This window comes from Cetorhinus maximus, chromosome 17 (genome assembly GCF_964194155.1).
Source record: "Cetorhinus maximus chromosome 17, sCetMax3.hap1.1, whole genome shotgun sequence".
NCBI lineage: Eukaryota > Metazoa > Chordata > Chondrichthyes > Lamniformes > Cetorhinidae > Cetorhinus > Cetorhinus maximus.
The window spans coordinates 74,366,280-74,654,637 of NC_135895.1; the positions used below are offsets into that span (position 1 = coordinate 74,366,280).

The 288,358-nt window shown below is 46.8% G+C and overlaps 1 protein-coding gene across 7 annotated transcripts; it reads left to right on the top strand.

Annotated features, from left to right (window-relative positions):
- The first annotated feature begins 69,265 nt into the window (after nucleotides 1-69,265).
- On the top strand, nucleotides 69,266-228,243 carry LOC144692513 (roquin-1-like). Of its 7 annotated transcripts, none has more exons than XM_078561472.1 (21): nucleotides 69,266-69,323; nucleotides 85,556-85,648; nucleotides 126,079-126,405; nucleotides 155,426-155,546; nucleotides 159,588-159,827; nucleotides 160,574-160,749; nucleotides 168,553-168,753; nucleotides 172,337-172,469; nucleotides 174,623-174,741; nucleotides 176,552-176,664; nucleotides 188,176-188,475; nucleotides 192,427-192,650; nucleotides 199,308-199,711; nucleotides 203,227-203,400; nucleotides 203,935-204,090; nucleotides 206,288-206,510; nucleotides 211,529-211,625; nucleotides 214,370-214,514; nucleotides 215,187-215,342; nucleotides 219,750-219,862; nucleotides 221,091-228,243. In XM_078561472.1, exons 3-21 carry the CDS (start codon nucleotides 126,175-126,177, stop codon nucleotides 221,230-221,232), a joined length of 3,468 nt encoding a protein of 1,155 aa, XP_078417598.1. In that variant the 5' UTR covers nucleotides 69,266-69,323; nucleotides 85,556-85,648; nucleotides 126,079-126,174; the 3' UTR covers nucleotides 221,233-228,243. The 7 variants fall into 7 exon arrangements, with proteins under 7 accessions (XP_078417598.1, XP_078417597.1, XP_078417599.1 ...); XM_078561471.1 differs by lacking the exon at nucleotides 69,266-69,323 and adding an exon at nucleotides 75,286-75,353; XM_078561473.1 differs by lacking the exon at nucleotides 69,266-69,323 and adding an exon at nucleotides 80,253-80,512.
- Nucleotides 228,244-288,358: the final 60,115 nt, after the last annotated feature.

Consider the following 288,358-nt stretch of genomic DNA (forward strand, 5'->3'; position numbering starts at 1 on the left):
TAATTCTGTCCCTCAGAATTGCTTCCAATAGTTTCCCCACCACTGAGGTTAGACTGACTGGCCTGTTGTTCCCTGATTTATCCCTTCCTCCCTTCTTAAATAACGTTCAGATTGTCGGTTTTAACACTGAAAGTACTGCAAAGCAGCAACCAGGGAAACACCCTGAAAGGGCACAACAGCCATTTTCCAATGTCCCCCTTGTGGTGGGAAGAAGGTCCACAGGTGGGATCATGCCCCTCACGAGTTGCGCAGTGCCATGTTGTGGCAGGTCAGGCCCTTCTAAAGCAGTCTGCCATCCCAGAAAACCTGCGTTTACCAGACAGGAGGAGAAATCTGTTACAGGAACCTCATTTCAACAAATTCAAGACTCCGTCAACCAGGAAATCATCTTCCGAGCAGAAATAAAGGAAAATTGGAGTGCTGACATTGATGTACATGGGCATCTGACCGAACACAAGCTGGACACGAGAGCTGGTGTCTCAGTGTTAACGGGAGCTGGTGTCTCAGTGTTAACGGGAGCTGGTGTCTCAGTGTTAACAGGAGTTGGTGTCTCAGTGTTAACGGGAGCTGGTGTCTCAGTGTTAACAGGAGCTGGTGTCTCAGTGTTAACAGGAGTTGGTGTCTCAGTGTTAACAGGAGCTGGTGTCTCAGTGTTAACAGGAGCTGGTGTCTCAGTGTTAACAGGAGCTGGTGTCTCAGTGTTAACAGGAGCTGGTGTCTCAGTGTTAACGGGAGCTGGTGTCTCAGTGTTAACAGGAGCTGGTGTCTCAGTGTTAACGGGAGCTGGTGTCTCAGTGTTAACAGGAGCTGGTGTCTCAGTGTTAACAGGAGCTGGTGTCTCAGTGTTAACGGGAGCTGGTGTCTCAGTGTTAACAGGAGCTGGTGTCTCAGTGTTAACAGGAGCTGGTGTCTCAGTGTTAACGGGAGCTGGTGTCTCAGTGTTAACGGGAGCTGGTGTCTCAGTGTTAACAGGAGCTGGTGTCTCAGTGTTAACAGGAGCTGGTGTCTCAGTGTTAACAGGAGCTGGTGTCTCAGTGTTAACGGGAGCTGGTGTCTCAGTGTTAACAGGAGCTGGTGTCTCAGTGTTAACGGGAGCTGGTGTCTCAGTGTTAACAGGAGCTGGTGTCTCAGTGTTAACGGGAGCTGGTGTCTCAGTGTTAACAGGAGGTGTCTCAGTGTTAACGGGAGCTGGTGTCTCAGTGTTAACAGGAGGTGTCTCAGTGTTAACGGGAGCTGGTGTCTCAGTGTTAACAGGAGCTGGTGTCTCAGTGTTAACAGGAGCTGGTGTCTCAGTGTTAACGGGAGCTGGTGTCTCAGTGTTAACAGGAGCTGGTGTCTCAGTGTTAACGGGAGCTGGTGTCTCAGTGTTAACAGGAGCTGGTGTCTCAGTGTTAACAGGAGCTGGTGTCTCAGTGTTAACAGGAGCTGGTGTCTCAGTGTTAACGGGAGCTGGTGTCTCAGTGTTAACAGGAGCTGGTGTCTCAGTGTTAACAGGAGCTGGTGCCTAAGTGTTAACAGGAGCTGGTGTCTCAGTGTTAACAGGAACTGGTGTCTCAGTGTTAACAGGAGCTGGTGTCTCAGTGTTAACAGGAGCTGGTGTCTCAGTGTTAACAGGAGCTGGTGTCTCAGTGTTAACAGGAGCTGGTGTCTCAGTGTTAACGGGAGCTGGTGTCTCAGTGTTAACAGGAGCTGGTGTCTCAGTGTTAACAGGAGCTGGTGTCTAAGTGTTAACAGGAGCTGGTGTCTCAGTGTTAACAGGAGCTGGTGTCTCAGTGTTAACAGGAGCTGGTGTCTCAGTGTTAACAGGAGCTGGTGTCTCAGTGTTAACAGGAGCTGGTGTCTCAGTGTTAACAGGAGCTGGTGTCTCAGTGTTAACGGGAGCTGGTGTCTCAGTGTTAACAGGAGCTGGTGTCTAAGTGTTAACAGGAGCTGGTGTCTCAGTGTTAACGGGAACTGGTGTCTCAGTGTTAACAGGAGCTGGTGTCTCAGTGTTAACAGGAGCTGGTGTCTCAGTGTTAACGGGAGCTGGTGTCTCAGTGTTAACAGGAGCTGGTGTCTCAGTGTTAACGGGAGCTGGTGTCTCAGTGTTAACAGGAGCTGGTGTCTCAGTGTTAACAGGAGCTGGTGTCTCAGTGTTAACGGGAGCTGGTGTCTCAGTGTTAACGGGAGCTGGTGTCTCAGTGTTAACAGGAGCTGGTGTCTCAGTGTTAACGGGAGCTGGTGTCTCAGTGTTAACGGGAGCTGGTGTCTCAGTGTTAACAGGAGCTGGTGTCTCAGTGTTAACAGGAGCTGGTGTCTCAGTGTTAACGGGAGCTGGTGTCTCAGTGTTAACAGGAGCTGGTGTCTCAGTGTTAACAGGAGCTGGTGTCTAAGTGTTAACAGGAGCTGGTGTCTCAGTGTTAACAGGAACTGGTGTCTCAGTGTTAACAGGAGCTGGTGTCTCAGTGTTAACGGGAGCTGGTGTCTCAGTGTTAACGGGAGCTGGTGTCTCAGTGTTAACAGGAGCTGGTGTCTCAGTGTTAACGGGAGCTGGTGTCTCAGTGTTAACAGGAGCTGGTGTCTCAGTGTTAACGGGAGCTGGTGTCTCAGTGTTAACGGGAGCTGGTGTCTCAGTGTTAACAGGAGCTGGTGTCTCAGTGTTAACAGGAGCTGGTGTCTCAGTGTTAACGGGAGCTGGTGTCTCAGTGTTAACAGGAGCTGGTGTCTCAGTGTTAACAGGAGCTGGTGTCTAAGTGTTAACAGGAGCTGGTGTCTCAGTGTTAACAGGAACTGGTGTCTCAGTGTTAACAGGAGCTGGTGTCTCAGTGTTAACAGGAGCTGGTGTCTCAGTGTTAACGGGAGCTGGTGTCTCAGTGTTAACAGGAGCTGGTGTCTCAGTGTTAACAGGAGCTGGTGTCTCAGTGTTAACGGGAGCTGGTGTCTCAGTGTTAACAGGAGCTGGTGTCTCAGTGTTAACAGGAGCTGGTGTCTCAGTGTTAACGGGAGCTGGTGTCTCTGTGTTAACAGGAGCTGGTGTCTCAGTGTTAACGGGAGCTGGTGTCTCAGTGTTAACGGGAGCTGGTGTCTCAGTGTTAACAGGAGTTGGTGTCTCTGTGTTAACGGGAGCTGGTGTCTCAGTGTTAACGGGAGCTGGTGTCTCAGTGTTAACAGGAGCTGGTGTCTCAGTGTTAACAGGAGCTGGTGTCTCAGTGTTAACAGGAGCTGGTGTCTCAGTGTTAACAGGAGCTGGTCTCTCAGTGTTAACGGGAGCTGGTGTCTCAGTGTTAACTGGAGCTGGTGTCTCAGTGTTGACGGGAGCTGGTGTCTCAGTGTTAACGGGAGCTGGTGTCTCAGTGTTAACAGGAGCTGGTGTCTCAGTGTTAACGGGAGCTGGTGTCTCAGTGTTAACGGGAGCTGGTGTCTCAGTGTTAACTGGAAGAGCCTCATGGCCGAATAAAGTGACATTCCAACCATCCTCTATTCAACTCTAAGGACCACAGGGGGATATTGCAGATCTTTCCCTTCTCCTTGGGGACAGGCTGGAAGAAGTGGGAACCGGATGCACCGAGAATGATGGTGACCACCCGCAAGAGAATATTCTAGAACTTCATTTGCTCTTTCACAGGAGTGAAGAGACTCCAGGGGGGAAGGAGCAGGGGAATGTGTGAATAGTAGGATGGGGATAAAACTCGACAGGGGGAGGGGGGAAAATGAAGAGTCAAAGGTAAATGTATATAAGTGTTTTTGAACAAAAGACCATTGTCTCCAGGAAGTTCACTTCTGGAGTTAGGGGTTAATGAATCCCGAGATCAACCCACGATTACAGAATCGTGCACAGATCAGAGAGGACCTCAGGAGCCCCACCCTGGCACTACCTTCACTGACACTCTCCATGGAGGTTCGAACCTGATCTTCAGAACTAAGGTCAAACATCCGCTGACTGTTTCTCTGGTTAACATCAACAGTGCCCTCCTGTGGTTAGTCAGCTCAAAGTAACAATGCAGGTCTCCTGAGCGATTTTAAACTCAGAGCATTATTTGTGAAATATATCTGCACGTACTTGATTCCAGGTCTGTGTACACATACTGGCCATGTCGACAGGAGTGGAAGCGGATGCGGAATCCGCTCCTGGCCATGATCACGTTGTAAACCTGATTTCACCCTGACTGGCCAGTTAAGGTTCACCCAGCGTGAAACGCTTCTTCCCAATGGCCGGGAAGAGTCGGGTGGGGGTGGGGGTGGGGGTTGGGGGGTAGCGGCAGGGCCCTGTTGGGCGCCGGGTCCAATGGCGACCCGGCGGGCACTTTAAAACCGGCAGAGGCAGCTCCCTGAAGGCTGCCAGGGGAGAGTCTTTAGAGTCGGCCCGAAGACTGGAACAATGGCCTCAACAGCGGCAGGAGATGCCAGGCGGGAGGGAAAGTTGGGTGGGCACTCGGCCACTCGGAAAGGGCCTCACAGTCCTCGTGGAGGAGGTGGGTGTCAGGCGGGACACTCTCGTACCCAGGGCTGGCAGGAGGAGGCCACCACACCTGACCACAAAAGCCTGGGGGAAGTTGGCAGCCGAGGTAAGCGGCCTCGATGCTGTGAGGCGCACATGGGTGCAGTGCCGCAAAAGGTTCAACAACGTGCTGGGCAAGGGTGAGTACCGTGTTGGCATGGATCAGTGCAGAGAAGTGTTTAAGGGCTGGCTGTTCCACCCCGTGCAGCTCTGAGTCGGAGTGCCAGCTGTCAGTGATGCCGGAGCATGGCCAGGGGCTGAGCCCTGGCTGCTTGGACTGAGTGCCTTGTGGCTCCAGGGCCACGACTTGGATTTGCCCTGCGAGGTGTGTTCCTCAGGTAGGGTTGGTCAGGCTGCAAGGGCACTACAGTTAGAGAGTGGACTAATCCATGCTCCTCTGTCCTTTCAGGAGGAGAGAAGCCATAATCACATTGAGAGGTCACAGACAGCCGGAGGCTCCCCAAGCCTCCTAATCTTGATGAGGTACAAAATGGATGCTTTGGAGCTGGAGAGGTGCCACCCACCTCAGCCAGCCAGTCATGGGGAGGCAGGGGCCTCTGACGAAGGTGAGAGTGCAGTGCACAGAGGGGAGAGTTTCACCTTGTGCAACCATTCTAGTGCAGCCCTTTCATTTTTTGTGAGCCTCAAACCTGGAGACTCCATTGATCATTGGAAGACGAGGGCACCATGATGCAGATCTCCATTGTCTCACCAGGGTGCCTGACATGCACAGTGACAGTGTGAACACTTAAATTAATGACACGTACTTGTTCTCCCTTAGATTCACCAGCAGGCGCTCAATCACAGGACCCCAAAGAACCACCCTTGATGCCAAAGGACCACGGGGCTTTAGATGCACCTACGTCACATCCCCTCCCTGAACCAGGCACTAGCGCAGGTGCCAGCACCTTGGTGGGCATTAGACCATTAGACCTTCAGCTAGAATGTCAGTGCTTGAGGAGCAGGTGAAGGCAGAGAGTGGGCAGGGCAGTTGGAGGACTGCTGGAGATCAGGATCATGCTGAACCGAAGACAGATGATGAGCCTCTGGAGCCGTCCATTAGGCAGCAGGTGCTGGATGTCCAGTGAGATGTGCGGGAGGACCTGACGAAGATCCATGGGGGTCTGCGTGTCATGGTCTCCATTGTGGAGGAGTTCATGCAGAGCATCAGCACTGCGTTGACCCTCATGGCCGAGCGCACTGCCTTCTCCTTGGAGAGAGTGGCGACTCTCATGGAGAGGCTGCTCCAGGGACAGAATCAGGGGCTCCTGGGGTTGTGCTCGGACCTGCAAGCCCTCACACAGGCACTGACCTCAGGTGGTCAGTGTCAGTGTGGGAGATGGATGAGGGACCCAGTAACCGAGCTTGGTGCCCATCCATCAATGGTGAGCAGGGAGGTCCACAGCGACCTCACATTGGCGCACCAGCTGCCTGGCATCTCTCTGGGCTCCTCTCAGGGCCCTCTGGATGACGGCAGCAGCTCCTCCGCCCCTCTGCCAGTGACCGTAGCATCTGATGAGGCTGCGGTGACTGGGAAGGTGCCAGCCGTGGGACTGGACGCTCCCTCCCAGGCAGGGCCAGCACAGGCTCCACTGGCCAGAGGACGACTGCCAAGGTCATCAAGCCCAACAAGGCAGCAGAGTCAGCAGCTGCCTCCAATGCCAGTGCCAGCGAAGGGGGGTGGGTAACAAGACGTAACTCTCGCAAACGTAAGTTAAAGGCACCATGAGCACAAGAGGGACAGGTCACGGTGATCTTCGGTTCTGCCATGTTCTGTTTATGTGTTTGCTGGTGTGACAATTTACACCATATATAGTTTCAAACATCTGGCATGTGGTGGAAGCAGATCTTTGGCAGCCTAGCTGAAGGAGCGTTGGATCAAGGTGTCCCTGGTGTCCCTGCCTCCCTGGAGGTTACCGAGGTCTGGCTCCACACCCTCAGCGTTCTCCTCACCGTGCCCCTCTTCTGAATCACTACTGGATTCATCATCTGTGGCCTGTGGAGCTGCTTCAAGATCCTCTTCCTCCAGTGGATCCCCCCTTGCCAGTGCCAGATTGTGGAGAGTGCAGCAAGCATCAGTGACACCCACTCCGGCGGGGTATTGTAGTGCTGCCCCTGAACAGTCCAGGCATCGGAAGCACATCTTGAGAAGACCTATGGTTCTCTCTATCACCGCCCCTGTGGGGGTGTGGCTCCTGTTGTGCCGCTGCTTGGCCTTTATTCTTGAGTGGCGGAGAGGTGTCATAAGCCACCTTTTGAGGGGATAGTCCTTGTCACCCAACAGCCATCCATCCAGTCGGGCTGGAGCACTGAAGAGCCTCAGCACCTGGGAGTGTCTGAGGATGTAGGCATCATGGGAGCTGCCTGGGTACATTGCACAGACTTGTAGAATCAGCATCCTGTGATCACACACTATCTGCACGCACATGGAGTGGAAGCCCTTCCTGTTGACAAAGGCGCCCGGCTGATCAGCTGGTGCCTTGATGCCCACATGTGTGCAGTCGATGGCACCCTGGTCGCGGGGGAAGTCAGCAATCGCTGCAAAGCCTCTGGCTCGCTCAGCCTGGCTGGCCTTGTCCGTACGGTAATGAATGAAAGTCAATACCCGCCTGAACAGAGCTTCTGTCACCAGCTTAACACAACTTTGGACAGCTGATTGGGAGACTCCACAAAGATCCCCCACTGAGCCCTGGAAAGAGCCAGAGGCACAGAGATTGAGGGCCAATGTGACCTTCAGAGCCACTGGCATGGGTGTCCACCCACACAGTTGGACCTGATCTCAGGGCCAATCATTTTGCAATTGGAGGTCACTGTCTCCCTAGAGAGGCAGAGCCTCCTTCGGCATTGCACCTCAGACATATTGAGGGACCTGCATCGCTGCCTGTAAACCCTGGCAGCAGCATAGTGGCGTCTTCTGCAGCCCCTTCCACCTTGGACTACCTGCTGGCCCTGCGCCCCTTGTACCTGCACCTCTCCTCCCACAGGTCCCTCCCTTGGAAGCTGCATAGGGACACCTGGCCTCCTCTCCCTTCTGCCCCTCTCTTCCTCCTCAGAGGAGGAGGTGCCTCCAGAGAAGATCACAATCCCCATTACCAAGGTAAGGGAAGGCTGTCTGATACCTGGAAGAGTCCACACAGTCTGAATCCTCCGGGGACCTGGAAGACACCAATGAGTCCAGAAATGAGGCCTGGAAATGGTCAGAATGAAGCCCCAATCCGAGATTAAGCTGACAGGTACCAATCAGCCACCAGCAGCAAGTTATCTCCAAAACTCCTCACTGCTCACATTGACAACGCTGCTGACCCATCTGATCCTGACCGTGGATGAGGCTTTGCAAATTATGGGCTGCCCGCCTGCCCGTTTTGCCCTTGCGATGTGTGAAAACCGACACGGGCTACGTTAAATCACCGTCAATTGGGTTGTCAAGGGCCTTAACTGGCCTGTTAATTAATGGTGGGCACGGCTCCGACTCCCTCGCGCCCGCCGAATGAAATATCGCGCAAGTGCACGATGACGTCGCGGTGCTCGCCTGACATCATCGCGCATCATTTTACATTCGAGCTGGTCGGGCACGCACCCACCCACTCAGCGAAGAACTCTACCCAAGGAGTGTGTGAGTGTGTGTGAGTGTGTGTGTGTGAGTGTGTATGTGTGTGTGTGTGTGTGTGTGTGTGTGTATGTGAGTGTACGTGTGTGTCTGTGTGTGTGTGTGTGTGTGAGTGTATGTGTGTGTGTGTATGTGTGAGTGTGTGTGTGTGTGTGTGTGTGAGTGTGTATGTGTGTGTGTGTGTGAGTGTGTGTGTGAGTGTATATTTATGTGTATGTGTGTGTGTGTGTGAGTGTGCGTGTGTGTGAATCTGTGTTTTTTTATTCATTCATAGGATGTGGGCGTCGCTGGCTAGGCCAGCATTTATTGCCTGTCCCTAGTTGCCCTTGAGAAGGTGGTGTTGAGCTGCCTTCTTGAACCACTGCAGTCCCTGTGGTGTAGGTACACCCGCACTCTTTGTGTGGGTCTTTGTGTATTTTTGTGTGTATCTGTGTCTGTTTGTTTGTGTATCTGTATGTGTGTGTTTGTGTACATGTAGCTTTATATCTGGGTGTGCATCTGTGTGAGTGTACCCATGTATGTGAGAATCTTTGTGTGTCTCCCTGTGTATTTGTATCTATGGGCAGGATTTTTAGCAGGGCATGCGGGTGTGATCGGCGGGCCTGAGAGCAGACCGCCACTCACAATCAGCCCCCGGCCGCGATTTCACACTGGCTGGCCAATTAACACCAGCCACTATGAAGCGGGCGCTGAAATGCTCAGCATTGTCAGGGTGGGGGGCAGGAAGAGGGCAGGCGTGGGCAAGCGCTGAATGAAAGCTCCCTGAAGGCAGCGAGCAGCCTCGGGGAGCTGAAGACTTTAAAACCAATAAATAAAGTTTTTAAAATCAGGAGAATAATGTCCAAGCATCACAATCAGTCACCTGAACATGTACATGATGAAAATTCTGTCCATACATTTTTATTTAATAACGGAAACCTCATCCCGCCCTTGGATGAGGCTTCATCAAAAATGCAAAGCCCGCCTGACAGATTCGCCCATCCTCCGACCGTAGGATTGGACGGACCACGAAAAGTTCGGGAAAATAGGAACTTTAATGGGCTTGATTGCCCTCTTAATTGTCGGTGGGCCTGCTTCCGACTTCTGCATGTACCCGTTGACCAAAATATCACGCGAGTGCGGGATGACGTTGGGACACTCACCCAACGTCATCACGCGCTATTTACACTCGAGCAGGTCGGGCATGCGCTCACCATCGACTTAAAAATTCTGTCCTATGTGTGTATCTGGTTATGTGGATCTGTGTGTGTGTATTTGTTTGTTTGTGTGTCTGTGTCTTTGTGTATCTGTGTGCATATATTATGAAATCTGTGTTTGTGTTGTGTCTGTGTTTGTTCTGTGTGTATCTGTGTATGCGTGTATGTGTGTGTGTCTGTGTGTGTGCATGTATGCATTTGTGTTTGTGTGTATATGTGTGTATGTTTGTGTCTTTGAGTGTTTGTTTCTTTGTGTATCTGACTGTTTCTATGTATCTGTGTATGTGTATTTGTGTGTATATCTGTGTTTGTGTGTGTGTGTTTGTTTCTGTGTGTATCTGACCGTGTCCATGTGTATCTGTATGCGTATTTGTGTGTATATCTGTGTGTGTGTGTGTTTGTGCCTGTGTGTATCTGTCTGTATGTGTCTGTGTGTGTTTGCGTATGTGTTTGCGTGTGTGTTTGTGTCTCCATGCGTGCACATGGATCAGACAGTGCCATGTGCTCACCAGATTGTGACTCTGAGGCTACTCTAGAACTAGGTCCCACTGAGGTGTGTGTCTCTGTGCTGGCGGAGGGTGTGGGTGAGCGCTGTGACGGGACTTGAATTAGGATGTCATCAGAATCTTCTTCCGAGGTGCCTTCGGGGCTTGAGTCGAGGACCTGACTCATGGACCCCTCGGCTGTTCCAAGATGTGCCTGCAAAAGCAAAGAGAGATAATTAGTGCATGGTATGGGACTGCAGAACAGGGGAACTCACTCTCAGCATGGTTCTCTGATGGATGTTGTACTGCTGGATCCTCACTAGGTAGAGCACCACCAACCTCACCGTCAGCTCAGGAATGGTCCAGATCGTCTCTGGCCAGCTGGATGGCTCTGTTTTCATTACCTGTGAGGACCTTGATTTCAGACATTCCTTCACTGGTCTGCGACCTCTCCCTCTTGTTGTGTGCCAGTTTGTCCTGTATGGATAGAGATGGAGAGAGTGTAAGTGGGATGCCTGTCAGGCCAGATGATAAGGATGCCTGGCATGTGTGTGGATGCTGAGTGATGCCATGGACAGGATGAGGACACGATCTGTAGGGCAGATGAAGGTGTTTGAGAGAGAGAGTGAGTGGTGATGTCCCTTGATCTGGCAGTGAGTGAGGGCCCTGTGGGTGTGTGATGGGTTTGTGAGTGTGTGAGTTGAGAGTGATGAGAAGAGTGACTTACCCTGGCGGAACGGAGGAGATTATTCATCCCCTTTCGGCACTGGGTGGCTGTCCTCTTTTGCAGGGCATTGGAACTGACCAACGCTGCCACCACCTCCCATGCTGGATTGGTGAGCTTGCTCACTGGTCTTTGCCAGAGGAGGGGTAGAAGACATCATGTTGGGCCTCCAGTATGTGCTCAAGGGAGGTGTCAATAAATTTGGGGGCAGCATGTTTCCTCCCTTTGGCAGCCTTCAGTTTCCAGCAGCTTCCTATCCCGTGAAGAGCGTGAGCTCTGTGCAGGGGCAGCCTTTAAATATGGCGGCCGGATTACTGAAGGCCTGAGGTGATGGCAGGGCAGGCGAATCAGAGGCCATCCTGCCAGCGACCCGATGTGTTTCCCGGGAATGCATTATTAAGAAGCGTGATGTGTGGCTGGCAGCTAAAACATCCTTTTTCCTGCCCACTACCACACTTAGTGAAAATTTGGGACCATTCCGCCCTGTGTGTGTACGTATGTGTTCATGTGTATCTGTCTTCATGTGTGTTTGTGTCTGTGTGTATCTGCCTGTATCTATGTGTGCGTTTGTGTTTGTGTGTGTGTGTTTGTTGGTGTGTATCTGTGTCTGTGTCTGTGTGTGTGTCTATGTCTGTGTGTGTGTCTGTGTGTTTGTTGGTGTGTTTCTGTGTCTGTGTATGTGTGTATGTTTCTGTGTGTGTGTGTGTGTGTGTGTTTGTTGGTGTGTTTCTGTCTGTGTGTCTGTATGTGCCTGTGTGTGTCTGTGTGCACCTGTGTGTTTGTGTGTGCACCTGTGTATGTTTGTGTGTGTTTGCCTGTGTGTGTGCCTCTGTGTGTGTGTGTGCGCGCGCCTGTGTGTGTGTGCCTGTGTGTGCGCGCCTGTGTGTGTGTGTGTGTGTGTGTGCACCTGTGTGTGTGTGCCTGTGTGTGTGTGCGCCTGTGTGTGCGCACCTGTGTGTGTGTGTGTGTGCCTGTGTGTGTGTGCCTGTGTGTGTGTGTGTGTGCCTGTGTGTGTGTGCCTGTGTGTGTGTCTGTGTGTGTGTGCCTGTGTGCGTGTGTGTGTGTGTGTGCGTGTGTGTTTAGGTGGAATTGTCCCAGATTTGCACTAAGTGCTGTAGTGAGCGGGTAAAAGTCGTTTTACCCACCGGCCACAATGGCAGCTTTTCGCGCCATATCATCCCAAACCTGCCTCATTAATTATGCAACCACAGGAAACACACTGTCTCTCTTGCAGGCAGCCTCCGATTTGCCCACCATACCGTTATCTCACTACTACCACACGCAGGGCACCATATTTAAACTGCAGCCGTGCGCACACTTCTCAATGCTTGCAGCCCGGGGCTGCTCCGGTGAAGACATGGCCCCAAAAACCAAGCAGAGTGCAGCCCCCGATTGAGTGACGCATCCCTGGGATGCCTTCTGGACACCATTCCCTGGCTGCTCCTGGGCCCTCCAATTGCAGCCGCCCACCCACCCGAAAATTCCGCCCCCCCGTGTGTGTTTGTGCCTGTGGGCAGGATTTTCCCATCGTCGTGCGGGCGCCCGCTAGAGCGTGAAATAGCGCACGATGGCGTCGGGCAAACATCCTGATGTCATCACGCACTCACGTGATATTTCGCTCGCGAGAGTCGGCAACGCACCCACCGACAATTAAGAGGCCTGTTGAGGCCATTACATTATTCATTAACTGCTATTTTTGGCAGGCAGGCGAATCAGCCAGGCGGCCTTTGCTTTTTTAATGGAAGCACATAAGAAGAACATAAGAACTAGGAGCAGGAGTCGGCAATTCAGCCCCTCGAGCCTGCCCCGCCATTCATTACAATCATGGCTGATCTCATTCCGGCCTCAACTCCAATTTCCCGCCCTCTCCCCATAACCTTTCAACCCGTTACTAATTAAAAATCTGTCTATCTCCTCCTTAAATTTATTCAGCGTCCCGGCATCCGCTGCACACTGAGGTAGTGAATTCCACAGATTCACGACCCTTTGAGAGGGGGGTGAGGTTTCCGACAATAATTTTTTTTTAATGTTTTGACATAATTTTTATCGTGTTTCTGTTCCTGTGAGTGAATCTTTTGTGGGGACATTGTTTCCCGATTTCCAAAATCTTAATTTTTGATTTAAAATTCTTGAGCTCTCTGAGGCAGCTCCCTGCTTTCAGGGAGATTTCAGTGCGTGCTTCCCAGCGCTCCCCGGGCAGACTTTTGTCCCCTGCCCCCCCGCCCCCCCCACCCACCCAGCAGCATTAATTGGCCAGCATGAAATTGCGGTCAGGGGCCGACCGCGGGCAACAGGCCATTTCCCAGCCACTCACGGCCTGCCCGCCGTACCCGCCTGATGACCCGAAAATCCTGCCCTATGTGTATCTGTATGTGTGTCTGTGTGTGTGTGTGTGTGTGTGTGTCTGTGTGTAGGTGTGTGTGTGTGTGTGCATGGGTGTGTGTTTGTGGATGTGTGTGTTTGTGTCCAAGTTGTGTATCTGTGTGTGTGTGTGTGTTTGTGTGCGAGTGTATGTGTTTGTGTGTGTGTGTGTGTGTGTGTGTGTGTGTTTGTGTCCGAATGTATCTGTGTTTGTGTCTGAGTTTATCTGTCTGTGTGTATGTTTGTGTCTGTGTGTGTGTTTCTGTCTGTCTGTCTGTATCTATGTGTGGGTGTGTGTATGTTTGTTTGTGTCAGAGTGTATCTGTGCATGTGTGTGCATGTGTGTGTATGTTTGTGTCCGAGTGTATCTGTGTGTGTGTATATTTGTGTCTGAGTGTATCTGTCTGTGTGCATGTTTCTGTGTGTGTGTGTGTGTGTGTGTGTTTCTGTCTGTATCTATGTGTGTGTTTGTGTCCGAGTCTATCTGTGTGTGTGTGTGTCTAAGTGTATCTGTGTGTGTCCGAGTGTAGCGGTGTGTGTGTGTGTTTCTGTCTGTCTGTATGTGTGTGCGTGTGTGTGTGTGTTTTTGTGCCTGTGTGTGTGTGTGCGCGTGTGTGTTTCTTTGTGTCCGAGTGTATCTGTGTGTGTGTGTCTGTGTGTGTGTGTGTGTCTCTGTCTGTCTGTATCTACGTGTGGGTGTGTGTGTATGTTTGTTTGTGTCAGAGTGTATCTGTGCATGTGTGTGCGTGTGTGTGTGTGTGTGTGTTTGTGTCCGAGTGTATCTGTGCATGTGTGCGTGTTTGTGTATCTGTCTGTGTGTATGTTTCTGTCTGTGCGCGTGTGTTTCTGTCCAAGTGTATCTGTGTGTGTCCGAGTGTAGCGGTGTGTGAGTGTGTGTGTCTTTCTGTCTGTCTGTATGTGTGTGCATGTGTGTGTGTGTGTGTTTTTGTGCCTGTGTGTGTGTGTGTGTGTGTGTGTGTGTGTTTGTGTCTGAGTATATCTGTCTGCATGTATGTTTCTGTCTGTGCGTGTATGTTTCTGTCTGTCTGTATGTTTCTGTCTGTGTGTGTGTGTTTATGTCCGGGGGTGTGTGTGTGTGTGTCTGAAACACACTGTCTCGCTGGCAGGTGGCCTCCGATTTGCCCGCAATGGCGTAAAACTGATTTTTGAACTTCCAGCCATATTGTCCCACCAGCCCCCACCACTCACCATGACACCCGCACCAAGGGGCTGGAAAATTCCAGCCTTTGCATCTGTGTGTACGTGCCTGTGTGTTTTTGTCTGTGTATGTGTGTGTGTGTGTGTGTGTGTGTGTGCGTGCGTGTGTGTGTGTGTGTATGTGTATGTGTATGTCGGCATGTATGTGTGTGTGTTTGTGTACGAGTGTATCTGTTTCTGTGTGTTTTTGTATGTGTTTGTGAACAAGTGTATCTGTCTGTGCATGTGTTTTATGTTTGTATCTCTGTGTATGTGTGTGCATGTGTTTGTGTGTTTATCTATCTGTGTATGTGTTTTTGTGTGTGCTTGTATGTGTGTGTGTTTCTGTGTGTGTGTGAGTGTGTTTGTGTCTATGTGGATCTATGGGTGGAATCATCCCAGATTTGCACTAAGTGTGGTAGTGGGTGGGTAAAATTATGTTTTATCCATCAGCTACAAGGGTGGGTTTTCACACCGCATTGTCCCAAAACCACCTCATTAACTATGCATTCCCGGGAAACACACCATTTCCATGGCACATGGGATCTCATTCACCTGCCCACCACCACCTCACCATTTCATCACACTCGGCGCCATCATTAAAGTGCAGCCGTGCGCACACCTCTCAACGCTTCCAGCCCATGGTTGCTGTACAGAAGATATCGCCCCGAAAGGCAAGAAGATGGCAGTCCCCTGCTTTAAGGACACGTCCCTTGAGCACCTTTTGGATGCCGTGCAGGCTCACCATGATTTCCTCTAATCCCACAGATCCAGCTTGGGAGGTGGTGGCAGCGTTGGTCAGTGCCAATGCCCTGCAAAAGAGGACAGCCACCCAGTGCAGCAAGAGGATGAATAATCTCCTCCGTTCTGCCTGGGTAAGTCACTCTTCTCATCACTCTCAACTCACACACTCACAAACCCATCACACACCCACAGGGCCCTCACTCACTGCCAGTTCAAGGGACATCACCATTCATTCTCTCACACTCACCATCATTGTCCTCATCCTGTCCATGGCACCACTCACCACCCACACAGACCAGGCACACTTATCATCTGACCTGGCAGGCATCCTGCTAACACTCTCTCTATCTCTATCCATACAGGACAAACTGGGATACAACAAGAGGGAGAGGACACAGACCGGTGGAGGAATGTCTGAAATCAAGGTCCTCACGGACTTTGAAAACAGAGCCATCCAGCTGGCCGGCAATGACCGGGACGGTTCCTGTGCTGACGGTGAGGTCGGTGCTGCTCTAACAAGTGAGGATCCAGCAGTGAAACATCCATCAGATAACCAAGCTGTGAGTGATGTGTCCTCTTTCACAGGCCACTACCACACACTAATTATCTCTCCTTGCTTCCACAGGCACATCTGGAAAGCAGCCGACAGAGTCCATGACCCAGGGCCTCCAAACAAGCTCCGAAGAAACCTCTGAAGAGGGATCTGAAGGCACTTTCATTGAAGACCTGTCACCGTGCTCACCCACTCCCTCCAGCAGCGCAGAGACACACACCTCGGTGGCTTTAGAGTAGCCTCGGGGTCACAATCTGGTGAGCACATCCCACTGTCTGATCCACAGCAGGCGGAGGCAGGGACTTCCCAGGTCCCCGGCACTCGGAGGGCAGCTGGAGGCCAGAAATCTGCTGAGTCCGAGTCAGATGAGGAGCCTCTGGACTCAGTCATGTCACAGTTGCTGGATCTGCAAAGGCAAACTCGGGAACATCAGGAAGGGATGTCCGCTGCACTCCTCAGATTGCAAGGCACGATGGAGGAGTCCGTCCATCTTCAGGCTGAGGTGATAGCGCCAGCATTGCAACGCACCGAGATCAACACTGGTAAGATGGCGGCCGCCATGGAGACCTTGGTCCAGGACGTCGGTCCTGCACTGCTGCACGGGCTCAACTCCATCACTGAAGCCACGGTTGGCCTCCAACAGTGTGTACGTGAGAGGGACGCGGGGCAGCTCGATCTCACTCCAGCTTCCCCTTCTCCTCAAGGAGTCAGCCAGGGGCCCTCGGGCACCCATAGGGAGGAGGATCAGCAGGTGCACTCCCCAGGGTCATCCACCCAGGTGACTCTGGGAGTGTCCGGCCCATCCGAATCCCCTCTTCCTGTGACCCCAGCAGCTCCACTTCCACAGGCTGAGGAGGTGCCACTGACACACAGCAGGACCCCAAAAGCAGGCCGGGGCCCTCCAGGTCTCAGCCCTCCAGAGGACGCCTGCCAAGGTCATCACCGACAGGGAGTTGCAGTCAGCAGGCTGCCTCCACCTCCACTGTGGATGTCCGGGGAGCACCAAGACTTAGAGGCAGGGTTAGGAAAGTTAGGAAGATGTAGTTTCATCCTGTGGGCACAGGCATTAATCACTTGTACACAATGTTCACTATTGTGAATAAACTCACAACAATGTCTCCCTGCCTATGGCTCCTTGTTCTGATGAGCAGTGTTTGTGTCACTCAGATGTGAAACCTTTCTGCACAAGGTAAAGGCAGGTGTCTCAGTCCAGGGCCTCTTCCCTGTGCTCTGTGCAGCCTCCAGACCACAGTAATGGTCCAGCCTCACACTCCCTGAAAACATTACTGATGCCTGCACCTCGGCGGTGCTGGTCATTGCTGCCAGAATGGAGTGGGCAGGTGGCACAGAGTTCCATCATTCTCTCTGTGTGCTCTCAGCACCTTTGAGGAGTGGCTGCCCCCACCTCTTCAGTGTCTGTGACCAGTGACACTGTTCTCCTGAGGGGCTCAGGTGCTGAAGGCAGACAAATGATCAGGTGCATTTAAAGTTTCATGGCTGTGTCTCTATGAGATGACCCTGATTACAGAGCGCAGGTGAGCTGCCCTCAGCCAGACAGGAGTCAGACATTCTCAGAGACTATGTGAAGATCTATGGAGTGTCCTCACTGCATGTTGTCATCATCCTCCTGCGATCAAGTGACTATTAGGGCCTCCACTGCATCTCCATGACAGGAGCATTCTCACATTATCTCTCTCTGTGTCTGTGTGTGTGTGTTTGTGTCTGAGTGTCTCTGTCTGTGTGTGTGTTTGTGTCTGTGTATATCTGTCTGTCTGTAAGTGTGTGTGCATGCGTGTTTATCTGTGTTTGTGTGTACCTGAGTGTATCTGTGTGTGTGTATGTGCGTGTGTGCTTGTGTCTGAGTGTATCTGTCTGTGTGTGTGTTTGTGTCTGAGGCCTGAATTTTTCAGTGTGTGTGCAGGGGCGGGCTCAATACGCTGGTGTGTAAAATCACACGCGGTGACGTCAGGCGTATGTCCCAACGTCATCGCGCTGTCTCGCGATGTTTTGTTCGTGCCGGAGTCGGCTGCGCACCCACCGATAACTGATAGGCCTATTAAGGCCATTAGCAACTTAAATAATGTCATTGTTGACACTGGCGAAAAGACCAAGCGGCCTTTACATTTTTTAGGAAACCTCATCCACGGGCGGGATGAGATTTCCTGAATCTTTTATTCATTAAATAAATACATTTTCTGGAATAGAGAAACATGTCCCATCTCATGTGCCTGTGTCACCTGAGGTGTCTTTCGCGAGAGAGCACTGGCCCCGACTCTCTCTCCTCCCCCTGCCCACACAGGTAGTGCTAAGCGCTATGGCTTGCATCTTACGCTGGGCGAGCCTCAATTGGCCCGCCCACGTAAAATGACAGCGCGGAGTCGATCGCGGGTGACGGTTGCGCCAAGCCCACCTGACGTGGGGAAAATTCAGGCCCCTGTGTGCGCTTCTGTCTGCCTGTATCTGTCCGTGTGTATGTGTGTTTGTGTATGTGTGTATCTGTATGTATTTGTATGTGTGTGTATATCTGTGTTTCTTTGTGTCTGTCTATGTGTGTGTGCATCTGTCTGTTTGTGTGTGTGTGTGTGTTTGTCTGTGTGTGTGTGTGTTTGTCTGTTTGTGTTTGTGTGTGTTTGTCTGTTTGTGGGTGTGGGTGTGTGTTTGTCTGTTTGTGTTTGTGTGTGTTTGTCTGTTTTGTGTGTGTGTGTGTGTGTGTGTTTGTCTGTTTGTGTTTGTGTGTGTTTGTCTGTTTTGTGTGTGTGTGTGTGTTTGTCTTGTGTGTGTGTGTGTGTTTGTCTGTTTTGTGTGTGTGTGTTTGTCTGTTTTGTGTGTGTGTGTGTATATCTGTATGTGTGTGCGTATATCTGTGTTTCTTTGTGTCTGTCTATGTGTGTGTGCGTCTGTCTGTGTGTGTGTGTGTTTGTGTGTGTTTGTCTGTTTGTGGGTGTGGGTGGGTGTTTGTCTGTTTGTGTTTGTGTGTGTTTGTCTGTTTGTGTTTGTTTTGTGTGTGTGTGTGTGTGTTTGTCTGTTTGTGTTTGTCTGTTTGTGTTTGTGTGTGTTTGTCTGTTTTGTGTGTGTGTGTGTTTGTCTGTTTGTGTTTGTGTGTGTGTATCTGTATGTGTGTGCGTATATCTGTGTTTCTTTGTGTCTGTCTATGTGTGTGTGCGTCTGTCTGTGTGTGTGTGTGTTTGTGTGTGTTTGTCTGTTTGTGGGTGTGGTGTGTGTTTGTCTGTTTGTGTGTGTGTGTGTTTGTCTGTCTTGTGTGTGTGTGTTTGTCTGTTTGTGTGTGTGTGTGTGTTTGTCTGTTGTGTGTGTGTGTGTGTGTGTGTGTGTGTGTGTGTGTGTATGTTTGTTTGTGTGTGTGTTTGTGTTTGTCTGTTTTGTGTGTGTGTGTGTGTGTGTGTGTTTGTTTGTGTGTGTGTTTGTGTTTGTCTGTTTTGTGTGTGTGTGTGTGTGTGTGTGTGTGTTTGTTTGTGTGTGTGTTTGTGTTTGTCTGTTTTGTGTGTGTGTGTGTGTGTGTTTGGGCAGAGTTTTGCCCTCACCAGGCAGGCTCGCCAGACGCCGGAGGGGGGAGCTGTCGGGAAGCCACCTGCTGCCCGTGATTGTGCCGCGATCACGACGCTGGCGGGCCAATTAAGGCCCGCGCGGTGTGAACGCCAGCTACAGAATGTTCAAGAAGGGGCGGGCGGGGGCGGTGACCCAGCGGCGGTTCAAAAACAATGCAGGTGGCCCCAGGGAGGCCAATCTCATCAGGGTTACTGCAACGACATGGCTGCAAACAGAGCTGTAGGAGTCAGGCGGGAGGCGAGGTCAGCTGGGCACCTCCTGGAGGAGGTGGCTGCCAGGAGAGACACCCTTGTCCCCAGAGATGGGAGAGGGAGCCCACCGCACCTCACCAAGCGGGCATGGGAGGAGGTGGCAGCAATGGTGAGCAGCCATGATGTGGTGCGGTGCACATGGGTGCAGGGCAGTAAGTGCTTCAATGACCTGCTGCGCTCAGGAAGGGTGAGTACCATGTTGGCGTGGGTCCATGTGCAGATGTGTTAAGGTCTCACTGTCCCCCCCGTGGACCTCAGGGGTGCTAGAGTCTGAGTGCCAGCTGTCAATCACACCGGAGGTGGCCCAGGGGGTGAGCCCGGGCTGCTTGGACTGAGTGCCTTGTGGATCCAGGGCTATGACTCGGAAGTGCCCTGCCAGATGTTCCTCAGCTGGGCTTGGCCAGGCTGCAATGGAGCTGCAGGTACAGAGTGGTCTAATCAATGCTCCTCTGTTGTTTCAGGAGAAGACGGCCCACAACAAAATAGACAGGCCGTGGACTGGTGGGGGACCCCCACACCTTCTCATCCCCTCCCAGTACGAGCAGGAGGCCTTGGAGCCCAAGAGGCACCATGCACCTCGGTCAAGTGGCCGCGGTGAGGTTGGGGTGTCAGACAAAGGTAAGAGTGCAGTGCACAGAGGGGAGAGTTTCAGATGCAGCAAACGTTCTTGTGCAGCTGGGAGCCTCCAGACTAGAGACCCCATTGATCATTGGAAGACGAGGGCACCATGATGCAGATCTCCATTGTCTCACCAGGATGCCTGGCATGCACAGTGACAGTGTGAAGACTTTACCTAATGTCATGTCCTTCTTCTCCCTCAGATCCACCACCAAGCAGCAAAGCGCAGGACCTCCAGGTGCTACCCCTGACACTGGAGGACCAACATGCTCCAGAAGCACCTGCATCACACCCACTCTCTGAACCAGGCACCAGCGTAGATACCAGCATGTTGGTGGGTGTTAGATTTTCCAATAGAATGTCAGTGCACATTGGTGAGGGCACTTCACACTTGTTCGAGGTGCGGGCGGAGGCAGAGAGTGCCCAGTGTGCCGACAGCCGGAGGATGCTGGGTACCAGGACGATGCTCAGTCAAAGGCTGATGATGGGCCTCTGGAGCCGTCCATTAGGCAGCAGGTGCTGGATGTCCATTGAGATGTGCGGGAGGACCTGACGGAGATCCATGGGGGTCTGCGTGTCATGGTCTCCATTGTGGAAGAGTCCATGTGAAGCATCAGCACTGCGTTGACCCTCATGGCCGAGCGCACTGCCTCCTCCATTGAGACAGTGGCAACTCTCATGGAGAGGCTGCTCCAGGGACTCAATCAGTGTCAGCATCTGTGTGTGTACCTGTGAATGTGTGTGTGAGTGTGTGTGTGTGTGTATCTGTGAGTGTCTGTGTACTCACATGCGCATCTGTAAGTGTCTTTGTGTATCTGTGGGGCTATGTGTGTATCTATGTGTGTATATCTGAATGTGTGTGTATCTGTGAGTGTGGTTATGTTTATCTATGTGTGTATCTGTGAGCTTGTGCATGTGTATTTTGCATGTCTATCGTGAGTATGTGTACATGTGTGTGTATCTACATTGTATCTGTAAACATGGGTGTGTGTATCTGTGAGTGTATATGTGAGTGTATATATGTGTGTATCTGCATGTGTATACATTGTGTGTGTGTATGTGTATCTGTGAGTGAATGTGTGTGCTTCGGTGAGTGCATCTGTTACTGTGTGTGTTTATCTGAGCATGCATCTGTGAGCGTGTGTGTGTGTCTGTCTGTGTGTGTGTGTGTCTGTGTGTTTATCTGTGTCTGTGTGTTTATCTGTGACTGTATGTGTGTATCTGTGAGTGTGTGTGTGTGTGTATCTGCGTGTGTTTCTGTGACTGTGTGTGTGCATCTCCATGTGTACCTGCGAGTGTCTGTGTATGTGTATGTGTGTATCTGTGTGTGTATTTGTGAATGTGTGTGTATATGTGTGTACATCTGCATGTGTACCTCTGATTGTGTCTGTGTGTGTATCTGCATGCGTATCTGTGAGTGTGTGTGGATATGCGTGTGCATCTGTGAGTGTGTGCTTGTGTACCTGCATGTGTTTCTGTCAGTGTGTGCATGTGTATTTGCATGTGTATCTTTGAGTGTGGGTGTGTGTGTGTATCTGCATGGGTATCTGTGAGTGTGTGCGCGTGTATCTATGTGTGTATCTGTGAATGTGTGTGCATATATACTTGTGTTTCTGTGTGGGTATGTGTATCTATGTGCATTTGTCTGAATGTGCGTGTGTGTATGTATGTATCTGTGAGTGTGTGTGTGCATCTGTGTACCTGTTAATGTGTGTGTGAGTGTGTGTGTGTGTGCATCTCTGTGTGTGTATATCTGAATGTGTGTGTAAGTGTGTATCTGTGAGTGTGTGCGTGCATCTGTGAGTGTGGTTATGTTTATCTATGTGTGTATCTGTGAGCTTGTGCATATGTATTTTGCATGTCTATCTGTGAGTGTGTGTATGTGTGTGTGTCTACATCGTATCTGTATGTATGGGTGTGTGTATCTGTGACTGTATATGTGAGTGTATGTATGTGTGTATCTGCATGTGTATCCATGTGTGCGTGTGTGTGTCTGTGTGTGTAACTATGACTTTGTGTATGTGTGTATCTTCATGTGTATCAGAGAGTGTGTGTGTGTATATCTGAATGTGTATCTGTGAGTGTGTGTGTTTGTGTGTGTCTGCAGATGTGTGTGTGTATATCTGCGTGTGTTTCTGTGAGTTTGTGTGTGCATCTGCATGTGTATCTCTGAGTGGGTGTATGTGTGTATCTGTGAGTGTGTCTGTGTGTGTATCTGCATGTGTATTTGTGAGTGTGTGTGTATGTCTGTATGTGTGTATCTGTGTGTGTATCTGTGAGTGTGTGTGAATGTGTGTGTGTGTGTGTGGAAATGCGTGTGCATCTGTGAGTGTGTGCGTGTGTACCTGCATGTGTATCTGTCAGTGTGTGCATGTTTATTTGCGTGTGTATCTGTGAGTGTGTGTGTATCTACATGTGTATCTGAGTGTGTTCATGTGTATTTGCATGTCTATCTTTGAGTATGTGTGTATATATCTGCGTGTGTATCTGTGAGTGTGTGTGTGTATGTCTGTATGTGTGTATCTGCGTGTGTATCTGTGAGTGTGTGTGTGTATCTATGTGTGTATCTGTGAATGGGTGTGCATATATATGTGTGTATCTGTGAGGGTATGTGTGAATCTACGTGCGTATATCTGAATGTGCGTGTATGTATGTGTCCGTGAGTGCGTGTGTGCATCTGTGAATGTATGTGTGTGTGTGTGCGCGCGTGCATCTCTGTGTGTGTCTCTGATTTGTGTGTATGTATGTGTGTTTCTACATCGTATCTGTAAGTGTGGGTTTGTGTATCTGTGAGTGTTTATGTGACTATATGTATGTATGTATCTGGTTGTGTATCCGTGTGTGTGTGTGTGTGTGTGTGTGTATCTGCGTGTGTATCTGTGCTTCGGTGAGTGCATCTGTTACCATGTGTGTTTATCTGAGTATGCATCTGTCAGCGTGTGTGTGTGTGTTTATCTGTGACTGTCTGTATGTGTGTATCTATGAGTGTGTGTGTGTGGATCTGCATGTGTATCTATGAGTGTGTCTGTGTGTCTATCTGTGTGTGTATCTGTGAGTGTGGGCATGTGTATCTGTGAGTGCATATGTGTGTGTGCACCTGTGCGTGTGGGTATCTTTATCTATGTGTGTATCTTAGTGTGTGCATGTGTGAGTGTGTGTATCTTCATTTGTATCTGTAAGTGTGGGCGTGTATATCAGTGAGTGTATGTATGTGTGTATCTGCATGTGTATCCATGTGTGTGTGTGTCTGCGTGTGTAACTATGACTTTGTGTATGTGTATATCTTCATGTGTATCTGAGTGTGTGTGTATATCTGAATGTGTATCTGTGAGTGTGTATATGTTTGTGTGTGTCTGCAGATGAGTGTGTGTATATCTGCATGTGTTTCTGTGACTTTGTGTGTGTGCATCTGCGTGTGTATCTGTGAGTGTGTCTGTAAATGGGGATGCATGTATCTGTGTGTATACCTGTGAGTGTGTGTGTGTATCTGTGAGTGTGTGTGTATCTATGTGTGTATCACTGAGTGTATGTATCTGTGAGTGTGCCTGTGTGTTTATCTGAGTGTGTGTTTGTGTGTATCTATGTCAGTATCTGTGAGTGTGTAAATCTGTGAGTGTATGTGTATATCTGTGAGTATCTGTGAGGGTTTGTGCATGTGTGTGCATCTATCTGCATGTGTGTCTGAGTGTGTGTGTGTATCTGTGAGTGTATGTTTGTATCTGTGTGTGTGTCTCTGCATGTGTATCTGTGATTGTGTATGTATCTGTGAGGGTGTGTGCATGTGTGTTTGTATATCTGCATGTGTTTCTGTGAATATGTGTGTGCATCTGTGTGTATATCTGTGTGTGTGTGTGTATCTGCATGTGTGTCTGTGAATGTATCTGCATGTGTATCTGTGTATGTGTGTGTGTATCTGTGAATGTGGGTGTTTGTATCTGTGTGTGTACCTATGTGTGTAGGTGTGTGCATCTGCACATTTACCTGTGAGTGTGTGTTTGTGTATCTACATGTGTATCTCTGAGTGTGTATCTGTGTGTGTATCTGTGATTGTATCTGTGTGTCTACCTGCATGTTTATCTGTGAGTGTGTGTGTGTATCTGCATGCGTATCTATGAGTCTGGGTTTGTTTATCTGTTAGTGTGGTTGTGTGTATCTGTGAGTGCGCATGCGTGTGTGTGTATCTGTGCATGTGGGTGTGTGCACCTGCATGTGTATCTTTGAGTGTGTGTGTATCTACGTGTGTATCTGAGTGTGTTCATGTGTATTTGCATGTCTATCTTTGAGTATGTGTGTATATATCTGCGTTTGTATCTCTGTGTGTGTGTATGTATTTGTGTTTGTGTCTTTGACTGTGGTTTATCTGTGAGTGTGGGTTTGTGTATCTGTGTGTGTATCTGTGAGTGTGGGTGTGTGTGTGTTTCTGCACATGTATCTGAGATTATTTGTATCCGAGAGTGTTTGTATCTGTGAGCGTGTGGGTGTGTTTATCTGCATGTGTATCTGTGAGTGTGTGTGTATCTGTATGTGTATCTGTGAATCTGTGTGCATGCATGTCTGCGAATGCAGGTATGTGTATCTGCATGTGTATCTGTGTGAGAGTGTTTGTGTGTGTGGTGTGTGTTTATCTATGAATGTATGTTTGTATCTGCATGTGTATCTGTGAGTATGTATATGTATATGCACATGTGTATCTGTGAGTGTATCTGGCTGTCTGTGTTTGTGTGTGTATCTGTGAATGTGAGTGTGTGTATCTGCATTTGTATCTGTCAGTGTGGGTGTGTGTGCATCTGCATGTGTATTTGTGTGTCTGTGTGTTTGTATCTGTGATTGTGTGTCAGCGTGTGAGTGTGTGTGTGTGTGCGTTGATCTGCATGTGTATCTATGAGCGTGTCTGTGTGTATCTGTGAGCGTGGGTCTGTGTTTGTGTGTGTATCTGCATGTGTACCTGTGAGTGTGCCTGTGCATCTGTGTGTATGTATGAGTGTGTGTATCTACGTGTGTATCTGTGAATGTGTGTGTGTGTATATACATGTGTATCTGTGAAGGGATCTGTCTATCTACATGTGTATATCAGAATGTATGTGTGTGTGTATCTGTGAATGCGTGTGTGCACCTATGAGTGTATGTGTGTATATGTGTGTGTATGTGTGAATGTGGATGTGAAATGTGAGTGTGTATGTGTGTGCATCTATGTGTGTATCTCTCAGTGTGTGTGTATCTGTGAGCACGTGTGTGCATCTGTGCGTGTGTGTGTGCATCTGTGAGCATGGGTGTGTATCTGTGAGTGTGTGTGTGTATCTGTGTGTGTGTGCATCTATGTGTGTATCTCTGAGTGTGTGTGTGTATCTGCACTTGTATCTGTGAGTGTGTATTTGCATGTGTGGGTGTGTGTGTTTCTGCATGTGTATCTGTGAGTGTGTGCATGTGTATTTATGTATGTACCTGTGAGTGTGTGTGTGTGCGTCTATCCACATGCATATCTGTGAGTGTGTCTGTGTTTGTGTGTGTGAGTATCTGCATGTGTACCTGTGAGTGTGTCTGTACATCTGTGTGTATGTGTGAGTGTGTGTGTATATCTACGTGTGTATCTATGAATGTGTGTGTGTGTATATACATGTGTATCTGTGAGGGCATGTGTGTATCTACATCTGTATATCTGAATGTGTGTGTGTGTATCTGTGAGTGCATGTGTGCAACTGTGAGTGTGTATGTGTGTGTGCATCTACGTGTGTATCTCTAAGTGTGTGTGTATCTGCATGTGTATCTGTGAGTGTGTGTATCTGCGTGTGTATCTGTGAGTGTGTATCTGCATGCGTGGGTGTTTGTGTTTCTGCATGTGTATCTGTGAGTGTGTGCATGTGTATTTATGTATGTACTTGTGAGTGTGTGTGCGCGCATCGATCTGCATGCGTAACTGTGAGTGTGTCTGTGTGTATCTGTGAGCGTGGGCCTGTGCATCTGTGTGTATGTATGAGTGCGTGTGTGCACCTGTGAGTGTGTGTGTGTCTGCGTGTGCATCTGTGAGCATGGGTGTGTATCTGTGAGTGTGTGTGTGTCTGTGTGCATCTACGTGTGTATCTCTAAGTGAGTGTGTATATACATGTGTATCTTTGAGGGTATGTGTGTGTATCTGTGTGCATTTTTTGTAAGTGTGTGTGTATGTGTGAGTGTGTGTGTGTGTATATCTGCGTGTGTATCTGTGAGTGTGTGTATTTACATGTGTGTGTATCTGTGAGTGTGTATCTGCGTGTGTGGGTGTGAGTTTCTGCATGCGTATCTGTGAATGTGTGCATGTCTATTTATGTGTGTATCTGTGTATGTGTGTGTGCATCTGTGAGTCTGGGTCTGTGTGTGTGTATCTGTGAGTGTGTCTGTGTATCTGTGTGTGTATCTGTGTGAGTGTGTGGTGTGTATCTGTGAATGTGTGTATGTATATACATGTGTATCTGTGAGGGTATGTGTGTATCTATGTGTGTATATCTGAATGTGTATGTGTGTGTTTCTGTGTGTGTATCTGTGAGCATGGGTGTGTACCTGTGAGCGTGTGTGTGTGCATCTGTATGTGTATCTGTGAGTGCGTATCTGCGTGTGTGGGTGTTTCTGCATGTGTATCTATGACTGTGTGATGTGTATATCTGCATGTGTATCTGTGAGTGTGTGTATGTTTGTGTGTATCTGCTTGTGTATCTGTCAGTGCATATGTGTGTATCTGTCTTTGTGTCTGTGAGAGCGTGTACATGCCTGCGTGTGTATCTGTGAGTTTGTTTGTGTGTATCTCTGTGTGTGGACATGTGTATCTGCATGTGTATCTGTGAGAGTGGGTGTGTGTATCTGCATGCATATCTGTGACTGTGGGCGGGGAGTGTGTGTGTATCAGTGTGTGTATCTGTGAATGTGGGTGTGAGTGTATGCGTGTGTATCTGTGTGTGTATCAGTGTGTGTTTATCTGTGAGTGTGGGTGTGTGTGTATCTGGTAGTGTGGTTGTGTGTATCTGTGGATGTGGGTGTCTGCATCTGCATGTGTATCTTTGAATGCATGTGTGTATCTATGTGTGTATCTGTGAGTGAGGGTGTATGTGTGTGTGTATCTGTGAGTGGGGGTGTATGTGTGTGTGTATCTGTGAGTGGGGGTGTACGTGTGTGTGTATCTGTGAGTGGGGGTGTACGTGTGTGTGTATCTGTGAGTGGGGGTGTATGTGTGTGTGTCTCTGTGAGTGGGGGTGTATGTGTGTGTGTATCTGTGAGTGGGGGTGTACGTGTGTGTGTATCTGTGAGTGAGGGTGTACGTGTGTGTGTCTCTGTGAGTGGGGGTGTACGTGTGTGTGTATCTGTGAGTGAGGGTGTATGTGTGTGTGTATCTGTGAGTGGGGGTGTACGTGTGTGTGTATCTGTGAGTGGGGGGTGTACGTGTGTGTGTATCTGTGAGTGGGGGTGTACGTGTGTGTGTATCTGTGAGTGGGGGTGTACGTGTGTGTGTCTCTGTGAGTGGGGGTGTACGTGTGTGTGTCTCTGTGAGTGGGGGTGTACGTGTGTGTGTATCTGTGAGTGGGGGTGTACGTGTGTGTGTATCTGTGAGTGGGGGGTGTACGTGTGTGTGTATCTGTGAGTGGGGGTGTACGTGTGTGTGTCTCTGTGAGTGGGGGTGTACGTGTGTGTGTATCTGTGAGTGGGGGTGTACGTGTGTGTGTATCTGTGAGTGGGGGGTGTACGTGTGTGTGTATCTGTGAGTGGGGGTGTACGTGTGTGTGTATCTGTGAGTGGGGGTGTACGTGTGTGTGTATCTGTGAGTGGGGGTGTACGTGTGTGTGTATCTGTGAGTGGGGGTGTACGTGTGTGTGTCTCTGTGAGTGGGGGTGTACGTGTGTGTGTATCTGTGAGTGGGGGTGTACGTGTGTGTGTATCTGTGAGTGGGGGTGTATGGGTGTGTGTATCTGTGAGTGGGGGTGTATGTGTGTGTGTATCTGTGAACGGGGGTGTATGTGTCTGTGTATCTGCGAGTGGGGGTGTATGTGTGTGTGTATCTGTGAGTGGGGGTGTATGTGTGTGTGTATCTGTGAGTGGGAGTGTATGTGTGTGTGTATCTGTGAGTGGGGGTGTACGTGTGTGTGTATCTGTGAGTGGGGGTGTACGTGTGTGTGTCTCTGTGAGTGGGGGTGTACGTGTGTGTGTCTCTGTGAGTGGGGGTGTACGTGTGTGTGTATCTGTGAGTGGGGGTGTACGTTTGTGTGTATCTGTGAGTGGGGGGTGTACGTGTGTGTGTATCTGTGAGTGGGGGTGTACGTGTGTGTGTCTCTGTGAGTGGGGGTGTACGTGTGTGTGTATCTGTGAGTGGGGGTGTACGTGTGTGTGTATCTGTGAGTGGGGGGTGTACGTGTGTGTGTATCTGTGAGTGGGGGTGTATGTGTGTGTGTATCTGTAAGTGGGGGTGTACGTGTGTGTGTATCTGTGAGTGGGGGTGTACGTGTGTGTGTATCTGTGAGTGGGGGTGTACGTGTGTGTGTCTCTGTGAGTGGGGGTGTACGTGTGTGTGTATCTGTGAGTGGGGGTGTACGTGTGTGTGTATCTGTGAGTGGGGGTGTATGGGTGTGTGTATCTGTGAGTGGGGGTGTATGTGTGTGTGTATCTGTGAACGGGGGTGTATGTGTCTGTGTATCTGCGAGTGGGGGTGTATGTGTGTGTGTATCTGTGAGTGGGGGTGTATGTGTGTGTGTATCTGTGAGTGGGGGTGTATGTGTGTGTGTATCTGTGAGTGGGGGTGTACGTGTGTGTGTATCTGTGAGTGGGGGTGTACGTGTGTGTGTATCTGTGAGTGGGGGTGTACGTGTGTGTGTATCTGCGAGTGGGGGTGTATGTGTCTGTGTATTTGTGAGTGGGGGTGTATGTGTGTGTGTATCTGCGAGTGGGGGTGTATGTGTGTGTGTATCTGTGAGTGGGGGTGTACGTGTGTGTGTATCTGTGAGTGGGGGTGTACGTGTGTGTGTATCTGCGAGTGGGGGTGTACGTGTGTGTGTATCTGTGAGTGGGGGTGTACGTGTGTGTGTATCTGCGAGTGGGGGTGTATGTGTGTGTGTATCTGTGAACGGGGGTGTATGTGTCTGTGTATCTGCGAGTGGGGATGTATGTGTGTGTGTATCTGTGAGTGAGGGTGTATGTGTGTGTGTATCTGTGAGTGGGGGTGTATGTGTGTGTGTATCTGTGAGTGGGAGTGTATGTGTGTGTGTATCTGTGAGTGGAGGTGTATGTGTGTGTGTATCTGTGAGTGGGGGTGTATGTGTGTGTGTATCTGTGAGTGGGGGTGTATGTGTGTGTGTATCTGTGAGTGGGGGTGTATGTGTGTGTGTATCTGTGAGTGGGGGTGTATGTGTGTGTGTATCTGTGAGTGGGGGTGTATGTGTGTGTGTATCTGTGAGTGGGGGTGTATGTGTGTGTGTATCTGTGAGTGGGGGTGTATGTGTGTGTGTATCTGTGAGTGGGGGTGTATGTGTGTGTGTATCTGTGAGTGGGGGTGTATGTGTGTGTGTATCTGTGAGTGGGGGTGTATGTGTGTGTGTATCTGTGAGTGGGGGTGTATGTGTGTGTGTATCTGTGAGTGGGGGTGTATGTGTGTGTGCTTGTGTGTCTGTTTGAGTGTCTCTCTCTGGGCAGAATCTTCTCATCCTGCCATCATACAAGCAAGGAACAGGAGTAGGTCATTCAGCCCCTTAAGCCTGCTCCGCCATTTAATAAGACCATGGGCAGAATCTTCAGGTCGGCAAGCGGGGGTGGGCCCCGCTCGCCAATGCGTAAAATGACACGCGGTGACGTCGGACGTGTGCCCCGATGTCACCAGGCATCATTCTGATCCTCAGTTCGGCAGGCGCGCTGCGGAGTCGGCTACACGCCCGCCGAACTGTCAAAGGCCTATTAAGGCCACTTAAAAACTAATTAAAATAATTAATTGAGCTGCCCGTCCAATCTTAACGTTGTCGGGCAGGCGAAGAGCCCAGGTGGCCTTTGCATTTATCATGGAAACTCATCCACAGGCAGGATGAGGTTTCATGAAGAGTTTATAAATTTTAAAAATTTCTAAATTAAAATTTATTGACAGGTACAAGGGAAACAAATCAGCAGAGGCATTAGTGGAGTACAGACAGTGCAGGGTGGAGCTTAAGAAAGCAATTAGGAGAGCAAAGAGGGGATATGAGAAAGCTCTGGCTGGTAAAAGTAGGGAAATTCCCAAGATATTCTATAAGTATATCGATGGGAAGAGGATAACCAGGGAAAGAGTAGGGCCCATAAGGAACCAAGGGGGGAATCTATGGGTGGAGCCAGAGGACATCGCTAGAGTGTTGAATGAATACTTCACATCCGTCTTCACCCAAGAGAATGAGGATGAAGGTATCGAACTCAGGGAGAGAGACTGCGAGGTTCTTAAGCAAATTGATATTGGGATTGACAAGGTATTGGAGGTGTTGGCAGGTTTAAAAGTGGACAAATCTCCAGATCCGGATGATTTGTGTCCCAGACTGCTGAGACAGGCAAGGGAGGAGATCGCAGGGGCTCTGACCCAAATTTTTAATTCCTCTCTGGCCATGGGGGAGGTGCCAGAGGACTGGAGAACAGCTAATGTGCTTCCGCTATTTAAGAAGGGTTGGAGAGATAAGCCAGGGAACTATAGGCCAGTAAGTCTCAAGTCAGTGGTACGGAAACTATTGGAGAAAATTCTGAAGGAGAGAATCTCCACTTAGAGAGGCAAGGTTTGATCAGGGATAGTCAGCATGGCTTTGTCAGAGGGAGGTCATGCCTAACAAATTTGATTGAATTTTTTGAGGAGGTGACCAGGTGTGTAGATGAGGGTAGTGTAGTTGATGTAATTTATATGGATTTCAGCAAAGCCTTTGACAAGGTCCCACATGGGAGACTTATAAAGAAAGCAAATACAGTGTAATTTGATAAGGTGGATTCAAAATTGGCTTAGTTGTCGGAGACAGAGGGTGATGACAGAAGGCTGCTTTAGTGACTGGAAGCCAGTGTCCAGTGGCGTACCACAGGGGTCTGTGCTGGGTCCCCTATTATTCGTCATTTATATAAACGACATAGATGACTATGTGGGGGGTAGGATTAGTAAGTTTGCGGATGACACAAAGATTGGTCGGGTGGTTAACAGTGAGGTTGAGTGTCTTGGGCTACAGGAAGATATAGACGGGATGGTCAAATGGGCAGATAAGTGGCAGATGGAATTTAACCCTGAAAAGTGTGAGGTGATACACTTTGGAAGGAGTAATTTGACAAAGAAGTATTCAATGACATTAGGAAGTTCTGAGGAACAAAGGGACCTTGGCGTGTGTGTCCATAGATCTCTGAAGGCAGAGGGGCACATTAGTGGGGTGATGAAAAAGGCATATGGGACACTTGCCTTTATCAATCGAGGTATAGATTACAAAAGTAGGGAGGTCATGTTGGAGTTGTATAGAACCTTGGTGAAGCCACAGCTGGTGTACTGTGTGCAGTTCTGGTCGCCACATTATGGGAAGGATGTGATTGCACTGGAGGGGGTGCAGAGGAGATTCACCAGGATGTTGCCTGGGATGAAACATTTAATTTATGAAGAGAGGTTGGATAGACTTGGGTTGTTTTCGTTGGAGCAGAGAAGACTGAGGGGCGACCTGATCGAGGTGTACAAGATTATGAAGGGCATGGACAAGGTGGATAGGGAGCAGCTATTCCCCTTAGTTGAAGGGTCAGTCACAAGGGGGCATAAGTTCAAGGTGAGGGGCAGGAGGTTTAGGGGGGATGTGAGGAAAAACTTTTTTACCCAGAGGGTGGTGATGGTCTGGAATGCGCTGCCTGGGTGGGTGGTGGAGGCGGGTTGCCACACATCCTTTAAAAAGTACCTGGATGAGCACTTGGCACATCATAACATTCAAGGCTATGGGCCAAGTGCTGGTAAATGGGATTAGGTAGGTAGGTCAGGTGTTTCTCACATGTTGGTAGGCCGAAGGGCATCTTCTGCACTGTGTGATTCTGTGACATGTCCCAGCTCATGTGATACCCTCACATGAGAGGACATGTCTTAAAAATGCTTTTTTCTTTATTAAAATTTTCAAAAATCAAACTAATCTCCCTGCAGCAGCTCCGTGCCTCAGGGAGATTTCTGCGCTCTTTTGTGTGCAAGCACGAAAGAGTGTAGGCCCGGACTCTCCCTCCTCCCCCCGCCCGCACAGAGAGCACTAAGTGTTTCCAGGTGTGCATCACGCTGGGCGGGCCTGCATTGACCCACCCACGTAAAATGGCGGCGCCCTGCCGATCGTGGGTGGCGATCGACTGTGCGCCCACATGCGCCCACTGCCGCTCAAACCGCACCCCCCGCCCCCCACCAAAGGGGAGAAAATTCTCCCCCTTGGCTGAACTGATAGTAACCTGAAATCTGCATCCCACCTACCCCCAATAACCTTTCACCCCCTTGCTTATCAAGAATCTATCTAGCTCTGCCTTAAAAATATTCAAAGACTCTGCTTACACCACCTTTTCAGGAAGAGAGTTCCAAAGACTCTCCACTGTCTGAGAGAGAAAAATCCTCCTCATCTCTGTTTAAATGAGCGACCCCTTATTTTTAAACAGTGACCCCTCGTTCTAGATTCTCCCACAAGAGGAAACATCCTCTCCACATCCACCCTGTCAAGGCCCCTCAGGATCTTAAAGGTTTCAATTAAGTCGCCTCTTATTCTTCTAAACTCCAGTGGATACAGGCCTAGTCTGTCCAACCTTTCCTCATCAGACAACCCACCCAGTCCAGTATTTGTCTGGTAAGCCTTCTCTGAACTTCTCCAACACAGCTGTGGGAAACTTGGCAGGCGGGGAAACCTGATTCCTGGCAGTGGGATGAATTGGAGGAATTCTGTTCTCAGGTCTTTAAAGCTGGGTTGAAATTCCTGACGAGCAATATCGGGAAGACTTTTTGCATTAGCATTAGCATGTCATGCATACTCATTAACAGGCCGCCTCACTGGGATTAAACTCCCCCTCCAAATTAAGTTCCCCGCCAGTCAGAAATAAGACAGTTCACGCCTACGAGTACATGTAAGTAACACAAGCTGCACGAATGCTGGATGTGGGAGGCAGGCGAAGAGGGCAAGGGGGGAAGACAGGCCATCCGGGGCAGGCAGGGAGGCTGTCCGGGGAAGGAAGACAGACTGTCCGGGGATGTGGTGGGGAGGCAGCGAGGGAATGCAAGGGTGCAGTGACGTGGGATGGTGGGGAGAGCCTCGATTGTTTGCTCTGAGGGCCCTGTGGTTGGGTGGGGGGCAGTTTTCTGGGCAGGGTTGGTGGGAGAGAGCTGGTCCTAGAGAGTGGGGTTGATGCTGTCAACGGTGGGGTGCTGGGGGTTGAACGGAGGCTATTGGACTGTCACAGTGAAAGAGGAGAGTGGGATGATGTGGGGTAGCAGGCCCAGGGTGATAGTGGGGAGCTGAAGGTTTCACAGGTGTTGGGGGGGGGAGCGGGGGGGTGGTGTGTGTGTGTGGGGTGGAGGAGGCCCTGGCTCAGATCATGGGAGGGGTCAGAGTCAGGGTGGACATGGGGTCGGTAATGGGCGTCAGCTCAGAGGGGAGAGGAGCTGGATGGTAATAGGCGCAAGGGTAACAGGGGGAGGTTCAAGGGTGACGGAGGGGAGAGGAATGCTGATATTGGGTGGGCCAAGGGTGATGGGGGAAGTTGGTGGGTGACAGGCTGAGGGTAGAAGGCAGAGGAGCGAGTCTCGAATGTCACAAGCACCATTTTGGGATTCTCAGCAATGCAAATCTGTCACTCTGAAACTACGATCCCCAAAGTGAAAGGGGGGACTTTTCGGGTGGGTGGAATTCAAGGTCAGCACGTGGCTGACTAAAGGGACACCCTAATATTCATAAGACAACTGGGTGGGACCATGCTCAGTTGTGTCCTCTCTCTGCTGAAGTCCACACGGCAACAGGTTTGTTCCCCACTCATGGGTCTCCTAAGATGGCGATCCCAGCGAGGTGTGGAGCTGCCGTTCATTCTGTGCCATTTGTCATCGGCTGCAGTCAGATGCAGGGAGGGAGGGAGGGAGGGAGGTGGATGCCTCCAAGGGGCATGGCTGGTAGAGGACAGCCAACTCGCCAAACCTTCACCCTCCCAGGTGAATGGTCGTGGCTGACAGGGGATCATGCGGTGAGTCTTTCTATGCTGCCAGGGCAATGGTCTCTCGAGAGAGTCTCGAGGGTAGTGGAGGCAAGCTGAGTAGTACCTGAGGGAGGGTTCTCAAACATGTCTCTCATCACCCCAGCCAAAGGACAATGTCTCCATGCACAATCATGTATGAACAGGAGGAACACTCATCTCTGGTCCTCCAAGATGTCCTTCACATGGAAGGACTGGGGTGGGGATGCCATGTCCAGATATAAGCCAGACACAGGGCTTCGCACTGGCTTGATAGCTCTGAGATGGAGGAAAACCAGAAAGAAATATATTGGCTAGATTGATTACTGCAATTCATTTACAGGTCCACTGAGAGAGGCTGCAGCAACCCTGCCTTGGTAATGACATGAGGAGAGGGAGGGCCCATCACAGGTTGGCATAGGGCCAGGAGGAGCAAGGGCCTGAGCAGCAAGAGGCAGCGGGGCCTTGAGAAGGTCAGGATGCTGGCGAACAGGCTCCACTGCAATGGCGAGCATTAGCCTGAACTCGGGTATATTGCAGGCGGTGCAGCCATTTACAAATGAGCAAAAGGCAATGCCAGAGGCACCTTAGAATGTCCCGGAATGTGGTTGCACACATCTGCCATCTTCTTCACAAGGACCTGTGGCTGCAAGGACTTGGAGGCAATCCCATGCCAGTTGCATTAAAGATTACCACTGCCTTAAACTTCTTTGCCAGTTGGTCCTTCCAGGGCTCCACTGGGGATCCCTGTGCGTCATCCCCCAGTCAGCGACCCACAGGTGCATCCAGGAGGTGACAGAATCCCTGTTCAGAAAAACACACCAATTTGTCAAATTGCACCTGGATCCCAAAACTCTGACTACAAGAGCTTTGGGTTTTGCAGCAATAGCAGGTTTCCTGCGAGTACAGGGTGTTATTGGCTGCACAACATGTGGCCTTGAGAGCTCCCTGGCACCGGCCAGGCACATTTATCATCAATAGAAAAGGATCCCACTCATTGAATGTGCAGCTGAAATATGAACGCAGAAGACAAATCCTGTATGTTTGTGCTCGATTCCCAGGCAGCTCTCATGACGCCTACATTCTGACCCACTCCCAAGTGTTTGAAGGACCTCAGTGATTGCGAGGCTGGCTCCTTCGGGACAAGGGATACCCCCCAGAAGACCTGGCTGGTGATGCCAGTTCGCTGTCTGCACAGTGCTCTAGGAGAGGTAGAATGCAGCACATGCCTCCACAAGGGCACTCAGCACAGAGGGTGTCCCAGACCATCATTGTCTGCTACTCTCTGCACAACCTAACGGTGCAAGGAGGGGGTTTCTTGGCCGAGGGAGACATGGAGGAGCGAGATGTCTCCCCCGACAATAAGGATTGTGAGGTGGGGATGGTGCTGAGGAGGGCCAGGAGCCACATGCAGAGGCCGTTGCAGGGGAACGACATGGCAGACAGGCCAGTGACAATCTGATATCTAAGAGATTCCAGGCAGAGTAAGCTGCTGAGACATTGCCTTCACTTCTTGGTTTTCTATCCTCTGCTGGTTGGAAGCCCCCCAGCTCATTTTTGGTTTTAGACATTATACTTTGCTCAAATGTACCTTGATTTATGACAGATGAATTAAATTGCACCACTCAACGTAGAAACATAGCAACATAGAAACTAGGAGCAGGAGTAGGCTATTCAGCCCTTCGAGCCTGCTCCGCCATTCATTATGATCATGGCTGATCATCCAACTCAATAGTCAGCTCCCGCTTTCTCCCCATATTCTTTGATCCCTTTCGCCCCAAGAGCTATATCTAACTCCTTGAAAACATACAATGTTTTGGCCTCAACTACTTTCTGTGGTAACGAATTCCACAGGCTCACCACTCTCTGGGTGAAGTACTTTCTCGCCATCTCAGTCCTAAATGGTCTACCCCGTATCCTCAGACTGTGACCCCTGATTCTGGACTCCCCCACCATCGGGAACATCCTTCCTGCATCTACCCTATCTAGTCCTGTTAGAATTTTATAGGTTTCTATGAGATCCCCCCTCATTCTTCTGAACTCCAGCGAATATAATCCTAACCGACTCAATCTCTCCTCATATGTCAGTCCCGCCATCCCAGGTATCAGTCCGGTAAACCTTCGCTGCACTCCCTCTATAGCAAGTACATCCTTCCTCAGATAAGGAGACCAAAACTACACACAATATTCCAGGTGTGGTCTCACCAAGGCCCTGTATATTTGCAGCAAGACATCCCTGCTCCTGTACTTGAATCCTCTGGCTATGAAGGCCAACATACCATTTGCCTTCTTTATCGCCTGCTGCACCTGCATGCTTACCTTCAGCGACTGGTGTACGAGGACACCCAGGTCTCATTGAACATTCCCCTCTCTCAATTTATAGCCTTTCAGATAATAATCTGCCTTCCTATTTTTGCTACCAAAATGGATAACCTCACATTTATCCACATTATGCTGCATCTGCCATGCATTTGCCCACTCACTCAGCTTGTCCAAATCACACTGAAGCATCTCTGCAGCCTCCTCACAGCTCACCCTCCCACCCAGCTTTGTGTCATCTGCAAATTTGGAGATATTACATTTAGTTCCCTCATCTAAATCATTAATATACATTGTGAATAGCTGGGGTCCCAGCACCGATCCTTGCGGTACCCCACCAGTCACTGCCTGCCATTCGGAAAAATACCCGTTTATTCCAACTCTTTGTTTCCTGTCTGCCAACCAGTTTTCTATCTAAAACAAAAACTAAAATATCTGGAAAAACTCAGCAGGTCTGACAGCATCTGAGGAAAGGAATACAGTTAACGTTTCAAGTCCAAATGACTCTTCATCAGAACTAAGGAAAAATAGAAAAGAGGTGAAATATAACCTGGTTTAAGGGGGGGTGGGACAGGTAGAGCTGGATAGAGGGCCAGTGATAGGTGGAGATTACCAAAAGTTGTCATAGACAAAAGGACAAAGAGGTGTTGGCGGTGGTGATATTAGCTAAGAAATGTGCTAATGGGGACATTAAAGGTGGAAAGCAGGACCAGCAAGGGACAGATAGCCCTAGTGGGGATGGGGTGGGGGTGAATTGAAATAGGCTAAAAGGTAGAGATAAAACAATGCATGGAAATACATTTAAAAATAATGGAAATAAGTGGGAAAAGAAAAATATATATAAATTATTGGAAAAAGGGGAATTGGAAAGGGGCTGGGGAAGGAGGAGAGAGTTCATGATCTAAAGCTGTTGAACTCAATATTCAGTCCAGAAGGCTGTAAAGTACCTAGTCGGAAGATGAGGTGCTGTTCCTCCAGTTTGCGTTGAGCTTCACTGGAACATTGCAGCAGGCCAAGGACGGACATGTGAACATGAGAGCAGGGTGGTGTGTTGAAATGGCAAGCGACAGGGAGGTCTGGGTCATGCTTGCAGACAGACCGAAGGTGTTCCGCAAAGCGATCACCCAGTCTGTGTTTGGTCTCTCCAATGTAGAGGAAACCGCATTGAGAGCAACGAATGCAGTAGACTAAATTGAGGGAAGTGCAAGTGAAATGCTGCTTCACTTGAAAGGAGTGTTTGGGCCCTTGGACGGTGAGAAGGGGGGAAGTAAAGGGGCAGGTGTTGCACCTTCTGCGGTTGCATAGGAAGGTGCCGTGGGAGGGGGTTGAGGTGTAGGGGGTGATGGAGGAGTAGACCAGGGTGTCCTGGAGGGAACGATCCCTGCGGAATGCCGCCAGGGGGGTGAAGGGAAGATGTGTTTGGTGGTGGCATCATGCTGGAGTTGGCGGAAATGGCGGAGGATGATCCTTTGAATGTGGAGGCTGGTGGGGTGATAAGTGAGGACAAAGGGGGACCCTATCATGGTGCTGGGAGGGAGAGGAAGGTGTGAGGGCGGATGCGCGGGAGATGGGCTGGACATGGTTGAGGGCCCTGTCAACCATCGTGGGTCAACCACAGCCAGTAATAATTGGCTGTGCCCACCAGGGTAGGTGATGACGTGGTGGTACTGTCGCTGGACTAGTAATCCAGAGACCCAGGCTAATGCTCTGGGGACCAGGGCTCAAATCCCACCACGGCAGAGGGTGTAATTTGAATTCAATAAAAAAAAAATCTGGAATTAAAAGTCTAATGATAAAACCGTTGTTGATTGTTGTAAAAACCCATCTGGTTCATTAACATCTTTTAGGGAAGGAAGCATTACCTGGTCTGGCCTACATGTGACTCCAGACCCCCAGCAATGTGGTTGACTCTTAAATTCCCTCCGAAGTGGCCCAGCGGAACTCTAGTTGTATCAAACTGTTACAAAGCCTCAAAAAAGGAATGAAACCGGACGGACCACCCGGCATTGACCTAGGCACCAGAAATGACAACGGCAAACTCAGCCCTGTCGACCCTGCAAAGTCCTCTTTACTAACATCTGGGGGCTAGTGCCAAAATTGGGAGAACTGTCTCACAGACTCATCAAGCAACAGCCTGACATAGTCATCCTCACAGAATCATATCTTACAGATAATGTCCCAAACTCTACCATCACCATCCTGTGTATGTCCTGTCCCACCGGCAGGACAGACCCAGCAGAGGTGGTGGCACAGTGGTATACAGTCAGGAGAGAGTTGCCCTGGGAGTCCTCAACATCAATTCTGGACCCCATGAAGTCTCATGGCATCAGGTCAAATATCCGCAAGGAAACCTCCTGCTGTTTACCACGTACCGCCCTCCCTCAGCTGATGAATCAGTGCCTCTCCATGTTGAACACCACTTGGAGGAAGTGGCAAGGGCACAGAATGTACTCTGGGTGGAGGACTCCAATGTCCACCACCAAGAGCTGCTCGGTAGCACCAATACTGCCCGAGCTGGCCGAGTCCTAAATGCCATAGTTGATAGGTTAGGTCTGCGGCAGGTGGTGAGGGAACCAGCAAGAGGGAAAAACATACTTGACCTCACCCTCACTCACCTGCCTGCTGCAGATGCATCTGTCTATGACAGTATCATTAGCATAGTCATTGTGGAGATGAAGTCCCACCTTCACATTGAGGAAACCCTCCATCGCGCTGTGTGGCACTACCAACGTGCTAAATGGGATAGATTTCGAACAGACCTAGCAACTCAAGACTGGGCATCCATGAGTCACTGTGGGCCATGAGCAGCAGCAGAATTATACTCAAACACAATCTATAATCTCATGGCCCGGCATATCCCCCACTCTACCATTACCATCAAGCCAGGGGATCAACCCTGGTTCAATGAAGAGTGCAGGAGGGCATGCCAGGAGCAGCACCAGGCATACCTAAAAAATGAGGCGTCAACCTGGTGAAGCTATAACACAGGACTACTTGTGTACCAAACAGCATAAGTAGCAAGTGATAGACAGAGCTAAGCGAACCCGCAACCAACGGATCAGATCTCAGCTCTGCAGTCCTGCCACATCCAGTCGTGAATGGTGGTGGACAATTCAACAACTCACTGGAGGAGGAGGCTCCACAAATATCCCCATCCTCAATGATTGGGGAGTCCAGCACATTAGTGCAAAAGATAAGGCTGAAGGATTTGCAACAATCTTCAGCCAGAAGTGCCGAGTGAATGATCCATCTCGGCCTCCTGCAGAGGTCCCCAGCATCACAGATGCCAGTCTTCAGCCAATTCAATTCACTCCACGTGATGTAAAGAAACAGCTGAAGGCACTGGATAGTGTAAAGGCTATGGGCCCTGACAATATTCCGGCAATAGTACTGAAGACTTTAGCCAAGCTGTTCCAGTACAGCCACAACACTGGCATCTACCCGGCTATGTGGAAAATTGCCCAGGTATGTCCTGCACACAAAAAGCAGGACAAATCCAACCCGTCCAATTACCGCCCCATCCATCTACTCTCCATCATCAGTAAAGTAATGGAAGGGGTCATCAACAGTGCTATCAAGTGGCACTTGCTCAGCGATAACCTGCTCACTGATACCCAGTTTGGGTTCTGCCAGAGCCACTCAGCTCCTGACCTCATTTCAGCCTTGATTCAAACATGGACAAAAAAGCTGAACTCCCGAGGTGAGCTGAGAGTGAGTGCCCTTGACATCAAGGTTGCATTTGACCAAATGTGGCATCCAGGAGCCCTGGCAAACTGGAGTCAATGGGAATCAGGGGGAAAACTCTCCGCTGCTTGAAGTCATACTCAGCGCAAAGGAAGATGGTTGTGGTTGTTGGAGGTCAGTCATCTCAGCTTCAGGACATCACTGCAGGAGTTCCTCAGGATAGTGTCCTCGGCCCAACCATCTTCAGCTGCTTCATCAATGACCTTCCTTCCATCATAAGGTCAGAAGTGGGGATGTTCGCTGATGATTGCACAATGTTCAGCACCATTCATGACTCCTCAGATACAGAAGCAGTCCGTGTCCAAATGCAGCAAGACCTGGACAATATCCAGGCTTGGGTTGACAAGTGCCAAGTAACGTTCGCGCCACAGAAGTGTCAGGCAATGACCATCTCCAACAAGAGAGAATCTAACCATCACCCCTTGATGTTCAATGGCATTACCATCACTGAATACCCCACTATCAACATCCTGGTGGTTACCATTGACCAGAAACTGAACTGGACTAGCCATATAAATGCTGTGGCTACAAGAGCAGGTCAGAGGCTAAGAATCCTGCGACAAGTAACTCACCTCCTGACTCCCCAAAGCCTGTCCACCAACTACAATGCACCAGTCAGGAGTGTGATGGAATGCTCCCCACTTGCCTGGGTGAGTGCAGCTCCCACAACACTCAAGAAGCTCGACACCATCCAGGATAAAGCAGCCCACTTGTTTGGCACCACATCCACAAACATTCACTCCCTCCACCACTGACGCACAGTAGCAGCAGTGTGTACCATCTGCAAGATGCACTGCAGGATCTCACCGAAGCTCCTTAGACAGCACCTCCTAAACCCACAACCACTACCATCTTGAAGGGCAAGGGCAGCAGATGGATGGGAACACCACCATCCGGAAGTTTCCCTCCAAGTCACTCACCATCCTGACTTGGAAATATATCGCCGTTCCTTCACTGTCGCTGAGTCAAAATTATGGAACTCTCTCCCTAACAGCACTGTGGGTGTACCTACACCACATGGGCTGCAGTGGTTCAAGGAGGCAGCTCAGCACCACCTTCTCAAGGGAAATTAGGGATGGACAATAAATGCTGGCCCAGACAGTGAAGCCCACATCCCGTGAATGAATAAAAAAAAGCACAGCTTCCTCCAGTCATGTAGGGCAGCCTCTGGTTTTCTACTGTTAAGGAGACAGTGTGGAGCTTCACCCTCTCAACCCTGAAGCTGCACCTACAGTGTTCCTTGCCACTCATGTAGCAGGTTTAACTCCCCCTGATCCTCCTTGCATCCACCCACATCTCACATCAGGGCAACAACAACAGGAGCTGTGATGAACTCGCTGAACACATTTTCAGAGGTCAGGACATGGTGAGCTGCAATTATTGGATTACATGCTGCATGCCCAGGCAGCACACACACTAATGATGGCCGATGCCTAACCATGTACAAGTGGGATTATTGACTAATCACTATGTGGATAATGTGTGAGAAGTGAATCTGTAGGAGTTCATTATCAGACTCTGATGTAGGCCGACATTCTGGGTCCTTAAATACCTGTGACCACTGAAGCAAGATGGAATCCAGGAGACTTCCAAACTGTACACGTGAAGATATATTTACAAGCTCCGAAAGTATATGCAATGATTGTACACCCGCACCACCTGTGTGGCTTCAAAACTTCTTTATCTTTTTTTTTCTGACAAAGTCTAGGTCCACCCCCGACATCTGCAGCTGAGGTGGAGGCAGCCTGCTGACTGTTATGCCCTGTTGACCGTGATGGTTTTGGCCGGCATCACCTGGCAGCCTGAGACCTAAAGGCCCCCGGCCTGCTCAGGGCCTCCTGCTCAGGTGCAGCTGTCCTCTCCTCGGCCTGACCTGCTGGGGGTGATGGGGTCACTGGCGGAAGGGAGGTGGAGTAGCAGCTTGGAGTGTCCTGGGATGAAGCCACGGGGTGCCTGGCTGGCACTCCTCCTCTCTGTGGGTGTCCGATGGCACCTCCCTGACTCTCCTTGAGGCTAAGGAACATTTGGAGAGAGGTCAAGTTACCCTATCCCCCTCCCACACAGTCAATGTTGTATTGCACCGATGGTTCGAGTGACAGAGTGCAGGCTCGGGTCCATATCCGGCAGAAACTAGACGTGGGTCTCCAAGGCAGCTGGCACACTTTCCATTTAGGTTTGCCTCCATCTCAGTGCCCCGAGCCAGTGCTAAGCCCTGCGCCTGGCTTATATCTAGACATGGCATCCTCACCCCGCCCCCTTCCAGGTGAAGGGCATCCTGGAGGAACAGGGTTGGGTGTTCCTCCCATTCATACATGACTGCGCATGGAGACAATGCTTTTTGACCGGGGCGACGAGAACCATGTGCGAGAACCCTCCCTATTCACTAAACACTAAACACTATCCAGCTTTCCTTCATTACCTTCGAGACTCTATAGAGAGACCATTGCCCTGGCAGCATAGAAAGACAAAGCACTTGAATCTTCGCTGAACCGTGAGTCCAAACATTGTCTGGTCTGCAATATCCTGGTCTCGGAAGAATCCAGAGCTCCTGGCTTGCAGTGCGTGAATGGCTGTCCAAGTACCTTTTAAATATGGTGAATGGACCTTCAACCCCATGAAGTAACGGCGGGGATGGTGACTTCCTGCTCACCCTCACTGTGAGGTTCGGCAAGCTCCTCGCGCATGCGTATGTATTGAGCTGAACAGTGCAAGATCATGCATGAAGATTCCAGCCTCTGTACATATTTGTTTGTGCGGTCTGCATTTCTGTTTGTGTGCTACTCTGGTCATGAATGGTGGTGGACAATTAAACAATCAACAGGAGGAGGAGACTCCACAAATATCCCCATCCTCATTGATGGGGGAGCCCAACACATCAGTGCAAAAGATAAGGCTGAAGCATTCTCAACAATCTTCAGCCAGAAGTGCCGAGTGGATGATCCATCTTGGCCTCCTCCGGAGATCCCCAGCATCACAGATGCCAGTCTTCAGCCAATTCGGTTCACTCCAAGTGATATCAAGAAACAGCTGAAGGCACTGGATACTGCAAAGGATATGGGCTCTGACAATATTCCGGCTATAGTGCTGAAGACTTGTGCTCCAAAACTTGCTGTGCCCCTAGCCAAGCTGTTCCAGTACAGCTACAACACTGGCATCTACCCAGCTATGTGGAAAATTGCCCAGGTATGTCCTGTACACAAAAAGCAGGACAAATCCAACCCGGCCAGTTATCACCCCATCAGTCTACTCTCCATCATCAGTAAAGTCATGGAAGATGTCGTTAACAGTGCTATCAAGTGGCACTTAGTCAGCAATAACCTGCTCACTGACACTCAGTTTGGGTTCGGCGAGGACCACTCAGCTCCTGACTTCGCTACAACCTTGGCCAGGGTTTCCCATGCCCGCCAGCATCGGGCATGTTCGGTAGCGTGGGCAGACAATATGGCGCGATCGGTTTCATGACGGCGTGAAACCAGTTTGCGATTGTCCGCTCAGCCCGCTGATGGTGGGCCACTTTTCCCACCGTCAGATGTCCAGAACCTAATTGTAATACATCTGCATATCATTATTAGGCCTGCCCGCCGGAATCGTCCCCCCCTGCTGGATCGCCCACCCATGTTGGCGGGAAAGCAAGCCAACCTGTTTCACAGCAGCACATAAAAGGTGTGCACCTACCGGGCTGCACTTTGAGGGGAACTCGGAGGTGAGTGCACAGTAACGTTGTGCAGCGCTCGCCAGGGTCACTTGTTGGATTTCAAGCTCGAGACGCGAAGGAGGGTCAAGGGCAGTACTGTCATTAAATGTAGCGCACAAGTGTTCGGGGTGGGGTGTAGGGTGGGTGAGGGAAGCAGCCACACATCAGGGACACTGTGTATAAAGTGACCATTCCTCTGCAGCTGAGACAGTTCAGGCACAGCCACATTCATATGATTGGAGTCGGGCCTCTAGCTTATCTGCCCACTCAAGCAACAGAGACATCAAAGTGCCACCAAGTGCTCCAGAGCTTTTCACCCCTTGGCCACAGATTGCAAACTAATGAGTGTTTTAGGGGCTGCAGAACAGTTGGGCGGCTGCACACATTGTACAATCTCCTCACTAAAGCTGCTCATGGAGCAGTTACTGCTGGAGGTGCTCACAGCCCCTGTGCAATGTCATCATCCCGGTTTGGACCAGTCTCCCCCATGGTCCAAGCTAACAGAGCAGCCTTGCAGTGTGGGTTAGGAGAATGTCTGTGCCTGAGCTGAGAGCACAGCATGCAGTCCAATGGGCAAAGCTGCTGCCAATCGGTCAAGTGGAGTGGGGCAGAGGAGGGCGGGGTTTCGGGCAGCCATGCAGGACACTAATCTCTGGCCATCCAAGTGGTGGCCAGCACTCTCCGGGATGTGTTAAGGGGCCTTCAGACTTAACCAGGACAGGTTCTTAGTGCACCCATGTTAACCACGTGTCTCTGTCTTTCATCCTGCAGGAGGAGTACATCAGGATCATCGAGCCCGGTGACCTAGCTGTATGATTCATGGCTGATAGGGAGCGGAGATAAAGGAGAAGAGAGTGACTGAGGCTCCTGACTGGGCAGAGGGAGGAGCAGCACCCTCAGGAAGAGCCACTGAAGAGCCACAGCCATCGCTGGTCGGTACCTAGTGACACCCAGGGTCTATAGACACCGCCTGTCATTCCTGTAGATGACCAAGAACCAGGGTCACTGAAGACAGCGCGTGTCCAGGGAACTGGTCACTCACATCTGCCACCTGCTGCAGGATTTGGTGCCACAGGGACATGGAGGGTATCCACTGCCAGTGGCTGTGAAAGTGACAGCGGTGCTCAATTTCTACACCAGTGGCTCGTTTCAGGGCTCCACAGGTGACCTCTGTGGGATCTCACAATCCGCCACCCACAAATACACCCATGAGGTCACAGACGCCATCTTCTCGAGGGCAATAACTTCGTGCATTTCACCCGGAACCGGGACAGCCAGGATACAAAGGCCATTGGATTCTCCCGGGTCTCAGGTTTCCCATACGTGCAGGGTGTGATCGACTTCACTCATGTGGCTCTCCGATCTCCCTCACAACACGGGGTCAACTACATCAACCGCAAGGGCTTCCACTCGCTGAATGTGCAGTTGGTGTGTGACCACCACAAACACATCCTGCAGGTCTGCGCACGGTATCCAGGGAGTGTCCACGATGCCTACATCCTGAGTCGCTTTCAGATCCCTGACATCTTCCAGGGTCCACAGAGGCTGCAGGGATGGCTCCTCGGGGACAAGGGCTACCCACAGAGGCCGTGGCTGATGACACCCGTGCAGCGGCCTCAGACTGCAGCAGAGCGACGCTATAATGAGGCCCATGCTGCAACTCACAACCAGGCAGAGCAGACCATCGGGATGCTGAAGAGGAGGCCCAGGTGCCTGGACTGATCTGGTGGATACAGTCCACAGAGGGTGTCACACATTGGCATCGCCTGCTGCACCCTTTACAACCTGACACTGCAACAGGGAGAGGAGCTGCCTGAGGAGGAGCTGGAGGTCTCCTCCGATGAGGAGGATGCCAACTGTGATGATGCTGAGGAGGTTCTTGAAGGCAGCGATGACGGGGATGAGGCTCTCGCACTGGCCAGATGAGGCAGACACACTCGGGAGGCCCTCACAGCTGCCAGATTTGTGGAGGATGATGACAACGACATGCAGTGAGGAGGCTCCATAGATCCTCACGTTGCATCTATGAACGTTTGACTCCAGTCTGGATTATGACAGCATGCATACCCACTGTGAGAATGCTTCTGTCATGGAGACGCAGGTGGAGTCCCTAATAGTCACTCAATCACAAGAGGATGATGACATGCAGTAAGGAGACTCCATAGATCTTCACATAGTCTCTGAAATGTCTGACCCCTGTCTGGCCGAGGGCAGCTCGCTTATGCTCTGTGATCAGGGTCATATCATAGAGACACGGCCATGAAACGTTAGACGCATCTGAACCTTTGTCCGCCTTCAGCACCTGACCCCTTCAGGAGCTGGTGCACAGTATCACTGGTCACAGATGCTGAAGAGATGGGGGTCAGCCTCACCTTACAGGTCCTGAGAGCACACAGAGATAATACGAGAACTCTGTGCCACCTGCCCACTCCATTCTGGCAGCAATGACCAGCACCGCCGAGGTGCAGGCATCAGTAATGTTTCCAGGGAGTGTGAGGCTGGACCATTACTGTGGTCTGGAGGCTGCACAAAGCACAGGGAAGAGGCCCTGGACTGAGACACCTGCCTTTATCTTGAGCAGAAAGGTTTTCACATCTGAGTGACACAAACACTGCTCAAGGACCCATTGGCAGGGAGACATTCTTGGGAGTTTATTTACAATTATGTATTAGTAACATTATGTACAAGTGATTAACACCCGTGCCCAGGCTGTGCAACTACATTTTCCTATGAGGTGTCAGCTGTGGTTCAGTTCATAGCACCCTCGCCTTTGAATCAGAAGGTTGTGGGTTCATGTCCCACTCCTGGAAACCAAGAACTGTGAATGTACTCAAAAGAGTTACATGCGATCTGTTGATAACTGGAAAGAGTTACATTTTCCTAACTTTCCTAAACCTGCCGCTATGTCTTGGTGCTCTCTGGACATCCACAGCAGAGGTGGAGGCTGCCTGCTGACTGTGATGCCCTGTCTGTGATGACTTTGGAAGGCGTCCACTGGAGGGCCAAGACCTGGAGGGCCCCGGCCTGCTTTTGGGGTCTTGCTGTGCGGCAGTGGCACCCTCCTCGGCCTGTGGAGCTGGAGCTGCTGGGGTCACAGGAAGAGGGGATTTGGATGGGCCGGACACTCCCAGAGTCACCTGGGTGGATGACCCTGGGGGGTGCACCTGCTGATTCTCCTCTCTATGGGTGCCTGAGGGCCCCTGTCTGACTCCATGAGGAGAAAGGGAAGATGGAGTGAGATCGAGCTGTCCCACATCCCTCTCACATACATACTGTTGGAGGTCAACTATGGCATTAGCGATGGAGTTCAGCCCACGCAGCAATGCAGGAGTGACATTCTAGGCCAAGGTCTCCATGGTGACCGCCATCCTACCAGTGTTGATCTTGCTGCGTTGCAATGCCGGCGCTATCACCTCAGCCTGAAGACAGACGGACTCCTCCATCGTGCCTTGCAATCTGAGGAGTGCAGCGGACATCCCTTCCTGATGTTCCCGAGTTTGCCTTTGCAGCTCCAGCAACTGTGACATGACCGAGTCCAGAGGCTCCTCATCTGACTCGGACTCAGCAAATTTCTGACCTAAGACCATAAGATATAAAAGCAGAAGTAGGCCATTCAGCCCATCAAGTCTGCTCCACCACTCAACGAGATCATGGCTGATGTGATAATCCTCAACTCCACTTTCCTACCTTTTCCCCATAACCCTTGATTCCCTTACTGATTAAAAATCTGTCTATCTCAGCCTTGAATATACTTAACGACCCAGCCTCTACAGCCCTCTGCAATGAAAAATTTCACAGGTTCACTATCCTCTGAGAGAAGAAATTCCTCCTCATCTCTGTTTTAAATGGGTGCCCCCTTACTCTGAGATTATGCCTCTGATCCTAGACTCTCTCAGAAGGGAAATAAACTTCTCAGCATCTACCCTGTCAAGCCCACTAAAAATATTATATGTTTCAATAAGGTCACCTCTCATTCTTCTTAACTCCAATGAGTACAGGCCCAACCTACTCAACCTCTTCTCATAAGAAAATCTCTCCATATCTGGGATCAACCTAGTGAACATTCTCTGTTGAATTTATACTGGCCTCCAATGCCAGTATATCTTTCCTTAGATAAGGGGACCAAAACTGTTCACAGTATTCTATGGGTGGTCTAATTAGTATAGTTTTAGCAAGACTTTCCTATTTTTATACTCCATTCCCTTTGAAATAAAGGCCAACATTCCATTTGCCTTCCCCATTACCTGTTGAACTTGTATGCTAGCTTTTTGTGATTCATGCACGAGGACTCCCAAATCCCTCTGCGCAGTAGCTTTCTGCAGTCTTTCTCCATTTAAATAATATTCAGCTCCTCTATTCTTAATGCCAAAGTGCATGATCTCACATTTTCCCACATTATATTCCATCTGCCAAGTTTTTGCCCACTCACTTAGCCTGTCTGTATCCCTCTGTAGACTCCTTGGGTAGAGTTCTTCGCTGAGTGGGTGGGTGCACACCCGACCAGCTCGAGTGTAAAATGATGCGCGATGATGTCAGGCGAGCACCGCGACGTCATCGTGCACTTGCGCGATATTTCATTCGGTGGGCGCGAGGGAGTCGGAGCCGTGCCCACCATTAATTAACAGGCCAGTTAAGGCCCTTGACAACCCAATTGACGGTGATTTAACGTAGCCCGTGTCGGTTTTCACACATCGCAAGGGCAAAACGGGCAGGCGGGCAGCCCATAATTTGCAAAGCCTCATCCACGGTCAGGATCAGAAGGGTCAGCAGCGTTGTCAATGTGAGCAGTGAGGAGTTTTGGAGATAACTTGCTGCTGGTGGCTGATTGGTACCTGTCAGCTTAATCTCGGATTGGGGCTTCATTCTGAGCATTTCCAGGCCTCATTTCTGGACTCATTGGTGTCTTCCAGGTCCCCGGAGGATTCAGACTGTGTGGACTCTTCCAGGTATCAGACAGCCTTCCCTTACCTTGGTAATGGGGATTGTGATCTTCGCTGGAGGCACCTCCTCTGAGGAGGAAGAGAGGAACAGAAGGGAGAGGAGGCCAGGTGTCCCTATGCAGCTTCCAAGGGAGGGACCTGTGGGAGGAGAGGTGCAGGTACAAGGGGCGCAGGGCCAGCAGGTAGTCCAAGGTGGAAGGGGCCACAGGAAACGCCACTATCCTGCTGCCAGGGTTTACAGGCGGCGATGCAGCTCCCTCAATATGTCTGAGGTGCAATGCCGAAGGAGGCTCTGCCTCTCTAGGGAGACAGTGACCTCCAGTTGCAAAATGATTGGCCCTGAGATCAGGTCCAACTGTGTGTGTGGACACCCCATGCCAGGGTTTTGAAGGTCACAGTGGCCCTCAACTTCTATGCCTCCGGCTCTTTCCAGGGCTCAGTGGGGGATCTGTGTGGAGTCTCCCAATCAGCTGTCCAAAGTTGTGTTAAGCTGGTGACATGAGCTCTGTTCAGGCGGGTATTGACTTTCATTCATTACCGTACGGACAAGGCCAGCCAGGCTGAGCGAGCCAGAGGCTTTGCAGCGATTGCTGGGTTCCCCTGCATCCAGGGTGCCATCGACTGCACACATGTGGCCATCAAGGCGCCAGCGGGTCAGCTGGGTACCTTCGTCAACAGGAAGGGATTCCACTCCATGAACTTACAGATAGTGTGTGATCACAGGATTCTACAAGTCTGTGCAAGGTACCAAGGCAGCTCCCATGACGCCTACATCTTCAGACTCTCGCAGGTGCCGGGGCTCTTCAGTGCTCCAGCCCGACTGGATGGATGGCTGTTGGGTGACAAGGTCTATCCCCTCAAAAGGTGGCTCATGATGCCTCTCCACCACCCAAGAATAAAGGCCAAGCAGCGGCACAACAGGAGCCACACCCCCACAAGGGCGGTGATAGAGAGAACCATAGGTCTTCTCAAGATGTGCTTCTGATGCCTGGACCGTTCAGGGGCAGCACTACAATACCCCCCAAAGTGGGTGTCACTGATAGTGGTTGCATGCTGCGCTCTGCACAATCTGGCATTGGCAAGGGAGGGATCCACTGGAGGAAGAGGATCTTGAGGCAGCTGCACAGGCCACAGATGATGAATCCAGTAGTGATTCAGAAGAGGGGCACGGTGAGGAGAACGCTGAGGCTGTGGAGCCAGACCTCGGTAACCTCCATGGAGGCAGGGACACCAGGGACACCTTGATCCAACGCTCCTTCAGCTAGGCTGCCAAATAAGAACGATCACCTCATTCCAGGATCCATCCCAGATCACAGAAATGACCCTTTCCTTGGGCCCCAAGATACACTCAGTGCCTGTACAATAAAGTTTCGAGCCACCCACGTCCAGCATCACATACTGGCGTACCCTGCACCTAAAAAATAAATGAAGCGTTCTCAGACCAATAACACAAAAGCAAATGTCATTTAATGTTGGAACTCACAGATTCTTGAGCGGAGAAAAAACCAGTGTTGGTAGTCACACCATTAAAAAAAGAAAAACAAAACGGGGAAACAAATAATCACCCGTGACCAGTCCCTCTTGAGCTTAAGGTGATTTAAATTTATGGTTATGGGTGCTATATCTAGGTGCTCCCCCCACCCCCGCCCCTGCTGGCAGTGGCATTGGAGGCAGCTGCTGACTCTGCTGTCTTATTGGCCTTGATGGCCTTGGTGGTCGCCCTCTAGCCAGTGGAGCCTGTGCTGCCTCTGCCTGGGAGGAAGTAGCCAGTACATCGGCTGGCATCTCCCCAATCATTGTAGACTGGTCAGATGCCACGGTCACTGGCAGAGGGGCGGAGGAGCTGCTGTCATCATTCAGAGTGCCCTGAGAGGAGCCCGCAGAGATGCCAGGCAGCTGGTGCGCCAACGTGAGGTCGCTGTGGACCTCCCTGCTCACCATTGGTGGACGGGCACCTATCTGGGTTACTGGGTGCCTCATCCATCTCACACACGGACATTGACCTGCTGAGGTCAGTGCCTGTGTGAGGGCTTGCAGGTCCGAGCACAACCCCAGGAGCCCCTGATTCTGTTCCTGGAGCTGTCTCTCCATGTGAGTCGCCATTCTCTCCATGGAGGAAGCAGTGTGCTTGGCCATGAAGGTCAACACAGTGCTCATGCTCCACAGGGACTCCTCTACAATGGAGACCATGGCACGCATACCCTCTTGGATCTCCGCCAGATCCTCCCTGGACATCCAGCATCTGCTGCCTAGTGGATGACTCCAGAAGTCCATCATCAGCCTTTGACTGAGCATCGCCTTGGTCTTCAGTATCCTCCAGCTGTCGGCACACTGGGCACTCTCTGCCTCCGCCTGCAACTCAAGCAAGTGTGAACTGCTCTCACTAATGTGCACCGAGATACTATCCACTGAACTAATGCCCACTGAGCTGCTGGTATCTGCGCTGGTGCCTGGTTCAGAGAGTGGGTGTCACTCAGGTGCTTGGGGAGCATGGTGGTCCTCCAGGGTCAGGGGTGGCCCTTCAGGGTGAACGCCTAAAAGGGCGAAGAAGGACGTGTCGTTGGCTAATGTCACTGTGCATGCCAGGCACCCTGCTGAGACAATGGAGATCTGCATAATGGTGCCCTCGTCTTCCAATGATCAATGGGGTCTCCAGGTTCGAGGCTCACATCAATGAAGGGGCTGCACTAGAATGGTTGCACAAGGTGAAACTCTCCCTTCTGTGCACTGCACTCTTACCTTCGTCTGACACCCCAACCTCACCACGGCCACTTGACCGAGGTGCATGGTGCCTCTTGGGCTCCAAGGCCTCCTGCTCGTACCGGGAGAGGATGAGAAGGTGTGGGGGTCCCCCACCAGTACACGGCTTCACAATATTGTTGTGGGCCGTGTTCTCCTGAAAGGACAGAGGAGCATTGATTAGTCCACTCTGTACCTGCAGCTCCATTGCAGCCTGGCTAAGCCCATCTGAGGAACACCTCGCAGGGCACATCCAGGTCGTGGCCCTTGAACTGCAAGGCACTCAGTCCAAGCATCCAGGGCTCACCTGCTTGGCCAGCGCCAGTGTGATTGACAGTTGGCACTCAGACTCTAGCGCCCCTGAGCTCCACGGGGGGGATGGCCAGCCCAAAACAATTGAACACACTGACCCACGGCAACATGGTACTCACCCTTCCTGAGCACAGCAGGTCATTATAGCGCTTCTGGCGCCGCACTACGTCGTGGCTGCCCACCTGGGCTGCCACCTCCTCCCATGCCCTCTTTGTGAGGTGCAGCGACCTCCTCCTTCCATGTCTGGGAAAAGGGTGTCCCTTCTGGCAGCCACCTCCTCCAGGAGGGCAGCGATGCATTGGTCAGAAAAACAGGGGTCCAAGTGCCCACCCAACCTGCCCTCCCGCCTGGCATTTGCTGCTGCACTCGAGTCCATCCTTGTAACAGCAGACAGGCGTCCTTCCCTGGCAGCCTTTCTGGAGCTGCCTGGGCCATTTTTAAACAGGCCACCGGGCCGCCATTGGACCCGGAGGCCAACAGGCCCCATCCCCGCTCGGCCATCCCTGGCCAGTGATGAGCTGCGTTTCACGCTGGGCAGGCCTTAATTGGCCCGCTCGCGTGGAATCACGGTCAGGCCCCAATTGCGGGCGGTGGTCGGATTTCTGACTGACCCCGCTTGCACCCGCCCAGCCCACCCTATGAGGGCAAAATTCTGCCCCTTGTGTCATCTTCACCACTTGCCCTCCCACCTATTTTTGTATCACCTGCAAACTTGGCGATAGTACATTCACTTCCCTCATCTAAGTCATTAATATGTATTGTAAATAATTGTGGCCCCAGCACTGCTCCCTGTGGCACTCTCCTAGTTACAGGCTTCCATCCTGAAAATGGCCCCCTTATCTCAACTTCTCTGTCTTCTATTAGTTGGCTAAGCCAGCATTTATTGCCCATCCCTAATTGCCCTTTAAAGGGCATTTAAGAGTCAACCACATTGCTGTGGGTCTGGAGTCACATGTAGGCCAGACCGGGTAAGGACGGCAGATTTCCTTCCCGAAAGGACATTAGTGAACCAGATGGGTTTTTACAACAATCGACAATGGTTTCATGGCCATCATTAGACTTTTAATTCCAGATTTTTATTGAATTCAAATTCCACCATCTGCTGTGGTGGGATTTAAACCCAGGTCCCCAGAGCATTACCCTGGGTAAAATGTCATTTTACCCGCCCGCTACTGCAAATCTGGGACGATTCTGCCCCATTACCCTGGGTCTCTGGAATACTAGTCAGTGACAACACCACTATGCCACCGCCTCCCCCTTATCTTATTAAGTAGCCTTATGTGCAGTACCTTATCGCAGGTCTTTTGGAAATCCAAATATATTACATCTACTGATTCCCTTTTATCTATCATGGCCTCCAGCAGTCCTCTGAGTGCCGGACACCTGGGAAGTTCCTGCCGCCACCTGCTGTGGATCAGGCAGTGCGATGTGCTCAGCAGATTGTGGTCCTGAGACAATTCTAAAGCTAGGTCCCACTGAGGTGTGTGTCTCTGCGCTGGTGGAGGGTGTGGATGAGCACTGTGACGGGACTTCAGGGAGGGTGCCTCCAGATTCCTCTTCAGAGGTTTCCTCAGGGCTTGATTGGAGGCCCTGGGTCATGGACTCTGTCGGCTGCTTTCCAGATGTGCCTGTGGAAGCAAGGAGAGATAATTAGTGTGTGGCAGTGGCCTGTGAAAGAGGACACATCACTCACAGCTTGGTTATCTGATGGATGTTTCACTGCTGGATCCTCACTTGTTAGAGCAGCACCGACCTCACCGTCAGCACAGGAACGGTCCCGGTCATCGCCGGCCAGCTGGATGGCTCTGTTTTCAAAGTCCATGAGGACCTTGATTTCAGACATTCCTCCACCGGTCTGCGACCTTTCCCTCCTGTTGTGAGCCAGTTTGTCCTGTATGGATAGGGATAGAGAGAGTGTTAGCAGGATGCCTGCCAGACCAGATGATAAGTGTGTCTGGCCTGTGTGGGTGGTGAGTGGTGCCATGGACGGGATGAGGACAATGATGGTGAGTGTGAGAGAGTGAATGGTGATGTCCCTTGAACTGGCAGTGAGTGAGGGCCCTGTGGGTGTGTGATGGGTTTGTGAGTGTGTGAGTTGAGAGTGATGAGAAGAGTGACTTACCCTGGCAGAACGGAGGAGATTATTCATCCTCTTGTGGCACTGGGTGACAGCCGTCCTCCTTTGGGGTGCATTGGCACTGACCAACGCTGCCACTGCCTCCCAAGCCTGGTTGGTCAGGCCGCTGCCCATCCTGTGGCCAGAGCGAAGGGTAGAGGACATCGTGGCAGGCCCCAACAACATGCAAAAGGCGTTCCAGTGCCTCGGCACTAAACGCGGGGGCTGCAGTCTTTTTGCCTTTCATGGACATCTTCCCTGCGGTCGTGGTGGACTGGAAGAACTGAGAGGTGTGCGCGCGGCTGGACTTTAAAGATGGCACCCGGCGTGCAGAAGCGGCGAGGTGGTGGCGAGGCAGACGAATGAGAGCCCGCCCATCATGGAAACGGCGTGTTTCCCAGGACTGCATAAGTACTGAGGCAGGTTTGGGCGTTTTGGCGTGAAAATCTGCCATTGCGGCCGGCGGGTAAAATGTTGTTTTACCCGCCCGCTACTGCACTTAGTGCAAGTCTGGGACGATTCCGCCCCCTGTTCCAAACATGGGCAAAAGAGCTGAGCTCCCGAGGTGAGGTGAGAGTGACTGCCCTTGACATCAAGGCCGCATTTGACCGAGTGTGGCATCAAGGAGCCCTAGCAAAACTGGAGTCAATGGGAATCAGGGGGAAAACTCTGCTGGTTGGAGTCATACCGAGCACAAAGGAAGATGGTTGTAGTTGTTGGAGGCCAGCAGTGTGTTTTTTGGCGGGGGGGTGGGGTGGGGTGGGATGCTGCGTGTTTTTGGAGAGGGTGCTGCTTGTGATTTTGAGGGGTGCTGTGTGTTTTTGGGATGTGCTGTGTTTTTGGGGTGTTGTGTGTTTGTTGCCTGAGTCTGTGTATTTTTGAGAGGGGCTGTGTGTTTTTTTGGGGGTCTGCGTGGTTTTGGGGGGCCCAGTGTGTTTTTTGACGGTGTGCTGTGTGTTTCTGATGGTTTCTATTTATTTGGGGTACTGTGTGTTTATTGGGTGGCCTTTTGTTGGGGAGCTGTTTGTTTTTGGGGGCCCTGTGTTCTTTTGGGAAGTGCTGTGTATGTTTTTAGGGATGCTGTGTGATTTTTGTTGGGGGGGTGGGGTCCTTGTGTATTTTTTGGATTTGGGCACATTTTTGGGGCAGTTGTGCATGTATTTTGGGGGAAATGTGTGATTTTTGTGAGCTGTGTTTTTTTGGGCGCTTATTGTGTATTTTTTGGGAGGTGTTGTTTATTTTTGGGCTGTGTGTGCATTTTGGGGTGTGTGTATATTTGATGGGTGTGTGTTTTGTGGGGTGTGTGTATTTTTGAGGTATGTATGTGTTTTGGGGGTGTTTGTATGCTTTGCGAGGTGTGTGTGTGTGTGTGTGTGTGTGTATTTGAGACAGTGGGCTGAATTTTCCCAGAATTGCACTAAGTGCAGTAGCGGGCGGGTAAAATGGAGTCCTACCCGCCGATGAGAATGGCGGGTTTTGATGCCATATCTCCCTGAGCCTGCCTCATTATATATTCACTCCTGCGAAACACACTGTTTCCATGGCGGGTGGGCTCTCATTTACCCTCCGGCCATCACCCCGCTGTTACATCACGCCAGCCGCCATCTTTAAAAGGCAGTCACCAGCACAGCACTCATCACCACCAGCTCACCACCGCTGCACGGGAGACATGACCAGCAAAGGAAGAAAGATTGCAGCCCCTCCCCCCGCTTCAACGATGGGTCCCTCGAGCGAGGCCCACCGGGACGTCCTGTGCCCCTGCTCTGACCACAGGATGGGCAGCAACATCACCAACCCGGCTTGGGAGGCAGTGGCAGCGTTGGTCAGTGTCAATGCCCTGCAGAGGAGGGCAGCCACCCAGTGCCACAAGAGGATGAATAATCTCCTCCGTTCTGCCTGGGTAAGTCACTCTTCTCATCACTCTCAACTCACACACTCACAAACTCATCACACACCCACAGGGCCCTCACTCACTGCCAGTTCAAGGGACATCACCATTCACTCTCTCACACTCACTGTCATTGTCCTCATCCTGTCCATGGGACCACTCACCACCCACACAGACCAGGCACACTTATCATCTGGCCTGGCAGGCATCCTGCTGACACTCTCTCTATCTCTATCCATACAGGTCAAGCTGGCACACAACAGGGGGGAAAGGTCGCAGACAGGTGGAGGGATGCTGGAATTAAAAGTTCTGACAGAATTCGAAAACAGAGCCATCCAGCTGGCCGGCGATGACCGGGACCGTTCCTGTGCTGACGGTGAGGTCGGTGCTGCTCTAACAAGTGAGGATCCAGCAGTGAAACATCCATCAGACAACTAAGCTGTGAGTGATGTGTCCTCTTTCACAGGCCACTGCCACACACTAATTATCTCTCCTTGCTTCCACAGGCACATCTGGAAAGCAGCCGACAGAGTCCATGACCCAGGGCCTCCAAACAAGCTCCGAAGAAACCTCTGAAGAGGAATCTGAAGGCACCTTCATTGAAGACCTGTCACCGTGCTCACCCACTCCTTCCAGCACGCAGAGACAGACACCTCGGTGGCTTTAGAGTAGCCTCGGGGTCACAATCTGGGGAGCACATCCCACTGTCTGATCCACAGCAGGTGGAGGCAGGGACTTCCCAGGTCCCCGGCACTCGGAGGGCAGCTGGAGGCCAGAAATCTGCTGAGTCCGAGTCAGATGAGGAGCCTCTGGACTCAGTCATGTCACAGTTGCTGGAGCTGCAAAGGCAAACTCGGGAACATCAGGAAGGGATGTCCGGTGCACTCCTCAGATAGGCACGATGGAGGAGTCCATCCACCTTCAGGCTGAGGTGATAGCGCCAGCATTGCAGCGCACCGAGATCAACACTGGTAGGATGGCGGCCGCCATGGAGACCTTGGTCCATGACGTCGGTCCTTCACTGCTGCGCGGGCTCAACTCCATCACTGAAGCCATGGTTGGCCTCCAACAGTGTGTACGTGAGAGGGACGCGGGGCAGCTCGATCTCACTCCAGCTTCCCCTTCTCCTCATGGAGTCAGCCAGGGGCCCTCAGGCACCCATAGGGAGGAGGATCAGCAGGTGCACCCCCCAGGGTCATCCACCCAGGTGACTCTGGGAGTGTCCGGTCCATCCGAATCCCCTCTTCCTGTGACCCCAGTAGCTCCAGTTCCACAGGCTGAGGAGGTGCCTCTGACACACAGCAGGACCCCAAAAGCAGGCCGGGGCCCTCCAGGTCTCAGCCCTCCAGAGGACGCCTGCCAAGGTCATCACAGACAGGGAGTTGCAGTCAGCAGGCTGCCTCCACCTCCGCTGTGGGTGTCCGGGGAGCACCAAGACTTAGAGGCAGGGTTAGGAAAGTTAGGAAGATGTAGTTTCACCCTGTAGGCACAGGCATTAATCACTTGTACATAATGTTCACTATTGTGAATAAACTCACAACAATGTCTCCCTGCCTATGTCTCCTTGTTCTGATGAGCAGTGTTTGTGTCACTCAGATGTGAAACCTTTCTGCACAAGATAAAGGCAGGTGTCTCAGTCCAGGGCCTCTTCCCTGTGCTCTGTGCAGCCTCCAGACCACAGTGATGGTCCAGCCTCACACCCCCTGGAAACATTACTGATGCCTGCACCTCGGCGGTGCTGGTCATTGCTGCCAGAATGGAGTGGGCAGGTGGCACAGAGTTCCATCATTCTCTCTCTGTGTGCTCTCAGCACCTTTAAGGTGGGGCTGGTCCCATCACACCAGCATCTGCGACCAGTGATGCTGTGCACCAGCTCCCGAAGGGCTCAGGTGCTGAAGGCGGACACAGCATCAGATGCGTCTAAAGTTTCATGGCTGCATCTCTGAGATGACCCTGATCATGGAGCGCAAGCGAGCTGTCCTCAGCCAGACAGGAGTCAGACATTCTCAGAGGCTGTGTGAAGATCTATGGAGTATCCTCACTGCATGTTGTCATCATCCTCCTGCGATCGAGTGACTATTAGGGCCTCCACTGCATCTCCATGACAGGAGAATTCCCACAGAGGGTATTGGCACTGCCATAAGTCAGACTGGAGTCAAACGTTTACAACTGTGATGTGAGGATCTATGGGGACACCTCATTGCATGTCGTCATCATTCTCCACAAATCTGGCAGCTCTGAGGGCCTCCCGAGTGTGCCTGCCTCGTCTAGCCAGTGCAAGAGCCTCATCCCCACCATCGTCACCACCGAGGACCTCCTCCCCCTCATCCCCGTCTACGTCCTCCTCATTGGAGGAGACCTCCAATTCCTCCATCTCCTCCTCAGGCAGCTCCTCTCCCTGTTGGAGTGCCAGGTTGTAAAGGGTGCAGCAGACGACGATGATGTGTGACACCCTCTGTGGGCTGTATTGCAGGGCTCCACCAGACCGGTCCAGGCACCGGAACTTCATCTTCAGCATCCCGATGGTCTGCTCTGCCTGGTTGTGAGTTGCAGCATGATCCTCATTATAGCGTCATTCTGCTGCAGTCTGAGGCCGCTGCACGGGTGTCATCAGCCACGGCCTCTGTGGGTAGCCCTTGTCCCCGAGGAGCCAACCCTGCAGCCTCTGTGGACCCTGGAAAGCTGCAGGGATCTGTGACCAACTGAGCATGTAGGTGTTGTGGACACTCCCTGGAAACCGTGCGCACACCTGCAGGGTGCGATTCTGGTGGTTGCACACCAGCTGCACATTCAGCGAATGGAAGCCATTGTGTTTGTTGAAGTCCACTGAGTGTAGCGATGGAGACCTGAGCACCACATGAGTGCAGGCAATCACACCCTGCACCTCTGGGAATCCCGAGATCAGGGCGAATCCAATGGCCTTTGTATCCTGGCTGTCCTGGTCCTGGGCAAAATGCGCAAAGTTTTGTTCCATGGAGAAGATGGCATCTGTGACCTCATGGGTGTATTTGTGGATGTTAGATTGTGAGATCCCACCGAGGTCACCTGTGGAGCCCTGAAAGGAGCCACTGGCATAGAAATTGAGAACCGCAGTCACTTTCAGTGGATGCCCTCCATGTCCCCTTGGCGCCAAGTCCTGCAGTAAGTGGCAGATGTGAACCACCAGGTTGCTGAGATTGCAAGGGGCTGTGAGCACTTCCAGCAGTGACTGCTACATGGCCAGCATTGGCGAGGAGGTTGTACAACGTGTGCAGTCCAACTGCTCCGCGGTGGAATAAATTGGTGGGGACTCGCAGTCTAAGCCGGGGAGTGTGGGGAGATTTGGTGGGGGGGTAAGGTATGGAGCACTTGGTGGCCCTTTGGTGCCTCTGCGTTGCTTGCATGGGTGGGAACGCTAGGAGCCTGACCCCAATCATAACACTGTGGCTGTGCCTGATCTGTCTTAGTTGCAGAGGCAAGGTCAGTTTATATAGGTCCCTAATGCATGGCTGTTTCCCTCGCTTGCCTGCCCCCCACCTCAATCGCCTGTGTGCGAGATGCAGTGCCAGGGCAGCACTAGACCACCCCCCCTCAGCAGTTGCCTCCAAGGCTGGGCATCAGTTACCGCCCATCCCCTAGTGCCCCTGTGGCCTGTAAACCACAGGTGAGCAGTGGAGAATGCTGCTCACTCACCTCCATTCCCTCAGAGTGAAGGCCGCCAAGTGCATGTTGCCTGTGTGCTGTTGCCTGTGTGCTGTTGTGAAATACGGCGGTGTGCTTTCCCGCTGATGTGGACGGACGATACGATGGGGTTCCAAGAGCCTGGCGGGATGGCCTTTTAATTATATGCTAATGTATTACAATTAGCTCCCCATCGACAATTGGTGGGAAACGCAGCCCCCCATCGGTGGGCTGAGCGGAAGATTGCGACCTGTTGACTTCATGTTGTCGTGAAGTCGGTCCAGCCACATTTTCCGCGCATGGAAGCTATCATGCCAGCGGGCTCAGAAAATTCTGCCCAATATGTCCATATTTTCAGTGGTGTATTTTGTTTGTGTATTTTTGGGGTGCACCTGTGTACTCTTTGGGATGTGTGTGTGTATGTGTGTGTACGCGTGCATGTGTGTATTTTGGGGGGGATTGTGCATTTTTGGGGCTTGCGTATTTTGGGGGGGGTTGTTTATTTTTGTTGGGGTTTGTGTATTTTTGGGGGTTGTGTATTTTTTGGGATGATGTGTATTTTTTGGGGACGTTGCATATATTTTTAGGGGGTTATGTGTATTTTGGGGGGATTTGTGATTTTTGGAGGATTGAATATTTTTATGGGGGTTGCATATTTTTGGTGTGTATTTTTTGGGGTTTGTGTATTTTTGGGTGTTGCATATTATTGGGGTTTGTATTTTTGCGGGGTTGTTTATTTTTGGTGGAGTTTGTGTATTTTTAGGGGTGGTTGTGTATTTTGCGGTGGTTGTGTAATTTTTGGGGAGTTGTATATTTTTGGGGGTGGGTTGTGTATTTTTAAGGGACAGTTGTGTATTTTCACGGGGGTTATGTATTTTTTTGAGGAGTGTGTGTATTTTTTGGGATGGTTGTGTATTTTTTCGGGTTATTGTGTATTTTTGAGGAGTGCTTGCGTATTTTGGGGGGTTGTGTATTTTTGGGGGAGGTTGTGTGTTTTTAGGGGGTTTATGTATTTTTGGGGTTGTGTATTTTTGGGGGGGTTGTGTATTTTTTGTGGGGAAATTGTGTATTTTGGGGGGGGTTTGTGTATTTTTTGCCGGGGAGGTTGTGTATTTTGGGGGGTTTGTGTATTTTTTGCGGGGGTTTGTGTAATTTTTGTGGGGGGTTTGTGTATCTTTGGGGATTGTGTATTTTTAGGGGGTTGTGTAGTTTTTGTGGGGGATTGTGTATTTTTTGGGGGGTTGGGTATTTTTTGTGGGGGGTAATGTATTTAAAGCGGGGGGTTATGTAGGTTTTGGGGGGTTGTGTATTTTTAGTGGGAGGTTTGTGTATTTTTTGTGGGGTAAGTTGTGTATTTTTTGCGGGGGAGGTTGTGTATTTTGGGGGGGGTTTGTGCATTTTTTGTGGGGAAGTTGTGTATTTTGGGGGTTGTGTATATTTTGCGGCGGAGGTTGTGTATTTTTGGGGGGTTTCTGTATTTTTTGTGGGGGAGGTTGTGTATTTTTGGGGGTTTGTGTATTTTTTGCGGGGGAAGTTGTGTATTTTGGGGGTTTTGTGTATTTTTTGCGGGGGTTTTGTGAATTCTTTGTGGGGGGTTTGTGTATCTTTGGGAGGGTTGTGTATTTTTAGGGGGTTGTGTAGTTTTTGTGGGGGATTGTGTATTATTTGGGGGGTTTGTGTATTTTTGCGGGAGGGTTGAGTATTTTGGGGAGTTTGTGTATTTTTTGCGGGGAAGTTGAGTATTTTGGGGGGGTTTGTGTACATTTTGCAGGGGGGGTTGTGTATTATGGCGGGGTTGAGTATTTTTTGTGGGGAAGTTGTGAATTTTGGGGGGGTTTGTATATTTCTTGCAGGGGGTTGTGTCTTTTGCGGGAGGGTTTGTTTATTTTTTGTGGGGGTTTGTGTATGTTTTCCGGGGGGGTTGTGTATTTTTTGCGGGGGGGGTTGTGTATTTTTGGGGGGTTTGTGTATTTTTTGCAGGGGGTTGTGTATTTTGGGGGGGGGTTTGAGTATTTTTTGCAGTGGGTTGTGTATTTTTGGGGGGTTGTGTATTTTTTGTGGGGGAGGTTGTGTATTTTTTGCAGGGGTTTGTGTAATCTTTGTGGGGGTTTGTGTATCTTTGGGGGGTTGTGTATTTTTAGGGGGTTGTGTAGTTTTTGCGGGGGATTGTGTATTTTTGTGGGGTTGGGTATTTTTTGTGGGGGGGTAATGTATTTATAGCGGGGTGTTGTGTATTTTTTGGGGGGGTTTGTGTATTTTTTGCGGGTGTTGTGTATTTTTTGCGGGGGGGTTTGTGTATTTTTTGCGAGGGGTTGTGTATTTTTTTGCGGAGGGTTGTGTATTTTGGGGGGTTGTGTATTTTTTGCGAGGGGTTGTGTATTTTGGGGGGTTGTGTATTTTTTGCGGAGGGTTGTGTATTTTGGGGGGTTGTGTATTTTTTGCAGAGGGTTGTGTATTTTGGGGGGTTGTGTATTTTTTTGCGGGGGGTTGTGTATTTTTTGCAGAGGGTTGTGTATTTTGGGGGGTTGTGTATTTTTTGCGGAGGGTTGTGTATTTTGGGGGGTTGTGTATTTTTTGCGGAGGGTTGTGTATTTTGGGGGGTTGTGTATTTTTTGCAGAGGGTTGTGTATTTTGGGGGGTTGTGTATTTTTTTGCGGGGGGTTGTGTATTTTGGGGGGTTGTGTATTTTTTGCGGGGGGTTGTGTATTTTGGGGGGTTGTGTATTTTTTGCGGGGGGTTGTGTATTTTGGGGGGTTGTGTATTTTTTGCGGGGGGGAGGGGGGGCGGTGGTTGTGGCCCGCGGTTCCCGGTTCCCAGGTGTCGCTGCGGCAGAGACCGGAGACCGGAGTCACCGAGACACCGGGTGAGAGAGAAACACAGGCCCGGGCTCGCGGCCGGGGGACGCGGATCCGGATCGGGATCGGGATCGGGATCGGGGCTTTGGGGTTTCTCAGCGGCTCCCCTTCTCGGCAGGGCCTCAGGGGAGGTGAGGTCGGTAACCAGGCAACTAGGCCCTGAACTCGGGCTGTAGGTGCAGGCCTCACGCCGGCCTGGAGCTTGCGCATCCTCCCCCCTCACCCCGCCCCCCGGACTCCCACCCTCACCGTCCTCTGCCCCACACACCCCCAACCCCCCGTCATCTGCCCCCCCGCGCCCCCTCCTCTGCCCCCCACCCCCCCCGCCCTCTGCCACCCCCCCACCCCGTCCTCTGCCCCCCACCCCCCCGCCCTCTGCCACCCCCCCACCCCGTCCTCTGCCCCCCACCCCCCCCGCCCTCTGCCACCCCCCACCCCCCCTTCCTCTCCCCCCACCCCTGTCCTCTGCCCCCCACCCCCCCCGCCCTCTGCCACCCCCCCACCCCCGTTCTCTGCCCCCACCCCACCCCCTTCCTCTGCCCCCCACCCCCCCACCCCTGTCCTCTGCCCCCCACCCCCCCACCCACCCGTCCTCTGCCCCCAACCCCCCCACCCACCCGTCCTCTGCCCCACACCCCCACCCACCCGTCCTCTGCCCCACATCCCCCCGCCCTCTGGCCCACCAGTCCTCTGCCCCCTCACCCCCCTTCACCCCCCCCGTCCTCTGCCCCCCACCCACCCCGTCCTCTGCCCCCCACCCACCCCATCCTCTGCCCTCACCCCCCCGCCCTCCGCCCCCCCAGTCCTCTGCCCCCCCCACCCCCGTCCTCTGCCCCCTCACCCCCCTTCACCCCCCCGTCCTCTGCCCCCCACCCACCCCCACCACCCCATCCCCTGCCCCCCCACCCACCCCGTCCTCTGCCCCCCACCCACCCCGTCCTCTGCCCCCCACCCACCCCGTCCTCTGCCCCCCACCCCCCCGTCCTCTGCCCCATCGTGCTGTACCTGCCCTGGGAGTGTTTGATGGGGACGGTGTAGAGGGAGCTTTACTCTGTATCTAACCCCATGTTTTACCTGTCCTGGGAGTGTTTTGATGGGGACAGTGTAGCGGGAGCTTTACTCTGTATCAGACCCCGTGCTGTACCTGCCCTGGGAGTGTTTGATGGGGACAGTGTAGAGGGAGCTTTACTCTGTATCTAACACCATGCTGTACCTGTCCTGGGAGTGTTTGATGGGGACAGTGTAGAGGGAGCTTTACTCTGTATCTAACCCCGTGCTTTACCTGTCTTGGGAGTGTTTTGATGGGGACAGTGTAGAGGGAGCTTTACTCTGTATCTAACCCCGTGCTTTACCTGTCCTGGGAGTGTTTTGATGGGAACAGTCTAAAGGGAGCTTTACTCTGTATCTAACCCCGGGCTGTACCTGTCCTGGGAGTGTTTGATGGGGACAGTGTAGAAGGAGCTTTACTCTGTATCTAACCCCGGTCTGTACCTGTCCTGGGAGTGTTTGATGGGGACAGTGTAGAGGGAGCTTTACTCTGTATCTAACCCGGGCTGTACCTGTCCTGGGAGTGTTTGATCGTTACAATATTTGCATCTATTGAACTGTCTTCTGATCCTGGACTCAACCCTCCCACATCTAGATGGGCACAAAAGGATTTAAATGGAGCTTGCTATTGGGTGGGAGTCCGAGAGTGGAGAGCAGCATAGCAGTTTCTGTCCAATACAGTATGAGGGCTAAAACATGGAGGAAGTGTAAGGATGGATACGTCTGATGACTGGCACCTGGCTTGAGATACGAGCTGTGAGCCGCTGACTTGGGTATGGGGGTTGTTCGAGGGTCAGGAAGCAGCTGCAACTTTTAATAAAATGAAGCGTGGGAGCATTTTTTAGTTGAAAGTTTACAGCCTCTGAAACTAGTTTTAATTATAGTCTTACCTCGTGTTCTTACACTAATATAAGGGACACAGAATTTAGTGTTTGCAAAATTTGCATGTTATTGGTTTGACTAAGTAGTAAGAAGCATGTGATTGGAATACTGTGTTCCTTTATCTGGCCATATATCCACTCCACCTCTCTCTCCCCCGCCACTGCAGCTGGAACCCTTATCCACGCTTAGTCACCTCCATACTTGACTTCTACCATACTCCCCATACCGGTTTGTCACACTATACATACCATAAACTTTAAGGCATCTATGTTCCATCCCCTCACAGGCCCCATCATTCAGATCCATGGTAGATTACAGTGGCTCCCTAAAGTTCATCGTCTCCACCTGCACCTTATCCCACGCTGTTCTTGCAACGTCCTTATTGTCCATTAGGAATTCTTCATTCCTCTCAGCTTGGCCTTCTGTATAACAAGGTAGGGTAAGGCAAAAAAAAAGGGATGTTCCTGTCAGACAATGAAAGTTCAATTCTTCAGCAAGCCTCGATGTACAGAAAATGTAGGCATGGAGTTTAAAAGATAATTTGGAAAGCAGAGACAGCATGAAAAAGCACTGGCAAGTAAAATCAAGGAAATCCAATGATGTTTTATATATACTGGAATGGTTCCAGTGATGAGGGATTTTAGCTACAAGGTTAGCTGGGGTGGTTCTCCTTGGAGCATAGGAGACTGAGGGGAGATTTGGTAGAGGTGTACAAGATTATGACAGGTTTGGATAAGGTAGACAAGTAAAACCCTTTCCCATTAGCTGATGGTACGAGGGCCGGGATTTTCCGGTCCGGTCCTGCCCGCGACGATGCCTGCTGCTGGTGGGACCAGAAAATGCAAAATTTAAGGTTTTGGGCAAGTGATGCAGGGGGAACATGAGGAAGAACATTTAACACAGCGAGTGGTGATAACCTGGAACTCGCTGATCACAAGGGCGGTGGAAGCAAAAACGCTGAATGATTTCAAACAAAGTAGGTTGAACACTTGAAGGAAATAAACTTGCAGGGATGGGGAGAAAGAACTGGATTGCTCGATGGAAAGCTAGCATAGACTCTAGCAGCTAAGTGGCTCCTGTGCTGAAAATTACTCCATGACTTTAAACAAACAAGAAGTTTAAGAAGGGAAGAGTAGGGCCAATTAGAGACCATAAAGGTAACCTGTTGGTGAAGGCAGAAGATGTGGGCATGGTTCTGAATGAATACTTTGCATCTGACTTCACAAAAGAGGATAATGATACTGAAATCACAGTTAAGGAGGAAGAGTGTGCAAAATGCAGAATATACATAGTGAAAGAGCAAAAATTAAGTGGTGTGGCATCTTTGAAAGTAGATAATTCACAAGGCTCCTCTGAAATGTATCTCAGTATGTTAAGAAATACAAGGGAAGAAATAGCAGTGGCTCTGACTATCATTTTCCAATCATCACTGGCAACACGCATGGTCCAGGAGGACTGATAACATTGTACTGTTATTTAAAAAGGGAAGAAAGGATAGACTGTATAATCACTGGCTACTCAATCTAAAGTCAGTGGTGGGCAAACTATGGACAAAAGCTCTTAGAGACATTGTAAATCATTTCTTAGGCACGGATTACTCACGGACAATCAGCGTGGATAACGTAAAGTAACACGGTGTGGTTTTTGGGAATGTTCTAACACAGAGTGATACTGTGGTTATTGGAGATATTCTAGCACAGAGTGATACTGTGGTTATTGGAGATATTCTAGCAGAGTGACTCTGGTTATTGGAGATATTCTAGCACAGAGTGACACTGGTTATTGGAGAGATTCTAACACAGAGTGACACTGTGGTTATTGGAGATATTCTAGCACAGAGTGACACTGTGTGGTTATTGGAGAGATTCTAGCACAGAGTGACACTGTGTGGTTATTGGAGAGATTCTAACACAGAGTGACACTGTGGTTATTGGAGATATTCTCGCACAGAGTGACTCTGTGGTTATTGGAGATATTGTCGCACAGAGTGACTCTGTGGTCATTGGAGATATTTTAGCACAGAGTGACACTGGTTATTGGAGATATTCTAGCCAAGAATGACTCTGTGGTCATTGGAGATATTCTAGCACAGAGCGATACTGTGGTTATTGGAGATATTCTAGCACAGAGCGATACTGTGGTTATTGGAGATATTCTAACAGAGTGACACTGGTTATTGGAGATATTCTAGCACAGAGTGACTGTGGTTATTGGAGATATTCTAGCACAGAGTGACACTGTGGTTATTGGAGATATTCTAGCACAGAGTGACACTATGTGGTCATTAGAGATACTCTAGCACAGAGTGACACTGTGGTTATTGGAGAGATTCTAACAGAGTGACACTGATTATTGGGAAGATTCTAACACAGAATGACACTGTGTGCTCATTGGAGATACTCTAGCACAGAGTGACACTGTCTGGTTATTGGAGATACTTGAGCACAGAGTGACACTGGTTATTGGGGATATTCTAACAGAGTGACACCTTGTGGTTATTGGAGAGATTCTAACACAGAGTGACATTGTGGTTATTGGAGAGATTCTAACACAGAGTGATACTGTGTGGTTATTGGAAAGATTCTACCACAGAGTGACTCTGTGGTTATTGGAGATATTCTAGCAAAGAGTGACACTGTGTGGTCTTTGGAGATATTCTAGCACAGAGTGACACTGTGGTCATTGGAGATATTCTAGCACAGAGTGACACTGTGTGGTCATTTGGAGATATTCTAGCACAGAGTGACACTTTGTGGTCATTGGAGATATTCTAGCACAGAGTAACAATGTGGTCATTGGAGATATTCTAGCACAGAGTGACACTGTGTGGTCATTGGAGATATTCTAGCACAGAGTGACACTGTAGTTATTGGAGATATTCTAGCACAGAGTGACACTGGGTGGCCATTGGAGATATTCTAGCACAGAGTGACACTGTGTGGTCATTGGAGATATTCTAGCACAGAGTGACACTGTGGTTACTGGGGATATTCTAACACAGAGTGACACTGTGTGGTTATTGGAGAGATTCTAACAGAGTGACACTGTGGTTATTGGAGAGATTCTAACACAGAGTGACACTGTGTGGTCATTGGAGATACTCTAGCACAGAGTGACACTGTCTGGTTATTGGAGATACTCTAGCACAGAGTGACACTGTCTGGTTATTGGAGATACTCTAGCACAGAGTGACACTGGTTATTGGAGAGATTCTAACACAGAGTGACACTGTATGGTTATTGGAGAGATTCTAACACAGAGTGACACTGTGTGGTTATTGGAGAGATTCCAACACAGAGTGACACTGTGTGGTTATTGGAGAGATTCTAACACAGATTGACACTGTGTGGTCATTGGAGATACTCTAGCACAGAGTGACACTGTCTGGTTATTGGAGATACTCTAGCACAGAGTGACACTGTCTGGTTATTGGAGATACTCTAGCACAGAGTGACACTGGTTATTGGAGAGATTCTAACACAGAGTGACACTGTCTGGTTATTGGAGAGATTCTAACACAGAGTGACACTGTGTGGTTATTGGAGAGATTCCAACACAGAGTGACACTGTGTGGTTATTGGAGAGATTCTAACACAGAGTGACACTGTGTGGTTATTGGAGAGATTCTAACACAGAGTGACACTGTCTGGTTATTGGAGAGATTCTAACACAGAGTGACACTGTGTGGTTATTGGAGAGATTCCAACACAGAGTGACACTGTGTGGTTATTGGAGAGATTCTAACACAGAGTGACACTGTGTGGTTATTGGAGAGATTCTAACACAGAGTGACACTGTCTGGTTATTGGAGAGATTCTAACACAGAGTGACACTGTGTGGTTATTGGAGATATTCTAGCACAGAGTGACTCTGTGGTTATTGGAGACATTCTAGCACAGAGTGACACTGTGTGGTCATTGGAGATGTTCTAGCACAGAGTGACACTGTGTGGTCATTGGAGATATTCTAGCGCAGAGTGACACTGTGTGGTCATTGGAGATATTTTAGCACAGAGTGACTCTGTGTGGTCATTGGAGATATTCTAACACAGAGTGACTCTGTGTGGTCATTGGAGATATTCTAGCACAGTGACACTGTAGTTATTGGAGATATCCTAACAGAAAGTAACACCGTGTGGTCATTGGAGATATTCTAACACAGAATGACACAACTGTTTTGCAATTTGTACCTTATTTCAAGATGCGTTCTTGAATTCAGTAGTAATAAGTCCACCGAGTCTTAGAGGTTTTTTACAAAACTAAATTAGACACTTATTAATAGAAGAAAAGATTTTAAGCACATACATAGGTCTACAAATTACTATAATAACTCCTAAATCCCCTAATTAACCTGACTCCCAGTTACTCCTCTGTTAAGGCAACAGTAAAGCAAAAATAGATTTCAACAGACCCAGGGAAAGCACACAATACCATGGACAGTGATATTCAAAGCGAGTTTTCTTAGCTTCGGTTCCTGTAGACAGCAACTTGATGCATTGAGGCTGGAGGCTTGTTAGATCTTAGAATGCCTTCTTCCTTACATATAACCTCATCTCCTTTGTACATGATTCTCCCTTTTAAATGTAAACTCCATTGTTCCAATATGTCTTTGCAACTTTACTTCCTCCATAATATAAATCTTTCATAGTATTCATTTGTCAGTAACCTTTGGGGAAAAATAAACACACTGTTTGGCTTAGCTTCTAGGTGTAACATCTTACCATCTCTTTGAAATCTAAGCTACTCTAGTTTATCTAAAAATGCAAATTTCCCTCATACCTCACATTCTAATACTTCAGCTATGTGTACGTATTTAGCATTTCAAACTTAGCTTCCCTTTTCATAACTCAAAAGCTCCAGATTAACTTTCTGCAATTCAATTAAACCCCCACACACAAACATATACACACAGAGAAACTAATCCAAACCCTGCTATTAACCTGCCTTTACAATAAATCACAGTATTATGAAAATTATTACATTTTCATGACACCCCCTCCTTACTGGAAAATGAAACATCATGATTTAAAAAGGCTTCATTTCCTTAACCCATCTTACATTACCTCCTTTACTTATCTATATGCCCAGAAATCTCAAAACTTCTTGTTTTGTTGTAGGCACTAGGAAATCCACGATAGCCTTGACTTTCACATCTCTCGGAGCCACCTTACCATGTCCAATGGTATGGCCTAGATATGTAAGTTGTGCTTTTGCAAATTCACTTTTAGCCAAGATCATTACCAATTAGGTCCTTGTAATTGATTAAATAATTCTTCCAGATGCTGTTAATGCTCCTTCCACGTTTTACTCAAAACTATCAAGTCGTCAATATAAACAGCACAATTGCTCGGTCCTGCAACTACTTTGTTTGTCAGTCTTTGAAATATTGCAGGTGTGTTTTTCATACCAAATGGCATGACTTTAAATTGACATAGTTCATCTGGCGTCACAAAAGCCGATACCTCCTTTGTTCTCTCCCATAACGGTACTTGCCAATATCCTCTTAGCAAGTCAATCTTCCAACCGTGGTATAGGATATGAATCTGCTTTTGTCACTGCATTCATCTTTTGATAGAACACAAAGACTGTGTGTGGACTATCTGCTTTCGGTACCAGTACAATAGGCGAACTCCAGTTACTGCAACTAGACTCAATGATATAATTTTGAAGCATGAATTCAATTTCTTTCTGTGATAATTTTGCCGCATTTAATCAATAAAGATGTTGCCTTATCGAAGATGAAACTTCTACACACACATCATGTATAGCTAAATTTAGCTTATTCCCGCAAATAGCTTTGTGTGACTGCAATAGCTTCTCCAAATCACTTTGACATTTGTCTGGAAGGTAACTCAATACTACATTTAAATTTTCAATCACCCGCTAATTATCCAATTTGATTAGAGGAAAATCAATTTCAGAATCCTTAATTTCTACCTCTTGCTCCTTATTTACCACCACTAATACCTCCTTTTGGTCCTCTTCCCTGTTAAAATACTTTTTAAGCCTATTTACATGACACACCCCCTGCTTCTTTCTTCTATCTGGTGTATTTACTAAATAATGCACTTCACTCATCTTCTTTTCAATCCTGTAAAGGCCCACTAAACCTTGCCTTTAACGAGTCGCCCAGTACTGGTAACAGATCTAGCACTTTTCCCCCAGCAACAAAACTACGAGCTGTAGCTTTCCAGTCTTCCTTCACTTTCATCACTTTCTGCGATATCCTTAAATGTTCCCTAGCTAACTAACGTTCTCTGTTCAATCTTTCTCTGAAGTTTGATACATAATCCAGGAGACCCACCAATTTCTCATGAATCAATTTCAGTGGTCCCCTTATCTCATGACCATAAACTAATTTGAAAGGACTAAAACCAGTTGATGCATTAGGAGCATCCTTAATAACAAATAACAAGAATGGAATTCCCCTATCCCAATCCTGTGAATCGTCCTGACTATACGCCCTCATCATAGTTTTTAAAGTTTGATGCCATCTTTCAAAAGCTCCTTGTGATTCAGGATGAGAAGCTGTTGACTTAAACTGTTTTATCCCTAAACTGATCATTACTTACTTAAACAGCTGTGACATGAAATTTGAACCCTGATCTGATTGTATTTCTTCAGGTAAACCATATCTTGGAAAAAAAAATTCAGTCAACTCTTCCACAATTCTCTTTGTTGTAACATTTCTCAAAGATATTGTTTCTGGAAACCTTGTAGACACATCCATTATTGTCAGTAAGTACTGATTTCCACTTTTAGTCTTAGGGAGGGGTCCTACGCAATCAATCATGACCCTAGTAAAAGGTTCTTCAAATGCTGGAATTAGAACTAAAGATGCCGGCTTAATCACTGCATGTGGTTTCCCTATCACCTGACATGTGTGAGATGTTCTACAGAATTTGACTACATCTCTACGCTAAATTTAAATGTTTTTTGTAATTTTGCCTGTGTCTTTCTAATTCCTAAATGTCCCCCCATTGGAATTTCATGAGCAATTCTCAGGATCTCATTTCTGTATCCAAATGGTATAACAATCTGATGTACTTCCCTCCAGCTTTCATTAGGCCACCATTTTCTCATTAAAACATTACCCTTAATGTAATAACATTCTGGAATACATTCTGCCTCTGTGTCTGTATGAGCTGTTTTGATATAACTGTCTTATTTGCGTATCCTTTTTCTGTAACTCTACAACTGCCTTGAGCTAGATACCTCAGCTGCATTATCCTCCATTCTTTCTTCCTAAACAATCTTATCAAGAACAGTGTCAGCTAATTGGACTTCCACACCCTTTCCTTGCCTTTTAAGTTCCTGTTCTTGTTTCAACCTGTGAGCTTGTGATCTTGTTATCACACAATCCGGAAACAATCCAGGATGACTCTCTGCAACACTTCTATTGAAAGCCCCTCTACAGGCTGCTCAACTACCATAGGTATCACCCACATCTGTGACCCAGCTATATCATTACCTAAAATAAATTGAACCCCTGCAATGGGCAATTGTTCCACTACTCCAACAATCACCTCGCCTGTTTTCCACTTACTCTTTACATTTACTTTCCACAAGGGAATAGGTTTAACATCTCCATGAACTCCACTTATCATTGCCTGATCCTGCAATCCTCCCTCTGAACAACAAATATCACTATCCCACAACATTAAGGATTGAATAGCCCCTGTGCCTCTTAAAATTTAACATCATACCTGCTCCACCCTGTACACATGGAAACTCTTCACATATAAAATCTTTAAACATTTCTGCAACCTGCTCCTCAAAACTCCCTTGGGTAAACTGTGAACGCATTCCCACTTCTTTACCTATCACTGATTCTTCCTGTTTTACCTGTACACAGACCATTGGTTTTTCCTGTGCCTGAACATCAGAACCCACAGTAATTTTACTTCCAGAGTTTTTCTGCATCCCAATTATCCTAACAGATTTTCCCTATAATTTCCAGTACAGAGCTGCCTCAGGGAAATTAGTTTCATTATCAATAATTTAAATAAAGAAAAAAAAAATTAAGACATGTCCCCTCATGTGACAGTGCCACATGAGCTGGGACATGTCAATGAACTTTAATGAAGACTTTAATTCAATTTATAAACACTTCATGAAATGTCATCCCACCCATTGATGAGGTTTCATGATAAATGCAAAGGCCGCCTGGGCTCTTCGCCTGCCCGCCAATCTTAAGGGGTAGCTCCGTTAAGTATTTTAATTGATATTTAAGTGGCCTTAATAGGCCTTTGACAGTTTGTTGGGCGCGCAGCCAACTCTGGTGCGTGCCCGCTGAACTGAAAATCGGAATGACGTGCGGTGACGTTGGGATGCATGCCCGATCTCACAATGCGTCATTTTACGCATTGGCGGGCAGGACCTGCCCCTGCACACCGACCCGAAGATTCTGGCCATAATCATCAGCTATCTTTGCTGCTTGTCTTGTTGTTTCAACCCTCTGTTCCTCCACATGAGTTCTCACTACCGAAGGAATTGAATCTTTAAATTCTTTCAAAAGAATTACTTATTCAAGAGCTGCATGTGTCGTCTCTATCTTCAATGCCCATATCTAATGGTCAAAATTACTTTGTTTTACTCTCTCAAATTCAAAACTGTTTGCTCAGGGCTGTTTTCTCAAATTTATGCCTGTATGCCTCAGGAACCAACTCATATGCACACAAAATAACCTTTTTCACCACATTATAGTTCACCGACATTTCTTCTGACAGCGAGGCATAAACCTCGTGCTCTATACACCAACCTAGATTGTAACAACAATGTCCAGTTTTTCTGTGGCCATTTCATCTGTTTATCTTTCTTCTCAAATGAAATAAAGAATGCTTCGACATCTCTTTCCTCAAACTTTGGAAGAGCTTGTACAAATTTAAACATCTACCCACTGGGTTCAGATCTGGAAATAAGTCCTTCCTCACCTTCTGGTGTCTCTTTTTTAACTGTCTGTATTTTAAGCTAGAATTCTCTCTCTCTTTTTCTCTTTCCTCCTTTTTTAACCTCGCCATTTCTAATTCCCTTCCCTGTTTTCTTTCTCTCTCCTGCCTTTCTCCCTGTTCCCTTTGGAATGCCCTTTCTCTTTTCCTTTCTTTTTCTTTCTCTGCCCTTTCTTTTTCCACTGCCTCCATCTCAAATTCTCTCATTTCCAATTATTTTTCCTTTTCCTCCAATTCAATCTTTTTTATTTGCAACTGAATTTGAGCCCAGTCCAATGGCAAACACCTTGGAGAACTCGGTCTCTCGGGTATTCCTTCCAATTTCAAATGCTGTGCTATACTTTCAATTATGTTCAATTTCCATATCCCTAAAGATAATCCTAATTGTAACTTATCTACCAATTCCATTAACCTAGCTTTATTTGCCTTTTGTAAACCAACCAAAGTTATAACTTCAACTCCCAGACAAGTCTTAGCAACTTCCAAAGCCATATTGCAGTCACACCACTTTAAAGAAAAACCTCACACCAACTCCTGAATTCAAAGTGCTTCTCATACTCGTAACCTTAAGATTCACCAACTCCAAACCAATCCAGGAATTTCAAATATATCCCCCAAAGAGGCCTCAATTTTGTTTTGGCATAGCGGATGGTAAATGCTAAGCTGCTCAAATCCCAGAGGGAAAGTTTAAACAGCTGCCACAACTGTTTCCCAATTTGTACTTTAATTTGAGATGCATGCCTTGAATTCAGTAGTAACAAGTCCACCAAGTCGTAGAGATTTTTGACAAAACTAAATTAAACATTTATTAAAAGAAGAAAAGATTTTAAGCACAAACATGGGTCTACAAATTACTACTATGATAACTCCTAGCTCCCTTTATTAATCTGGCTCCCAGTTACACCCCCGTTAAAACAACAGTAAAAACAAAATAGATTTTAACAGACCCAGGCAAAGCACACAATACCCTGGACAGGGATATTCACAGTGAATTCTCTTAGCTTCAGTTCCTATAGGCAGCAGCTTGGTACATAGAGGCTAGAGGTATTTATTGATCTTAGAATGCCTTCCTCTTACACATAGCCTCTCTCCTTTATGCATATTTTCCCCTTTGAATGCAAATTTTATTGTTTCAATATGCCTTTGGACTTCACCTTTCTAATAATAGAAATCTTTCATAGTACCAATTTTATCAGTACGCTTCGGGAAAAATAAACACACTGTTTAGTTTCTTCTGGCTAACTGTAACAATTCACTCTCTCTTTTGAAATTCAAACTATTCTGGTTTATCTAAAAATGCAAACTTTCCTTTACATCTCTCATTCTAAAACTTCAGCCATGTTTGCTTATTTAGCATTTCAAACCTAGCTTCGCTTCTGATACATCAAAGCCTTCAGACCAGGCTGTCTTTAATTCAATTCAGTCACATATGAACATACACACATACTATCCAGACCCCACTATTCCTACTTTACAATAAATCCCAATAACATTATGAAAATTATTATATTTTCTTGACACTCCCCATCTTATTGAAAAATGAACCGTCATAATTTAAAAAGACAGCTTCATTTTTTTAACTCATTTTACACTATCTGCTATACTTATTACACTGTTACATTACCAGATGCATGCATTAATATAACAATATCCTTCATATCAACAGAAATCATTCCTGTCCAGTGAGGTTTTAAATGTCCAATTTTCCCTTGAAGCTTCAAACTCATGACAATGCATCTGCAATCAGATTTTCTCATCCAGCCATATGTATAATCTGTAGATTAAATGGCTGCAGTAATAAACTCCATCTGAATGGCCTTGCACTTTGTCTCGAAGTATGTCCAGAAACTTTAAAGGACTTTGGTCTGAATAAACTGTTAATGGAGCAACCAGACTACTAAAATTTGGTTCAAATTTCCCGTAAAGCCCACTCATGCCCAGAAATTTTGTAACAGTACGGCCCCAAATATCAATGGCCAACTTAAATTGCCTGGCATAATTGGGTACTGCCAGAACTGGTGTCTTGGTCAATAGTTTTCAAACTGTCAAATGCTTTCTGACACTCCTGTGTCCATTGAAATTTCTTGTTCTTTTTTAATAGTTCAGTAAATGGAGCAACCACACTGCTAAAATTTGGTGCAAATTTCCAGTAAAACCCGCTCATGCCCAGAAGTCTCAAAACTTCTTGTTTTGTTGTAGGCACTAGGAAATCCACGATAGCCTTGACTTTCTCATCTCTCGGAGCCACCTAACCATGTCCAATGGTATGGCCTAGATATGTAACTTGAGATTTTGCAAATTCACTTTTAGCTAAGTTCATCACCAAATTGGCTTCCTGTAATCGATGAAACAATTCTTCCAGATGCTGTAAATGCTCCTCCCATATTTGACTCAAAGCTATCCCAATAACATTATGAAAAATATTATATCTTCATGACACGCCTCACATCTGCTTACTTAGGAACAGAGGCAGAATGTATTCCAGAATGTTATTACATTAAGGTTAATGTTTTAATGAGAAAATAGCAGCCTTATCATGTTGCTCCATTGACTAAACTATTAAAAGAGAACAAGTTTAAATGGACACAGGAATGTCAGAAGGCATTTGACAGTTTGAAAACTATTGACTACACCAATTTTGACAGTACCCAATTATGCCAAGCAATTTAAGTTGGCCGTTGATGCAAGCGATATAGGCATTGGGGCCGTACTGTTACAAGACAACGACACTGGAATTGAGAAACCGATAGGGTATTTTTCATGGAATTGAATGCACAACAGAGAAGATATTCAGTGATTGAAAAGGAGACTCTGGGTCTGGTGTTAGCATTGCAGCATTTTGAGATTCATGTTGCAAACAATTTGTCAGAGACAATTGTTTATATAGACTGCAATCCTTTAAAGTTTCTGAACAAATTTCGAGACAGAAGTGAAAGGCTATTCAGATGGAGTTTATTACTGCAACCATTTAGTCTACAGATTATACATGTGGTTGGACAAGAAAATCTGATTGCAGATGCATTGTTTAAAGTTTGAAGCTTAAAGGGAAAATTGGACATTTAAAACCTGGACACTGGACTGGAATGATTTCTGTTGATACGAAGGATTTGTGTATATATATGTTAATGCACGCATCTGGTAACATAATAGTATAATAAATTTGGCAGATAATGTAAGATGAGTTAGGAAAATGAAGCCGTATTTTTAAATTATGATGGTTCATTTTTCAATAAGGCGGGGAGTGTCATGAAAATATAATTTTCATGATGTTATTGGGATTTATTGTAAAATGGGAATAATGGGGTCTGGATAGTGTGGGTGTGTGCATGCGCATGTGCATGCGTGTCCGAATTGAATTAAACACAGCCTGGTCCGTAGGCTTTGATGTATCAGAAGAGAAGCTCGGTTGAAATGCTAAATAAGTAAACATGGCTGAAGTTTTAGAATGTGAGGCGCAAAGGAAAATTTGCATTTTTAGATAAACCAGAGTAGTTTGAATTTCAAAAGAGAGGGTGAAATGTTACACTTAGCCAGAAGAAGCCAAACTGTGTGTTTATTTTTCCCAAAGCTTACTGATAAAATTGGTACTATGAAAGATTTCTATTATTAGATAAGTAAAGTCCAAAGACATATTGAAACAATTATTGGGAATAATCCAACACAGAGTGAAACTGGCCAGCATTTCCCGGTTGGCAAGCCCAGCCTCATTTCAATTTTCAGGCTGTGCACCCGCCGACCTGTCAATGGCCTATTGAGGCCACTGACAAAATAATTAACGTAATTAGTGGACTTGCCCGTTCAACCTTAAGGTTGGCGGGCAGGCCGGGAGCCCTGGCGGGCTTTGGAAAAAGCATGAAACCTCATCCACGGGCGGGATGAGGTTTCATGTAGGTTTTTAAAAATTTAATAAAAGTGTAACTAAAAGTGATGGACATGTCCCAACTCATGTGACAGTGTCACATGAGGGGACAAGTTAGGGAAATTTTATTTGTCTATATTTCACATTTTTGAATTTGGCGCTGATCTCCCTGAGGCAGCACTTAGCCTGTAACCACGCATAGCGCTTCCTTGCGGAAGTCACGTAAAATGGTGGTGCACCCCTGATCGGGGGCGCCGATCGGAGGCATGCCTCCACGCGCCCACTCCTGAACTTCTCCCCCTCCCCCCTCCAACGGGGGGAAAATTCTGCCCACTGTGTTGTTATTAGGAATATTCTAACACAGAGTAACACTGTGTGGTTATTGGGAATATTCTAACACAGTAACACTATGTGGTTACTGGGAATATTCTAGCACAGAGTGAAACCAGGTGGTTACAGGGCAGTGCATAGAATTATTAGCAACTCTCTGGTAGGGAACAGCACAGTGCAAGAAGTCAAAGTCTTTCAACGCAGTGTGATGGGCATATTTTAACACAGGGCTTGGATGCTGTGGCTTTCTGTCAATAACTGGTGAATGAGTGCCTTGATGCCACTTGTATGCCAGTATAAATTAAGTAGGTGTTCACTTAATTGCTGGCTTGGAGTCCAAATTGGTTAGCAATGGAATGTTCCTGCGACACAAATCTCTCCCTGTAATGGAACCGTGGAATATGACCTTCAGCTGGAATAACCTGGTCCCACTGCTACAGTAATGTTCATGTTTATGTTACCTTTTTCTGATTCAGGGAATGTGGGTGGTGCTGATAAAGTCAGCAAGTATTAATGATTCTGAATTGCCCTTGAGGTGGTGGTGAGCCAACTTCTTGAACCGTTGCAGTCTGTGTAATGATGGTACTCTCACGGTTCTGTTTCTTAGAGTGCCCCAAGATTTTGGCACATTGTCAATGAAAGAATGGTGTATAGTCCAAGTCAGGATTGTTTGTGACATTGAATGGAACTTGCAGGGGTTGTGTCTCTGTGCATGCTACCCTTGTCCTTCTAGGTGGTAGAGGTCACTGGTTTGGAAGGTGCTGTTTAAGGAGCCTTGGTGAGTTGCTGCAGTGCACCTTGTAGATGGTACAAACGTTGCGCCGGTGGTAGAGGGAGTGGATGTTTGAGTTGATAGATAGAACCACAGAAAGGTTATGGCACAGAATGGGGCCATTCAGCCCATTCAGCTGCACTCATCCAGACAAGTGGAGAGTAGTCCATCACACTCCTGATTTGATCCTTGTAGATGGTGGACAGGCTTTGGGGAGTTAGGAGTTACTTGCCTCAGAATTCCCAGCCTCTGACCTGCCCTTGTAGCCACAGTATTTATATGGCTGGTCCAGTTGACTTTCTACATTGAATTACATAGGATATATGACACAGTAACAGGCCATTTACCCCAACCAGCCCATGGCTCTGTTTATGTTTCGCTTGAACCTATTCCTATCTTTCCTTAACTAAATCTATCATCGTAACCCTCTATTCTCTTCACTCTCATATACTTGTCTGGCTTCCCGTTAAATACATCTATACTATTCACTTCAGCCATTCCCTGTGACAGCAAGTTCCACGTTCTCACTAGTCTTCAGGTGAAGAACTTTCTTCACTATTGGATTTCTTGATGACTATCTTATATTGATAGTCTCTAGTTATACTCCTCCCCACAAGAGGAAACGTCCTCTCTGTATCCACTCAATAAAAGCCTTTCATCATTTTAAGGACCTCTAGGTCACTTATGACCCAGCAGTTGGTAAAGCTGAGTTATTTAAAAATCCCAGAGGGAAACTTTAAACAACTGTCATAACCTATATTTTTATTTTTGTATGTTTGAGATGCAGCTCTAAATTCAGGAATCAAACCACCAGTTTTGGAGAGGTTTTATATCAAAATACATGAGACATTTATTAATTTATACAAGTTAAATATATACACATGGCCACAAATTACTACTATCATAACTTTTTAACAAATTCCCAAACAAACCTGCATTAAGGCAACAGCAACCCATAGACTTTCAGCAAACACCAGGCAAAGCATTTTCACCTTACAAATTCAAAAAAGGGTTCCTTTCACTTTGGTTCCTGTGGAGACAGTTGTAGCTTACAGCTGATTTGATATTACATTGCCTCTGCCCTGCACACATAAAACTGCTGTCTGTTATACCTAGCTCATTGAATGTAAATTCTCATTGTATCACCAGCCCATTTGAACTCCACCTCTTCTAACAATAAAACCCCTTTCATAGTACTAATTTTATTAGTAATATATTGCTTGGTCTCTGCTAGCTAGGTGCCAGATTTCACCTCACTTCTTGAATGCTCTATTTAAGAAAATGCTCTATTTAAGAAAATGCAAATGCACTCTACCTCTCTTACATCTCAAAACTAATACACATCAAAGCACCCAGACTAACTGGCTTTAATCCAATTACGACACACCCATAGACTAAACCTCTATTTTAAAAGAAAAATATTTTCCAATAATATTATATACATTAATAGCTTCATGACAGTCACCCCACAGCCTTTTTTCAAGGGACAAAAGACCCAGTCTGTCAATCATTTCCTGATATGTATACCCACACATTTCTGGGATCATCCCTGTCATTCTTCCCTGCACCCACTCCAGTGCCTCTATAACCTTTTTTATAATATGGCGACCAGAATTGCATGTAGCACTCTAAGGCCCAGATTTTCATTCTCAGATCAGGTTGGCCGAGTTGGGAGATGTCCCGGCACAGTGAACCCGACATTTAAAAATGTATGACCACAGGTCAGATTTTCGGGTGTTGGAGGGGTGCGGGGCCACCCTGGAACGAATGAGCTGGGTGCAGAGGCAAGCTGAGTGCAAAGCCTACATCTGTGCCCTGGTACTGTGTAAAACAAAAAATCATTCATCTATCCCCCCACACATTCCCTATACTCTATCCATGCAATCGCATGGCCCCCATACCCCTATGCCAAACCATGTCCCACCACCCAATGCCCTTACCCCATCCATGCCAGCTCACCTAGTTTCCTTGGATAGTTCCTTGACAGCTTTGACACTTCCTGGATAGCTTTGACAGCTGGACAGTTCTTTGACAGTTCCAATGATTTTGTGGGTAAGAAGTGCATAATCATGTTCACTTTTAATAATCCCAAAGGGTGCCTTATCTCTCCCAAAATTGTCCTGGGACCCAATCCAAAGGAGTACCTTACCTCTCCAAAGGGGTACTCTGTTTATCCAAACACATCCACCAAGTTCAGATCTCCCCTTGCCTGTTCTATTCTGCACACTCCAGATTTCACACTCCTGTTTTTCTAAAATCCTACCTCAGTGGAGGCAGCTGGTGACTTAAATGGCCAGCAGCTTCCATGAATTGTGCATCCGTGGACCCCGGCTCAACTCTAGTCCCACCCCTGTAAAGATGGGAAATGCCGGATATGGGGACAGGCTTAGAATTTTTGACCATTTCCAGGATTTTCGCCATGACAGGGAGCCTCTCCATTGAAGCAAAAATCTGGGCCTAAGTGTGGTCTAACCAAGGTTCGATACAGGTTTAACATAACTTCCCTGCTTTTCAATTCTGTCCCTCTAGAAATAAACCTTCGTGCTTGGTTTCATTTTTTTAAAGACCTTGTTAATCTGGGGTGCAACTTTCAGTGATTGATGTATTTGTATTTCTTTGTTTCTCTACCTCACCTATACTCTCACCTTCCAAGTAATAAGTGACCTCTCGATTCTTCCTACCAAATAGTAATACAGTACCTCACATTTTTGTGTTGAGCTTCATTTGCCAAATATTTACTCATCCTGCAAGTTTATTAATGTCCTCCTGTAATTTGTTGCAGTTCTCCTCAGTATTGACTAACCCCCACCCTCCCAATTTCATGTCATCCTCAAATTTAGACATTGTATTTTTGATTGCAAACTCCAAATGGTTAATGTAAATTGTGAACAGCAGTGATCCCAGCGCTGATCCTTGTGGAACTCCACTTCCCACCTTCTGCCACTCTGAATAACGACCCTTTACTCCCAATCTCTGCTTTCTGTCTTGAAGCAATCCACTCTGTCACTTGTCCCCTGACTCCACATTTTCTGACCTTATTCATTAGCCTATTCTGGGGCATCTTATCAAAGGCCTTTTGAGATTCCAGATAAATTACATCTGTTGCTTTGCCAGTGTCTACTCTCTGTTACCTCCTCAAAAATTTCAATAAGGTTGGCCAAGTAAGATATTCCCTTTTGAAATCCATGCTGACTATTCATTATTATATTTCTCATTTCAAGGTTATCTTCTAGTCTGTCCTTCAGTAAGGAATCCATTATTTTGCCTACAACTAATGTTAAACTGAATGGACATGTTCTGTCCCTCTTATATAGGAACTACTGGCTATCCACCAGTCCCCTGGCACTACACCTTTCTCTAACAAATTATTTAGCAGTTATTAGTGAGCAAAGTGCAGGTTGATAGCAGTCACACTGGTCAATAGTGCCCCCAGAATGTTGCAGTCAGGGGTTTCGGTGGTGATAATATCGTTGAATGTCAAAGGGAGGTGGTTAGATTCTTTCTTGTTGGAGATGGTCATTGCCTGGCACCTGTATGGCGCAAATGCCACTTTTCAGCTGAAGCCTGAATGTTGTCCAAATCTAGTCGTTAGTGTACATTCATTCTGACCTGATAATGGAGAGAAGGCCACTGATGAAGCAGCTGAAATGGTTGGGCCGAGGACACTACCCTGAGGAACTCCTGCAAGCAAGGTATTTGGGCTGAGATGATTGGCCTCCAACAACCACAACCATCTCCTTTGTGCTAGATATGACTCCAACCCGCAGAGAGTTTTCCCCCTGATTCCCATTGATTCCAGTTTTGCTCGGGCTCCTTGATGCCACACTTAGTCAAATGCTGCCTTGATGTCAGGGGCAGTCACTCTCACCTCACCTTGGGAGTTCAGCTCTTTTGTCCATGTTTGAACCAAGGCTTTAATGAGGTCAGGAGCTGAGTGACCCTGGCAAAACCCAAACTGAGCGTCAATGAGCAGGTTATTGCTAAGCAAGTGTCAGTTGATAGCGCTGTTGATGACCCCGTTCCATCACTTTACTGATGGAGCGGAAATTGGTCAGGTTGGATATGTCCTGCTTTTTACGGACAGGACATACCTGGGCAATTTTCTATGTTGCTGGGTAGATGCCAGTGTTGTGGCTGTACTGGAACAGCTTGGCTAAGGGCGCAGCAAGTTCTGGAGCACAAGTCGTCAGTACTATTGCTGAAACATTATCAGGACCCATAGCCTTCGCTGTATCCAGTGCCTTCAGCCGGTTCTTGATATCATGTGGAGTGAATCGAATTGGCTGAAGACTGGTTTCAGCCTTGCTCGGGACCTCTGGAGGAGGCCGAGATGGGTCATGCACTTGGCACTTCCTCCTGAAGCGGTAATCCAGAGAATAAATCCCACCATGACAATCTGGGAATTGGAATTCATTTTAAATAAAATGTATAAGAGGATAATTTTTAAACCCTCCTTCTGCCACAGTCCCTGAGCTCACCTATTCAGTGCCAGATGAAGCAGGCACTTGCCTAGTCAGCTAGGCTGTCTGCCCAGCTAAATAGGCCCCGAGCAAAGCCCTCCCACTTAACTCTCGGTCTGCCAGAGGCCAGCCACAGAGTATCAACCACGACAGGCTGCTGAGTGGGACTGTGCAGGCTCTGTGTGCTCCTTCCAGGGAATCTGCACCTTCATTGCATACTGTGATTAGACTAATAATTGAAGAAACATGAGTAAACCTCTCAGTGAAATTAAAGTCAGATTATAAATTGTGGACATGAAAAGTTGTCCCAACAAAAGTGACAATGAAGTTGTTGCATAAAAATGTCAAAGTAACAGCGCTGAGACCAGTGGATCCTTGTGCTGGGCCTGATTGGGATAGAAAGCTTTCCTGAGCCAGGGGAGTAATCAGTATTCTTTAAATAGCACACAAGAACCTCGACTAGCCTTTGGGAGTGACAGTAATTATATACTTGGGTCTCAGTGTAACCTGAACTCAGCAGCCCTTATAAAATTGCTGCCCTCTCCTGGTATCTGAATCACTGATCAGAGAGGGGAGGGGGGGTTATTGGTGTAAATTCTCTCGGTGATCGGAGAGGGGGGTGGGGGTTATTGGTGTAAATTCTCTCGGTGATCGGAGAGGGGAGGAGGGGTTATTGGTGTAAATTATCTCGGTGATCGGAGAGGGGAGGGGGGGTTATTGGTGTAAATTCTCTCGGTGATCGGAGAGGGGGGGGGGGTGTTATTGGCGTAAATTATCTCGGTTGTCAGCGAGGGGAGGGGGCAAGGGCCTGCGGTTATTGGTGTTTCTGAATTTTAAATTGCTGAGCATGAGTAATAGTTGAGCTTGTCAGAAATGTTGGTTTTTTACCAGGTATTTGGTGGGCTTCTGAAACACTTTGACGCCTTTGCCAAACCTCAGCATCTAGCTCTGACCTTGTCACTCTCTGTATTCCAACTGTTGGAATATTGTTCTGTGCAGGTGGGCTCCTTGGGAGACCATAGCAGCTGCTTCATCAAGGCCTTTGACCTTTTCGGTGTCTCTGGTGGGTGGATGGGTGGGATGGGGGCACCATCAAACATCTGAACATGCCTGAAAGATACGCTGTCCAGATCACAGGGTTTCATCATACCTGCAGCCAGTCAGCAGTGGTGTTTACCCGATGTCATTCCTTCCATAGAAATGTGAATTGAAGGGAAACAGAGGGCAGCGGTGATGTTTGGACAGACAGCGGGGTAACATCAGTCGATTGTTCACTGAAATTCATCTGTTTGGCCTGTGTTGCACCTCCATTCTCCATATACTTCAGCTTCCCCCAAACATTCTGCTTCCTATCCCCTCACTCATACGTAGTCCTGTTCACCCATCAGCACTGTGCTTGCTTACCTACACTGGCAACTCCCTAATTTTAAAATTCTCATCCTTGTTTTCAAATCTCCCCATTTCCTCTCCCCTCACTATCTCTAACCTCCTGGTTCCTTACAACCCTCGGAGATCTCTACGCTGCTCTATTTCCGGTCTTTGTCCATCTCATTGATTGCCACTGTTGATGCCATTGCCTGAACCCTAAGCTCTGTATTTGCCTCCCTAAATATGTTTGCCTCTCCCTACCCCTCTCCACCTTCAAGTTGCTTTTTAAAACCTACCTGTTTGACTGTTGCTGACCTGTTGTGTGTAGCTGGTTTGTACTGAGGTTTGAAAAAGGGAAGAAAAATACCAGAATATGAAAATGTTGGGACAAGATGAGGCCGCATAACTAACACTGTCATTGTCTGACTGTAAATATCCTGATTAGAGCTTTTCATTTCCCCAAAATCTCATGCCTCAAAATATCGAGAGGTTTTGAACTAGTAAACAATGGAAAAATTGCCCCCACTGGTTGATGACTTAGTAACAAGGGCACATAGACTGTGATGAAGAGGGGTGGGTGGAAGTTCATGTGAAGCATAGTCGCCACTACAGACCAGTTGGACCGAATGGCCTTTTTCTGTGTTGTACACTCTCTCTCATTTTCTGACTGAGAATGTCACTAGGAACATGAAGGAGGAACTTATAAGAGGATTCTTTTCACACTGTGGGTTATTAGAATGCTTCACCACATGTGGCTATTGAGGCGGATACTATGGCATAATTTGAAAGTGAATGGGAGAAATATTTGAAAAGGAAACACAAAAAGATACTGCGAAAGAGCAGGAAAATCAGCGGCTAGCTACAGTCCAATCATTAGCATCTACCAACACAACAACGATGGTCTGAATGGTCCCCCCATGCTGCTATTTGCATAGGAAGCAGGTGACTAATAGGCTGAGGTTAGAACAGGCTGGTCCAATTTGGGTTGCAGACTAGCAGCACCCTGTGCTTAAGCTTGCTGTGTAGAGAGAAGCTAGTGCTGATTTGGTTCCTGAAAAAAAACTGCCCCTGTGGAAACTAAGCTGGGACTGGATTAGGTTCCAGGCCAGCCTGTGATGTTCACTTGCTGCTGGCATTTCCTGTTACACAATCACGAAATGTTTCACACAAGCACTGTGTCACTGACTAAGAAGAATGAGTTGGCATATTTTGATAAGGAAGTTCTCTGCTGCTTTATTTTGCTGTTTCCTTGTTTAAGTTGGCCTTTGTTGATTGTTGCTGCAGAGAAGTGTTGCGGGGCACGGAGAGGCCTTTGTGTGTTGTCCACTGTGTTAACAGAGGAGTGAAAAGTTTCCAACTTTACCACTGTTAGATTCTTAGAGCAGCAGGGAGCAGTGAAAATCTATGCTGTGTGTGTGTGTGGTTACAGCTGTCTGACGAGGCTGACCATCAGTTGCAAGCACACACAAGGTAACGTGAGCGTTAATCAGGGTTCAACCTGAGTCTGTCAACTCCCTTAACGTCTCTCGTGAGCCCTTTCTAATCTGGTTTTCCTGTGGTTTCTGTAAAAGTGGGTTGACACTGTTGTCCTACAGGTCTGTGTGACTGCCTAACTGCCAGATGTTTATGATGTCTATGATCCACAGCTGTTTGTATCCTTTGGGAAAGAGTTAATAATGTTGCCTTTTACAGATCACTGGTGCTTTGCTGCAACCTGTTGTTTCCGAGAGGATGGGCTGGTGGCGTGGTTATGACTCCATATGCGAAGACTACCTGTAGATAGCAGTAAGTGAAAATATTTAAAACAATGATCAGCAGAGTTCAGGAGAAATATATCTCACTAAAAAGCAAGAACAATTTTAAAATTTGCAGATGACACCAAATTGGGAGGTTTAGTTAACATTGAGGAAGAATGCAATAAAATACCAGAGATTAATGAACTTGCATAATTAATATGCAATTAGAAAATTAATTTCAGTGTAGCTAAATGGTGCATTTTGATAGGAAGAATAAGAAGGTCACATACTGATTGTATAATAGTCTAAATGGAGTAGAGGAGCAAAAGGAACTAAGTATACAGTCGGAGGGAAATAGATGAGCAAATATGGGGTTACATTATTAAAAAGTGCGGAAACAAAGGGCGGTAATAGAGATTTCAATTGCCCTAATATTAACTGGAATAAATTCAGTGTAAGAGTTACAGAGGATGCAGCATTCTTAAAGTGTTTTAGGAGAACCTTTTTAGCCAGTATGCAGCAAGCCCAACAAGAGAACAGACAGCTCTCTTGGTTTTAGGGAATTAATCTGGAAGAGGAATCAGCAGGGAGCATCTTAGTGAAAGACACCATAATTAATTAAAAACCATGCCCACTACTCTGGATGTAGAGTAGAAATGAAAAAGAATATAGGTAGACCAAGAGTAAAAGTTTTAAATTGGGGAAAGGCCGACTTTACTAAGCTAAGATATGGGGCTGAATTTTCTCCCCGTCAAGGCGGGGTTTGTGCGGGGGCAGGCAGGAGTGAGCGCAAACCCAGTCGGCGCCCCCGATCGGGTGCGCGCGCCACCATTTTACGTGGGTGGGCCAGTTAAGCCCCGCCCAGTGTGACGCACACTCGGAAGCACTGAGCGCTCCCTGTGCGGGCAGGGGGATTCCCTGAGCCAGGGCTTGCGCTCTAACACGCATGCGTGCAAAAGAGCACAGAAATTTCCCTGAAGTTTAAGTCTTGAAAGATGTAATAAAGATGAAAAAAAGATTTTAAGGGCATGTCCCCTCATGTGAAACTCACATGAGCTGGGATCATGTCCATTAATTTTTTGAAAAAATTTAATTTAGCTAATGAACCCTTCATGAAACCTCATCCTGCCCATGGATGAGGTTTCATGATAAATGCGACGGCCACCTGGGCTCTTCGCCTGCCCACCAACCTTAAGGTTGGACGGGCAGCATTTTTAACAGCTTTAATAACTTTGTTAATGGCCTTTAATAGGCCTTTGACAGCTCAGCGGGCGCGCAGCTGACACGGCTGTGTGCCCGCCGAACTGACAATAAATGAGGCGCGGTGACATCGGGTTGCCCGCCTGATATCACCGCCTGTCATTTTATGCGTCAGCGAGCAGGCCCCGCCCCCGCTTGCCGATGGGAAAATTCTTCCCGTGATGTAACTAAAGTGGACTGGAAACAGCTACTTGAAGCTAGATCAGTGTCAACTCAGAGGGAGGCATTCAAGGGGAAGCTAAGGAGGGTTCATAACAAATATGTCCTCATAAAAAGAGGAGGTAACAAGGAGGGCTGATGAGGATAGTGAGTTCGATGTCTGGTCAGACTGATCAGAAAATTAAAAGTCCATGGGATTCAAGGGAAAGTGGCAAGTTGGACCCAAAATTGGCTCAGTGACAGGAAGCAAAGGTTTATGGTTGACGGGTGTTTTTGTGACTGGAAGGCCGTTTGCAGCAGTGAGGGGGTGGGGGTGTGTGGCTCAGCAGGGCTCAGTAATGGGGTCCCTTGCTGCCTGTGGTATATATCAATGATTTAGACTTAAATATAGGGGGCATGATTAAGCAGTTTGCAGGTCTTACAAAAATTAGCCGTGTGGATGATAGAGAGGAAGAAAGCTGTAGACTGCAGGAAAATATCAATGCACTGGTCAGGTGGGCAAAAAAGAGGCAAATGGAGAAGTGTGAGATAATGCATTTAGGGAGGACAAACAAAGTAAGGGAATATACAATAAATAGGAAGATTCTGAAAAGTGTAGAGTAAGTGAGGGAACTTGGAGTGAATGCCCACAGATAGCAGGTAGCAGGACAGACAGTCTTGAAGGCGACAGGATACTTTCATATACTGGCAGAGTCCTGGGGGGAAAGTGCGGCAGCGGGCCCGCCATTTTACAATTAAGGCCCACCCAGTGTGACGTCTGCCAGGAAGCGCTATGTGCTCCCTGTGCAGGCGGGGCGGAGGGGATTCCGTCAGCCAGGAGTATGCTCTTTCATGCGTGCACACGAGAGAGCGCACAGATCTCCCTGAGGCTAAGTGTTGCCTCAGGGAGATCAGCTCCGATTTAAAACTTTCATTAAACATGTTTAAACATTTTTCCTGCCATGTCCCCTCATGTGGCATTGTCACATGAGTTGGGTCATATCCATAAGTTTTATTGAAACCTTTCTTAAAGATTTAAATACCCTCATGAAACCTCATCCTGCCCGTGGATGAGGTTTCATGCTTTCTCCGAAGCCCGCCAGGGTTCCCGGCCTGCCCACCAACCTTATGGACCATCAACGACCTTAATTACTTTTTAAATGGCCTCAGTACACCGTTGACAGGTCGGCAGGCGTGCAGCTAACTCGGCTGCGCCACCGCCAACCTGAAAATGGAAATAACGCGGTGTGACGTCGGGAGTTCCACCCGATGTCATCCCGCGTCATTTCACGCGTCAGCGAGTGGGCCCCGCCCCCGCTCGCCGGCCGGAAGATCCTGCCCCTAGAGTATTAGAACAGAGAAGATTTGTTATAGCTATATAAAACACTAGTTAGACCACAACTGGAGGACTCTGTACAGTTCTGGTCACCACTTTACAGGAAGGTACAGAAGAGATTTATGAGAATGTTGCCAAGAATGGAGAATTTTAGCAATGAGGAAAGATTGGATAGGCTGGGGTTGTTTTCTTTGGAACAAAGGAGGCTGAGGGGAGATTTTATCAAGATATATAAAATTATGAGGGGCCTTGATAGAGTGGAAAGGAAGGACTGATTTCCATTGGCAGAGAGGTCAATAACTAGAGGACATAGATTTAAAGTAATTGGTGGAAGAATTAGAGGGGAGTTGACGAGTAATTTTTTTACGCCTAGGGGTCTGATACTCACTGTCTGAAAGCGTGTTGGAGGTAGTAACCCTCATCACATTTAAAAAACACTTGGATATGCACTTGAAATGTCGTAAACTACAGGGGTACAGAGCAAGAGCTAGAATCTAGGGTTAGACTGGATAGCTCTTTCTCAGCCGACATGGACACAATGGGCCAAATGGCCTCCTCCATGCTATAAATAGCTCTATGTTACAGATACACAAATCACTAAAAGTAGCAACGCAGGGTTAGTAAGAAGGGTGGAAAAGTGGCAGATGGAATTCAACCCAGAGAAGTGTGAAGTAATGCATTTGGGGAGGACAAATAAAGCTAGGGAATGCACAAAAAATGGGAGGGTATTGAGAGGGGTAGAGGAAGTGAGAGACCTTAGTGTGCATGTCCACAGGTCCCTGAAGGTGGCAGGACAGGTAGATAAGGTGGTAAAGAAAATATATGGAATGCTTTCCTTTATTGGGCAAGGTAATGAACACAAAAGCAGGGATGTAATGCTGGAACTGTATAAAACACTGGTTAGGCCACAGCTAGAATTTTGTGTACAGTTCTGGTCACCACATTACAGGAAGGATATAATTGCTCTGGAGAGAGTACACAGGAGATTTACAAGAATATTGCCAGGGCTTGAAAATTGCAGCTATGAGGAAAGATTGGATAGGCTGGGGTTGTTTTCCTTAGAACAGAGGAGGCTGAGGGGTGACCTGATTGAGGTGCACCAGATTATGAGGGGCCAAGATAGAACAGTCGGAGATGCCCTGTTTCAACTAGCGGAGAGGTCATTTACCAGGGGTATAGACTTACGGTGATTGGTAGAAGGATTAGAGGGGACATGAGGAAAAGCTTCTTCACCTGGAGGGTGGTGGGTGTCTGGAATTCACTGCCTGGTTTGGTGGTGGGGCAGAAGTCTTCAACTCATTTAAAAGGCACCTGGATCTGCACCTGCTGTAACCTGCAAGGCTACGGAGAAGACTCTAGAGATAGGGGCGAGGTTCTGGAAGGTGGGATTAAAATGGGCAGCCAGATTTTTTCTATTTTTTTTTAGCTGGCGCAGACATGATGGGCTGAATGGCTTCTTTCTATACTGTAACTTTTCTATGATTCTACATCACATTTGGAGTCCTGCGTACGGTTCTGGGCTCCATATTATAAAACTAAAAGATATGGGGCAGAATTTTTCCGTCGGTGAGCAGGGTGCGGGGCCCACTTGCCGATGTGAAAATGGGAACCCCCAACGTCATCCCGCCCCATTTAAATATTCAGGAAGGCGGGAGGACAGCGCGATCAGCTGTCCGCCTGCCGACCTGTCAATGGCCAATTGAGGCCATTGACCGGGTAGTTAAATCAATTAAAGGCCCTGCCCGTCCAACCTTAAGGCTGGCGGGCAGGCCAGAAGCCCCAGCGGGCTTCTGAAAAACATCAAACCTCATCCACCGATGGGATGAGGTTTCATGTCTGTTTAAAAACCTTTAATAAAGTTTATTTGATATTTATTAACATGTCCCATCTCATGTGACATTACCACATGAGGGGGACATGTTAATAAATTTTTTATTTTTCTATTTTTAAAGTTCAAACACTGTCAGTGCTCTCCCTGAGGCAGCACTTAGTCTCAGGGAGATGTGTGCACTTTCGCGCACATGTACGAAAGAGCGCACTCTGACAGTTGGGGAATTCCCCCCCCCCGCACAGGAAGTACATAGCGCTTCCTGTCGGGTGGCCTGCTGGGTGGGCCTTAATTGGCCCGCCCACTCAAAATGGTGGTGGGGCCCGCCCGCCCATCAAGGGCAAAATTCTGCCCTGAGTTCGGCGAGCGGGGGACAGGGCCAGCTCGCCGACATGAAAATGACGTGGGATGACGTCAGGCGGAACTCCCGACCTCACCCCGCGTCATTTCAACTTTCAAGTCGGCGGGGGCACAGCCGAATCAGCTGTGCACTTGCCGACCTGCCAATGACCAATTGAGGCCATTTAAAAACTAATTGAAGTAGTTAAAGGATCTGCCCGTCCAACCTTAAGGTTGGAGGGCAGGCTGGGAGCCCTGGCGGGCTTCAGAAAAAGCATGAAACCTCATCCACCGGCGGGATGAGGTTTCATGTAGGTTTTTAAATATTTAATAAAAGTTTAATTAAAAGTGATGGACATGTCCCAACTCATGTGACAGTGTCACATGAGGGGACATGTCAGGGAAATTTTATTTGTCTATATTTCACATTTTTGAATTTGGCGCCGATCTCTCTGAGGCAACACTTAGCCTCAGAGAGATAAGTGTGTTCTTTCCCGCTCATGCGCGAAAGAGCGCACCCTCAGCTTAGGGAATCCCTGCCCCCATCCGCACAGGGAGCACATAGCGCTTCCTTGCGGACGTCACGCTGGGCGGGCCTTAATTGGCCCACCCATGTAAAATGCCGCCGCGCCCCCAATTGGGGGTGCCAATCGGAGGCAAGCCCGCTCCTGAACTTCCCCCCCCATGAAGGCACTGAAAAAGTACAAAAAAGATTTAAAGCATGATGCCAGAGCTGAGGGATTGTAACTTCTGTATTAAGAAAGCTTAACAGGCTGGGGCTCTTTCACCTGAAAAAGAGAAGACTGAGGGGTGATCTGGTGATCTTTAAGGTTATGAAGGGTTTTTGATAAGTTTGAGGTAGAGAAGATATTTCTACTTGTGGGTGAGACCAAAACCAATAGCCATGAATATAAAATACCACCATTTAGTTCAAATTGCCTCTCCCCTACTAAAATATATCATTTCACACTTCCCTGTGTTAAGCTTTACCTGCTACATCTGCCTATTTCACTGGTCTATGCCTTCCTGAAGGCTGTTGCTAACCTCCTCACCATTTTCTACACTTCTGAATTCTGTGTCATCTGCAAACTTCATAATTATGCCTGTATACCCAACTGTATAGTTGGATGAATGTTTTTAAATTAGACTCTCTCTTGTTGGAGATGGTTATTGCCTGGCAATTGTGTGGTGCGTATGTTACTACTTCACTCACAGCTCCTCAGATAACTAAACAGTCTGTGCCCACATGTAGCAAGACCTGGACAACATTCAGACTTGGCATCCTAAGTGGCAAGTAGCATTCGTACTAGGCTCTCAAGAATGAATTTAAAAATTCACAAAGTTTAAATGAATGTATTTTAGAAGTAGTCTTCATTGTATTCAGTTTATATTTTAAAATTTCCATAGAGGTCCTTGAAACACAGGACTATCCAATCTCAAATGGGAGTGTTGCCGACCCTACATCTCCAAAATCATTTAATGGTCCAATATACCACAGCCCTTCATAGCTAGAACAAGCACCTCAATTCTTGTTATGCTCTCCGCATCCTTACTCGCACCAAGTCCTGTGCACACTGACCTATAGTGGTTCCCAGTTATGCAAAGCCTCTATTTTAAAATCCTCATCCTTGTTTTCAAATCACTGCATGGCCTTGCCCCTATCTCTGTAACCTTCTCCAGCCCCACGCCCTTCTGAGATATCTTTGCTTCTCTAATTCTGGCCTCTTAATAGGCACAGGAGCAGACAGATCAGGAGAATTAACACATGGCTAAAGGGTTGCTATGGGAAAGAAGGGTTCCTTTTCGTGCAATACTGGCGCTAGCTCTGGATCAGGAAGATGATGTATTGATGGGATGGGCTCCATCTGAACCTGGATGGAACCTGTGCCCTTGCAGAAAGTGTAAATCGAGAGGTTCAAAAGGCTTTAAACTAGTAAGATGGGGGAGGGATCTACAAGAACCATAAACAGCCTAAGTGTAAACAGAATAAGAAGGAGAACATAGGAAATAATAAAGTAAGGGAGGGCATTGGTAGCAAGGAAATAAGTGCAGTTATAGGATGGGAGCCTAAGAAGATAGTTAAACATAATGTGAGAGGAAAACCCTATTTAAAATCTGTTAAAATGTCTGTGCAGCAATGCACACAGTGCCTGCAATAAAGGAGTTGGAGGCAATAATGCATTGGGAGGAACCTGACATAGTAGAGATTATTGAGACATGACTGCAGAAAAAGCAGGACTAGGAATTAAACATTGTAGTGTATAACATATCTAGCAAAGATAGAGAGGGAAAAGGGGAGGTGGAGTGGCTGTACTTATTTGGGAAAACGTAATGGGACACAGTATTAGCAAGACCAAACTGGAATCCATTGTGTTGGGATAAAAGATAATAAAAGATTAATCACACTAATAGGCGTAGTTTACAGACCACCTAATAGTGAGAGGGAGGTGGCAGAAAAAATATGCAGACAAGTTAGGGAATTGATTAAAAACATGGAATAATAATCATGGGGAATTTCAACTGCTATGATATTAATTAGACAGAAGGTGTAGGTAAAAGGGATAAGGGAATGGAGGTCCTACAATGTGTATAGGACCCCTTCCAATCCCAGTGTGTAAAAAGCTCAACAAGGGAACATTCACTGTTGGATCTAGGAATGGAGTATGAACCAGAGCAGATCAGAGAACATCTAGGCAATAATGATCATAATACAATATGCTTTAAGATGATGATAGAGAAGGACATAATGATGAAAACTACATTTAATCGATTGGAGAAAAGCTGATTTTGAGGTCTCGCAGTGTGGCGCATTTGCATGTACTGGAAGCTACACATATTAATTCACAGGGCTGTGTTCTTTGCAGATAGAAAGAACATGTACATACACTGCGCCTGTTTCAGCTAAACAAAATTAGTGACAGCCATTCACTGACTCATTCCTCAGGGAAATGCCTTGACCAATTAGGGTCAAGCTGCCTGATTTGAAATTCAAACAATGCTTGGCAATCACCATCAGTAGTGCATTCTCCATGGCAACGGCACTTGACAACCAATCAGCACTCTTATCACATACAGTATAAATTGTTGTTTTCCCCCTTATGTTTTTTTTATTCTTGCGAGTGTCCTGATTAGTGCAAGATGAAAAGCTTAGACATCTTTTTTCAAACAAAATATTGTGGTAAAATATTCTAAAGGCAAACCTACTTTAAAAAAAAAGGAAGGCTGTGATTGGAAGGCCGGTTGTGTGACACAGTGCAAGACTTTCCCCGTTGTGTGCCAGTGGGACAGTCCCCTGTTTTGTGACAGACTGGGACAGGCCCCTGGTGTGTATCAATGTGACAGGCCCCTGGTGTGTGACAGTTTTATGTTTACCTTACACTATATTATGACCGGTTACAGCAATGTGTAAAATACTGTAATCTACAACTGGTTGTGTGTCAAGATATGACGGTACCTCGTCATTCGCTCATGACAGATGGAATGTGAGTGTGGTCCTTGCACTGTTGATGATGCCTATGAACTGATGCCCTCCTTTGCAGTCTTCTCATTTGGTGTTAGGGTAGTGTGTTGACACTGGCTTGACTTCAGAGACCTATCTTTTGGCCAAAGATGTAGAGGATACATGTGGCAAGCAGAATAAGATATTAAAGGGAGGATGTGGTGATAATGGTTTTGGATGTTAATGGTGACTGCTAACATGCATCAAGAGGAGGTACGTAGGATAAAGAGTTCAGTTGGAGCATTGATGTAGATTGGATCAAGGGCCTTCAGCATCAGTCCTGAAAAGGAAATCAATTAAGTTTATTTTAATATCTTCATTTACCTAGGTGTTAATTATGAGTATCTGCAAATTAGAAATAAGAATGCGGATAGCTGGAGAAATAACAGAACTTGACTGGCTGAAGCTGTTTTTAGATTTCATTATAAGGCAGCGACATCTCTTCCTTACACTGCAGCGTAAGCTCTAAATTGTTTTAGATAGCAGGCAAGCAAGGTGTGTCCTGTGCAGCAGAAATGCAGTCACTGCAGTCCTGTGGGAATTGGCAGGATTAGCTGCACCCAAGCCTTTCCTCGATCAGCAAAAAAAGCTGAGGAATTATTTTGTTCAGAAGGTAAGGGTGCAGTGAGAATCCTCGATTAGTGCAGGAACAGCACAGGAGTATGTACAAAGTGGGGTAATACAGGGTAATGTAGCTTCTCTTGGAATATGGGTGATGTTGGTATATTTATTGTCCGTCCTTCACTATCTCCTACAGTGTCAGCCATGGTTTAGCTATCTCATTCTCACCACAAAGTCCAAAGGTTGTGGGTTCAAGCCCTACTCCAGGCACTTGAGCACATAATCTGTTGAAGGGTCATGTGGACTCGAAACGTCAACTCTTTTCTTCTCCACCGATGCTGCCGGACCTGCTGAGTTTTTCCAAGGAATTCTGTTTTTGTTGAGCACATAATCCAGGCTGACTCTCCAGCGCAGAATTGAGGGACTGCTGCCCTGCCGAAAGTGCTGTTCATTAGACAAGACATTGAACTGAGGCTGCGTCTACCCTCTCTGGTGGGCATGTAAGATCCCACAGCAGGTTTGAAAGAACAGAGCAGGGGGTTCTCCCTAGCGTCCTGGCCAATATGTGTCTGTAAACTAATACCTAAACACAGATTAAACATTAATGCGTCATCACTTGTGGGAGTTTGCTGTGCTCAAATTGGTTTCCTACATTACAACAGTGACTGACTTTAAAAGTATTGGCTGTAAATTGCTTTGAAATTTAATGGAAGCCAAAAGTAGCGCTCCGTACCAATGCCTCCCACCAACCCTTCCCCTCAGTGTTCGTCCCGCTCGACTCTCCCAAGATGAGATCAGCTGACTCTACACATTGAACTGGGGGGCCATGCTAGTCTGCAAAAGTCCTTTGGAGATAACCTGTGTTTAGGTGTTGGCTGAGGGAAAAATGTTGGCCAGGGCAGCAGGGAACCACACCGCCACCACTCCCCCATTCCCATTTTTCTTCACAGTGGTTTAAAGAGGGGAATATTGCCAGGGTACCTGCTCCTGATAACTTTTCAGTACAGGATGTGGTCATTAGATGAAGGCTTAGTTGTGATGCTTTCTGTGTTTGCATAGCTGCTGGCCCACTTTAAGATTGGCCACAAGACTACTGGTGCCCATTGAAGCATACCCCAGTAGAGGGACAGGGCTGATAAAGGGAAAAGAAACTAGGCATGACCACAAAGCTGGAAGTTCCCAAGCAATCAGAATGTGAAACCAGAGAAAGTCGGCACGGGTATGTATTTTAGTCCAGCTGTGGACAGAGATGGCAAGCCCAACATTTATTGCCCATCCCAAGTGTCCCTGAGAAACTGCTGGTGATCTATGTCTTTGAACTGCTATAGAGTTTTGATAGACCATGTCAGAGGGCAGTTGAAGAGTCAACCACATTGTTCAGGCTCTGGTGTCACATGTAGGCCAGACTGGGTAAGGACAGCAGATTTCCTCCTGAAGGGTATAGTGAAACAGATTTTTTTTTATAGTCACCTTAACTGAGGCAGTCATTTTATTTCCAGCACTTATAATGTGAATTTAATTTGAGGTGGTGGGATGTGTTCTCTAGATTATTAGTCCAGTCACAGTAAGCAATGAAGGTACAGATTCCCTGGACAGACCACACAGTGTTGTCCACAGTCCCCTTGGAATGCTCAAGCAGCCTATTATTGTAGCTGCTCAGTGGCTGGCCTCTGGCAGACCGAGAGTTAAGTGGGAGGGCTTTCCTCGGGGCTTATTTAGTTGGGCAGACAGCCTGGCTGACTATGCAAGTGCCTGCTTCATCAAGCACTGACTGGGTGAGTTCAGGGACTGCTGCTCAGGCAGCTGTTTCCTGAGTCAAAGTGCAGAGGGGGAGTCGCTCCCACAAGCAACAAAGTGGGGTGTTGTGGGGGTTGTGCCAGTGCCCTGGGGGCACGAAGGTGGAAAACCCCAGGAGTTAGGGGAAAGGAAGAAAAGCCTTCAACGAGGTATGAATCTCGCCAGAAGAGTTTAAAAATATCCTTCCGTACATTACAGTAGCTTCCTATGCAGCACCGTGGCTGTTGTTAGGCACAGGAGACTACGATGTCTGTGGTATGTACTTTGCTGTGCCAGTGAATGCCTGCTGCTCTCTCTCTGCCGGCTCCATCTAGTTCAGTGCTTGTGAGGCTGACAAATTCTTCCCTGCTCTTTTGCTTTTCTCAATCTGGAGTGGTTGGGGGAAGGGAGGAGAGAGGGCATTAAGTAGATGCAGATTGGATTAACCCTCGGAGGTCTGGCAGGATGGAGCCATCTCCAAAGACAAAGAGCAAGGAGGGGGAAATGCAACAGAGAGCTGCTGCTTCCATCTCTCTGGCCTGTCGCTCGGCACTGTTATAATCTCAGGCCAGCAGCAATACCCTCTGAGCTCTGAAGGACATGGTACTCAGCGGTTGCTGCTGGAGCAGGGTTAACAGGGCAGCTGGCCTGTGTAGGAGGAAGTGTGAGGTACGTGGGGGTTTGAGGTATGATGGGGTGGGGGGGGGGGGTGGCGGGTGGGTTTGGGATTGAGCAGAGAGGGAAGCTATAAGGTCACTGATTGTGACATATAGGCTGGGTGCTTCAGACAGAACAGGCTTTGTTAATGGGGCCTGTGAGTACTCAGAGCCTCTCTTCGGCCTGTGTATGTGGAAGTAATGCCAGTAGCAACAATGTCTCCTGCTTTACACGATCAAGGTTGACTGAAGTACCAATCCATATTGAAAGCAAAATTCAGGTTGATGTGTAAAGCCATGGCTGTGTTGCTGCAACAATAGCACCATCAGTTCAAGCACCACAGCTTTTCGTTGTTAGTTCTGTGTGTGTGGGTCTACACGTTGCCTTGTATCTTTATTTGTGTGCCTGAGTTGTTTTCCATCCAGAGTTTGTTGTGCTTTGCTCAGTCCTGCATTTGTGTCTGCCCGTGCCAAGTCATGTGTTTGCCTGTCACGGTTCTTGTTTGTTAGCAGCGTTTGGTCCTGCGTTTGCATTTTGGGACTGTGCTGTTTGTGTGTGTCACATTGTGCTTTGCTCTGTTTCTATATGTAGGGCTGCGCCATATTCTGCATTCTTGTGACATGCGGTGCCCGGGGCTGCGTTGCTGTGTTCCACCCTGTGCCCGGGGCCGCGTTGCTGTGTTCCACCCTGTGCCCGGGGCCGCGTTGCTGTGTTCCACCCTGTGCCCGGGGCCGCGTTGCTGTGTTCCACCCTGTGCCCGGGGCCGCGTTGCTGTGTTCCACCCTGTGCCCGGGGCGGCGTTGCTGTGTTCCACTCTGTGCCCGGGGCGGCGTTGCTGTGTTCCACCCTGTGCCCGGGGCGGCGTTGCTGTGTTCCACCCTGTGCCCGGGGCGGCGTTGCTGTGTTCCACCCTGTGCCCGGGGCGGCGTTGCTGTGTTCCACCCTGTGCCCGGGGCCGCGTTGCTGTGTTCCACCCTGTGCCCGGGGCCGCGTTGCTGTGTTCCACCCTGTGCCCGGGGCCGCGTTGCTGTGTTCCACCCTGTGCCCGGGGCCGCGTTCCACCCTGTGCCCGGGACCTATGTTGGTGTATTTCACCCTGTGCGTGGTCCTGTACTTGTATGCCAGGCCTGTGGTTTGCTTCATATACAGCTGAGCAGTCTGTATTTGAGAAGGAGTGTTGGGATGCTTGCACTGTTTGAGAGGGTGGGTTGAATGGCTTCAAGGTAGTGACTTCATTTTCAGAAACAGCACATTTTAAATCTTTTTCATTTTCCTTTGTCAGGTTTATAAGAAATATGTTTTGGGACATGGTTTGTGTTGTTTTCAGTGATTATCTGTAAACTGTGTTCCGTCTTCCAGCATTGAATCCATAAATTGTGTGGATTTAATTATAAAATTCCCAACTAATTCTGACCAAGAGGTGTCCATACAGTCTGAAGAAGCCCCCTTAACATTTAAAAAAATATTGTTAAAATCCTGAGCTCTCAATTGGAATACTGTGAGTTTGTGGGAATATAGAGCAACTCTGAGATTGCAGCATTCCCCCAGTACTGTACTGGGAGAGTCAGTTTAGATTATGAGCGAAGTCTGTGGAGTGACCCCACTGCTTGCTATCTCAGAAGCAAGGGTGCTTTCCATTGAACCTTGGCTGCCTTGATGATTCAAATGTCTTCACTCCTGCCCTGAGTCAGAAGGTTGTGGGTTCAAGCCCCACTCCACAGACTTAAACTCATAACCTAGACTGACCCTCCCAGTGTAGTACTGAGAGTGCGGCAATGTTGTAAGTGCTGTCTTTGGGATGAGACATTAAACTAAGGCCTCGCTTGCTCTCTTAGGTGGGTGTAAATGATTCCAGAGCACAATTTGAAGAACAACAGTGAATTTTCCTGGTGTTCTGGTCAATATCGCCATTTCTTCACTGTCACTGGGTCAAAATCCTGGAACTCCCTTCCTAACAGCGCTGTGGGTGTACCTACACCACATGGACTGCAGCGGTTCAAGAAGGCAGCTCACCAGCACCTTCTCAAGGGCAACTAGGGATGGGCAATAAATGCTGGCACAGCCAGCGAAGTGCACATCCTGTGAATGAAGAAAAATATATATCCCTCAACCAACATTACTAAAGCAGATAATCCATTTGTGGGAGCTTGCTGGGCGCATATTGGCTGTCACATTCCCTACTTAGAGAAGTGATGGTTGAAAGGAAATATGATAGAGGTATTCAAAATCTTGAGTCTGAACAGAGTAGAGAGGAAGAAATTGATCCCATTGGTGGAAGGGTCGAGAACCAGAGGCACCGATTTAAGGTGATTGGTTCTTTTGTCAAAGGTGAGGTGAGGAAAACTTTTTCATGCAGCGAGCGATTAGGATCTGGAATTCACTGCATGAGAGTGTGGTGGAGGCAGATTCAATTGCGACTTTCAAAAGGGAATTAGATCACTATCCGAGAGGAAAAAATAGCTTCAGGGAAAGGGCGGGAGAGTGGGATTAGCTGAGTTCTCTTGCAGAGAGGCGGCATAGACACAATGGGCCAAATAGCCCCCTTCTGTGCTGCAACCATTTTATGGTTCTAAGATTAACCATCAACTAGAACACAGACAGTGATTTATGGGAAACAAAAGCAGAAATTCAACAACCAGGCAGCATCTGTGGAGAGAGTGAGGGGGTTGAAGTTTCAGGTTGATGACCTATCATCAGAACTCATGATGTAAGGTCCTGACCTGAAATGTTAACTCCATTTCTCTCTCGACAGATGTTGCTAGATCTGCTGAGTATTCCAGCAGTTGCTGTTTCTATTTCAGATTTCCAGCATCTGCGGTATTTTCTCGTTGTGGCCATGACTGTTGATTTTCCAATTGTGACTTGTTTCAGTGCATGGTGCCACAGTTGTGAGATGTCATTACTCCAGATATCTGAAAGAGAAGTGGTTCATTTGTTGAAGAGCAGAGTTCTGAAGGCCTGAAGTGTGGACCCATGGTGCACCCATATCAAAAAAGACATGAAGGATTGCGAATTAGGTTAGAGGTGAAGGATAAGTTGAGCATTCAAGCATCTTCCATAACTGGATAGTACAAATGTAAGGGCAGTGGCTGGAAGGACAATAAGCATCACATTTATAAGCATTAGGATAGACACAGGCAAATTACTAGGGAGAAGTAAGGGTGAACTAAAAGTGATAGAAATGGGTGGGGGTCAGTTTGATATGAATTCTCAGCGACCAACCCAGTTAGCTGGTTTGCAGTTGCCTATAAGAACTGATTTATAGAATGTGCTTTAATGCAAGGGTATTCAACAAGCAGCAAGCATCAAACTATGGTGAAAATAACCCAGCATTAAGGAAACAGTTATATTGTAAAAGTTTGGATGGGAGATGGGACAGTCCAGGAGATTAAAAGAATTGTGTGTCTGAAGAATAAAAAACAGAGGGTGGTGGTTCTTGGAGAGCAAGAACCTCATTGCTAGTGGAACCCATGCAGATTAGAATTCGAGTTGCTGTTGTTTATACCTTTTAATAAATGACGTTTAAATATTTTTATTATCTTGTATATATTTCTGCATCTGTGGATTGCTTTACAGATAAAATAATCTGTAGTAGTTTAGCCTGTACACAATGGCCTGGCACTAGAATCCTCCGCAGCTGAGGAAACACAGCAGGAGTAGTATATGTTCTCCGTTGAGAAGTTTCCTGTGATTGGGTTAATTGACAGAGCTGGGTTATACTAACCCGACAGCCATGTTAATTGTTAGAGCTGGTTTATGTTGACCTGAATGCAGCAGAGGATAAAGATGTGGGCTTCAGTTCACAGCTTGTCATGCTGTTTACATGAGTAAACATCTGTGAAAGATGGTGGGCATGCAATCCATTTCAGATGGGGTGTCCTCATACGGTGCACCTTTGCTGATGGCTGAAGTCCAAGCCAAAAGCTTTGTTTGCTGTGGATCCTAGGCATAGTTTTAGGAGGTGCAGACTTGCTTAGCATCTGTACCCGCCTCTCGACCTCGTAGGTTGGTATCCAAATGGAAGATGAAAGCCTGTACACCTGGGGCCAAGTCGGTTGCAAGAGTTGCAGGAAGGTGCTAACTTGAGGGTAACATCAGCCTCTAATGTGACTTCACTCCAGACCTTCTGCCGGGCTTGCTGCCTTAACCATTAACTTGTAGTTGTTAATGTTTGGGCCACGTGATTGGGTGTCACTGCTGATGGAGCAAGAATACTGGATTCAGCATGGTGAAGTTGGAACTAATGGAATGGATTCTGTTTGTAACAAATAGTTGTGAAGAGATGTTCCATTTTGCAGTGCGATAGAGACAGCAGGTGGAATAGCAATGCTGATTAGCTTCAGGAAGGAGAAGTCAGAGGAATCTCTACTTAACCACCACTACCTCTCAATCCTCTACTGCCTCTGACTTCTCACACTATTTGTCCAACATCCATTAATGAATGAGTAGAAATTGCTTCCGAATAAATATTAGGATGAGCAAAGCCATAGTCTTCGGACCCCACCACAAACTCCTAGCCACCGACTCCATCCCTCTCCCTGATAAATGTCTAAGGCTTAACTAGACTGTTCACAACTTCATATTTAATCCCAAGATGAGCTTCTGATGACATGTTCATGCCATCAGTAAGACCGCCTATCTAATATCACAGGACACCTCATCTGCCTCCGCTTATGTGTTGCTGAAACCCTCATCCATGCCTTTGTTACCTCTAGACTTGCAACATACTCCTGCGTGAACTCTCATTGTCCACCCTCCATAAGCTTGAGTTCATCTAAAACTCTGCTGCCTAACTCACACCCAGTCCTGTTCACCCATCATTGCCATATTCGCTGATTAACATTGGTGCCCAGTTGAACAATACCTTGATTTTAAAATTCTCATCCTTGTTTTCAAATCCCTCCATAGCCTTTCCCCCTCCCTTTCTCTGTATACCCGTCCCAGGTACCTGCACTCCTTCAATGCTGACCTCTTGCACAGTCCTGATTTTAATTGTTGGACCGTTGACGGCCTGGTGGTCAGTGCCAAGGACCTAAGCTCTAGAACTTCCTCCTTAAACCTCTCCACTTTTCTACTTCTGTTTTTAAGGCGCCCCTTACAATCTATCTCTTTAATCAAGCTTTTGGCCATCTGCCTTAATATCTCCTAATGTGACTCTGGGTCAAATTTTGTTTGATAATGCTCTGCTATGTTAAAGGCACTATATAAATGCAAGCTGTTGTTGAAATGAATTTGAGTAGATTAGAACAAACTTATTAGTTGTGGCTCAGTGGGTGACACTCTTGCCCTCATGAGTTCAAAGGTTGTGAGTTCAAGCCCCGATCCAGAGGCTTGAGCCCATGACCTGGGGACTGCTGCAGAGTCAGAAATGCTGTCTTTCGGAGGAGACTGCGGCCTCGACTGCTGGATGTAAAAGATCCAACTACATTATTTTTCAAGAAGGACTGTGGAAACCTAGCCAGCACTTATTCCCCAAATAGCATCATCTATAGAATCTTATGGTATAGGAGGCAGCCATTTGGCCCATCATGCCTGTATCAGCTCTTTGAAAGAACTATGCGGTTTAATCTACCCCTGAGCTTTTCCTCCATAACCCTCATTGAAGTAAATTATCTGGTCATTATCATATTGCTGTTTGCAGGACCTTGCTGTGCTTAAATTAGCTGCCACATTTCTTACAACAGTGACTACACTTCAAATGTGCTTCACTGTCCCCAAGTGTGTTGCTGTCATCGTGAATCCAGCTATAGATCTAATATTGGAGTAGAAAGTGTAAGAGGAAAACTGGAGTAAGTTAACAAAATATGAATCTTGAGTTTCAGTGAGATAGTTGGAAGCAAGGGTGAGAATGGCTAGAGATGAAAACAGGCAGAATGGAGAGGCGAGTGCAGGATAAATCGGAAAGAAGAGGCAGCAGATGTGACTGGAGTAGTTTTAGGTTTCTCACGCATTTCTGGGCTGCACTTGCATTATCCATGACAATAGAAACAGATAAAGGCAAGTAAAGAGGGCTGTCATTAGGATAATGTGAGGGATCGCACAGACCTTGCCATGTGACCTCAGTGACATCCTACCCCTCCCCAAAACAGCTTGCATAGTGAAGACTTGCTCATTCTTAAGCCGGCAGTGTCGCAAAGCTGGGATTTTCACCGGTCAATTTACCCAACTCCTGCCAATGGAGTCAGCTCCCTGACACCCAGTTGCTGCACTGTGGTGCTGTGATCACAATAATGTGGGAGCAGTCCTCATAACTCCTCAAGCATCAACAGAACAATGAGACAAGTTAAACTGCAAATTGATACCGAACAAGAGAGCATGAGGAGAATCTGGGCTCTGTTCTCCAGTGAATAATAAGACTGGGTGTACCTGTGGCACAGAGTGAGTTTAAAAGGAAGAGTCAGGAAATATTTCAATACACTCCAACATCCTTCTGGAACTTGAGGGAAAGTTCCTCGGGACTAAGATTTGAACCTGCTTCCTCATCAGGTCCAGAAGATTCACAACATTCTATTCTCCCTCGGACACTCCCAGGACAGGTACAGCATGCAATTAGACACAGAGTAAAGCTTCCTCTATGCTATCCCCATGAAACACTCCTAGGACAGGTATAGCATGAGATTAGACACAGAGTAAAGCTCCCTCTATGCTGTCGCCATCAAACATTCCCAGGGCAGATACAGCATGGGGTTAGATACAGAGGCAAGCTCCCTCTGCTTTGGCACTTTTCCAATGAGATATTCAATTCTATACACCTCACATAACGCATCGGGGGCCAAGAAAGTGGATTGTCTGCCAGAGTCTTCACTCCCAGAATACTCAACGCTTTATTCTGAGCCTTTTTCCAGGTGTTAATGACCTTTTGAAGATGCCTGTCCCATCAAACACTCCCAGGACAGGTACAGCACGGTGTTAGATACAGAATATAGCTACCTAAATCTAGTAGGACACTCTCAGGGTAGGTTACACTGGTTAGATAAAGGTTAAAAATCCCTCTAGGACACACCCCTGGCAGGCACAGCATGGGTTAGTTTCAGGGTGGGGTTCCTCTGTGGAATTCCAGACACACAAAATTACTTCCAATTGCAGTGCTGTGCATTTTTTTAATTCTCATTTACCATGACACTAAGGCTGTTTCTTTGTTAATTTTTGAACTGTAATCAGGTACAGCATCAGTTGAGACTGGTCCAACCTATTTCACTAATGGCCTTAATAGCCAGCACAACAAATCATCCCTTCAGTTGAGAATTTTTTTTAATTCATTGATGGGATAGACCAGCATTTATTGACCATCCCTAATTGCCCTTGAGAAGGCAGTGGTAAGCTGCCTTCTTGAACCGCTGCAGTCCACGTGGCGTAGGTACATCCACAGTGCAGTTAGGGAGGGAGTTCCAGGATTTTGACCCAGTGACAGTGAAGGAACGGTGATATATTTCCAAGTCAGGATGGTGAGTGACTTGGAGGGGAACTTCCAGATGGTGATGTTTCCATGTGTCTGCTGCCCTTGTCCTTCTAGATGGTAGCAGTCATGGGTTTGGAAGGTACTGCCTAAGGAGCCTTGGTGTGTTCCTGTAGTGCATCTTGCAGATGGTATGCATTGCTGCCACTATGCGTCAATGGCGGAGGGAGTGAATGTTTGTGGAAGGGGTGCCAATCAAGGGGCTGCTTTGTCTTGGATGGTGCCAAGCTTTTTGAGTATTGTTGGAGCTGTGCTTGTTCAAGTAAGTGGAGAGTTTTCCATCACACTCTGACTTGTGCCTTGTAGATGGTGGACAGGCTTTGGGGAATCGGGAGGTTAGTTACCTGCCACAGGATTCCTAGCCTTTGATCTGCTCTAGTAGCCGCAGTATTTATATGGCTCGTCCAGTTCAGTTTCTGGTTGATGGTAACCTCCAGGATGTTGATAGTAGAGAATTCAGCGATGATAATGCAATGGCAGGGGACGATGGTTAAGTTCTCTCTTGTTGGAAATGATCATTGCCTGGCTCTTGTGTGGTGTGAATGGTACTTGCCACTTGTCAGCCCAGGCCTGGATATTGTCCAGGTCTTGCTGCATTTGGACATGGACTGCTTCAGTATCTGAGGAGCCGTGAATGGTGCTGAACATTGTGCAATCATCAGCGAACATCCCCACTTCTGACCTTATGATGGAAGGAAGGTCATTGATGAAGCAGTTGAAGATAGTTAGGCCTAGACCCCAACCGTGAGGAACTCCTGCAGTGATGTCCTGGAACTGAGATGATTGACCTCCAGCAACCACAACCATCTTCCTTTGTGCTAGGTATGACGCCAGCTAGCGGGGAATTTTCCCCCGATTCAGTTTTGCTTGGGTTTCTTGATACCACACTTGGTCAAATGCTACCTTTCATGTCAAGGGCAGTCACTCTCACCTCACCTTTAGAATTAAGCTGTTTTATCCATGTTTGAACCAAGGCTGTAATGAGGTCAGGAGCTAAGTGGCCCTGGCGGAACCCAAACTGGGCGTCAGTGAGCAGGTTATTGCTCAGCAAATGCCGCTTGATAGCACTGTTGATGACCCCTTCCATTACTTTACTAATGATTGAGGATAGACTGATAATTGGCCAGGTAGGATTCGTCCTGCTTTTTATGGACAGGACATACCTGTACTGGGACAGCTTGGCTAGTGGTGTGGCCAGTTCTGGAGCACAAGTCTTCAATACCTTTTGCCAGAATGTTGTCAGGGCTATGGGTCCTCTGCCCAACCATCTTCAACTGTTTCATGATTGACCTTCCTGCCATCATAAGGTCAGAAGCGGGGGTGTTCGCTGATGATTGCACAATGTTTGCGACCGTTCGTGACTCCTCAGATACTGCCTTTGCAGTATCCAGTGCCTTCAGCCGTTTCTTGATATAACATCGAGTGAATCAAATTGGCTGAAGACTGGCATCTGTGATGCTGGGGACCTGAGTGGCTTGCTCGACCATTTCAGAGGGCAGTTAAGAGCCAACTGCATTGCTGTGGGTCTGGAGTCACGTGTGGGCCGGACCGTGTAAGGACAATCATTTCATGGCCGCCAAGCGACTTTTAATTCCAGATTTTTATTGACTGAGTTCAAATTCCGCCATCTGCCGTGGTGGGATTCAAACCCAGGTCCCCGGAGCATTATCTTGGGCTTTTGGATTACTAATGACAATACTGCTAGGCCACTGCCTCCCCTTGAATGGATTAGAGCCCTGGTCCTAGAGATGAATGAGCCGTCTAAACATCCAGTTCTTATAACACTGGCAATTTTTACAACAACATGTATTTACAAAAGTGCCTTTAATATGGTAAAACATCCCAAGTTGCTTCATAGGAGTGTTACCAGACAAATTTTGGACAGATATTAAGAAGTGCCGTGAAGGAGTTTAGGGAGGGAATTCCAGGGCTTAGGGTCTAGGCAGCTGGAGGCACGACCACAGATGGTGAAGGATTTAAAATTACGATTGCCCAAGAGGCCAGAATTGGAGGAGTACAGAAATCTTAGAGGATTATAGAGCTGGAGGAGACTATGGAGATAGGGAGTGGTGAATCTGTGAAGAGATTTCAAAACAAGGTTGAGAATTTGAAAATTGGGATGTTGCCGGTCCATAGGTTAGTTGTGAGCCAGTAAAAAAAATACAAAGTCCATTTCTGAAACTCTTTAGCTTGGATTGAAGGGAATACCATATGTTCCTGTGTGTGCACGGCTCACTCTGCTGTTATAGTTAGGCAGACTATTATGTATGTTTCTCTTTTAAATGACACTGAAGGCTGCACTGGTTGTGCGTTTATTCCCCAGTAATCCAGATTCTGTAGGAAGTTTCCACACCCGGCACTACCTATGCCTCACCATTCCCAACCTGCCCATGCCGTTTAGTGCCCAGCCCGCCATGGTACCAGCTTTTACCCTAACCCTTTCTCATTGGGAAGATGGGGAAGACGGGCTGTTGTGGAGCTGGGCACTTGCATGGAGGATGCAGAAGAAGGCACAACCAATTATAGAATATTGGTCGATAGCAACCATGGGGAGGGTACAGAGTGATGTATACATGGGAGACACTAAAGGATGTGTGAATCCTTGGAGAGGGTGGCTAAGGGGTGTGGGGGTCCTTGGAAATGGAGAGGGGTGGTGTGGGATGTGTGTGTCCATGAGGAGGGTAGAGTGGGTGTGGGATATTTTGTGCCCATGGGAAGGATACATGGAGGCAAGAGATATGTGTGCATCCATGGTGGGCTAGGGGTGGTGAGGGATATTTATGTTCATGTGGAAGGTACAGGGGGTGAAGGACGTGGGCTTTGAGGTGAGCAGTATTTGTCCCATGGGGAGGATACATGGGGTGATGGGTATTTGTGTCTGGGGGAGGGTGCACGGGGACATGGTGAGGAGTATTTGTGCCCATGGAAAAGGTATGGGAGGGTGAAGGATGTGAATGCCTGTCAGGAGACTGTGAGTGCATAGGGAGTGGGCTTAGCTTGAAGAAACTGGTGCCTCCGCTGTTCTATTCTGAGGAGAATTGATTTTTGTTTCTGTTTCCGATCAGTGACACTGTCTATTCATTGGTGAACTTTGATCATGCTGAGTGAGTCAGTGTGTTTGTGACTATGTAGAAAAGCACGCCTGTTAAATGTCAGGATGATTATTCACACAGTCACACCTTGTGAGGAGCTGGATTGCTATCACACTTGGGCCCTAAAAGGAGCTCAAATTGTTGTTGGTGTTGAATGCTTCATTTGCAGTAGCTGTACATGCAGTTTTCCCTGGTTACACAGGTATTAACGGCACCGTTGGTACTGCAATGAATTGCAGGTTGGTGTGATACTGAAAAGCAAGATACCAATTAGAAATGCATAGAAGTTATAACATGGATCTGGGCCAAAATTCATACTTTGAGTTTGCCATTGCTGATATGTATTAATTAGCACATTCCTTAGATAATATCACCACCTTCAGCACCTCTTTGTCCCTTTGTCTATTACATCTTTTGGTTATCTCCACCTATCACTGGCTCTACTTGTCTCACCCCCCCTTAAACCAGCTTATATTTCACCCCTCTTCTATTTTTCCTTAGTTCTGTTGAAGGGTCATTCGGACTCGAAACGTTAACTGTGTTCCTCTCCGCAGATGCTGCCAGACATGCTGAGTTTTTCCAGGTATTTTTGTTTTTGTTTTGGATTTCCAGCATGCGCAGTTTTTTTGCTTTTATCTGATATGTGCCTGACCTGTTTATGGTGGTGAGCTGCTGGAGATTTTCACACTCTTCCGGTCTTTATTTTTTTCATCTGTTTGCCAGGTTTTCTTTAACTGATCTCTCTGCGGACTAGATGTGGGTCATAACACTGAAGCTTTTTCTCTTGAGGAAAATGAATGCCAAGGGCTGACCTAGCAGAGATCTTTCAAACTATGAAGGGGTGGGAGATAATGTTCCCACTGCGGGGAATCCCAAACCAGGGGCCGTAAATATAAGAGAGCCATGAATAAACCCAATGAGGAATTCAGGAGAAACGTCTTTACCCAGAGTGGTGGGAATGTGGAACTCGCTACCACAGGGATTGGTAGAGGTGAATATTATAGATACAGTTAAGAGGAAGTGAAATAATGACATGAGAGAACAGCACGTAAGGCAGTTAGGGTTATGTGAAAGGATTGGAAGGAGACTTGTGGTTTATAGACATCAGCATGGATCCATTGGGCTGAATGTTTCACTGCTTTAAGTTCGAATGTTTCCCCTCCACTAGTGCTCTGCCACCTCTTTCCTTTAATCAACAATTAATACACAAAAGAGGAAGGAAAAATTGTTGTGGGATATATTCTTGATAGGTTCTCCCAGCAGGTGGGGAGCATGGAGTCAGGAAATCAAGCCTCCAATATCATTTGGCATTTCTTTTTTAAAGTGGGAAGTATTCTGTGCAAAAAACAACTCTTCCCAACGCCCGCTCCACCCCCCCCCCCCCCCCCCCCCCCCCTCCACTTTCCACATTAAAATAATAGTGTGCTAACAGCAAAATCCCAGAGAAAATATTATACTGTATGAGATTAGGAAGAGCTGAATAAACTCTATATTAGTACCAGTTGGACCTATGTCAGTGCTTGGTATCCACTCACCCCTTCTCCCTCTAAAGCAGCGTTTGTGTACCTGAGAAGTGCCTTCTACCCCGTGTGTGTGAGAGCCACTTGTTCTGTCCAGTGGCACTGTTTATATTTCCCATTTATTTTTAATTCTTCCAGTTTTTCAGCCATGGGAGCCCTGGTCCCAGACAAGCGCTACTAGGTTGCCATTTGGAAATATTATTTCAATGAGTGAGTGGTCCATCCATGCAACAGGCTCCCAAGCCAAAGCAGTCAGCATTGATTCATTCAAATGCAAATTTAACAGATTTCTGTCAGAAAATAATGTTTGGAATACAGTATATGAGTAATTTGAGACACAAGTGTGGCAAGTGCTGGGGAGGAGCAGGCCTTTTTTTGACAAATGGTTCCTACAGCTCTCCAATGTGGGGGTTTTCCCCCACCTCATGTTTAGATCTGTTATAGACGAATTAATAAGCGCTTAACTGCTGTGGTTAGTCCACAGCTCTATTATTGTCAGATTATGCAACCAGCAGGGTGGGAGAAAATGAACCAGTTGGACCGTGGTCTTTCTCCAATTAACAATTCCTATGGTGTATGTTGTGACCGAGCAGTTGGTAAAGCTAAGTTATTTAAAAATCCCAGAGGGAAACTTTAAACAACTGTCATAACCTATAATTTTAAGTCTTATGTTTGGGATGCGACTCCAAATTCAGGAATCAGACCACCAGTTCTTGAGGTTTTACATCAAACTAAATGAAGCATTTTATTAATTTATACAGGTTAAAATATATATACACATGGCCTCAAATTACTATTATCGTAACTTTTAACAAATTCCCAAACCAATCTCCATTAAGGCAACCGCAACCCATAGACTTTCAGCAAACACCAGGCAAAGCATTTCCACCGTACCAATTCAAAATGAGCTTCTTTTCACTTTGGTTCCTCTGGAGGCTTACAGCTGCTTTTGATCTCACATTGCCTCCCCTACATACACACAACTGCTGAAATTATACCTAGCACAACCCATGTAAATTCTCATTGTAACACCAACCTCTGAACTCCACCTTCTAACAATGAAACCCCTTTCATAGTACCAATTTTATTAGTAATATAAACATATTGCTTGGTATCTGCTAGCTAGGTGATAGTTTTCACCCCACTTCTTGAATGCTCTATTCAAAAAATGCAAATACACTCTATCTCTCTTACATATCAAAACTAGTACACATCAAAGCACCCAGACTAGCTGGATTTAATCCAATTAAGACATACTCACAGACTAAACCTCTATTTTAAAAGAAAAATATTTTCCAATAATATTATATCTTATTATTAACCAAGCAGGGTATAGCAACTGAGCCCAGAACTTAGCACCTGAGCCAAAAAGATGAAGGTAGTGCAGTAGATGTACAAATGGACTTGCAAAAGATATTTGATAAATTATCACATAACAGACTTAATTTGGAATTTATTAAATTTGGAAGGTACTGTAGTAACTTGGGTATATAATTGGCTAAGGGTTAGGAGACAGAGAGCAAAGGTGAATGGATGTTTTTCCGACCTGCTTGAAGCATGCAGTTGGGTCCCCCAGGTATTAAGACCATTTTTTAGATAATACAAAATTTGGTAAAGTAGCAAATAGTGAGCAGGGTGGTAGCAGATTTCAGGAGGATATAAACAGACTGGTGAAATGGGCAGACATGTGGAAGAAACATTTCAAAACAGAGAATGTGAAGTTTTGCGCTTGGTTGAAACAACAATGGAGAAGCAGTATAATCTAAATGGTACTATTTTGTGGGTTGTGCAAGACCAGAAGAGCCTGGGAGTGCATATTCCCAAATTTTTGAAGATGGCAGGATAAGTTGATAAAGCGGTAAAGAAAGTTTCTGGGGTACTTGGCTCTGTAAGTCAGGCATTGGTTACACAAACAAGGAAGTCGGGCTAAACCTTTATAAATCACTGGTTAGGCCTCAGCTGGAGTAATGGATACAATCCTAGGCTTTTAAAAATTCTTTCAAGGGTTGTGGGTGTCGCTGACTAGGCCAGCATTCATTTCCCATTTCTAATTTTCCTTGAGGAGGTGGTGGTGAGCTGCCTTCTTGAACCGCTGCAGTCCATGTGGTGTAGGTACACCCACAGTGCTGTTAGGGAGGGAGCTCCAGGATGTTGACCAAGCGACATTGAAGGAACGGTGATATATTTCCAAGTCAGGATGGTGAGTGGCTTGGAGGGGAACTTACAGGTGGTGGTGTTCCCATGTATCTGCTGCCCTTGTCCTTCTGGATGGTAGTGGTCGCAGGTTTGGAAGGTGCTGTCGAAGGAACTTTGGTGAGTTGATGCAGCGCATTTTGTAGATGCTATGCACCGCTGCCACTGTACATCAGTGGTGGAGGGAGTGATGTTTAAGATGGTGGAAGGGGTGTCAATCAAGCAGGCTGTTTTGTCCTGGATGGTGTCGAGCTTCTTGAGTGTTGTTGGATTTGCACTCATCCAGGCAAGTGGAGAATATTTAATCACTCCTGACTTGGGCCTTTTCGATTGTGGGCAGGCTTTGGGGAGTCAGGAGGCGAGTTACTTGCTGCAGGGTTCCTAGCCTCTGACCTGCCCTTGTAGCCACAGTATTTATATGGCTAGTCCAGTTCAGTTTCTGGTCAACCTCCAGGATGTTGATAGTGGGGGATTGAGCGTTGATAATGTCATTGAATGTCATGGGGAGAGATGGTTGGATTCTCTATTGTTGGTGATGGTCATTAACTGGCACCTATGTGGAGTGAATGTTAGCTGCCACTTGTCAGCCCAAGCCTGAATATTGTCCAGGTCTTGCTGTATGTGGACACGGACTGCTACAATATGTGAGTTGCAAATTGTGATGAGCATTGTGTAATCATCAGCGAACATCCCCACTTCTGACTTTATGGTGGAGAGGAGGTCATTGATGAAGCAGCAGAAGATGGTTGGGCAAACCACATTTAAGGAAGGATATCAAGGCCTAGGAGAGTCTTCAGAGGTTGTTTTACCAGCATGATAGAAGGGATGAGGAAATTCAGTTGTGCGGAGAGTTTGCAGAAGCTGGGACTGTTCTCCTTAGAGCAGAGGAGTTGACCAGAAACTGAACTGGACTGTGGCTATAAGAGCAGGTCAGAGGCTGGGAATCCTGTGGAGAGTAACTCACCTCCTGACTCCCCAAAGCCTGTCCACCATCTACAGGGCACAGTCAGGAGTGTGACGGAATACTCCCCACTTGCCTGGATGAGTTTGGCTCTAAAAACACTCAAGAAGCTCGACACCAGCCAGGACAAAGGATCTTGCTTGATCACACCCTGTCCAGCAGTGTAAATATTCACTCCCTCCACCACCAACGCACAGTGTGTACCATCTACAAGATACATTGCAGCAACTCGCCAAGACTCATTAGACAGCACCTCCCAAACCCATGACTTCTATCATCTAGAAGAACAAGGGCAGAAAACGCATGGGAACACCACCACCTGCAAGGTACCCTCAAGTCACACACCATCCTGACTATATCACCATTCTTTCACTGTTGCTGGGTCAAAATCCTGGAACTCCCTTCCTAACAGTATTGTGAGAGTACCCGCACCAAGTGGACTGCAACAGTTCAAGAAGGTGGCTCAAAGGCAGATAGGGATGGGCAATAAATGCTGGCATTTGCAGCAATGCGCACAACCCATGAAAGAATTTTAAAAGAAAATTCTGTGATTCAATAACTGTCCTCGACCGATGTTGACCCTCATGCACTGTGGTTTTAGGAGTGATCAGCAGCAGGAATTCTAGCTGTTTCTCCCAATCCCCTTCCCAGAGGTATCCTTTCTGCCGCTGCAAACCTGGATTCAGTATTTTTTGACCAGGGTGAAACTCTGGCCTCACTCTTGCTGGCCCTTGTTCCCAGTTTGTCAAGCAGCAACAGTGACGCAAGCTTCACCAAGCTTCGATCAGCAAAACTGTCTTCATGTGTTACTTCAGAAAAGCGAGAAGGCTTTCAACACAGGCACCCTCACTCAATATGCCCACAAGATATTCATTCATACACCCCTAGCCTTAGATTCTTAGCAATCCTCTCTCCTCACAGTCAGAGTCATTTACGATACAGAAGAAGGCCATTCAGCCCATCGAGTCCATGCTGGTTCCTCACGGAAGCAATCTAGTCAGCTCACTCCCCTGTTCAATTCCTGTAGCCCTTCAAGTTTATTTCATTCAGGGGCCCATCAAATTTCATTTTGTAATCTTTCATTTTTTTTTCCACTTACGCCACCTTTGTGGACAGTGAGTTCCAGGTCACTGCAGCGAGTGGCATAAGAATGTCATTCGGAGAAATTAAAAGGGATAGATCCTGTGATTCTGCCCTTTGCTCTAAATATGTCCACCATATTCCTTCCTAATATATGGTAAATGCACATTTTGAAATATCGGAGGGAAATTGCAAAACATCACTCCATTTGAATGGATCAGAATTCAGAACGTCTTAGGCAGAGTTTAGTATCAGATTCATTTAGCTTTCCTGAACTGGAAGGGACGAGCTCTTGTTTGAGACCATCAGTGTGCACTGACCATCTCTTTTGTGGTCATTCCTGCACTGGGATGGCAGGCTATGAGGAGTCTTGTGGTTTCCTCCCTAAAACTCTCTAACTTCCCATCTCTCTCCTTTAGCTAAAACCTACCTCTTGGTCACCTGCCCTAATGTCTCTATATGTAACTCAGTGTCAGCATTTGTTTCGCTCAAGTGCCTTGGGATGTTTAACTACTTTAACAACAAGAACTCGCATTTCATAGTTCCTCCAACATAGCTAAAGCAGTCCAATGCATTTCACGGGAGTGATTATCAAACAGAGTCTTATCAGAGTATCTTTAATGAGGACAGGTTTAGGGAAGAGCTTTCGGAGCTTAGCACCTAGCCAGTGAAGGCAAGGCCGCTAGTGTAGGGATAGTCACAAGAGATATGTCATGTTCAGACTGGTACAGTAGAGGATGGCCTCTAACAAGCCCACCTTTACAGCTGAGGGAAGAAGAAAATCAAAGATGTGAAAGAGGCCAGAGTTGGAGGAATACAAGGATCTTGGAAGGTTGTGGGACTTCAGGGGACTATAGAGATAAGGTGAGAGGGAGATGAGTGCGAGATCATGGAAGGATTTGAACACAAGGATGAGAATTTTAAAATCATTATACATGCCATATCAGTACATGTTGTTGTTGTCTATACCTGAGTGTTTGACTTCTGTTCTCTGTGGAAATCTGACTAAACCCTGGTGCTGGTAGAACTGTGATGTATTTGGGAAAAACAGATGAAGCCTTCCCGAGTTGCTCAGATCTTTCATCTAAAATCATCCATCCTCATTCTATATTGTGAGCCAGAGGGGTCTGCGCCTTCCAGTAATTCGGAGTTCCTCCCTAGTTATTCCTCCCTGATTCCTTAATCAAGTTTGGTGTGTGAAATGAAGGATTCCTGTGATCTGTCCAGGGGGGAGCTAAATAAAAAGCGCTGGGCCCTTTCTTTTTCCCCGGTCTGAACCATAGTACCAAGGGTTTCTAGGTGCATTTTAGTCTCAGCATTGTGTTCTCACTTGCATTGTTTTATTCTTCTTAGCCAACATATAGTTCTGCCGTGTGACCCGATTAATACTGGGACACTTCCATCGAGAGTGTGCTGATGACATGGATAATCTAGAGCACGACTGCCATTTTAAGACATCAATTAGCAACCAACAATTCTCTGTTGATGAGAGAGCCCAGCACGCTTAGGGGTCAGCCTGCATTATGTAACTACATTTTCCAGAGTTGAGGAAAGAAAAAACCCAAGTAACAACAAAAATTTGCATTTATACAGCACCTTTAACATAGTGGGACATCCCAAGGCACTTCACAGGGGTGTTATCAAACAAACTTTGACACTGAGATATTAGGACAGGTGACCAAATGCTTGTTCAAAGAGTTCGGTTTTAAAGAGCTTCTTAAAGGACGAGAGAGAGATAAAAAGGCGGAGGCTTTAGGGAGGAAGTCCCAGAATTTAGGACTTAGACAGCTGAAGGCATGGCCACCAACGGTGGAGCAACGAAAACCAGGAGGGACGCAAGAGGGACCAGAAAAGAACATTGAGCAAAGACAGAAGATAATGAGAAGTACAGGAGACTTCTTCTGTTTAAAAAAAAAGTCGTGAAGAAGAGCATGCATGAGAGACACACAGGGATGCTTAGAGTTAAAAGGCAGGGAGGCACAAGAAGCAGCAAATTGGAATGACTCCAAGATGCTGTACAGCATTGTACAGGAAGTGACCGGTGCAAGAAGCAACATCACTGCACCAATCAAGGGCAAGGACGGCAAGATGTTATTGATGGATGAGGAACGGAAGATCGGGTGGGTGGAACACTTTCAGGAGATCCTCGACCAGCCAAGCCCAGCTCTACGTTCGAGTTCGATGACAGCACCGCAACTCAGCAGCTGAACATTAGCCTGGAAGAAGTGACCAGATCAGAGGTCCAATGAGCCATCAAGAACCTGTAGAACAACAAGGCACCAGAGATCAATGAGATACCAGCAATGCCATTGAAACATGGCAAGAACACTGTCACAACAGAAACATGGCAAGAACACTGTTCAACCATACCTGGACTGTGGAAGATGTCCCAGACAACTGGAGGCAAGGAGTAATTGTCAAGCTGCCAAAGAAAGAGAATCTCAGCAACCGCAACAACTGGAGGGGCATAACACTGCTGTCAGTATCTGGCAAGGGCTTCAGCATGATGCTCCTCAACAGCCTGAAAGCAGAAGACGGCAGTACCCTTCATGAAGAACAGGCAGGTTTCCGGGGTGGCAGATCATGCATTGAGCAGATATTTACACTTAGGAGCATCGTGGAGCAGAACCTGAAATATCAGAAACCACTTGTTATCAACTTCATTGGTTTCAGGAAGGCTTTCGATAGCATCTATTGACAGTTACTCTGGTACATCAGAAGATGGTATGGCATCCGGAGTGGTATATTAATATGTTCGAAGCCTTATACAGTGACTCCAGCTGTTGCATCAAGACCAGCACAGGCGCCATGGACTCCTTCAGCGTCGTTACTCTCCTCACTCCTTTTCCTCTTGGTTATTGATTTCATCATGAGGAAGGTGATGGTGAGCGCAGACTTTGGCATCCTGTGGCAACACCACCGCTTGACAGACTTGGATTTCGTAGACGACATCACCTTGCTGGCCAAAGAATTGCAGACTCCAAGACATCACTAGATTTGAAAATAGCAGCGCCAAAGTTGGTCTACACATCAGTTGCAAGAAGACCAAGAGAGTGACGGCTGGATGACAACAGACCCTCCCATCACCATTGGACAACAGAACATCAAGGATGCTGACCACTTTCCCCTATATAGGAAGCAATATCTCCAGGAAGGGTGATGTAGAGATCGATGTCTGCATGAGAATCAGCAAAGGAGCATCAGTCTTCCAGCGGCTGCACACGGTCCACATCAGCACCATCAACATGGCCATGAAGCTGTGACGCTACATGTCCATAGTAGTACCAACCACAGTCTATGCCAATGAGACATGGAAGTGAATAGCAAAGATTTGGGCGTCTTTCACCAGCGCTGCCTACGTAAGATCCTGGACATCACATGGAGAGAGAGAAAGAGCGCAGAAGTACTACAGAGGACTGATCAGAGATGCCTACAAGACATCATGGCAGTAAGATGACTGATGCTGGCAGGACAATTATTTCACTTGCCAGTCATACTGAGTGACAGCAGTGACAGTAGAATGGACACTGCCAGATGGAAGAAGAAGTCGAGGCCGTGTAAAGAAGACCTGGTGAAGTACATTTAAGGAGGACCTTCAAGAGCGGGACACCACCCGGGCTGGAGCGAAAGAGATTGTGATGGACCAGGGCCAGTGGCGGAGTCTTGCTGCCCATTGTCCTGAATGGGACCTGAGGAACTAAGTCTAAGTAGGACAAGAGGGAGGGACGAGGTAATAGAGGAGCTGGAAAACAAGGATGGAAATTTTCCGCAAGCGTGACCCAGACCTCCCTGTCGCTTGCCATTTCAACACTCCACCCTGCTCTCATGCCCACATGTCCGTCCTTGGCCTGCTGCATTGTTCCAGTGAAGCTCAACGCAAACTGGAGGAACAGCACCTCATCTTCCAACTAGGCACTTTACAGCCTTCCAGACTTAATATTGAGTTCAACAATTTTAGATCATGAACTCTCTCCTCCATCCCCACCCCCTTTCCGATCCCCCTTTTTTCCAATAATTTATATAGATTTTTCTTTTCCCACCTATTTCCATTATTTTTAAATGTATTTCCATCCATTGTTTTATATCTAACTTTTAGCCTATTTCAATCCCTTTTCCCCACCCCACCCCACCCCCACTAGGGCTATCTTTTCCTTGCTCGTCCTGCTTTCTACCCTTAATGTCACCTATTATCACATTCCTTAGATAATATCACCACCTTCAACACCTTTGTCCTTTTGTCTATGACATCTTTTGGCAATCTCCACTTATCACTGGACCTCTATCCAGCTCTACCTGTCCCACCCCTCCCCTTAAAACAGCTTATATTTCACCTCTTTTCTATTTTTCCTTAGTTCTGTTGAAGAGTCATACAGACTCGAAACGTTAACTGTGTTCCTCTCCGCAGATGCTGTCAGACCTGCTGAGTTTTTCCAGGTATTTTTGTTTTTGTTTTGGAAATTTTAAAATCAAGCTAGTGTTGGCTCCTGGCCAATGTTGGTCAGCGAGCAGAGAAGCAGTGGGTGAACGAGACTTTGTGCAAGTTAGGATGTGAGCAGCCTCCATTATGTAGTCACTGGTAGCAGTGGCATCATGTAAATACTGACGGGATATCCCTTTGATCCACGTGCTCTTGTGGTATAACTCTCTTATTTAAGAGTGGTGTCTTGCATCAGGTTTGGTATGTGGATATACCAGTTCTTCACCCTCACTCTTTGTAAACAAAGCTATTTGCATTTCATCTATATGAGTGTTGGCACTTTATGCATATCTCAGATTTCTTCCAGCAAATGGAGATATCACTCAGTTGATAAGAATTCTGCAGTTCATTTTCTTTGGAAATCAGTTGAGGATTTTGTCAGTGTGACTGAGTTGGTAACACTCTCACTTTGAGTCAGGAGGCCTGGGTGTTATGTCTTCTGGTTCCCATAAATTAGAAGTAATCACACTTTAGACTCAAAATGTTGGAGCCTCTTAGAGTGTATTCCTTTCTGCTCTTCATGTGGCTGGTAGACTGATACGTTGTTAGTTGGCACTTGACTGCAACGCACCAATGAATGTGGCAATTCTGGATATATATTCACATAACAATTAGTTCCTATCTCTTTGCGAATAATACAACAGTATAATATCCCTCTTGCTTTTAAAAAAATTATGCCTCTATATCAATAGAACTGTTCCAATCATTAAATTTTTTTCTAAATTTACATTTTCTGACTGCATTTTTCAGTCTTGTTATGAAAATGTCCAGAGGCTCACCTGATTCCTGCCTTAGTCCTTGAAATTCATATCGCTAGATTCGATGATTTTACTTTGGCTGAAGATGTGCACTGAATTTTTCCAAAAAAAATTGCCTGGTTTTTTGTTGTCATCTTCACTCAGCTATTAAACAAGTTTAACACTTTTACTCCTGCCCACAAAAGGATGACGGTTTTCTCTTCACTAGTGCCTCTTAGAAAGCTACTGAATGTCAGTTCTCACTTTTGATTAAACATCTTAAATGCCCCTACGACATCATTAGCCTCCCAGTTGATCATGGGCTGGAACTGTGTGTTTATTGCTGTGGCGGCCATTTCATTTTCACACTATTCACTCAGTTTTTTTGCTTTTTCTCTGACATTAATTGAGGTTTATTTTTAACCTAATTTGGCATTAAATTTGTTTAAAATGTTTAGCTTTTACTCACAGACACCCCGCTGCCACCATGTTATGTCTTCTGGTTGTCACAAGTTAGACTCAAAAGGCTGACACTTTGGTGCAGTACTGAGCGAGTATTGTACCTGTCTGAGGTGCCTTCTTTCAGGTGAAATATTATTCCATCTGCTCTCTCAGAAGCACTATTTCAAAGAAGAGCAGGTGAGTTCTGATACTGTCCTGGCCAAGATTTTAATCCTCAATCAGCATCACTGAAACAGGTTTCCTGGTCATTACCACATTGTAGTTTGTGGGATCTGAGATCAGGATGTATGCAAATTTGCTGCCACTTTTCCTACATTACAACAATGACTGTCTTTCAAAAATAATTAATTGGTTGTAAAATCCTTTAGGACATCCTGAGGTCATGAAAGGCATTATATAATTGCAAATCTTGCTTTTCTTTCCTCAATGGTTGCTTCCCATTTGGTTAGCTGTTTGTATGCCTAGGAGAGCAAGACTCTCCAGTGTGGGTTTTGGCTCACCCTACTCATTCCCAGGCTACTTCCTGACCCAATGTTTACAGAGTTCCTCTTGCGACCCAGTTTCAAGGCAGTTTGGTGCAGTTAGGCACTTCTGCAATGTAATAGAGTGCCTTGGCTGCCAAGACAGCACAGGTCATCAAGGTTCAGTGTGACTGTGCTCCAGACTAGTCCTGAAGGTGTAGACCCCAGGGCCCATTCAGCCATGTCTTCACTGCTTTGGGATTAATTCAGTTTGTGTGTAAAGGGTGGTAGAATATTTATTTCCTCATTCTTCGAAAGGCAGTTGACCTTCAAATAGAATGCTCCCTGCCAGCCCACTTCCTGGTCTGCCCTACCCTGACTAGCAATTGTTTTGCTGTTAGTCTAATTGTACCTATTTTATCCTCACCATTTTAAGTGCTTCTGTTGATCTGTTTATGTCCAGTCCTGCCTCAGTTGGTAAAGAGCAGAAGGCCTCCTTGTTAATGGGAGGGCTGGTGAGAGAAATTTCTTAAAAGCCTGGTGGTTTCCCCTTTTGTCCATCTGCAGCCTAAGGAACTTTGGGGGTATGGGTGGGAGTTTGTTGATGTATGCAGTTCAAAAATGATCCATTGGCTGTAAAAGCCCTCTAGAATACCTGACCAGCTGATAACGTGCTTACAGAAATGCTAGCTCTTCCTTTTTATATAGGTGTCCACTGATCCATGTTACCATCACTTCGGGGCTCTGCACTGGCAGGCAGTGAACTTGTTGCATATGAGGGACCCACAATAGGGCACAGAAACATTAGCAAAACATGATAGAGAGGCTTTTTTAGCAAACTGCATAATGATGGTTATGCTCATTCAGGCAGGTCTTCCCACTTTTTTATTTCTGGTTTCTTTCTCACCCCCCACCCACCCAAAGCTGCTGCCTCTCACTGGGGTACAATTCAAGTACCCAACTTCCCTCATCTGAAGGTGCTCTCTCTTGGTACAGTATGGATTTTATCGGCAGCTGTCACTGAAGTATGAGCCCATGATCTTATTGAATGATGGAACAGGCTGGAGGGGCCAAATGGCCTAACCCTGTTCCTGTGGCTTATGTTGTTATGGTGTCATTTTTCTGCCAATTATAGTACAGCTATCCCTTATTTAGCACTCCTAATGTGTTCCTAAATTAAACAGTGTGCTAAACAAAAATTTGCTAAATGTCCCATAAGAAACCATGTAATAAGGGTAGATAATGTTCTTGACCTGGAACTTTCACATTTAAAAATTCACTGGTTGCCTTGAACCTAACTGGGCCAAAAATAGTCTTTCGACTTAGTACTCTTACTAACTTGCTACTCCTTCCCCCCTCCCTCCCGCCCGCCGCTTCCCCCTCCCTCCCGCTCCCCTTTCGCACCTCACTTGCTCTCTCTGACTCTCTCTCTCCCTCTCACCATCTCTCTCCTGAGCACTTGCTCACAGTGAGGGGAGTTGAGAGAAGGAGCGAGGGGATTCGCGAGAGGGAGCGAGGGGATTCGCGAGGGGATTCGCGAGAGGGAGCGAGGGGATTCGCGAGGGGATTTGTGAGAGGGAGCGAGGGGATTCGCGAGGGGATTCGCGAGAGGGAGCAAGGAGGTTCATGAGATGGATCGAGGGGGTTTGGGAGAGGCAATGAGGGAATTCACAAGAGGGAGCAAGAGGGTTTGGGAGAGGGAGCGAGGGGGTTTGGAAGAGGAAACGAGGGGTTTCGGGAGAGGGAGCGAGGGGGTCATGAGAGGGAGTAAACAAAGTGGCAGTGTGTCTGAAAAACAGACTGAGCATGTGTAGTTACAAAATCTTGGCGTTCAGGAGAAACATCTTTATCTAGAGGATGTTTTGAATGTGGAGCTAGCTTAGACATGGAATGTTGGAGGTGAATAGCATAGATACATTGCAAAATAAAAGTAAGGAAGTTTTATTGCAGCTGTACAGGGACTTGGTGAGACCACATCTGGAATAGTGTGGCACAGTTTTGGTCTCCTTATTTGAAAAACTTTCACTTGACTCATTCCTGGCTTAAAGGCTTATCCTATGAAGAAAGGTTGAACAGGTTGGTGTTTAGAAGAATGAGAGGTGATTTTATTGAAACATATAAGATCCTGAGGGAATTTGATAGGGCGGATACCAGGAGGATGTTTCTACTTGTGGGGGAGACTAAAACTGGAGGGCATAGACCTCTTGTTCTTAAACTACCTTAAGACAAGAGATGAGAATTTTTTCACTCAGAGGATCGTTAGTCTGTGGAATTCTCTCCCACAGAAAGTAGTGGAGGCTTGGCCTTTGAATTTGTGCAAGGCTGAGTTAGATAGATTTTTGATAGAAAAGGAAATCAAGTGCTATGGAGGGCAGACAGGAAAGTGGAGCTGAGACCACAACCGGATCAGCTATTGTCATAAAAACCCATCTGGTTCACTAAATGTTCTCCAGGGAAGGAAATGTGCCGTCTTTACCTGATCTGGCCTATATGGGACTCCAGACCCACAGCAATGTGTTGAGTCTTAAATGCCCTCTGAAATAGCCTAGCAAGCCACTCAGTTCTCAAGGGCAATTAAGGATGGGCAATAAATGTTGGTCCAGCCAACAATGCCCACATCCCATGAACGAATAAAAATAAATTGAATGGCGGAGCAGGCTCAAAGGGCCAAATGACGACCTCCTGCTCCTGAGTCCTAAGTTCCTATTTATAGGGAAGCTAGATAAACACATAAGAGAGAAAGGAATAGAAAGGCATATTGAGAGGGTATGATGCAGTAGGATGGGTGGAGGCTTGTGTACAGCATGGACCAGATACACAGATTGGCCTGTTTCTGTTCTGTGGACTCAATTTAATTCTGTGTCAACATGTTACCCAACTTTAGAGCAGTGCCCTCTGCTGCAATGAGTTGACATTTTAATTTTTTCCACACCGGAGATAAATTAGGGACAGTTCTCTGCTGCCATGTCTGTTCTTTCTTTGTCGTCTTGATTCTGCACTTACTGTTGAGCCTGACATTCTAGTGTAATACTGAGAGAGTTGCGGCACTGTCTGGTGTGTTGTCTTCCAGTTAAGATGTTAAATCCAGGCCTGACTGCCCTCTTGGCTGATGTAAGAGATCCCATGGCGCTTTTCGAAAGAGAGCAGGGGCTTCTCTCCAGTGGTAAAAGCAAAATACTGTGGAAGCTGGAAATCTGAAGCAAAAACAGAAAATGCTGGAAAAACGCAGCAGGTCTGGCAGCATCTGTGGAGAGAGAAACAGAGTTAATGTTTCAAGTCCATAAGACTCTTCTTTCGAGCTAAAGAGAAGTATAAATTCCATCTCATTTCTACTTCTCTTTAGCTCCGAAGAAGGGTCACACGGGCTCGAAGTGTTAACTCTGTTTCTCTCTCCACAGATGCTGCCAGATCTGCTCAGCTTTTCCAGTATTTTTTGTTTTTGAGACCCATGTCAGTAGCTAGTATGGTACTGGACACCGATCCTTCAGTAATGCTTAATTGGGCGAGTAGGTGATATGTCCTGTTGAGCTGTCAAGTGCCTCCACTGTTGGATTATATTTCCATGCCATTGGATGGGGAGGGGAAGGTGTTGTTGTGGAGATCACCAAGCACATAGGGAGAGAATTAGGGCTGTAGTTTTGTAGCTCAGTGCCTGACCCATGCTCCACTAAGAGCTGGAGTCACAGATCGAAGAATCAGAATCGAGCTGCAACACTGTGGCCCATAGTGCAGGAAACGCACGCTTTCGGAATCGAGCTCATAGGTTTTTGGACTGAATTTTCTGGCCCCATCGTGGCGGTAGTCATCACAGGAGATTCGGCAGCCCAGCCAAAAGTCCATTGACTTTCGGCAAGACCGGAAGATCCTGGCAGTGGGCAGGGCTGGAAAATCCTGCCCTTTGTCTTTCTAGAATTGCTTGGGCGAACAGCATTTTACTTAAGGGGAAGTTAGATAAGTATATGATGAAGAAAGGAAAAGATGGATATGCTGTAGGGGCAATGAAGGAGGCTCGAGTGGACCATTAACACCAACATGGAACTGTTGGGCTAAATATTCTAAGTAATTTCTGCATGTGCCGATATCATTCCCCTTTTATTTGAGTTTAAAAGTCTGTAAGTTGTAAGAGGGAAAGGCCAGGAACACATGCTTCATAGTTGTAACATCTTGTAAAGGAATGAGTTAGAGCTGGACTTCACCACAGTAGGAAGGAGAAAGATTGCACTGGACCCATTTAAAGTTTAAGAGGAACAGGAGCAAAAATGTAAAAAGAGCGCAGACCACAGCAGTGTTAAGAAAATAGGGAGGCAAGATAAGACCATAAGACATAGGAGCAGAAATTAGGCCAGTCGGCCCATCGAGTCTGCTCCACCATTCAATCATGGCTGATAAGTTTCTCAACCCCATTCTCCCACCTTCTCCCAGTATCCTTTGATGCCCTTACCAATCAAGAACCTATCTATCTCCGTCTTAAATACACTCAATGACCTGACCTCCATAGCCTTCTGTGGCAATGAATTCCATAGATTCACCACTCGCTGGCTAAAGAAGTTTCTCCTCATCTCTGTTCTAAAAGGTCTTCCCTTTACTCTGAGGCTGTGTCCTCGGGTCCTAGTCTCTCCTACTAATGGAAACATCTTCCCCACATCCACTCTATCCAGGCCTTTCAGTATTCTGTAAGTTTCAACCAGATCCCCCCTTCATCCTTCTAAACTCCATCGGGTATAGACCCAGAGTCCTCCAACATTCCTCATATGTTAACCCTTTCATTCCTGGGATCATTCTCGTGAACCTCCTCTGGACCCTCTCTAGGGCCAGCACATCCTTCCTGAGATACGGGGCCTAAAATTGCTCACAATATTCTAAATGTGGTCTGACCAGAGCCTTATAAAGCTTCAGCAGCACATCCCTGCTATTATATTCTAGTCCTCTCGAAATAAATGCCAACATTGCATTTGCCTTCCTAACTACCGACTCAAACTGCAAATTAACCTTAAGAGAATCCTGGACTAGGACTCCCAAGTCCCTTTGCACTCCAGATTTCTGAATTCTCTCCCCATTTAGAAAATAGTCTATGCCTCTATTCTTCCCACCAAAGTGCATGACCTCATACTTCCCCACATTGTATTCCATCTGCCACTTCTTTGCCCGTTCTCCTAACCTGTCTAAATCCTTCTGCAGCCTCCCCGCCTCCTCAATACTACCTGTCCCTCCACCTATCTTTGTATCATCTGCAAACTTAGCCAGAATGCCCTCAGTTCCTTCATCTAGATCATTAATGTATAAAGTGAAAAGTTGTGGTCCCAACACTGACCCTTGCGGAACTCCACTAGTCACCGGCCGCCGTCCTGAGGAGGACCCCCTTATCCCCGCTCTCTGCCTCCTGCCAGACAGCCAATCTTCTATCCATGCCAGTACCTTGCCTCTAACACCATGGGCTCTTATCTTACTGAGCAGCCTCCTGTGAGGCACCTTGTCAAAGGCCTTCTGGAAGTACAAGTAGATAACAACCAATGGGTCTCCTTTGTCTAACCTGCTCATTACCTTCTCAAATAATTCTAACAGATTTGTCAGGCATGACCTCCCTTTGATGAAACCATGCTGACTTTGCCCTATTTTACTATGCACTTCCAAAGATGGGTTGCAGTAGAAAGAGAGAAAATGTTGACAACAGTGTGAGCGCGATTGTCTATCAGGTGACCAGTATCACACCCTGGAGTGTGAGGAGAGCTTTATCAGGTACAGGAGCAGTGTGCAGGTCATGGTCTGGAGTAGCAACTAACAAGAGACTGGTGGTTCCAAGCCTAATTGTAATGGGGGAAATCTGAGGCAGTCGGTTAAGAGCTTTATTGGTGCAAGCTTCAAAATCACTGATGCAAGTGTGATTTGTCCTGAAGCTCCAAATTGGAAATAAATTGAATGATGGCCCCTGAGCTGCATGCATTGTTTCATGGTGTGTTACATATGATCCTTTTCGTTCTTTGATGGGATGTGGGCACCTCTGACCAGGCCAGCATTTGTTGCCCTTCCCTAATTGTTCTTGAGAAGGGTTGTTCAGTTATTCAGGATTATGCAGTTATTCAGCTTCTAGTCCTGTCCTGAAGTTTCCGGCTGCCAGTGAGGATGTGAACAACTGAGGAATTAACATTTGTGGTGGAATTACTTGCAAGTAGATTGTGTCCCTTCTCTTACCTCTTGTCCTCTTCTGTGTGTCTTTCTGCAACTTCATTGATATTGCTGTCTTCAGGGCTCCTCTGAAGTTTCAACTTTTATTTTTGCTTTGAGCTGCAACTACTCTGTTCCACACACTCTTCCTTCTCCCAGCACCACTGTACCAGGGAAAACCCATGCACTGTCTGCTGCTCCAAATCATTCTTTCCTGGGCCCTTAATACTCAACTTCCAAAATCTTCCCACCCTCTTAAATCCAACAGGCTTTTAAAAGCCAAGCTTGCTATTGTCTAATCACTTATTGCTAGATAGCCTTGTTGCCTCTCAAATCCTGCTGCTCAGTAAACAAATTGTTCAATGACTGTGAATTATAAGTTAATCAGACTGTGTTGTTTCACATATATATTTAACATACTCACTGACACAGGGAAACACACACAAACTGTGAGCCACTTTGACATGTTTGTCTTTAACTGCAGATGGTGTATGATACGATGAGCTCTGAAACTATGTTGACAAGACCCTGTTACTGACAGCCTGATTCCACTGGAATCTACCCATTTGTCACCGTCACAATGCCTGTGCAGGCTCCACAATGGACAGACTTCCTCTCCTGCCCCATCTGCTGCCAGACCTTCGATGAGAACATTCGCAAGCCCATCAGCCTAGGCTGTGGACACACAGTCTGCAAGATGTGTCTCAACAAACTCCATCGCAAGGCCTGCCCTTTCGACCAAACCACTATCAACACGGATATAGACATGTTACCTGTGAACTCTGCACTGTTACAGCTGGTGGGAGCCCAGGTAAGAATTCCTTGCATTACTTTTTCAAATGCGCTTTTCTACCTTTAGTGGACACTTCCCATCTGGCAGATAGGGCCGTTGAACGTAGCCAGATATGTTTTGTCACATGACTGTAACCTCTGCAGCCCATGCTCCCACCATTGGTTGTCCTATACACAGACTCGCACGTAGCACCACCTTCTGCCAATGGTGAACCGATTGGGATGGCTCCTGATTATCATACAAGTCGCTCTTTTTAAAAACCATCTCCAAAGCTCTTCTAATTAACAAGGTATTAAACAAACATGAAGAATGCACACAATTTTTTATTCCCCATATGATTTTTCTCCAGGTTTTTTACACACTGCAGATAATCCTAGAGATAATTCTTTACTTCCTGGAGATGCCAGGATTATCATGGAGGACATATAGAAACATATAGAAAATAGGAGCAGGAGTAGACCATTCGGCCCTTTGAGCCTGCTCTGCCATTCATTATGATCATGGCTGATCATCCAACTCCATAGCCTGCGCCCACTTTCTCCCCATATCCTTTGATCCCTTTCGCCCCAAGAGCTATATCTAACTCCTTGAAAACATACAATGTTTTGGCCTCAACTACTTTCTGTGGTAGTGAATTCCACAGGCTCACCACTCTCTGGGTAAAGACATTTCTCCTCATCTCAGTCCTAAATGGTCTACCCCGTATCCTCAGACTGTGATCCCTGGTTCTGGACTCCCCCACCATCGGGAACATCCTTCCTGCATCTACCCTGTCTAGTCCTGTTGGAATTTTATAGGTTTCTATGAGATCCCCCCTCATTCTTCCGAACTCCAGCGAATATAATCCTAACCAACTCAATTGCTCCTCATATGTCAGTACCACCATCCCAAGACTCAGTCTGGTAAACCTTCGCTGCACTCCCTCTATAGCAAGAACATCCTTCCTCAGGTAAGGAGACCAAAACTGCACACGATATTCCAGGTGTGGTCTCACCAAGGCCCTGTATAATTGCAGCAAGACATCCCTGCTCCTGTACTTGAATCCTCTGGCTATGAAGGCCAACGTACCATTTGCCTTCTTTACCGCCTGCTGCACCTGCATGCTTACCTTCAACGACTGGTCTACAAGGACACCCAGGTCTCATTGCACGTTCCCCTCTCTCAATTTATAGCCATTCAGACAATAATCTGCCTTCCTGTTTTTGCTACCAAAATGGATAACCTCACATTTATCCACATTATATTGCATCTGCCATGCATTTGCCCACTCACTCAGCCTGTCCAAATCACACTGAAGCATCTCTGCAGCCTCCTCACAGCTCACCCTCCCACCCAGCTTTGTGTCATCTGCAAATTTGGAGATATTACATTTAGTTCCCTCAACTAAATCATTAAAATATATTGTGAATAGCTGGGGTCCCAGCACCGACCCCTGCGGTACCCCACTAGTCACTGCCTGCCATTCGGAAAAAGACCCGTTTATTCCTACTCTTTGTTTCCTGTCTGCCAACCAGTTTTCTATCCATCTCAATACACTACCCCTAATCCTATGCACTATAATTTTACACACTAATCTCTTATGTGGGACTTTGTCGAAAGCCTTCTGAAAGTCCAAATAAATCACATCCACTGCCTCCCCCTCATCAACTCTACTAGTTACATCCTCAAAAAATTCCAGTAGATTTGTCAAGCATGATTTCTCTTTCATAAATCTATGCTGACTCTGTCCGATTCTGCCACAGTTTTCCAAATGCTCATCTATTAAATCTTTTATAATGGACTCTAGAATTTTCCCCACTACCGACATCAGGCTGACTGGTCTATAATTCCCTGTTTTCTCTCTACCTCCCTTTTTTAAATAGTGGGGTTACATTAGCTATCGTCCAATCTGTAGGAACTGTTCCAGAGTCTATAGAATCTCGGAAGATGACCACCAATGCATCCACTATTTCTAGGGCCACTTCCTTAAGTAATCTGGGACATAGATTATCAGGCCCTGGGGATTTATCGGCCTTCAGTCCCATCAATTTCCCCAACACCATTTCCCTACTAATACTGATTTCTTTCAGTCCCTCCCTCACACTAAACCCTGTCTTCCCCAACATTTCTGGCATGTTATTTGTGTCCTCCTTTGTGAAGACAGAACCAAAGTATGTATTTAGTTGGTCAGCCATTTCTTTGTTCCCCATTATAAATTCCCCTGTTTCTGACTGTAAGGGACCTACAGTTGTCTTCACCAACCTTTTTCTCTTCACGTACCTATAGAAACTTTTACAGTCAGTTTTTATGTCCCCCGCAAGCTTACTCTCGTACTCTATTTTCCCCTTGTTAATCAATCCCTTGGTCCTCCTTTGCTGAATTCTAAACTGCTCCCAATCCTCAGGTCTGTTGTTTTTTGCTGGCCAATTTGTATGCACCTTCCTTGGATCTAATACTATCTCAAATTTCCCTTGTAAGCCATGGTTCGGCCACCTTTCCTGTTTTACTTTTGCGCCAGACAGGAATAAACAATTGTTGCAGTTCACCCATGCGCTCTTTGAATGTTTGCCATTGCCTATTCACTGTCATCCCTTTAAGTAACGTTTCCCAATCCAGCATAGCTAACTCATGCCTCATACCATCGTAGTTTCCTTTATTAAGATTCAGGACCCTAGTCTCAGAATCAACTACGTCACTGTCCATCTTGATGAAGAATTCTATCATATTATGGTCACTGATCCCCAAGGGGCCTTGCACAACTAGATTACAATTATTCCTTTCTCATTACACAATACCCAGTCTAGGATGGCCTGTTCTCTAGTTGGTTCCTCTACGTATTGGTCCAGAAAACCATCCCGTATACATTCCAGGAATCCCTCCTCTACGGTATTGTTACTCATTTGATTTGCCCAATCTATATGCAGATTAAAGTCAGCCATAATTACAAATGTTCCTTTATTGCATGCGTCTCTAATTTCCTGTTTAATGCCATCCCCAACATCACCGCTACAGTTTGGAGGTCTATATACAACCCCCACTAATGTTTTTTTTACCCATTAGTGTTTCCCAGCTCCACCCATACAGATTCCACATCGTCGGAGCTGATACCTTTCCTCACTATTGCGTTAATTTCCTCTTTAACCAGCAATGCAACTCCACCGCCTTTTCCTTTTTGTCTGTCCTTTCTAAATACTGAATACCCCTGGATGTTCAGTTCCCATCCCTGGTCACCCTGCAGCCATGTCTCCGTAATCCCGACTATAACATACCTATTTACATCTATTTGTGCGGATTGGTAACTGTACTTGCGGATAAGGTGTCAATCATGTCTTCAATCCAAAAATCCGCATCTCTGCTTCAGGGCTTATTAACTTAATATTTTATTCCAGTGTCCAAACTGGACAGTGTTCATTTGCTTCTTGTGTAACACTCGAGGGGAGGCGTTGGCACAGTGGTATTGTTGCTGGAGTAGTAATCCAGACCCGGGTCTGGGGACCTGGGTTCGAATTCGATTTCAATTTTAAAAAAACCTAGAATTAAGAAGTAATTAAAATGATGATCATGAAACCATTATCGATTGTTGTAAAGACCCATCTGGTTCACTAATGTGATTTCCTTCCCTAAAGGGAAGTCCTTATGTCTGCATGTGACTCCCAGCAACACCCACATGGACAAATAAATGAAACGCACAGCTGTCACACTGTATTGCACTGTTCAGTACACACAGCTCTCCCTGTGTATTGCACTGTTCAGTACACACAGCTCTCCCTGTGTATTGCACTGTTCAGTACACACAGCTCTCCCTGTGTATTGCACTGTTCAGTACACACAGCTCTCCCTGTGTATTGCACTGTTCAGTACACACAGCTCTCCCTGTGTATTGCACTGTTCAGTACACACAGCTCTCCCTGTGTATTGCACTGTTCAGTACACACAGCTCTCCCTGTGTATTGCACTGTTCAGAACATACAGCTCTCCCTGTGTATCGCACTGTTCAGTACACACAGCTCTCCCTGTGTATCGCACTGTTCAGAACATACAGCTCTCCCTGTGTATCGCACTGTTCAGTACATACAGCTTTCTCTGTGTGTATCGCACTGTTCAGAACATACAGCTCTCCCTGTGTATCGCACTGTTCAGAACATACAGCTCTCCCTGTGTATCGCACTGTTCAGAACATACAGCTCTCCCTGTGTATCGCACTGTTCAGAACATACAGCTCTCCCTGTGTATTGCACTGTTCAGTACATACAGCTCTCCCTGTGTATCGCACTGTTCAGTACATACAGCTCTCTCTGTGTATCGCACTGTTCAGAACATACAGCTCTCTGTGTATCGCACCGTTCAGAACATACAGCTCTCCCTGTGTATCGCACTGTTCAGTACATACAGCTCTCTCTGTGTATCGCACTGTTCAGAACATACAGCTCTCTCTGTGTATCGCACTGTTCAGAACATACAGCTCTCCCTCTGTATCGCACTGTTCAGTACATACAGCTCTCCCTCTATCGCACTGTTCAGAACATACAGCTCTCTCTGTGTATCGCACTGTTCAGAACATACAGCTCTCTCTGTATATCGCACTGTTCAGAACATACAGCTCTCTGTGTATCGCACTGTTCCGAACATACAGCTCTCTCTGTGTATCGCACTGTTCGGAACATACAGCTCTCCCAGTGTATCGCACTGTTCCGAACATACAGCTCTCCCAGTGTATCGCACTGTTCAGAACATACAGCTCTCTCTGTGTATCGCACTGTTCAGAACATACAGCTCTCCCTCTGTATCGCACTGTTCAGTACATACAGCTCTCCCTCTATCGCACTGTTCAGAACATACAGCTCTCCCAGTGTAGCGCACTGTTCAGAACATACAGCTCTCTCTGTGTATCGCACTGTTCAGAACATACAGCTCTCTCTGTGTATCGCACTGTTCAGAACATACAGCTCTCTCTGTGTATCGCACTGTTCAGAACATACAGCTCTCTCTGTGTATCGCACTGTTCAGAACACACAGCTTCCCTGTGTATCGCACTGTTCAGAACATACAGCTCTCCCTGTCTATCGCACTGTTCAGAACATACAGCTCTCCCTGTGTATCGCACTGTTCAGAACATACAGCTCTCTCTGTGTATCGCACTGTTCAGAACATACAGCTCTCTCTGTGTATCGCACTGTTCAGAACATACAGCTCTCTCTGTGTATCACACTGTTCAGAACATACAGCTCTCCCTGTGTATCGCACTGTTCAGAACATACAGCTCTCCCTGTGTATCGCACTGTTCAGAACATACAGCTCTCTCTGTGTATCGCACTGTTCAGAACATACAGCTCTCTCTGTGTATCGCACTGTTCAGAACATACAGCTCTCTCTCTGTATCGCACTGATCAGAACATACAGCTCTCTGTGTGTAACACACTATCTGCTCTGTACTCTCCCCTCATGATGAGTAGGACTATTCTGTGCAGATTGCCCTACACAAGCTGTGGAGAAATTTGATGAAGGACGTGTCACCCTCAACATTAGAAGATGATGTCAGTCATCTCTTCGTGTCTCATAACCTCGTGGTGTCTGTAAACAGAGTTGAGCTGGAATGAGCGAGCTAAAATCAAGTGAAACCGATCCTGGACTACGTGATGAGATGATTGTGCAGTCTGCATATGTTCCTGCAGTGTAGGAGCTGTGTTTGGCGAGAGGAGCAGCTTCGGTGTCTGTGACATCTGTCTATCTGTCTGAAGGAGTTGCTTTTTTCGGAGCTGCAATGGCTGAGTCATTGAAACATTTTGGTGGACACATGAGTTCCAGTTTATTTCCTCTCACTTCACTCAGCCTATTCGATGACCGCCGAGCTGGTCTCTGTAGGGGCCCTCACTTGCCAATCCTTCCTCCACTGTATACACAGCTTCGTCAGGGATCTGGCCTATACTCTCTATCTTCCCCACTGTATTTTACAACTGATCGTAGGGAACTTTTATTGTCCAGAACCAACTAACATTTACCTCGTGCTCCCATCATAGCAACAGCAGGAGGCCACTCAGCCCCTGTAGCTTCTTCTGCCATTTAATTAAATCATGGCTGACCTGTATCTGAAATCCATTTACCTGCCTTAGCTATGTAACCATTAATACCCATGTTTGAACCGGGTTGGGCCCAGTGTCCTGGCTGGTTGTATAACTAGGGTGGTGGACAGGTCTTTAAGCTAACAGAGAGGGGGAAAGGTTCAGGTGAAGAGAGATTTAGATGGTGGGGTAGGGATGTTGTCACTGGGCTGGTAATCCAGAGACCCAAGGTAATGCTCTGAGTGCCTGTGCTCGAATCCCACCACAGCAGATGGTGGAATTTGAATTCAATAAAAATCTGGAATTCTTCTTAGGCAGCCCCTTTGGGCCGAGGATGACTTGCTTCCACACTAAATATGAGTTCTCAGGTGACCGGAGTCCATTGTGTGACCTTCAATCTCTGTCACAGGTGGGGCAGACAGTGGTAGGAAGCAATGTCGAAATGCCTGAGCTCCCGGGCAACGAAAGCAGTACACCGTTCCGGCCTGTCACTGTTGGAGTTGTCCATGAGGGTCCTAATGTTCCAGGTCCCAAATTTCATTTTAAATGGATGGAAGATTCCTGTGCATGAGTTCTTTTAACATGAGGTGGCTGTTGCACACCAGCTACCACATGGGCTTGATGGAGCAAGGCCTTGGTCCAGTGGCAAGGGAGTCTGAGACAACTGGAGACCAGGCTCTACTGTGTGGGCCTAGGACATACACGTATACTCCTTCCCACAGGACCTCTCCCCCTGGGATTCATAAAGAGCAGTGGCGGCCTCGCGGTCTCGCTGTTGGCTTGTACTGCGCCACTCCGGGTAGTAACCACCAGGTGGCGATTCCTGCCTCAGGGTCCTCACCCGCTCTGGTTTGCCACTGAAAGTCTAATGATGACCATGAAGCCATTGCCAATTGTCGTAAAAACCCATCTGGTTCACCTAATGCCTTTTAGGGAAGGAAATCTGTTGTCCTCATCTGTCTGGCCTACATGTGACTCCAGACCCACAGTAAGGTGGCTGATTCTTACATGCCCTCTGAAGTGGCCTAGCAAACCACTCAGTTGTATCAAACCGCTAAAATATCAATAAAAAAGAATGATACCGGGTGGACCACCTGGCATCGACCTAGACACCAGAAACAACAATGGCAAACCCAGCCCTGTTGACCCTGCAGAGTTCTCCTTACTAACATTTGGGGGCTTGTGCCAAAATTTGGAGGGCTGTCTCACAGACTAGTCAATCAACAGCCTGACATAGTCATACTCACAGAATCATACCTTACAGATAATGTCCCAGACACCACCATCACCATCCCCGGGTATGTCCTGTCCCACCGGCAGGACAGACCCAGCAGAGGTGGCAGCACAGTGGTATACAGTCAGGAGGGAGTTTCTCTGTCTGGGAGTTCTCAACATCAACTCTGGACCCCATGAAGTCTCATGGCATCAGGTCAAACATGGGCAAGGAAACCTTCTGTTGCTTACCACGTACCGCCCTCCCTCAGCTGATGAATCAGTGCTCCTCCATGTTGAACACCACTTGGAGGAAGCACTGAGGGTGGCACGGTTGTAGAATGTACTCTGGGTGAGGGACACTTCAATGTCCATGACCAAAAGTGACTTAGCAGCACCACCACCACAGACCCGAATTAGCCGAGTCCAAAAGGACATAGCTGCTAGACTGGGTCTGCAGCAGGTGGTGAGGGAACCAACAAGAGGGGAAAGCATACTTGACCTCATCCTCACCAACCTGCCTGCCACAGAGCATCTGTCCATGACAGTATTGGTAGGAGTGACCACCGCACAGTCATTGTGGAGTTGAAGCCTGTCTTCACATTGAGGATACCCTCCACCGCACTCTGTGGCACTACCACTGAGCTAGAAAGGCACGGATTGATCAGGGATAGTCAGCATGGTTTTGTTAGGGGAAGACCGTGTCTTGCTAACTTAATAGTATTTTTTTGAGGAAGTAACAAGGAGGATTGATGAGAGTAGTGCAATAGATGCTGTCTACATGGATGTCAGTAAGGCGTTTGACAAGGTTCCACATGGCAGACTGGTCAGGAAAGTGAGATCTCATGGGATACAGGGGAAGGTGGCAGGTTGGATCCAAAATTGGCTCAGTAACAGGAAACGAAGGGTAATGGTCGATGGATGTTTTTTCGAATGGAAAATGGTTTCTAGTGGTGTTTCACAGGGCTCAGTGTTGGGGCCATTGCTGTTTGTTGTATATATTAATGAGTTAGACTTAAATGTGGGGGGCATGATTGGGAAATTTGCAGATGACACAAAAATTGGCCATGTAGTTGATAGTGAAGAGGATAGCTGTCGACTCCCAAATGATATCAATAGTTTGGTTGAGTGGGCGGAGAAGTGTCAAATGGAATTCAATCCGGAAGAGTGTGAGGTAATGCATATGGGTAGTCATACAAAGCAAGGGAATACTCAATAAACGGGAAGTTATTGAGAAGGGCTGAAGAAGTAAGAGACCTTGGAGTGCATGTCCACAGGTCCTTGAAGGTGGCAGGACAGGCAGACAAGGTGGTCAAGAAAGCGTATGGAATGCCTCACTTTATTGGGCGAGCTATTGAATACAAAAGCAGGGATGTAATGATAGAACTATATAAAACGCTGATTAGGCCACAGCTGGAATTTTGTGTTCAGTTCTGGTCGCCACATTACAGGAAGGACATATTGCCCTGCAGAGAAGATTTACAAGAATGTAGCCAGGGCTTGAAAATTGCAGCTATGAGGAAAGATTGGATTGGATAGGCTGGGGTTGTTTTCCTTAGAACAGAGGAGGCTAAGGGGTGACCTAATTAAGGTTCAATATTATGAGGGGCCCAGGTAGGGTAGACAGGAAATTACTTGTTTCCCCGAACCAAGGGGTCAGTTACCAGGGGGCATAGATTTAAGGTGACTGGTAGAAGGATTAGAATGGGCACGATCTGAAATTCACTGCCTAAATTGGTGGTTGAGGCAGAAACACTAAACTCATTTAAAAGGTACCTGGATCTGCACCTGAAGCGCTGGAACCTGCAAGGCTACGGACCAGGTGCTGGGAGGTTGGATTAAAATGAATGACTAGTTTCTTTTTTCTCTCTTGGCCGGTGCAGACACGATGGGCTGAATGGCCTCTTTCTGCATCAGAACTTTTCTGTAGTCCTATGGGTCAGCCTTCAGCCAATTCGATTCACTCCATGTGATTTCAAGAAATGGCTAAAGGCATTGGATACTGCAAATGCTATGGGCCCTGACAATATTCCAGCAACAATATTGAAGACTTGTGCTCCAGAACTTGCTACACCCCTAGCCAAGCTGTTCCAGTACAACTACAACACTGACATCTACCCAGCTGTGTGGAAAATTGCCCAGGTATGTACACAATAAGCAGGACAAATCCAACCAGGCCAATTACCACCCCATCAGTCTACTCTCGATCATCGGTAAAGTGATGGAAGGGGTCATTAACAGTGCTATGAAGCTGCACCTGCTTAGCAATAACCTGCTCACTGATGCTCAGTTTGGGTTCTGCCAGGGTCACTCAGCTCCTGACCTCATTACAGCCTTGGTTCAAACATGGACTAGAGAGATGAATTCCAGAGGTGAGGTGAGAGTGACTGCCCTTGACATCAAGGCAGCATTTCATCAAGTGTGACATCAAGGAGCCCCAGCAAAACTGGAGTCAATGGGAATCAGGGGGAAAGCTCTCCGCTTGTTGGAGTCACACCGAGCATAAAGGAAGATGGTTGTGGTTGTTGGAGGTCAATCATCTCAGTTTCAGGTCATCACTGCAGGAATTCCTCAGGATAGTGTCCTCAGCCCAACAATCTTGAACTGCTTCATCAATGACCTTCCTTCCATCATAAGGTCAGAAGTGGGGATGTTCGCTGATAATTGCACAATGTTCAACACCATTCGCAACTCCTCAGATACTGAAGCAGTCCATGTCCAAATACAGCAAGACCTGGGCAATATCCAGGCTTGGGCTGACAAGTGGCAAGTAAAATACGCATCACACAAGTGCCAGGTATTGACCATCTTCAACAAGAGAGAATTTAACCATCGCTCCTTGACATCAATGGCATTGCCATCACTGAGTTCCCCACTATCAACATCCTGGAAGTTACCATTGACCAGAAACTGAACTGGACTAGCCATATAAATACTGTGGCTACAAGAGCAGGTCAGAGGTGAGTAACTCACCTCCTGACTTCCCAAAGCCTGCACACCATCTACAAGGTGCAATCAGGAATGTGATGGAATAGTTTTCACTTGCCTGGTTGAGTGCAGCTCCAACAACACTCGAGAAGCTTGACACCATCCAGGACAAAGCAGCCCGCTTGATTGGCACCACATCCACAAACATTCACATTCTCCATCACGAATGCACAGTGGCAGCAGTGTGTACCATCTACAAGATGCACTGCAGAAACTCACCAAGGCTCCTTAGGCATCACCTTCCAAACCCACAACCACTGCCATCTATAAGGACAAGGGCAGCAGATAGATGGGAACACCACCACCTGGAAGTTCCCCTCCAAGCCACTCACCATCCGAACTTAGAAACGTATTGCCGTTCCTTCACTGTCACTGGGTCAAAACCCTGGAACTGCCTCCCTAACATCACTGTAGGTGTACCTACACCACCTGGACTGCAGCATTTCAAGAAGGCAGTTGACCACCACTTTTTCTCAAGGGCAGTTAGGGATGGGCAATAAATGCTGGTCCAGCCAGTGACTCCCACATCCTGTAAAATGATTTTTTTTTTAAATCCAAAGAAAGGTCAAGGAATCAGAACAGTATAGCAATGTGGGTAAAGATAAGCAGAGTGAGAGGAAGTGACAGAGTTTAACAAAAATTGTATATCGGAAAATAAGGACTTTGCAGGGAATAGAAGTAACAAAAATTGAAATGAAAGGTTCTTTATTTTAATTTTTATTTGTTCATGGGATGTGGGCGTCTATGGTTAGGCTAGCATTTATTGCCCATCCCTAATTGCCTTTGTTCACAGGGCATTTAAGAGTTAACCACATTGCTGTGTGTCTGGAGCCACATGTAGGCCAGACCGGGTAAGGACAGCAGATTTCCTTCCTTGAAGGACATTAGTGAACCATATGTGTTTTTATGACAATCGGCAATGGTTTTGTGGTCATCATCAGACTCTTAATTCCAGACTTTTTGTTGAATTCAAATTTCACCATCTGATGGGATTTGAACCCAGGGTCCCCAGAGCATTACCCTGGATTATGAGTCCAGTGACAACGCCACTGCCTCCCCTGCTACTTGAATGCATGAAGCATCTTCAATAAGATGGATGAACTAGTAGCACAAATAGAAGTAAATGGTTTAGATTTAATCGCCATTACAAAGACATGGTTACAAGGTGATCAAGGATGGAAAATAAATATTCCAGGGTACACAATATTTCAGTCAGAATGGCAAAGGAGTTGGGGCAGCCCTCACAGTAAAGGATGGCATAAGGACATTAATGAGAAAGGATCTTGGCTCAGAAGATCATGAAGTAGAATCATTAATGGTGAAAATTAGGAATTGCAAAAGTCAGAAAATACTGGTGGGAGTTGTTTGTAGGCCCCCTAACAATAGTTCTACCTTTGGACAGAGCATTAAACAAGAAATTATTGGAGCTTGTAACAAAGGAAATATAATAATTCAGATAGACTGGGACAATTAAATTGGCAAGAGTGGTCTAAAAGATGAGTTTGTAGAATATGTTCATGACAGTTTCCTGGAGCAATACGTTGTGGAACCGACTAGCAATAAAGCTATCTTAGATCTAGTATTGTGTAATGAAGCAGGGTTAATTAGTAATGTCATAGTGACAGATCCACCCGGAAATAGTGATCATAACAGCATTGAATTCCAGGTTAAATTTGAAAGTAACGTACTCCACTTGCAAACAAGAATCTTAAACTCAAACAAAGCCAGTTACATAGATATGAGGGGAAAACTGGTTAAGGATAATTGGGTAAATAGACTAAAAGGTATGGAGGTAAATGGAACAGTAGGAAACATTTAAAGAAACAATTCAAAATATTCAATAAAAATTCCATTGAAAAACAAAAGCTCAGCAAGAAAGGCTTACAATGTTATAAAAAACAGTGGCAAGTCCGAGCAGTGGGCCATCAAAAGTTGATAAAAAAGGAAAAATTAGAATATGAGAGTAAACTAGTCAGAAATATACAACAGATTTTAAGAGCTTTTACAAGTAAAAAAAAGGAGGAAAAGAGTAGCTAAAGTAAACATTGGCCCCTTAGAAGCAGAGACAGAAGAAATTATCATGGAAAATAAGGAAATGGCAGAGGCATTGAATAAATATTTTGTGCCTGCCTTCACAATAGAAAACACAAGTTCCATACCAGAAATAGACAGTAATCTTGGGGCTAAAAAGTGAAGAAATTAAGGAATTAATATCAGCAGAGAAAAAGTATTTGTAAAACTCAAGGGACTAAAATCTGACATCCCCAGGACCTAATGATCCCCTGGTTCTAAAAGAGATAGCTACAGAGATAGTGATGAACTAGCTATAGTTCTCCAAACTTCCTTAGATTGATTCTGGAATGGTCCCATTAGATTGAAAGTTGGAAAATGTTACATCACTTTTTTCAAGAAAGGAGGGAGAGGGAAAACAATGCACTACAGACCAGTGAGCTTAATATCAGTTGTTGGGAAAATGCTGGAATCTTAACAATGCACTTAGAAAAGCATTGTATCATTAGATCAGATCAACATGGTTTTACTAAAAGGAACTCCTGAAAGACAAATTTATTGAAGTACTTTGAGGATGTAAATAATAGGGTAGAAACAGGGGAGCCAGTAGATGCAGTATACTTGGATTTCCAAAAGGCATTCAATAAGATGCCACACAAAACCTAATAGGCAGGATAATAGCTCAAGGAGTTTGGGGGTGATATTTTAGTGTGGAGAGAGAATTGGTTAATGGATAGAAAACAGAGAGTGGGCAGAGAATTGGCAGGCAGTGAATAGTGGAGTGCCATAAGGATCAGTGCTGAGTTCTCCGCTATTTACAATCTATATTAATGACTTTGATATACATTACTCTCTGTCTCTTCATCGAAGCTTGCTGATGACACCAAGCTAGGTGGAAAGATGTGGGGGCTGTAAAGTGATATGGTTAGGTTAAGTGACTGGGCAGCAAGATGGCAGATGGTGTATAATGTAGGGAAGCGTGAAGTTATTCACTTTGGACACCGAGAATAGAAAAGCAGAATTTTTTTAAAGGTGTGAAACTTGTAAGTGTTGATGGTCAAAGAGACTTGGCTGTGCTTGTTCAAGGAACGCAGAAAGTTAGCGTGCAGATGCAGCAAGCAATTAGGAAGGCAGGTGGCATGTTGGCCTTTATTGCAAAGGGATTCGAATACAAAAGTAAAGAAGCCTTGCTGCAATTATAAAGGGTTTTGGTGAGACCACATCTGCGCAGTTTTGGTCTCCACATTTAAGAAAGGATATACTGGCATTGGAGGCGGTACAGCAAAGGCTCACTAGATTGGCGCTTGGGATGAGGGGGTTGTCCTATTTTGAGAGGCTGAGTAAATTAGTTTATATTCTCTGGAGTTTTAAAGAATGAGAAGCAATCTCATTGAAACCTACAACATTCTGAAGGGGCTTGATAGGTTAAACTCTTCAGAGATTGTTTCTGCTGGTTGGGAGCCTAAAACACAAGAGATCACTCTTAGGATAAGAGGCCAATCGTTTAAGACTGAGATGAAGAGAAATTACTTCACTCAAAGGTTTGTGAATGTTTGGAATTTTCTACGCCAGAGGGTTGTGGATGCTGCATTGTTGAATTCATTTAAGGTTGGGATAGACAGATTTTTGGTACTCATGGAATTAAGGGATGTGGGGAGCAGTGGGGGCGAGGTGAGCAGTGGGGTGAAATGGAGTTGAAGCCATGATCATATTAAATGGTGGAGCAGGCTTAATGGGCCATATGGTCGATGCCTGGCCCTATTTCTTGTGTTCTTAACAAAAATCTATCAATCTCAGTTTTGAAATTTTCTGTTGGCCCCCTTGTCTCAACAAGGGAGAGAGAGAGCTCCAGATTTCCAATATCCTTTGTGTGAAGAATGCTTCCTGACATAACCCATGAACGGCTGAGCTCTAATTTTAAGGCTATGTCCCCTTGTTCTGGATACCCCCTTCCCCCATATCCCCTCTGCCACCAGAGGTAATAGTTTCCATCGACCCGAGCACCTCCTTTAGTCATCATAAACTTCCCAATTAGTTCACCCCTTAAATTATCCCTTATGCCACAGAGCCTCCTCAGACCGCAAGAGTATTTTTTTATATTCATTCACGGGATGTGGGCTTCGCTGGTTGGGCCAGCATTTATTGTCCATCCCTAGTTGCTCTTGAGAAGGTGGTGGTTAGCTACCTTCTTGAACCACTGCAGTCCATCTAGTGTAGGTACATCCACAGTGCTGTTAGGGAGAGAGTGCCAGGATTTTGACCCAGCGACAGTGAAGGAACGGCGACATATTTCCAAGTCAGTGGTGAGTAACTTGGAGGGGAACCTCCAGGTGGTGGTTTTCCCATCTATCTACTGCCCTAGTCCTTCTATATGGTAGTGGTCATGAGTTTGGAGGTGCTGTCTAAGGAGCCTTGGTGAATTCCTGCAGTGCATCTCGTAGATGGTACACACTGCTGCTATTGTGCGTCGGTGATGGAGGGAATGAATGTTTGTGGATGTGGTGCCAATCTTCTTGAGTGTTGTTGGAGCTGCATTCATCCAGGCAAGTGGGGAGTATTCCATCACACTCCTGACATGTGCCTTGTAGATGGTGGATAGGCTTTGGGGAGTCAGGAGGTGAGCTACTCATCGCACGATTCCTAGCCTCTGACCTGCTCTTGTAGCCACAGTATTTATATGGCTAGTCCAGTTCAGTTTCTGGTCAATGGTAACCCCCAGGATGTTGATAGTGGAGGATTCAGTGATGGTAATGCCATTGAACATCAAGGGGCAATTGTTAGATTCTCTCTTGTTGGAGGTGGTCATTGCCTGACACAATGTTACTTGCCACTTGTCAGCCCAAGCCTGGATATTGTCCAGGTCTTGCTGTATATGGACATGGACTGATTCAGTGCCTGAGGAATTGCGAATGGTGCTGAACATTGTGCAATCATCAGCAAACATCCCCACTTCTGTCCTTATGATGCACGGAAGGTCCTTGATGAAGCAGCTGAAGATGGTTGGGCTGAGGACGCTACCCTGTGGAACTCCTGCAGTGATGCCCTGGAGCTAAGATGACTGACCTCCAACAACCACAACTATCTTCCTTTGTGCTAGGTATGACTTCAACCAGCAGAGAGTTTTCCCCCTGATTCCCATCGACTCCAGTTTTGCTAGGGCTCCTTGATGCGCCACACAGTCAAATGCTGCCTTGATGTCAAGGGCACTCGCTTTCACCCCAGTCTATATGCAGACCCCCGTGCTATGGTTGGGGATTTCATTCATTGCATGTACTGATGCCCAATATAAAGCAGCTTGCTTGGCCCTGCTGGCACTTATCATTGTTTCCCCATTGACACTAGGAAAGGTATGAGTATGACTTTCCACTAATCAAACAAGTGCAAGACTGGCACATGTGCAGTAGTGCAATAGTCACACATAAGGATTAGATGAAGTTGCGCAGCCACAGATCCCTGTCCAAGTACAATTTGCCGCACATTATAAGATACAGGGCTCAGAAACCTGTGGACGAGAGTTGGTGGTGCTGTCTGAAAGAGTAATGATTGTTCAGAGGATAAGATTGATACTCTGGGTTTTTTTTTGTTCATGGAAGTATGATGTTGAGATTTTGCGATCTGTTTTCGAACTTGTACAACTCATTCTATAATGCTTTGGACAGGGTACAGAGGAGATATACCACATTGGTCCTGCGGAATGAAGGAATTCAGTTATGTGGAGAGATTGGAGAAGCTGGGATTTTTTCACTTTTTAGAGTAGAGAAAATTAAGAAAGGATTTTATTGATGTATTCAAAATTATGAGGGACCTTGATAGAGTAGATAGGGAGAAGCTGTGTTTCTACTGACAGAAGGTTAATTAAAATAATTGCCAAAAAGCCAGTGAGGATAAGAGAATTCTTTTTCCATGGTGAATTGTTATTATCTGGAATGCTGTGCCTGAAAGGTCAATGGAAGTAGATTCAAAAGCAACTTTCAAAGGAACTTGGATAGAGAAGGAGTGGGACTAGCTGGATAGATCTTTCAGAGAGAGAGCACCCAATGCGATGGACCAACATAGGATAAGAAATAGGAGCAAGAGTCGACCATATGGCTCCTCAAATACAATTTTCTGCCTTAACTTTTTAACTAACCATTAACTAACTTTTAACTAACTATATTCCTTCGTTCTTTGAGGGACCAAAAATTTGTCTATCCAGGCCATCAATATACTCAACAATGGAGCATCCACAACACACTCGGGTAAATAATTCCAAAGATTCACAACTCTTTGAGCGAAGAAATTTCTCCTCATCTCAGTCCTAAATGATCGACCCCTTACCCTGAGATTGTGTCTCCATGTTCTAAATTCCCAGCCAGCGGAAACAGCCTTGGTGTCTACCCTATCAAGCCCCGTAGAATATAAGGCCAATTTACTCAGCCTCTCATCATAGGACAACCCTCTCAGAATCTAGTGAACCTTCGCTGTACACATTTCCAAGGCTTGTTTATCGTTCCTTATAGTGACCAAAACTGTACATGGTATTCCAGATGTGTTTCCACCAAAGCCCTGTGCAATTGTAGCAAGACTGCTTTATTCTTGTACTTCAAACTCCCTTGCAATGAAGGACAAAATGCCATTTGCCTTCCTAATTTTTTTTTGCAAAAATATGCCTTATTCATAAAATATCTGAAAGAACATTACAAAACATTTCACAATGGCCATCACAAAAGGTGCAAAATTATTCAGGTTTTCTAGATAGATCATGTTGCACTCTGTGGATAATTCAGTATAATTGTGATACACGTAATGTTCACTGCATACATTCAATGTGAGTCATACAGCCTGAGGGCGTTTATACAATCCCCAGACTCTCAGTGCACTATGGCTGAAAGTTCTTAGACAGCGACCTTTCCCCATTGTGCCTCTGTGGTGGTTGCCCCAAGCTCTAGTGCACCCCTCAGCGTGTAGTCCTGGACCTTGGAATGTGGCAGTCTGTAACACTCAGTTGAAGACAACTCTGCACTGGAAGACCAACAAGTTTCGAGCAATCCAAAGAGCGTCTTTCACCAATTTGATGATTCTCCAGCCACAGTTGATGTTTGTCTCGGTGCGTGTCCCTGGGAACAGCCCGTAGAGCACAGAGCCCTGCGTCACAGAACTGCTTGGGATGAACTTCGGCAAAAAACACTACATCTCTCTCCAGACCTTCTTTGCAAAGGCAAATTCCACAAGGAGGTGGACAACAGTCTCTTCCCCACCACAGCCACCTCAAGGGCAATGTGCAGACGGGGTGAGACTCCTTGCGTGTAGGAAGGATCTGACGGGGAGGGCCTTTCTCACCACCAGCCAAGCTATGTCTTGATGCTTGCTTGAAAGTTCTGGTGAGGAGGGATTCTGCCAAATGAGTCTGACAGTCTGCTCGGGGAACCATCCGACAGGATCCACCATCTCCTTTTCCCGCAGAGTCTCTAGGATGTTACGTGCCGACCACTGCCTGATGGACTTTTGGTCAAAGGTGTTTCTTGGCATATATTTTTCCATGAGGGACAGGTGGTACGGCAGTGTTCCGCGGCCGCGTGGCCAAACCCATCCTTCTCAACACTGGGGACAGGTAGAACCTCAGCACATAGTGACGTGGTGGTTGTATACTGAGGGTCTACGCACAGCTTGATGCAACCACACACAAAGGTGGCTATCAGGATGAGGGTGATGTTGGGCACATTTTTTTCCCCCCTTTATCCAGAGGTTTGTATCATGTCCCAGCAAACACAGACAATTTTCAACCTCCAGATAAAGCACAAGATGGCTTGGGTGATCGCAACAGTGCAGGAGTAAGGAATGGGCCAGACCTGCACTATGTACAGCAACATCAAGAGAGCCTCACACCTGATGATCAGGTCCTTACCTGCAATGACAAGGGAGCATCACTCCCACATGCCCAGTTTTTTTTTTCTCACCATGGCTACTTGCTCCTTCCAGTTTCTAACACATGCCCTGGTTCCTTCGAACCATATCCCCAGCATCCTCAGATAGCCTGACCTGATGGTGAAGGAGACAAAGAATTGGTCAGCCCAATTCCCAAAGAACATGGCCTCGCTCTTGCCACGATTTACCTTGGCACCCGAGGCCAGTTCAAACTAGCCGTAGATGTTGATCAGTCTGCGCACCGACAGCAAATCTGAGCAAAAGACAGTGACATCATCCATGTACAGGGAGGCTTTGACTGGAGTGCCTCCAATGCCTGGGACTGTCACTTCTCTTATGCCCAAATCCTTCTTGATGGACCTAACAAAGGGTATAATGCAACACGTGAACAGGACAGGGGAGAGAGGCAGCCCTGCCTGACTCCAGATTTAATTGGAAAGCATTTTGTAGATGAGAGTGATGATGCCTTTCCTCATGGATTCTGACATGCTGCCAACCACAAGTATATTCTCATACACTTCTAGCAGGTCTGAGCCCATTCAGTCCCACAGAGCCGAATACAACTCAGCTGGTAAGCTCTTCTCGAAGGACTTAAGGGTCTTAGTCAGTTCATCCAGAGTTTGTCCAGACTCTCCCACGTACTGTTGTCTAAGACCTCTGTGATAGAGGACAGGAAGGACTGAGAGGCCATGCTGTCTGTAGGCTTCACGTCATACAATCCGGCATAAAAGGATTTGCTGATCCTCAAAATGTCGGACTGCGATGACTTTACTGAGCTGTCTTCTTCCTACAGGCTGCTGATCCCAGAGTGCTCTCTGTGTACCTTTTGGAAGAAGAAATGCGAGCACGTCTCATCCTGCTCCACGGAGCGGACTCTGGACCGGAAGATGATTGTGGAGGCCCCCGTGGCAAAGAGTGAGGCTTGCTGGCTCTTCACCTCTTGGAGGTCCTCTTTGATATCGATCCCATTGACCCTAATTGATTGCTATACCTGCGTGCTGACTTTGTGTTCCTTGTAGGAGTACATGCATGTACTTTTCTCAATTTAGAAGTTTCACTTTTTTTTTAAAAGTCCTATTTTCTATTCCTATGACCAAAGTGAATAAACTCACATTTCCACACATTATACTCCATCCAGCTTCTTGCCTACTCACTTAACCTACCTATATCTCTCTGCAGCCTCTCTGTGTCTTCCTTACATTCCCACCTAGCATTTTGTATCCAGGTTTGCTGATTATACTACTCTTGGTCTCTTTGTCTAAGTCATTGACATAGATTGGAAAAAACTGAGGCCCTAGCACTAATCCTTGTTTCACTCCACTAGTTACAGTCTGCCAACTTGAAAATGTCTCATTTATCCCTAATTTCTGCTTCCTATCCATTAACTAATCCTGCATCCATGGGTATTATCCCCAACTCCATGAACCCTTATCTTGCATATTAACCTTTCATGTACCTTATCAAATGCCTTTTGGGAATTCAAGTTTCCAACATCTATTGGCTCCCCTTTATCTACTACTAATTACATCCTCAAAGCACTTCAGTACATTTGCTAAACGGGATTTCCCTTCTGTAAAACCATGTTGGCTCTGTCTGATCATACTATGTTTTTCTAAGTGCATTGTTAAGACTTCCTTAATAATAAATACCAGAATTATTCCGATGACTAATGTCAGGCTTACCAGCCTGTAGTTCCCTGTTCTCTCTCCCCTTCCTTTGAATAGTGGTGTTACATTTGCAAGTTTCCAATTCATTGGGACCATTCTATATCTAGGAAATTTTGGTAAATCATAGCAGTGCATCTGCCATCTCTGCAATACCTCTTTTAGGCCATTAGGTCCTAGGGATTTGTCAGCTTTTAGTCTCTTAAGGTAATTCATATCAGCAGAGAAACTTAAGTGCACTTTTATTACCCTCTATTTCTGGTATGCAATTCGTATCTTCTACTATGAAGACAAACACAAAATATTTGTTCAACATGTCTGCCATTTCCTCATTCCCCATAATAATTTCTCCTGTCTATGCCTCTAAGGGACCAACATTTATTTTAGCTACTCTCTTTTTATATACTGGAAAAAGATCTTACCATCTTTTTTATATTTCTGGCTAGATTACTCATTCTGTTTTTTTCCTTTTTATCAACTTTCTGGTCACCCTTTGCTGGTTTCTAAAACCCACCCAATCCTCAGGCTTACTACTCCTCTTTGCAATATTATGAGCCTCTTCTTTGAATCTAATGCTATCCTTAACTTCCCTAGTAAGCCACAAATAGATCTTTTTCGCTGAGTTATTGGTTTTGAATGCAACCTGTGACCCCCTTCTGTTTTGCATGGTTCTATAATTCTCCAATTCTAATTTTGTTGCATAGCCTTGTCCATACCTCTGACTCTTGTGGGACTGGGGCCCAGCAGGAAATGGCATTTGCAGTTATGTTCAGCCATTTCTGGGTGCCACACTTTAGGAAGGATATGTAAGGGTGCAGAAAGAAAATCAAAAAAATGGTTCCAGAACTGAGGAACTTCTGTTACGTAGATAGATTGAAGAGGTTGGAGCTGATTTCTTTGGAGAAGAGAAGGCAAGGCTGAGAGGAGATTTAATAGAGGTACTCAAAATTATGTCTGGACAGAATAGATAGGGAGAAATTGTTCCCACTAGTGGAAGGATTGAGAACCAGAGGGCACAAATTTAAGGTAATTGGCAAAAGAAGCAATGGAGACATGAGCAACCTTTTCACGCCGCAAGTGTAACGCAAGTGCAAGGTTAGGAATGCACTGCCTGAGAGTGTAGTGGAGTAATCAAAGTATTCAAGAGGGAATTGGATTGTTATCAGAAAAGGAAGAATATGCAGTGTTACAGGGAGAAGGCCGGGGAATGGCACTAAGTGAATTGCTCCTTTGGAGAACCAGCGCAGGCACAATGGGCCAAATGGCTTCCTTCTGTGCTGTAACCATTCTATGATTCTACTGGCCTTCCAGAGCTTCACCCCTGAGTTGCCATGAGTTTAGCTGGTAAATGTCAGAACGGGATGAAGCCAGTCCTGATCCTGTCCTCCTGCGCACACATGCACACACATGTACATCATTGAGCATCTGCTACTCTAACCGATTGATCTTCCCTTTGCTGGCCAAAGGGCTCTCTAGCCAGTTGTCAGCCCCACCCAACTAGCACTCTGCTGTGATCAGTTATCGGTGCAGACTGGGACACTGGCTGGTTTGCCATGGCCCATTTCCACACGATGCATAGCAGTAACTCTCTTATCAACTCTTGTCTAAGAGTAAGAGCCAGGTCAAAAGCTTTAAAGAAACTTGCATTTTTATATTGTGTATTTCACAATCTTGGGTATATGACAAACTGCTTTACAGTCAATGAAATACTTTTGAAGTAGCCAATTTGCACACAGCAAGCTCCCATAAACTACAGTGTGATGATGATGAGATAATCCGTTTTAGTGATGTTGATTGAGGGATAAATATTGGCCAATAAACCGATGAGAAGTCCCCTGCGCTTCTTTTGAAATTGTACCTGTAGTGATTGTAGATAAAATCTTTCCTACTGCCTTTAGAGGTCACATGATTGTACTGACAAATGAGCCCTGAGCTTGATGTTCATACATGTTTGATCCGTGGACCTGGATCAAACATGTACGAACATAGGAAAATACAAACAATGAGCAGGAGTAGGCCATTCAGCCCCTCGAGCCTGCTCCACCATTTAACAAGATCATGGCTGATCTGATAGCAACCTGAAATCTGCATCCCAGCTCCCCCGATAATCTATTAACCCCTTGTTTACCAAGAATCTATGCACTACTGCCTTAAAAATATTCAAAGATTCTGCTTCTACCACCTTTTCAGGAAGAGAGCTGCAAAGACTCTAGACCCCTCTGAGAGAAAAAATTTTGCCTCATCTGTGTTTTAAATGAGTGACCCCTTATTTTTAAATAGTGATCCCTAGTTCTAGATTTCTCTATGAGAGGAAACATCCTCTCCACATCCACCCTGTCAGGACCCCTCAGGATCTTATATGTTCAATCAAGTTGCCTCTTACTCTTTTAAACTCCAGCGGATACAAGCCTAGTCTGTCCAACCTTTCCTCACAAGGCAACCCACCCATTCCAGGTATTGGCCTGGTAAACCTTCTCTGAACTGCTTCTAATGCATTTATATCCTTCCTCAAATAAGGTGACCAATACTGCACGCGGTACTCCAGATGTGGTCTCATCAGTGCCCTGTACGACTGAAGCACTTTCCTACCTATTGTTGTGTTATCAGCAAATTTGGCAACCATCCCTTCAATTCCTTCATCCAAGCCATTTATATAAATTGTAAGCAGTTGAGGTCCCAGCACTGTGGCACACCAGTCATTACATCTTGCCAACCTGGAAAATACCCATTTATGCCTACTCTCTGCTTCCTGTTAGGCAGCCAATCTTCTATCCATGCCAATATGTTACCCCCTACACCATGAGCTTTTATTTTCCGCAATAACCTTTGACGTGGCACTTTATCAAATGCCTTCGGGAAATCAAAATACAGTACATCCACCGGTTCCCTTTTATCCACAGGACATGTTGCTTCCTCAAAAACTCCAATAAATTGGTTAAACATGATTTGCCTTGCACAAAACCTTCTAAAAGAAGCCTGTAAAAGAGCTCTGTGATAAATTTATCTGTTTCAAGTAAGAAATCTGTCCGGTACATCGAGTTCATTATAAATGGTGATGAAGATAAATAGCTCTGACACTGCACCTCACATTGTGAATGTGAGTACATCAATCCTTAAAGGAAGAAAGAAAAGTTTAATCACCATGCCACTTTTCGGTGGAATCGACCCTTATGACTTGTCGATGGAAGACTGGAGCCAGTACATAGAGCGCCTAGGTTTTTATTTTGTGGCAAGTGAAATAACAGTGGAGGAGAAGCAGAAAGCAATTCTTTTAATTGTCTGTGGTAGCAAGACATAAAACCTCATCCGTAGCCTGACGGCCCCGAATGCGCCCAATTCTAAATCTTTTAACAAGCTGGTAGACCTCATGAAGACACATTTTCAGCCGAAGCCATCGGTAGTTATGCAGAGGTTTAAGTTCAACTCCAGAGTAAGGTGGGTGAGTCCATCACAACTTATATCACAAAGTTGACTGAGCACTGCAACTTCGGAGATACATTCAATGACATGTTGCGAGACCGGTTGGTTTGTAGAGTTCACAACAACGCCATTCCGCGCCATTTACTTGCAGAAGTTAACAATGATTTGAAGCGCGCCATGGAAATAGCACTAGCAATGGAGAGTGCTGAGAGGGACTTGCGGGCTTTACAGAGAGTGCAACATGGCACCGTTCTTCAGTTGAGGCGGGAACTTACTCATCATGAAATACGCTATTGTACTTCCTTAGCAACTTAGGAATTCCTCCTGTTCTCACATGGAATATTTCTGACCTGCTAAGCTTAATTTTTTGTAACCAATTGTGCCCCAGAAGACTAGGTCCTTCACCTGTCACAACGATCAATGGAAACTGGACTGTCTGTTGCCTATAGTACGCAGGTACTGTAGCAATACCTGTATTGACTGTCCAGTGTATGTCTTCAGCTGAGCCATGGTTTGCTGCAAAGTCAGTGACTGGGTACACTACGCCAGACATAGCATGAAAACCAGAGAGACAGCCATGAGGCGGCAGGCAGTCTCTACAGCTCAAAAAATAAAAGGCATAGTGGAAGCATGTCACCAGTGATTCAGAAATTACTCTGATACCGAGGTGGGGATAACCATGTACCGGAAACCTGCGGATTTAAAGAGGCAGAATGCTACTACTGCCACAAAAAAGTGCATGTAATAAAGCAATGCAGGATGAAATTGAGACAGCCAATCAGACAGCAGACCAAGATGATTGAAGTGCGCAATAGAGCAGAACCAGAAGCTGCTGATACAGATATCTATTCCCTATACAATGTCAAAGCAGTAAAAACTGAACCAGTCAACGTCACCCTGCAAGTGAATGGGAAACCTCTCATCATAGAGGTAGACACAAAGCCATCAACCATAGTGGTGAGAGAACACATGTTTAAATAGCCAAATGAAGGTATCCAGTCACTGACTTTGCAGCAAACCATGGCTCAGCTGAAGACATACACTGGACAATCAATACAGGTATTGCTACAGTATCTGTGTACTGTAGGCAACAGACAGTCCAGTTTCCAGTGATCATCGTGACAGGTGAAGGACCTAGTCTTCTGGGGCACAATTGGTTACAAGAAATTAAGCTTAGCTGGTCAGAAATATTCTAAGTGAGAACAGGAGGAATTCCTAAATTGTTAAGGAAGTACAATCGCGTATTTCGTAATGAATTGGGAAAGATAAAAGGCTTACAAACAAAAATATATGTAGATTCGAAGGCAACACCCTGGCTCATTAAGGCCACACCTATGCCTTATGCCCTGAGGGAGAAGGTGAATGCAGAATTGTGCCACTTAGAGAAGCTGGGCATAATCCAGCTAGCCCAATTTTCGGAATGGGCAGCGCCCACAGTCCCTGTGGCAACACCAGATCAATCTATTCCCATCTGTGGAGACTACAGATTAACTGTGAACAAGGCTGTTAAACTAGACAAATATCCTATCCTGAGGATTGAAGATTTGGACACTAAGCTAGTTGGAGGAAAATCCTACACCTAACTGGACATGAGCCATGCATACCAACAGCTAGAGGTGGACAGCACATCTAGAGGGTATGTAACCATCAACACGCACAAGAGCCTGTACCAATATACACGCCTACTCTTTGGTGTATCATCTGCCAGTGCAATCTTCCAAAGGTTCATGGGAAAACCTATTGCAAGGACTTCATCGAGTTGTAGTGTACCTAGATCACAGGATCAACGGAAGCCGAACATTTGGCCAACCTAGAGGAGGCTTTAACAAGATTTTTGGAAGCTAGTGTATGATTGAAGTGTACATTCCAAGTGACAGAAGTCACTTACTTGGGTCACCAAATAGATGCGCTGAAGGGTTGCATCCAGTAGAGGAGAAAGTCAGGGCAACCAAAGAAGGGTCCTCTCTTACCAGTGTCATTGAACTCAAGTCTTTTTTGGGCATGATAAATTATTATGGTGGCTTCTTGCCAAACTTGTCAATAGTGTTAGCACCTTTACACTTATTATTGAAAAAGAACCATTGTTGGTCATGGAATGCGCAGCAAAAGAAGCCATCGTAAAGGTCAAGAAGTTATTACACTCATCCTGTCTACTCAGACATTATGACCTTTCAAAAGAATTGATATTAACCTGTGGTGCATCTCCATACAGGGTGGGAGCTGTGTTGTCACACAGGATGGAAGATGGTTCCGAAAGGCCAAAAGGCTATGTCTCCAAAACCCCCTCTGCAGCTGAGAAGGGTTATTCACAACTTGAAAAGGAAGGTTTATCAGTCATATTTGGAGTGAGGAAATTCCACTCGTATCTGCATGGTTGACATTTCATCACCATAGCCGGATCATAAGCTGCCAAGGGGTTTATGAGTGAAAATAAAGGCACTCTGCCGATAGCCTCAGCCAGAATTCAACATTGGGCTTTGATATTATCAGCGTATGAGTACACCTTTATGCACCGCCCTAGTGTGCATATTGCAAATGCAGATCCACTCAGTCGTCTTCTGTTACCAGATAGCATTGTACATGCTCCAGTGCCACAAGAAGTTGTACTTATGTTGAATTTCTTGGACTCCTCACTGGTCTGTGCAAAGCAATTAAGGAATTGGACGAACCGAGATCCAATTTTGCCAAAAACCCAAGACCAGGTATTGCAAGGATGGTCAAATTCACCAGTATCTGAAGAAATCAAACCGTTCTATGCCTGTAAAACTGAGTTAAGTTGTCAGGATGGAATCTTGTTGTGAGGGTCAAGAGTCGTCATCCCTTCACAAGGAAGAGAACCACTCTTGACAGAGCTTCACCGTGCGCGTTCAGGCATTTCGTAGATGAAGGTGCTTGCGCGAAGCCATCTCTGGTGATCAGGTATAGACAGTGACATAGAATGGTAAAGCACTGTCTCCAGTGTCAGCAACAACACAAGTTGCCTGTCTCAGTTCCACTGCATCCGTGGTAGTGGCCTGGTTGACCCTGAGTTAGACTACATGTAGACGATGTAGGTCCATTTTTTTAGCTACCATGTTTTTATTGATGATCGATGCGCATTCTAAGTAGATGGATGTGTATGAGGTTAGATCACTGACATCGTATGCAACTGTTGTAAAGCCGCACAATGTTTTAGTGTACATGGGCTACCGGAAGCCATAGTTTCGGATAACGGTACTGCCTTCACTAGTACGGAATTTCAGAGATTCGTGAGTTTAAATGGAATTAGACATATTAAAATAGCACCATACCATCCCTCATCAAAGGTGTTAGCGGAAAGAGCTGTGCAAACTTTCAAATCAGGAATGAAGAAGTTACCCAAAGGTACTTTAGAAACTCAAATTTCACATTTTCATCTCAATTATTGTACGACTCCTCAAGCAACTACGGGTTGAACACCGTCTGAATTACTGATGAGACGCTGCCTTCGTACAAGGTTATGTCTGGTGTTTGCAAACTTAGAGGGGAAGGTAGAGAAGAACCAAGAGTTGTCAGAAATTGAATCATGATATTCATAGCAAAGCTCGAAACTTTACTGTGAGAGCTACAATTTTCATGCAGAATTTTGGAATTGGTCCTAGTTGAGCTCCTGGTATAATTGTCTCTGAAACTGGACCCTTGTCATTCCAAGTGGAAGTGGAAGACCGGATTGTTCAAAAGCATGTGGATCATGTAAGGAGTAGAGAGACATTCCAACAACCAGCTATTCCACCTGGAATTGATGTCGAACCTTTAATCCCTGAAGTGCCAGATCGACCTAGAATAGACATACCTGATGTCTCTGTTGAATTACCTAATCCTGAACTACAAGTCTAAGGATGTCCCTGATGTTGCAGTTCCTGATTATGTCAATCCAGTGGGAGAATCTCAGGTTGTAGAGCTACATCGCTCTAACAGAATTAGAAAACCACCTCAGAGACTTAATCCATAATTGCATGACCTGTGTATATGTATGTTGTGGATTAAGATATTCTTTGTAAATAATGTAACGAATCCCCGGGACTAGTGCCTTGTAATATCAAGCCCCACTATTTCCCGAGCCGTGACAAATGTGAAAAGTTTAACCAAACCACCAGATTGCCCCAATTCTACCTAACTGTTTAATTCAGGTTAACAGAATACAGACGCCAGGTTTGTAAACTTAATAAGTAAATAACTGTTTATTAAACAAACTGTCATTAACCAGTGGCAAAAAAAAAATGTGGACTTCTAATTTCTAACTCTATAACAAACTCTACCCCTTCTTAAATCCCTATTCACACACATACAAGACACATAAGACACACACAAAAAACCATGGATTTTTAGGGTGGGATAAAACAGTTCAATAGCATCAATTCCGGAGTACAGGATTTGATGGGTTGATTTTGATCGATGTCTTCCAAATTCCTTTCAGTTCTTGTTGATGACATGAGGTGGTCTTCCAGCACTTTCAGTATTTAGTTCACTAGTTTTGAGCACTTGCCTTTCAATGTCTCTAACAGTGATTTTCCCCTTTTGCCTCTTGACAGGGGTTTTCAGAGAGCGAGCAGGTTATAGAGATGAGAAGAAAAGGCCAGCTAGTATTGTTGTGGAATTACTGGAATCTTCCACACATAGGAGAAAGAGGTTTTATATCTCATTCCTTTCAGGCTAGGAGCTACTCTGTTGCACTGCTTCTCACTTGAAACCTGGTCAGGAGCCAATTAAAATGTTGTTGCCAGGAAGCTCCCTGGGTTCAGGACCCTTATCCGGCACTATCCTGTATTTCATGGCGCACTCTGTTCCAGGACTGCAACATTGTATATGTCTCTCATCCTGTTTCAGTGGACGTGTCTTTCAACCTGCAGCCATTGTAATTGTAATCCACAGTCCAATGGAAAATAAAAAGATATGTTCCTTACAATGAGAAATGTAAAAAATTTAAAGGGAGAGGAAACGTAGTGATTGTAGGTAAAACCTTTCCTACTGCCTTTAGGGGGTCACGTGATTGTTCTGACAAATGAACCCTAAGTGTGGCTAATCTTAGGGACGGGGCTTTCTAGTTGTGGATCTGGTTGAAGCATGTGGCTTCTACAAGAGCTCTGTAATAAAGTTATCTGTTTTAAATAAAAAACCTGTCCGGTACGTCAAGTTTATTACTGTACTGTGGATCTTTTATATCTGCCTCACCTGACAGCATCTCCAACAATGCAGCATTCCCTCATTATGGCCTGGATTATTTGTCCAAATCTGTTAGAGGGATTTGATTCCATGGCCATGGCTGACAGTGTCAAAACAGGGACAAACTCGAACTGAAGTCGTATCTTCCCATTGCACTCTATCACTTTACTCAAAGAGGCTGAAGCTTGTCTCTGGGGAAAACTTATGTTGAAGGACCAAGGACACATCTGCTGGGTACTTATTGCTCAGTCCTGTGTTTGGGTACTCTGAGTTTTGTTGATATAACCTGTAGCATTACAATATTATTTCCTACAGTGCAACAACAACTACACTTCAGAAGCGCTTCAATGACTGTTAAGAGTTTTTGGATGTCCTGAAGTCATGAAAGGTACAGGGTGTTACATTATAAAACTGATTGTCCAATCAAATGGAGGCCTCAGCCATTAAGATTAATCCCAGTTAAAGTATTACATTAAAATATGTTCCCCTCATGTGAACAGTGTTAAAGTTCATCAATGTATTGTGTTACATTAATCTATTATGAAATATTATTAGAGTATATTGTTTCATTGTTAATTATATATAGTTAACAGCTTTTCCCTTTGCTCTGGTTACGTACAGATTCCGGAGCCGCAGTCTGTCACCCTGTGTACTGGAGCAGAAAATACCAAACACTACGAGGAGGCAAAGAAATGTGTGGAAGAACTGGCACTGTACCTCAAACCACTCAGCAGCACCAGAGGTACCTGCAGTCCACTTGGGGCATTCCCACTGTATGCTAACATATGAAGTAGGAGTAGGCCATTCAACCCCTCGAGCCTGCTCTGTCTTTCAATAAGATCACGGCTGATCTAATTGTGGCCTCAACTCCACTTTCCTTTCAACCCCCAAACTCTTTGACCCCTTGTCAATCAAGAACCTATCTAATCCAACCTTAAAAATATACAATGACTCTGCCTCCACTGCTCTCTGAGGAAGACAGTTCCACAGACTCGTGACCCTCTGAGAGAAAAAGATTTCTCTTCATCTCCGTCTTAAGTTGGAGACTGTCCTCTAGCTCTAGCCTCTCCCACAAGGGGAAATGTCCTTTCAGCATCCACCCTGTCAAGTCCCATCAGGATCTTATATGTTTCAATAAGATTGCCTCTCATTCTTCTAAACTCCAATGGTTATAGGCCCAACCTTTGCAATCTTTCCTCATAGGATAAACCCCCTCATTCCAGGAATCAGTCAAGTGAACCTTGCATGAACTGCTTCTAATGAAATTTTGTCCTTTCCTAAATAAGGAGACCAAAACAGTACAAGGTGCTTTAGATGTGATCTCACTAATGCCCTGTACAACTGTAGTAAAATATCCGAGAGCGATTTATTTATTGGCAGCTTTTTTGGGAATGTGCTACTCATTGGAATCCAATCAAATGCTTCAGGTGCTTTATATATAGAGTAACAGATAACCAGAGTGAATTACAGACTAGAATCTAATCACGGAGCTCTGATTGTTATTTTATTTATAAACTGATACCCGGGAGCGAGTTACAGACTGGAATCTAATCGAGGGGTTCGGGGTTTATATATAGAATAATAGATACCCAGGAGTGAGTTACAGACTGGAATCTAATCGAGGGGTTTGGGTGGTTTATATATAAAATAACATACCCGGGAATGAGTTACAGACTGGAATCTACTCAAGGGGTTTGGGTGGTTTATATATAAAATATCAGATACCCAGGAGTGAGGTCCAGATGAGAATCTAATCGAGGGGTTTGGGTGGTTTGTATATAGAATAATAGATACCCAGGATAATAAAAGCAAAATGGTGTGGATGTTGAAGATCTGAAATAAAAACAGAAAATGCTGTAAAAACTAAGCAAGTCTGGCAGCATCTGTGCAGAGAGAAACAGAGTTAACATTGCGAGCACAATGTGACTCTTGTTCAGAACTGATACCCAGGAGTGAGTTACAGACTGGAACCTAATCGAGGGGTGTGGGTGGTTTATATATAGAACAACAGATAGCCGGGAGTGAGTTACAGACTGGAATCTAATCGAGGGGTGTGGGTGGTTTATATATAGAATAACAGATACCCGGGAATGAGTTACAGACTGGAATCTAATCGAGGGGTTTGGGTGGTACAGATACCCAGGAGTGAGTTATTGACTGGAATCTAATTGAGGTGTTCAGGAGATTTTATATATAGAATTACAGATACCCTGGAGTGAGTTACAGACTAGAATCTAATTGAGAGGTTGGGTGGAGTCCCACGCCCAGTGATGTTGGTAGAACAATATTTGTATCAGGCATTGTTCTGTTGTGACTGCCTGCATTATAAGGAAACAAGCTGCAGGCGGTACTGGGGAGTCTGTGCACAGTGTACTTGTGACTGGTGAAATAGAATAATAATGACCTATCCTGTCGTCTGAAATTCTGTGTGTAAGTCACACCCTTTTATAGAAGCTTCTGGGGTGTGGGAAAGTTATTACCTGTGTAGTTTGGACGTTTTCCTTAGCACTTTTTCCAATTACATTTTCAATGTACAGACCGAGTGTCAAAGGTACTAAGGTTTGTGTCTTCGTTCTCTGCCTCGGGTATTACTTTACCAAGATCTAACAATTAACTCTGTATCACTGTCCATTACTTATTGGAGGACATTAAAGACTAGGTAAACTATTAAAGACATCAAGGGATATGGGGATTGTATGGAAAAAACATTGAGGTAGAAGATCAGCCATGATCTAGTTGAATGGCAGAGCAGGCTCGAGGGGCCGAGTGGCCTACTCCTGCTCCTATTTCCTATCTACCATGCTCCCTTTCCATTTCAGAACATTTAAAATTCTAGACTGCTGGACACCTGCGCATTGACTAACCTACTCCTTCAGACTAATTTGCAGATAAAATTGTTTACACATCTGCGCAATAATCAAACTTACATTCGCTAGCAATTGGGTATTGAAAACAAAAACAACGTCTTGAGCAGGAAAATTCTTAGTGGAAAACCTATTGGGGACAATAATCAATAAAGAAGAGAATTAATATAAAGGCTTATGTAAAGGCCAGTTGAAAGTATTAATTGAGAAATGGCAGAAATGTATTTGCCTTGGCTTTACTCCGTCATCCAGTAGCCTCTGTATGCATACCAGTGCATCGTGATCTGGGCGCCCAGTTCACAGGTCGTAATTCAGAATGACACCCTTCCCCTGCTCCCCCCACCCCGGCGTCAACCCTGTCCCCCAGTGTGACCTTTGCCACTGCTGCCCTCTCTGTGGTTCTGATAGGAGGTTCCCAATCATCTGAATTGCATTAGGTATCCAGCCCCTGTATCCCCGCCCTGAAGTCTCCTTACTTGTATCCGAGAAGCACGTGAGAAATACTCCAGTCAGTGTTTGTTTAGAGCAGGGCCCCATTTTTTAAAAATCCCTGTGCCATCCCTGACTCCCCTTCATGGTGCCCCACCCCCCTCCCCCTTTGCTTCAACCCACACCACAGAATAATGCCAGTGCGGAACAGGAAGCTACAGCCATTTACTATCCCAAAATGGCATTCCATGCAGCAGGTTGGTCAGGGGCAATGCCTGGGGCTGGCCATCCAATTTTCAAGCAAGCGGGTGGCTCAGTGGTGTTAGCAGCATCTCTCATGGCAGATTCCCCAAGATCATTTCTTGTAGAATTCAGACTGCTTCTGAAAGTATAGAAGAAATGGACAACCTCAAGAAAGTCCACTGGTTTTCAGGATTGCCTGTTTGTAGATCATTTTGATGAGCAGACTGCTGTCACATATGATGATGAGCTCTGGGGCAGTATCTCCTCCTGTTGATGTTAAAATCCTCCTTGGCCTTGGTGGTTGCAGAGATAGGAAGAGCCAAGACCCTGAATCCCTCTAATTTCACCTTTTGTCCATCTCCTGCTTCCTTCACTCCACCATTGGTGGCAATGCCCACAGCTGCTAGACTCTAAATTCTGGGTTTCCCACACTCTACCTTCCTCTCCTTTAAATGCTCTTTAAAATCTCCCTGTTTGAAAGAGCTTTCAGTCACTGCTCCAAACATCTTTCTTTGCTTGGTGTCAACTCTTATCTGATTACACTCTTGTGAAGTGCCCTGGAATATTTTACAATGTTAAAGGCACTGTAGAGATGCAAGTTCAGAATGACCCACAGTCTGACTGGCTCTTACCACCCAGTGGCCCAGGAAATGACAGAGGCTGTTACTGAGGTGAATTAACAAAGGGAGCAGAGTGGACAACAGGCAAAACACAGCCTGAAACAATGAAGGTCAGTTTAGAGCAGAAATTCCAGCAGCCAAACTGAAAAGGGAAGTCTCGCAATAACACAGATGGCTGGTGGCATTTTTAATTTGAACATAGAGTTAACTTTTAAAATCATGTCATAGGGGGACAGAAATTCCTATTTCTGCCAGAATGTCCTTTGCAAAATGACTAGCTGTGGGGACTCTCTCGGTGGGGCCTTGCTACACGATGTGTGATTCCCTTTTCTCGGGTGTCTCTGTGAGGTTGTAAGTCTCGCACTGTGATATAGAAATCTGAGTTCTTGGACAGTGCAGAATTGCAGGATTGCCGGACATTGCCCTGTCGAAGATGGCTGACTCCCTTTGCCTGCTTCGGTTTGATGTCCATATTCTTGACACAGTACGCGATGAATGTTGGTGCACTATATGTAGACAGAGGCCCAGCCTGATGCCAGTTGGAAAGCTGCCTAAATCTGTCCCTGTGCAGTTACATTGTCTCCCTGTCCATTGCCCTGTGCTAAGCTGTGTTGTGTTCTATTGCAGGTGTGGTGCTCAGCAGTGCTGCGCAGAGTGTGCTGAGCAGGCCCATGCAGAGGAAACTGGTTACACTGGTTCACTGTCAGCTGGTGGAAGAAGAAGGCCGAATCCGGGCGATGAGAGCTGCCCGCTCGCTAGGGGAGCGCACTGTTACTGAACTCATCCTTCAGCATCAGAACCCACAACAACTGTCATCCAATCTCTGGGCAGCTGTCAGAGCCAGAGGCTGCCAGTTTCTTGGACCAGGTACAGTACTGAATGGCGGTTGACTTTTAATACTCCCTGTGTATGTTACCACTTCAGGATATTAGACACTTTCTTCAAACAAATGGTTTGTTTCTATGATTTTTGGATCAGCCTTGTGCAGTCCCAGAGCAAGGGTTAGAAACAGAGCAAAGCCCTCTCTGAATGTCCCATCAAACACTGCCAGGGCAAGGGTTAGAAACAGAGCAAAGCTCCCTTTACACCGACCTAATCAAACACTCTCGGGGCAGGAACAGCACGGGTTAGATACAGAGTAAAGTTCCCTTTACACCATCCCATCAAACACTCCCAGGGTAGGTACAGCATGGGGTTAGATACAGAGTAAAGTTCCCTTTACACTGTCCCAACTATATCCCTTTACCCAAGATCCAAAGAGTATCAGTGTTAGAAGCACTATTTGAAAGGACCATTTTCTACTTCGTCTGTGCAATTTAACAGTGTTTCCTCTGTTTTAAATCTTACTCTGTGGATCCTAGAATTCTCACATAAGAATTGGCAGAGTCAAATAAACTATTATTAAGAGTTGTAAATATAAACTAAATAATTAGTTTGAGATTGGAGGAAATGTAGTGTGGGCAGGTTTGGACGAATGAGAGGTTGGGGAGGGATTGGAGGTAATATAGGACAGTAACTATATGCTAAAGACAGGATTAGAAGTGGTGAGAGACTGGTAGGGTGGAGAGTGATTGATTTTTGCAACCTTGGATTAATGGCCTCTCTGCTCCCAGCTATGCAGGAAGAAGCCCTCAAACTTGTCCTACTTGCACTAGAAGATGGCTCCGCACTCTCCAGAAAAGTCTTGGTGCTGTTTGTAGTCCAGAGACTGGAACCCCGATTTCCTCAAGCCTCAAAGACCAGCATTGGACACGTGGTGCAGCTGCTATACAGAGCCTCCTGCTTCAAAGTAGGTCTTTGGCCCCAGTTGAAATGTGCAGACTAAAGGTCACTAATTTAGTTTAAGGGCATCCGCCATGCCAAATAATAAATTGATCTGTATTGTTGACTCAAACATGCATAAAGGGCAGAATTTCAAAAGCCTGCTGATGATACAGAGCTCATTAATGTTGCATTTCACATGTAAGCTGACGGCACCCAGCCCTACCTCACCATCATTCCCTTCAACCTCTCCAATGCCTTTGATTTGTCATGCTGTATGTCTGCTATCCAGTATTGTTAGAACAGAAATTTCCTGCAACTAAACATTGTCTTTGGTCCCTGCCACAAACTCCATTCCCAAGCTACTGACTCCATTCACCTCCCTGACCACTGCCTGAAGCTGATGCAGACCACTGGCAACATTGGTGTCCTAAGTTCCTCAAGATGAGCTTCAGACCCCATATCCACTCCATCAAGATCACCAACTTTCACCTCCATAATACCCCACCTCTCTGACCCTGTCTCAGCCCATCTGCTGCTGAAGCAGTCATCAATTTAGTGGTCTATAGAATTGACTATTCCAATGCTTTCCCGGTGACCTTCCCATCTACCGCCCTCCATAAACTTGTACTCATCCAAACTCTGCTATCTGTATCCTAACTCACACCAAATCCCACTTATCCATCACTCCTGCTGCTCACTGACCTACGTTGGCTCCCACTCCAGCAACACCTGGATTTTTAAAATTCTCATCCTTGTTTCAGATCTCTGCGTGGCCTCACCCCTGACCTTTTCTGTAACTTCTTCAAACTCTACAAACCTCTGAGATCTTTGCGCTCTTCCAATCTTGGCCTCATGCACATCCTCAGTTTTTATCACTCCAGCATTGGTGGCCATGCCTTCAACTGATAAGGGCCTAAGCCCTGGAATTCCCTCCCTAAACCTCCTCACCTCTCTTGTCTATCTTCCTTTAAGACACTCCTTGAAATATACCTCTTTGACCAAGCATTTGGTCACTTGTTCCAATATTTCCTTTTGTAGCCCGATATCAAAATTTGACAGCTAATGCTCCTGTGGAATGTCTTGGGATGCTTTACCATGTTTACAGTGCTATATAAATGCAAATTACTGTAGTAAACAATGAGAAGGATCGTAGTACCCTATAAGAAGACATGAACAGACTGGTGAAATAAGCAAATACATCACAGAATCACACAGTGCAGAAGAGGCCCTTCGGCCCATCGAGTCTGCACCGACACGTGAGAAACACCTGACCTACCTACCTAATCCCATTTACCAGCACTTGCCCCATAGCCTTGAATGTTGTGACGTGCCAAGTGCTCATCCAGGTACTTTGTAAAGGATGTGAGGCAACCCACCTCCACCACCCTCCCAGGCAGCGCATTCCAGACTGTCACCACCCTCTGGGTAAAAAAGTTTTTCCTCACACCCCCCTAAACCTCCTGTCCCTCACCTTGAACTTGTGTCCCCTCGTGACTGACCCTTCAACAAAGGGGAACAGCTGTTCCTTATCCACCCTGTCCATGCCCCTCATAATCTTGTACACCTCGATCAGGTCGCCCCTCAGTCTTCTCTGCTCCAACGAAAACAGCCCAAGTCTATCCAGCCTCTCTTCATAACTTAAATGTTTCATCCCAGGCAACACCCTGGTGAATCTCCTCTGCACCTCCTCCAGTGAAAGCACATCCTTCCTATAATGTGGCGACCAGAACTGCACACAGCTGTAGCTTCACCAAGGTTCTATACAACTCCAACATGACCTCCCTACTTTTGTAATCTATGCCTCGATTGATAAAGGCAAGCGTCCCATATGCCTTTTTCACCACCCCACTAACCTGCCCCTCTGCCTTCAGAGATCTATGGACACACACGCCAAGGTACCTTTGTTCCTCAGAACTTCCTAGTGCCATGCCGTTCATTGAATACTTCCTTGTCAAATTACCCCTTTCAAAGTGTTTCACCTCACACCTTTCAGGGTTAAATTCCATCTGCCACTTATCTGCCCATTTGACCATCCCGTCTATATCTCCCTGTAGCCCAAGACACTCAACCTCACTCTTAACCAACAGGCCAATCTTTGTGTCACCTGCAAACTTACTAATCCTACCCCCCACATAGTCATCCTTGTTGTTTATATAAATGCTGAATAATAGGGGACCCAGCACAGATCCCTGTGGTAGGCTACTGAACACAGGCTTCCAGTCACTAAAGCAGCCTTCTGTCATCACCCTCTGTCTCCTACAACTACGTCAATTTTGAATCCACCTTATTAAATTGCCCTGTATTCCATGTGCATTTGTCTTCTTTATAAGTCTCCCATGTGGGACCTTGTCAAAGGCTTTGCTGATAAAAATTAATGTAGAGAAATGTGAAGTGTTGCATTTTGAAAGGAAGAATGATGTTGGGCAATGTAAACAAAATGGTAGTTTTAAAGGGGTTGCAGGAGCATAGGACCTGGCGATACCCGCACACAAACCTTTGACAGGGCAAGTTAATAAGGTTGTTTAAAAATGTCTGGGATCCTTAGCTTTATAAATAGAGCCATATAGTAAAAAATCAGGAACATTCTGCTAAACCTTTCAAAATCACTGGTAAGGTCTCAGCTGGAGTATTATGTTTAATTCTGGACACCAATGAAGGATGTCAGGTTGTTGCAGAGGATATTTACCAGAATGCTACCATTGCTGAGGGACTTCAGTTATGTGACGAATCTGAAGAATTGCTCCTATTATGGACCGGAGGGGGATTAATCTAAACAGTGCTGATTTCTCCCCTCACTACCAGTCCGTAAACAGAAAGATGCTTTTGTTTTTTGATTTCCCCCTTTATAAGTGGTGGCGTAGTTTCTCCAACCCTTCAGTTTGGAGTGATCCAATCTTCTGTTAATAATTCCACAGCAAACCTGAGATACGGTAAAATAAGAGGGTTGGTTTATTCTACACACACAAAACGCGGGAGGGGGTTTTGCAATGTCCATCCCTTTACGCACTCATACAATAAAAGAGGGATCAGGGAAATAAAGGGGTACAGGGCAAGACCACAATAAAAATAAGAGTTATGGTTCTATGTGAGTCCAGAATCAAAAGTCCATTGACGTATTCCTTCAGAGGTTAGCAGGCTGAAACTGTTGCAGGATGATCCGACTTTTCAGAAGCGAGAACTTCCACAATGGGACGAGGCACGTCGAGACGAATTAGCCTTGAAGGCATAGATACAGAAGTTCCAGTGCTCCAGTAGTTCACAGTGTAGATGAGGGCCAGGGACTTCACCTGGACAGAGCTTTTTCTGCTGCTATCTGTTAGATGATAAAATGGTAGACAGTGGTAGGCTACTTGCCTGCAGTCCTGCTCCTCTTCTGAGGTCAAACAAGGACTGAAGATAAAATTCAAAAGCTGTATAATTAAAGGAATTCAAGCAGCTCAAGCCTCGGTCATGTGACAGGGTGGTTTCAGGTCGAGCTATTCAGCCAATGAGGTGCCTGGTTGAAACCCATTGTGCTTTGGAGCAGGTAAAAGTGGGGCCGTTAGCGTAACATTGAAGATTAGGAGCCACAATAGCTCCACCTTTGTCCATAGCTGACTGGTGCAGATTTATCGTCTATGAATCCTTTGTGTTGGTTTGGCTGGAACGATTATACAATGCAAGTTACATTCCAGGATGATAAGGTAGCCTTTGTCCATTGGATCAGCTTAGAATCTAACCAGCATGTGATCAGCTGCAACCACCTTTATCCACCCAGCAACTGTCCATTTTGAAAAACAGAAAAAAATAATTTTATAAAGTAGCCAGATTGATGTAGAGAAAGATATTTCCTTTCCGGTTTCCTGGCCGGGACATGGCTCCTGCCTTGGAGAAAATAAAATGAATTGCATTTCATTTCATTTCTTTTTGGTCTTAGGGAAGGAAAAATAGGAAGTGGAGAAGTGTACAGGCATCCATCATTTACGTTGGCACATCAGACACACAGTTAGCAGGGGAAATCACAGAATATTAACGGCACAGAAGGAAGTCATTCAATCCATCATGTCTGCACCAGCTCTCCAAATGAGCATTATGACCTAGTGCCATTGCCCTGCCTTTTCCCCATCCCCCTGCACATTGTTTCTATTCAAATAATCATCTAATGCCCTTCTGAATGCCTCAATTGAACCTGCCTCTGCCACATTTCCAGGCAGTGCATTCCAAACCCGAACCACTCGCTGTGTGAAAAAGCTGTTTCTCACGTCACATTTGCTTCTTTTGCAAATCACTTTAAATCTGTGCCCTCTGGTTCTTGATCCTTTTACAAGAGGGAACAGCTTCTCCCTATCTACTCTATCCAGCCCCCTCATGATTTTGAACATCTCTATCAAATCTCCTCTTAGCCGCCTTCTCTCCAAGGTGAATAGTCCCAACCTCTCCAATCTATCCAATAGCTGAAGTTTCTCATCCCTAGAACCATCCTTGTAAACCAGTCTTCTTTCAGGCTCTTCGGCTATGTGGAGCATCTCCCTCACTATTTTTTTCCCTGCTCCAGGTCGCTATTTAGAACAAAGAAAAGTACAGCACAGGAACGGGCCCTTCGGCCCTCCAAGCCTGCGCCGATCATATTGCCCGTCAACTAAAACATTTTGCACTTCCAGGGTCCGTATCCCTCTATTCCCATCCTATTCATGTATTTGTCAAGCTGCCTCTTAAACACCACTATCGTACCTGCTTCCACCACCTCCTCTGGCAGCGAATTCCAGACCCTCACTACCCTCTGCGTAAAAAACTTGCCCTGCACATCTCCTCTATAGTTTTCTCCTCTCACCTTGAATTTATGTCCCCTAGTAATTGACTCTTCCACCCTGGGAAAAAGCTTCTGACTATCTACTCTGTCCATGCCACTCATAATTTTGTAAACTTGTATCAAGTCGCCCCTCAATCTCTGTCACTCTAGTGAGAACAATCCGAGTTTCTCCAACCTCTCCTCATAGCTAATAACCTCCAGATCAGGCAGCATCCTGGTAAACCTCCTCTGCACCCTCTCCAACGCCTCCATATCCTTCTGGTAATGTGGTGACCAGAATTGCACGCAATATTCCAAGTGTGGCCTAACCAAGGTTCTATACAGCTGCAGCATGACTTCCCAATTTTTATACTCAATACCCCTGCCAATGAAGGCAAGCATGCCATATGCCTTCCTGACTACCTTATCCAGCTGCATTGCCACTTTCAGTGACTTGTGGACCTGTACACCCAGATCCCTCTGCCCGTCGATGCACTTAAGGGTTCTGCCATTTACTGTATAATTCCTGCCTGTATTAGACCTTCCAAAATGCATTACCTCGCATTTGTCCGGATTAAACTCCATCTGCCATTTCTCTGCCCAAGACTCCAACCGTACTATATCCCGTTGTATCCTTTGACAATCCTCTTCACTATCTGCAACTCCTCCAACCTTGGTGTCGTCTGAAACTTACTGATTAGCCCAGTTACATTTTCCTCCAAATCATTTACGTATACCACAAACAGCAAAGGTCCCAGCACTGATCCCTGCGGAACTCCACTAGTCACAGCTCTCCATTCAGAAAACCACCCTTCCACTGCTACCCTCTGTCTTCTATGACCAAGCCAATTCTGTATCCATCCTGCCAGCTCACCTCTAATCCCGTGCGACTTTACCTTCTGTACCAGTCTGCCATGAGGGACCTTGTCAAAGGCCTTACTGAAATCCATGTATATAACATCCACTGCCCTTCCATCGTCGATCATCTTTGTCACTTCGTCGAAAAACTCGATCAAGTTAGTGAGACACGACCTCCCCTTCACAAAACCATGCTGCCTCTCACTAATACGCTCATTTGCTTCCAAATGGTAGTAAATCCTGTCACGAAGAATCTTCTCCAATAATTTCTCTAACACTGACGTAAGGCTCAGCGGCCTGTAATTTCCTGGATTATCCCTGCTACCCTTCTTAAACAATGGAACAACATTGGCCATTCTCCAGTCCTCTGGGACCTCACCCGTAGCCAGTGAGGATACAAAGATTTCTGTCAAGGCCCCAGCAATCTCCTCCCATGCCTCCCTCAGTGCTCTGGGGTAGATCCCATCTGGCCCTGGGGACTTATCCACCTTAATATTCTTCAAGACGCCTACCACATCCTCTTTTTTGATCTCAACATGATCCAGGCTATCTACACACTCTTCCCTAGACAAATTGACCGCTAAGTCCTCTTTGTTGAATACTGATGAGGAGTATTCATTCAGTATCTCTCCCATTTCTTCTGGCTCCACACACAGATTCCCACCTCTGTCCCTGAGTGGGCCCACCTCTGTCCCTGAGTGGGCCCACCCTTTCCCTGGCTACCCTCTTGCCCTTTACATATGTATAAAAGGCCTTGGGATTTTCCTTTATCCTGGTTGCCAGTGACTTTTCATGACCTCTTTTAGCCCTCCTGACTCCTTGCTTAAGTTTCTTCCTACTTTCTTTGTATTCTCCACGGGCTTCATCTGTTCCCAGCCTTCTAGCCCTTACAAATGCTTCCCTTTTCTTTTTGACTAATCTCACAATATCCTTCGTTATCCAAGGTTCCTGAAACTTGCCATGCTTATACTATATTTAGTTCTAGGACTAGAACTATATTTAGTTCTAGGATACTTGAGGAATCTCTCGGGTCTGCCTCCAAATTCGGAAAGGCAGGTTTGGGTAGCCACACCTCCTGCTCATCCAACAGAGGAAGTGTTTATTTTGTTTTAAGTTTGCTGGCCAGGCCTGGGGACTTTCTTGGCATCCCTCTTCTAAAATTGAAAAGATGATTTCAGACAGCCAGACCTCCTGCTCATCCCGCGGGGACACGGGCTCCATTCTATTTAAATTTGCTGACTGGGTTTGGGGATTAATCCCCAGGGAGAAGGATTTTGCTAGCCCCTCTTTGGCGGCATCTCCCGCAGCCTTTGCCACTCCCATCCCAGCCTTTTTGCTTCCCTCTCCTCAACTCAGCATTGCCCACCTGTTTTGGATGCCTGGAAGTTAACTGCAACACTTGCTCTGCCCTTTGGATGGTGGCAAGCGTGGACTTGCTCACAGGGTAATGATTTCCCCAGTGTAGTTACTGTAGGGATGGGACAGTCCCTTTTCGGTCCCATGTCCTCTGGGACACATGGGGCTGGCTAGCTTCTACTGCTCTACCTGGATATTATTCAGGTCTTGCTGCATTTGGACATGGGCTGCTTCAATATCTGAGGAGTCACGAATGGTGCTAAACATTGTGCAATCACCAGCAAACATCCCCACCTCTGACCTTATGATGGAAGGAAGGTCATTGATGAAGCAGCTGAAGATGGCTGGGCCTAGGATACTACCCTGAGGAACTCCTCCAGTGATGTCCTGGAGCTGAGCTAATTGACCTTCAACAACCACAACCATCTCTCTTTGTGCTATGATCGACTCCAACCAGCGCAGGGAGTTGTTGTGATCTGGAATGCACTGCCTGTAAAGGCAATGAAAACAGATTCAATATGAACTTTCAAGAGAGAATTAAATAAATAGTTGAAAAGGAAATATTGGGATATTGGGAAAGATTGAGATGTTGGACTAGTTGGATAGTTCTACCAAAATCACAGGCACAATGGGCCAAATGGTCTCCTCTGCTGTTCAATTTCAGTTAGAACTGGAACAAATTTCTTTGCTGTTTCTGCATTTAACGGTTACTCTGTTTCAGAGCCTGTGCTTAATGGTTGCTCTGTTTCTGAGCCTGTGCTTAACAGTTATTCTGTTTCTGAGCCTGTGCTTAATGGTTACTCTGTTTCTGAGCCTTTTTTAGTTAATGGTTATTCACTGTCGCAGGTCACAAAGAGAGATGAAGATTCTTCCCTGATGCAGCTGAAGGAGGAGTTTCGGACATATGAAGCACTACGGCGGGAACATGACTCACAGATTGTGCAGATTGCCATGGAAGCCGGCCTTCGCATCGCTCCTGATCAATGGTCCTCCCTCCTTTATGGAGACCTGTCACACAAATCTCACATGCAATCTATTATTGATAAGGTATGGTAAATTACAGCTTTTCCTTATCTAGGCCATGACGATAAATGAATGGCAATCTGCTGAGGCATTCTACCCATCTGTTGGGAAAACCCATTAATATGTACGGTCCACCTCTCTGAAACATTCTGGAGCATCTCACATGCAGCAAATTTCTTCGGAGTGCAGTGACTTCTGTTTTGTAGGCAGATGCCACAACCATGTCCACAGCAAGATCCCAACTGAAAGCATTGAGATGAGTGAAAGGTTAATCTGCCTTTAGGCTCTGGTTGAGGCAAAAATGTTGATCAGCTCTCTACGAAAGTTCAGTGCTGCTCTTCAAACACACTGCCATGGGATCATTAGCATTCATTGAAGAGGTGGACTTCCATTAATTGTGTCTGCCCCTTGCTCTTTACCAACAAAATACACTCTGAATCTAGTCATGGTTACATCCTTGTATTCCTTTTTAGTATCCCTACATTAAAGTTTAATGACTAATATGATCAGATAGCCCACTGTGGTTTACATGGTGCTGGGCACAAGGCTGGCGTGTTCTCTGTATGAGGCTGTTCAGATGTGAGGATGATGAATATTCAGGATGTGGAACCAGGGTGAATTTACAGAGAACTTTCATCAGGGATTAAATAAGTTTTACAAGAGTCTGTGATAGTGTATATGGAGTGTGGAAGGGCATTAAATGGATGGGTGGAGTCTATGATAGGGTAGAGTGTACATGGGGTGTGGAAGGTGTTATGGCACAGCAGTTGGTAAAGGCTGAGTTATTTAAAATCCCAGAACAAACTTTAAACAACTGTCATAACTTATATTTTCAATTGGTATGTTAGAGATGCATCTCTGTTAGAGGCATGGTACTAGCATGGATAGAAGATTGGCTGTCTGGCAGGAGGCAGAGAGTGGGGATAAGGGGGTCCTTCTCAAGATGGCAGCCGGTGACTAGTGGAGTTCCGCAAGGGTCAGTGTTGGGACCACAACTTTTCACTTTATACATTAATGATCTAGATGAAGGAACTGAGGGCATCCTGGCTAAGTTTGCAGATGATACAAAGATAGGTGGAGGGACAGGTAGTAATGAGGAGGTGGGGAGGCTGCAGAAGGATTTAGACAGGTTAGGAGAATGGACAAAGAAGTGGCAGATGGAATACAACGTGGGGAAGTGTGAGGTCATGCACTTTGGTAGGAAGAATAGAGGCATAAACTATTTTCAAAATGGGGAGAGAATTCAGAAATCTGGAGTGCAAAGGGACTTGGGAGTCCTAGTCCAGGATTCTCTTAAGGTTAATTTGCAGTTTGAGTCGGTAGTCAGGAAGGCAAATGCAATGTTGGCATTTATTTCGAGAGGACTAGAATATAAAAGCAGGGATGTGGTGCTGAGGCTTTATAAGGCTCTGGTCAGACCACATTTAGAATATTGTGAGCAATTTTGGGCCCCATTTCTCAGGAAGGATGTGCTGGCCCTGGAGAGGGTCCAGAGGAGGTTCACGAGAACGATCCCAGGAATGAAAGGCTTAACATATGAGGAACGTTTGAGGACTCTGGGTCTATACTCGATGGAGTTTAGAAGGATGAGGGGGGATCTGATTTGAAACTTACAGAATACTGAAAGGCCTGGATAGAGTGGACGTGGGGTAGATGTTTCCATTAGTAGGAGAGACTAGGACCCGAGGGCACAGCCTCAGAGTAAAGGGAAGACCTTTTAGAACAGAGATGAGGAGAAACTTCTTTAGCCAGAGAGTGGTGAACCAATGGAATTCATTGCCACAGAAGGCTGTGGAGGCCAGGTCATTGAGTGTATTTAAGACGGAGATAGATAGGTTCTTGATTGGTAAGGGGATCAAAGGTTACGGGGAGAATGGGGTTGAGAAACTTATCAGCCATGATTGAATGGCGGAGCAGACTCGATGGGCCGAATGGCCTAATTTCTGCTCCTATGTCTTATGGTCTTACGGTCTCTGAATTCAGAAATGAAACCACCAAGCCTCCAGAGATTTTTTTATATAAATTAAATTAAAAATTTATTAATTTAACAAGGTATTAAACACATACACATGTCTACAAATTACAACTATAATAGCTATTAAACAAATCCCCAAATTAATCACTCGCAGGTAATCTTCCCCAAGGCAACAATAACCCATAGACTTAAACAGACACCAGGCAAAACACATTTTATCTTACAAATTTAAAATGAGGTTCCTTTCAATTTGTTCCTTCACAGACACAGTGGTAGGGCTTACAGGCTGCTTAGATATTACATGCCTCTGACCTATACACACAAAACTCTTTTCTGTATGTACCTAACCTTCCCTTTGAATGTAAATTCTCATTGTATCATCAGGCCCTTTAAACTCCACCTCTTCTAACAATAAAACCCCTTTCATAGTACCAATTTTATTAGTAATATAAACATATTGCTTGATGTCTCCTAGCTAGCTGCAAGGTTTCACCCCCAGTCTTTGAATGGTTTATTCAACATAAACAAATGTATCTTTACCGTACTGTTTAACATCTCAAAACTACTATACATCAAAGCACCCAGGCGAAATGGCTTTAATCCAATTAAGCAACACACACTCACAGACCCTACTTCAAGTCCACTTTTTAAAAATTTCCAATAACATTATATACATTAATATGTTCATGACAAAGGGGATAAAATGGATGGGTAGAGTCTATGATAGGGTAGAGTGTACCTGGGGTGTGGAAGGGGATTAAATGGTTGGGTAGAGTCTATGATAGGGTAGAGTGTACATGGGGTGTGGGAGAGGATTAAATAGGTGGGTAGAGTCTATGATAGGGTAGAGTGTACATGGGGTGTGGGAGGGGATTAAATGGTTGAGTAGAGTCTGTGATAGGGTAGAGTGTACATGGGGTGTGGGAGGGATTAAATGGTTGGGGTAGAGTCTATGATAGGGTAGAGTGTACATGGGGTGTGGGAGGGGATTAAATGGTTGGGTAGAGTCTATGATAGGGTAGAGTGTACATGAGGTGTGGGAGGGGATTAAATGGTTGGGTAGAGTCTATGATAGGTAGTGTGCACATGGGGTGTGGGCGGAGCCTTTGTGAATGTAGGATTTTTCTTGTCACTGTAGTTCTGTGGAATGGAGTCACAGCACTTCATGTTGTATTGATTGGCAAATTTAATGAGTTTGTCAACAGGACTGAAGTTGATCAGGATGAGCTGTTTCTTATGTTTGTTTTATATTTTTAATCTACTTCAGCCCATGGAAATCCATGTGGAGTGGCACTAAATCAGGATTGAATCACAAACATTAAACTAACTTTCTACTCTGTACCTTTGTGACTTGGTTGTTTATTTCTCTCCTAAACTGTTACCTGTAGATGGTACATGATGATGGAGAGCTGGACACATTCATTTGAAAGATATAGACCTAGTAGGCAAATGCCTGTTTCTGTAATCAATGTGCTTTGTTATTTTTCCTTGTGCCTTACTGTTAAAGCCAGATTTACCTGAGTGTTTGGAATTTTCCTCACTTGGATGTCTTATGATGTTAGCTAAGTGATGTGGAGCTCTTTTCTGAAGGTCAGTTATAATTGTTCGCCCTTCTATGCTGTTTCCTCTCAGTTGCAGACGCCGGCCTCCTTTGCACAGAGTGTTCAGGAGCTGACGATCGCCCTGCAACGAACCGGAGACCCTGCCAACCTGAACCGGCTTCGGCCACACCTGGAGTTACTGGCCAACATCGACCCCAGTCCAGGTACTGGAAACAGCTGTTAAATTGAAATGTCTCAAACTGGGCACTTCGCACACAATCCCAGCTCTGATTCAGACACACTGGAGAATCACACATACCCATTATCAACAACAACAACAACATGCATTTATATCGAGCCTTTAATATAACAAAATGTCCCAAGGCACTTCACAAGTGCATTAACGAATTTTGACACCGAATCATATAGGGAAATTATTTGGGCAAGTGGGATCACAGATTTGAGGTTCTTTCTCTTTGTTCATTCATGGGATGTGGGCGTCACATTTGACATCCATCCCTGATTGCTCTTGAAGTAAGTGGCTTGCTAGGCCATTTCAGAGGACAGTTAAGAGTTACCAGATTGCTGTGGATATGAAACCACATGTAGGCCAGAACAGGTAAGGACAGCAGATTTCCTTCCCTAATCATCCCTCGTGGGTTTTTACAACAATCGATAGTTTCATGGTCACCATTACTGAGACTGCCTTTTAATTCCAGATTTTATTAATTAAATTTAAATTTAATTTAAATGGGCTTTGAACCCATGACCCCAGAGCATTATCCTGGATTTATGGATTAGTAACCCAATGGCAACACCACAACGCCACCACCTCCCTCCCCAGGAGTTTGAATTTTAAGGATTGTATTAAAAGGAGGAAACAGATAGAGAGGCAGAGAAGTGTAGGGAGGAATTCCAAAGCTTGTGGTCTAAGCAACTGAAGACATGACCACCAATCGTGAAGCAGTTAAAATTGGAGATGCTTGAGGCTAGAATTAGAGGAGTGCTGGGATGTGAGTATTGAATGGCTGAATGAGATTACCAAGACTTGGAAGGTTGAGTCTACAGAGAGATTTGAAATCAAAGATGATGATTTTAAAACTTGAGGCAGTGTAAGTCAGTGAACACAGGAATGATGGCTGAATGGGGCTTGGTTCAAGTTAAGATATGGGCAGCTGAGATGTCAAATGCTTTACTAACCACTCTGCAACATGTCACATGAGCTTTGGCATTTAAAGCTACCCGGCATTGGACCCCTTTATAAATCTCAGCGGCTGCATGTGCTAGAGGATTTTGCGATGAAATCTCAATTTCTTGAGCAGGAAAGTCACAAAGTGATCACTCACATAGCGACCAAGCAATTCATTGACCCAGTGACCTCCTTGATAATTGAGATCACAAGAGCCACAGATGATAACCAACAGGCAGGGCTGTCACACAGACATGCCACAACTTCCCTCAGAGCCACTGGCATATGGCTGCTTTCCAAAAACTCTAAATTTAAACATGCCTTGACTGTGTCCTCCCTTAACCTCTACTCATTTAAAACCATCATTAAAGCCTATCTCTTCAACTAATGCTTCAGTCACCTGCCCAAAACGTCTCCTTTGGCTCAGTGTCAAATTTTATTTGATGATCGCTTCTGTGAAGCATCTTGGGGTGTTTTACTATGGTCAAAGCAATGAGATCACCTCAAGTTGTTGTTATCATTGTTGTCCTGTCAGAGGATTCCCTGAGCTCATCCCCCTGTCAGTGTGAGGATTCCCCTGAGCTCATCCCCCTGCCAGTGTGAGGATTCCCCTGAGCTCATCCCCCTGTCAGTGTGAGGATTCCCCTGAGCTCATCCCCCTGTCAGTGTGAGGATTCCCCTGAGCTCATCCCCCTGTCAGTGTGAGGATTCCCCTGAGCTCATCCCCCTGTCAGTGTGAGGATTCCCCACAGCTCATCCCCCTGTCAGTGTGAGGATTCCCCTGAGCTCATCCCTCTGCCAGTGTGAGAATTCCCCTGAGCTCATCCCCCTGTCAGTGTGAGGATTCTCCTGAGCTCATCCCCCTGTCAGTGTGAGGATTCCCCTGAGCTCATCCCCCTGCCAGTGTGAGGATTCCCCTGAGCTCATCCCCCTGTCAGTGTGAGGATTCCCCTGAGCTCATCTCCCTGCCAGTGTGAGGATTCCCCTGAGCTCATCCCCCTGTCAGTGAGAGGATCCCTCTGTCAGTGAGAGGATCCCCCTGTCAGTGAGAGGATCCCCCTGTCAGTGAGAGGATTCCCCTGAGCTCACCTTCATCTCAGTGTCTGTGGTCAGTTTTCTGGCTGTGCAGTGCTCTTCTCACTATTTTTCTCTCCTTGTGTAACTGCTCTATTGCTTATTACCCTGCAGATGCACCTTCTCCAACGTGGGAGCAGCTGGAGTGTGGCCTGGTGGCAGTAAAGACTGTAGTGCATGGCCTGGTGGATTTTATCCAGAACCACAGCAAGAAAGGAACCGACCAGCAGCAGGTAGGGAAGCTCTAAACAACACTGTGTCAGCGGCTATTGGCGCACAACAGGGTATTTTGTTTGGTTTTTGGTTTCTGTTTGACCAGTACCTTAATGATTTCGTAGGCTCATTTATTGACAAGGAATCGTTTTTGAACTGGGGCTTCACATTAAGCAGAATTCTACAAGAAGTCAAAAATCCAGAATACTGCGAATCCTGTTCTGATTAAAGGTTATCGATCCAAAACATTAACTCTGTTTCTCTCTCCACCGATGCCGCCAGACCTGCTGATTATTTCCCGCATTTTCTGTTTTTCGAACTCTACAAGATCCCATTTTCTGGACTGAAATCATTCTCCCTATTCTGTACTAGTGTTAACCATGGCTCACTGGTAACACTCTCACCTCCAAGTCAGAATATCCTGCAATCAACATCACAACAGACTGTCTGGTTATTATCACATTGCTGTTTGTCGAAGCTTAACTATGCACGAGTAGGCTTCTGCTCTCCCAGCTTACAACAGTAACACAGACAGTGAACTCTGTCAGAACTCACGTGCACTATACTTGCCTCATTTGCAACTTAATCGGTACCTGGTCACAGTGACACAGCAGAGTGAGGAACTCACTGGAGTGAAGTGGAAGCTGAATCCCACTGCTCCCTGATGTAACGCTACAATGCACTGCTTTTACACAATGCCATCAAGCAGTTGGTTTTACCATTTCAGAATTAAAGAAAATCCTACATAAGAAATAGGAGCGAGAGTAAATCATACAGCCCCCTCAAGCCTGTTCCGCCATTTGCTAATGATAATGGCTGACCATTGGCCTTAACTCCGCTTTCTCACCCGCTCCCCCAAATCCTTTGATTCCCTGAAAGATCAATGTTTTTCTATCTCAGCCTTGCATGCATTCAGCAATGGAGCATCCACAGCTCTCTGGGGTAGAGAATCCCAAAGATTCACAACTCTTTGAGCGAAGAAATTTCTTCTCATCTCAGTCCTAAACTTCCTATCCTAAGGTTGTTAGCCCATCTTCTAGATTCCCCAGCCAGGGAAACTACCACTATGTCTAAAACAAAAACAGAATTACCTGGAAAAACTCAGCAGGTCTGGCAGCATCGGCGGAGAAGAAAAGAGTTGACGTTTCGAGTCCTCATGACCCTTCAGCAGAACTGTTCTGACACCCGATCAGGGCCACGCTGCCACTTTACGTGGGTGAGCCAATTAAGGCCCACCCAGCGTGACGCGCGCCCGGAAGCGCTCAGTGCTCCCTGTGCGGACGGGAGGGTGGGATTCCCTGAGTCGGGGCTTGCACAGAGGTGTCTCAGGGAGATTAGTTTGAGTTTCAAAAATTTAAGTAAAGAAAATAAAAACTTTTAGGACATGTCCGCTTATGTGACAGTGTCACATGAGCTGGGATATGTCAATGAACATTAATGGAAAAATTTATAAACCCTTCAGGAAACCTCATCCCGCCCGTGGTTAAGGTTCCATGAAAAATGCGAAGGCCACCTGGGCTCTTCGCCTGCCCGCCGACCTTAAGGTTGGACAGGAAGCTCAGTTTATTACTTTAATTGCTTTTTAAATGGCCTTAATAGACCCTTGACAGTCGGCTGCGCACCCACCGAACTGAAAATCTAAATGACACACGGTGATGTCGGGACGCCCGCCTGACATCACCTGGCGTCATTTTATGCCCACCCCGCCCCCGCTCGCCGACCTGAAAATTCTTCCCCTGGTTCTCCAAGCCAAACTGGAAATCAGCCAGGGGAATGTGACCTACATGTGCTATACCTCTGTATCAAACCCTCTTTTTTTTTGCAATGCAGTCAGCACAGAGCAGCAAGTACAAAACAAGCATGTGCCGGGACTTGCGACAACGGGGCGGCTGTCCTCGAGGAGCCAGCTGCACTTTCGCCCACTCACAGGACGAACTTGAAAAGTAAGTGACATCTCAGTCCCTCTCTTGCACCTGCCACAGTAATGGGGATGGGGTGCTAACTGTGAGAGGATGTTTTTCTTTTAAGAGGGTTGTTAGTCTGTGGAATTCTCTTCCCCAGAGAGCAGTGGAGGCTGGGTCATTGAATTTATTCAAGGCTGAATTAGACAGAGTTTTAATAGACAAGGGAGTTGAGGGTTGTGGAGAGCAGACAGGGAAATTGAGTTGAGACTAAAATCAGATCAGACATGATCTTCTTGAATAGTGGAGCAGGCTTGAAGGCTTAAGACCAGCTGTTCCTATGCAACATTGCCACTTCACCATGGATATTTGACTCTGACTCTACCCCACAGCCCCCACGCATAACCCAAAATTACAACATCCTGAGCAGAAACTCTAGAGGTGCCTGCTCCTTTAAGAGCTAGTTGTGTTATCTGTTCAGTGTAAATATGCAGAAATCATCACACCCACCGCCAGCCCACACCTCCACACCATTTCACTCCCCCACCACTAGCTTCTGTCATATCACTCCCTGATTTGATTCCCCACTACTGCCTGTCATGACACTTTTCCATTTCATTTCCCCAACCACCACATCACCCCCCCACCCCACTACAGCCACTCACATCACTGCCCCATTTCATTCCGCAATCAGTGTCCAGGTACCATCAGTCATTAAAATATCATGAACAGGTACAGAAAATTTTCAAAATGGCTTGAAGCAATTCTGGCCTTTAAATCTAGAGGGCTAGAATTTGAGGGGTTAGAAGTCATTCTTCAGCTATGCAAAGCCCTGGTTAGACCGCACCTAGTATTACTGTGAGCAGTTCTGGGCACCACACCTGGGGAAGGATATATTGACCTTGGGGGTAGTGCAGCATGGGTTTGCTAAAATGACACCTGAACCTGAGGCTTACATGAGGAGGAGAGATTACACACTAAGGTGGTATTTCCTGGAATTTCGAAGGTTAAGAGATGATTTGATCAAGGTTTTCAAGATGTTCAAAGGAACAGATAGGGTAGATAGAGAGCAATTACTTCCATTGGTTGAGGAGTGTAGGACTAGGGTGCAGAGTCTAAAAATTAGAGCCCGATCTTTCGGGAAACACTTCAACACAGAAAGGGTGGTAGAAGTTAGAAACTCCATTCCACAACCAGTAATTAATCCAAGTTCAATTGTAAATTTTAGACCTGAGATGGATAGATTTTTATTAGCCAAAGGATATGGGGCAAAGGTTGGCATATGGAGTTAGATTGCAGATCAGCCATGATCTCATTGAGTGGCAGGACAGGTTCTAATGCCTAAATGGCCAGTGTCTGTTCCTATGTTTTTAAAATTACAGTTAGGCCTTTCGAGGGTGAAATCAGAAAGTACTTATTTGCACAATCAGTCACAGAAATCTAGAACTCTACCCCTGAAAGACTGTGCATGCTGGGGGTCAATTGAAACTTTCAAAAGTGAGATATTTGTTTAGTAAGGGGCATCAAGGAATTTGAAGAAAAGGTAAATGGAGTTGATATGTATAGCGGCTATGATCTAATGGAGTGGCAGAGCAGGCTCGAGGCTGATCATACTACAGCTGTTCCAATGGAAGATGCAAACCTCAATCCTTGCACTGGAGTTGAAGCACATTAAAGGCATACTAATGAGGGAGTATTACTCTGTATCTAACCCCATGCTGTACCTATCCTGGAAGTGTTTGATGGGGACAGCGTAGAGGGAGCCTTGCTCTGTATCTAACCCTGTGCTGTACCTGCCCTAGGCATGTTTGATGGGGACAGTGTAGAGGGAGCTTTACTCTATATAACCCCATGCTGTACCTGCCCTAGGTGTGTTTGATGGGGACAGTGTAGAGGAAGCTTTACTCTATCTAACCCCATACTGTACCTGTCCTGGGAGTGTTTGATGGGGACAGTGTAGAGGGAGCTTTACTCTACATAACCCCATGCTGTACCTGCCCTAGGTGTGTTTGATGGGGACAGTGTAGAGGGAGCTTTACTCTATCTAACCCCATGCTGTACCTGTCCTGGGAGTGTTTGATGGGACAGTGTGGAGGGAGTGACCACAATTTGATGTGCAGCAAGCAATGAATATGTCCCAGATTCCCATGTGCTTTCAGTTGGGATGTGGGTGACCCAATTAGTATCCCCAGTTGCATTGAGGACAGCAAGAATCAGCTATGTAGTGTGAGACAGGAGAACATTGACCTGTTAACTGAAGTAGGCTCCCTTCACTGAAGGCCATTAGTGAATTAGTTCGATATTTGTCAGCTTAACAAAGTTGGTCCAATAGCGAGTGCATCTGGGGAATTGATAATGGAATGTAGGGAGATGGCAAATGAATTAAACAGGTATTTTGCTTCAGTCTTCAGTATAGAGGACACAAGTAACATTCCGGAAATAGCTGTAAATCAGGAAATGGAAGGGAGGGAGGAACTCAGGAAAATTACCATCACCAGGGAAGTGGTATTGAGCAAATTATTGGGGCTGTGGGCTGACAAATCTCCAGGTCCTGATGGACTTCACCCTAAGGTCTTGAAAGAAATGGCTGGTGAGATAGTTGATATACTGGTTTTTATTTTCCAACATTCCCTCGATTCGGGGAAGGTTCCATTAGATTGGAAAGTAGCAAATGTAACTCATTTATTCAAAAAGGGAGGGAGACAGAAAGCAGGAAACTATCTGTCATAGGGAAATGTTAGAAGCTATTATTAAAGATGTTATAGCAGGGCACTTAGAAAAATTCAAGGCAATCAGGCAGAGTCAACATGGTTTTGTAAAAGGGAAATCATGTTTAACTAATTTATTTGAGTTCTTTGAAGGAGTCACGTGCGCTGTGGATAAAGGGGAACCAGTGGATGTACTTAGATTTCCAGAAGGCATTTGATAAAGTGCCACATCAAATGTTATTGCAGAAAATAAAAGCTCATGGTGTAGAGGGTAACATATTGGCATGGATAGAAGATTGGCTGCCTAACAGGAAGCAGAGAGTTGGCATAAATGGGTCTTTTTCTGTTTGGCAGGATGTGACAAGTAGTGTGCCACAGGAATCAGTGTTGGGGCCTCAGCTTTTTACAATTTATATAAATGATGTGGATGAAGGGACCAAAGGAATGATGGGTAAATTTGCTGATGACACAAAGATAGGTAGGAAAGTAAATTGTGAAGAGGACGTAAGAGGCTACAAAGTGACATAGGTAGGTTAAGTGAGTGGACGAAAATCTGGCAAATGGAGCATAATGTGGGCAAATGTGAAATCGTTCATTTTGGCAGGAAGAATAAAAAGCTTATTATTTAAAAGGTGAGAGATTGCAGAGCTCAGATTCAGAGAGAGCTGGGTGTCCTAGTGCGTGAATCACAAAAGGTTAGTATGCTGGTACAACAGGGGTAATTAGGAAAGCTAATAAAATGGTTATCATTCATTGTGAGGGGAATTGATTACAAAAGTAGGGAGGTTATGCTTCTGTTGTACAGGACACTGGTGACACCACACCTGGGGTATTATGTACAGTACTTGTTTCCTTATTTAAAGAAAGATGTAAATGCGTTAGAAGCAGTTCAGAGGTTTACTAGACGAATACCAGGAATGGGTGGGTTGTCTTATGAGGAAAGGCTGAACATGTTAGGCTTGTACCCACTGGAATTTAGAAAAGTAAGAGTCAATTTAATTTGAAACCTTTAAGATCCTGCAGGGCCTTGACAGGGTGGATGTGGAGAGGATGTTTCCTCTTGTGGGAGAATCTAGAACTAGGGGTCAGTGTTTAAAAATAAGGGGTCGCTCATTTAAGACACAGATGAGGAGAATTTTTCTCCCAGAGGGTTGTGAGTCTTTGGAACTCTCTTCCTCAAAAGGCGGTGGAAGCAGAGTCTTTGAATCTTTTTAACGCAGATCTCGATAGATTCTTGATTAACAAGTGGGTGAAAGATTATTGAGGTGGGTAGGAATGAGGGGTTGAAGTTACATTCAGATCAGCCATGATATTGAATGGTGAAGAAGCTCAAGAGGCCGAGTGGCCTACTTCTCCTAATTTGTATGTTTGTATCTTATCTGGTTGCAACCCCTTTAACCACCAAATTTATTGAATTCGCTTCCATGCCTAGCCATGGTTGTATTAGAACTCTCGATGTCTGTCTGGGTTTGTAGTTGGGTCAGAAACAATCCAACACCATTCCTGAAAGAGTAAAGTATATGGGCCTGGTGCGTGCAGCAACAATGATGATCAGTCTCTGTATAACCTTTAGTGTAGTTATCACGAGGCCCCATTGAGGAGCTGCTGTCATGATGGTGTGTCTATAAGTTTGAATTCCAGCCGTGTTCTGTGCTGACATCCATTAATCACAAGCATGAGGAATTCCATTTCTTCATACTTGGTTTGGGGAGTGGCTGGATGACTAATCTTTCCAGGGAGACTCCAAGATAATCCAGGAGTTTTGGCAAGCATACTTCCCACTCATGCCATCAACTGTTGAGTGAGATACACCATGAGCTGCCCAGACCAGGAAAGTCCCAGCTTTGATCCCCAGTCCAACAGGAGGGAGACCGAAAGCAGGAAACTATAAGCCAGTTAGTCTTGTATCATTGGAAAAATGCTGGAATCTGTTATTAAAGTAGTAGCAGGACAATTAAATAATCATAATACAATCAGGCAGAGTTAACATGGTTTTGTGAAAGAGAAATTATGTTTGACATTTTTTCAAGTTCTTTGAGTATGTAACAAGTATGTTAGGATAAAGGGGGATTAGTAGTTGTAGTGTATTTGGATTTCCAAAAGGCATTCAATAAGGTGCTACATAAAAGGTTGCTGCACAAGATAGGAGCTCATGGTGTTCAGGACATCGATAGAGGATTGACTAACTAACAGGAAACGCAAGAGTTGGGAAAAATGAGTCATTTTCAAGTTCTTAAACCGTAACTAGCAGGGTGCCATAGGGATCAGTGCTGGGGCCTCAACTATTTGCAATCTATATAAATTATCTGGATGAAGGGGCTGAGTGTATTGTAGCCAAATATGCTGACTATATAAAGGTAGGTAGGAAAGCAAGTTGTAAGGAGGACAAAGAGTCCGCAAAGGGATATCGATGGGATAAGTGAATTTCTTCTCTGAGGGTTATGAATCTTTGGAACTCTCTATCCCAGAGAACTATGAAGCCTGAGCCATTGAATTCAAGGCTGAGATAGACAGATTCATGAACAGTAGGAGAGTCGAGGATTATGGGGAACGGGCAGAAAATTGAAGCTGAAACTAAGATCAGATCAGCTATGATCTTACTGAATACAGAGCAGGCTTAAGGGGCCAGATGGCCTCCTCATGCTCATATTTCTCATGTTCTTAACAGTGATGCCAGATTTGGTGTAAGTATTTATGGAACTGAGAGAAAAGTAAACTTACGTTCTCTTTCCTGATTACCATTCAGTGATCCCTACCAGAGTGTGTTTAGTTAAAAGGTAGGTGTAAAGTGATTGGTTGAGGACGTTTGTAGTGTGATTGATTGGTTGGTTGAGGGTGGGTGTAGAGAGATTGGTTGGTTGAGGGCGGGTGTAGAGAGATTGATTGGTTGGTTGAAGGCGGGTGTAGAGGGGTTGATTGGTTGGTTGAGGGCAGGTGTAGAGGGGTTGATTAGTTGGTTGAGGGCGGGTGTAGAGGGGTTGATTGGTTGGTTGATGGCGGGTGTAGAGGGGTTGATTGGTTGGTTGAGGGTGGGTGTAGAGGGGTTGATTGGTTGGTTGAAGGCGGGTGTAGAAAGCTTGGTTGGTTGAGGGCGGGTGCAGAGAGGTTGGTTAGTTGAGGGCAGATGTAGAGAGGTTGATTGGTTGGATGAGAGCAGGGGCAGTGGGATAAGCTGGGGGTTTGCTTTTCAGACTTTACCAGATATGTTTCCTTTACTACTCCATACCAGAGACTACTGCAATGAGTATTTTCATCCAGAAGTCTTGCTCCACTGCAGTACTCCTTTAGAACTGTACCTAAGAATCAGCCTAGATTATTTCTTCAACTCTCATTCAGTAAGGCTAAACCTGGACCATTGCCCTTCAAGTCAACAGTTCCCATCCAGACATCCATCTGTCAGATGGACTATAAAGCACCAGGGCCCGCTACTGTCAGACACCTATTTCATATCCTCCAGCACGTTCATTTTGTGAAGATTGGATCAAGACAAAGGGAATCAAACAGATGTTTTTAGACAAACAAATAAAGATGTCCCTCCAGGCTTCATTCAAACTCAACAGGCTGATCCCCCAAACCAAACAAAGCAACAAGCAGAGAACCTGCCAGATTCAATAGACCAATACCTTAATATGGAATTTTTAAATTCATTCACTGGGTTTTAGTGTCGTTGGCAAGGTTACCATTTATTACCCACTCCTAATTGCTCTCAAAAAAGTGGTGGTGAGCAGCCTTCTTGAACCTAATGCAGTCCATGCTGTTAGGAAGGGAGTTCCAGGATTCTGACCCAGTGACAGTGAAGGAACGACAATATATTTCCAAGTCAGGATGGTGTGTGGCTGGGAGGGAAATTGGCAGGTGGTGATGTTCCCATGCGTCTACTGTCCATGTCCTTCTAGATGGTAGAGGTTGCGGTGATGAAGTCTTGGTGAGTTGTTGCAGTGCATCTTGTAGATGGTACACACTGCTGTCACTGTGTGCTGGTGGTAGAGGGAGTGAATGTTTGTGGAAGGGGTGCCAATCAAGCAGGCTGCTTTGTCCTGGATGGTGTCGAGCTTCTTGAGTGTTGTTGGAGCTGCACTCATCCAGGCAAGTGGAGAGTATTCCATCACACTCCTGACTTGTACCTTGTAGATGGTGGACAGGTTTTGGGGAGTCAGGAGCAATGTTCCCTCTCAGGTGTGCAAATGTGTGGCAATCCGCACAGGCCACTCGCAAGTTATCCCATTCAGGATAGTACGCATGCATGGCCATGCAAAAGAATTTAATGGTACCATGCGTTAAAATGAACAAGGCTGTACACAGCATAAAAAGATAAAGGGGTATATTGATGAGGAGGTGTACCACTCACCGCAGAATACCCAACTTTTCGTAGGGTACATTTGTGGTTGATCCAGTTAAGTTTCTGGTCAATGCTGATCCTACAAAATGTTAATTTTGGGGTATTTGAAAATGAAAATGCTGCTATATGTCAAAGAGAGGTTGTTGCTGCCTGGTACTTGTTTGGTGCGCATGTTACGAGCCACACTCTAACCCTGAATGTTGTCCAGGTCTTGCTGCATGTGGGTATGTACCACTTCATCATCTGAGGAGTTACATATGGTAGTAAACACATCAGCGAACATCCCTACTTTTTAACACTTTGATGGTGGGAAAGTCATTGAAGCAGCTGAAAATGGTTGGGCCTAGGGCACGACCCTGAGGAACTCCTGTAGCTATATCTGGGACTGAGATGATTGGCCTCTGCCAACCACATCCAGCTTCCTTTGCATTAAGTATGACTCCAACCAGTGGAGAGTTTCCCCTGGCTCCATTAATTTCAGTTTTACTAGGGCTCCTTGATGCCACACTCAAATGCTGCCTTGATCTCACCTCACCTCTTGAGTTCAGGTCTTTTGTCCATGTTTGGACCAAGGCTGTAATGAGGTCCGGAGCCGAGTAACCCTGGCAGAACCCAAACCGAGCAGGTCATTTGTGGCTAGGATAGGTAACGAAGACTACTTCTGGTGAGATTGGTTCTAATGGTTTACAATTGAAATGTGTTTTACGTTTGACTAAAAGCCAGTGTAATTGCTGCAAACTATGTGTGGATCTGATTCCCCAACAATAGCTCCTAGTTACACATAAAGATTGGGAATTCTACTTTGAACTGCCAGCTCTGGCTGGGCCTATTAGAAACATAGAAAATAGAAGCAGGAGTAGGTCATTCGGCCCTTCGATCCTGCTCTGCTATTCAATATGATCATGGCTGATCCTCTATCTTAACGACACTCCCGCTCTCTCCACATACCCCTTGACGCCTTTAAAGTCTAGAAATCTATCTATTTTCTTCTTAAATATATTCAGTGACTTGGCCCCCACAGCCTTCTGTGGCAGACGTTCACCACCCTCTGAATGAAGAGGTTTTTCCTCATCTCAGTCCTAAATGGCCTACCCCGTATCCTGAGACTGTGACCCCTTGTTCTAGACCACCTCCCAGCCAGAGAAAACATCATCCCAGCATCCAATCTGTCCAGCCCTGTCAGAATTTTATATGTTTTAATGAGATCCCCTCTCATTCTTCTAAACTTCAGTGAATACAGGCCTAGTCAACCCAATCTCTCCTCATAACGACAATCCTGCCATCCCAGGATTCAGTCTGTTGAACCTTCGCTGCACTCCCTCTATGACCAAAATTGCATACAATACTCCAGGTGTGGTCTTACCAAGGCCCTGTACAGCTGCAGTAAGACATCCTTGCTCCTGTACTCAAGTCCTCTTGCAGTGAAGGCCAACATACCATCTGCCTTCTTAACTGCTTGATACACCTGCATGCTTGCTTTCAGTGATTGGTGTACAAGGATACCCAGGTCCCTTTGTACATCAACATTTCCCAATCTATCACCATTTAGATAATACTCTGCCATTCTGTTTTCCCTACCAAAGTGGATAACTTCACACTTGTCAGGTGCAGTATAGCATTGATATGTATTTGGCCACTCACTCAGCTTGTCTAAATTGCCTTGAAGCTTCTTAACACCCTCCTCACCACTCACATTCCCAGCTGGTTCTGTGTCGTTAGCAAACTTAAAAATATTACATTTGGTTCCCTCATCCAAATCATTGATATACATTGTGAATAGCTGGGGCCCAAACACTGATCCCTGCAGCACCTGACTAGTCACTGACTGCCGCTCCAAAAAAGACCCATTTATTCCTACTCTGTTTCCTATCAGTTAACCAATTCTCAATCCATGCCAATATGTTACCCCCAATCCCATGTGCTTTAATCTTTCACACTAACCTCATGCGTGAGACTTTATCATAAGCTTTCTGAAAATCCAAATATACCACATCCACTGGTTCTCCCTTATCTATCCTGCTAATTATGCCCTGGGCTTGTCAAACATGATTTCCCTTTCGTAAATCCATGTTGACTTTGTCTAATCCCATTGATATTTTCTAAGTGCCCTGTTATCACATCCTTTATAATAAACTCTAGCATTTTCCCTACTACTGAGTCTGAGGCTAACTGGTCTGTAATTCACTGTTTTCTCCCTCCCTCCTTTTTTTAAATAGTGGGGTTACATTTGCCACCCTCTAATCTGCCAGGACTGTTCCAGAATCTACAGAATTTTGAAAGATGACAACCAACGCATCCACTATTTCCATGGCCACCTTCTTCAGTACCCTGGGATGTAGATTATCAGGCCCTGGGGATTTATCAACTTTCAGTCCCATTAATTTCTCCAGCATTGTTTTTTCAGTAACACTAATTTCCTGCAATTCCTCCTTTTCACTAGACCCTTGGTTCCCTAGTATTTCTGGGAAGTTATTTGTGTCTTCCTCCGTGAAGACAGAACTAAAGTAGTTGTTTAATTGCTCTATTATAAATTCTCCCATTTCATACTCTAAGGGACCTACATTTATCTGCATCAATCTTTTGCTTCTTATATTCTTTTGAAGCTTTTACAGTCCTCTTTTATGTTCCTTGCAAGCTTACTCTCATACTCTATTTTTCCCTTCTTAATCAATGTCTTGGTCCTCCTTTGCCGAATTCTAAACTGCTCCCAATCCTCAGGCTTGCTACTTTTTTAAGCAACTTTAGATCTAATACTATCTTTACCTTTCGATCTAATACTACCCTTAATTTCTTTTGTTAGTCATGGTTGGGCCACTTTTCTGTTGTGTTTTTGCACCAGAGAGGAATCTACAACTATTGCAATGCATACATTTGCTCTTTAAAAAATGTAGCCATTATCTATGCACTGTCTTGCCTTTTAATGAAGTTCCCAAATCTATCTTAGCCAACTCACCCCTCATACCTTCGTAGTTTCCTTTGTTTAGATTTAGGACCCTGGTTTCACATTGGACTACTTCACTTTCCAACCTAAGGAAGAATTCTGTCATGTTATGGTCACTGTTCCCTGCACAATAAGATTATTAATTAACCGCTTATCATTGCACAAAACCAAATCTAAGATAGCCTGTTCCCTAGTCGGTTCCTTGATGTACTGGTCTAAAAAACCATCTCTTACACAATCCAGGAATTCATCCGCCACAGTATTATTGCTAATTTGGTTTGCCCAGTCTATATATAGATAAAAGTCACTCATGATTACTGTAACACCCTTGTTAAATGCATCTCTAATTTCCTGTTTAATACTGCCCCCTACCTTACCACTACTGTTTGGAGGCCTATAGACATTTCCCACTAATGTTTTAAGCCCCTTGTTGCTTCTCAGCTCCACCCAGACTGATTCAACATCTAGATTTTCTGAGCCAATATCCTCTCTCACTATCGCACTGATTTCATCCTTAACTAACAATGCCACACCTCCAACCTTTTCCTTTTTGCTTGTCCTTCCTAAGTATCGAATACCCTTGGATATTCAGTTCCCAGCCTTGGTCACACTGCAGACATGACTCCGTAATCGCAATCATAACGTACACATTTACATTTATTTGCGCTGTCGATTTGTCTCCCTTATTGCGAATGCTCCGTGCATTCAGAGACAGTGCTTTTAGACTTGTCTTTCTACACATTTTTTTTGTACTATGGCCCTATTTGCTGCCAGCCCCAGTTTCCTCTGCCTTAACTTTTGCTTTTTACTTTTTTTCTTTCATTTCTATCTTTGTTTCCCTCTCGTGTCTCCCCACTCAGGTTCCCATCCCCCTGCCACTCTAGTTTATTCTTGGAGGTTTCATCACATGGCATCCTGCCTCCAACTGCCCCACGCTCACACTCCCGCCATTGATCACCTGACACATCCATCCTTGTGACACAGCTCCCCAGGCCATTCAGGAACTCTTTGTTACCTCACTGGATGATCCTTGGCTATCAGTCAAAGTGACAGCAACTTGCATTTATATAGCGCCTATAATGTAGTAATACAGCTTTTGTTGCCATGTCCTTATGATTTTTGTTTCCTGGATTTTGCTCACCTTGGTGCCTGGGTGATGGTCTTTAATTGCAGAGCAATGCTGACAGGTTGCAACCTCAATTCTACTCCAATTCTGAGGCACTCAAGTCTGCAGAAATTCAGTGAGCAACCACAATTTATAACTAAATATTAGAATTATAGAGACTTTCTCAATCATTGGAGTAGCAGTACCTGCCTTTTACTGCTCAGATCCATGGTAGACAGTTTATTTCCTGCTGCATTGAGCAGTTTTCAGGGCCAGAAATGTTCCCCTTTCTCCCCTGTGCCCCGACTGTGTCCCTGGTACTGCCCCCCACCGCCACCGCCACCTGCAGCACTGCTCGGACCAGTCTCATTGGGTGTATCAAACCACTCACTGACATGTTGAGCTGGTAACTTGTTGCACCTTCCCCGTTTGACATCTCGATGACGTCTCTCTCCTCCAGGTTTCGCATGCGGAACAAGAGGTTAGCAGCTGGCCGGCCCCTCAGTCAGTCCCTTACCCAACTCAGCAAGGTCGGAGGGGTGATGCCGGTCACATCCAGCACCTTATCAGACGAGGGTTCCTTGGAAACTGGCACGAAGCCCGTGTCCATTCAGAACGGCATGGTGGCAGCGAGCAGCAGCATCGCACAGCTGATCTCCCGCGGGACTGACTGTACCTACGACATCGGCATGAAGTCGGGCAAGATGAGTGACATGAGCATGAGTGCGCCGGGATCAGTGTCGGGATCTCCACCTGACTCGTAAGGAAACTCTTTAACTTCACCCTAAAGTGCTCTTAACACAACCACAGAGTCCCATCACCTGTTTTAGTCATCAGGCAGGTGGGAATCTCAACACTACCTCTGATGGAAGCCACCCTGCCACTCACCACCATGATCATGCCCTCTATCCCAGCAAAGGGTTCTCCCTCTGAGGTTCAATCATAGAATGGTTATTGCACGGAAGGGAGGCGATTCAGCTTGTCATGTCTGTGCCAGCTCTCAGCGAGACCAGTTTAGCTAGTCCTCCGTCCTTTCATGTGAATTTTTCCTCTTCAGATAATTATCAGATTGCTATTTGAAACCCACGATTGACTCTACCTCTACCTCTACCCTCAGGTAGTGCAGTCCAGATCCTACTCATTTTTCCTCCTATGGGAAGAGTTTCACCTGGCTTTTAGTCAGCATGTCAGAGATACTAATTTACGCTGCATGTTTACAGGGACCATTCCAACATAGGAAACCATTTAAGGAGAGTTTGCATTTATATAGCACCTTTCACAACCTCAGGCTTCCTCAAAAGCGCACTGCAGCCAATGAAGTACTATTGAAGTGTCACTGCTGTAAAGTAGAAAACACAGCAACCAATTTGCACACAGCAAGGTTCCACAAACAGCAAAAAAAAACCAGATAATCTATTCTTATCAATGTTGGTTGAGGTATAAAGATTTGCTCAGGTCAGCAGGGAGAACTTGCCCTGCTCTTCTTAAAAATAGTGTTATGGCATTTTTACATCCACCTAAGAGGTTGGATGAGGCATTGGTTAATATCTCATCTGAGAAACAGCACCTCTGACATTTCAGCACTCCCTCAGTACTACACAGGGAGTGTCAGTCTGGATTGTGTGCTCAAGTCTCCAGAGTGGGACTTGAACCCACCACCTGCTGATTCAGAAGCAAGTGAGTACCACCCATTGGCCAAACGGGAGAATAGTGAGCTATGCGATGGGGTGGTGAAGGTTTTCTGATAGTAACAGCGATTGCGTGTAATCGCTGGGGCTGGGTGTCAATGTGCCCATTTGAGATGGGACAGGAACATAAGTGTAAGTTGGCAGCAGATCTACCAGGAAACCCGTAGGCATGGTTAACAATTTGATGATGTAGGGCTATTTAGGGTTAGTGACGGTAGGAGGTGGGGAGGGTGTGAGCATTTACTTGAATACCAACACAAGTATCAACAGCTTGAGAACTGTGGGTCTGAATGCTTCTGACAAGACTGAGTGTAAACATGAGTGACATGCTGAGTCAGTATGGAACGTCATGCTGTTGCTGCTTGGCTTGTATGGGTGATGGTGGGACGAGAGGGAGGGGATTGTTGAAAGTCAGTTCACCAGGGAAATAGCACTGCAATTTCTGTGGGTGGAGTAGCTTCTGTCAAGGTTCCTTACCGGAATCCTAGCCCACTTTCTTCTTGTTCCTTTTCAGCCTGACCCCCTATTCAAACAAAAACAAAATACTGCGGATGCTTCAGTGCTGTATGCTTCAATTACTCCTTGTTGCAGTGAGTTCCATATTCTCAGCATCTCTGTGCAAAGGAATCCTGCTAAACCTTTCTGACACCCAAGAGATGTAGAGACAGCTGGTTTCTATACACTGTTCCCTTTAGATGTCGTTTTTACGAGAGGGGAGGTCAAAGAAATGGGCCCGAGCTACTCAGTGATTCACGGACTCAAGTGGCTGATTTGAGTCTTGTGCAAATGAAGTGCTGAACCAGGAGCAGGAGGAGGCCATTCAGCCCCTTCAGCCAGTTCCCCCATTCAATTGGATCATGGCTGATCTGTACACTAAATCCACCCACCTGCCTTGGTTTATGACCTGCCCTTCCCTAACAAAAATCTGTCAACCTCAGTTTCAAAATTTCAATCGAACCCCAGCCTCAGTAGCTTTTTGGGACAGAGTTCCAGATTTCCACTAGCCTTTGTGTGAAGAAATGCTTCCTGACCCCTAATGGCCTCGCTCTAACTTTAAAGTAATGCCCTGCTGTTCTGGATGCCCAATCAAATCCATTGACCATCTTAAAATCTCAATTTGATCACCCCCCTCTTAATCTTATATACTCAAGCAAGTACAAGCCTAGTCTATACAACCTGTTTAACCCGTTTGGCCCAGTTATAATTCTGGTGAATCACTTTTGTTCATTCATGGGATGTGAGCGTCGCTGGCAAGGCCAATGTTTGTCGCCCATCCCTAGTCGCACATAAAAAGGTGGCGGTGAGCAACTTTCTTGAACTGATGCAGCCTGTATGGTGTAGGTAAGATTAGTTAAGAGTCAGCTACATTAGTGTGGGACTGGAGTCATATAGGCCCCGGTCCCATAATGATGTCAGGTTTTCTTTCCCCTCGGACATTGCTGAACCAGCCGGGGTTTTTACAGCAGCCTGACAATTTCATAGTCGCTTTCCCTTCAGCCAACTCTTTATCTCCAGATTTTGAAAACTGAATTAAAATTCACAAACCATCTTCAGTGGAATTTTAGCAAGTTTCTCTGGATTAATAGCCCAAACCTCTAGATTACCAGCCTAGTATCGTAACTGCTCCCGTTCCTCACCCTAGTCTTTGTCAAGTAATTCAGAGATTCTGAGTTCAAATCCCACTGTGGAAGTTGTGGAATTGGATTCAATAAATCTGGTCATTTGTGAGTGAGTGTACAGCTGAACTATGAGAGCTCCCAGGGAGGGAAACCTGCTGTCCATACCCAGCCTTGTCTACTGACACTCCAGTCCCACACTGTGTGGCTCATTCTTAATGGCCTCTAAAATGGCGCAGCTATAAACTAGCAGTTTATAAACTAGAAGTTTAGCAGTGAATACCATCACCACAAGGACTGCAATGTTTTGAGCTGAAGACCCACCAACACCATCTCGGGACAATAGATCCCTCGGTGCTATTTGGAAAAAAACAGGGGAGTTCTCTCTGGTGTCCTGGTCAGCGATTTATCCACCAATCAATATCACTAAAAAGATTATCAGCTCATTATCTCGCTGCTCTTTGTGGGATCTTGCTCTGTGCAGATTGGCTGCCATGTAGCCTACATTCCCACAATAACAGCACTTCAAAAGTACTTCATTGGCTGTGAGGAGCTTTGAAACTTCCTGTGGTTGTGATAGGTGCTGTAGAAATGCAAGTCTTTTTTTAAGCTTCAGCTAATGCTGAGCAGTAATGGGTGTCCTTGCCAGCAATCGCCTACATCCCAAGAACAAAGAAAAACCTTCAAGACCAGGCAAAACTTCTGTCAAACCTCCCACACTGTACAAGCCCCAATCATAGATTACCTCCCCCATACCGTCACTCAAGATTTTAATGTTAGATATTTAGTTGCAACAGGAGTCGTCAATAGCAGTTTCCATGGGCAACATGGAGGTAGTTGCACAGATGTCAGCCTTTGATCCAGCATGAAGAATCTCCAAAACCCTAGCACTCTAAAGTGCTCTGCTCTGCCACACCTCCCTCCCTGCCCCCCAAAAGTCTTACCCTCTTTCAAGGATCCAGAGCTTGCCCCCAAGCACCACTCCTAATGCTAAAGACAACCTACAACACCCAAATCAACAGTATCCACTGAGCACACAAGCCCCAACAGGGCCCTGGTCACAGTTGTGTCCCTGTGCAGGCTGTCATAAGGAGCTGAGAGTCACTGGCTGCTTTATTTGCCGACCTGCAGGCTCTGGTTAAAAAAAAGTAACTAAAATGAGTGTACGGCTATTCTGAGACCTGGAATGGGAACTGCATCTGAGTCCTGACAAAGATAGCTGACCAATATCCATGTGTGAGGGTGTTGAGAGATATGGAGCAAAACGGGGGGGTGGGGGGTAAATGGGTAAATGAGGTGCAGATCATGAACAGCCTGCTTCTGCTCCTCCATTGCCCCTAGCTCTCATGTCTAATTGGATCTCTCAAGCTTGCCTCAGACTAACCCTTTTTCTCCCCTGTCCTTCAGCAGGATGGAAATGCCCCAGAAGAGCTCTCTTGGTGCCTTGCCCCTCAACACCCTTTCTGCACCACCCCGGATCAGTGCCGAGCTGCCACCCATGCCAGTCTCCAAGCCAATTCAGATGGTGCCGCGGGGATCACAGATGTACCCACCCACTCAGCAGCCAGACGTGTACTATCAGGACCCACGGAACTCTGCTGCTTCCTACGAGGCAGCGCCGTATGCACCAAGTAAGTAGCCTCTCCTTGTGAAAACAGAGTTGGCCATCATGGGGCCAGTGTAACAGACCAGGGGAAAGGGCCACTGACAAAGATTTTGCTGAAACCAACAGTACCTTGTGTGAGAGGAGGACTCAAAACTCACTAGCTCTTGGGGTGTGCACTCATAGCTAAAGCCCAGTCCCAAGGTAAGACACCGCTGGAACTCGGGTTACCACAGAAAGGGTCTCCATGGCAGTTCAGAGAAGTACAATTAAACACGGGCATCTGTTCTTTTAGGAACCAGGGATTGCTTATGTGGAGGGAATGATAAATCAATCCTGGATAAGGTGCTTGAGATTACGGTGCGTTCAAGAACCAGCAAGCTCAAGATGCACAGACTTTTTAAATTCTTTCACAGGACATGGCCACAACTGGCTAGGCCAGCATTTTTATTGCCCATCCCCAAACGCCCTTGATAAGCAGGTGGTGAGCCGCCTTCTTCAACCACTGCAGTCCATGTGGTGTAGGTACACGCACAGTGCTGTTAGGAAGAAAGTTCCAGTGCAAGTGGTGGAGGAAGTGAATGTTGGAGGTGGTGGATGGGGGGCTAACAAACAGGTTGCTTTGTCCTGGCTGGTGTCAAGCTCCTTGAGTGTTGTTGGAACTGCACTCATCTAGGCAAGTTGAGAATATTCCATCACACTCCTGACTTGTGCCTTATAGATGGTGGACAGGCTATGGGGAGTCAGGAGGTGAATTCTCAGCCTCTGACCTGCTCTTGTAGCCACAGTATTTATCACAGAATCACAGAATCTTAACGGCACAGAAGGAGGCCATTCAGCCCATTGTGTCTGCACCGACTCTCTAACTGAGCATTATAACCAAGTGCCATTTTCCCTGTACCCCTGCACATTGTTTCTCTTCAAATATTTATCTAATGTCCTCTTGAATGCCTCGATTGAACCTGCCTCCACCACACTTCCAGGCAGTGCATACCAGAGCCAAACCGCTCCTTGTGTGAAAGAGTTTTTTCTCACGTCACATTTGCTTCTTTTGCAAATCACTTTAAATCTGTGCCCTCTCATTCTTGATCCCTTTACAAGTGGGAACAGCTTCTCCCTATCTATTCTGTCCAGCCCCCTCATGATTTTGAAAACTTCTATCAAGTCTCCTCTCAGCCTTCTCTCCAAGTAAAACAGTCCAAACCTCTCCAATCTATCCTCATAGCTAAAGTTTCTCATCCCTGGAACCATTCTTGTAAACCTCTTCTGTACTCTTTCCAATGTGTTCACATCCTTCCTATAATATGGTGCCCAGAACTGTACACAATACTCCAGCTGAGGTCTAACGAGTGTCCCATATATATTCAGCATAACCTTCCTGCTCTTGTACTCTATGTCCCTATTAATAAAGCCGAAGATACTATATGCTTTTATTAACTGCTCTCTCCACTTGTCCTGCCACCTTCAATGATCTATGCACATATACACCCAAGTCTTTCTACTCCTGCACCCACTTCAAAATTCCACCTCTTATATTGTCTGTCCATGTTCTTCCTACCAAAATGCATCACCTCACACATTGAACCTCATCTGCTACCTATCTGCCCACTCCACCAACTTGTCTATGTCCTCTTGAAGTTCCACACCATCCTCCTCACAGTTTACAACATTCCCAAGCTTCATATCATCCACAAATTCGAAACTGCCCCCTGCACACCAAGATCTAGATCATTAATATATATCAGGAAAAGCAAGGGTCCCAATACCGACACCTGGGGAACTCCACTACAAACCTTCCTCCAGCCCAAAAAACATCCATTGTCCATTACCCTTTGCTTCCTATTTTCAGCCAATTTTGCATCCACATTGCTACTGTCTCTTTTATTCCATGAGAAATTACTTTTCTCACAAGTCTGTTATGTGGCACTGTGTCAAATGCCTTTTGAAAGTCCATGTGCACCACATCAATAGCATTACCCTCATCGACCTTTTCTCTTACCTCTTCAAAAAACTCAAGCAAGTTAGTTAAACACGATTTCCCTTTTAGAAATCCATGCTGGCTCTTTAACCCATTTCTTTCCATGTGACAACTAATTCTATCCTGAATAATTGTTCCTAGAATCTTGCCCACCACTGAAGTTAAACTGACCGGCCTGTAATTGCTGGGCTTATCCTTACAACCATTTTTGAACAAGGGCGTAATGTTTGCAATTCTCCAGTCCTCTCGCACCTCCCCTGAGTCTAGGGAAAACTGAAAGATTATGACCAGTGCCCTTGCAATTTCTACTCTCACTTCCTTCAATATCCTTGGATGCATCTCGTTCGGTCCCAGTGCCTTGTCAACTTTAAGTACCGACAGTCTATTCAACACTTCCTCCTTATCAATTTTGAACCCTTCTAGTGATTGTTTCCTCGTCTATCACCGTGGCCTGGGTAGCATCTACCTCCTTGATAAAGATAGATGCAAAGTATTCATTTAATACCTCAGCCATGGCCCCTTCATCGATATGTAAATTCCCTTTTAGGTCCCTAATTGGTCCTACTCCTCCTTCTACTCCCCCTTTTACTATTTATGTGCTTATAGAAAACTTTGGGATTCCCCTTTATGTTGGGTGCCAGTCTTTTCGCATAATCCCTCTTCGTTTCTCTAATTTGCTTTTTCACTTCACCTCTGAGCCTTCTGTGTTCCTCTTGGTTCTCAATTGTATTTTCTACCTGACACCTGTCATAAGCACACGTTTTCTTCTTTATCTTTCAAACTCCTTTTTCATCCAGGGAGCTCTGCACTTGTTGGCCCTACCTTTCCCTTTCGATGGAATATACCTTGACTGTGCCTGAACCAATTCTTTTCTGAAGGTGGCCCATTGTTCAGCTGCAGTTTTTCCTGCCAATCTTTCATTCCAGTCTATCTGGTCCAGCTCCGTTCTTGCCCCATTGAAGTCGGCTCTTATCCAGTTAATTATTTTTACTCTGGATTGCCTATCGTCCTTTTCTATCAACATCCTAAAACATACAATACAATGATCACTGTCCCCTAAATGTTCCCCCACTGTCACTTGATCTACTTGGCCCACCTCATTTCCAAGAACCAGGTCCAACAGTGTGTCTTTTCTTGTTGGATTGGACACATACTGCTGTAGAAAATTCTCCTGAACACAATCTAGGAACTTTTGCCCCTCTCCACCCTTTACACCACCACTGTCCCAGTCTACATTCAGGTAATTAAAGTCCCCCATTATAACTACTCTATAATGCCTCCATCTCTCTGTAATTTCCCTGCAGATTTGTTCTTCTACACCCTTCTCACTATTTGGTGGTCTATAGACTACACCAAGCAATGTAATTGCACCCTTTTTGTTCCTTGGCTCTAGCCAAATTGATTCTGTCCTACCAACAGCACTAGCAAGGAACTCAGTCCCAGCCCTGTCCAGATGCAACCCATCCGGCTTGTACAGGTGCCATCTCCCCCAGAGCCAGTCCCAATGCCCCAGGAATCTAAAGCCCTCCCTCCTGCACCATCTTCATTCATCTACCTTATCCTCCTATTTCTGTCCTCAATGGCACTGGGAGCAATCCGGAGATTACTACCTTAGAGGTCCTACTTGCTAATTTTCTACCTAGCTCCCTAAATTCTGATTGCAGGACCACATCCCCCTTTCAACCTAAGTCATTAGTCCCAATGTAGACCACGACCGTTGGCTGATCACCCTCCCCCAGAAGAATGTCCTGCAGCTGCTCTGTGATATCCTTGATCCTGGTACCAGCGAGGCAACATACCATCCTGGAGTCATGTCTACGGCCACAGAAATGCCTGTCTGCTCCCCTAACCAATGAAACTCCCTATCACTATAGCTGTTCCTTTCTCCTCCCCTCCTGTACAGCCAAGCCGCTCATGGTGCCACAAACTTGGCTCTGACTGCGCTCTTCTGAGGAACCAGCACAATCACCAGCTTCCAAAACGGATCTGTGAGCAGAACACCAGGGGACTCCTGCACTACCTGCCTACTTCTCTTGGATTGCTTGGTGATCACCCATTGCCTCTCTGTCTCCAGGCCCTTAAGCTGCGGTGTGAGCACCTCTGTAAACATGCTATCCACGTAGCTCTCAGACTCATGGATGTGCCACAGTGACTCCAGACGCCGCTCAAGCTCTGAAACCCGGAGCTCAGGTTTCTGCAGCTGACAGCACTTCCTGCACATGTGGTCCATCTAGGACACCGGTGAAGTCCATGACTTCTCTCATATTACAGGACATACATTCCACTTGACTGAGCTGAGCTGCCCTGCCATGCCTTAACTCTTAACTTTATTCTACTTTGTATTATATGTATTACTTTATTATATTGGCCCTAGATTTCCCTTATTCCTGACACTTCGCAGTTAAATCCAAGTATAGGAACTTTACAAATGTTACACTTTTCTAATTTACTTACCGGTTCCTACTTACACAAGGCCACCGCTCTTCTTTCTGTGGAAAGGTAGAAAAAGAAAGGAGCACCTCCTCCCTCCTCACTGAACTCCCTCAGTCACCAAACTCCAACTGAAGCACTCTACTACAGCCAAACACAGCCCTACAGTGCAACCTGGACTCCAGTTCAGTTTCTGGTCAATGGTAACCCCCAAGATGTTGATAGTGGGGCATTCAGTGATGGTAATGTCATTGAATGTCATGGGGCGATGGTTGGATTCTCTCTCGTTGGAGATGGTCTTTGCCTGGCACTTGTGTGGTGCAAATATTACTTGTCACTGCTCAGCCCAAGCCTGGATATGGCCCAGGTCTTGCTGCATCTGGACATGGACTGCCTCAGTTTCTGAGGAGTCACGAATGGTGCAGAATATTGTGCAATCATCAGCGAATGGTAATGCCATTGAATGGCAAAGGGTGATGATTCGATTCTCTCTTGTTGGAGATGATCATTGCCTGGCACGTGTGGTGTGAATGTTACTTGCAGGGTACCTGGATCAGGCAGGTGATAGCAGCAGATGATCAGATGGATATTTGGAAGTGGGCAATGGGAAAGGCACCAGATTGTGGAGGGTGCCAAAGGGACTGTAGAAAGTGCATTCTGCTGCGTTACTTTCAACAATAGTTACTCTCCTGTGTTCTACATTGTGACCACAAGGTGGTGCTGTAGTTGGATTAATACAAACCTACAGCAGGTCTGTCAGTATATGAAAGAGAATAGGCGGACTCTCCTGCAGTCAGACCCTGCATCACAAGCCTACTCTGATGAAGAATGACTTCTATCCCAAACCTTGTCCTGCCCTTTCTCCCGTGGTGCACTTTAATTTGCAGCATTCTCTGTCTTCATTGCCACTGAGGTATATTGGGTGATTAATGTTCAGACAGTTTGAGGCAGATCACAGATCCATTTGGAAACACAGCTGAATGTTCTGTGTTGTCAGTCAGACATTAAACTGAGGTGCTGTCTGCCATCTCAAGTGGATGTAAGATGGGTATCTGTTATTCTGTATATAAATGTCTCAGTTAGATTCCAGCCTATAACTCCCAGGCACTTGTTATTCAATGATGTTATATCTATAATATTAAAAATTTAGGATGACACTCCAGTGCAGTACTGAGGGGGTGCTGCACTGTCAAAGGTGCTGTCTTTCAGATTTAAACCAGGCAGACATAAAAGATCCCATCACACCATTTTGAAGAAGCGCAGGTATCCTGGTCGACATTTATCCTTTAATTAACATCACTACAACAGATTATCTAGTCATTAACATATTGCTGTCTGTGGGAGCTTGGCGTGCACAAATTGGCTGCAGTATTTCCTACATTACAACAGTAACCACTTCAAAAATATGTCATTGGCTGTAAAGCGCTATGGGATATCCTGAGGTTTGGAAAAACGCTATATAAATGCAAGTGATTCTTTCTGTGTATTAACCACTTGAAACCCTCAATTAGATTCCAGCCACTCTTGGATATCCATCACTTCTGACAGGAAGCATGGGCAGAAATTTTCGCTCGGCGGGGGCGGGCGCGTGCCCGACCCACTTGGGCATGAAATGACGTACATTGATGTCGGCCGAGTGTGCCAACGTCAACGCGCAGTTGCGCAATAGTTCGGTCGGCGGGCACGCGCTGGATCCAACAGTGCGCCCGCCGATAATTAAAAGGCCTGTTAAGGCCATTAAGTAATCAATTAATGTAAAATTTTCACTGCCCGTCCAACCTAATGGCTGGCGGGCAGGTGAAAAGGCCAGGTGGCTTTTGCATTTTTTGGAACGGGCGGGATGAGGTTTCCAAAAGCAAGTAAAAATAAAAACTTTAAGTTTTCATTAACAACATGTCCCTGCTCATGTGACAGAATCACATGAGGGGACATGTTTTATTACATTTTTATTTTCTTAATTTTTTTTAAAACATCGCTTACAGCTCCGTGCCTCAGGGAGATTATGCAGCGCCCACACGCGCGCATGTGTGAAGTTCACACTCGGCCTGCTCGCCCTCCTCCCTCACAGGCAGCGCTCAGCGCTGCCACTCGCGTTTCCTGCTGGCTGGGCATTAATTGGCCCGCCAGCGTGAAAATCGCCGTGCGGTGCTAATCGTGGTCAGCTTCCTGACCACCCCTGCCGAGTCCACCCACCAAGGGCAGAATTCGCCCCATATGTGTATTGTAAACTATTGTCAGGTTGTATTTTTTTACTGAAATCTCCTTCTATGTTACCAGACCTTTACTACCCTCACCACTCTTCGGGATCTGTGACTCCATACCTGCCACAGTATAGACGGGCTAGCAACGTAGCAGAACCTCCAATGCCGCCTTCCACTCTTCAGTATCAGGACCATTACCCAGCCTACATTTCAGAGAGGATGGGAAGTTCTCAGTACTCCAGCCCTCAGCAGTACCCGCTGGCACAACCGGTGTCAGGAATGTACCCGGCGCATTATGGCAGTCGCCGGGTGTACCACCCTCCACAGTCCTACACGAGGGAGGACATGCGAAACAGCCCCATACCAGTCGACATGCCATCTGCAGTCACCAACTACATCACAGAACCCAGGGAACGCTATGCTCCTGAAAACTACTACACTGTGAGCCCTCACCCCAACCAGATCAGGCCTCCTTACAGGGTAAGTACTGAATGCCAAGCTTTGAGTCCACCTTGAGCCACTTGTTTCTGTGTTTTGTGTAATCTCAACGGGGTCTCTGCTGCTGTCGATCTGTTCTGTGTGATCTTGACAGGGTCTCTGCTGCTGTCGATCTGTTCTGTGTGACCTCAACAGGGTCTCTGCTGCTGTCGATCTGTTCTGTGTGATCTCGACAGGGTCTCTGCTGCTGTCGATCTGTTCTGTGTAATCTCGACAGGGTCTCTGCTGCTGTTGATCTGTTCTGTGTAATCTCGACAGGGTCTCTGCTGCTGTTGATCTGTTCTGTGTAACCTCGACAGGGTCTCTGCTGCTGTTGATCTGTTCTGTGTAATCTCGACAGGGTCTCTGCTGCTGTCGATCTGTGTAATCTCGACAGGGTCTCTGCTGCTGTTGATCTGTTCTGTGTAACCTCGACAGGGTCTCTGCTGCTGTTGATCTGTTCTGTGTAACCTCGACAGGGTCTCTGCTGCTGTCGATCTGTGTAATCTCGACAGGGTCTCTGCTGCTGTTGATCTGTTCTGTGTAATCTCGACAGGGTCTCTGCTGCTGTTGATCTGTTCTGTGTAATCTCGACAGGGTCTCTGCTGCTGTTGATCTGTTCTGTGTAATCTCGACAGGGTCTCTGCTGCTGTTGATCTGTTCTGTGTAATCTCGACAGGGTCTCTGCTGCTGTTGATCTGTTCTGTGTAATCTCGACAGGGTCTCTGCTGCTGTTGATCTGTTCTGTGTAATCTCGACAGGGTCTCTGCTGCTGTTGATTTGTCCTACTCTGCAGAGATCATCAGGGTGAACCATGTAGGACCTGATTAGTCGTCACCATTCCATTTGTGGCCAAACGCAGCCTGATACATGTGAAAAAACACTGGGAAGCTACTCTCAGCATCGCCACTTAGGCCAGTGGAGCTAGTCTCCTGCCTACTGCAAACCCATCTCCATTTTCAATTCCACTGCTCTTCTCTCTAATAATGGGAGGAGAAAGTTACCAGCATCCTGACATTTCATTAATAGACTTAGAGACAGACCTTAGAGGGTATGAGCTGATCCAGTGTTGTAACACAGGATTGACAACCAGCCAAATGCTGAGGCATTACGACTTGTCCGTTACGATCTATTCTAACTGTGTCCCCTGTCCTGTTCCGGCCAAGACCAGAATCGCCTTCCTTCAAGGTATCACTCTGTCCTATTCCGAACCAGCCCAGGAATTGCCTTTCATCTAGCTTTCCCTGCCAGTTATTTTGGAATAGTCCCGAATTTCATAAAACTGTAACAAGTACAAGAATGGTTAATGAAAGAGTAGGGCTGATTTAATGCAAAGGGAAATTTCAGGGAGAATGGAGATATTGAGAATATACTAATGAGGACTTTGTTCCAGTTGAAGATTGTGTTAGTGAGAATGAAAGAGTACGAGAGGAAAGGGTGGAGCATTTCAGTAGCATAACTTTACCTAAGGAAGATGTGCTTAGAAACAGAATGGTAGCCAAGTGGACAAGTCACTGAGCCCTAAATAGCTGCATCCTGGAATGATGAGGGGGGTTCTGGGTGTAACCTTTCCAACATTCTCAGACATGGAGGGTTATAATATTCTGCTCAAGGAGGAAACAAACCAGAGAACTGCAGAAAAGGCAGCCTAATCCGCATGACGTAAACGTCCCGTGTATAATATGGGACAAAATGAATGCTGACCGCGAAAGACTCAGGTTAATTAATGACCACTGATGGGAATTGCGATCAGACAAGCCATGACTGACAAAATTAATGGAGTTCTTTCAGGAAGTAACTTTATGCATTGGTAAAGAAGTTATAACAACAGTTCTGGATGCTTTTGGTTTGATAAGGTGCTGCATGGGAGACTTGTTTCTAAAATAAAGGCACACGTTATTAAGGGGAATGTAGCAGTACTGGCAGAGAGTTGGTCAAAGAACAGAAAACAGAGTAGTGGCTAATGGATGATTTGTAAACAAGAGGGGTATAAATGGCGATGTTTGCAGGAGTCAGTTTTGGGGTCATTGCTGTTCTCAATACTTATGACTTGGGGCTTAGACTCAAAATTTGCACCTGACAAGAAGTAGTGATTTTGTGGTTAACAATGAAGAGTAAACAGCTACAGGACGACTGAGACAGGTCATTAGATTGAGCAGATACATGCTGAATGAAGGTTATTGCAGAGAAATATGAGGCTGATTCATTTTGGGAGTACAAATAAGGAGAGGAAATATGCGCCAAGTGGTAAAACTTTAAACAGAGCGGCAGAGCAGCAGATTTATGGACTCTGAAATGCGAATCTTTAAAAGTGGGGAGTGAGTTGATAAACACGTGGAATGGTGGACTTTTATAGATAGGGGCACTGTACCTTAGGTAGGTACTAAGGATACCAGAGATGAGCAGCTTTCATAGGCCATGGGATATAGGAGCAGGAGGTAGGACTTCAAGCCTGCTCTGCCATTCAGTAAGAGCTGTGGAGGTCAGGTCATTGAATGTATTTAAGACCGAGATAGATAGGTTCTTGATTGGTATGGGGATCAAAGGTTACGGGGAGAAGGTGGGAGAATGGGGTTGAGAAACTTATCAGCCACGATTGAATGGCGGAGCAGACTCGATGGGCCGAATGGCCTAATTTATGCTCCTATGTCTTATGGTCTATCATGGCTGATCTGATTTTGGCCTCAACTCCATCATTTTCCTCGCTCCCCCCACCCCCCCGCCCCACCCCATAACTATTGACTCCCTTGTGGATCAAAAATTGAACTCAGCCTTGAATGTATAATAATGACCCAGCCTCCACTGCTCTCTGGAGAAAAGAATTCCACAGACTAATGACTGTCTGAGAGAAAACATTTCTCCTCATCTCTGTCGTAAATGGGAGACCCCTCAGTTTAAACTGTATCCCCTAGTCCTAGACTCCCCCACAAGGGAGCATGTGACTTATACAGTCATTGGGTATTCCTTTGTGTTTGTTTTTGCCGTTTTTCACCCCTCCTCCTTAAAAGTGCTGAATCATTGAGAGGTACAAACAGCTCCTTCACATTCTCAGCCAAACCACCTGTCACCCTCTGTGAGCACTGACAGCGGGTGTCAGCATGATGGCAGAGCCCAGTTCACCTGATCTTAGATACACCTGCACTCTCCAGTGTTAGTTCCTAGGCAGTGATCAGGAGCTGGAACTCTGACTAGTTCCCCTACCACAGGCCTGACCGAGACCAGCTAACTGAGGGCAGAGTTCCCTCAATCCTGCACAAGAAACTGGCCATTTGGCCCAACTGGTTTCTGCTAGTGTTTATCTCCACAGGAGTCTCCTTTCACCTTATCTCACCTCACTTTATCAACATAACCTACTATTCCTTTCTTCCTGATACACTTAGCTACCCTCCCCTTAAATGTATCTATGCTTTGTCTCAGCTATTACCTGTGGCAGCATGTTCCAGTTCTCACCACTCTGCTGGTAAAGGTTTCTTTTAGAGAAGTAGCAGAGCATTGCTGATTGTACTGTTTCCTTCCAGGATCCTCATGGACGGGTGCCCCAGCACCAACCTCAACCTCAGCCAAGCCTGGATTACCTTCACCGACGCCGGAAAGAGTTAATGGCCCAGCTGGAGGAGCGGAAAACCATTTCTCCACCACCCTTCCCCCCAACAGCAGCACTGCCATCGTCCTTTGTCGATGTTTCCCCGGAGGTACTTGGAAATTTCCCAATTTTCTCTTAGACCTCGCCAGGAATACATTATCAGCAGAGCCTGGCAATGAACAGCCGTCACTGTCAAGGGCAAGCCAGCCAGTGGGGTTTGGCCAGGGCCACCGGGAGTTTGGAAGCATCAACTGCGCATTGGGAAAGAAATGTTGTACAGAGAAACTGCCTTAAAGTTAAACAGGGACACCCAGACCAGTGCCCAGTCCAGTTATTAGTTCATCCAATCTAGGATTCACTCCATTCATTGGCTGTCTCCCAATGATCCAGTCCATTCATTGGCTCTCTCCCAATGATCCAGTCCAGTTATTGGCTCTCTTCCAACCTCAGCTCCAGTCCTATAATATTCAGTTCAATCGTAAACTCTGTCATTGCATCAGATATCCTCTGATTGAAAATTCAGTTTCCTGTCTTCATTACACAGCCCAGTTTTACACAGGCGCTGGTTTTTAAATACCAATCGTTGAGCTGTTCTTGGTTTCAGTTGATGTGCTAACTGCTTATTGTATATTTCCCTATTCAGTATTCCGATGAAGACCTGAAAGCAGTCAAGAAGTACAAGGACCATGAATACACTGCTCAATACTCACCCTGGTCTTGTGATACTATTGGTTCCTACATTGGCAGCCAGAATGCACAGTCCAAAGATGTTATGCCTTCCAGTGGCATGGAGATGAATGTAAGGCATACTTTTGCGTCTGTTCACTAAGATACATTGTAAATAATGACACTAATTCAGCCAAAGGATAGCCGGCTCGGCGAGCTGCTCCGCCGAGGAGCTGGGCTACGCGATACAAGCTGGTTTGAAATCATGGTTCACGTGCATGCCTCATGCAGAATAGCAACAAATTTCCAGAGTTGAGTCAGTACCCCTGAGCTAGGAAGAGAATAATATCAACAAGAGATCCAAGCACAGGTAGGTCTCAAATTAGGAATTACCTTCCATTACTTATTTCCCTGCTTATATACAGAGTAAAGCTCCCTCTACACTGTCCCCATCAAACACTCCCAGGGCAGACACAGCACAGGGTTAGATACAGAGTAAAGCTCCCTCTGCACTGTCCCCATCAAACACTCCCAGGACAGATACAGCACAGGGTTAGATACAGAGTAAAGCTCCCTCTACACTGTCCCCATCAAACACTCCCAGGGCAGACACAGCACAGGGTTAGATACAGAGTAAAGCTCCCTCTACACTGTCCCCATCAAACACTCCCAGGACAGGTACAGCACGGGGTTATATACAGAGTAAAGCTCCCTCTACACTGTCCCCATCAAACACTCCCAGGGCAGACACAGCATTGGTCGAATACAAAGCAAATAAGAACAATAAAAGCTGGGAAAAACCGAGCAGGATCCAGCATCCCCAGCTCTTCAAAATGTGCATTAACTTCAGAAGGGTGAAGTGTTTTAGCACTGTCATTGCTAATAGCTTCTAATCTTAATATACTCTTTGATTTGAGAGCTTCGTGCTAAGTTGTAGGCAGTTTAATGTTGTGCAGGCACGTGCACTTGAAGATTCTGGTTCGGTCCAAAGTTGGCACGAATACATGGAGAAAGAGAGAGAAAACATCCATCCCACCAATGAGGCACTCCTCAGCCACAACCCTTGAAATGAAAAGACAGTACTGACTAACCACACCACCCAGTTCCCACTGATGTAACTGTTTGCAAAACATTAAATCCAAGGACACACGGAAGGGCCGTGATAGGGCCATGTCGTTAGAACAGGCAGGCGTGTGTGTTGACTCTGTGCTGGGCTTATTTCACATGCCCTGAAAAATGGTGAATCATTGACAGTTACCAATGATTGTACACTGCTGTTCTCAGAACTGAGAGTACAGGGTGTAGGTAGTGAGACACATGTGTTGTAATGTGTGGAACCCTTCCTACCTGTTTTAGTATGTGACCGGTATGTCCTGGGAAAAATTTTCCCCTTCCCTCCCAAATGTTCTTTATTTAGCTGCACTCCATTCACCTCAAGCTCGAAGTGAGTCTGTCATTGATGGTAGATCATTGGTGATCGTGGTAAAATCATGCGCTTTCATGTTCAGCTTTGACCGGAAAGTTTTAACCTAGTGAGAAGACCCAAAACATGGGAGCATAAATATAAGATCGTCACTAATAAATCCAATAGGGACAGGAGAAACTCCTTTACCTAAAGAGTAACCAGAATGTGGAGTGACAGAAGCAAATAGCGTAGATGCTTTGCTAGATAAGGGAGAAAGGAATAGAAGGATATATTGACAAGGTGGGAGGAGGCTCGTATGGAGGATAAACACCAGCATAGACCTGTTGACTGAATGGCCTACTTGTAGGCTGTAAATTCGATGCATGCTCATGCTGTTTTTTCAGTGTTCTAACTTTTGATTTCGAGCTGGTGGACAGAAAGGCAGGACGTGGGTGAAATTTTGTGGACCTTGTAGCAGCACAAAATGACACCACAACCCTGTGATCTGATTGAACCCATTTGGGGAAAGGTTTGGAAACCGGTGTCAAAATGAGAACAGCCATGTGTGCAAAGATCTTTGACGAATGCAATTGCTCCCAAATTGAGTCAAGCACTTCCAACTGGGTTGTGAGCCTTATCCACTCATCCCCACTCCACTCCCTAAACACACTGAGGAATATGCAGACATGCCTGAAAGGTAGCAGCCCGAGAGCTGCCCTGTGTTGAGAGACGAGCGGAAAAACCACCCAGTGACTTTGTCAGCACTTAGTCAGCTGAAGGGCCAAAATTGTTTGCCACTGGTGAGTTGCACCCAAGGCAATGCTGCAACTTAGGTAGGAGATGGGCAATATTTTAAAGCCATGTTGGTGCAAAGATGCGATCAATAATCTACTCTGTTACTCATGAGTTCTTTGTTTTTTGACAGAGCGTTGACAATAAGGGCCTGCGGGAGCAGCTCATGAACCTGGATATTCAGAGGCGAGCAGCCGAGAGCAAGGAGGAGGATCCCATCATACCCTTTGGGGAGTTGCCAACTGTTTCCAAATTTGGTGCCATTTCTCGCACCTCCAAAACCAGCTATCAGACAACAGGGCCAGTGCAGGCTGTGGCCTCACAAGGCATTGCCACCAAGCCCATCAGTGTCTCAGGTAATGGCAACTCCAGCTGTGTTACAGCAGCTAATGGCAGCAGTTAAACCCAGTGGGCAACAGACAGAAACTCCGTCCTGGATATCCCCGTCACTGACGGATACTAACTCCGTCCCGGATATCCCCGTCACTGATGGATACTAACTCCGTCCCGGATATCCCCGTCACTGACGGATACTAACTCCGTCCCAGACATTCCCGTCACTGACGGATACTAACTCCGTCCCAGATATCCCCGTCACTGACGGATACTAACTCCGTCCCGGATATCCCCGTCACTGACGGATACTAACTCCGTCCCGGATATCCCCGTCACTGACGGATACTAACTCCGTCCCGGATATTCCCGTCATTCTCGGATACTAACTCCGTCCCAGATATTCCCGTCATTGACGGATACTAACTCCGTCCCGGATATCCCCATCACTGACAGATACTATCTCCGTCCCGGATATCCCCATCACTGACGAATACTAACTCCGTCCCGGATATTCCCGTCACTGACGAATACTAACTCCGTCCCGGATATTCCCGTCACTGACGGATACTTACTCCGTCCCAGATATTCCCGTCACTGACGGATACTTACTCCATCCCGGATATTCCCGTCACTGACGGATACTAATTCTGTCCTCCAGATTTCAGTCTGAGAGCCATATTAACTGTTGTAATTTAGAAGCGTTTGAGGCTTTGTGGGTATGTAATACACCTGCTCCCTGATCATCCTTCAGGAGCTGTGTGTGAATAATATAATATAATGAAGGTGCTTTCCCTATTTCTCCTGAAACACTGATATAACTCTTCTTCCACAGGGAGTGTAAGTGTGAACAGTAGCTAGATTCTTATAAATCTGCTCTTTGAAGAAATAGGAAATGAAGTGACTCCAGTAAGTTGAACTAACAGACTGGAAGAGTGGGCAATATTTAAAATGCTGTTTGGCACAATTATAAGACCTACATATCCCCCTCAAAACTAATAGCTTCACTTATTAAATGTTAAGGGTTAAGCTTCACTTGTGCAGTTAAGCAATGGTGGTCAGCAAATGAGGCAGGAGACAAGCTAAAAGAAAAGGCTTACATGAATGCAAATGAAAACTAGTGGACAGGTACAAAAAGATAATTTAAAAGGCCAATAGAATCTTGGCCTTTATTTCAAGAGGATTGGATTGCAACAACTTACATTTGTACAGCAAAAGAGAGGAAGTGATGCTTCAGTTGTACAGAGCCTTGGTCAAAGGCCTTCTGAGGCACTGTGCTCAACTTTTGGCATTGTACCACAGCAAGGATATATTGGACATGGAGGGGGTGCAGTGCAGATTCACCAGAATGGTACCCAGCTAAAAGGGTTAAATTATGAGGACAGGTTACATAGACTTAGCTTGTATTCCTCTGAATTTAGTTGGTTGAAGGCTGATTTGATCGAGCGGTTTAAAATGATAAGTGGATTTAATATGGTAAATACAGAGGTCCATTGATAAATGGATCCAAGCCAGATGGTGAAATCTGAAATGAAACACAGATCCCTTTATTGATAATGGGTTTATTCACGGAATGCAGCATTACATATCTCTGCCTTCTACCTACCAGCAGTCCCTTTTAAAGTGTATCTTCACACACACTTTTTTCCCCTTTAGGGAATAGCGGAGAGGTGGGAGGAAGGATTCATTCCCAGACTGATTATCAGTCCACTGAACCACATCATGAACACTCCTTCTGTGGCCAACAAGTCCTGATGTGGGACTTGAACCTGGAGATTCTGGCCCAGCGGGAGGGACAGTCCCAGTGCGCCACATCAGTTCCTTTTTGTTCCAGTGCCCCTTTTAAGGGGGTTTCAATTAGCTTATTGGTTCATTTGTTTATGTTATTTGCTTGAAAAAGAGTATAAAAAGGGACTGACAAGAACAGCACCAGAGTGGTTATGTTGTTGGACTAGTAATCCACAGGCCTGAACTAATGACCTGGGCCAGGATTTTCAGCTCGGCGTGCGGGCACACGCCCGACACATCCGAGCACAAAATAGTGCGCGACGACGGCGGGCGTCCCGACATCGTCACGCACCCACACGATATTTCAGTCAGCAGGCATGCGCGAGAGTCGGCGGCGCGCCCGCCAACAAAAGAGGCCCAGTAAGGCCCTTGAGCAGGTAATTAAATTGAATTTTTCGCTGCCCATCCAACCTTATGGTTGGCAGGCGGGCAAATAGGCCGGACGGCCTTTGCGTTTTGGCGAAACCTCATCCATGGGCGGGCTGAGGTTTCCAACAGTGAATAAAAAAGCAGGAACATCTTTTAAACTAGTTTTTACCATGTCCCTCTTCATGTGACAGAGTCGCATGTGGGGACATGTTTATATTATTTGCTATTTCTTCATTTTTCATTTTAAAAACCTTCAGCTCCCTTAGGCAGCCCTGTACCTTCAGGGGAGTTGGGGGGGAGAGGGCAAACCGGGTGAGTGAGACCTTTGCACAAGCACACAAGTGCACGCTTCATAACCTCTCTGAGGCACAGAGCTGCCTCAGGGAGATGTGAAGGGTTTTTTAAAAAAAATAAAGTAAATAAAAATGTAACGAAACAGGTCCTGTAATGTGACTCTGTCACATGAGCAGGGACATGTTATGAATTAAGGTTTAAAATTTTTATTTGCTTCAGGAAACCCCATCCCGCCCGTGAATGAGGTTTCCTAAAAAGTACAAAGGCCGCTTGGCCCTCCCGCCTGCCTGCCAACCATAAGGTTGGACGGGCAGCGAAAAGGTTTCTTTTAATTAACTTTTTAATGGCCTTAATAGGTCTTTTAATTGTTGGCGGGGGTGCTGCCGACCCTGGCGCGCACCAGCCAACCAAAATATTGCGCGAGTGTGCGATGATGTCGGGACACTCGCCCGAGGACATCGTGCGCCATTTTACGCTCGGTCAGGTCGGGCGCGCACCTGCCCGACGAGCTAAAAATGTCACCCGTGAGTTCAAATGCCACGGCAGCAGCTGGGGAACTTTAGTCTTCTTATTGCGGTGCTCCTTTAAGGGGCTATTAATTTGTTCATTAGTTTATTTTATTGGTGATTAAAAGAGCATATAAAAAGAGACTGGCGTGGCACACTGGGACCGTCCCTACCCCTGGGCCTGAATCTCCAGGCTCAAGTCCCACATCAGGACTTGTTGGCCACAGAAGGAGTGTTCATTACATGGTTCAATGGGCTGATCACCAGCCTGGGAATGAATCCTTCCTCCCGCCTCTCCACTATTCCCCAAAGAGGAAAAAAGCTTTTTAAAAAAACTTATCAAGTTAAATTAAAATCATGTTCCTGGGGTGGGCGATGCACTCCAGCTCCTGCAGCGTCCAGTGGCCGCAGGAGGCCTCAAACACAACAGCGCACACTGTCCCTCTCCAGGGACACCCTGGCGTGAACGTAGCTGCGGAAGAGGGGCAGACTGTCAGGCCCAACGACCCCCTCCATGGCCCGCTGCCAGTCCCTTTTTACTCTTTTGAGCAACCAAATAAACTAAATTAAAGAAAATGAGGGACCAAGTAAGATGCAGTCCCTTAAGGGGACACTGTAAAAAAGAAAAACTAATCTTAAAGGAAACTTACCACATCAAATTAAAATATGATTCGAGAGGTCAATAAAGTACCCCAGTCCCCGTGGTACTCACCCAGCACGGAAGGCCTCGACGGTGCCGGCAGACAGCGCGTGCTCCCTCTCCAGGGACACCCGGCCGCGAACATAGCCACGGAAGAGGGACAAACAATCGGGCGGGACGACCCCCTTCATGGCCTGCTTCCAGTCCCTTTTTATATGCTCTTTTCAGTAAACCAGTTAAACAAATTAACTAATAAACAAATTAACCAGTTGACAGCCCCTCAAAGGGGCACTGTAATAAAAACAAAACTTTAAAGGAAACTTACTCTCTAAATACTCTTTTCAAAACCAATAATGAAACATAATCGAATTAGCTAATTGAAAGCCCCTTAAAGGGACACTGTAACAAAACTTCAAAAGGAAACTTAATAAGTCAAATTAAAATGTTGTTTTTGGGGCTGATGATGTAACCCCAGCCCCTGCGGCGCCCACCAGTACCAGAAGGCCTCAAGCGTAGTTCCTTTTTATAACACTTTTGAGTACCTAATTAACAATTTAACCAGATACCAATTTTTAAAAAGCCAATCAAACCAATTGATAGCCTACTGGAACTAAAGAAAAAAATTAAAAGCACCTTACTGAATTAAATTAAAGCATCATTTTTGGGCTAATGAGGCAACCCAACCCCCGCGGTGCCCACTAATCACAGAAGGCTTCAAGCGTAGTCCCTTTTTATATGTGCTCAAGATAATTAATCAGTCAATACCTTCCACCTGTTTATCCTTATCCTTCATAATACAATCAACATAATAATATTAACAACTATTGCTTCTGGTGTGGGAGTCCAGAACAAAGGAGCACAATATTAGAAATTGGGCTAGGCTGCTCAGGAATGCAATTGGGCAGCACTTTGTTTCACACTAGGGATAATGGAAATCTGGACGTAAAGATTATGTATGTTGGGAGTCATTGAAACTTTTAGGACTAAGATGGACAGATTTTTGTTAAGTGTAAGAGTGTCTAGGGGTACGGAAATGAGACAAGCCAATAGTGCTTTTACAGATCAGCAATGATCTGGTTGAAATGTAGAACAAGCTTGAGGGGCTGAGTGGCCTCTGCATCCTGCGAGGTTGACCCAGCCTCTAGCAGGTCTGCTGCCCAATAGCTAATAGTGACGCTCCCAGTGTCAGCTAGGGTATTACAGTTATGTGGAGCTGAGAAAATTGACTGGTACATGAACCAATGCAGTCTCGGAGCAGGTAGCAGTTACTGGAGCACATGTCCTCACAGGATAGGCTCCCTTGGCCACATGAATTCCAACCCTTCTAATTGAAATAGTCTGCAACCTTTTTCTCACCATTCCACTGTACGCTGGTTAAAACAGCTGAAATTACAAATGAAGCCTTCGATTGCTCTAAACTTTTAAACTGTTTTATCCTCTGCAGATTACAATCCATACGGAAGCCACAGCAGTTGGACGAACTCACCAGTCTCGTACTCGTCACACCAAACCATGCCTACTCAGGGACATTTCATCGACAGGTAAAAGCTATTTAACCTCTTGCAACTCTCAAACCCCTCCTCCACAAACAGTCTTAGTGCAGGTCAATAAGTAACAACAGCACACACTATACTCAGAAAATGGTGCGAACATCAAAATCACAACCACAAAGAGTGGCTGAAATGAATAATAGAAATGCAATTAAAGGGGAGCTTGATAGACAGGTGGAAGGAATAGAAAGATAAATTGATGAGGTTAGATGAAGAAGGGTAGGAAAAGCTCATGTGGAATATAAACAGTAGCTTAGATCGTTTTGGCTGAATGATCTGTTTGCATTCTGTAAATCTGTCATGAAATTCTATGAAGCTCTGTGTGATGCTACATACACACGGATAGCTCCTTCACATAAGGAGGAATTCTGTTGGGCAGTATCCCCACCAATGTGTGCAGGTCTGAGTTAGGAAGCAGGGCATGTTCCTCACTGCCAGCAAAGCTTGAGGAAAGCAGGGTCTTTGAAGCTGAACCCCACTGTGAGACAGCACTTTCAGGAGAGGAGTCCTCCATTGAATTGTACCCCATTGAGAGTCAGCACCTTCAGGAGGGGAGGAGAGTGGGGTCCATGGAACTGTACAGTAACCAGTAAAGATAAAGGGTGGGACCAACAAATCCAGGGAACCCTGGATGTTGAGGAATATACAGGATTGGATAAAGAGAAAAAGGAATGCTTATGGCAGATACCGAGGGCTCAAAACAGCGGAAGCCCTAGAGCATAGAATGGGTAGGGGGAAACTTAAAAAGGAAATTAGGAGAGCAAAAAGGGGGCATGAAAAAAACATTGGCAGGTGAAATAAAGGAAAATCCAAAGTTATTTTACAAGTACATTAAGAGTAAGAGGATAACTAGGGAAAGAGTCGGGCCCATTAAGGACCATAATGGTAATTTGTATGTGGAGCCGGAAGACGTAGGTAGGGTTCTAAATGAATACTTTGTGTCGATGTTCACAAGTGTGAGGGACAACGTGGGTATGGAAATCAGGCAGAAGGACTGTGATATTATTAAAGAAATTAGCATAGAAAGGGAGGAGGTTCTAAGTGGTCTGGCAGGCTTAAAAGTAAATAAATCTCCAGGCCCGGATGAAATGTATCCCAGGCTGTTGAGTGAGGCAAGGGAGGAGATAGCAGGGGCGCTGGCAATAATTTTCAATACCTCTCCGGCCACAGGAGAGGTGCCAGAGGACTGGAGGACAGCCAATGTGGTACCGTTATTGAAGAAGGGATAAACCAGGGAGCTACAGGCCAGTCAACCTAACCTCTGTGAGGGGGAAACTATTGGAAGCAATTCTGAGGGACAGAATTAATTTATACTTGGAGAGGCAGGGATTAATCAAGGACAGTCGGCATGGTTTTGTTAAGGGGAGGTCATGTCTGCCCAATTTGATTGAATTTTTCGAAGAGGTGACCTGGTGTGTAGATGAGGGCAATGCATTTGATGTAGTCTACTTGGACTTCAGCAAGGCTTTTGATAAGGCCCCACATGGGAGACTGATAACGAAAAAAGAGCCCGTGGGATCCAAGGCAATTTGGCAAATTGGATCCAGAATTGGCTGAGTGGCAGGAAGCAGAGGGTGATGGTCAAGGGGTGATTTTATGACTGGATGCCTATGTCCAGTGGGGTTTCGCAGGGATCGGGGTTGGGTCCCTTGTTGTTTGTGGTATATATAAACGATTTAGGCTTGAATGTAGTAGGGTTGATCAGTGAGTTTGCGGATGACACGAAAATTGGTGGGGTGGTAAATAGTGAGGAGGATAGCCTTAGATTAGAGGAGGATATAGACGGGCCGGTCAGATAGGCTGATCAGTGACAAATGGAATTTAATCCACATAAGTGTGAGGTGATGCATTTGGGCAGGACAAACAAGGCACAGGAATACACGATGAATGGTAGGACCCTGGGAAGTACCGAGGATCAGAGGGACCTTGGTGGGCATGTCAACGGGTCCCTTAAGGTAGCTGGACAGGTGGATAAAGTGGTGAAGAAGGCATATGGGATACTTGCCTTTATTAGCCGAGACATAGAATATAAGAGCAGGGAGCTTATGCTGGAACTGTATAAAACACTAGTTAGGCCACAGCTAGAGCATTGCGTGCAGTTCTGGAATCCGCATTATAGGAAGGATGTGATTGCACTAGAGTGAGTACAGAGGAGATTTACCAGGATGTTTCCTGGGCTGGAGAGTTTTAGTTATGAGGAGAGATTGGATAGGCTGGGGTTATTTTCCCTGGAGCAGAGGAGATTGAGGGGGAACATAATTGAGGTGTATAAAATTAAGGGGCATAGATAGGGTAGACAGGAAGCAACTTTTCCCCTTGGTGGAGGGATCAATAACCAGGGGGCATAGATTTAAAGTAAAGGGCAGGAGGCTTAGAGGTGATGTGAGGAAGAATTTTTTCACCCAGAGGGTGGTGGGAATGTGGAACTCACTGCCTGAAAGGGTGGTAGAGGCAGAAACCTTCATAACATTTAAGAAGTATTGGGATGTGCACTTGCGATGCCATGGCAGACAAGGCTATGGGCCTAGTGCTGGAAAATGTGATTAGAATAGTTAGGTACTTGTTTGACCGGCACAGACTCAGTGGGCCGAAGGGCCTTTTTCTGTGTTGTAGACCTCTATGACTCTGTACCCCAGTGAGAGTCAGCACCTTAAGGAGAGGACCAGGAAAATTGGATAGTGTGTTTTAAGTGCATGGATGTTTACTTAGTAATTAATGTTTTTACCGCATTCCAGAGAGAGACTGAGCATGCAGGAAATAGCTGCCCCAGGAAAGCACCCTGTGCCCCAAATGCCTCCAACAGACCGGGAGCAACTGAGGCTGGAGCTGCAACAAGTCAACCAGCAGATCAGCCAGCAGAACCAGCTCCGAGGAATTGAGGTATCTACATAACTACCATGTCCTGAGTGTCTGTCATGTCTTAATGAGAAACTAGGCTGAGGGGGTTAATGTGGTGGGACAGAGAGGGGGTCAACATAAAGAGAGGAAGAGGTTACACGGAGAAGAGGGAAAGAGGTTAACACAGAGGGACACACAAGCAAGGCAAAGACCAAAGTGGAGGATGGACTGCAAAATGTTCTGCGAGCTCTTTCTGTGCTCTCCCCTAGCTTGTATCTTAAATGAGAGAGAGAGAGAGAGATGGAGGGTCCTAAAGAGGAAATTCCAGACCTTAGGACCTAAGCAACTGAAGGCATGGACACCAATGTTGGAGCAACTTAACACTGGGATGCACAAGAGGCCAGAATTGAAGAGGTGTAGACAATATTTTGGAGGGTTGTAGGATAGGAGAAAATTAGAGATAGGGAGGGGCAAGGCTATGGAGGAATTTGAAAACATGGCTGAGAATTTTAAAATCAAGATGCTGCTGAACTGGGATAGGTCAGCGAGTACAGAGGTGATGGGTGAACGGGAATTGGTGTGAGTTTGGACACAGGTAGCAGAGTTTTGGATGAGCTCCAGTTTAAGGAGGGTACAGCCAGGATAGTATTGGAATAGCCAAGGTACACACTGACTCTCGCTGACATGTACTCGTTCATTCTTTCATGCTAATAGCCTGCTAATAGCCCAGTGCTGTTGCAGCGAGAGGTCGCCAACCAAGCTCCACAACAACACACCTCGTGGCCCAGCCTAATGTCCAGCGAGCAGCTGAGCTTGGAGCTGCACCAGGTCGAGCGGGAGATTGGCAAGAGGAAGTATGAGCTGGAGACGGTGAGTGCTGGTTGCGGAGTCTCCATGGAGGAATTTCAGCCCAGTCGCTGCTTATCCTAAACTCTCTAATCTTCGTTCTAACTGCGCTCCATTACCACAGAGAGACACGCACTTACATGAAGCAGCCATTTTTTCAGGATTTAATTCCCTTTATGCCAGTGAGTAACCCTCCCTGTTATGTGATTGAAGCTGACTCCAGGAATGGAATTCCCTAGGAGAACCCCTTTGCTGTACAACTTTCTCCTTGCCATCCTTTCTCCACCACTCTCCTCTCTTCTACTGTTTAAGTCCCCCTGGCTCTAATAGTGGGTGCATTTTAGCTCTAACTACATGTCCAATCTGCAAGTTTAAAGTTATCTGGGCCCACTGCCCATTCCCTGACCATGCCTCCTCTTGGTTTTTATCAGTGACCACTAGATCTTTACTTAAATCTGGCTTCCAAATTGCTGAGCTATACTGGATGTCAACGCGACACTTCTCCACTGAACCAGACTGTATCCCTGATCTCATATTCAGTTAAGTTTGATGGTAACTTCGCCTAGTCTTAATCTCCCACTACTGCTGTTACCTGCTGAGCTTATGACTGGTCTGACTGGCTTTTTAGCTTTATTTTATTGCAGTGTGGTTCCTAGCCAGAACTTCATTCTCGTGGGTTCACAAAGAATCACAGAATGGTTACAGCTCAGAAAGAGACCATTGTGGCCCACTGTGTCTGTGCTGGCTCTTCAAAGGGGCAATTCATCTAGTGCCACTCCCCTGCCTTCTCACCATGGCCCTGCAAATTCTTCCTTTTAAAATAATAATCCAACTCCCTCTTGAATGCCTCAATTGAACCTGCCTCCACCACACTCTCCAGCAGTGCATTCCAGATCCTAAATGCTCGCTGCTTGAATAAGTTTTTCCTCATGTCTCCAATGCCTCTTTTGTTAGTTACCTTAAACCTGTGCCCTCTCTATCTTGATCCTTCCACCCGTGGGAATAGTTTTTCCCTATCTACGCTGTCCAGACCCCTCATAATTTTGAATACCTCTATCAAATCTCTTCTCAGCCTACTCTTCTCAAGGAGAACAGTCCAACTTCTCCAACCTACCTATGTAAATGAAGTTTCTCATCCCTGGAACCATTCTCCTGAATCTTTTCTGCACTCTCTAATGCCTTCACATCCATCCTAAAGTATGGGCACCAAGAACTGGACTAAATTGGGTTGAAGTCTAATTCTGCTCTCCTTCTGGATCTTATGGTGATCTCCAGCTTCGCCATTGTTTCTCTATCCCACAATTGACTATGTACATTTCCTGGATCTTCATTGTCATAGAAATACCTCCAAGAATGCATCCTCCATTACGCTAACCTTCAAATAACTTCTGGACTTCACTCGCCCTCCACATTGGTGCTCAAGCCTGGACAACAGTTTATTGATGCTCCATGCTGACTCCATCCCACCTATGTCAACTTTATGCCATCATGGGCCTCTGGCCTGTAACGGGGATTCCCTCCTAGTGTCTCCTCTCTAGATTCTGAGGGGCATGACAGGGTAGAGGAAGCTTCCTCTCATGGGGGAATCTAGAACTAGGGACCATAGTTTAAAAGTCTGTCACTTTAGATGGAGGAATTTCTTCTCTCAGAGGATCATTAGTCTTTGGAATTCTCTTCCACAGAAAGAGATGAATGCTGGGTCATTGAATATATTCAAGGCTAAACTAGAGAGATTTTTGATTGCAAGAGGGTAAATGATTATGGGGGACAGGCAGGAAAGTGAAGTTAAGGCCACAACCGGATCAGCTATGATCTTATTGAATGGAGGAGCAGGCTCGATGGGCTGAATAGTCTACTGCTGCTTCCATTTCTTATGATCCTATTCCCCGTTCATAACCAGAACATATCTACCCTAACTGCACCTACATAATCCCTGTGTCCAGTTGCGTGCACGTTTTGGCAGTTATTCTGGTCCCAAGCCCATTATTTATATTTCTCCTTTTTCATTTTCTTCATCCCCTTTTTCTTTTTCTTTTCTCTTTACCTCTCCTCACATTTTCTCACCTGTCATCATGCCTCTTTTCATTTCTGAGATACTCTGTCCTCCCAAACCCCTACCTCAACCCTTCAACACTCTTCAACCTTCCTACTCTGCCGCCATCCCAGGCTTGACTCCTTCCTAGATAAGCCTACAGCTTCCTTCTGTGCCTCTCTTTGCATCCTTTGAATGGCCCATTGAGGCACTCGTCATTGCCTCCTTACTAGCAGCAACCCAAATTGCCCAATCCTACTGTCTCACCAGACTTCCCACCCAATGCGCCTGCTGGGGCTAATCTTTCCTACCTCCTTCCTGTCTGTCTCACCCCTCTCACTGCTGACCCCGCGGATTCTGCCAACCAATCAACTCTCATTGCCCCTGTACACATCTCTTGTGAACAAGGCCCTTGCCATCCGTGAACTTGACAGAAACCTGGTTCAGGGATGATGACACCTGTTATATTCCAGAAAGCCAGGTGGTGAAGGATAGAAGTGGAGCCAATCTTTACACATTTGTACAAGCATTTATTTAGGAAGGTAAGCATTTGTTTACAAAGATGGACATCACAAGCATGCACCTCCTCATCCAACAACCACAGTTTCAGTCCATGTTTAGGCACAAATGATTCCCAGTTAATGCACACCATCTACGTACAATTAATATACAATTAACAACACATTCCCCCTTAATAATTCCTCCCTGGCTGACCTTCCACCACTTGCCTTGTCCAGCCCACTACAGTGGCACTTATCACCAAATCACCTTGGTCTGACCCTCTACTCCTCTGGCATGTTCTCCTCTCGCCTTCTCCCACCCCTTCACCTCATTTAAATTCCTCGTCCTCCATTGCTCACCCAAGTTACCACACAAGGTTTCTCACCGAGATATCTTCACTGCTTTCCTCCCTCGGCCTCTTCACCAAACGACTTCTTGTCCTTGGTGATTTCAACCTCCATCTCGACCTGTCATGTTCTCTGAGTTCAATATCCTCTTGTCCTCCTTAAATCTCCCCCTCCATATAAATCCCATATTTATATTCTGAAACTTTGCTCCTGTGTTCTAGATTCCCCCACGAGGAGAAGCATTCTCTTAGCATCTACCCTGTCAAGCCATCTCAGAATCTTGTGTTTTCAATAAGACCATCTCTCATCCTTCTAAACTCCAATGAGTATAGGCCCAATCTTTCCTCATAAGACAACCCTTCATCCCAGGAATCAGTCTCCTTAAATAAGGACATCAAAACTGTACACAGTACCCCAGGTGCGATCTCACCAATGCCCTGTATAGCTGGAGCAAGACATCCCTACTTTTATACTCCATCCCCCTTGCAATAAAAGCCAACATTCAATTTACCTTCCTAATTACTTGCTTTACCTGCATGCTACGTTTTATGATTCATGTACAAGGACACCCAGACCCCTCTGTACCGCAGCATTCTGCAGTCCCTCTCCATTTAAATAATACTCTGCTCTTCTAATCCCCCCACAAAATTGAATAACCTCACATTTTCCCATATTATACTCCATTTGCCAATTTTTTGCCCACTCACTTAATCTATCTATATCCCTTTGCAATACCATGAGCTCTACCTTGGTGCAGTAACTTTTTAGGTGGCACCTTATCAAATGCTTTTTGGAAATCCAAATACACTACATCTATTGATTTCCATTTATCCATCCTGTTCGTTACACCTTTAAAGAATTCTAAATTTGTCGAGCACAATTTCCCTTTCATAAAGCCATATTGACTCTGCCTGATTGTGTTATAATTTTCTAAATGTCCTGCTATTACTTCCTTAATAATGGATTCCAGTATTTCCCCAATGACAAATGTTAGGCTAATTGGCCTATAGTTTCCTGCTTTTTGTCTCCCTCTTGTGAATAGGCACATATTATTTGCCGTTTTCCAATGCACTGGGACTTTTCCAGAATCTAGGGAATTTTGGAAGATTACAACCAATGCATCCTCTATCGCTGCAGCCACTTCTTTTAAGCCCTCAGATGCAGGCCATCAGATCGAGGGGCTTGTCAGCTTTTAGTCCCATTCATTTGCCTAGTGCTTTTTCTCTAATGATGATGATTATTTTACATTCCTCCTTTTCTTTTGGCCTCTGATATTGTACTGTTATTGCAATGCTCATAGTTTCTTTTATTGTGAAGGCAAACAAGTTATTTGTTCAAAGTCTTTGCCATTTCCTTGTTTTCCCTTATTAATTGACCGGTCTCATCCACTTAAGGGACCAGTGTTTAACGACTCTCTCCCTTTTTACATACTTGTAGAAGCTCTTACTGTCTGAGGTCTGCAGTAATATTTTGACAGCCTTCCTGGCAGTGGAATTTGACCAGAATGCATAGCATTGTGATGGATTGTAATTCTTTATATTTGTTACACAGGAAAGTCGGCCCTCACTGGACATACAGTATAAACTGGCATCTAACAATCAGACTGAGAATGGACAGTCTGAGCAGCAGCATAAGGCCCCTGAGGACCTGCAGCCTTCCCTCAGGTAACCAACCAGGGCCCAGTGTTTATCACTCTGATTCTGTCAGAGCAGCTCCATAATTATTAAGCTCTGTTTAATCTCTAACAAATCAGAATTATTAACAGGATCTGGGAAAAGAGACCATGCCCCACTCTGATATGTTTAGTGGTATCTTTTTGCTTTACTGTTAACAAAATGCAGGCTTTCACCACAGATATCTGAAAAGAACAAGGCCAGTGCCTGCAGATGAGTGACAATTAATGTTGCAACTAAGCCATACAAGCCCAAAGGCCCCTGGCGCAAGTTTTGTTTTATCAAGTTAGCTGCACTCATATTTGTATATATTGAGATAGCCGGATTATAGCATCTTGCAAGGACAGTATCGAACTTGACCATAATATTCTTTGCAGCCTAATAGCCTGCAGTCACCCAGATTGACCCCCTTGGCAAATTAGCAGAGGGGCCCACTGTTTCCAGAACCATATCTAGGGTGAAGAGTTCAACAATTTGAAAACTTAAGACAGACTGAATTGGAGACCATTACAATAGCCTGTCTGCCTGGCCAAGCTTTAATTTTGACCATGGCAGCATTAGAGCTGACTCTATTCTGAGTTTGACAAGCGAGGTTTTACGTTGATTATATTTTGGCCATGGTGTAGAGTGGATTGTGTTCTGGTTCCAGTTGAGATTGACAGTATTTTGACCAGAGCAGTCCACTGTGTTCTGAGGGGAATTGGACTGAACTGGGTTAACACCGTCTAAGCTCCACTATCGGACTCGTTTTATTCCACTGGAATTTTGTTGCAGCTTGAAAGTGTTGATAGTCTCAGTTTAGGAAGTTTTTAACTTCAAAGTTGCCATTGGGCAATTGATTTTCTCCCAATCCGTCGATCTTTTATTTGTCTACTCTCAGTGCAGGGGGCTGTAAACTGGAGGTATCCAGTGGCAGAGAGATGTGCTGAGAGACACTTTGGATACCTTTAGTCATGGTAATTCCAGAGTAACGTTATTTCTACTGACAAAACTGCTTTAAGCCAGACACTTTTGTCAATGAAGTGTATCTGCAACACTGGCACATTGCAGTCCTGGTTCAGCAGGAGAATTATATACACAACAATAAGAGGCTAAGAAACAGGAGATACTCAGGGCTGAGGAGAGCAAACTTCCTATATTTACAGAATTATAAAAGCCAAGTCCAGTTTTGTCCATATTTCAGACTCTGAAGACCTAATTTGTTCTTCTCGTTGTACAGTGAGGGATCCAAGGTCGGGGCCTCCAGCTTCATTACAGAAAGCTCCATCAGTGCTCTGACCAATAAAGCTGCCTCTCTGAACCTGGCCCCCGACACAGAGGGAGCTGGGGACCGCTGCGACAGCCAACAGAACGGGCTTTAAACCAACAAAGCTGGCAGCCTGCCCTGGACAAGCCTGCCTGAACGTCTCGTTAAGAAATGCAGCACTGCAACCAACAGACTTGACATGCCACTCATCTAGATGCAATGCGTCAAAGTAGCATTGAATTTTTTTGTTGTTGTTGTGTATGTGTGAATTAACATTTTGTTTTATTAGCACGCATGCCTTGGCTTGCAAGGCATGGGACATATCCTTATGATTACCTGGTTAATCTTAGTGAAGTAATCTCATTTTATTATATACCCCTACTTCAGAACTGTGCCTGCAACAGCGCAAGTTGATGAAGTCACATTCCCATGGGATTCTGAGATGATGCGACAAAGGTCGACGTCACAGATGGAACCTTTTTAGTTCCACCGCAGTGAGGAGCAAATACTTCCACTAACATACTTACCTAAAGGCTGTTACTTTCTGGGAGGAGAGAGCTCTGGCATCTTTCTTTTTAAGGACCTTCACCAGAAGGCTTTACAACTACAATGGGGAAAAGAAAAGTCAGGAACCCTCTCGCAACCAGAAAAGTAACATTCTTAAATATTGTCTTTGTGCTTTCCACAGGGTGGAAATTATAACTAACCCAAGAGCATCTTTTTACTGGGAAAGGTTTATTGCTTTCTGAACAGATTCTTTATTGAAGACGCTGCCTTCCTTTGCTGGGCCTGGCTCCAACGAGTCACAAGGAGACTGAAAAGTCACTCACACTGGAGATGTGGGAGGGGGGGATTTGGTCTTAGAGTCCCAGTGTGGGTAGCTGCTGAGACCCAGGGTCCCAGTGTGGGCAGGTGCTGAGACCCAGGGTCCCAGTGTGGGCAGGGGCTGAGACCCAAGGTCCCAGTGTGGGAAGGGGCTGAGTCCCAGGGTCCCAGTGTGGGCAGGGGCTGAGACCCAGGGTCCCAGTGTGGGCAGGGGCTGAGACCCAGGGTCCCAGTGTGGGCAGGGGCTGAGACCCAGGGTCCCAGTGTGGGCAGGGGCTGAGACCCAAGGTCCCAGTGTGGGAAGGGGCTGAGTCCCAGGGTCCCAGTGTGGGCAGGGGCTGAGACCCAGGGTCCCAGTGTGGGCAGGGGCTGAGACCCAGGGTCCCAGTGTGAGCAGGGGCTGAGACCCAGGGTCCCAGTGTGGGCAGGGGCTGAGACCCAGGGTCCCAGTGTGGGCAGGGGCTGAGACCCAGGGTCCCAGTGTGGGCAGGGGCTGAGACCCAGGGTCCCAGTGTGGGCAGGGGCTGAGACCCAGGGTCCCAGTGTGGGCAGGGACTGAGACCCAGGGTCCCAGTGTGGGTAGGGGCTGAGACCCAGGGTCCCAGTGTGGGTAAGGACTGAGACCCAGGGTCCCAGTGTGGGTAGGGACTGAGACCCAGGGTCCCAGTGTGGGAAGGGACTGAGACCCAGGGTCCACGTGTGGAAAGGGGCCGAGACCCAAGGTCCCAGTGTGGGAAGGGGCCGAGACCCAAGGTCCCAGTGTGGGAAGGGGCCGAGTCCCAGTGTGGGCAGGGGCCGAGACCCAGGGTCCCAGTGTGGGAAGGGGCCGAGACCCAGGGTCCCAGTGTGGGAAGGGGCCGAGACCCAGAGTCCCAGTGTGGGAGGGGGTTGGGTTATAGGCTGGATGATCTCGAGGGTACCCTGCAGAATTGTTTGTAGGATGATCCTTTGCTGCAGTGACATTTAGGCGTGTCCAGGATTTGGAGAGTTTACAGTTGGGATTGTGAGCCCTGGTTCTCACTCATCTGCACTCCAACACTGGCACACAGGAGCGAAGGTCACAGTAATCCCAATTATTTCCAGTGGAAACTAGTCAAATAAAATAGAACCACAGAGAGAAAAAAATTATTCAAATGACTTTGATGCACAAATCAAAAGGGATGCTCTCTCTTCAAGTTGCAGTGAGATCTGGACAAGTTGGCTATCTAGTAATCAGTTTCTCTATTGTTAGTTGAGTGACGAGTTTGCAGATCCTGGGCACTGGTTCTGGAGGCCTGATTGAAGGATTCCAGTCACCCAGCCCTGGGTCAGACATATCTCCATCAAAGTCCTTGCGTGGACACAGAAGAATGCAGGGTCCCTGCGGTCCATGTCTCCCATGAAGGTGAGCACTTGACCAGCCATTGACACTTGTAATTTTCACATTGAATTTTGACTTAATAGAACATTGGCTGGGAAGGTTAGTCATTACTGAGTTTCTGCTTGGAATTCGAGCTTTGTGCAATTTGTGTGTGTGTGTGTGTGGATGTGTGTTTTTTTTTAAAAGCAGAAAAGTTCCTTTTGACACAACTTTTAAAGTAAACAAAAAAATTGTGTGCTTTGCTGCAAACTTCCTCTTGACATCGAGGAGGCTGATTTTGTTTCAAAATACGCTTCAGAAACCAAGTGGTTTTATTTCAGACCCAACCTTGTCAGGTCCCCAGCTCTTCCTCCTTTTTCGCAGTTTGATGGAGCTGATCTCGGTAACTGTGCTGACTCGAGACTAAACCAAAGGTTATACCTGACATTCTGGGCACTTTGTCACACATAGTGGTCCCAAGTGCATCATTATGTGCCCAGTGTCTGCACTGTGTTACACAGGAAGGGACCTGATGAATCCTGTTAGACTGAATGGGACATCACACAGCAAGGAGTTTTCGGAGTTTGGATTAAGAGAGGTGATTTAAAAATTTCCAGAGACATCCCTAGTTGACTTGAGTTCTAACTTCCAAATTCATGCCCAAACTTCCACAACCCCCACCCCCTTCCACACACACTAACTTTAGTCGAACTGGCCTTGGTTAGTACTTTGCCCTTTGCCCGCAGGTTTAATACCCCCTTGTTTAGCAGGTGGTATCTGTGCCACCTTGGAGGTTAAATCAACAAGTCAATATTGTTGTCCTCAAACGTGCCTGGGAAGTGTTCACAAAACAGTTCCTAAATGCCTGGGGAGTGGGGAGACATTCCTGATCGAAGCCAGTGGTGCAGTCTCTTGTTGTTGCTTCAAGGAATGTCCTAGCTGAGGATTTACTCCCCTTCCCCCACCCAACCCTATGACTCCCTCGGTGCCACCTCTCCCATCTCGTGCCCTTCAGCTGCTGCTCATCGTGCTTTGTACTCCCACCTGCCTGTAACAGGTCAGTGCAGTTCAGACTGATGTCTCTCAATGATCGAGAGTGAGCTAGGAAGCTACCCAGAGTACGTAGCGCACAGTGGCATGTTCCCTGCAAGGCCTGCAATATCATTGTTTGAATGTGAGTGGCCGGGCTATCAGATGAGAGAGGGAGGGTTATCAGTTCAGCTTTGGGGGATTGGTGAAGAGCTAGACTGAGCAAATTGGACTGTTTGGGGTGAAAGACTATTGCAGGTAGTAGACCGGAGACAGAGAAGACAAGGCAGCATTCCATCAGAAACTCCTTTCCCTAACCAGAACGTTAACATCTCCCCATTTTATTTCCGATTTCTAGCAAGTGCAGTTTTCTCTTTTTCTCAGTGGGAGTTAGTGTGAGTGCGGGTGCCCAGAACAAACTGTGGAGGACAACATAATGAGGGGAGAGCAAGGATCTGTTTTAGGTCCTGAAATGAGAGAGCCGAGGTCAGTTCACATCACGACCACTGCCCAGAGACTTTTCAAACCTCTCTCTGGGATGTTTTAAACTGAAATATTTCCTGCAGCAAAGCACTACCTGTTTAAACCCATGTTGCTCAATGTATTGTCCACAGTATCAGTCGTAAATCAAATCAATTTAGGTTTCTTTGCATCAGGTGTGTAACTCTTTCCTTCCTAATACTAAGTGCATCAATCTTGTTCCTGCTGATGGAACACCACCAGTAATGCATCAGTAATGCTGGTACAGTGCCAGGAGTGTACCCCTCGCGGCATGAGTGTACCCCTCGTGGTGTCGGGTACAGTTCCAGGCTTGTATCCCTCACGGCGTGGATATCTCTCATGGTGTTGGGCACAGTGACTTCCTTCTGACTCTAGTACTTCCCATCTCTGTGCCCCATCAGCTGTTTCATTCCCTTCACAGCTTCAGAACCGTAATCTTGCCAATGACTTCTGTGAAGTTGTTTTTCCCAATAGGGAATGAAACTGATTATTACTTACTCAGATTTGGAGAGGGGAGGGGGCTGCTGATGAGCAATGATACAACAGGTGTAATATGCACACTGATTCAATTGTTGGCCAGTAAGATTTTCTAGGGCATTCATCCTCGAGCAGATGTTTTGGTGGAGATTGGACTCCAAAATGAACAACAACATGAAGACTCTTTGCTGCATGCTCCTTGTGGAGGTTAGCACTGAGGTCTGGGTACAGAGTGGAGCTGGCTGGTCCTCTCTTGAATGACTAACAGAGCACGCATGCTTTGTACCAGCACTTTCACTGGGTGATCTACCACTCCAAATGTGTTGAACTCTTGCCATTGATTTAGTGCTTCTGAATTGTAAAGAGTTAGGGGAGGGGAGCTTTCACCGTTGCAGGCCCAGTAGTCATTGTCCATCAATCTCCTGACCAGTGTGCACAACCTTTGGCTGGGGCTGGGAATAGCTGTTCAGGCTGTAACCAGCCACCTGCTGTATTTGTGGTCATTCACACTTACATTGGTTATGCTGTGTACATCAGTGTCTATGCATTGGTCAGGATGAAGTCCAGGACTTTTCCAATCTTTTCGAACACATTCTCATCGACTCTAGTGAGCCTGTTATACTCTCTGCCTTTCCATTGAGCATAGCTCACTGCAGACAACTTCCATCTGAAAGCTGGGGTTCCAGGTACTAACTCCAGTCAATTGTCGGAATTGTCAGTCCTGTAAGCAGGCAGACTCTGTCCCTGGCCTCCATGTGGCTTAGGGAAGCTCTGGCTCCTTTCGATTTCTTGGACACAGACCCCTCAGGTCAAGACCTGGTTTGTTGTCGATTCCACCAAAAACCAGGATCCTGTGCAGAATATTCCAGAGTCTGTCACTTTGGTCAGTTTAGCTTCCCAAATGTTGCTTCCTTTCCTTTAGAAATTATGAGCACCAGATCTGAACAAGGAACTGAACCTCACTGACATCATTAATATGAGTTTGTCTTGCTCCCGCTGATAATCAGCGAGAGCCTCAAGAGTGCGCATGCCCCATGAATTGCGCCTTGGCAGTGTGGAAGTGGGAGCTGTCTTCACAAATGGCCAAATATTGACCCCTTGCGTGGGTTTCACACAGTACGGGGCTTCGTACAGTAGACTTTGACAATGGCACATTTGGTTTAGTTTATAAACCGCTGCCAATAGTAGTTTCTAGCTGCTTTCTACAGCCTCGGCGCACTGTATGTTTCCTTTTGAGATGCCAACGCAGAAATGTCAGCAGTGAGAGTGTTTGTGAAATTGCATCAGTTAATCTCAGACTGGCTATTTTCTGTATTTTTAATTCAGCTGTTCACTATCAGCAAAGGAATGAATGAATGAATGAATTTTATTCTACAGTCGGGGCTGCACTAGTGCGATAGATTGCCTTTCATCCCCCACCGGGTTTTACCTTTCTAGCACGAAAACTGCACATTTCTAACCGCAATGATGCCATGTGCTCACCAACCCTCCTCTCAAACTGGCAGATAACCTGTCAAATAACCTTCAAAACCCCAAGGTTCTGCCAACCTCAAACTCATTTCTGCCGGCACAATTGCCGTTTAATAAAAATAGATCCAGCCAGTGTCTTCAATAGGTTGCAGTCAACATCTCTCAGTCTGTCTCATTCCTTCATGCTCTATTTCTCTCCTCCTGTCTCTGACTTGTTCTCACTCTGCCTTGTTTTTTTTCTCTCTCTTGCTTTCTCTGTCTCCCGTAAGCGCACTTTCTTGTTGTCTGTCTCCCATGCTCTCTCTGTCTCTCTCCCTCTTTTCCCCCTTGTTCTTCACTTCTTCCCTCTCTCACACATGAAAATTCAATTCCCTGTCTTGTTACCCTTTGGGTAGAAAGAGCAATGAGTTCTGTGCAGCTTTGTGGTACTAAATGGAATGAAGGGTGAGATATGCCATGACACTATGTGGCGAAACTACCACTATCCACATGTAGGGAACTGCCATCCTTAATGCTTGCTTAAAGCCAAGTGCCCCACCTTGTGCCACCCCACCTATTGCCCAGTTTGACCCTGAACCTCCCATTGCAACAGGCAGGTATTTGGTTTGGGGAGCACATAATATCAGCAGGCTGGAGCGTAGATCCTCAAAAGAATTAGACTTCTAGCCAGCTACCACTCCCATGGACTGTGGATATCACATGTACTGCCTGTGTCGTGGGCACTGTGTGCTCAACAGGTCCCAATTTGAGATCCCGAGTACACGATTCCAAGCATCACGGTTAGAAATGTGCCACTTTTTACACACAACTGGAAGTGCAGAATGTGGACGCAGGTGGCCAAGGCAGCTCTGGGTGGCTGGGTCTGCTACATTGCCTAATACTCCCCCATTCTCACACACACGCAGCCCCATTGTCCATCTCATTCTATGCACTGGATATTAGGAATCGCTAAGTGTACGATATACTTTTATTTGGATTTATAATGAGCATATGGACACTTTTCAGCTGCCCAGTAATGTTTGGTTTTGCTAAGGGATCCTATCAAGAGAGCAATACCAATGGTTGCTATGAGCTCTAACTGTGTCACGGGAGGAAACAGCCCACCACACCTGCTGCAGCCCATCCTCGCAGTGAGAATGTTGCCTTTCTCACACATCAGCTTGTTTAGTTTTCTTAAATTAAGGTAAAAAAAAAATTTCCTGAAAATTTTGTTTGATATACTCCAGTATGGAATGTTTTAGAATATCTTTCTCCAATGTGGAATGTAGCTTTTTTCCTTTGTAAAGAATTCACTGTGTGAACATTGTTTTTTGCCTTTGTATAGTACAATAATATTCAGCTACAGGATTGGGGTGGAAAAGGGGATAAAAATAAATTGTACATGAAATTGTTCTGCTTGTCAGAAAGCGAATGCAGTTCGTGCAACAAGAGAAGTTCACAAGGACTTCAATAAATTGTTTAAAAACAAAAAACCTTTGAATTGCAGCTGGTGTCCTTGGTGCTGTTTATTTAATTTGTTAACCAACTCTCCGACTGTCACGTTCTCTGCTCCACAGCTTGGGAAAGCCTGGGGTCCCTCTCTACTGAGGCTTTTGCCTCTGGCCTCGGGTCTGCCCCTGTTGTGCTCTCCCTGAGCACTCCCTTGCAGCAGTTCCCTGCAGCCTGTGACTCTCAGCCTCCTCCCTCAAGGCTTGCCCTTCTATGACTTCCTCCAATGCAAGAAACCAAATTGTTGAGCTTGCCCTGGGTGAAGTTGGAGGCACCTCACTGGGATTCTGTAGCTGACAGGGGCAAATGGTCAGGAAAGCATCAGGGGCCTCTATAATGGCAGGAGAATTAATGCATTACAGCCTGCTTTAGATACACTCCTCCAGTTTGGGGCATGGGGAAAGCCTGAGGCCCATCACTGCCTACACTGGCTGGGAACATGTTACTGATATCGGACTGCGAAGCTAGTATAGGCCATTCATTCTTTCACCATTAACACCCCTCACTTAATATTAGAGATACACATTGAATAATCAGGGGGCAATTGAACACACGCAGGGTGGGGATCCAGAGGGTGATGATAAGGTTCTACAAGAAGTGTCTCTCAGTTGTTGCTGCAGAATGTAGCATTCTGACTGACACCAAAGTGCTAACGGAATGACTCTGACTCAGCCACACTGAAGGTCTGATATGAGGGGTGAGATCGACATTTACAGACTCCAGTTGACACCGGAATGAAATTGAAAGCTCAGTACAGCAAGAGAGGCTGATTTAGTATTCCTAGGGCTGAAGTAATTCCACTGGGGCCCTAACAGACAGGGACTACATTTGAAAGTTTGAGAGTGAAGGTGTCAGCCTGAAGAAGTAGGACTTTGGAGCTGACGACAACTGGGAGGGACACAAATAGTGAGACTGACAGTGACTGGGGAGTGACATGGATTGGGATACTGAAGAATGTGATACTGGGGAGTATCATGAGTTCTGAGGGTTTGACACAGCAGTGCTAAGGATAGGGAGACTGAGAGTTTGACACGGATTGGGATGCTGAGGGACTCTTAGCAGAAACTCTCAAACCTGAGTAGACGTCAACCTCCAATGGAGGGACAGCTGATGACGACTGGGACACTAAACACTAAGTGGGTGACACTAGGGCAGAGAGACTGAACCTAGGGAGTAACAATCTCCTGTAGTCAGACCTTGAAACCAGTTCCAGGGCATGGCAGTCCCTGTCAGTGGTTGTCAAGATAAGTGTGGCATTGTGTTGTCATGCCACTAGACTCTTCCAAGCAGTGACCGAAGACGATCTTAATAAATCTCCCAAACATCAATGCACGGTTACAAACGCAGATCCTACATGCCTTGTTTCATAGGAACATAGGACTTAGGAGCAGGAGTAGGCAATTTGCCAGGCCGCTGATTTCATATGGACATGCCCATGGAAAACAGCCACCAATACCAAGGGTCCTCATCGTGCTGACTCCCTCCAAAGTACAGGGTGTGATTGACAGTGCACTTGGCCTGCAATCTTTGGAATGAAACTAATGGAGTTCTACTGCATGAAGATACAGCTGATCCCTGATCACAGGATACACAATCAGGCACGTGAATACTTGCTCCCTAATAGTTGTCATTGGGTCCTTCACACCAACCGTCGGGGCCATTACCTCAAGCATCAAGACTGGTGGCTGTTAGACAACCAAGGCTCCACGCTGAATACTGAGCTTATGATTCCTTTGAGAGAGCCTCCAACAAGACCTGAAAGGTCTAAAAGGCGGATGCAACTTCCCTGGTCTCAGTGGAACAGGCTGAAGGGAACACTGAAGCAACGCTTCCAATGGACTGCCTGACTAGGGAGTCTCGCAATACAGCCCAACCAGGCTGTAATAACCTGGGATTATTGCAGCTTTGCCCTGCAAATGAGCATTGGCAAGACGAGCTGAAAGAAGAGACCAATCACAAGCAGTGGCAGGAGGTAACTCATGAAACCAAGGATCCAAAGCAGGTATGTTTGCAACCAACCAGTATCAGAGCAGGCATCTTAAGGGACCCAGTAATAGACGGCACATTGAGTTAAATGCCTGAAGACCTAATTCATATGGTTATTATACGCATACTACCCCAGCCAAAAAAAGCCACCTCCACACAACCCACAAGCTTATATCAGGAACCATAAACGTCTCTCGAATACTTAACTGCCTCACCCCAAGTGAATCCAGATTAAATTAACTCCTCCAGTGAGTGATTTCTCCACCACCCCTGCTCACGAATTCCTAACCATAAACTTCTAAATGTTTGCCCACTTGGATTCCGATCATCTTCTGATGAAATCCTCATCTAAGCCTTTGTTACCTCTAGGCTTGACTATTTCAATACTGCCCTGGTCAGCCTCTTAACTATCACCCTCTGCAACCTTGAGCTCAAGCAAAACTCTGCTGCCCATATCTTAACTCGCACCAAGTCCCATTCTCATTTGACCCACTCTGCACACTGACATTGGTTCCTGGTCTGGCAATGCTTCAGTTTTAAAATTTGCATCCTTATTTTCAAAGCCCTCCATTTCTCACCCCTCCCAATTTCTGGAATCCCCTCACCCCCACAACCCTCTAAGATAGCTGCACTCCTCTAACTCTGGCCTTCTGATTGTTCCAGATTTTAATTGCTCCACCATTGGCAGCCATGCCTTCAGCTGCCTAGGCCATTAGGCCTGAAATTCCATCCCTAAACCGCAACACCTCTCCTCCTTTAATTATGCTGAAAACCTACTTCTTTGGCCAAGCTTTTGGTCACCAGTCCAAATATCTTTTTATGTGACTTGGTGTCAAATTTTTATTAGGTAAGGCTGTCACGGGATTATAGAGCAAAGGGGGGGAAAGTACAGTTAAGATACAAAGCTGCCATGACTGAACTGGCAAACCAGACACAAGATCCTACACTGATACTGAGCTACCAAACTGGCAGACACTGAGATCTAATTCCAAGGGCTCTCTAGTTGATTGGATGCCATAAGCTGGCTTGTGCCTGAGGTTCCTCCAATCCCACCTGCATCATTTCCCCATCTCACCCGTGCTCCATGCCAAGATATTGCCCTCGTCCTGAAGAACTGTTCCCTCGTAACAACACTCCTGCAATCTGTGGCACGCTTGCAGGTAAATCTCTTGATATCATGGTGCTGGCAGGAGCCTGGCTAAGCCCTCATCAAAGCCAGGCTACACCCAAATCATAGTGTTGCTTTCATTGCCAAGTCCTCAGGCCTCTATTTGGAGCATCATAACCTCTTCAGCCACTCCCACCTTTAATTCACTTCCCTCCAAAGTCTCACCATGACCCCCACACTGAGATCTCCTCCTGCCATTTTCCTCTAGCCTTTGCACTGGACAGTTATCCTCGATTTTAACTCCCTCCTGAATCCCCTTGCTCCCTCTTCTCTGATTTCTCCTCCCTCACGATGATGCCTCCCTTAACCACAACCCTTTCGAAATCTTCTCCACCTGCAGTCACAACTTCTACTTCACCATCTCACATGACTTCACTGTCGCTGAGGTCTCAATCATAGATACCGCAATCTCCGACCATTTCCTCACCTCACTCACCATCCAAATCTCCCTACCTATAACCTCACTCCCTCATTCTATGCACCTGTCTGCTCCGTCCTCTAACCAGTTCACCATTCCACTTCCTGCAGACCCCAGTCATAATGACACTTCTGCTGATCTTGATCCATTGAACCACTTCTATCGTTCATAGAATGACAAAGCACAGAAGGAGTCTATTCAGCCCATCATGACAGTGCTGGTTCTCCCCCTCTTCTCCCATAGCCCTGAAAATTTCTCCGATTCAAGTATTTAACCAATTCTCTTTCGAAAGGTTCAGCTAAATCTGTTTCCACTTCCCTTTCAGCTAGTGTATTCGAGATTATAACCACTCGCTGCATCAAAGAAACATCTTATCTCCCCCTGGCTTTTTATGTGCCCATTAAGTGGATTTTCCAGTGTTTGCGAGATCAGGAATGGCCGTCCAGAGTTATGAAATGAAGACTGTGTCTGATATTTAGGCCTAGTTGCGTGTAGGAGCTCAGCAGCTGTGAGAATGATGCAGGTCAACAAAGGTCAGATCATTTATGCAGAGATTGGCAGTGCAAGAGTGTCAGTCCAGCTGCCTCTGGCTCTCAGTTACAGAAGTGCAGTAAAATATCTCACCTGTGCAGATAGTTTGACCAAAGCAGTGACAAGAAGATCCAGTCATTTTCAAATTGGAAGTTAATCATTTATAAAATAGCAATCACCCCAGTGACCGACAACAGGATTGATCAAACAGTGAATGACAAACAATGAAAGCTCAGTACTAACAGTACAACTAGCAATTCTGTGACATCCTCAATGTACCTCAACTGGGTTGAGTCAGCTACACCGATCTATGCTTCATTGCTTTGCTTCTCACTTTGTTTCTCACTATTCTCTTGAAATCTCTTTTCACCCCCGCTTGTTCTTTCTTATACTCCTCATTTCTCAGCAGCAATTTGTATTTATTTCTTTTTATTGTAAGTGGTTCTCTCTCTTCAGATGTTGTGCCTCTCTCCTTTAGATCTGTCGTCATCACCCCCTCCTCAAAAAACCAAACCTTTACCGCTCTGTCCTGCAAACTACCATCCCATCTCCAACCTCCCTTTCCTCTCCAAACTCCTTGAGTTTGTTGTCACCTCCCAAATCTATTCTCATCTTTCCCGGAACTCAAAGTCACAGATGACATCCCCTGTGACTGTGACAAAGGTAAACTTTCCCTCCTGATCTTTCTCGTCCTTTTCATCCTGTCTGCAGCCTACGACACGGTTTGACCACACCATCCTCCTCCAACACCTCTCCACTCTTGTCCAGCTGGGTGGGATTGCCCTCTCCTTGTTCCAATGTTATCGATCTCATCATAGTTAGAGAATCACTTTCAATGGCTTCTTTTCCTGTCCCTGCACCGTTACCTCCAGTGTCCCCTAAGATCGATCCTTGGCCCCTCCTATTTCTCATCTACATGCTGCCCCTCGGACACATCATCCGAAAGCATAGCGTTAGTTTTCACATGTACGCTGAAGACCCCCCAACTCTACCTCACCACCACCTCTCTCAACTCCTCCACTGTTGCTAAATTATCAGACTGCTTATCCCACATCCTGTCCTGGTGAACAGGAATTTCCTATAATTAAATATTGGGAAGACTGAAGTCATTGTTTTCAGTCCCCACTCCAAACTCTGTTCTCTAACTACTGACTCCATCCCTCTCCCCGGTAACAGTCTGAGATTAAACCCGTCTGTTCACCACCTTGGGGTCACATCTGACCCTGAGATGAGCTTCTGACCTCATATTCGTGATATCACTAAGATTGCCTATTTCCACCTCCATAACATCACTCGACTTCACCTCAGTCTCAGCTCATCAGCTGCTGAAACCCTCATTCATGCCTTCGTTACCACGAGATGTGACTATTCCAATACACTCCTGGCTGCTCTCCCACATTCTACCCTTGGGGTCATCCAAAACTCTACTGCCCGTGTCCTAACTCACAGCGAGTCCCGTTCCCCTGTCACCCCTGTGTTCACTGACCTACATTGGCTCCTGATCAAGCCACATCCTGATTTTAAAATTCTCATCCTTGTTTTCAAATCCCTCCATGGCCTCACCTCTCCCTATCTCTGGAATCTCCTCCAGCCCTACAACCCTCTGAAATATCTGTGCTCCTCTAATTCTGGCCTCTTGTACATTCCTAATCATCATCGCTCCACCATTAAGAACACAAGAAATAGGAGCAGGAGTAGGCCATTTGACCCCTCAAGCCTGCCCTGCCATTCAATGAGATCATGGTTGATCTGCCCCAGGCCTCAACTCCTCTTTCGTGCCAGCTCCTCAGCCCTCAACTCCCCGATATTTCAAAAATCTATCTTCCTCTTTAAATACTTTCAGTGATCTAGCCTCCACAACTGTCTGGGGTAGAGAATTCCAGATATTCATTACCCTCTGAAAGAAGAAATTCCTTCGCCTCTCAGTTTTAAATGAGTGCTCCCTTATTCTGTAACTATGTCCCCTTGTTCGAGATTCCCCCACTAGTGGAAACATCTTCTCAACATCTACCCTATCAAGCCCCCTCAGCATCTTGTACATTTCAATAAGATCACCCCTCATTCATCTAAACTCTAATGAATAAAGGCTTAACCTGATTAGCCACTCTTGATAAGTCAACCCATTCATCCCAGGAATCAGCCTAGTGAATCTCTGTTGAACTGCCTCCAATGCCAGTATACCCTTTATTAAATACAGGGACCGAAACTGTTCACAGTACTCCAGGTGCGGCCTCACCAATACCCTGTACGGTTGTAACAAGACTTCCCTATTTTTAAACTCCAGCCCCCCCCAGCAATACAGGCCAAGATTCTATTTGCCTCCTTAATTATTTGCTGCACCTGCATGCTAATGTTTTGTGTTTCATGCACAAGAACACCCAGATCCCTCTGTGCTGCACTTTTTTAGAGTCCCTCTATTTAAATAATAGTTTGTTTTTTGATTCTTCCTACCAAAGTGCATGACTTGACACTTTCCTACATTAAACTCCATCTGCCAAGCTTTTGCCCACTCACTCAACTATATCCCCTTGCAGATTCCTTATGTCCTCATCACAACATGCCCTCTCACCTATTTTTGTATCATCATCAAATCTGGATACATTACACTTTGCCCCCTCCTCCAAGTCATTAATATGGATAGTAAATAGTTGAGACCCTGGGACTGATCCTTGTGGCACTCCACTAGTTACGTCTTTCCAACCTGAAAAAGACCCATTAATCCCAAATCTTCTGTGTTAACCAATCTTCAATCCATGCTAATACATTACCCCCAATGCCGTGTGCTTCTAGCTTGTGCAATAACCTTTTATGTGACACCTGAATGTGATTCAGTCTGAGAGAAGGGGAAGTATCATTGGTGAGGATGCAAAGTTTGTGGCAGGATCTAAAATAATTTTCAACTCATCCAGGGCTTGATGTCCTGCTGGAAATGCTCAGCAGGATTTGCAGGATCTGTGGAGAGAGAAATAGGGTTAACGTTTCAGATCGATGATCTTTCATCATAACTGGAAGAAGTTGGAGTTGTAACAGGCTTTAAGCAAGTATGGAGGCAGGGAAATGGGGGAAGGGGGGAGAACAAAAGGGGATGTCTGTGACAGGATGGGAGGCAGGAGAGATGAGGGGATGAGGGTGCAAGGCAAAAAGAGATGGTAATGGGATAAATCGACAAAAGGTGGGCCTCGGGATGAAGGGCTTAAGAAGAGAGGTTGAATAGGTTGACCCTATACTCATTGGAGTTTAGAAGAATGAGAGGTGATCTATTGAAACATATAAGACCCTGAGGGGACTGGACAGAGTGGATACTGGGAGAATGTTTTCTTTTGTGGGGGAGACTAGAACTAGTGGCCAAGTTTAAAAAAATAAGAGGTCGCCCTTTTAAGACAGATAAGGTGAAATTTTTTCTCTGAGGGTCATTAGAGTGTGGAATTCTCTTCCCCAGAAGGTAGTGGAGGCTGGGTCTTTGACATTATTCATGGCTGAATTGGTTAGATTTTTGATAGACATGGGAGTCAGGAAAGTGGAGCTGAGACCACAATCATGATCTTATTGAATGGTGGAGCAGGCTCAAAGGGCTGAGTGGTCTACTCCTGCTCCTATGTCCTATGTTCCTAGGTAGAGGAGGTGTGAATGACAAAAGCAGAATAATCACCAACTGCTATCCAGAAAATGGAGGCAGCGGGTATGATCTGAAATCGTTGAACTCAACATTAATCCTGGAAGACAGTAAAGTGCCTGATCGAAAAACAGGGTGCTGTTCCTCAAGTTCCCTCTGAAGTTCAACAGTCAATACCAATAGGCTGATTGTAGGTCAGCTAGATGAAGGGGCTAATGCATTATGATTACAGAATAGAAGATTTCAGTCGTGACTTTGGTTAGGGTTGTTTCTGTGCTGTAGCAGGGGAACTTGAAACATGACAATCACGAGGGAAAAGGTACCAGGAAAACTATCAGAACTTGGCAACACCTTCGGTCTGTCCGCAAGCATGACCCAGACCTCCCTGTCGCTTGCCATTTCAACACACCACCCTGCTCTCATGCCCACATGTCCGTCCTTGGCCTGCTGCAATGTTCCAGTGAAGCTCAACGCAAACTGGAGGAACAGTACCACATCTTCCGATTAGGTACTTTACAGCCTTCCGGACTGAATATTGAGTTCAACAGCTTTAGATCATGAACTCTCTCCTCCTTCCCCACCCCCTTTCCTATCTCCCTTTTTCCAATAATTTATATATATTTTTCTTTTCCCACCTATTTCCATTATTTTTAAATGTATTTCCATCCATTGTTTTATCTCTACCTTTTAGCCTATTTTGATTTCCCCCCCACCCCACCCGCACTAGGGCTATCTGTCCCTTGCTCATCCTGCTTTCTACCCTTAATTAGCTCATTCTTTAGATAATATCACCACCTTCAACACCTCTTTGTCCTTTTGTCTATGACACTTTTGGCAATCTCCACCTATCACTGGCCCTCTATCCAGCTCTACATGTCCCACCCCCCCTTAAACCAGCTTATATTTCACTTCTTTTCTATTTTTCCTTAGTTCTGAGGAAGAGTCATTCGGACTCGAAACGTTAACTGTATCTCTCTCCGCAGATGCTGTCAGACCTGCTGGGTTTTTCCAGGTATTTTTGTTTTTGTTCTAGAACTTGACAAGACCCTGGGACCTGATGGCTTTCATCCCGGGGTCTTAAAAGAAATCACCGCAGAGATGGTAGATGCATTGGTTGTGATATTCCAAAATTCCCTAAAAGTTCCCAGTGGATTGGAAAATTGTTAATGTAACACCTCTATTCAAGAAATGAAAGAGACAGCAAGTAGGAAACTATAGGCCAGTTAACCTAATGTATGTCTTTGGGAAAATGCTCAAATTCATTATTAAGGAGGTAGTAGCAGGACGTTTAGAAAATGATAATATGGCCAGGATGAGCCAAATACGTTCAGTGAAAGAGAAATCATTTTTGACTAATTTATTAAAGTTCATTGAGGAAGTAACAAGCAAGGTGGATAAAGGGGAACCTGTGAATGTGGTGTACTTGGATTTCTAAAAAGCATTCGATAAATTGCCACATCAAAGGTTACTACACAAAGCAAGAGCTTATGGTGTAGCGGGTAACATATTAGCATGGATAGAGGATTGGTTAGCTAACAGGAAGCAGAGAGAGGGATAAATGGGTTATTTTCAGGTTGGCAAGCTGTTACTAGTGGAATGCCACAGAGATCAGTGTTAGGACCTATTTACAATTTATATCAATGACTTGGATTAGGGGATCGAATGTCTGGAGCTAAATTCACTCTAATTTCTCCCTCATTTTTTTTTTAGTCATTCTTTGCTGGCTTCTAAAATCCCCTGACCTACCATGAATCTTCACAGTATCTTGTTAAAGATAAGTCAGAAAGTAAGTTGTTAAGCGGGCATTAAGAGTCTACAAAAGGATTTAGATAAGTTAACTGAGTGGGCAAAAATTGGCAGATGGAGTATAATGTGGGAAAATGTGAATTGTACACTTTGCTAAGAAGAATAGAAAAGCAGCGTATTATTTAAACAGAGAGAGATTGCAGAACTCAATGGTACAGAGGGATCTGGGTGTCCAGGTACATGAATCACAAAAAACTGGTCTATGGGTACAGCAAGTGATTAGGAAGGCAAATGGGAATGTTGCCATTTATTGCAAGGAGATCAAGTATATAAGTAAGGAAGTGTTGCTGCAGCTGTACAAGACCTTCGTCAGATTGCATTTGGAATATTGTGTATAGCTTTGGACTCCTCATTTAAGAAAGATTATAATTGCATTTGAAGCTTCACTCGATTGATTCCTGGGATGAAGGGGTTATCTTATGAGGAAACGTTGAGCAGGTTGGGCCTGGACCCTTGGAATTTACAAAATGAGAAGTGATCTTATTCGAAACATATAAGATCCTGAGGAGACTTGACAGGGTGGATGCTGACGGGATGTTTCCCCTTGTGGGAGAGTCTAGAACTAGGGGCACAGTTTAAAAATTAGGGACTGAGATAAGGAGAAATGTTTTCTTTGAGAGAGTTAGAGGGTTGTTAGTCTTTTGAATTTTCTTCCCCAGAGAGCAGTTGAAGCTGGGTCATTTAACATATGGCTGAGTTAGACAGATTCCTGATCGACAAGTTGATGTAGTCTACGTGGACTTCAGTAAGGCTTTTGACAAGGTCATGCATGAGAGACTGGTTGAGAAGGTAAGAGCCCATGGGATCCAGGGCAATTTGGCAAATTGGATCCAAAATTGGCTTAGTGGCAGGAGGCTGAGGGTGATGGTCGAAGATTGTTTTTGCGACTGGCGTCCTGTAGGGTTTGGTGCTGGGTGCCTTGCTGTTTTGTCGTGTATATTAATGATCTAGACATGAATGTAGAAGGTATGATCAGTAAGTTCACATCACAGTTGTATGCCATAGCATACAAGGCTATGGGCCAAGTGCTGGAAAATGGGATTGGAGTAGATAGGGGCTTGATGACCAGTGTGGACACGATGGGCTGACAGGTCTCTTTAGGCACAATCAGATCAGCAATCATATCTTATCGAATGGTGGAGCAGGCTCAAGGGGCCAAATGGTCTACTCCTGCTCCTAATTCTTGTCGTCTTGTTTTCTTGGCAATGGGGCGGCAGTTGACAAGGACAGAAGGGCTAACATGTGTTTGCTGGACAGAGGTTCTTAAAGCCAAGACATTTCCCAGAAAGAAAAACTATTCCACTGACAGGAGGGTCACTAACCAGAAGACACAGACTCAGATAATTGGGAAAAGAACCAGAGGGAGATGAGGAGAAACGTTTTAATGCAGTGAGTTATTCTGATCTAGAACACACTTTCTGAAGGGGCGGTGGAAGCAGATTCAACGATAACTTACAAAAGGGAATTGAATAAAACTCGAGGAAAGATTTGCAGGAATATGGACATTGCACAGAGGAGTGGGACATATTAAATAGCTCATGGGCTGAATGATCTGCTTCTGTGCCAAAGACATTGGCTATTATGAAGAAATTATTTGTCTCCAATGAAATTCTCTAGTGCAAAAAACAAGCAAACATTTTATATACATTTAAAATGGTCATTAAAGGTGACCAGGTAACAAATGGCAGTTAGTCCAACAGTAACACTTAGCAGCAGGGCAAGGAAATAACTATAATTACAAAAGCAAATTACTGCAGATACTGAAAATCTGAAACGAACACAAAAAATGCTGGAATAGCTTAGCAGCGTCTGTGGAGAGGAGCAGAGTTACCTTTCAGGTCGAGAGGACCTTTCATCAGAACTGAAGAAAGATAGAAAAGTGAGAGTTTTTAAGCCAATGGAAGGAAGGAGGGGGCAGGAAGTACAAAGGAAAGGCCTGTGATGGGGCTGGAGGGCAGGAGAGCTTAAATAACAATAGATTTCATGATGCAACAGCAGAGATTGGTAATGGGTAGAATAAAAAACAAAGGTTTTGCTCCAATGAGGCATGAATGACTACATAGCAGCCATCTGAATGTAACATGAAGGGATTAACATAGAAACATAGAAAATAGGAACAGGAGGAGGTTATTCAGCCCTTCGAGCCTGTTCCACCATTCAATATGATCATAACTGACCCTTTACCTCAACACCATACTCCCGCTCTCTCCCCATACCCCATATACCTTTAGAGTCTAGAAATCTATCTATTTCCTTCTTAAATATATTCAGTGACTTGGCCTCCACAGCCTCTGTGGTGGAGAAATCCACAGGTTCACCAGCCTCTGAGTGAAGAAGTTTCTCCTCATCTCAGTCCTAAATGGTCTACCCTGTATCCTGAGATTGTGACCCCTTGTTCTAGACCCCCCTCCCCAGCCAGAGGAAACATCATCCCTGCATCCAGTCTGTCCAGCCCTGTCAGAATTTTATATGTTTCAATGAGATCCCCTCTTATTCTTCTAAACTCCAGTGAAAACAGGCCTAGTCGGCCCAATCTCTCCTCATACGACAATCCTGCCATCCCAGGAATCAGTCTGGTGAACCTTCACTGCACTCTCTCTATGGCAAGTATATCCTTTCTTAGGTGAGGCGGCCAAAACTGCACACGATACTCCAGGTGTGGTCTCACCAAGGCCCTGTACAGCTGCAGTAAGACATCCTTGCTCCTGTACTCAAGTCCTCTCGCAATGAAGGCCAACATACCATTTGCCTTCCTAACTGCTTGCTGCACCTGCATGCTTGCTTTCAGTGATTGGTGTACAAGGACACCCAGGTCCCTTTGTACATCAATATTTCCCAATCACCATTTAAATAATACTCTGCCATTCTGTTTTTTCCTACCAAAGTGGATAACTTCAACTTATCCACATTATACTGCACCTGCCATGTATTTGCCCACTCACTCAACCTGTCTAAATCGCCTTGAAGCCTCTTAACATCCTCCTCATTGCTCACATTCCCACCAAGTTTCATGTCATCAGCAAACTTAGAAATATTACATTTGGTTCCCTCATCCGAATCATTGATATATATTGTGAACAGCTGGGGCCCAAACACTGATCCCTGTGGTACCTCACGAGTCACCGCCTGCCATTCTGAAAAAGACCCATTTATTCCTACTCTGTTTCCTTTCTGTTAACCAATTCTCAATCCATGCCAATACACCACATCTACTGGTAGATCCTCTATTCTCCTAGTTAGATCCTGCAATAGGTAAATCCATGTTGACTTTGTCTAATCCCGTTGATATTTTCTAAGTGCCCTGTTATCACATCCTTTATAATAGACACTAGCATTTTCCCTACTACTGAGGTTAGGCTAACTGGTCTGTAATTCACTGTTTTCTCCCTCCCTCCTTTTTTTAAATAGTGGGGTTACATTTGCCACCCTCTAATCTGCCAGGACTGTTTCAGAGTCTTCAGAATTTTGAAAGATGACAACCAACGCATCCACTATTTCCATGGCCACCTTCTTCAGTACCCTGGGATGTAGATTATCAGGCCCTGGGGATTTATCAACTTTCAGTCCCATTAATTTCTCCAGCACTATTGTTTTAGTAATACTAATTTCTTTCAATTCCTCCTTCTCACCAGACCTTTGGATTCCCTAATATTTCTGGGAGGTTTTTTGTGTCTTCCCCCATGAAGACAGAACTAAAATCCTTGTTTAATTGCTCTGCCATTTCCTTGTTCTCTGTTAGAAATTCTCCCATTTCAGACTGTAAGGGACTTACATTTGTCTTCTCTAAAAAGAAACAAGACAAGATAAACCCAACAAAACAAAAAAATAGAAAAAACTCATCAAACAAGATGAAGGCAGAAGGCATGATCTAAAATTGTTGAACTTCAATCCAGAAGGCTGTCGAGTGCTGAGACGAAAGATGAGGTGCTGTTCCTCGAGCTTACATTGAGTTTTTTTGGAACACTGCAGCAGGCCAAGGACAGAAAGATCAGAGCGGGAGCAAGGCAGAGAATTAAAATGACAGGTGACAGGAAACTCGGGATTATGTTTGCAAATGGAATGGAGGAGTTCCGCAAAGCAGTCATCCAGTCTGCATTAGGTCTCTGCAATGCAGAGGAGACCACATTGCAAACAGTGAATACAGAATACTAGATTGAAAGAGGTACAGGTATATCACTGTTTCATTTGGAAGGAGTGTTTGGGCCCTGGATGGTGAGAAGGGAGGAGGTGAAAGGACAGAAATTGCAACTCCTGTGATTGCACAGAAAGGTGCCATATGGAAGGGAGGGTATGTTAAGGGTGATTGAGGAGTGAACTAGAGTGTCACAGGGGAACAGTCCCTTCAGAATTCTGAGAGGGGAAGATGTGTTTGGTGGCTGCATCACGCTAGAGCTGATGAAAATGGCAGAGGATGATCCGTTAAATATGGAGGTTGGTGGGGTGGAAGGTGAGGACAAGGGGAACCCTATCACGGTTCTGGGAGGGAGGGGAAAGGGTGAGAACAGACCTGTGTGAAATGGATCAGATGTGATTGAGGGGCTTTTCAACAATGCTGGGTGGGAATCCTTGGTTGAGGAAGAAGGAAGTTATGGCGGAAACGTTGGCGTGGAATGTGATGTGATGGAGATACTGGGAGAATGAAATGGAGTCCTTAGAGGAAGCAGGGTATAAGGATGTGTAGTCGAGGGAGCTGTGGGAGTTGATGAATTTTTAGTGAACATTAGTGAACAGCCTAATGAGGAAGGGAAGTAACTACAGTTAGCAAGGGTAAAGAGGAGAAGAAGGAACATCACAGGTAAACGGCAATCCCAATAATATTCATCATTTAGATTTCAGAAAGTTTTTAGCAGAGTTCACCATGAAAGACTGCTGATTCAAGTAAATGCCATAGGAATTAAAGACAGAAGATGGAAATTGATTTAAACAATTCTTCAAAACAATTGGACTTGTGAACAACAAATTCAAATGAAATCTGCTGATTAAAATATTGTACATTGGGTAGAAAAGACTTCCAATGTTTTAATCAGGTAGCTGCAGCAAGTCAAAGGATGTGCCCAGATTCCAACCCAGGCTGAGAGTGCAATTCATCGCAAAGGCACAGGATTAAGAATGACTGATGGAGCAATGGGGACAGTTTCTGGTCTGCAAATTCCAATCACCTAACATTGGCAAGAATATAACAGAGGTAAAATAGAAAGACATGGACTTATATAAAACTGGACATCTCAAAGCACTGAACAGCCAATGAAAAGAGTAGTCAAGGTCGTAATGTAGGAAACGTGGCAGATAGTTTTACACATAAGATCCCTGAAAAAGCAGTGTAATAATGACCAGGTAATTGATTTTAGTGCTGTTGGTTGAGGGATAAATATTGACTGGGGATAGCTCCCCTGCTCTTCAAAATAGTGCCATGTCAGCTTTTACATCTACCTGAATGGGCAGATAGGAATTCAGTTTAACATCTCATCTCAAACATGGCACATCCAATGGTGCAGCATTCCCTCAGTGCTGCATTGAAATATCAGCCTGGACCGTGGGCAGCTGTCAAGGGACTAGGACTAGAACCCATAATCTCTGACGGAGAGGCAAGATTGCTACGCAGCACACCATAGCTGATGAAGAGGTCCCAAATAGCAATGAGAATGAGTTATGAGAAACCTTTTCTCCATTTCGAGAAGCTCCAGACTTCAGGAAGCATTGCGAGAGGTAAGACAGTAACACTGGGGAGTGAGACAGTCACACAGAGAGAGCGACAGTAACGTTGGAGAGAGGTAGAGAGAGATAGTAACACTGGGGAGTGAGACAGTAACACAGAGAGAGCGACAGTAACATTGGAGAGAGGTAGAGAGAGATAGTAACACTGGGGAGTGAGACAGTAACACTGAGAGATAGTAACACTGGAGAGAGATAGAGTGAGACGGTGACGGGGAGAGTGAGACGGTGACGCGGAGAGTGAGACGGTGACGCGGAGAGTGAGACGGTGACGTGGAGACTGAAGCGGTGACGCGGAGAGAGAGACGGTGACACGGAGTGCGAGGCGGTGACGCAGACGCGGAGACTAAGACGGTGACGCAGAGAGGGAGACGGTGACGCAGAGAATGAGACTGACGCGGAGAGTGAGACGGTGACGTAGACGCAGCGTGTGCGACGGTGACGCCGAGAGAGCAACAGTGCCGTGGAGAGTGAGACGGTGCCGCGGAGAGTGAGACGGTGCCGCGGAGAGTGAGACGGTGACGCGGAGAGTGAGACGGTGACGCGGAGAGGGAGACGGTGACGCGGAGAGTGAGACGGTGACGCGGAGAGTGAGACGGTGACGCGGATGCAGAGTATGAGATAGTGACGCGGAGAGTGAGACGGTGACGTGGATGCAGCGTGTGCGACAGTGACACCGAGAGAGCGATGGGGACACCGAGTGTGAGATGATCACACTGGAGAGAGCAAAAGGGAGATGAGACATTAACACTGGAAAGAGATAGAGAGAGACAGTAACACTGGGGACTGAGACGGTAACACTGGGGAAAGAGAGACATCAACACTAGAAAGTGAGACGGTAACGCTGGAGAGTGAGACGCCAATGCTGGAGAGTGAGACGGTAACACTGGAGAGTGAGACAGTAACGCTGGAGAGTGAGACGGTAACACTGGAGAGTGAGACGGTAACACTGGAGAGTGAGACGGTAACGCTGGAGAGTGAGACGGTAACGCTGGAGAGTGAGACGCCAACGCTGGAGAGTGAGACGCCAACGCTGGAGAGTGAGACGGTAACGCTGGAGAGTGAGGCGGCAACGCTGGAGAGTGAGGCGGCAACATTGGAGAGTGAGACGGCAACGCTGGAGAGTGAGACGGCAACGCTGGAGAGTGAGACGCCAACGCTGGAGAGTGAGGCGGCAACGCTGGAGAGTGAGGCGGCAACATTGGAGAGTGAGACGGCAACGCTGGAGAGTGAGACGGCAACGCTGGAGAGTGAGACGGCAACGCTGGAGAGTGAGACGGCAACGCTGGAGAGTGAGACGGTAATGCTGGAGAGTGAGACAGTAACGCTGGAGAGTGAGACGCCAACGCTGGAGAGTGAGACGGTAACGCTGGAGAGTGAGACGCCGACACTGGAGAGTGAGACGGTAACGCTGGAGAGTGAGAAGGTAACACTGGAGAGTGAGACGCCGACACTGGAGAGTGAGACGGTAACGCTGGAGAGTGAGACGGTAACACTGGAGAGTGAGACGGTAACGCTGGAGAGTGAGACGGTAACGCTGGAGAGTGAGACGCCAACGCTGGAGAGTGAGACGGTAATGCTGGAGAGTGAGACGGTAACGCTGGAGAGTGAGACGCCGACACTGGAGAGTGAGACGGTAACGCTGGAGAGTGAGACGGTAACACTGGAGAGTGAGACGGTAACGCTGGAGAGTGAGACGGTAACACTGGAGAGTGAGACGGTAACGCTGGAGAGTGAGACGGCAACGCTGGAGAGTGAGACGGTAACACTGGAGAGTGAGACGGTAACTCTGGAGAGTGAGATGGTAACGCTGGAGAGTGAGACGGTAACGCTGGAGAGTGAGACGCCGACACTGGAGAGTGAGACAGTAACGCTGGAGAGTGAGACGGTAACACTGGAGAGTGAGACGGTAATGCTGGAGAGTGAGACGCCGACACTGGAGACTGAGACAGTAACGCTGGAGAGTGAGACGGTAACGCTGGAGAGTGAGACGGTAACGCTGGAGAGTGAGACGGTAAAGCTGGAGAGTGAGACGGTAACGCTGGAGGGTGAGACGGTAACGCTGGAGAGTGAGACGGCAACGCGGGAGAGTGAGACGCCGACGCTGGAGAATGAGACGGTAACGCTGGAGAGTGAGACGCCGACACTGGAGAGTGAGACGGTAACGCTGGAGAGTGAGACGGCAACGCTGTAGAGTGAGACGGTAACGCTGGACAGTGTGGGACAGTAACACTGGAGAGTGTGGGACAGTAACACTGGAGAGAGTGTGGGACAGTAACACTGGAGAGAGTGTGGGACAGTAACACTGGAGAGAGTGTGAGACAGTAACACTGGAGAGAGTGCGGGACAGTAACGCTGGAGAGAGTGTGGGACAGTAACACTGGAGAGAGTGTGAGACAGTAACACTGGAGAGAGTGTGGGACAGTAACACTGGAGAGTGTGGGACAGTTACACTGGAGAGAGTGTGGGACAGAAGCACTGGAGACTGTGGGACAGTAACACTGGAGAGAGTGTGAAACAGTAACACTGGAGAGTGTGGGACAGTAACACTGGAGAGAGTGTGAGACAGTACAACTGGAGAGAGTGTGAGACAGTACAACTGGAGACAGTGTGAGACAGTAACACTGGAGAGTGTGGGACAGTAACACTGGAGAGAGTGTGAGACAGTAACAGTGGAGAGAGTGTGGGACAGTAACACAAGAGAGTGAGGGACAGTAACACTCGAGAGATTGTGGGACAGTAACACTGGAGAGTGTGGGACGGTAACACTGGAGAGAGTGTGGGACAGTAACACTGGAGAGACTGTGGGACAGAATCACAGGAGAGAATGTTGGACAGTAACGCTGGAGAGTGTGGGACAGTAACACTGGAGAGAGTGTGAGACAGTAACACTGGAGAGAGTGTGAGAAGTAACACTGGAGAGTGTGTGAGACAGTAACACTGGAGAAAGTGTGGGACAGTAACACTGGAGAGAGTGTGGGACAGTAACACTGAAGAGAGTGTGGGACAGTAACAATGGAGAGACTGTGGCACAGTATCACTGGAGAGAATGTGGGACAGTAACGCTGGAGAGAGTGTGAGACAGTAACGCTCGAGAGAATGTGAGACAGTAACACTGGAGAGAGTGTGGGACAGTAACACTGGAGAGTGTGTGGGACAGTAACACTGGAGAGTGTGGGACAGTAACACTGGAGAGAGTGTGAGTCAGTAACACAGGAGAGAGTGTGAGACAGTAACACTGGAGAGAGTGTGAAACAGTAACACTTCAGAGAGTGTGGGACAGTAACACTGGAGAGAGTGTGGGACAGTAACACTGGAAAGAGTGTGGGAAAGTAACACTGGAGAGTGTGTGGGACAGTAACATTGGAGAGAGTGTGGGACAGTAACACTGGCGAGAGTGTGAGACAGTTACACTGGAGAGAGTGTGAGACAGTATCACAGGAGAGAGTGTGAAACATTAACACTGGAGAGAGTGTGGGACAGTAACACTCCAGAGTGTGGGACAGTAACACTGGAGAGAGTGTGAGACAGTAACACTGGAGAGAGTGTGAGACAGTAACATTGGAGAGAGTGTGGGACTGTAACACTGGAGAGAGTGTGAGACAGTATCACTGGAGAGAGTGTGAGACAGCAACACTGGAGAGAGTGTGGGACAGTAACACTAGAGAAAGTGTGAGACAGTAACACTGGAGAGAGTGTGAGACAGTAACACTGGATAGAGTGTGGTACAGTAACACTGGAGAGAGTGTGGGACAGTAACACTGGAGAGAGTGTGGGACAGTAACACTGGAGAGCGTGTGAGACAGTAACACTGGAGAGAGTGTGGGACAGTAACACTGGAGAGAGTGTGGGCAGTAAGACTGGAGAGAGTGTGGGACTGTAACACTGGAGAGAGTGTGGGTCAGTAACACTGGAGAGAGCGTAGGGCAGAAACACTGGAGAGAGTGTGAGACAGTAACACTGGAGAGAGTGTGGGACAGTGACACTGGAGAGTGTGGGACAGTAACACTGGAGAGAGTGTGGGACAGTAACACTGGAGAGTATGGGACAGTAACACTGGAGAGTGAGGGACAGTAACACTGGAGAAAGTGAGAGACCTTAACACTGGAGAGAGTGTGAGACAGTAACACTGCAGAGTGTGGGACAGTAACACTGGAGAGAGTGTGAAACAGTAACACTGGAGAGAGTGTTGGACAGTAACGCTGGAGAGAGTGTGTGACAGTAAAACTGGAGAGAGTGTGAGACAGTAACACTGGAGAGAGTGTGAGACAGTAACACTGGAGAGAGTGTGGGTCAGTAACACTGGAGAGAGTGTGGGACAGTAACAATGGAGAGAGTGTGGGACAGTATCACTGGAGAGAATGTAGGACAGTAACGCTGAAGAGTGTGGGACAGTAGCACTGGAGAGAGTGTGAGACAGTAACACTGGAGAGAGTGTGGGACAGTAACACTGGAGAGTGTGTGGGAGAGTAACACTGGAGAGAGTGTGGGACAGTAACACTGAAGAGAGTGTGAGACAGTAACACTGGAGAGAGTTTGAAACAGTAACAGTGGAGAGAGTGTGGTACAGTAACACTGGAGAGTGCGGGACAGTAACACTGGAGAGAGTGTTGGACAGTAATACTGGAGTGATTGTGAGACAGTATCTCAGGATTGATTGTGGGACAGTAACACTGGAGAGAGTGTGAGACAGTAACACGGGAGAGTGTGGGACAGTAACACTGGAGAGAGTTGACAGTAAAACTGGAGAGTGTGGGACAGTAACACTGCAGAGAATGTGAGACAGTAACACTGGAGAGAGTGTTGGACAGTAACGCTGGAGAGAGTGTGGGACAGTAACACTGGAGAGAGTGTGGGACAGTATCACTGGAGAGTTTGTTAGACATTAACACTGGATAGAGTGTGAGACAGTAACACTGGAGATAGTGTGAGACAGTAACACTGGAGAGAGTGTGGGACAGTAACACTGGAGAGAGTGTGAGACAGTAACACTGGAGAGAGTGTAGGACAGTAACACTGGTGAGAGTGTGAAACAGAAACACTGGAGAGAGTGTGAGACAGTAAAACAGGACTGAGTGCGGGACAGTAACACTGGAGAGAGTGTGAGACAGTAAAACAGGACTGAATGCGGGACAGTAACACTGGAGAGAGTGTGAGACAGTAAAACAGGACTGAGTGCGGGACAGTAACACTGGAGAGAGTGTGAGACTGTAACACTGGAGAGAGTGTGAGACTGCAACACTGGAGAGATTGTGAGGCATTAACACTGGAGAGAGTGTGAGACAGTAACACTGGAGAGAGTGTGGGACAGTAACACTGGAGAGAGTGTGGGACAGTAACACTGGAGAGAGATGACAGTAACACTGGAGAGTGTGGGACAGTAACACTGCAGAGAATGTGAGACAGTTACACTGGAGAGAGTGTTGGACATTAACGAAGGGAGAGTGTGGGACAGTAACACTGGAGAGAGTGTGGGACAGTATCACTGGAGAGTGTGTTAGACAGTAACACTGGATAGAGTGTGAGACAGTAACACTGGAGAGAGTGTGAGACAGTAACACTGGAAAGAGTGTGGGACAGTAACACTGGAGAGAGTGTGAGACAGTAACACTGGAGAGAGTGTAGGACAGTAACACTGGAGAGAGTGTGAAACAGAAACACTGGAGAGAGTGTGGGACAGTAAAACAGGACTGAGTGTGGGACAGTAACACTGGCGAGAGTGTGAGACAGTAACACTGGAGAGAGTGTGAGACAGCAACACTGGAGAGAGTGTGAGGCATTAACACTGGAGAGAGTGTGAGACAGTAACACTGGAGAGAGTGTGGGACAGTAACCCTGGAGAGAGTGTGGGACAGTAACACTGAAGAGAGTGTGAGACAGTAACACTGGAAAGAGTGTGAGACAGTAGCACTGGAGAGAGTGTTGGACAGTAACACTGGAGAGACTGTGGGGCAGTAACACTGGAGAGAGTGTGGGACAGTAACACTGGAGAGAGTGTGAGACAGTAACACTGGAGAGAGTGTGGGACAGTAACACTGGAGAGAGTGTGGGCAGTAACACTGGAGAGAGTGTGGAACAGTAACACTGGAGAGAGTGTGGGACAGTAACACTGGAGAGAGTGTGGGACTGTAACACTGGAGATAGTGTGAGACAGTAACACTGGAGAGTGTGGGACAGTAAAACAGGAGAGAGTGGGACAGTATCACTGGAGAGTGTGTTAGACAGTAACACTGGATAGAGTGTGAGACAGTAACACTGGAGAGAGTGTGGGACAGTAACACTGGAGAGAGTGTGGGACAGAAACACCGGAGAGAGTGTGAGACAGTAACATTGGAGAGAGTGTGGAACAGTAACACTGGAGAGAGTGTGAAACAGTAACACTGGAGAGAGTGTGGGTCAGTAACACTGGAGAGAGTGTGAAACAGTAACACTGGAGAGAGGGTGAAACAGTAACACTGGAGTGAGTTTGGGGCAGTAACACTGGAGAGAGTGTGAGACAGTAGCACTGGAGAGAGTGTGGGACATTAACACTGGAGAGAGTGTGGGACAGTAACACTGGAGAGAGTGTGGGACAGAAACACTGGAGAGAGTGTGAGACAGTAACATTGGAGAGATTGTGGGACAGTAACACTGGAGAGAGTGTGAAACAGTAACACTGGAGAGCATGTGGGTCAGTAACACTGGAGAGAGTTTCGGACAGTAACACTGGAGTGAGTGTGGGACAGTAACACTGGAGAGAGGGTGGGACAGTAACGCTGGAGAGGGTGGGACAGTAACACTGGTGAGAGTGTGGGACAGTAACACTGGAGAGAGTGTGGGACAGTAACACTGGAGAGAGTGTGGGACAGTATCACTGGAGAGTGTGTTAGACAGTAACACTGGATAGAGTGTGAGACAGTAACGCTGGAGAGAGTGTGAGACAGTAACACTGGGGAGAGTGTGGGACAGTAACACTGGAGAGAGTGTGGGACAGTAACACTGGAGAGAGTTTGAGACAGTAACGCTGGAGAGTGTGTGAGACAGTAACACTGGAGAGAGTGTGAAACAGTAACACTGGAGAGAGGGTGAAACAGTAACACTGGAGTGAGTTTGGGGCAGTAACACTGGAGAGAGTGTGAGACAGTAGCACTGGAGAGAGTGTGGGACATTAACACTGGAGATAGTGGGACAGTAACACTGGAGAGAGTGTGAGCTAGTTACACTGGAGAGAGTGTGGGACAGTAACACTGGAGAGAGTGGGACAGTAACACTGTAGAGAGTGTGAGACAGTAACACTGGAGAGTTTTGGACAGTAACACAGGTGAGAGTGTGAGACAGTAACACTGGAGACAGTGGACAGTAACACTGGAGAGAGTGAGACAGTCACACTGGAGAGAGTGTGGGACAGTAACACTGGAGAGAGTGTGGGACAGTAACACTGGATGGAGTGTGGACAGTAACACTGGAGAGTATGGGACATGTAACACTGGAGAGTGTGGGACAGTAACACTGGAGAGTGTGGGACAGTAACACTGGAGATAGTGTGAGACAGTAGCACTGGAGAGAGTGTGGGACAGCAACACTGGAGAGAGTGTGAGAGAGCAACACTGGAGAGTGTGGGACAGTAACACTGGAGAGTGTGGGACAGTAGCACTGGAGAAAGTGTGAGACATTAACACTAGAGAGAGTGTGAGACAGTAACACTAGAGAGTTTTTAGGACAGTAACACTGGAGAGAGAGTGAGACAGTAACACTGGAGAGTGTGGGACAGTAACACTGGAGAGTGTGGGACAGTAACACTGGAGAGTGTTGTAAGTAACACTGGAGAGAGTGTGAGACAGTAACACTGGAGAGAGTGTGGGACAGTAACGTTGGAGATACTGTGGGACAGTAACACTGGAGAGAGTGTGAGACAGTAACACTGGAGAGAGTGTGAGACAGTAACACTGGAGAGAGTGTGAGACAGTAATACTGGAGAGAGTGCGGGACAGTAAAACTGGAGAGAGTGTGGGACAGTAACAATGGAGAGAGTGAGGGACAGTTTCACTGGAGAGAATGTGGGACAGTAACGCTGGAGAGTGTTGGACAGTAACACTGGAGAGAGTGTGAGACAGTAACACTGGAGAGAGTGTAGGACAGTAACACTGGAGAGAGCGTGGGACAGTAACACTGGAGAGAGTGTGAGACAGTAACACTGGAGAGTATGGGACAGGAACACAGGAGAGAGTGTGGGACAGTAACACTTGAAAGAGTGTGGGACAGTATCACTGGAGCGAGTGTGGGACAGTATCACTGGAGAGAGTGTGGGTCAGTCACACTGGAGAGAGTGGGACAGTAACACTAGAGAGAGTTTGGGACAGAAACACTGGAGAGAGTGTGAAACAGTAACACTGGAGAGAGTGTGAAACAGTAACACTGGAGTGAGTTTGATGCAGTAACACTGGAGAGAGTGTGAGACAGTAGCACTGGAGAGAGTGTGGGACATTAACACTGGAGAGAGTGGGACAGTAACACTGGAGAGAGTGTGAGACAATAACGCTGGAGAGAGTGTGGGACAGTAAAACTGGAGAGAGTGGGACAGTAACACTGGAGATAGTGTGAGACAGTAACACTGGAGAGAGTGTGAGACAGTAACACTGGAGACAGTGGACAGTAACACTGGAGAGAGTGAGACAGTAACACTGGAGAGAGTGTGGGACAGTAACACTGGAGAGAGTGAGGGACAGTAACAATGGAGTGAGTGTGGACAGTAACACTGGAGAGTATGGGACATGTTACACTGGAGATTGTGGGACAGTAACACTGGAGAGAGTGTGAGACAGTAGCACTGGAGAGAGTGTGGGACATCAACACTGGAGAGAGTGTGAGACAGCAACACTGGAGAGTGTGGTAGAGTAACACTGGAGAGTGCGGGACAGTAACACTGGAGAGTGTGGGACAGTAACACTGGAGAGTGTTGTAAGTAACACTGGAGAGAGTGTGAGACAGTAACACTGGAGAGAGTGTGGGACAGTAACGTTGGAGATACTGTGGGACAGTAACACTGGAGAGAGTGTGAGACAGTAACACTGGAGAGAGTGTGAGACAGTAACACTGGAGAGAGTGTGAGACAGTAACACTGGAGAGAGTGCGGGACAGTAAAACTGGAGAGAGTGTGGGACAGTAACAATGGAGAGAGTGAGGGACAGTTTCACTGGAGAGAATGTGGGACAGTAACGCTGGAGAGTGTTGGACAGTAACACTGGAGAGAGTGTGAGACAGTAACACTGGAGAGAGTGTGGGACAGTAACACTGGAGAGAGCGTGGGACAGTAACACTGGAGAGAGTGTGAGACAGTAACACTGGAGAGTACGGGACAGGAACACTGGAGAGAGTGTGGGACAGTAACACTTGAAAGAGTGTGGGACAGTATCACTGGAGCGAGTGTGGGACAGTATCACTGGAGAGAGTGTGGGTCAGTCACACTGGAGAGAGTGAGACAGTAACACTAGAGAGAGTTTGGGACAGAAACACTGGAGAGAGTTTGAGACAGTTACGCTGGAGAGTGTGTGAGACAGTAACACTGGAGAGATTGTGAAACAGTAACACTGGAGAGAGTGTGAAACAGTAACACTGGAGTGAGTTTTGTGCAGTAACACTGGAGAGAGTCTGAGACAGTAGCACTGGAGAGAGTGTGGGTCATTAACACTGGAGAGAGTGGGACAGTAACACAGGAGAGAGTGTGAGACAATAACGCTGGAGAGAGTGTGGGACAGTAAAACTGGAGAGAGTGGGACAGTAACACTGGAGATAGTGTGAGACAGTAACACTGGAGAGTGTTGGACAGTAACACTGGAGAGAGTGTGAGACAGTAACACTGGAGACAGTGGACAGTAACACTGGAGAGAGTGAGACAGTAACACTGGAGAGAGTGTGGGACAGTAACACTGGAGAGAGTGAGGGACAGTAACAATGGAGTGAGTGTGGACAGTAACACTGGAGAGTATGGGACATGTTACACTGGAGATTGTGGGACAGTAACACTGGAGAGAGTGTGAGACAGTAGCACTGGAGAGAGTGTGGGACAGCAACACTGGAGAGAGTGTGAGACAGCAACACTGGAGAGTGTGGGACAGTAACATTGGAGAGTGCGGGACAGTAACACAGGAGAAAGTGTGAGACATTAACACTGGAGAGAGTGTGAGACAGTAACACTGGAGAGTTTGTGGGACAGTAACTCTGGAGAGTGTGTGGGACAGTAACACTAGAGAGAGTGTGGGACAGTAACACTGAAGAGAGTGTGAGACAGTAACACTGGAGAGAGTGTGAGACAGTAACACTAGAGAGAGTGTGAAACAGTAACACTGGATAGAGTGTGGGACAGTAACACTGGAGAGAGCGTGATACAGTAACACTGGAGAGAGTATGGGGCAGTAACACTGGATAGAGTGTTGGACAGTATCACTGGAGAGAGTGTGGGACAGTTACACTGGAGAGTGTGGGACAGTAACACTGGAGATTGTGGGACAGTAACACTGGAGAGTGTGGGACAGTAAAACTGGAGAGAGTGTGAGACAGTAACACTGGAGAGATTGTGGGACAGCAACACTGGAGAGACTGTGAGACAGTAACACTGGAGAGTGTGGGACAGTAACACTGTAGAGAATGGGACAGTAACACTGGAGAGTGTGGGACAGTAACACTGGAGAAAGTGAGAGATCTTAACACTGGAGAGAGTGTGAGTCAGTTACACTGGAGAGATTTTGGGACAGTAACACTGGAGAGAGTGTGAGACAGTAACACTGGAGAGTATGGGACAGTAACACTGGAGAGTGTGGGACAGTAACACTGGAGAGAGTGTGAGACAGTAACACTGGAGAGAGTGTGGGACAGTAACACAGGAGAGTGTGGGACAATAACACTGGAGAGATTGTGGGACAGTATCACTGGAGAGTGTGGGACGGTAACACTGGAGAGAGTGTGGGACAGTAACACTGGTGAGAGTGTGGGACAGTATCACAGGAGAGAATGTTGGACAGTAACGCTGGACAGTGTGGGACAGTAACACTGGAGAGAGTGTGAGACAGTAACACTTGAGAGAGTGTGAGAAGTAACACTGGAGAGTGTGTGAGACAGTAACACTGGAGAAAGTGTGGGACAGTAACACTGGAGAGAGTGTGGGACAGTAACACTGAAGAGAGTGTGGGACAGTAACAATGGAGTGACTGTGGCACAATATCACTGGAGAGAATGTGGGACAGTAACGCTGGAGAGAGTGTGAGACAGTAACGCACGAGAGAGTGTGAGACAGAAACACTGGAGAGAGTGTGGGACAGTAACACTGGAGAGTGTTGTAAGTAACACTGGAGAGAGTGTGAGACAGTAACACTGGAGAGAGTGTGGGACAGTAACGTTGGAGATACTGTGGGACAGTAACACTGGAGAGAGTGTGAGACAGTAACACTGGAGAGAGTGTGAGACAGTAACACTGGAGAGAGTGTGAGACAGTAATACTGGAGAGAGTGCGGGACAGTAAAACTGGAGAGAGTGTGGGACAGTAACAATGGAGAGAGTGAGGGACAGTTTCACTGGAGAGAATGTGGGACAGTAACGCTGGAGAGTGTTGGACAGTAACACTGGAGAGAGTGTGAGACAGTAACACTGGAGAGAGTGTGGGACAGTAACACTGGAGAGAGCGTGGGACAGTAACACTGGAGAGAGTGTGAGACAGTAACACTGGAGAGTATGGGACAGGAACACAGGAGAGAGTGTGGGACAGTAACACTTGAAAGAGTGTGGGACAGTATCACTGGAGCGAGTGTGGGACAGTATCACTGGAGAGAGTGTGGGTCAGTCACACTGGAGAGAGTGGGACAGTAACACTAGAGAGAGTTTGGGACAGAAACACTGGAGAGAGTGTGAAACAGTAACACTGGAGAGAGTGTGAAACAGTAACACTGGAGTGAGTTTGATGCAGTAACACTGGAGAGAGTGTGAGACAGTAGCACTGGAGAGAGTGTGGGACATTAACACTGGAGAGAGTGGGACAGTAACACTGGAGAGAGTGTGAGACAATAACGCTGGAGAGAGTGTGGGACAGTAAAACTGGAGAGAGTGGGACAGTAACACTGGAGATAGTGTGAGACAGTAACACTGGAGAGAGTGTGAGACAGTAACACTGGAGACAGTGGACAGTAACACTGGAGAGAGTGAGACAGTAACACTGGAGAGAGTGTGGGACAGTAACACTGGAGAGAGTGAGGGACAGTAACAATGGAGTGAGTGTGGACAGTAACACTGGAGAGTATGGGACATGTTACACTGGAGATTGTGGGACAGTAACACTGGAGAGAGTGTGAGACAGTAGCACTGGAGAGAGTGTGGGACATCAACACTGGAGAGAGTGTGAGACAGCAACACTGGAGAGTGTGGTAGAGTAACACTGGAGAGTGCGGGACAGTAACACTGGAGAGTGTGGGACAGTAACACTGGAGAGTGTTGTAAGTAACACTGGAGAGAGTGTGAGACAGTAACACTGGAGAGAGTGTGGGACAGTAACGTTGGAGATACTGTGGGACAGTAACACTGGAGAGAGTGTGAGACAGTAACACTGGAGAGAGTGTGAGACAGTAACACTGGAGAGAGTGTGAGACAGTAACACTGGAGAGAGTGCGGGACAGTAAAACTGGAGAGAGTGTGGGACAGTAACAATGGAGAGAGTGAGGGACAGTTTCACTGGAGAGAATGTGGGACAGTAACGCTGGAGAGTGTTGGACAGTAACACTGGAGAGAGTGTGAGACAGTAACACTGGAGAGAGTGTGGGACAGTAACACTGGAGAGAGCGTGGGACAGTAACACTGGAGAGAGTGTGAGACAGTAACACTGGAGAGTACGGGACAGGAACACTGGAGAGAGTGTGGGACAGTAACACTTGAAAGAGTGTGGGACAGTATCACTGGAGCGAGTGTGGGACAGTATCACTGGAGAGAGTGTGGGTCAGTCACACTGGAGAGAGTGAGACAGTAACACTAGAGAGAGTTTGGGACAGAAACACTGGAGAGAGTTTGAGACAGTTACGCTGGAGAGTGTGTGAGACAGTAACACTGGAGAGAGTGTGAAACAGTAACACTGGAGAGAGTGTGAAACAGTAACACTGGAGTGAGTTTTGTGCAGTAACACTGGAGAGAGTCTGAGACAGTAGCACTGGAGAGAGTGTGGGACATTAACACTGGAGAGAGTGGGACAGTAACACTGGAGAGAGTGTGAGACAATAACGCTGGAGAAAGTGTGGGACAGTAAAACTGGAGAGAGTGGGACAGTAACACTGGAGATAGTGTGAGACAGTAACACTGGAGAGTGTTGGACAGTAACACTGGAGAGAGTGTGAGACAGTAACACTGGAGACAGTGGACAGTAACACTGGAGAGAGTGAGACAGTAACACTGGAGAGAGTGTGGGACAGTAACACTGGAGAGAGTGAGGGACAGTAACAATGGAGTGAGTGTGGACAGTAACACTGGAGAGTATGGGACATGTTACACTGGAGATTGTGGGACAGTAACACTGGAGAGAGTGTGAGACAGTAGCACTGGAGAGAGTGTGGGACAGCAACACTGGAGAGAGTGTGAGACAGCAACACTGGAGAGTGTGGGACAGCAACATTGGAGAGTGCGGGACAGTAACACAGGAGAAAGTGTGAGACATTAACACTGGAGAGAGTGTGAGACAGTAACACTGGAGAGTTTGTGGGACAGTAACTCTGGAGAGTGTGTGGGACAGTAACACTGGAGAGAGTGTGGGACAGTAACACTGAAGAGAGTGTGAGACAGTAACACTAGAGAGAGTGTGAAACAGTAACACTGGATAGAGTGTGGGACAGTAACACTGGAGAGAGTGTGAGACAGTAACACTAGAGAGAGTGTGAAACAGTAACACTGGATAGAGTGTGGGACAGTAACACTGGAGAGAGCGTGATACAGTAACACTGGAGAGAGTATGGGGCAGTAACACTGGATAGAGTGTTGGACAGTATCACTGGAGAGAGTGTGGGACAGTTACACTGGAGAGTGTGGGACAGTAACACTGGAGATTGTGGGACAGTAACACTGGAGAGTGTGGGACAGTAAAACTGGAGAGAGTGTGAGACAGTAACACTGGAGAGATTGTGGGACAGCAACACTGGAGAGACTGTGAGACAGTAACACTGGAGAGTGTGGGACAGTAACACTGTAGAGAATGGGACAGTAACACTGGAGAGTGTGGGACAGTAACACTGGAGAAAGTGAGAGATCTTAACACTGGAGAGAGTGTGAGCTAGTTACACTGGAGAGATTTTGGGACAGTAACACTGGAGAGAGTGTGAGACAGTAACACTGGAGAGTATGGGACAGTAACACTGGAGAGTGTGGGACAGTAACACTGGAGAGAGTGTGAGACAGTAACACTGGAGAGAGTGTGGGACAGTAACACAGGAGAGTGTGGGACAATAACACTGGAGAGATTGTGGGACAGTATCACTGGAGAGTGTGGGACGGTAACACTGGAGAGAGTGTGGGACAGTAACACTGGTGAGAGTGTGGGACAGTATCACAGGAGAGAATGTTGGACAGTAACGCTGGACAGTGTGGGACAGTAACACTGGAGAGAGTGTGAGACAGTAACACTTGAGAGAGTGTGAGAAGTAACACTGGAGAGTGTGTGAGACAGTAACACTGGAGAAAGTGTGGGACAGTAACACTGGAGAGAGTGTGGGACAGTAACACTGAAGAGAGTGTGGGACAGTAACAATGGAGTGACTGTGGCACAATATCACTGGAGAGAATGTGGGACAGTAACGCTGGAGAGAGTGTGAGACAGTAACGCACGAGAGAGTGTGAGACAGAAACACTGGAGAGAGTGTGGGACAGTAACACTGGAGAGTGTGTGGGACAGTAACACTGGAGAGTGTGGGACAGTAACACTGGAGAGAGTTTGAGACAGTACAACTGGAGAGTGTGGGACAGTAACACTGGAGAGAGTGTGAGACAGTACAACTGGAGAGAGTGTGAGACAGTACAACTGGAGAGAGTGTGAGACAGTAACACTGGAGAGTGTGGGACAGTAACACTGGAGAGAGTGTGAGACAGTAACACTGGAGAGAGTGTGGGACAGTAACACAGGAGAGTGTGGGACAATTACACTGGAGAGATTGTGGGACAGTAACACTGGAGAGTGTGGGACGGTAACACTGGAGAGAATGTGGGACAGTAACACTGGAGAGTGTGTGAGACAGTAACACTGGAGAAAGTGTGGGACAGTATCACAGGAGAGAATGTTGGACAGTAACGCTGGACTGTGTGGGACAGTAACACTGGAGAGAGTGTGAGACAGTAACACTTGAGAGAGTGTGAGAAGTAACACTGGAGAGTGTGAGAGACAGTAACATTGGAGAAAGTGTGGGACAGTAACACTGGAGAGAGTGTGGGACAGTAACACTGAAGAGAGTGTGGGACAGTAACATTGGAGAGACTGTGGCACAATATCAATGGAGAGAATGTGGGACAGAAACGTTGGAGAGAGTGTGAGACAGTAACGCTTGAGAGAGTGTGAGACAGTAACACTGGAGAGAGTGTGGGACAGTAACACTGGAGAGTGTGTGGGACAGTAACACTGGAGAGTGTGGGACAGTATCACTGGAGAGAATTTGGGACAGTAACGCTGGAGAGTGTTGGACAGTAACACTGGAGAGAGTGTGAGACAGGAACACTGGAGAGAGTGTGGGACAGTAACTCTGGAGAGTGTGTGGACAGTAACACTGGAGAGAGTGTGGGACAGTAACACTGAAGAGAGTGTGAGACAGTAACACTGGAGAGAGTGTGAGACAGTAACACTAGAGAGAGTGTGAAACAGTAACACTGGATAGAGTGTGGGACAGTAACACTGGAGAGAGCGTGATACAGTAACACTGCAGAGAGTGGACAGTAACACTGGAGAGAGTGAGACAGTAACACTGGAGAGAGTGTGAGAAAGTAACACTGGAGAGAGTATGGGACAGTAACACTGGATAGAGCGTTGGACAGTAACACTGGAGAGAGTGTGGGACAGTTACACTGGAGAGTGTGGGACAGTAACACTGGAGAGTGTGGGACAGTAACACTGGAGGGTGTGGGACAGTAAAACTGGAGAGAGTGTGAGACAGTAACACTGGAGAGATTGTGGGACAGCAACACTGGAGAGACTGTGAGACAGTAACACTGCAGAGTGTGGGTCAGTAACACTGTAGAGAATGGGACAGTAACACTGGAGAGTGTGGGACAGTAACACTGGAGAAAGTGAGAGATCTTAACACTGGAGAGAGTGTGAGTCAGTTACACTGGAGAGATTTTGGGACAGTAACACTGGAGAGAGTGTGAGACAGTAACACTGGAGAGTATGGGACAGTAACACTGGAGAGTGTGGGACAGTAACACTGGAGAGAGTGTGAGACAGTAACACTGGAGAGAGTGTGGGACAGTAACACAGGAGAGTGTGGGACAATAACACTGGAGAGATTGTGGGACAGTGACACTGGAGAGTGTGGGACGGTAACACTGGAGAGAGTGTGGGACAGTAACACTGGAGAGAGTGTGAGACAGTAACACTGGAGAGAGTGTGGGACAGTAACACTGGAGAGAGATGACAGTAACACTGGAGAGTGTTGGACAGTAACACTGCAGAGAATGTGAGACAGTTACACTGGAGAGAGTGTTGGACATTAACGAAGGGAGAGTGTGGGACATTAACACTGGAGAGAGTGTGGGACAGTATCACTGGAGAGTGTGTTAGACAGTAACACTGGATAGAGTGTGAGACAGTAACACTGGAGAGAGTGTGAGACAGTAACACTGGAGAGAGTGTGGGACAGTAACACCTGAGAGAGTGTGAGACAGTAACACTGGAGAGAGTGTAGGACAGTAACACTGGAGAGAGTGTGAAACAGAAACACTGGAGAGAGTGTGGGACAGTAAAACAGGACTGAGTGTGGGACAGTAACACTGGCGAGATTGTGAGACAGTAACACTGGAGAGAGTGTGAGACAGCAACACTGGAGAGAGTGTGAGGCATTAACACTGGAGATAGTGTGAGACAGTAACACTGGAGAGAGTGTGGGACAGTAACCCTGGAGAGAGTGTGGGACAGTAACACTGAAGAGAGTGTGAGACAGTAACACTGGAAAGAGTGTGAGACAGTAGCACTGGAGAGAGTGTTGGACAGTAACACTGGAGAGACTGTGGGGCAGTAACACTGGAGAGAGTGTGGGACAGTAACACTGGAGAGAGTGTGAGACAGTAACACTGGAGAGAGTGTGGGACAGTAACACTGGAGAGAATGTGGGCAGTAACACTGGAGAGAGTGTGGAACAGTAACACTGGAGAGAGTGTGGGACAGTAACACTGGAGAGAGTGTGGGACTGTAACACTGGAGATAGTGTGAGACAGTAACACTGGAGAGTGTGGGACAGTAAAACAGGAGAGAGTGGGACAGTATCACTGGAGAGTGTGTTAGACAGTAACACTGGATAGAGTGTGAGACAGTAACACTGGAGAGAGTGTGGGACAGTAACACTGGAGATAGTGTGGGACAGAAACACTGGAGAGAGTGTGAGACAGTAACATTGGAGAGATTGTGGGACAGTAACACTGGAGAGAGTGTGAAACAGTAACACTGGAGAGCATGTGGGTCAGTAACACTGGAGAGAGATTGGGACAGTAACACTGGAGTGAGTTTGGGACAGTAACACTGGAGAGAGGGTGGGACAGTAACGCTGGAGAGGGTGGGACAGTAACACTGGTGAGAGTGTGGGACAGTAACACTGGAGAGAGTGTGGGACAGTAACACTGGAGAGAGTGTGGGACAGTATCACTGGAGAGTGTGTTAGACAGTAACACTGGATAGAGTGTGAGACAGTAACGCTGGAGAGAGTGTGAGACACTAACACTGGAGAGAGTGTGGGACAGTAACACTGGAGAGAGTGTGGGACAGTAACACTGGAGAGAGTTTGAGACAGTAACGCTGGAGAGTGTGTGAGACAGTAACACTGGAGAGAGTGTGAAACAGTAACACTGGAGAGAGGGTGAAACAGTAACACTGGAGTGAGTTTGGGGCAGTAACACTGGAGAGAGTGTGAGACAGTAGCACTGGAGAGAGTGTGGGACATTAACACTGGAGAGAGTGTGGGACAGTAACACTGGAGAGAGTGTGGGACAGAAACACTGGAGAGAGTGTGAGACAGTAACATTGGAGAGATTGTGGGACAGTAACACTGGAGAGAGTGTGAAACAGTAACACTGGAGAGCATGTGGGTCAGTAACACTGGAGAGAGTTTGGGACAGTAACACTGGAGTGAGTGTGGGACAGTAACACTGGAGAGAGGGTGGGACAGTAACGCTGGAGAGGGTGGGACAGTAACACTGGTGAGAGTGTGGGACAGTAACACTGGAGAGAGTGTGGGACAGTAACACTGGAGAGAGTGTGGGACAGTATCACTGGAGAGTGTGTTAGACAGTAACACTGGATAGAGTGTGAGACAGTAACGCTGGAGAGAGTGTGAGACAGTAACACTGGAGAGAGTGTGGGACAGTAACACTGGAGAGAGTGTGGGACAGTAACACTGGAGAGAGTTTGAGACAGTAACGCTGGAGAGTGTGTGAGACAGTAACACTGGAGAGAGTGTGAAACAGTAACACTGGAGAGAGGGTGAAACAGTAACACTGGAGTGAGTTTGGGGCAGTAACACTGGAGAGAGTGTGAGACAGTAGCACTGGAGAGAGTGTGGGACATTAACACTGGAGATAGTGGGACAGTAACACTGGAGAGAGTGTGAGACAGTAACGCTGGAGAGAGTGTGGGACAGTAACACTGGAGAGAGTGGGACAGTAACACTGTAGAGAGTGTGAGACATTAACACTGGAGAGTGTTGGACAGTAACACAGGTGAGAGTGTGAGACAGTAACACTGGAGACAGTGGACAGTAACACTGGAGAGAGTCAGACAGTCACACTGGAGAGAGTGTGGGACAGTAACACTGGAGAGAGTGTGGGACAGTAACACTGGATGGAGTGTGGACAGTAACACTGGAGAGTATGGGACATGTAACACTGGAGAGTGTGGGACAGTTACACTGGAGAGTGTGGGACAGTAACACTGGAGATATTGTGAGACAGTAGCACTGGAGAGAGCGTGGGACAGCAACACTGGAGAGAGTGTGAGAGAGCAACACTGGAGAGTGTGGGACAGTAACACTGGAGAGTGTGGGACAGTAGCACTGGAGAAAGTGTGAGACATTAACACTAGAGAGAGTGTGAGACAGTAACACTAGAGAGTTTGTGGGACAGTAACACTGGAGAGAGAGTGAGACAGTAACACTGGAGAGTGTGGGACAGTAACACTGGAGAGTGTGGGACAGTAACACTGGAGAGTGTTGTAAGTAACACTGGAGAGAGTGTGAGACAGTAACACTGGAGAGAGTGTGGGACAGTAACGTTGGTGATACTGTGGGACAGTAACACTGGAGAGAGTGTGAGACAGTAACACTGGAGAGAGTGTGAGACAGTAACACTGGAGAGAGTGTGAGACAGTAACACTGGAGAGAGTGCGGGATAGTAAAACTGGAGAGAGTGTGGGACAGTAACAATGGAGAGAGTGAGGGACAGTTTCACTGGAGAGAATGTGGGACAGTAACGCTGGAGAGTGTTGGACAGTAACACTGGAGAGAGTGTGAGACAGTAACACTGGAGAGAGTGTGGGACAGTAACACTGGAGAGAGCGTGGGACAGTAACACTGGAGAGAGTGTGAGACAGTAACACTGGAGAGTACGGGACAGGAACACTGGGAGAGTGTGGGACAGTAACACTTGAAAGAGTGTGGGACAGTATCACTGGAGCGAGTGTGGGACAGTATCACTGGAGAGAGTGTGGGTCAGTCACACTGGAGAGAGTGGGACAGTAACACTAGAGAGAGTTTGGGACAGAAACACTGGAGAGAGTTTGAGACAGTTACGCTGGAGAGTGTGTGAGACAGTAACACTGGAGAGAGTGTGAAACAGTAACACTGGAGAGAGTGTGAAACAGTAACACTGGAGAGAGTGTGGGACATTAACACTGGAGAGAGTGGGACAGTAACACTGGAGAGAGTGTGAGACAATAACGCTGGAGAGAGTGTGGGACAGTAAAACTGGAGAGAGTGGGACAGTAACACTGGAGATAGTGTGAGACAGTAACACTGGAGAGTGTTGGACAGTAACACTGGAGAGAGTGTGAGACAGTAACACTGGAGACAGTGGACAGTAACACTGGAGAGAGTGAGACAGTAACACTGGAGAGAGTGTGGGACAGTAACACTAGAGAGAGTGAGGGACAGTAACAATGGAGTGAGTGTGGACAGTAACACTGGAGAGTATGGGACATGTTACACTGGAGATTGTGGGACAGTAACACTGGAGAGAGTGTGAGACAGTAGCACTGGAGAGAGTGTGGGACAGCAACAATGGAGAGAGTGTGAGACAGCAACACTGGAGAGTGTGGGACAGTAAAACTGGAGAGTGCGGGACAGTAACACAGGAGAAAGTGTGAGACATTAACACTGGAGAGAGTGTGAGACAGTAACACTGGAGAGTGTGGGACAGTAACACTGGAGAGAGTGTGAGACAGTAACACTGGAAAGAGTGTGGGACAGTAACACTGGAGAGAGTGTGGGACAGTAACAATGGAGAGAGTGTGGGGCAGTATCACTGGAGAGAATGTGGGACAGTAACGCTGGAGAGTGTTGGACAGTAACACTGGAGAGTGTGGGACAGTAACACTGGAGAGAGTGTTGGACAGTAATACTGGAGTGATTGTGAGACAGTATCTCAGGATTGATTGTAGGACAGTAACACTGGAGAGAGTGTGAGACAGTAACACTGGAGAGAGTGAGGGACAGTAACACTGGAGAGAGATGACAGTAACACTGGAGAGTGTGGGACAGTAACACTGCAGAGAATGTGAGACAGTTACACTGGAGAGAGTGTTGGACATTAACGAAGGGAGAGTGTGGGACAGTAACACTGGAGAGAGTGTGGGACAGTATCACTGGAGAGTGTGTTAGACAGTAACACTGGATAGAGTGTGAGACAGTAACACTGGAGAGAGTGTGAGACAGTAACACTGGAGAGAGTGTGGGACAGTAACACTGGAGAGAGTGTGAGACAGTAACACTGGAGAGAGTGTAGGACAGTAACACTGGAGAGATTGTGAAACAGAAACACTGGAGAGAGTGTGGGACAGTAAAACAGGACTGAGTGTGGGACAGTAACACTGGCGAGAGTGTGAGACAGTAACACTGGAGAGAGTGTGAGGCAGCAACACTGGAGAGAGTGTGAGGCATTAACACTGGAGAGAGTGTGAGACTGTAACACTGGAGAGAGTGTGGGACAGTAACCCTGGAGAGAGTGTGGGACAGTAACACTGAAGAGAGTGTGAGACAGTAACACTGGAAAGAGTGTGAGACAGTAGCACTGGAGAGAGTGTTGGACAGTAACACTGGAGAGACTGTGGGGCAGTAACACTGGAGAGAGTGTGGGACAGTAACACTGGAGAGAGTGTGAGACAGTAACACTGGAGAGAGTGTGGGACAGTAACACTGGAGAGAGTGTGGGCAGTAACACTGGAGAGAGTGTGGAACAGTAACACTGGAGAGAGTGTGGGACAGTAACACTGGAGAGAGTGTGGGACTGTAACACTGGAGATAGTGTGAGACAGTAACACTGGAGAGTGTGGGACAGTAAAACAGGAGAGAGTGGGACAGTATCACTGGAGAGTGTGTTAGACAGTAACACTGGATAGAGTGTGAGACAGTAACACTGGAGAGAGTGTGGGACAGTAACACTGGAGAGAGTGTGGGACAGAAACACTGGAGAGAGTGTGAGACAGTAACATTGGAGAGATTGTGGGAAAGTAACACTGGAGAGAGTGTGAAACAGTAACACTGGAGAGCATGTGGGTCAGTAACACTGGAGAGAGTTTGGGACAGTAACACTGGAGTGAGTTTGGGACAGTAACACTGGAGAGAGGGTGGGACAGTAACGCTGGAGAGGGTGGCACAGTAACACTGGTGAGAGTGTGGAACAGTAACACTGGAGAGAGTGTGGGACAGTAACACTGGAGAGAGTGTGGGACAGTATCACTGGAGAGTGTGTTAGACAGTAACACTGGATAGAGTGTGAGACAGTAACGCTGGAGAGAGTGTGAGACAGTAACACTGGAGAGAGTGTGGGACAGTAACACTGGAGAGAGTGTGGGACAGTAACACTGGAGAGAGTTTGAGACAGTAACGCTGGAGAGTGTGTGAGACAGTAACACTGGAGAGAGTGTGAAACAGTAACACTGGAGAGTGTTGGACAGTAACACTGGAGAGAGTGTGAGACAGTAACGCTGGAGAGAGTGTGGGACAGTAACAATGGAGAGAGTGGGACAGTAACACTGTAGAGAGTGTGAGACAGTAACACTGGAGAGTGTTGGACAGTAACACAGGTGAGAGTGTGAGACAGTAACACTGGAGACAGTGGACAGTAACACTGGAGAGAGTGAGGCAGTCACACTGGAGAGAGTGTGGGACAGTAACACTGGAGAGAGTGTGGGACAGTAACACTGGATGGAGTGTGGACAGTAACACTGGAGAGTATGGGACATGTAACACTGGAGAGTGTGGCACAGTAACACTGGAGAGTGTGGGACAGTAACACTGGAGATAGTGTGAGAAAGTAGCACTGGAGAGAGTGTGGGACAGCAACACTGGAGAGAGTGTGAGAGAGCAACACTGGAGAGTGTGGGACAGTAACACTGGAGAGTGTGGGACAGTAGCACTGGAGAAAGTGTGAGACATTAACACTAGAGAGAGTGTGAGACAGTAACACTAGAGAGTTTGTGGACAGTAACACTGGAGAGAGAGTGAGACAGTAACACTGGAGAGTGTGGGACAGTAACACTGGAGAGTGTGGGACAGTAACACTGGAGAGTGTTGTAAGTAACACTGGAGAGAGTGTGAGACAGTAACACTGGAGAGAGTGTGGGTCAGTAACGTTGGAGATACTGTGGGACAGTAACACTGGAGAGAGTGTGAGACAGTAACACTGGAGAGAGTGTGAGACAGTAACACTGGAGAGGACGGGACAGGAACACTGGAGAGAGTGTGGGACAGTAACACTAGAGAGAGTGTGAAACAGTAACACTGGATAGAGTGTGGGACAGTAACACTGGAGAGAGCGTGATACAGTAACACTGCAGAGAGTGGACAGTAACACTGGAGAGAGTGAGACAGTAACACTGGAGAGAGTGTGAGACAGTAACACTGGAGAGAGTATGGGACAGTAACACTGGATAGAGTGTTGGACAGTAACACTGGAGAGAGTGTGGGACAGTTACACTGGAGAGTGTGGGACAGTAACACTGGAGAGTGTGGGACAGTAACACTGGAGAGTGTGGGACAGTAAAACTGGAGAGAGTGTGAGACAGTAACACTGGAGAGATTGTGGGACAGCAACACTGGAGAGTCTGTGAGACAGTAACACTGGAGAGTGTGGGACAGTAACACTTTAGAGAATGGGACAGTAACACTGGAGAGTGTGGGACAGTAACACTGGAGAAAGTGAGAGATCTTAACACTGGAGAGAGTGTGAGCCAGTTACACTGGAGAGATTTTGGGACAGTAACACTGGAGAGAGTGTGAGACAGTAACACTGGAGAGTATGGGACAGTAACACTGGAGAGTGTGGGACAGTAACACTGGAGAGAGTGTGAGACAGTAACACTGGAGAGAGTGTGGGACAGTAACACAGGAGAGTGTGGGACAATAACACTGGAGAGATTGTGGGACAGTGACACTGGAGAGTGTGGGACGGTAACACTGGAGAGAGTGTGGGACAGTAACACTGGAGAGAGTGTGGGACAGTAACACTTGAGAGAGTGTGAGAAGTAACACTGGAGAGTGTGTGAGACAGTAACACTGGAGAAAGTGTGGGACAGTAACACTGGAGAGAGTGTGGGACAGTAACACTGAAGAGAGAGTGGGACAGTAACAATGGACTAACTGTGGCGCAATATCACTGGAGAGAATGTGGGACAGTAACGCTGGTGAGAGTGTGAGACAGTAACGCACGAGAGAGTGTGAGACAGGAACACTGGAGAGAGTGTGGGACAGTAACACTGGAGAGTGTGTTGGACAGTAACACTGGAGAGTGTGGGACAGTAACACTGGAGAGAGTTTGAGACAGTACAACTGGAGAGTGTGGGACAGTAACACTGGAGAGAGTGTGAGACAGTACAACTGGAGAGAGTGTGAGACAGTACAACTGGAGAGAATGTGAGACAGTAACACTGGAGAGTGTGGGACAGTAACACTGGAGAGAGTGTGAGACAGTAACACTGGAGAGAGTGTGGGACAGTAACACAGGAGAGTGTGGGACAGTAACACTGGAGATATTGTGGGACAGTAACACTGGAGAGTGTGGGACGGTAACACTGGAGAGAGTGTGGGACAGTAACACTGGAGAGTGTGTGAGACAGTAACACTGGAGAAAGTGTGGGACAGTATCACAGGAGAGCATGTTGGACAGTAACGCTGGACAGTGTGGGACAGTAACACTGGAGAGAGTGTGAGACAGTAACACTTGAGAGAGTGTGAGAAGTAACACTGGAGAGTGTGAGAGACAGTAACATTGGAGAAAGTGTGGGACAGTAACACTGGAGAGAGTGTGGGACAGTAACACTGAAGAGAGTGTGGGACAGTAACATTGGAGAGACTGTGGCACAATATCACTGGAGAGAATGTGGGACAGAAACGTTGGAGAGAGTGTGAGACAGTAACGCTCGAGAGAGTGTGAGACAGTAACACTGGAGAGAGTGTGGGACAGTAACACTGGAGAGTGTGTGGGACAGTAACACTGGAAAGTGTGGGACAGTAACACTGCAGAGAGTGTGGGACAGTAACACTGGAAAGAGTGTGAGACAGTAGCACTGGCGAGAGTGTGGGACAGAGACACTGGAGAGTGTGGGACAGTAACACTGGAGAGAGTGTGGGACAGTAACACTGGAGTGTGGGACAGTAACACTGAAGAGAATGTGAGACAGTAACACTGGAGAGATTGTGAGACAGTAACACTGGAGAGTGTGAGACAGTAACACTGGAGAGAGTGTGGGACAGTAACACTGGAAAGTGTGGGACAGTAACACCGGAGAGAGTGTGAGACAGTAACACTGGAGAGAGTGTGAGACAGTAGCACTGGAAAGAGTGTGGGACAGCAACACTGGAGAGAGTGTGAGACAGCAACACTGGAGAGTGTGGGACAGTAACACTGGAGAGTGTGGGACAGTAACACTGGAGAAAGTGTGAGACATTAACACTGGAGAGAGTGTGAGACAGTAACACTAGAGAGTTTGTGGGACAGTAACACTGGAGAGTGTGGTAAGTAACACTGGAGAGAGTGTGAGACAGTAACACTGGAGAGAGTGTGGGACAGTAACGTTGGTGATACTGTGGGACAGTAACACTGGAGAGAGTGTGAGACAGTAACACTGGAGAGAGTGTGAGACAGTAACACTGGAGAGAGTGTGAGACAGTAACACTGGAGAGAGTGTGGGACAGTAACACTGGAGAGAGTGTGGGACAGTAACAATGGAGAGAGTGTGGGAAAGTTTCACTGGAGAGAATGTGGGACAGTAACGCTGGAGAGTGTTGGACAGTAACACTGGAGAGTGTGTGAGACAGAAACACTGGAGAGAGTGTGGGACAGTAACACTGGAGAGAGCGTGGGACAGTATCACTGGAGAGAGTGTGAGACAGTAACACTGCAGAGTGCGGGTCAGGAACACTGGAGAGAGTGTGGGACAGTAACACTGGAAAGAGTGTGAGACAGCAACACTGGAGAGTGTGGGACAGTAACACTGGAGAGTGTGGGACAGTAACACTGGAGAAAGTGTGAGACATTAACACTGGAGAGAGTGTGAGACAGTAACACTAGAGAGTTTGTGGGACAGTAACACTGGAGAGAGTGTGAGACAGTAACACTGGAGAGTGTGGGACAGTAACACTGGAGAGTGTGGGACAGTAACACTGGAGAGTGTGGTAAGTAACACTAGAGAGAGGTTGGGACAGAAACACTGGAGAGAGTTTGAGACAGTAACGCTGGAGAGTGTGTGAGACAGTAACACTGGAGAGAGTCTGAAACAGTAACACTGGAGAGAGTGTGAAACAGTAACATTGGTGTGAGTTTGGGGCAGTAACACTAGAGAGAGTGTGAGACAGTAGAACTGGAGAGAGTGCGGGACATTATCACTGGAGAGAGTGGGTCAGTAACACTGGAGAGAGTGTGAGACAGTAACGCTGGAGAGAGTGAGGGACAGTAACACTGGAGTGAGTGGGACAGTAACACTGGAGATAGTGTGAGACAGTAACACTGGAGAGTGTTGGACAGTAACACTGGAGAGAGTGTGAGACAGTAACACTGGAGAGAGTGTGGGACAGTATCTCTGGAGAGTGTGTGGGACAGTAACACTGGAGAGAGTGTGGGACAGTAACACTGAAGAGCGTGTGAGACAGTAACACAAGAGAGAGTGTGAGACAGTAACACTAGAGAGAGTGTGAAACAGTAACACTGGATAGAGTGTGGGACAGTAACACTGGAGAGAGCGTGATACAGTAACACTGCAGAGAGTGGACAGTAACACTGGAGAGAGTGAGACAGTAACACTGGAGAGTGTGAGACAGTAACACTGGAGGGAGTGTGAGACAGTAACACTGGAGAGAGTATGGGACAGTAACACTGGAGAGAGTGTTGGTCAGTAACACTGGAGAGAGTGTGGGACAGTTACACTGGAGAGTGTGGGACAGTAACACTGGAGAGTGTGGGACAGTAACACTGGAGAGTGTGGCACAGTAAAACTGGAGAGAGTGTGAGACATTAACACTGGAGAGATTGTGGGACAGCAACACTGGAGAGACTGTGAGACAGTAACACTGGAGAGTGTGGGACAGTACCACTGGAGAGTATGGGACAGTAACACTGGAGAGTGTGGGACAGTAACACTGGAGAAAGTGAGAGATCTTAACACTGGAGAGAGTGTGAGCCAGTTACACTGGAGAGATTGTGGGACAGTAACACTGGAGAGAGTGTGAGACAGTAACACTGGAGAGTGTGGGACAGTAACACTGGAGAGTGTGGGACAGTAACACTGGAGAGAGTGTGGGACTGTAACACTGCAGTGAGTGTGGACAGTAACACTGGAGAGTATGGGACATGTAACACTGGAGAGTGTGGGACAGTAACACTGGAGAGTGTGGGACAGTAACACTGGAGAGAGTGTGAGACAGTAGCACTGGAGTGAGTGTGGGACAGCAACACTGGAGAGAGTGTGAGACAGCAACACTGGAGAGTGTGGGACAGTAACACTGGAGAGTGTGGGACAGTCACACAGGAGAAAGTGTGAGACATTAACACTGGAGAGAGTGTGAGACAGTAACACTGGAGAGTTTGTGGGACAGTAACACTGGAGAGAGTGTGAGACAGTTACACTGGAGAGTGTGGGACAGTAACACTGGAGAGTGCAGGACAGTAACACTGGAGAGTGTGGTACAGTAACACTGGAGAGAGTGTGAGACAGAAACACTGGAGAGAGTGTGGCACAGTAACGTTGGAGAGACTGTGGGACAGTAACACTGGAGAGAGTGTGAGACGGTTACACTGGAGAGAGTGTGAGACAGTAACACTGGAGAGAGTGTGAGACAGTAACACTGGAGAGAGTGTGGGACAGTAACACTGGAGAGAATGTGGGACAGTAACAATGGAGAGAGTGTGGGACAGTATCACTGGAGAGAATGTGGGACAGTAACGCTGGAGAGTGTTGGACAGTAACACTGGAGAGAGTGTGAGACAGTAACACTGGAGAGAGTGTGGGACAGTATCTCTGGAGAGTGTGTGGGACAGTAACACTGGAGAGAGTGTGGGACAGTAACACTGAAGAGCGTGTGAGACATTAACACAAGAGAGAGTGTGAGACAGTAACACTAGAGAGTGTGTGAAACAGTAACACTGGATAGAGTGTGGGACAGTAACACTGGAGAGAGCGTGATACAGTAACACTGCAGAGAGTGGACAGTAACACTGGAGAGAGTGAGACAGTAACACTGGAGAGTGTGGGACAGTAACACTGGAGAGTTTGGGACAGTAACACTGGAGAGTGTGGCACAGTAAAACTGGAGAGAGTGTGAGACATTAACACTGGAGAGATTGTGGGACAGCAACACTGGAGAGACTGTGAGACAGTAACACTGGAGAGTGTGGGACAGTACCACTGGAGAGTATGGGACAGTAACACTGGAGAGTGTGGGACAGTAACACTGGAGAAAGTGAGAGATCTTAACACTGGAGAGAGTGTGAGCCAGTTACACTGGAGAGATTGTGGGACAGTAACACTGGAGAGAGTGTGAGACAGTAACACTGGAGAGTGTGGGACAGTAACACTGGAGAGTGTGGGACAGTAACACTGGAGAGAGTGTGGGACAGTAACACTGGAGAGAGTGTGAGACAGTAACACTGGAGAGAGTGTGGGACTGTAATGCTGGAGAAAGTGTGGGACAGTAACACTGGAGAGAGTGTGAGACAGTAATACTGGAGAAAGTGTGGGACAGTAACACTGGAGAGTGTGGGACAATTGCACTGGAGAGTGTGGGACAGTAACACTGGAGAGAGTGTGGGACAGTAACACTGAAGTGAGTGTGGGACAGTAACAATGGAGAGACTGTGGAACAATATCAATGGAGAGACTGTGGGACAGTAACGCTGGAGAGAGTGTGAGACAGTAACGCTCGAGAGGGGGTGAGACAGTAACACTGGAGAGAGTGTGGGACAGTAACACTGGAGAGTGTGTGGGACAGTAACACTGGAGAGTGTGGAACAGTAACACTGCAGAGAGTGTGGGACAGTAACAATGGAGAGAGTGTGAGACAGTAGCACTGGCGAGAGTGTGGGACAGAGACACTGGAGAGTGTGGGACAGTAACAATGGAGAGAGTGTGGGACAGTAACACTGGAGAGTGTGGGACAGTAACACTGGAGAGAGTATGAGACAGTAACACTGGAAAAATTGAGAGACAGTAACACTGGAGAGTGTGAGAGAGTAACACTGGAGAGAGTGTGGGACAGTAACACTGGAAAGTGTGGGACAGTAACACCGGAGAGAGTGTGAGACAGTAACACTGGAGAGAGTGTGAGACAGAAACACTGGATAGAGTGTGAGACAGCAACACTGGAGATTGTGGGAAAGTAACACTGGAGAGAGTGTGAGACACTAACACTGGAGAGAGTGTGGGACAGTAAAACTGGAGAGAGTGTGGGACAGTAACACTGGAGAGAGTGAGACAGTAACACTGGAGAGAGTGTGAGACAGTAACACTGGAGAGAGTGTGGGAGAGGAACACTGGAGAGAGTGTGGGACAGTAACTCTGGAGAGAGTGTGGGACAGTAACACTGTAGAGAGTGTGGGACAGTAACACTGGAGAGTGTGGGAAAGTAACACTGGAGATAGTGTGAGACAGTAACACTGGTGAGAGTGTGGGACAGTAACACTGGAGAGTGCGGGACACTAACACTGGAGAGTGTGGGACAGTAGCACTGGAGTGTTTGTGGGACAGAAACGCTGGAGAGAGTGTGGGACAGTAACACTGGAGAGAGTTTGAGACAGTAACACTGGAGAGAATGTGGGACAGTAACACTGGAGAGAGTGTTGGACAGTAACACTGGAGAGAGTGTAGGACAGTAACACTGGAGAGATTGTGGGACAGTAACACTGGAGAGAGTGTGGGACCGTAACACTGGAGAGAGTGTGGGACAATAACACTGGAGAGAGTTTGGGACAGTAACACTGGACAGAGTGTGGGCCAGTAACACTGGAGAGAGTGTGGGACAGTAACACTGGAGAGAGCGTGTGACAGTAACACTGGAGAGAGTGTGAGACATAAACACTGGAGAGTGCTGGACAGTAACACTGGAGAGTGTGTGGGACAGTAACACTTGATAGAGTGTGGGGTAGTATCACTGGAGAGAGTGTGGGACAGTATCACTGGAGAGAGTATGGGTCAGTCACGCTGGAGAGAGTGGGACAGTAACACTGTAGAGTGTGTGGGACAGTAACACTGGAGAGAGTGTGAGACAGTAACGCTGGAGAGTGTGTGAGACACTAACACTGGAGAGAGTGTGAAACAGTAACACTGGAGAGAGTGTGAAACAGTAACACTGGAGTGAGTGTGGGGCAGTAACACTGGAGAGAGTGTGGGACATTAACACTGGAGAGAGTGGGACAGTAACACTGGAGAGAGTGTGAGAAAGTAATGCTGGAGAGAGTGTGGGACAGTAACACTGGAGAGAGTGGGACAGTAACAGTGGAGAGAGTGTGATACAGTAACACTGGAGAGTGTTGGACAGTAACACTGGAGATAGTGTGAGACAGTAACACTGGAGACAGTGGACAGTAACACTGGAGAGAGTGAGACAGTAACACTGGAGAGAGTATGGGACAGAAATACTGGAGAGAGTGTCGGACAGTAACACCGGAGGGAGTATGGACAGTAACACTGGAGAGTATGGGACATGTAACACTGGAGAGTGTGGGACAGTAACACTGGAGAGTGTAGGGCAGTAACACTGGAGAGAGTGTGAGACAGTAGCACTGGAGAGAGTGTGGGACAGCAACACTGGAGAGAGTGTGAGACAGCAACGCTGGAGAGTGTGGGACAGTAACACTGGAGAGTGCGGGACAGTAACACTGGAGAAAGTGTGAGACATTAACACTGGAGAGAGTGTGAGACAGTAACACTGGAGAGTTTGTGGGACAGTAACACTGGAGTGAGTGTGAGACAGTAACACTGGAGAGTGTGGGACAGTAACACTGGAGAGAGTTGGACAGTAACACGGGAGAGTGTGGGACAGTAACACTGGAGTGAGTGTGAGACAGTAACACTGGAGAGAGTGTGGGACAGTCACGTTGGAGAGAGTGTGGGACAGTAACACTGGAGAGAGTGTGAGACAGTAACACTGGATAGAATGTGAGACAGTAACACTGGAGAGTGTGAGACAGTAACACTGGAGAGGGTGTGGGACAGTAACACTGGAGAGAGTGTGGGACAGTTACAATGCAGAGAGTGTGGGACAGTATCACTGGAGAGAATGTAGGGCAGTAACGCTGGAGAGTGTTGTACAGTAACACTGGAGAGAGTGTGGGACAGTTACACTGAAGAGAGAGTGAGACAGTAACACTGGAGAGAGTGTGAGACAGTAACACTAGAGAAAGTGTGAAACAGTAACACAGGAGTGAGTGTGGGACAGTAACACTGGAGAGAGTGTGCGAAAGTAACACTGGACAGAGTGTGGGACAGTAACACTGGAGAGAGTGTGGGACAGTTACACTGGAGAGTGTGGGACAGTAACACTGGAGAGTGTGGGACAGTAACACTGGAGAGTGTGGTACAGTAACACTGGAGAGAGTGTGAGACAGTAACACTGGAGAGATTGTGGGACAGCAACACTGGAGAGACTTTGAGACAGTAACAATGGAGAGTGTGGGGCAGTAACACTGGAGAGAATGGGACATTAACACTGGAGAGTGTGGGAAAGTAACACTGGAGAAAGTGAGAGACAGTAACACTGGAGAGTGTGGGACAGTAACACTGGAGAGTGTGGGACAGTAACACTGGAGAGTGTGGGACAGTAACACTGGAGACAGTGTGAGACAGTAACACTGGAGAGAGTGTGGGACAGTAACGCTGGAGACAGTGTGGGACAGTAACATTGGAGATAGTGTGAGACAGTTACACTGGAGAGAGTGTGAGACAGTAACACTGGAGAGAGTGTGAGACAGTAACACTGGAGAGAGTGTGAGACAGTAACACTGGAGAGAGTGTGGGACAGTAACACTGGAGACAGTGTGGGACAATAACACTGGAGAGAGTTTGGGGCAGTAACACTGGACAGAGTGTGGGCCAGTAACACTGGAGAGAGTGGGACAGTAACACTTGATAGAGTGTGGGGTAGTATCACTGGAGAGAGTGTGGGACAGTATCACTGGAGAGAGTATGGGTCAGTCACGCTGGAGAGAGTGGGACAGTAACACTGTAGAGTGTGTGGGACAGTAACACTGGAGAGAGTGTGAGACAGTAACGCTGGAGAGTGTGTGAGACACTAACACTGGAGAGAGTGTGAAACAGTAACACTGGAGAGAGTGTGAAACAGTAACACTGGAGTGAGTGTGGGGCAGTAACACTGGAGAGAGTGTGGGACATTAACACTGGAGAGAGTGGGACAGTAACACTGGAGAGAGTGTGAGAAAGTAATGCTGGAGAGAGTGTGGGACAGTAACACTGGAGAGAGTGGGACAGTAACAGTGGAGAGAGTGTGATACAGTAACACTGGAGAGTGTTGGACAGTAACACTGGAGATAGTGTGAGACAGTAACACTGGAGACAGTGGACAGTAACACTGGAGAGAGTGAGACAGTAACACTGGAGAGAGTATGGGACAGAAATACTGGAGAGAGTGTGGGACAGTAACACCGGAGGGAGTATGGACAGTAACACTGGAGAGTATGGGACATGTAACACTGGAGAGTGTGGGACAGTAACACTGGAGAGTGTAGGGCAGTAACACTGGAGAGAGTGTGAGACAGTAGCACTGGAGAGAGTGTGGGACAGCAACACTGGAGAGAGTGTGAGACAGCAACGCTGGAGAGTGTGGGACAGTAACACTGGAGAGTGCGGGACAGTAACACTGGAGAAAGTGTGAGACATTAACACTGGAGAGAGTGTGAGACAGTAACACTGGAGAGTTTGTGGGACAGTAACACTGGAGTGAGTGTGAGACAGTAACACTGGAGAGTGTGGGACAGTAACACTGGAGAGAGTTGGACAGTAACACGGGAGAGTGTGGGACAGTAACACTGGAGTGAGTGTGAGACAGTAACACTGGAGAGAGTGTGGGACAGTCACGTTGGAGAGAGTGTGGGACAGTAACACTGGAGAGAGTGTGAGACAGTAACACTGGATAGAATGTGAGACAGTAACACTGGAGAGAGTGTGAGACAGTAACACTGGAGAGGGTGTGGGACAGTAACACTGGAGAGAGTGTGGGACAGTTACAATGCAGAGAGTGTGGGACAGTATCACTGGAGAGAATGTAGGGCAGTAACGCTGGAGAGTGTTGTACAGTAACACTGGAGAGAGTGTGGGACAGTTACACTGAAGAGAGAGTGAGACAGTAACACTGGAGAGAGTGTGAGACAGTAACACTAGAGAAAGTGTGAAACAGTAACACAGGAGTGAGTGTGGGACAGTAACACTGGAGAGAGTGTGCGAAAGTAACACTGGACAGAGTGTGGGACAGTAACACTGGAGAGAGTGTGGGACAGTTACACTGGAGAGTGTGGGACAGTAACACTGGAGAGTGTGGGACAGTAACACTGGAGAGTGTGGTACAGTAACACTGGAGAGAGTGTGAGACAGTAACACTGGAGAGATTGTGGGACAGCAACACTGGAGAGACTTTGAGACAGTAACAATGGAGAGTGTGGGGCAGTAACACTGGAGAGAATGGGACATTAACACTGGAGAGTGTGGGAAAGTAACACTGGAGAAAGTGAGAGACAGTAACACTGGAGAGTGTGGGACAGTAACACTGGAGAGTGTGGGACAGTAACACTGGAGAGTGTGGGACAGTAACACTGGAGACAGTGTGAGACAGTAACACTGGAGAGAGTGTGGGACAGTAACGCTGGAGAGAGTGTGGGACAGTAACATTGGAGATAGTGTGAGACAGTTACACTGGAGAGAGTGTGAGACAGTAACACTGGAGAGAGTGTGAGACAGTAACACTGGAGAGAGTGTGAGACAGTAACACTGGAGAGAGTGTGGGACAGTAACACTGGAGACAGTGTGGGACAATAACACTGGAGAGAGTTTGGGGCAGTAACACTGGACAGAGTGTGGGCCAGTAACACTGGAGAGAGTGGGACAGTAACACTGGAGAGAGTGTGAGACAGTAACACTGGAGAGAGTGTGGGAGAGTAACACTGGAGAGAGCGTGGGACAGTAACACTGGAGAGAGTGTGAGACAGTAACACTGGAGAGTGCTGGACAGTAACACTGGAGAGTGTGTGGGACAGTAACACTGGAAAGAGTGTGGGGCAGTATCACTGGAGAGAGTGTGGGACAGTATCACTGGAGAGAGTATGGGTCAGTCACGCTGGAGAGAGCGGGACAGTAACACTGTAGAGTGTGTGGGACAGTAACACTGGAGAGAGTGTGAGACAGTAACGCTGGAGAGTGTGTGAGACAGTAACACTGGAGAGAGTGTGAAACAGTAACACTGGAGAGAGTGTGAAACAGTAACACTGGAGTGAGTGTGGGGCAGTAACACTGGAGAGAGTGTGAGACAGTAACACTGGAGAGAGTGTGGGATATTAACACTGGAGAGAGTGGGACAGTAACACTGGAGAGAGTGTGAGAAAGTAACGCTGGAGAGAGTGTGGGACAGTAACACTGGAGAGAGTGGGACAGTAACAGTGGAGTGAGTGTGAGACAGTAACACTGGAGAGTGTTGGACAGTAACCCTGGAGAGAGTGTGAGACAGTAACACTGGAGACAGTGGACAGTAATACTGGAGAGAGTGAGACAGTAACACCGGAGGGAGTATGGACAGTAACACTGGAAAGTATGGGACATGTAACACTGGAGAGTGTGGGACAGTAACACTGGAGAGTGTAGGGCAGTAACACTCGAGAGAGTGTGAGACAGTAACACTGGAGACAGTGTGGGACAGCAACACTGGAGAGAGAGTGAGGCAGCAACACTGGAGAGTGTGGGACAGTAACACTGGAGAGTGTGGGACAGTTACACTGGAGAAAGTGTGAGACATTAACACTGGAGAGAGTGTGAGACAGTAACACTGGAGAGTTTGTGGGACAGTAACACTGGAGAGAGTGTGAGACAGTAACACTGGAGAGAGTGTGGGACAGTCAAGTTGGAGAGAGTGTGGGACAGTAACACTGGAGAGAGTGTGAGACAGTAACACTGGATAGAATGTGAGACAGTAACACTGGAGAGAGTGTGAGACAGTAACACTGGAGAGGGTGTGGGACAGTAACACTGGAGAGAGTGTGGGACAGTTACAATGCAGAGAGTGTGGGACAGTATCACTGGAGAGAATGTAGGGCAGTAACGCTGGAGAGTGTTGTACAGTAACACTGGAGAGAGTGTGGGACAGTAACACTGAAGAGAGAGTGAGACAGTAACACTGGAGAGAGTGTGAGACAGTAACACTAGAGAAAGTGTGAAACAGTAACACAGGAGAGAGTGTGGGACAGTAACACTGGAGAGAGTGTGCGAAAGTAACACTGGACAGAGTGTGGGACAGTAACACTGGAGAGAGTGTGGGACAGTTACACTGGAGAGTGTGGGACAGTAACACTGGAGAGTGTGGGACAGTAACACTGGAGAGTGTGGTACAGTAACACTGGAGAGAGTGTGAGACAGTAACACTGGAGAGATTGTGGGACAGCAACACTGGAGAGACTGTGAGACAGTAACAATGGAGAGTGTGGGGCAGTAACACTGGAGAGAATGGGACATTAACACTGGAGAGTGTGGGAAAGTAACACTGGAGAAAGTGAGAGACAGTAACACTGGAGAGTGTGGGACAGTAACACTGGAGAGTGTGGGACAGTAACACTGGAGAGTGTGGGACAGTAACACTGGAGACAGTGTGAGACAGTAACACTGGAGAGAGTGTGGGACAGTAACGCTGGAGAGAGTGTGGGACAGTAACATTGGAGATAGTGTGAGACAGTTACACTGGAGAGAGTGTGAGAAAGTAACACTGGAGAGAGTGTGAGACAGTAACACTGGAGAGAGTGTGAGACAGTAACACTGGAGAGAGTGTGGGACAGTAACACTGGAGACAGTGTGGGACAATAACACTGGAGAGAGTTTGGGACAGTAACACTGGACAGAGTGTGGGCCAGTAACACTGGAGAGAGTGGGACAGTATCACTGGAGAGAGTGTGAGACAGTAACACTGGAGAGAGTGTGGGAGAGTAACACTGGAGAGAGCGTGGGACAGTAACACTGGAGAGAGTGTGAGACAGTAACACTGGAGAGTGCTGGACAGTAACACTGGAGAGTGTGTGGGACAGTAACACTGGAAAGAGTGTGGGGCAGTATCACTGGAGAGAGTGTGGGACAGTATCACTGGAGAGAGTATGGGTCAGTCACGCTGGAGAGAGCGGGACAGTAACACTGTAGAGTGTGTGGGACAGTAACACTGGAGAGAGTGTGAGACAGTAACGCTGGAGAGTGTGTGAGACAGTAACACTGGAGAGAGTGTGAAACAGTAACACTGGAGAGAGTGTGAAACAGTAACACAGGAGTGAGTGTGGGGCAGTAACACTGGAGAGAGTGTGAGACAGTAACACTGGAGAGAGTGTGGGATATTATCACTGGAGAGAGTGGGACAGTAACACTGGAGAGAGTGTGAGAAAGTAACGCTGGAGAGAGTGTGGGACAGTAACACTGGAGAGAGTGGGACAGTAACAGTGGAGTGAGTGTGAGACAGTAACACTGGAGAGTGTTGGACAGTAACACTGGAGAGAGTGTGAGACAGTAACACTGGAGACAGTGGACAGTAATACTGGAGAGAGTGAGACAGTAACACCGGAGGGAGTATGGACAGTAACACTGGAAAGTATGGGACATGTAACACTGGAGAGTGTGGGACATTAACACTGGAGAGTGTAGGGCAGTAACACTGGAGAAAGTGTGAGACATTAACACTGGAGAGAGTGTGAGACAGTAGCACTGGAGAGAGTGTGGGACAGTAGCACTGGAGAGAGTGTGGGACAGCAACACTGGAGAGAGTGTGAGGCAGCAACACTGGAGAGTGTGGGACAGTAACACTGGAGAGTGTGGGACAGTTACACTGGAGAAAGTGTGAGACATTAACACTGGAGAGAGTGTGAGACAGTAACACTGGAGAGTTTGTGGGACAGTAACACTGGAGAGAGTGTGAGACAGTAACACTGGAGAGAGTGTGGGACAGTCAAGTTGGAGAGAGTGTGGGACAGTAACACTGGAGAGAGTGTGAGACAGTAACACTGGATAGAATGTGGGACAGTAACACTATAGAGAGTGTGAGACAGTAACACTGGAGAGGGTGTGGGACAGTAACACTGGAGAGAGTGTGGGACAGTTACAATGCAGAGAGTGTGGGACAGTATCACTGGAGAGAATGTGGGACAGTAACGCTGGAGAGTGTTGGACAGTAACACTGGAGAGAGTGTGAGACAGTAACACTGGAGAGAGTGTGGGACAGTATCTCTGGAGAGTGTGTGGGACAGTAACACTGGAGAGAGTGTGGGACAGTAACACTGAAGAGAGAGTGAGACAGTAACACTGGAGAGAGTGTGAGACAGTAACACTAGAGAGAGTGTGAAACAGTAACACTGGAGAGAGTGTGGGACAGTAACACTGGAGAGAGTGTGCGACAGTAACACTGGACAGAGTGTGGGACAGTAACACTGGAGAGAGTGTGGGACAGTTACACTGGAGAGTGTGGGACAGTAACACTGCAGAGTGTGGGACAGTAACACTGGAGAGTGTGGTACAGTAACACTGGAGAGAGTGTGAGACAGTAAAACTGGAGAGATTGTGGGACAGCAACACTGGAGAGACTGTGAGACAGTAACACTGTAGAGTGTGGGGCAGTAACACTGGAGAGAATGGGACAGTAACACTGGAGAGTGTGGGAAAGTAACACTGGAGAGTGTGGGACAGTAACACTGGAGAGTGTGGGACAGTAACACTGGAGAGTGTGGGACAGTAACACTGTAGAGAGTGTGAGACAGTAACACTGGAGAGAGTGTGGGACAGTAACGCTGGAGAGATTGTGGGACAGTAACATTGGAGAGAGTGTGAGACAGTTACACTGGAGAGAGTGTGAGACAGTAACACTGGAGAGAGTGTGAGACAGTAACACTGGAGAGAGTGTGAGACATTAACACTGGAGAGAGTGTGGGACAGTAACACTGGAGAGAGTGTGGGACAGTAACAATGGAGAGATTGTGGGACAGTATCACTGGAGAGAATGTGGGACATTAACGCTGGAGAGTGTGGGACAGTAGTTCTGGAGAGAGTGTGAGACAATAACACTGGAGAGAGTGTGGGACAGTAACACTGGAAAGTGTGTGGGACAGTAACAGTTGAGAGAGTGTGAGACAGTAACACTGGAGAGAGTGTGAGACAGTAACACTGGAGAGAGTGTGGGACAGTAACACTGGAGAGAGTGTGGGACAGTAACACTGGAGAGAGTGTGGGACAGTGACACTGGAGAGAGTGTAGGACAGTAACAGTTGAGAGAGTGTTGGACAGTAACACTGGACAGAGTGTGGGACAGTAACACTGGACAGAGTGTGGGCCAGTAACACTGGAGAGAGAGGGAAAGTAACACTGGAGAGAGTGTGAGACAGTAACACTGGAGAGAGTGTGAGACAGTAACACTGGAGAGAGTGTGGGACAGTAACACTGGAGAGAGTGTGGGACAGTAACACTGGAGAGAGTGTGAGACAGTAACACTGGAGAGTGTGGGAAAGTAACACTGGAGAGAGTGTGGGACAGTATCACTGGAGAGAGTGTTGGACAGTATAACTGGAGAGAGTGTGGGACCGTCACACTGGAGAGAGTGGGACAGTAACACTGGAGAGAGTGTGGGACAATAACACTGGAGAGAGTGTGGGACAGTAACACTGGAGAGAGTGTGAGACAGTAACGCTGGAGAGAGTGTGAGACAGTAACACTGGAGAGAGTGTGGGACAGTAACACTGGAGAGAGTGTGAAACAGTAACACTGGAGAGAGTGTGGGACAGTAACACTGGAGAGAGTGAGAGACAGTAACACTGGAGAGAATTGAAACAGTAACAATGGAGAGAGTGTGAAACAGTAACACTGGAGAGAATGTCGTGCAGTAACACTGGAGAGAGTGTGAGACAGTAACGTTGGAGAGAGTGTGGGACAGTAGCACTGGAGAGAGTGGGACAGTAACACTGGAGCTAGTGTGGGACAGTAACACTGGAGAGAGAGTGGGACAGTAACACTGGAGAGAGAGTGGGACAATAACGCTGGAGATAGTGTGAGACAGTAACACTGGAGAGAGTGTGAAGCAGTAACACTGGAGAGAGTGTGAGACAGTAACACTGGAGAGAGTCTCAGACAGTAACACTGGAGAAAGTGTGAAACAGTAACACTGGATATAGTGTGGGACAGTAACACTGGAGAGTGTGTGAGACAGTAACACTGGAGAGAGTGTGGGATAGTAACACTGGAGAGAGTGTGGGACAGTAACACTGGAGAGAGTGTGGGACAATAACACTGGAGATAGTGTGAGACAGTAACACTGGAGAGAGTGTGAGACAGTAACACTGGAGAGAGTGTGAGTCAGTAACACTGGAGAGAGTGTGAGTCAGTAACAATGGAGAGAGTGTGGGACAGTATCAATGGAGAGAATGTGGGACAGTAACGCTGGAGAGAGTGTGAGACAGTAACACGGGAGAGATTGTGGGACAGTAACACTGGAGAGTGTGTGGGACAGTAACACTGGAGAGAGTGTGGGACAGTAACACTGAAGAGATTGTGAGACAGTAACACTGGATAGACTTTGAGTCATTAACACTGGAGAGAGTGTGAAACAGTAACACTGGATAGAGTGTGGAACAGTAACACTGGAGAGAGTGTGAGACAGTAACACTGCAGAGAGTGGAGAGTAACACTGGAGAGTATGGGACAGTAAAACTGGAGAGTGTGGGACAGCATCACTGGAGAACGTGAGAGACCTTAACACTGGAGAGAGTGTGAGACAGTAACACTGGACAGATTGTGGGACAGTAGCACTGGAGAGAGTGTGAGACAGTAACACTGGAGAGTTTGGGACAGTAACACTGGAGAGTGTGGGACAGTAACACTGCATAGTGTGGGATAGTAACACTGGAGAGAGTGTGAGACAGTAACACTGGAGAGAGTGTGGGACATTAACACTGGAGAGAGTGTGAGACAGTTACACTGCAGAGAGTAGAGAGTAACACTGGAGAGTATGGGACAGTAAAACTGGAGAGTGTGGGACAGCAACACTGCAGAAAGTGAGAGACATTAACACTGGAGAGAGTGTGAGTCAGTAACACTGGACAGATTGTGGGACAGTAACACTGGAGAGAGTGTGAGAAAGTAACACTGGAGAGTGTGGGACAGTAACACCGGGGAGTGTGGGAAAGTAACACTGCTTAGTGTGGAACAGTAACACTGGAGAGAGTGTGAGACAGTAACACTGGAGGGAGTGTGGGACAGTAACACTGGAGAGCATGGGACAGTAACACTGGAGAGTGAGGGACAGTAACACTGGAGAAAGTGAGAGACCTTAACACTGGAGAGAGTGCGAGACAGTAACACTGGAGAGATTGTGGTACTGTAACACTGGAGAGAGTGTGAGACAGTAACACTGGAGAGTGTGGGACAGTAACACTGGAGCGTGTGGGACAGTAACACTGCAGAGTGTGGGACAGTAACACTGGAGAGAGTGTGGGACAGTAACAGTGGAGAGAGTGTGGAACAGTAACGCTGGAGAGAGTTTGGGACAGTAACACTGGAGAGAGTGTGAGACAGTAACACTGGAGAGAGTGTGAGACATTAACACTGGAGAGAGTGTGAGACAGTAACACTGGAGAGAGTGTGGGACAGTAACACTGGAGAGAGTGTGGTACAGTAACAATGGAGAGAGTGTGGGACAGTATCACTGGAGAGAATGTAGGACAGTAATGCTGGAGAGTTTGGGACAGTAGCACTGGAGAGAGTGTGTGACAGTAACACTGGAGAGAGTGTGGGACAGTAACACTGGAGAGTGTGTGAGACAGTAACACTGGAGAGAGTGTGGGACAGTAACACTGATGAGAGTGTGAGACAGTTACACTGGAGAGAGTGTGAGACAGTATCACTGGAAAGAGTTTGAAACAGTAACAGTGGAGAGAGTGTGGGACAGCAATACTGGAGAGAGTGTGGGACAGTAACACTGGAGAGAGTGTGAGACAGTAACACTGGAGAGAGTGTGAGACAGTAACACTGGAGAGTGTGAGAGTCAGTAACACTGGAGAGAGTGTGAGTCAGTAACAATGGAGAGAGTGTGGGAGAGTACCAATGGGGAGAATGTGGGACAGTAAGGCTGGAGAGTGTGGGACAGTAACACTGGAGAGAGTGTGAGACAGTAACACTGGAGAGAGTGTGAGACATTAACACTGGAGAGAGTGTGAGACAGTAACACTGGAGAGAGTGTGGGACAGTCAAGTTGGAGAGAGTGTGGGACAGTAACACTGGAGAGAGTGTGAGACAGTAACACTGGATAGAATGTGAGACAGTAACACTATAGAGAGTGTGAGACAGTAACACTGGAGAGGGTGTGGGACAGTAACACTGGAGAGAGTGTGGGACAGTTACAATGCAGAGAGTGTGGGACAGTATCACTGGAGAGAATGTGGGACAGTAACGCTGGAGAGTGTTGGACAGTAACACTGGAGAGAGTGTGAGACAGTAACACTGGAGAGAGTGTGGGACAGTATCTCTGGAGAGTGTGTGGGACAGTAACACTGGAGAGAGTGTGGGACAGTAACACTGAAGAGAGAGTGAGACAGTAACACTGGAGAGAGTGTGAGACAGTAACACTAGAGAGAGTGTGAAACAGTAACACTGGAGAGAGTGTGGGACAGTAACACTGGAGAGAGTGTGCGACAGTAACACTGGACAGAGTGTGGGACAGTAACACTGGAGAGAGTGTGGGACAGTTACACTGGAGAGTGTGGGACAGTAACACTGGAGAGTGTGGGACAGTAACACTGGAGAGTGTGGTACAGTAACACTGGAGAGAGTGTGAGACAGTAAACCTGGAGAGATTGTGGGACAGCAACACTGGAGAGACTGTGAGACAGTAACACTGGAGAGTGTGGGGCAGTAACACTGGAGAGAATGGGACAGTAACACTGGAGAGTGTGGGAAAGTAACACTGGAGAAAGTGAGAGACCTTAACTCTGGAGAGAGTGAGAGCCAGTTACACTGGAAAAATTGTGGGACAGTAACACTGGAGAGAGTGTGAGACAGTAACACTGGAGAGTGTGGGACAGTAACAATGGAGAGATTGTGGGACAGTATCATTGGAGAGAATGTGGGAAAGTAACGCTGGAGAGTGTGGGACAGTAGCACTGGAGAGAGTGTGAGACAATAACACTGGAGAGAGTGTGGGACAGTAACACTTCAAAGTGTGTGGGACAGTAACAGTTGAGAGTGTGTGAGACAGTAACACTGGAGAGAGTGTGAGACAGTAACACTGGAGAGAGTGTGGGACAGTAACACTGGAGAGAGTGTGGGACAGTAACACTGGAGAGAGTGTGAGACAGTAACACTGGAGAGTGTGGGAAAGTAACACTGGAGAGAGTGTGGGACAGTCAAGTTGGAGAGAGTGTGGGACAGTAACACTGGAGAGAGTGTGAGACAGTAACACTGGATAGAATGTGAGACAGTAACATTATAGAGAGTGTGAGACAGTAACACTGGAGAGGGTGTGGGACAGTAACACTGGAGAGAGTGTGGGACAGTTACAATGCAGAGAGTGTGGGACAGTATCACTGGAGAGAATGTGGGACAGTAACGCTGGAGAGTGTTGGACAGTAACACTGGAGAGAGTGTGAGACAGTAACACTGGAGAGAGTGTGGGACAGTATCTCTGGAGAGTGTGTGGGACAGTAACACTGGAGAGAGTGTGGGACAGTAACACTGAAGAGAGAGTGAGGCAGTAACACTGGAGAGAGTGTGAGACAGTAACACTAGAGAGAGTGTGAAACAGTAACACTGGAGAGCGTGTGGGACAGTAACACTGGAGAGAGTGTGCGACAGTAACACTGGACAGAGTGTGTGACAGTAACACTGGAGAGAGTGTGGGACAGTTACACTGGAGAGTGTGGGACAGTTACACTGGAGAGTGTGGGACAGTTACACTAGAGAGTGTGGGACAGTAACACTGGAGAGTGTGGGGCAGTAACACTGGAGAGAATGGGACAGTAACACTGGAGTGTGTGGGAAAGTAACACTGGAGAAAGTGAGAGACCTTAGCTCTGGAGAGAGTGTGAGACAGTTACACTGGAAAAATTGTGGGACAGTAACACTGGAGAGAGTGTGAGACAGTAACACTGGAGAGTGTGGGACAGTAAAACTGGAGAGTGTGGGACAGTAACACTGGAGAGTGTGGGACAGTAACACTGGAGAGAGTGTGAGACAGTAACACTGGAGAGTGTGGGACAGTAACACTGGAGAGTGTGGGACAGTAACACTGGAGAGAGTGTGGGACAGTAACGTTGGAGAGAGTGTGGGACAGTAACATTGGAGAGAGTGTGAGACAGTTAGACTGGAGAGAGTGTGAGACAGTAACACTGGAGAGAGTGTGAGACAGTAACACTGGAGAGTGTGGGACAGTAACACTGGAGAGTGTTGGACAGTAACACGGGAGAGTGTGGGACAGTAACACTGGAGAGAGTGTGAGACAGTAACACTGGAGAGAGTGTGGGACAGTCAAGTTGGAGAGAGTGTGGGACAGTAACACTGGAGAGAGTGTGAGACAGTAACACTGGATAGAATGTGAGACAGTAACACTATAGAGAGTGTGAGACAGTAACACTGGAGAGGGTGTGGGACAGTAACACTGGAGAGAGTGTGGGACAGTTACAATGCAGAGAGTGTGGGACAGTATCACTGGAGAGAATGTGGGACAGTAACGCTGGAGAGTGTTGGACAGTAACACTGGAGAGAGTGTGAGACAGTAACACTGGAGAGAGTGTGGGACAGTATCTCTGGAGAGTGTGTGGGACAGTAACACTGGAGAGAGTGTGGGACAGTAACACTGAAGAGAGAGTGAGACAGTAACACTGGAGAGAGTGTGAGACAGTAACACTAGAGAGAGTGTGAAACAGTAACACTGGAGAGAGTGTGGGACAGTAACACTGGAGAGAGTGTGCGACAGTAACACTGGACAGAGTGTGGGACAGTAACACTGGAGAGAGTGTGGGACAGTTACACTGGAGAGTGTGGGACAGTAACACTGGAGAGTGTGGGACAGTAACACTGGAGAGTGTGGTACAGTAACACTGGAGAGAGTGTGAGACAGTAAACCTGGAGAGATTGTGGGACAGCAACACTGGAGAGACTGTGAGACAGTAACACTGGAGAGTGTGGGGCAGTAACACTGGAGAGAATGGGACAGTAACACTGGAGAGTGTGGGAAAGTAACACTGGAGAAAGTGAGAGACCTTAACTCTGGAGAGAGTGAGAGCCAGTTACACTGGAAAAATTGTGGGACAGTAACACTGGAGAGAGTGTGAGACAGTAACACTGGAGAGTGTGGGACAGTAACAATGGAGAGATTGTGGGACAGTATCATTGGAGAGAATGTGGGAAAGTAACGCTGGAGAGTGTGGGACAGTAGCACTGGAGAGAGTGTGAGACAATAACACTGGAGAGAGTGTGGGACAGTAACACTTCAAAGTGTGTGGGACAGTAACAGTTGAGAGTGTGTGAGACAGTAACACTGGAGAGAGTGTGAGACAGTAACACTGGAGAGAGTGTGGGACAGTAACACTGGAGAGAGTGTGGGACAGTAACACTGGAGAGAGTGTGAGACAGTAACACTGGAGAGTGTGGGAAAGTAACACTGGAGAGAGTGTGGGACAGTATCACTGGAGAGAGTGTGGGACAGTATCACTGGAGAGAGTGTGGGACCATCACACTGGAGAGAGTGGGACAGTAACACTGGAG

Bases quoted from the DNA above. Each gene is read 5' to 3' on its own strand.
- LOC144692513 (XM_078561472.1), top strand. From the start codon at position 126,175: ATGCCTGTGCAGGCTCCACAATGGACAGACTTCCTCTCCTGCCCCATC. The intron at 176,665-188,175 runs GTAAGTGACATC...TCTCTCCTCCAG, and splicing joins TCACAGGACGAACTTGAAAA to GTTTCGCATGCGGAACAAGA. The intron at 203,401-203,934 runs GTACTTGGAAAT...TTCCCTATTCAG, and splicing joins TTGTCGATGTTTCCCCGGAG to TATTCCGATGAAGACCTGAA.